The sequence below is a fragment of the Pinus tabuliformis genome, chromosome 6, assembly GCF_031772625.1.
Source record: "Pinus tabuliformis cultivar Carrire ecotype Pingquan chromosome 6, CPIR1, whole genome shotgun sequence".
Taxonomy (NCBI): domain Eukaryota; kingdom Viridiplantae; phylum Streptophyta; class Pinopsida; order Pinales; family Pinaceae; genus Pinus; species Pinus tabuliformis.
Window position 1 is genome coordinate 62,585,571 of NC_142292.1, and position 288,358 is coordinate 62,873,928.

General features: G+C 38.2%; 4 protein-coding genes and 2 pseudogenes across 6 annotated transcripts; 5 read left to right on the forward strand and 1 right to left on the reverse strand.

Moving 5' to 3' along the window:
* The first annotated feature begins 6,434 nt into the window (after positions 1–6,434).
* LOC149257234 (superoxide dismutase [Cu-Zn] 4A-like) lies at positions 6,435–226,353 on the forward strand. Of its 3 annotated transcripts, none has more exons than XM_089413834.1 (7): positions 6,450–6,627; positions 6,713–6,814; positions 6,910–7,005; positions 7,453–7,484; positions 7,613–7,688; positions 226,068–226,121; positions 226,220–226,353. In XM_089413834.1, the coding sequence occupies exons 1-7, from the start codon at positions 6,546–6,548 to the stop codon at positions 226,246–226,248; spliced, it is 471 nt and encodes a 156-aa protein (XP_089269960.1). In that variant the 5' UTR covers positions 6,450–6,545; the 3' UTR covers positions 226,249–226,353. The 3 variants fall into 3 exon arrangements, with proteins under 3 accessions (XP_089269953.1, XP_089269960.1, XP_089269956.1); XM_089413830.1 differs by lacking the exons at positions 226,068–226,121; positions 226,220–226,353 and adding exons at positions 98,398–98,451; positions 98,550–98,819 and having other exon boundaries at positions 6,469–6,627; XM_089413827.1 differs by lacking the exons at positions 226,068–226,121; positions 226,220–226,353 and adding an exon at positions 98,125–98,423 and having other exon boundaries at positions 6,435–6,627.
* Positions 112,165–113,054, forward strand: LOC149257235 (germin-like protein 1-1; annotated as a pseudogene).
* LOC149257236 (germin-like protein 1-1) lies at positions 153,052–157,059 on the forward strand (annotated as a pseudogene).
* On the forward strand, positions 167,015–167,797 carry LOC149257237 (germin-like protein 1-1). Its single transcript, XM_089433863.1, has 2 exons — positions 167,015–167,132; positions 167,307–167,797. Exons 1-2 carry the CDS (start codon positions 167,015–167,017, stop codon positions 167,795–167,797), a joined length of 609 nt encoding a protein of 202 aa, XP_089289989.1.
* LOC149257238 (germin-like protein 1-1) lies at positions 180,886–183,723 on the forward strand. The gene is made up of 3 exons (XM_089433866.1): positions 180,886–181,069; positions 182,943–182,993; positions 183,185–183,723. Exons 1-3 carry the CDS (start codon positions 180,886–180,888, stop codon positions 183,721–183,723), a joined length of 774 nt encoding a protein of 257 aa, XP_089289992.1.
* A 44,786-nt stretch (positions 226,354–271,139) lies between the features above and the next one.
* LOC149257239 (germin-like protein 1-1) lies at positions 271,140–274,681 on the reverse strand. The gene is made up of 3 exons (XM_089461169.1): positions 274,606–274,681; positions 271,904–271,954; positions 271,140–271,678 (listed from the first exon to the last, which is right to left on the reverse strand). The coding sequence occupies exons 1-3, from the start codon at positions 274,679–274,681 to the stop codon at positions 271,140–271,142; spliced, it is 666 nt and encodes a 221-aa protein (XP_089317295.1).
* Positions 274,682–288,358: the final 13,677 nt, after the last annotated feature.

The window sequence follows — 288,358 nt, forward strand, 5'->3', positions numbered from 1 at the left end:
ATTATACATGGGCAATTCAAATTTAACATCAAGTTTTAAAAAAGGTGATTTACCAGTTCCTTTGAAGAATGATGATGAGTATGAGTAAGGGTTGTATTAGTGGAAGAGTGTGAATATGCTTGTGAAGAAGAAGATGAAGAATATGGTGGAGAGGGTGGAGGTTTGTCTCCATTCCCATTACCTCATTTTCCATTACCTCCTCCTGAAGAGCCTTCTCCTTTGGGAGGTTTGGAACTTTCTCCTTGCAACCTATTATTCCTCTCTTCATAGAGGACCTTCACCATCTTTGTCATATCAAAGAAAGCCTTTTTGAAGGTCTTCTCATCTTTTGTCATGTTTGTAGGTTCTCCTTCATGAGACATGATCTCTGGAGTCTCAACTACAACTTGAGGTTGAACTGGTGTTGGAGATTGTGGAAACCTTGCTCTTCTTCCCCTTGACCCAACTTCAGGGCTTCCAACCAGCTTTCCTTCACCTCTTTTGAGTTTTAACCTTGTAAGCATGACATAAACTTGTAAACAATTAAATCCTTCTTTCACAAAGCAAACCTAGTGCTCTGATACCAAATTCATCTGATTTAGAATATTAGTTTGTGCTAATATTTTCCTCTGATTATAAACAAAATTCTTTCATTGTGCTCAAGGATTCATCAATTTTTGCAAGTAAAATGAAGAGTTTTTATGTTAATTTTATGAGCAATTTAACATAAACTATAAACTGAACAACATCATAAACATATACAGAACATCATCAAAAACACATTACAACAAGCACATGATAAAGGAGTTCACTCCTCCTGGGCTACGTCTCCTTGGTCCAGCTTCCAATGGCTTGGGCCTCTCTATAATGCTCAAAAGTGTAAAAAATTGTGTTTACAATACTCAAATGCTTCTGAAACCATAGCTGCCATTGTAGTTGGCGATTTTGCAGGGATAAGCCTCTTTTGCGCAGTTTTTATGTACCGTTACTGGGGAACAAGAAGAAAGAAGGAGTCAGAGGATGGGCCTAATACCAGGAATATTCAGTTGGACGACAATGGAGACTGTTCTTCCAGTTTGGGTAGAGTTGGATGGCTTTGCCTTAAAAAAGTTGATGAGAGCTTAGATGGAAGTGTCTCGGACAATGGAGATCAACATCAAGGAGCTTTTGTGAAATTAAATGGAGATCTTGACATGGAATTAGATAAGCTACTCAGAGCCTCTACATATATATTGGGTGCCAGTGGTTATACTATATTGTATAAGGCAGTTCTGGAAGATGGGCTGAATTTTGCAGAAAGGCGACTTGGCGATGGTGGTTTGGAAAGGTACAAGGATTTCGAAGCAGATGCTAAAGCAATCAGTAGGGTTAAACATCCCAACATTGTTCGCCTTCGAGCTTTCTATTGGGGTATAGAGGAAAAACTACTGGTTTATGACTACATTCCACATGGAAGCTTGGAAAATGCCTATTATGGTGGGTTCTCTTGTTCTCTTTTTTCCATTTCATGTATATCTGTAAGAAATATCGTTCAATTCGTTTCTGCATGGTTGTTTTTTATTTTTTTTACAAAGATAGCCCTTCAATCGCTTGCATATTATGAGTTTCTTATGGATTCCACAATCTCCCCTGTTTAGCTACTATTGGTAATCACAAGCCTGCATATTATGAGTTCCTTATGGATTCCACACTTTTCCCCTGTTTAGCTACTGCTGGTAACCACTAGATATTCAATGACATTTGATCCCGAGACCTCCTTGATATATGCCTGTGGATGTGCCATTAATATTTTGTTAGCTGCATGTCTTGTATATCTTTACTAGTGGCGCTTCCTATCCTTCTTGTTTTGATATCTGTTGGTTTTACCAGAACAAACATCGGGAACCACTGTTACTTTTGTGATAATAGATGGTTGGACAGTCATGGTAGCATCTATAGGTGATTCTCGTTGCATTCTTTAATCGCCTGGAGGGTTGGTTTCTCTTTTAACTGTTGATCACAGGCTTGAGGCCAATCTTGAAGAGTAAGATTCTTGCCATGATGCAAAACAAACCATGACCCTTTGTGCTATACAAGTGTCTGTATTCCTTTGGTCGGTTGATTGTGGAAACCAGTCTTTGTTTAGCCAGTGTATTGTTTCAAGCTCTTGATTTGTATTGATATATGATACTATAGGAGAGAGCGCATAATGGCCAGTGGTGGTGAGATTGGTAGATTGAATACTGTTGGTGGAGCCGAGGTAGGAATCTGCACAATCTTTTGTGGGATATATAGACATAAATCCTTGCTTTTCCATGTGATGTACTGAAATAAAAACTAGCTGTAGAGAATATTGTAGAATGCATCTTGTTGCAAGTCTGTCATGCTAATAATTGAGTATTTCACATTGTAGGCTGGGCTCGGAATATACGGTGCAGACAGTATGAGGATTGTTCGCTTGTGCTGTCTGTCAAACTGACATCACACCTATTGAGGGCATTTCTGTGCATGCTGGCCTTCAGATAAGGATTTTGCAGCATGGGGTCAAAACTTTGTAGATGACAAGCATCGCCTTTTGCACATCATAGATCCTACTCTTCAACCAGAGGTTGAAGGAAGGGAAGAAATCTCAGTGTCTGTGGGGATTGCATTGAATTGTGCTTCTGCTTCCCCTCAAAAGAGACCATCAATGATGGAGGTATTGCATTTTCTAGAAAAAATGCCATCATCCACAACCGATTAACCAATTCTTTCTTCCTATGTAGCATCCTTGCTTTGACATAAGTTGGATAGAGATGAGGACTTACACCCACATTCCATATTCAACAACTCTACTTAGACATTGACATAACTCATATAGACATCTCTATGATTGGGACTCAACAACAGACAAACTCTGCTGTCAATACTCTGCTGCTTATGAAATGGCTAGAGTCTTCTTAAAAATTTCAATATTTCTACAGTTGAGGATTGGAGCAAAGCTCAGGGATCAAACTTAACTCCATGCTTATGAGGCATCCGCATTCTTACAGTTTACTTGCAGCTCATTCTCGGTTTTAATGGGAAGGTGATATATGGTGTATTATTGTTGTAGTGACAGGGGATGGATTTTAACCATTTACTGGAGGAAAAAAATACCTGGTCACAATGTGTCTGTTTGATTTAGACTGGTAATTTTTTGTTTCAATAGCTACTGAATGCTGGAGGAAGGCTTATCATTGCAACTGATGGTGTTTGGGATGCATTGAGCTTTGAGAAAGCTGCAAATTGCTGCCGAGGCTTGCCAACAGAACTTGCTACAAAACAAATTGTTAAGGTACAAATACTGTTGACAAGGATAAGCGATCAATGTCACCATCTTTAAGTTTATTTTCTATCATAGCCTAACCGTTTTAGATGTAGGAGGCTTTGAGGATAAGAGGACTTAGGGACGACACTACATGCATTGTAGTGGATTTGATCCCACCTAAGAAATCTGCACCACTAGCTCCAGTTAAGAAGGAAGGCAAATTTAAGAATTTTTTCAGAAGGAAATCCACTGATTCATCGTCTAAGTCAGTTGAAAAGCAGCAAAATATAGACATTGTCCAGGAAATCTTTGAGGAGGGGTCAGCAATGCTCGCTGAAAGGTAGATAGCCATTTCCAGCTTAGCATCCTTGCAGTAGATTATGTTTTGTAAACACAGATTTATCATTTAAAATTGCAAAGGGAGTAGCCAGAGGCCTGGCTTATTTACATGAAAGGAAGTTTGTTCATGGAAATATTAAGCCAAGCAACATCCTTCTAGGCTTTGACATGGAGCCATACATAGCAGATTTTGGGCTAGAAAAGCTACTCGACACTGCCAATGTCAAGTATAGTAGCTCTGCTATCCACCTAAGGAACCTTGAAGGTATATTTTCAGGGAGCAAACGATGAGAGGTTGTATCCTCCATGGTCAGTCTAGAAATCCTTATAAACCCATGTAAATATGGTCTTTGATTAATATAAAACCTTAAGTTACAAAATCTCTCTTTCTCTCTCTCTCTCTCTCTCTATATATATATATATATATATATGTATGTCTTATTGATAACCAAATATGTATATATTATTTAGACGTATCTTTCTCTCAATTATAAAATCTCTTGGATTTTCAGCCAATCTTGCTTTAAATTATAAAAAATTGTGAAATATTGGCCAATCTTTTGTTAAAATATTAGACCTTATAAATAATAGGAAAATATTTTCTACTAAAATATAATTTACTCATTTTCCACACTAGGGAAAATATGCCTACATGCCTACTTTTCATCATCTAATAGGTTTTTATGATGCACTCTTGCAAATCTATTTGTTTGTTTTGATCCCTTTTACAACAAAGGTCATGTATGTGTTAATCTAACCTCCACTTCCCTCAATCTTGGGAGATATTAATGTGTGCACTCTCACTTCATGAATATCAACTCTGGTAATTAAATTACATCCATATCCTTGAGAGCTTGTCTTATCCATGTTGATGTAATTAGATGTAGCCTTAAATCTATTTATTTAAGGAGAAGCACCATTAGGAAATTTTAGGAAGCTTCTCTCAAGAGTAGTAAGTTCCCACAAATTATTTTTTGTATTAATTTCGAATAAGAATTGATGTTTATCTTCTTTTTTTATTTAGTGACCTTATTTTCTTTAGCACATCTCTAAGCATAATTAACTACTCTCTAAAATATCTTAATATGTTGTTAACAAGAAATCTATATAGGATTCTTTATAAAGCTGTTACTACACTTTTCCCAAGCTACCTTATCCTGTTCATTAGCAAGCATCTCTTTTGTAACAATGAGTCATTTTTGGACATTAAAAGCATTTTCCTCTGTCTTTCTTTCTTTGATATTAAGTTTTTTCTACTGATTGAAGATCATATTACATGATGCATGATTAACAAATGCTTCTTATTTGTACGGAAAATACACTGGAGATATAAAAGAGTTAAGATACATGATAAATGAAGAGTTTGGTTTTATTTATCTAGATCACAATATCACGCATATGAAAATTATTTCACCATTTGAAAAACTTATCATTTCTTTATCCACTCACTATATGAGTTCCACTGGGAATGTAGAGCCTTACAACAATAATATATTAGTGCAATTTTCAAAATTTCATATAATCTACTAATTATCAGCACTAAACTCTTTATAAATGAAGTTGAAACACTAAAAAACGGTGCTTGCCTTTTAATTTAAAAGAGAATTATCATGGTAATTTGGTATAAGAATATTACTAGAAAAAATCACCTAGTCATAGGCCTAAATATTGGCAAAGGCTAATTCTTCATGTGGCATAATCAATTAACCATGTGATCTTGCTACATGATGCAAAAAACATGACCCATGGATCCTAATACTTTTTAGGGTTCTTTTTCAATTCAATAGGCTTTTCTTCTTCTTCTTCTTCCTGAGATGGTAAAGATAATGACTCAAGAATGACTCTATGCTTACTAGATAACCAAATTCTCAGCATATCTTGCAATTTCCACACTAGCCACTTACGGATTTTCAAACATCAATGTTTAGATAATAAATAATGGATGGGCATAAAAAAAATATAAACATTAACACCAAAAATAATAATAATCACATGAACCTACTGAGAAAGCGGAAATACATAAGATATCATCTTCACATTGGATACTTTGGAGAAAGGCAATCTTGAGTACCATGATCAAATAAAGAAACACGGAAACACATAAGATATCATCTTCACATTGGATACTTTGGAGAAAGGCAATCTTGAGTACCATGATCAAATAAAGAAACACCAGACTACGGGAGAAGTGAGTGTTAATTTTTAAAATTTTGATATAAACATTGGTTTTCAAGAGAAATTGCAATTAACAATGTACAAATTACTGAATAAATAATTACCAATTAAACTTTTAAGTCATATTTTAAAGGTGCAATTAAGTTGAGCTTTCATCTTGTCATTCAATTGATGGACACTGAATATTAAATATAACATAAATATATAGGAGTAGCATGTGAGTGTCAGTTTTATAAAGAAGATTCTTTTTATTATTAATAAAAATATAGATAGTCAGTGTCATTTTAAAGGGTTATAAATATGAGTTATAAATACAAGACTTAGAAGGTTGTAAATATTTAAAAGGTTGTAAATATGAGTTATTAATTGTTTTTACTCAAAACCTGATAAATAACAATTTAGCAATTTCTTTTTAATTGAGTGACTCAAGTTCATGTTTCTTTAGGTTGAAGGTAAACCCACTAAAGTGGAAAAAACTTTGATGCCAATAATTAGAGGGATTGTAGTCCTCGGGTGATAAGAAATTTAATATTCCAAGAAGAGGAAGTAGTAGTAGATTATGCCTTACAATGTTTTCTTTGCAACATCTGATGCAAATGCTAGTTAACTTCTCGGAGATAATATATGATGAGTTGTATTAATATACTCAGCGAGCTCTCTCAGCGAGCACTCTATCATTTACTAATCAAAACTTAACCACCCTAATTAGCTTCTCTTTCCAGGGCATAATATATTATCATCATAGACGGATCATTGAAAGCCAAGCGTCTTTTGAAAAAAAAGAATGGCAGGCCTCAAAGCAGTGGCGGTGCTTTCAGGGAGCGAGAATGTCAAGGGTGTCCTCCACTTCACACAGGAGGGCAATGGTACAGTTGCTCAGATCCATACAGAACTTATAATTCCTCTGTTAACCATTCGCCCACTAATTGAATCGAATTATTTGTCCTACAGAAGCCACAAAGGTGTTCGGCAGAATAACAGGCCTCAAGCCTGGTCTCCATGGATTTCATGTTCATGCAATGGGTGATACCACCAATGGATGCCTCTCCACTGGTATGAACTACTGCAACCAATCCTTTTTAATTAATAATCAATCTCAGTATTGCTATTATACAGGAAATACACTCAATGATAGATTAATACTATAGGTCCACATTACAACCCATGGAAGAAGGATCATGGTGCTCCCGAGGATGAAAACCGTCATGCTGGTGATTTGGGCAATATTATTGCTGGAGAGGATGGTATGTTGTTTTTCTTGTTCCTGCATTTCACTATTTTTTTCCTTCAATTTTAATTTTTCAATTTTCAGAAGCCATGGGCATGCGGAATATTTTTCCCCACTTTATTAATTAAATTGTCCATAGGCTCAGTTTGTTCTACAAACTCATCTGAGCTTGGTAAAACCCTTGTTTGTTTACCGGTCATTTTCTTTTACTGTCAAAGTAACAACGCTTGGCTTAGCCGGGTCAGAGACTAAGAGTACTGCTTGGACTGAGCAAAAGCTCAACAAAAAAAAATTTGACAAAATTTAACCAAATTTTTAATTTCTAAGTTGCCGAGTTTTTTTTCCTGATTTGTACACCGAGTCAGATACAATTTGCAAGTTCAAGTCATACCTGCCCGGCTTCAAAAATTATAATATCTGATCGTGGGTGGCATTATTGAGACCTCTTCTTTTGCAATTGCAGGTGTGGCTGAGTTGTCCATCCAAGATTGGAAGGTGATATTTGAGGCTGGATTTTAAGTTTCAGATTTTATGATGGCAAAGATACAATTGAATAAGTTTGCAATGTGGTTTTTGATACTAATTAGATTGAGAATTTGGTCAATATATATGGATGATTGCAGATACCTCTGAAGGGGCCACATTCAATAGTTGGGAGGGCAGTTGTTGTGCACGCAGATCGTGATGACCTTGGCAGAGGTTTGTTTAAATGTTTACCAAGTTCATTTTGTAAAAATGCTTTCCCTGTGTCGTGGTATGAAGTTTGCTGAAATATGCAGTGTTTAACAATTGAAATTGATGGTAGTTTGGAATAAATTACATGATTAAGAGTCTCGGTGTGACCTGCAACGTATTAGATAGGAACAAATACTACAAGGCAACATGGAAAAATAGTTAAAAGTGGAGTACAAGTGGATGCACTATGCCATATGCACATGGCCTATTAGAGCTTTTTCACCGTATAAATCACTGCCTGACGGGTCTGGAAGCAAAATCCCTTTTAACATAAACGGACATTTATGGTTAACTGTTAATTATTATATTGTTTGTGGTTCCCGCTACTATTCTTTGGAGCGGATGTTTAAGAGAAAGGGAGGCATTCCTTCAAATTCACTATTTATAAGATGTTATAGATAGAGACATTCGATTAACACAAGTTGCAATTCATCTTCAACCTTAGAGTCCTCTAAACAACCTGAAAAGCTTGTCAGGGTTTGACTTGACCAGCAGATGTTGGTTCTATAACATCTGAATTTCCTCAGTGCGATCATACATACTCTTGGGTTGCCCTCTTTAAGAAGCCATTTTTATGTCATAAAGAAATAAAATGTTTTATTTGGTAACTTATAAATCACCATTAATCGACACAGTTTGTTCGCAAGGCTAAACCCTGGGTTTAGGCATGTCAAAACAAGAAGGGGCACCCTGATCCGAGTGCTCGGTTAGGCTTGGGTGACAACCAAGTATTCTGGGGAATTCCTTGGGCATCGTGAGGATTGAGATGACAATATATTTAGAACTAATATCAATGAAGTTGTAGTGACATTAAGAAACAACTAAGTGTGCAAGAAATAGATAATTATAAACACCATGATAGGTCCAAACAGCTCAAGTTACATTACCAATGCTAGATAGTGAACAAGTATGTGGAAGATATTATAACCTGATTCTGAGATTGTCAAGCAGATATGTTCTATGTGCCACAACCCAAGAAGGACTATGCAAACACAAGTCTCACATATCAAATCCAAAAGTAAGAGAGTAGAGTAAAAGTTTATTAAAACATCCATGAGACTTGTTATAGAAAAATCTAGCACCTAGTGCAAGGCCTCACCAGGTGACCTAGACAACGTGCAAAATACATGAGTGTTACCATTGTCACCTTGGCAACTACTCCCCTCTCTTTAGTGAAGGACAAAATCCAACACAAGGGAGTCTTTCATGGTAGGGCTTAGTGATCAATTAACCCAAGTATCTTAAGCTAAATGCTCTTGATGATACTATAACAAAAATCCACTGGATAAGGGTAAGAAAAACTAGTTTTGCACCGGATGAAGTAGTAAGTACTAGATTTTGGTTCAAAGGACCTGTGGGTCGATCCAAAGGCTAGGGTTAACCTAAGGAGTCTCAATTAAGTTACTTGAATGCACCAAATCAAGAAAAACTCAAGGCTGCTATAAAGTAGAGTTTTAGGCCAGCAAATTGCAACAAAACAATAGTTTATAACGACAGTAAATTTAGCCATTAAATTGTGTAAGAATCATATGAGATGAAGGCTAAATTTGAGATTAAACTAAGGACAAAATTACAAATTTTTTTGATGGTCAATAAAGCATGCAACACTAAATAAAGTTTGATGTTAGCGCTAGAAAATGGCTGAAAATACATGGAAAACTCAAAATTAACTTCTCGAATGCACTTTTAAACCAGACTAAACCCTAGGGCATACATCAACAAGTCATTAAATGCTAAAACACACAATTTTGCTTCAATTCGACCCTAATTTACCATAAAACAAAAAGAAAAACGATTTTTAGATTTTAAAAGAATGCCACAAGTGTAACAACCCAATTGCTTAACCTCATGTATGCAATGTAAATACTTTTATAAAAGAAATATGGGTTGAGTTATGGGACACAGATTCCAGAGAATAAGGAGGGTAATTGCTTGGGATTTCAATTGCTGTGAAAGCTAAGGAGGCTGGTAGGTATGCACTCTAAATGAGCTGGAGCATGCCATTAAGAGGAGACTAGACAAGAGGACAAGGGCCATGCTTCCTTGGAGAAAAAGGCAAGCAAGAGAGGACAACGCCATTAAGTAGTTATACCACAGTGCGCAAGCAAAGAGCGGACTGTTGGGTCGCAATTATGAGACAAGAAAAGCGGGGAGATGTGGCATGACCCCATAGGCCAGGAAGGTTTTTCATAGCCTGTCGGAAAACATGGGAAGAGCCATCATGGACGAGAGGAAAAAGGAGAGCAGGGTGGAGCGCAACAACAACAAGGGAGGAGACAGTTTTCGGTTGGCAAGGAGTCAAGGAGGAAATCACTCTAGGTGGGGAAGAAATTGCCTCTTGAGTCCCTAGTAGCCAGAGGGTGGAGATGGTGATTCTCAATAAATCCCGAAGGGTTGGGGTGGAGGAATTATTCCTGGAAAAATTCCCGTGGGATTTCTGGATGGTTTCCTTGCTGTACGTTTGATTTTTTGTATTTTGGAGTCTCCAAGTTGGGTGGAGATGAGTCTCTAGATTCCCTGTTCTTTTGCTACTTGCAACTCAGTTGGAAGGTGGAGGTGGACATGTTGATAAATCTAGGGGCAACTAGAATAGGTGATTTCTATTACTTTGATAACTGCTTGTGATATATATTACTTAACTTGATTAACTTCTTCTTTCTCTTGATTATAATTAGTGTTCTTATCATCAAACAACTACCAAAACAATAAAGAACAATGAGACAAAAGGACACAAGATATAGGCTATCAACCAGGGCCAAAACCTCTCCTATTGAGAGGAAAACCCACAAGAACTCTTCTCTTCTTATAGAACTTCAATTGACGAATTCCAAGACCTATGACCCTTGACCAAGACCCCTCCAAGACCAAGTCAAACTTTTTCCTTGAAGCACTTTCTCAACCCAAGTCAAACTTGCCTTCCAGTAGCTTCCACTTCACCTTTGACCAAAATTTCGGACCTGCAATTTTAACTGCAATTTCGATCTGCATTTTTCGGCCCTTGCTGCAAAAACCCTAGGTGGCACGTGTGAGAGAATTATGGTGATTTTGTTCTCTTCTCTTCTTCGCTTGGACAACCCTCTCTTCCTTGATTATTTGGCTAGCAAACTTGACTTCTTGTCACTAAAATTCAACTTCTTTTGCAACTCAGATTTATTGCAACAAACTGATGCCCTAGGTCTCGCACATGTGAGGAGATGAGGCCCAAAATAGATTGGAAATTTCGACTTTCTTTTGCTTAACTCTCCCTCCTTTTCTCGCTCTTCTTTGGGTCTCCTTCTTGCCTTGATCGAACTTCTTTGTTGCTGAATGGATTCTTTCCTGAATGAGGCTGAGTGCTCCTATATATAGGCTTCCTTGAGTCCCCTAATAAGCTGATTTGCTCCTTTTGAAGGCCGACTTGTTTGTAGCACTATGACAAGGTTTTAGAGGGTCTTTGACTTCATTTTTACTCAAATAAAATTATCTTTACAATATGTAACATGCCCAAATGGGTCTTCCATACATAACAATGACTCAATTGACTTGTAGACTCAATGACAAGCACTCAATGGGTGCTTGACCTAAAAATAAATTTCCCTTGAGCATGAAACCCATGCCTCAAGGATAACAATAATAATTTTTATTTTTCTGTTTACATCAATTACATGAAATCCTGATTACATATGTCATGACTCATTATGAAGACCGAACTTAGTTACATATTTCAACACTCCCTTTTAACTAGGGAGGTATTCATAATCCATACAACGTGCTTGGACATTCTCAAACTGAAGAATTTTCATAAGAAGAGTCGGATTGGTAAGCCATCTCATAAGCTATCTTATCAGCTTATACCAGAGCATTTTATCAGACCAACCAACATTGTCACATCGCAAGGCCTTGACAAATGACTCTATCCCTCCACAAGATTAGAGCACAATGATGGCGAGACCAATAATTGATAGACACCATCATCATTGTCTCTCAAGGCACATACCCCACCCAGGTGTTCACAGGGTATGTCCTTTTAGGACAATTCCTATCTTGGAATAACACATCCTCAAGGAATTTCCTCTTCGACTACTCTTACATCTTGGATGCCCTACCACATCCTCAAAGAGTATCAGAATCAATCTTAGATGCTTACCCAATCCTCCATTCTTTCTTCACAATATGAAGACAAGAATGATGTGTCTATCTCTCCCTCTCAACTAGGGAAGATATACTCATTCTTATAAAAGGAATGCACCCAAGCTTCCTCTTATCCAGGGACTTGTCCAAGCTCCCGCTTAATTAGGGACTTGATTCCAAGCTCCCTCTTAACTAGGGACTTGATTCTAAGCTCCCTCTTAATTAGGGACTTGTTTTCAACAACAACTCTCTGCTCTTTGGTGGAGATCATGGTACCTTCAACTGCTTGTAGAGCTCCTCCTTTCGATGTCATGAATTTTATCTTCATCATTATGGAGCCTTCATCTTCTAGGTTTTCTTCGTAGGGCATCGACCATCCATCACTTTCCTTCACGAACCATATCAGTCATGTCATCCTTCTCTTCATCGGAAAGTGATATTCTAGTCCACCTTTGGTTTTTCTTCATCCAACTACCTTTTCCAAGTCATGTTATTTTCAGGATCTTCCATCCATTCTTGGTTGTAGGTGACATCTACAACTCTCTTTCGGTAGCCCTGTTTCAACCCAACCAAATGTTGTTCAAAAATCAAAATGAACATCAAATCAAAGTTACCTTTTATGATGGCCTTTCATTATGACATTTGCTTGCTTTCAACATGAACATCCTGCATATTCATAAACACATCTCCATGATAGGCAATGTCAAGGGTCTCCTTCTTTTACAAACTTCGTCAGAGTCTTCATACCTTCTCTATGGAGATCTCATAGCCAATTCTTTTAGTCATAGGATGTTGATCACTTATCTTATGTGACTATAGTTGCATCTTTCACGAATTCTACTTCCTTTCTTCACATATTGCTTCCTAGGAACTTCTATACATAGTTCCTTCATCTTTGTCAACATGTGAACTTGTTCCTTGATTTCATCTTATCAATATGTGAACTTGTTCAACACATATGTCTTCATGCATCTTACCAAAGGAAGAGATCCTTCTTCTTAGAGCATTCATCCATGCTATCTGCAACTATATGATGACATGACTTAATCTATCAAATATATACATACCTCTTTTCTTCTTTTAATCATCTAGACTTCCTTCGACAACTTCTTTTCCTTGCTTGAAAGTTCTTCAACCATTTTGACACGCTGCGCTCCTTTGTCACCATACCATCATCCTTCTAAACAATGGATCCCACACAAGGTGGAATGATCAATGAGACACTTGCTTCTTCCAAGTAGAGGTGAACCTTCTAATGAAGATTCCAACAAAGGATCTTGATTATCCTCATCCTGCAAATGCTCCTTTCTAATGATGATGATGTATGATGAATTCTTTTTATCTTTTATCATGCTAGATGACTTTCTTTCAACCATATATACTACTTATGCTTTCAATGAGGTTACCAAGAGCTACTTCCTTTCTATGATGACTGCTACATCCATGTAGACTTCTACTTCAGCTATCCTTTCAAGCTTCTATAATGATGTCATGAGCTCTTGCTTCAATCATATGCTTCTAATATGATGCCATCTCCTAATATGATGCATCCTATCATACTTACAATGCTTTCTACCATGATAGCTATCTTTCACAAAAACTAAAAAGAACTAAGTGAAGGAGATTATCTCAGTCATAGTAGAGATCTTTCACTTCCTCCTTCTTTGATTTCTTCTTCTTAGGTTCTTCCACTTCTTCAATGACATGGGCTTCATTCCTTTCTTTCCTTTTCTTGTTGTCCTTCTTAAGTTTCGAACAATCTCTCTTGCAATGCCCACATTCCTGACAGTCATAGCATTGGATCTTTGACATCTTCTTTTTCTGAGGACCAAACTTACCAAACTTTACTTTTCTCCTAGCTATGGCAGCAAATCGTTGAACTTGTTCGCTTGGTCCTACATCGCTTTTTGCCTTCAACCTGGTTTCTTTAATCTTACACAATGACCAAAGTTCACTAAATGGGGTGGCTTCCTTCTTTCCATAGATGCTTAATACAAAGTTTCCCCATTCATCATGTAATGCATTGAGCACCACAGTGGTTATCTCTTTGTTGGACATTATTTCCTCCAACTCTTGTAGTTGGTCTTATATTTGTGATAGCCTCATAAAATATGAGGCTATCCTTTCTTCCTTTGATACCTTCATCTTATATAGCTTGGTTCTCAAAGATATTACTTCTCTTGCAGTGCTTACGGAGAATAATTCTACTAGCTTGTCATAGATGTCTTTTGACTTCTCCAATTTTGCTACATAAGGGATGAGAGAATCCTTGATTGATTCTATAAGGATTCTTTGAGCCCTTATTTCCCCCTTCATATACTTTGCTAGAGCTTGAGCTTCTTCCTTTGGTGGTTCGACAATTAAACCCTTAACATGTCCAATGACTTCATTTTCTATGAGGATCAAATCTGTCCTCTTCTTCCATGCAAGGAAATTTGATGACCCAACCAATTTATTTCTCTCCTTGCAGAATGAAGTCATTTTGATAGTAGATTCAGTCATAGATATAAGGATACTTACTTGTCAAGTGAAGATGCTCCTTTGATGGTGATATCTTCAACTTGATGCCTTCTTGATTTTGATGATGATGTTTGCTTTCCTTGAAGATGACAATGCTTCTTCTAGAGATGTCCTTCTTCAAATATGCTTGTGATGAGATTCTTGATTCAAATAAAGGGAGAACACCTTGATTCCTTTGATGATGATGGCAATGCTTCTTCTTGCTTCCTTGAAATGGAGACTTCAAGATGCTTCAAATGTGTAGTCCTTCTTTGAGTGGAGGTAGGGTCCTTGAGGTCTTTCTTTTCCTTGTGATAATGATGTATGATCTTTCCAAGAATGCTTTGAGTGTAGAACCCTTCTTGAATGAGCTAGGGTTTTGAGGCCTTCTTAGTTCCTTCCTTCAAGATGATGAGTGAGTTAGTCCTTCTTGATGATTTCCTTGTACTCAACCCTTGTGTATCCCTTCTTGATGGTACAATGTCCTATTTGATGTCTTGATCTTTCTTGGTGCTCCTTCTTCAACTTGCCTTTCCTTGTCTTGTCACCTTCGCTTTGATACCATGTTGAGAAATCTAGGGGCAACTAGAATAGGTGATTTCTCTTACTTTGATAATTGCTTGTGATATATATTACTTAACTTGATTAACTTCTTCCTTCTCTTTCTTATAATTAGTGTTCTTATCATCAAACAACTACCAAAACAATAAAGAACAATGAGACAAAAGGACACAAGATATAGGCGATCAACCAAGGCCAAAACCTCTCCTGTTGAGAGGAAAACCCACAAGAACTCCTCTTCTTATAGAACTTCAATTGACGAATTCCAAGACCTATGACCCTTGACCAAGACCCCTCGAAACCAAGTTAAACTTTTTCCTTGAAGCACTTTCTCAACCCAAGTCAAACTTGACTTCCAGTAGCTTCCACTTCACCTTTGACCAAAAATCCAGACCTGCAACTTTGACTTGCAGTTTTCGGCCCTTGCTGCAGAAACCCTAAGTGGCACGTAGGAGAGAATTATGGTGATTTTGTTCTCTTCTCTTCTTCACTTGGACAACCCTCTCTTCCTTGATTATTTGGCTAGCAAACTTGACTTCTTGTCACTGAAATTCAACTTCTTTTGCAACTCGAATTTACTGCAGCAAAGTAATACCCTAGATCTCGCACGTGTGAGGAGATGAGGCCCAAAACAAATCATAAATTTCGACTTTCTTGTGCTTAACTCTCCTTCCTTTTCTCGCTCTTCTTTAGGTCTCCTTCTTGCCTTGATTGAACTTCTTTGTCTTTGAATGCATTCTTTTTTGAATGAGGCCGAGTGCTTCTATATATAGGCTTCCTTGAGTCCCCTAATAGGCTGACTTGTCCATCTAGATTTGCCGACTTGCTCCTTTTGAAGGCCGACTTGTTTGTAGTACTATGACAAGGTCTTGGAGGGTCTTTGACTTTATTTTGACTCAAATAAAATTTTCTTTACAATATGTAACATGCCCAAATGGGTCTTCCATACATGACAATGACTCAATTGACTTGTAGACTCAATGACAAGCAGTGAGCACTCAATGGGTGCTTGACCTAAAAATAAAATTCCCTTGAGCATGAAACCCATGCCTCAAGAATAACAATAATAATTTTTATTTTCTCTTTACATCAAATACATGAAATCATGATTACATATGTCATGACTCATTATGAAGACCGAACTTAGTTACATATTTCAACAGGAAAAACCTCTAGAGCAATAGAAGACTGTGTTTTCAAACCTTAAGCAAAAGACCCCTCAATCTTTGGAATTTGGCTTGGGGGTGATAGCTGCAAGTAAGAACTGGCCGCAACTATCTATGGTTGGGTGGAGAGTCATTGACCCAGACTGAGCTGCCCAAGAGTTCCGAAGATAAGTGTTCTTTATGTAGTTGCAATGGCAGTAATTGTATGTTTACTTTTCTGTATTGAAATGGTGTATATGACTGTTTTGGACATGGTTTGTGTTCTTATTGGTTATATAATTAACTAACATGCTGCTACCACTGATCTAAAGGCATTGGAATGACATGTAAAAATACTGGTTATGTTATAACACTATTAGAATGAGCATTCTTCTTCTTTATTGCAATATGCTGATTTTCTTAACTTCAAGCTTGTGTTGCCTTGTTGTGTTACAAGGTGTTAATTTGGAGGATTTCCTCTTTTATTCTCATTGACCTGTTGTTTATATAAGAGCATTTTGCAAGCCTTCAGTGATGCATACCCTAGTGTTGGGTTTGTACTTCCATGTTATTAAGGGCTTAATTTAATAAATTTATATTCGGTGTTGTGTAAGGCATGGCCTCATGAGCTTGAATGCATTGACTTAAAGGTTCCTATATTCCGTACAAAGATGCATCCTTGCTAAGCGCTTGTTAATGTTGAAGTCTCAAGGCTGAGTGTGTTGTCTCTATGTGGAGATGGCATGGGAAAATCCCTGCTTACATGACTGGCTTCAACCATGGTGATCAACTTGATTGGTACTCCATAGTGGGTATTCATATATTGGGGCACTTCTGTTATTAAGTTGCTTGGAATTCCTGTTCAACCAAATGAGATGATTGTAGACTTGTGTTACTGTTGATTGAGTGACTATGCTCATTTTCCATTCTTGTAATTGAACTTAATGGGAGAATTCCTTGTTTCTTTGAGTATTGATTTCTTGGCAAACTTTTGGCATCATATGCCTTTTGTATGTTGCGGTAAGCTTGATGTGTTGGTTGGACCTCCAAGAGGAGCCGTGGTCGTAAACTTTCGCAAATGACTTAGGCGGAAAGGCCTTATCCTTAGCCCCTTTAACCTTATCTGTGGTTGTGACGGAATTTACGAAGTTGAGTAAGTGTTGGATCCTAGGCTAGATTGCTAGCCATAAGACTGCGCAACTTAGCTCAATACAAGGCTAACAAATGAGCGACCAAGACTAAGTGGGACGCGATCAGCGACTGGGCAAGGGCCTGGGATGATGAAAGCCTAGAGGGGTCACATCCGGAAAGCGCATTGAAAGTTGCGCAAAGAGAATAGTATGACCGTAAGGACCAAGATGCGATGGCAAATTCGTCAGCTTGACACCGGGAAAGACCTATCACAAGTGATTGCGCGTTGAGCGGTGTGGCCGTGTGTTACACCTAGGATCGAAGGCTATTTCCTTCAAGTATGAAGAGGAGTGCACATTAAGATGAGCGGGATGATGTAAGCTTGGGCTGCGGTGGCATACATGTGAGCAAGGCAAGCCGTTCATTGGAGTTAAATGGGCCCATAGACGGGTCAACCCCTTAGTTGCTTGCAAAAGTGCAAAAGGGAGAGGAGTCGGGTTAGCATGCCTGGGAGAAGGGAAAAGTGCCGATAATTAATACAGGATTTGCATATATTAATACATAGCGCGGGGTGTGGAATCCAACCCATGAACGGGTCGACAGTAGATAAATCCAAGGGGAGTAGTCACCTTGACTACTCCCTCTCTTTAGTGAAGGACACAATCCAACACAAGGGAGTCTTTCATGGTAGGGCTTAGGAATTTAGTAACCCAAGGATCTTAGGTTAAATGCCCCTCAAGGATACTGCAACAAACATCCACTTGATAAGGGTATGACAAACTAGTTTTGCACTAAATGAAGGAGTAAGTTCAAGGTTTGGGTTCAAAGGACCTATGGGTCAATCCAAAGGCTAGGGTTAGCCTAAGGAGTCTCAACTAAGTTACTTGAATGCACCAAATCAAGAAAAAATCAAGGCTGCTATAAACTAGTGTTTTAGGCCAACAAATTGCAGCAAAACAATAGTTTATAACAACAACAAATTTAGCCATTAAAATTGTGTAAGAATCATGATATGAGATGAAGGCTAAATTTGAGATTAAACTAAGGACAAAATTACAACAAATTTTGATGGTTAATAAAGCATGCAACAACAAATAATGTTTGACATTAGCCCTAGAAAATGGCTGAAAAATGCATGGAAAACTTTAAATTAACTTCTTTAATGCACTTTTAAATTAGACTGAACCCTAGGGCATACATCAACAGGTTATTAAATGCTAAAACACAAGATTTTGCTGCAATTTGACCCTAATTTACCATAAAACAAAAAGAAAAAACGTTTTTTAGATTTTAAAAGAATGCCACAAGTGAGATAGGCTAGTGCCTTCTTAATCTAGGGCATATGGAATCTATGATACAAAGTTACAAACTAATATAGGGTTTTCTGGGAGTGATTCTAAATTCAAACAAAACTAGGTTAAATAAACTTACCTTAGGGTTTGTAATAGGGTTTTCTGGGAGTGGTTCTAAATTCAAACAAAACTAGGGCAAATAAACTTACCCCGGGGTTTCTAATTTAAGTTCTCAATTTTTCTGATGATTAAGGGAAAGAAAAACCTATCGTTATTACTCAAATACTTGGAGGAAGGGTTTAGCTCAAAAAGGGATGATGAAGCAAATACCAAATAGACTAACTTAGCACAAGAACATTAATCTCGTGGAGCATAATGCCAAAATAAAGCAAATAAACTTACTTCACCATGCAACATCCAAGATCTGCGATAAGCATCCATGAAAAGAGACCACATCACATCACAAGATCTACCTAAGAAATTTGCTCTACTAGTCCTCCATTGCACACTGAAGAGAGATCTCTAATGAAGAATTACTATTGTAATTTTTTTTTAACTGTAGAACTTGACAAATTATTTTGTTACTGAAAATCAAATTTATTTCAACTCATAGAGTAAAATGAACCTATTTGGATTTTTAATCAGCCAAACTAAATTTTAGTGGAAGCAAATAAAACCAATTTCCATCATACACAACAAAATATTTCTACCCTTCAAATATACATCTCATTAAAATAATATCAAAGCTTACAAGGGCTCCCTTACTGGGAAAATGGCCCACAAAAAATAAACACAAGCTACAACAAATTTCTAGAAATTAACTGGGAACGTGTATGATTGGTTGACCCTCCAAAAATTCTGAATCACCTATTTGACATGCTGTAGGCTGCTAGTGCAACTTGTATGTCATGTGTGGCCTCACTAGACTGCTACATGGCCGCCTCTACTAGCTGATTTGTGCCTTGGGCTTGCTGTACGATAATCGTATTTCCCGATCTATGCCTTGGGCCTACTATACGACTGTTGTACTACCCGATCTGCACCCTGGGCCTGCTGCACGACAACTGTACTACTCTGTCTGCGCCCCTTTGCTACTCAATTTGACTCATATGGCCTTGACCTTTATTGGATCAAGTCGTTGGCTGATTACTTTGCTGCTAATCACTACATTTGTCTTCTTTGGGCTCAAGTCGCTGTCCTTTGTGCCTTATTCTCTCACTTAGTTCTTTTGTGTCTCTTCTCCACCTAGCCTTGCCTTTTTAATCTTGAGTTATTAACCGAATTAGTTAACTATTGATGACTAAGTCTCCATAACCCTAATCTCTCAATGAGATTGATGATAGAGAGTAAGTCCTGATCATTGGTTAAGATTCATCTAATTCACTAATATAAAAACCTTTGCATTTCATTAGATTAAACTCACTTTTATAAAAAGGCATTTCACTTTAAGAATTCCCTATTTTAAATTGAATTACTAAGGCGAGGACTTTAGACGACTTCCACATGGCTTGACACTTAAGACTTGTGTGGAAGTACTTATTCAGGTTACAAACTTCAACAATTATGTTCCAAGTGTGACAATAATCCAAGAGGAAATCAACTCTCCTATTTATATGAGGGCAACCAAGTCGATTCCTTCATATTATACTAAAAAGTCCAAAAAACTATTAAATCCATGATACAAGGTGGATGGATCATCAAGTTAGCCCCCAAAGATAGCCAAAACAACGAAATAACATGAAAGTAAGCCTCCGTTAACTGACATGTATGAGTCTAGAGCCTTCCAAGGGTGACATCATTATCCAAAAGGCATGTCGCTCCATGAAAAGGTGCAATGAATAGCTTAAGGGATGTATCTTATCCTAGATGACCCCAAGAGTCTTCTTATGTTGATTTGGGGTAGCATCAGATGTGTTCTAGCCACGAAAATTGGTGGAGAGGCTAAAGCACATGAGATCTCCAATACCTATAAATGGTTTGGGCAGAATCTAACCAGTTTGGGAGATATTAAAATAATTAATATTTTTAATGGAGTCCCTAAGTCTAAACTTAGGGAAAATAAAATATTAATGTGAATTAATATAAAACTAAGTTAAAATGGTCCAACAATCATGGATCAAGCCAGATCTAATCTTAGCCGTTGATTAGGGACTTAATCTTGGCCGTTGAATTGTCAACGAGAAAAGTATAAGAGGAGGCTTGAGGGTCACTTGGAGAACACACCGAGTTGATCAAGAATTCGATTTTCTGGGGCAGGGCTTGTTGAGGAAATTGAAGGAGTGATCAGAGTTGCAGCTGAGGGGCAGTGAATACAGAAGTAGAGAGGCAGAGAGGGTACCGAGAGCATCAGCGCAGAAGTTGGGAGAGAGGGATACAGAGCCAGCTAGAGGCCACACAAAGGCAGCGAGGAGCTGCACAGTGCCTGAGGAGAGCTAGCGTGGGTGACATAGAGGTTCCAGAGGCTGACGCAGGGCTAGTTGGGTTGACGTTGGGCCAGAGAGGCTGACGCAGTCCCTAGAGGCAGACACTGGGAGATTTCATGGGGCAGATTGGCGCTGAGAGTTGTGGGATTGTTCATCCGGGGTTTTTAGTCGGAATATTTGTCTCCCACTGAGAGGTACTACCGCTGAGAACATTCTCTGTTGGGTGAGCCATTTCTGGCACCCAGATTATATTCTGAAATTGCTTAATAATAAAACCCTTAGATAGCTGCACTGGTTTTCTCGCATTGGGTTTTTCCGGGGACATTAGTCCAAAAATAACGGTGTCACTTGTGTTCTTGTTTCTTTCAGTTGATGATCTGTATGTGTTGATACTATACTTGTACTTATTTTTAGTATTTACATGGTAAATAACTTGTTAAGTAAATGAACAAGTAGGAAGAAATAAATCAGATAGTACAGAAAGAATTTCTGACGGATAGAATTAGAAATTCCAACATGGTATGAGAGCGTGGTTGCAGATCACAGGAGAATTGAGGGCATTAGCCGAGCAGAGCAGCAACAACAGAAGCAACTGTCCCGAGTGACAGAAGCTGTTCTTAGCGGGACAACCGCAAGGAAGGGGTGACGCAGTGCCTGCATCATCAAGTTTGAGCCGGGAGAAGGATCAACGCATTGGTAGAAAGGAGCAGACCTGACCTACGCAGTGCCCGGTCATCTTTTTCAGTCAGGAAGGATTGATGCCCGTGGCCAGGAGGTGCGGATTTTGCTGGTACCAGGATTTTTCAGAGTCTAGAGGCTTTAAACTTTAGTTTACTGGGGCAAAGGAGGCTATGGAGAAGTTGCGGAGTGAAGCTGGTGGGGTACTGTGGTCAGAACAATATGTAACAGGGCAAGACCAAGGAGGAGGAAGTTGCTACCGAGGATTTCTATCCAAGAAATCTGGATCAGTGGTGCAACTACACTAACTATCAGAGTGGGGGCATCTCGACATTGGCAGAGGGGTTTGCAGGAGGGAAATCGAGGCTCAAAGGGAGTCACACCGAGAACTTCCAGGAGGGAAGTAGAGAGACTCGGAAGAGTCGAAAGAGGAGCACCGAGATGGCAGTGAACGGGGTAAGAGATCAGGATAGATTGGACGAAGCCCCAAACTTCGTAGTCTGGAAGGCCAGGATCTTGTCCGTTCTGGACAAGAATTGTCTCAAGGACTTCGCCTTGAAAACGATAGCGATCCCAGTTGAGAATGATAAGTACGAGGAAGTAATGGCGAGGGCCAAGAGCATCATCCTTGATGGGGTCAAGGACCATGTAGTACCACATATTGCCGAAAAGGACACGATAAATGCGATGTGGGAGGCCCTGACGAAATTGTATCAGCATACTTCCGTGCAGAGGAAGATGCTACTAGAAAATCAGTTGCGGTCATATCAGATGCAGAAAGGAGAACAGATCGACATCTTCCTCGGTCGATTGAAGGAGATCCAGGATCAGCTGACTTCCATAGGGGCCACACCGGATCAGGAATTAATGGTGAGGACCGCATTGAATGTAGTCTCAGAGGACTGGGAGGTATTTGTCCAGAGCATACTGGGCAGATCGACCCTTCCAGATTGGGAGGAACTGTGGGCGACTCTTCGTTAGGAAGAGATCAAAAGGCTAACCAAGGCAGGAAGCAATAACAAGGGGGTTAGAATCAAGAAGGAGGAAGAGGAGGATGTTGCCCTAGCATCTGAGGGAAAGCAAGAGAAATTAAAGAAGAAGGACCTCTCCAAGGTCAAATGCTTCCATTGTGGGGAACTAGGTCATTATGCGAGCCAGTGTACGAGGAAGAAGAGCAAGGGAGAGGCTTCTAAGACCAAGGCTATGCCAGCAAGGGCGGAGAAAGAAGTGGAGACAGATGATGACTGTGCCATGAGTGCTCATGCACCTCATGAGAGGAAGTGGGGAGACATCGAGCTGTAGTTAGACGGACTACAGGCGATGAGGGGCAGGATCCTCGAGGTACCCAACCTCTTGGATTATACCTTGCTATGGGAGCCTCGAAGAGGAGTAGCAGAACTGACAGAGATGTCAGAGTTGGGAGATCAGTTACTTACTTCTCAGTAACTGAGTTGCAGTGCAACAGTTAGCAGTGGCAGTGCTATGGGCAACACGATGCAGCATGATGAGAGGGATTACAGTGCAGATGCAGCAGTGGCAGTGGCAGGGCCATGGGCAACAACACAGATGCAGCAATGGCAGTAGTAGTGGCAGTGGCAGGGCCATGGGCATCAACACAGATGCAGAGGGAGCTACTGTACAGATGCAGCAGTGGCAATGGCAGGGCCATGGGTAGCAGTACATGATGCAACAATGTAGAGGATGTTGGGCAACAGGCCTAGCATCAGCATAAGGACCGATGCCGGATGATTAGGGTGATGCTCAGTGAGGAGTATTACTAGAGTACAGTCCTCGCTAAGAGGGAGTGTTGATTTGGGGTAGCATCGGATGTGCTCTAGCCACGAAAATTGGTGGAGAGGCTAAAGCACATGAGATCTCCAATACCCAGAAATGGTTTGGGCAGAATCTAACCAGTTTGGGAGATATTAAAATAATTAATATTTTTAATGGAGTCCCTAAGTCTAAACTTAGGGAAAATAAAATATTAACGTGAATTAATATAAAACTGAGTTAAAATGGTCCAAAAGTCATGGATCAAGCCAGGTCTAATCTTAGCCATTGATTAGGGACTTAATCTCGGTCGTTGATATGTCAACGAGAAAACTATAAGAGGAGGCTTGAGGGTCACTTGGAGAACACACCGAGTTGATCAAGAATTTGATTTTCTGGGGCAGGGCTTGCTAAGGAAATCGAAGGAGTGATCAAAGTTGTAGTTGAGGGGCAGTGAATATAGAAGCAGAGAGGCAAAGAGGGTACTGGGAGCATCAGCGTAGAAGCCGGGAGAGATGGACGCAGAGCCAGCTAGAGGCCACACAGAGGCAGCCAGGAGCTGCACAACGCTTGAGGAGAGCCAGCGTGGGTGACGCAGAGGCTCCAGAGACTGACGCATGGCTAGTTGGGCTGACGCTGGGCCAGAGAGGCTAATGCGGTCCCTAGACTCTAGAGGCAGACGCTGGGAGATTTCGTGGGGCAGATTGGAGCTAAGAGCTGTGGGATTGTTCGTCTGGGGTTTTTAGCTAGAATATCTGTCTCTGACTGAGAGGTATTACTGCTGAGATAATTCTCTGTTGGGTGAGCCATTTCTGGCACCCAGATTGTATTCTGAAATTGCTTAATAATAAAACCCTCAGATAGCTATACTGGTTTTCCCACATTGGGTTTTTTTGGGGACATTAGTCCAAAAATAATTGTGTCACTTGTTTTCTTTTTTCTTTCAGTTGATGATCTGTATGTGTTGATACTGTACTTGTATTTATTTTCAATATTTACATGGTAAATAAGTTGTTAAGTAAATGAACAAGTAGGCAGAAATAATTCAGATAGTATAGGAAGAATTCTGACGGATAGATTTAGAAATTCCAACATCTCAAGCTTTTGTTGTGCACCTCATATCTCTTCTTGCTTGGATGGTCTTCAAATGCACTCATCTATCCTTTATTTATAGTGTTTCTACATTCACTAATAGGGTTGACTTTTAAAATTGGCTAGGTCAAATTGTCCTTTTTGGTTGGACCTATTTGACATAATCTTTAATATCTCCTCATTCCTATGGAGATAGAGGGAGTGCCATCTATCGTTGGAAAGGTCTCAGAATAACCTATTCAACCATGTATTTTATACTCCCATTTGAGCTAGGTATTTAGAGTAAAAATGTCTTCAAAGATCGAATATCTGAAGTTCAAACAATATTTCCAACAATCTTCATTTTGCAATCTTTATCTTAGACTATTGTAGTCTCCCCTTGTCTTTGATATCAATGATAACAATGTTTCCAACAATCTCTCCCTAACTTTGACATTCTCGGGCTCCCCCTAACTTTGACATCAATGACAATACAATATTTAACAATCCTCCCTTTGATCATTGATAACAACCCTAGACATTGGTGCACTACTACTGTAGAACTTCGCTTGTTTGCAATTTCTCCTCTTGTCTACAATCTCCCCCCTTGTCATCGATGGAAAAAGGTTACTCCCCTTGAGCTTATGCTATCATTTATCGATCATTTGGGAGAGATATCACTCTCAACTTCCATTTGAGATTTTCAAATGTTTCTATGCGAAGAGGCTTAGTGAATGTTACCCACCACTAGTGGGTGACTCCATAGGAGATTTTTTTTTCCTAATCTTGTCTTCAGTGGGCAACCAACAACCCTTGACAGCCACCGGTGTAGTCGATATGTTGTGCCAGTTGATCTCCACTCCCTGAGCCAATCATATGTCCCCTCGCCCATCTGTCGAGAGCGTATGTTTGAAGGTGGGTGATCCAATACTAAAGGTATGTCTTTCGTTGTGTAATCAGGTGCTTATGCTTGTTTTTCCTTCGACACATTGGGCATGGATTATTGGGTGACTTGGAAGAAGGAAGGATTTTGACTGTAGTCTTGTTCCCTCACCTTAAGTGGGGGGTTAATCCTCAACACTAGTCACATGGGACCTTTCCTATTGGCTTTTAGCTTCAGGATGGACACTACTTGGGAAACCTTGATTTTGGTAGCGTGGTCCCGTTTTCCCTTCTACATTTTTCACCCTCCTTTGCACATTACAAGCCCTATTTCATCATCTTCCCTCTCTGGGTCCACAAGGCTCTAGTACTCCCCTTCCCCTTGTCCACATGTCTGGGTCGGGCTTGAAATGTTGCCTCGGAGGTTGATGCAGCTAAAAAGAAAAACGATAAAAGCATATCATAACCACATACAAAAGAAAATAATATCACAAAATGCAAAATATGGTCGGGACACTATATTAGCATGTGGGCAAAATCCAAGCATGAGCTCTACCCCTTCATTATGGTCATCACCCTAGTTCCTAGGGCCCCATGAGTGCCCCCTGCATTATTAAGGAACCCATGCATGTCCCAACCCCTGGTGGGTGATGCACTGCCCCACCTTAAGGGGGCAATCATTGCTTATACCATACATGACATGCTCTCATCTCCTGGAGCCCCAAGCAGTATAGTAAAAAGAAAATTAAAAAAATGCAAAAGACAAATAAAGAAGTGTGGAAAAACAAAGGCTAGGGTAACTCATGTACCAAGATTGCTCCCTCCTACATCTATACACCAAAATGTGTGGACATCACTCATCACTACCACTCTTGATACCATGGCATTTGGCCTTGAGACCCTTGTGTCCCAATTCACGTCATCATCATCAGCATGACCCTTATCACTTGAAGGATGTACCATGGACATGTCTTTCCCTTTAGGGTTTGGGAACACCTAAGAAGGTTGTTTGTTAGCCACTATTACATAACACTATTACATGCTCAAGGCCCCAAATTTGGAAGCGAAGCCCATTATGAAGTCTCATTTGTGCCCTTGACTAACAAGATTGGTTCACATAGATGCACTAATGAATTACTGTACTTGATGATGAGGAGACACATTGGATCTTATGCGTAATTGGTAGGTGGTTTCATCATGGGCTAGGCAACTTAACTGGAGCCCAAGCCCATCAGAGGATCATGTTGACACTTGTAGGTGATGTGTTGAGAGCCATGGGACTTTGTCATGTGATATAGCATTATCTCATCTAATGGGCGCCCTCAACACCTTCAACAACTTGTTCATTGTTCTACATTATTCATGAGATGATGCACTTGGACCAGTGTTAACCCCAACTGACTTAGCATTGTGCACATGGTTTGGTAGTTGATCCAAGGCCTAGAGGAGGTTTGTCTCACCCTTGCGATATGGGAGGGCCAACACCATCATGAATGCCCTCATTTGGAGCAGTCTATAGGCTTATCTTTCACTAGGAGACCCATGAGACCAATATTTGTACCCCAAAACCACTTTGGAGCACCACATGATGACTTACATGGTCGTTAAGGGGCCATCCCCTTGTGCATCATTTATGGAGCCCTCTCTCTCATTTTGGCACTTTGAGGACTCAACATGGTCTCCCAACGACCTCATCTCATCATGACATCATCATTTCAGCCTACTAATGGATGGCTTTTTCTTTACTTTATTAGCTACTTGGTGGGCTTGTGACTTGTCAACAAGACTTATGTCTAGCACATTATTTTATAATTCTTAGGGCTAATTAGGTTAGACTCATATAAATAGAGATGGCTCTCATTATGAAAGATCATCATCATCACTTTGATCTTTTCTCTTGTACAAGCATTTCACACTTTTCTCTTGGATGCTACTTGGAGATTCTTTGATGCATTTTGATATCTTTGGAAGCGAAATTTTTGATCTCTCTTGGAGCTACTTATTTTTCTTTGCTTGGATATATCTCATCATATTGTAAGTGCATTTTGTTGAAAATTTCTCTTCTAATGTGTGGGGTTATTGCAAATAGTTAACTCTCTTGTGCCGTAATTTATTGAATATCATTATAAAAGGTTATTTGGTTGTAAATTGCACATGTTACTCACTGCATGACAATAGATGAATGCTCCTAGTGGATGGGATTTTGTTCTTCTCCCGTGAAAATCCATAGATATTAAGTAGGTAATTATTAAAGAGTGGTTACTAGGGCATCATTCTTTAGCCTCCTTGAAGACGAGTTTGGCAAATCTTGAATCATCATCAACTCCATAGCCTAAGGATCAGGCGCTAGTCCAAGCAAAATTGGTGATTAACGCTTCTTTCCCTTTCTTTTCTTCTCTCCAAAAATTTCGGCCCCTTTTCCTAGACAACTAACTAGGGCATCCAACGACATCCATTAGAGGATTAATTTTGAGATTCCGCTTGTACATAACTCTTCCTTAGTGTTTCCTCTTGGAGACCTCAAATTTTGGTGGAATTCTCATGGTTACTTCTCCAAAAATCTTATGCACTAGGTGTGCCCTAGTAGGGAAACCTAGTTAGTTTTCATTGGATAAGGTGGTCTTCTTGAGGGTCATATGAACCGAGTATTCGATGGAATAAATCTTACAAGACGCTCTCCCCTCTCCTAACTTGACCTAGTGAGCACCTTGGAGGGACTCCTCCCAAGAGTATCCTAAAACCCTAGGTCTAGCATAGGCTCCTTCTAGGTCTCTTAAGTGAAGCAAATGCCCTATTTGAGGTGACAAATCATCTTGCAAAGCTTCTTGAGAGGTCCTATATCACATTTGGAATCTTGACTCTGGGCATACCAATCCTTATTGCAAATCCCGAGCCCTAGGTCTTGATTTCCATCCTAGGTCTTTCTTGAAGAGTTTTTAGCTTCTTGGAGGCATTTGTTAATTTGGTAGCTCAGTGACAAATTCCAATCATTGGACTAGATTCCTCTTTCCGAGAGGACCAAAATTGACCTTTGAAACACCAAATTTGGATGAGGAAAAATGTATCCTTGAAGTCAAGCCTATAGGTACACAAATTGTCAAGGTCGGCCTAATGACAAATTGCCCCTCCAACACATGTAAATACAAGTTACCTTAAGCTCATTTGGACATCAACGCAACTCAACTTCTCTTCTTCTCTCAGAAATTTGATTGGTTCGTACAGGTTTGAGGCAACTTTCTTTCACACATGCAAGGGTCCAGGGAGACATTTTTTGCGTTGACTTTTCGACTGGAAGGTTTGACTTCAGTTTCACTGAGTTTGACTTCATCATTTGACTGGGAAAATTTCGATTTCTTCAGGCCAAGTTGACTGGCACAAAAACCGAGGAGATCTAGGCTGTTTGACTAGCATTGACTTCAGGGTTGATCGCAGAGAAAAATTGCAAAATTTGATCGAGTTTGAATAGACATTTGTTGACTATTTTGGGTTGACTTTGACCAACATTGGAGGACGAATTTATGGGTTGTTGACCATACTGTTGGAGGATAAATTTGACTGTTGACTTTCATTGGTTAGGGCACACTTTGATTGCTGTTGACTTGGACAAAATTGCAGATTTATGACTGTTAACCAGATTTGACTATTTTCATCATTGGCATATTGGTTTTAGTTGGTTGATTTGTTGATCAAGTCAAGGCTTTGACTTTGACTCTTGTTATTGGATTTGGCTCATTGTACTCTCTGCTAAACATTTGAAGACAATCTAATAGAAGAAGAATTTCAAAGGGTTTTCCGCCTTGTGGAGTTTTTCCCTGGTCTTTGACCAAATTGGTGTCTCTTGTTGATGCTCTTGATTGTCTTTTATTGTCATTGGATTTAATGTTCTATCTTCGATTACCTTTGATTATTGGAAGATCTAATTGTTATTGAAAAGATTGCTTATTGAAGAATTGAATTGGGCTAAAGTAATTGAAATAACATAGAGTAGTGGAAAAATTAACAACACTAAGCATTAATTGAGCTTCTCCTTGAATGGGCTTAGTGGAATCACTTTACACATAGATCATTGATCCTTCCTTTCTCAAGTGATTCCTATCCTACTGAGACTCCTCCTTGTTGAAATTTGTAACTAGGTTCTGTCTACATAATATTCTATGTACTATTGATTTTATATATTTAATGTAAAAGAGAGAAAATTATTTTTGTCATTTTATAAAGCATGGGTTTCATGCTCAAACTCAATTTGTTTTTAGGTCAAAGCACCCATTGTGTGCTTCTATGGTTTGTCATCATTGTATAAAGTCAAAAGAGTCATTGTCATATGTAATAGACCCTATTGGTCATCTTGTATCAAGTCAAAAGAATTTATGTTGAGTCAAAATCTGTGTCAAAATGCCCCTCCAAGACCAAGTCGGCCTGTAGAGAAGAAGGCGGCTTCATAAAGGGTAACTCATCCTCCTTAGACGACTATATATAAGAAGCAATCAACCTCATTTGAAGGAGATCATCCATCCAAGGAAGATAAAACAACGAAAGGAATAACAAGCGAGGAGAAAGAAGTGCAAGCAAAGGGCTAAATCTCAAGAAGAAACATTTTTTTCTAATTTTTTGGTCACTCTCTCTCTCACAGGTCCGAAGAAGATTGGGGTTTTGTTGCCACTACAAGGACGAGATTTCTAATCTCCAAGAAGGGTCGAAAATTTGATAAAAGGAAGCAAGCTTTAAAGTCTATTTGTCTAGAAGGAAGAAGCAACTCAAATGAGGAGGAAGCCTAAAGGAAGCCCATCACCCACACGTGTGAAGTTGTAGAAGTTGTTGGGGGTCGAAGTTGCAGAAGTTGCTGGGGGTCGAAGTTGCTGGAGGATTGAAGTTGCAGCAATTGTTGGAGGGTCAAAATTTGTTGCTCTAAGTTGTTTAAGGAAGGCTCATCAAGAAAGGGGTTGACTTGGTTTCGAAATGGTCTCAGTCTCGTCTCTAAAGGTCTTGGAATTTGTCATTTGAAGATTCTATAAGAAGAGAAGAATTTCTTGTGGGTTTTCCTCTCTAGGATAGGTTTTGGCCTTGACTAGCAGCCTATATCTTGTGTCCACTTTGTTTTATTGATCTTCATGTATTTGGTAGCTGTTTGATGATCATAACACTATAATAACAACAAAAGAAGAAGTTAATAATAATAAGAATACAAGTTGAAGTAAAATAATATCACAAGCAGTTATCAAAGTAGAGAGAAATCACCCCTTATCTAGCTGCCCTGGATTTCTCAACATGGTATCAGAGCTAAGGTGACAAAGAAAGGCAGCTTGAGGATCATTCAATTGAAATAAGATACATAAGGGCCAAATATAAGAGGAAGAGCATCAAGGAGATCAAGGCATCACTTCACAAAGACCCTATCATCTTGAAGGAAGAACTTTTGGAAGAAGAAAATAAGACCTCAAGGATCCTAACTCCATCTCAAAGAAAGGACTCTACACATTTGAAGCATTTTGGGAAGCCTCCTATATTCTACCTTATCATCCAAAGGAAGCAAGAAGAGCACTTCATCATCATCAAAGGAATCAAAGAATCTCCCTCATTTTAAAGAAAAGAGCACATCTCAAGCATCTTTGAAGGAAGAAGAACATCTCTTCTTATCCTGAAGAAGAAGCATTGTCATTTTGAAGAAGGAAGATCATCCCTCCCCCATTATAAAGCTCATAGGAAGACGTCATCATCAAGGAGGCATGGAGTGGAAGAAATCATCAACAAGAAGGCATCTTCATTTGTCAAGTAAGTACTTTATATTCATGTCTCAATCTACAAATCAAATGACTACTTTCTGCAAGGAGAACAATAAACTTGTTGGGACATCAAACTACCTTGCATAGAAGAAGAGAATAGATTTAATTCTGACACAAAATGAAGTTATTGATTATGTCATGGGCTCCATCAAAATCCTCCTCAAGAACAATTTCAAGCATTATCAACGTATATGAAAGGAGAAGTAAGGGCTCAAATAATCCTCATTGAATCTATCAAGGATTCTCTTATTCCCTTTGTAGCAAAATTAAAGTCATCAAAAGAGATCTATGACAAATTGGTAGAGGTGTACTATGCAAGTACAACTGGAGAAATAGTATCCTTAATAACCTAATTATACGAAATGAAAGTATCAAAGGAAGGAGTAGCTTCATATTGTTGGAAATACTAAGGGGGGGTGAATCAATATTTGTTTTACAATTGTTACTTTACCAGTTTAGATCACTTATAAATAGAACACAAAATGAACAATATGGAATATATAATTTTATTAATTAGAAATAACGAGGACTCCAATCCTCTTCTTTACAATAAATCAAGTACAATAATGTTTAGGGCTTCAACCCTAGATGAAAACACCAATCTTTCAATCCACCAGGCTCCAACCTGTACTCTACCAAGCACCAACTTGTAGTTCAGGAGGCTCCAACCTCTAGGGCTCCCACCCTATCTTCCACAAGGCTCCAACCTTATCTTCTTAAGGACTCCTATCCTCTAGGGCACCAAACCTATCAATCTGCTTCAGGTCTTCAATGTAGGTTGAATGGTTCTTCAAGGCTTCGTCAATACCTTTTTGCAACAAGCCTTGACAATCTTCAATACCGCTCTCAATCAATCTTCGAGAATGCTTCTTTCATCATGACAACTTTATGATTCTCAGAAGGTGTCTCCACAACTCTTCATGTCACCCAAACAATTTTCTTCAGGGTCACATCATGAGGACTTCCATCAATGAACTATGAGGTCTCCACTAATGTCTCCAAGGAAACTTCTAAAACAATGTTCAACAACACTAGCTCCAACTAGATGTCCTCAAGATACTCTTTAGGTCTGCTTCAAAGAACAAAGGCTTCCAAGCCTGCTTCAACTGGTTACCAAAATACTCCAAAGAATTCTTCAAAGACTGGTTCATAGTAGCATAAGTTCTTGTCTAAAATTTCCTTTCAAGTTTGCTCTAAATTCACTCAAAACCTGATCCAATGCAAGTCAATAAGTATTCAAGAATATGATCCAAGGAGGGTTACTACAAGGATTGCTGCAGAGGTTATCAAGGAGTAACCAAAAATCTGTTCCAAACTGGTATAGTGTCAGCTCCTAGACGAGGTCTTTGTTGCCTCGCAGGTGCACAATAGGTCTACCTCAAACAAGTCTCAAAATCTCCAAGAAATTGTCTCAAAAACCTTCCCTAGGTGCTGACACTATATCAGTTTGGAACAGATTTGAATGCATTGTTAACAAAGACTTTCCCACAGGTTGAAATAATTTTGAAGTTTATCCTTTGTTACAGGTCCAAGTTTCAGAAGTTGAGTCTCTGTCACAGGTCTTGTACAAGTTCGAGCTTCAGAAATCTCTTCACAATCATGAGGAGTTATACAACAGGGCTGAAATATAAGTCTGCCACAGATAGGTCTGACCTTCACAGTGCCTCATGTCTGAAATATCTCAGTGCCTTGGGTCTGGACTTTATGTCATACGTCCAAGCTGTTATAGTCTCCAGGTATGAGTAGATTTCATCCTCCTTAGGTTGCTTGAGATTGGTCTTCGTCCTTCTTATTCCTTACTCCGCGTCACTTTGTTTTCACTGATTTTTCTGAACTCAATTTGATTCCTAACTGAACTGCACAGATTTGTATATATAGTGATTTGAATGTACTTGAAGGGACACGACTGTTGGAGTTTGAGCCGAGATGAGGGTCAACTTAAAACTCTGTAGATCGACCTGTGTATAAATATATTAAATTTTGTTTTATTTTTATTTTTTATTTTATTGTCTAAAAATTCAATAATCATAGACATACAGATTGATATGATTGCATATCCTGTAAGTAAAAAATTCAACAACTATTGTTGTGTGAGCCGATGTCTTAGATTCAACCATTTCAAATTTCTAGCAGTCCTTAAAGCATATGTACTTCTTTTCAAGCGAAGTCAGGGAGTAGAGGATTCAAGCACAAATTATTATTGACTGCATTTTGTGATTGAAGATGGCTATTATTGGCAACATATCTGTGTGTTGACCTCTACTGGTCAACTACCCATGCAGTGCACCCCATTTTTCTTGACAGAAAGGAGCAGCACCTGATCAGCATGTCCGTGCCGTCCTGCCGTCATCAGCAACTTGATCATTTTGATTGTAAACCCAGTCTGCATGTATGAATTGTAAATAATCTAAGCAGATCAGAGTCATGTATGTAAAATTGCTTAGGCGGACCTATCTTTCTATGATAATCTATGTCCCGGAAGGTTTTTCGTCTCACCGATCCATGGATCGGCAGAGTTTTCCTTCAAACCTGACCCCAAAGCCGGGATGCATTTTGTCATTAGAACTTTAGGAGAATCCTAGTGTGTTGATCTGCTAGATTATCGTTGTGTCGCAGAGATGGGTGATTTGTGAGGGTCTGTATTAAAGGGGTTTTCCCCCTTAGGATGTAAATTTGTAAAAGTCATCATGAAATGTGTCTTGAGGGTCGAAAAATGTTTTGAAACCCCTCATGAGTCCTAAGTCCTAGGTCCTAGGTGATGTTTCCGAAGGCTTAGTTCAGTGATCCATTTTAAAATGAATTAAAAAATTAAAAAATGAATAAAAATAATAAAATAATAAAAAATTTAAAAATTTAAATTTTTTTTAAAAAATAATAATAAAAAATTAAGTGAATAAATCGACGGATGAGATCAAGAGATGTCTTGATCCTCATCAACGGTCGAGATCATTTCTACGTGGATCACTCGAACTAGCCGTTGGGATCATTTCCTTTAAATAGGGTGCTAGGGGTCATTTCAGATCATGGGATCTGTGAGTCTGTACTGAAGAAGCTCTCTTGTAAATCTGTTTCTGGTTAATAAAAGAAGACTTTGGGGTCCATATCTTGCTGGTGTTACTCTCTTGAAATGCTGTGAGATTGTTTCATTTTCTGCATATGTTATTTTCAGCCGTTAATAATAGCTTTTCGTAGAGTATTGTGAGCACAGGTATCTTGTTCACTTGCTGGGGTTTGGGTGCTGTTAGGGTTTCTGAAGTAATGGCAGGTATCTCCATTACTTCCTGAGATCTAGCAGCATTTTTGCCCTCTTTATTGACAGTTGTTTTGAGCTGTGCAGAAAACATCATTGAAGGAAATTTTGTGGGCGTTCGGGGAAGTTCTCGGCTGAACCAGCCAACTCCCGCAAGCATTTTTTGCTGAGCCCAGTTGGATTTGATCCTGGGTCTATCATTCGGTTTATTTTTCTAAGTTTGCATGAGAGATTTTCTGAAGTTCTTCACAGTGACGATCTGAAATTTCTTTTTTCAAAATATTTTTGTGCTTACTGCTAAATCTGGCTGCTAAGGGGCTAAATCTGTACATTAATTAGCTGTCCTAGGGTTTTAAATTTTTGCTTATATACAGATTTTTCATGTGGGTTTTGTTTTCTTTTTGCAGGGTTTCTTTTCAGGGTTTTTTTTTTTGAGCTAGTGCGTGATCCTTCTTGCTGTTGGGTTTTCATCCCACCGCCGTCAAAGTGCAATTTTGGAAAATCGAGTTGTAATCTGCATAAATGAGTTCTCAATGGAACGTATACAATGCGTGGAAATAGCCAGAAAACCTCGGGTCTAAATCTACCTACAGAAAACAGGTTTTAAAAAAAAAGGTAAATCAGATATTCATCGATCCTCAGGCCATCACTCAGGTATATACGCGTCGGCAGCCAGGTTTCATAAATCCTTTTCGAATTTTGCTGAGGGAGATCACGTGGGTCATCAAGCGCCAGAGGAAATTTCTCTGCGGCTTTTCGATTGCAGTCTCCAAGCCAAGGTAAAAAATCGATTCATTCCACGTCAAAATAACCTGCAAAAAATTCATTTCCGCCGCCAAATCATGGAAACCAGGTAATGCGAGTGGTAATGCATTGGTCTTGATCAGCATTTGTCTGCGTTTTGAATGCGTTAGCAATAGCTCCGTCGTCGCAGTCTTAGGCTCATTTTTTTTTTTGTTTAGATTTAATCGTTTCTGATGCCTTACGTATAGGTTAGCGTTAGTTTTTTTTTTTTGTTAGAAGTTTTGATATTAGTTAGATTTCAGTTTTATAATTTTAGGATTATGTTAATTTTCCTTTAGTTTAGATTGTAATTTTAATTTCGATTTAATTTTTATTTGTAAATTAGATCTTAATTAGATTTCATTTTGGTTTTGTTTTGGTCCCGTATTTCATTCTTTTGATTTTAATTCTTATTTTAAAAAATTTCAAAGATATAAAAAAATAAAAAATATAATAAAAAGCAAAAAGATTTTAGGCTTTGTTTTATTTTTTTAGATTTTAATGTTTTTAGATTTCGATTTTTTTAGATTTTAAGTTTAAAATTTTATTTTAGATTTTTTATTTTCCATTTTTTATAATATAAAAAAATAAAAAGGAAAAAGGGTTAGCTTAGGCTTAGTTTTATATTTTTTTTGATTTGGATTTTAACTTTTACATTTTAGTTAGATTTAAATGTTATGTTAGAATTTATGTTTTAGATATTAATTAGATTTTAAAGTTTAGTTTTAGATTTTTTCTTTTAGGATTTTTATAATATAAAAAAATGAGAAATATAAAAACATAAAAAAAAAGGGGATTTATTTTTATTTTTTTTGGTTTAGTTTAAATTTTTATTAATAGTTTAGTTTTAGATTAACTTTTTTAGATCTTTATTTTTTAGATTTTTATTAAAAAAAAAAAAAAAAATTGTGGAATTTTTTCTTTGTCAGATCCAGTTATTTTTCGGGAATTATTATTTTTCACGCTGAGATCTAGATTTTCAAGCCGAGATGCGAAATTGATATCTGGTTAATGGTTATGATTCATGGTGGTTTAAAGCATTCATCTTTTAAAATTTTCAGTTGCTGGATATCGTTTTGGTCATTTTAAGAGCATGTGATTTTGCTGATACCTTTGATGATAAATGATTGCTGTTCATGGTCCATATTTTTATATCATTTAACAAGTAATCGTTTTAACAATAATCTCTTAAGGCACTGGTCTGCTAAATTAATCAAATCCTTTAGTGCTTATCTTAATCGTGTCTCGTGTCTCCCAACCAACTGGTCGACAGTTGGTCTCATCATCTCGTAGGGTCTACCCCCCTTAGCCGCGGGAGACAGGCTTAAACGGAGGGATCAGGGATCAGAGTGACAGCCCCCGGTCTGAGGGTTGTCGTGTCAATCTGTGCGACAACACTGTGTCTGCCAAAGCATACTAAAGCCTACAGGTATACTGCATCACTTGCAAACTTGTTTGATATACTTCACATGAATTTATAGTACAATACCTTACACATGCTTTAATTCCCAAGGTGAGGCATGACTTTTTTTTTTCAAGAGTTGAGGCCTGCTTTCAAGAGGAATTCCGACTCCCTAATCCAAGTGTGAACATATACATTTTTCATGCTTAGGGTTTCAATATATACATTCATCTTCATGCTTAACATATGCATTCTTCATCTAAGACATAATAGGGCTGCTCTCTTAGGGCATATTCAACATAGAACTAAGGTTCCTTTTATGCATAGGCTAGGGTATGCAATCATCAGATATTAGGGTTAGCTCTTAGGGTTAGGGTTTGCTTTCAGTAATGCTTCTAAGGTACACTCTTATTGACATCAATGACAACTTTGCCCAACAATCTTCCCCTTTGTCATTGATGGCAATATTCTTCTTCTTTCAACATTTCCTCCCCCTTTGTCATCAACGGCAAATGTAGTGTCCTGACAACACCTTTTTCCATCAAGTGCTTCCCCTATCATGCTTCTCCCTGTCGTGTTGTTCCCCCTGTCATCATGCTTTCCTTTTTATGGCAATGTGGCACAAGAAAGATGTCTTAATTTGCATTTCTTCATGTGATCAACCAACTCCCCTTGCCTACATAAACTCCTCTTGCTCTCCTTTTTGCATATGGAACCCAAGACAAGAAATATTGTTGAAGTTTGATGACAAAAAAAAGTTTCCTGCAATCCCAACCCGGTTTTAATTTCACCTTATCACTCCCATTCAGTTATATGCCCTTTCCCATAAACATACATTCAACATATAGAATTCTGGAAATGAAATTTTCAGATTAAAACACATGGGACTGTCAACACAGAATAAAAATAAATATGAACATACCCTGACCAGCGACACACATAAAAATAACCTTAGATTTTTGGTCAACTTAGACCCAGGTAAAACCCCTTCAATCTTCTCTGGGAAAACTTCTTAGAGAGCTCTTCAAATTTATTTATCTTTCAAGTTCAGGAAAAATACATTTGTAGACAAAACAAAACAACAAAATACAACTTATATCTTCAGCCCAAAACTCCTTGAAAACCGTGCCCACTTTACCTCGATTTTCGTGCCCACTTGAAGCTGAAAATATGCACTATACGGATATGATTGTACAGATTGTATTGTATGGACTCCGTACAGATTGTACGGATTTTCGTACAGCTGTACAGACTATACGTATTTTTTTTCAAAAACTTCTCTTGAACGGTGTGCAGCTCACAACATTCAATGTTGTTTATACTGTACTTTCTGCTTTCTTCTATGCCTTGATTTCCATGCCTAGCTTTGCCCAGAAATCACTCCTTCAGCTCGCTGCAACAAATTTCTCTTTTAGAACTTTTCTCCAGCTCTCAACCTTCTTCTCCAATCTGCTCATGAAGAATGAATACAATCTCTCTTTTCTTTTCCCCCTTTTGTTTTCCTAAATGACTTTTGGGCAACCCTAAGCTCTAATGGCTTAGATTCATTTAGATCAAGGGATGAGAATAAATGCGCATTTAATTCTCACTTTCTATTTTTTAACTCACCCATTAAATAAAGTGCCCATATTATACTTTATGTCTAAAGTCACTTTTCACTTTATAATTTAACATTGACTTTACCACTTATAAAGTCACTTTCACTTTATAAAGTCATACTTAGAAAAATAATTATTTTGGACACTTTTCCCTAGGTAGAGACTAACCCATGGGAAACCACTTGTCCAAAGCACATTAAAAATCAACAAAGATTACTCTTTTGAGTGGAAGGCATCTTCAACAATGGATGTGTGGTGGAGACAAAATATCATGCTTTTCTTCCCCTAAGCTTTGCTCCCCCTAAGCTTTGCATGCTCCTTGAGATAGATGATAGTAGAAGAGACCAACTTGTCAAGATTTTCTGCAAAATTTCTAAGAGATGATTCATCATAGTCATCAAGAGAGAGATATCTATGTGTCTCATGGAATGATTGTCCATATGTGACTCATCAAGGGTTGCATCAAGAATAATCAAATGTCACAAGCTCCCCCTAACAATATGCATGATCTTCTTCTTAGTAGGTAGAATCTCATCATCAAAACTTGGAATATCATATCTGCCTATGGTGCCTATATCTAATTAACAACATGGATTGATGTTTTGAGCATTTAGGACACATTCCATATGATCTCCTTTTGGTTCAACATGCTTCCTTCTCCAAACTTGTCTAACTATCTTTTCATGCTTGGTTGTCATGGTTTTAGCTTGTTTAGGGACCCATTTCAAATTACAATTACGAGCCATATGACCAATATTATGACATTTGTAGCATTCCATAAATGAGGAGGCATGATTTCTTCTAGCAAAGTTGCTTCTAGGAGACTGATGGGGGCCATTATATTTGTCCTTGTTGTATGCCCTACAATCCTTTTCCATGTGCCCAAAATTTGTACAAGAGTAACAATAACCAAAAAATATACTTTGGTACTTGGAAGATGGAGATTGCCTTGATGTACTTCTAAAGTCATTTTGCCTTAAGATCCTTTGATCATATTTATTGCCTCTTGCATTCTTGACACCATCTGCATATCTTCTTGGAGTAGGGTTTCTTCCAATGTCATCTTGACTCTTCTCCTTGCTTCTACTGGAACTGGGGGTGTTATCATCACTTTTATGCTTCTCCACATCCTTGTTATTTGGTGCATTAGGGTTTGCATTAATTTTGCTAGAGGGCTCACCTGCATAACCAAGACCAAATTTATCAAGGGGGGATCTTTGATGACTTAGGATGTCATCCAAGGTTTGTGAACTCCTTAGATTCTTATTCAGCTGATCAACTTCTTTTCTTAGGACATCGATCTCTTCTTTCATCTTCTTGCATTCTTCATCCTTCTTTGCTAGATGGTTCTCCATTTCTTCCTTCATCCTTGTTGCTTCACATGTTTGGGCCTTGAGAGAGGTGACATCTGATTTCAATTTGAAGATTTCTTCATCTTTTTCTTCAAGTTGGTATGCCATGGCATTCCTTTCCTTTTCTGTGTCACCAACTTGTCCTTCTAGGAGGGCCAAACGTTCCATCAGTATTTCAGCTACTTGTGCTTGTTTCTTTGCTTTTTCCAGCTGAGTTTTAAGAGAGGAAACTTCTTCTTTATATTGACAAATTTCTGCTTCAACTTTGTTCAATTCCTTAGATCTTAGATCAAGATGGTTTTTCGAACTGCCTTCCCTTTTTCTTACTTTCGACTATATTTTCTGGTTTTGGATCATCCTTATGCTCTTGGCTATTATCATTTGAGATTATGAGCAAAAGTCCTTTTGAATGAAGATCTTGAAGATTCTCTCAAAGCTCTTTCGCTGATGAACATTTCTCCATTTTGACTTTTATAGGATTGGGTAAGCCACTCAAGATTGTTTTTATCGCTATTGCATTATGTTCCTTGGACTCTTCCAACAATTGGTATCAGAGCCAAGTTAGATCACTTATAAACAAAACACGAAATGAACAATATAGAATAAATAATTTTATTAATAAGAAATAATGAGGACTCCAATCCCCTTCTTTACAATAAATCAAGTACAATAATGTTTAGGGCTCCAACCCTAGATGAAGACACCAATCTTTCAATCCACCAGGCTCCAACTTGTACTCTGCCAAGCACCAACTTGGACTTCACAAGGCTCCAACCCTATCTTCCACAAGGCTCCAACCTTATCTTCTTGAGGACTCCTATCCTCTAGGGCACCAAGCCTCTTTTCTAGCACAGTCTCCAACCTGATCTTTTTAAGGACACCTATCCTCTAGGGTACCAACCCTATCAATTTGCTTTAGCTCTTCAATGTAGGTTGGATGGTTCTTCAAGGCTTCCTCAATACCTTCTGCAACAAGCCTTGACAATCTTCAATACTGCTCTCAATCAATCTTCAAGAATGTTTTTTTCATCAATGACAACTTTATGATTCTTAGAAGGTGTCTCCACAACTCTTCATGTCAACCAAACAATTTTTTTCAAGGTCATATCATGAGGAATTCCATCAAGGCATTATGAGGTCTCCACTAATGTCTCCAAGGCAACTTTTAAAACTATCTTCAACAACACTAGCTCCAACTAGATGTCTTCAAGATACTCTTTAGGTCTGTTTCAAGAACAAAGGCTTCCAAGCCTGCTTCAACTGGTTACCAAAATAATCCAAAGAATTCTTCAAAGACTGGTTCACAATAGCTTAAGATCTTGTCCAAAATTGCCTTTCAAGTTTGCTCTAAATTCACTCAAAATCTGATACAAGGAAAATAAGTATTCAAGAATCTGTTCCAAGGAGGGTTACTACAAGGACTACTGCAGAGATTATCAAGGAGTAACCAAAAGCCTATTCCAAACCTATATAGTATCAGCTCCTAGTGAGGTCTTTGTTGCCTCATAGGTGCACAATAGGTCTACCTCAAACAAGTCTCAAAATCTCCAAGAAATTGTCTCAAAAACCTTACCAACAGGTCCGTTCTGAAGTAGGTCTGCAATGGTTCTTTCTATACGTCACTAGCTTCCAACAGGTACGTTTTATCACAGATCTGATTGCATTGTTAACAGAGACTTTCCCACAGGTTGAAATAATTCTGAAGTTTATCCTTTGTTACAGGTCCAAGTTTCAGCGGTTGAGTCTCTGTCACAGGTCCTTTACAAGTCCAAGCTTCAGAAATCTGTTCACAATTATGAGGAATTATACATCAGGCTCGAAATATAAGTTTGCCACAGATAGGTCCGACCTTCACAGTGCCTCAGGTCTGAAATATCACAGGGCCTTGGGTTTGGACTTTATGTCATACGTCCAAGCTGTTATAGTCTTCAGGTCTGAGTAGATTTCGTCCTCCTTAGGCTCCTTGAGAGTGGTCTTCATCCTCCTTATTCCTTACTCTATGTCACTTTGTTTTCATTGATTTTTCTGAACTCAATTTGATTCCTAACTAAAGTGCACATGTTTGTATATATAGTGATTTGAGTGTATTTGAAGTGACATGACTGTTGGAGTTTGAGTCGACATGAGGGCCGACTTAAATCTCTGTAGACCGACCTGTGTATAAATATATTAAATTTTGTTTTATTTTATTTTAAATTTTTATTGTATTGTCCAAAAATTCAATAATTGCAGACATACAAATTCATTTGATTGCATACTTTGTAAGTTAAAAATTCAACAACTGTTGTTGTGTGAGCCAATGTCGTAGATTCAACCATTTCAAATTTCCAGCAGTCCTTAAAGCATACGTACGTCTTTTCATGCCAAGTCAGGGAGTAGAGGATTCAAGCATAAATTATTACTGACTGCATTTTGTGATTGAAGATAGCTATTATTGACAACATATTTCTATCTCCCAAAGCCTACTAAAGCCTACATGTATACTGCATTCCTTGCAAACTTGTTTGATATACTTCACATGAATTTAGAGTATGATACCTTAGACATGCTTTAATTCCCAAGGTGAGACATGACTTTGTTTTTCAAGAGTTTTGAGGCCTGCTTTTAAGAGGAATTCCAACTCCCTAATCCATGTGTGAACATATACATTTTTCATGCTTAGGGTTTCAACATATACATTCATCTTCATGCTTAACATATACATTCTTCATCTAAGACATAATAGGGCTGCTCTCTTAGGGCATATTCAACATAGACCTAAGGTTCCTTTTATGCATAGGCTAGGGTATGCAATCATCAGATATTAAGGTTAGCTCTTAGGGTTAGGGTTTGCTTTCAACAATTCTCCTAAGGTACCCTCTTATTGACATCAATGACAACTTTGTCCAACACATATCTCATGAAGGTATCTCAAATTAGAGATCAACTATAAGAGCTGGGAGAAAAAATCTCAGATCCAGAGATGACCACTCTTGTACTCAATGCTCTACCAGATGAATGGGGCAACTTTGTATCAAGCGTTTATGGAAAGAAGGAAGATACACCATTCAGTGATCTATGGGCACTATGCAAGATTGAATAAACCAGATTAAAAGCAAAGAATGACGTTGGATCAAATGAGCAAACACAAGCATTTGCAGCTATGACCAGGAAGAAAGGAAAGTTTGGGAAGTTTGAGCCTTGAAAGAGATTTCAAAAGAAAGTTGACATGTCTAAGATTCAGTGTTATGAATGTAATGAATATGGGCACTACAAGAGGAATTGTCCTAAACTCAAGAAGGGAAACAAGAAAAGGAAAGAAGGAAGTGAAACCCACGTGATTGAAGATGTAGAAGAACCGAAAGAGAAGCAAAGAAGGAAGAAGTTAAAGACCTCTACTACTAAAGGTATCTCACATATTAAGTTCGTTTTCATTCATGGCAGGAAGCATTACAGTTATGATAAGATGCATTATAGCAATGATTGGGATGGCATCATATTAGAAGCATAAAATGATAGAAAAAATAACAATTTGCATGGTTGAAACAAGTCATGTAGCAAGATAGGAAGATAAGGGATCATCACACCTCATCATCATTAGAAAGAAGCATTTGCAGAATAAGGATCATCAAGATCCTCCATCCTAATCTTTGTTAAAAAGGTTCATCTCTACTTGGAAGAAGCAAGTGTTACATAGATAGTCTACATTCCACCTAGTGTGGGATCCACAATTTGGAAGGCTGAAGGTATGATGACAAAACAGTGCAACATGACAATTTAGTTGAAGCATTTTTCCATATTCAAGCAAGGGAAAGGAAGCTGCTAAAGGAAGTCTAGATGATCACATGAAGAAAAGGGTATGCATATATTTGGTAGCTATTAATAGATAGATAAAAGTCACGTCATCACTTAATTACAGATAGAATGGGTAGAATGCTCTATCTCGTGAGCATGATTGTAGAAGAAGGAACTCTTCCTTATGAATGATACATGAAGGCATAAATACAATATGCCTTGAACTCTTCTACATGATGACATGATAGAATCAACATTATATGACCTCATAAAGAATATGAGGTGGTTGGCAACAATTGGTCGTATGCAAAAATAAGCTATGTATAGAAATCCCGAGGAAACAGTATATGAAGAAGTTGAAAGGAGAGTTCGTAAAGATGTATCTATAGCCACTTAGATGAGATGATTAATCAACATCTAATAACAATTAGAAGGATTAGCTATGACATCTCCATGAAGAAGCTATGAAGACTCTGATAAGTATAGTGAAGAAGGAGAACCTTGGTAAATAGATGTCTTGGAGATGGATTCGTATAGTATGCAAAAGGATGTTGATGTTGCAAAAGCAAATGTTATGACAAAGGGCCATCATAAAGAGGTAATTTTGGTTTGATGTTCACTATTGATTTTTGAAAAGCAAGCATCTGGTTAAATTGGAACAAGGATACTTGCAAAAGGTTGTAGAAATTCACCTACAACTAGTACACAAAAAATTGGATGGATAATTTTGAAAGGAACATGACTTGGAAGAGGTAGTAGTATGTAGGACAGCCAAATGATAATAAAGAAGGTTATTTTTCCGATGAAAAGAAGAATAAACGTGATGAACATTACTTGGTTCAACTCTATGTTTCGTTGAAAAAAAAGAAAGAAAAAGGTAAAGTGATGTAGAAGATGGTCAAAGCCCTACAAAGAAAATATGGAAAAAGATAGCTCCATGATAAAGAAGTTGAAGTTTATTCAAGACATGATGATGCAAAAAGGAGGAGCCCTACAAGCAGCTGATAGTACAATAATCTCCACGAAAGAATAGATCGCTGTTATTGAAAACAAGTCCCTAGTTATGAGGGAGCGTGGGTATATTCCTTTCATGTAAATGAATGAGTAGATCCTCCCTAGTTGAGAGGGAGAGATAGACAATTTCAGATCATGAAAAAAGAATGGAGGATTGGGTAAGCATCTAAGGTCAATACCAATACTCTTTAAGGATGAAGTAGGGCATCCAATAGGCTAGAGTAGCCAAAGAGGAAATTCCTTGAGGATGTGTAAGTCCAAGAGGGGAATGGTTCTAAAAGGACATACCTTGTGAACATCTATATGGGGTATGTGCCTTGAGAGACAATGATGAAGGTGCCTATAAATCATTGTCTCCTCAACATTGTGCTCTAATCTAGTGGAGAGAGAGAGCTGTTAGACAAGGCCTTGCTATATGACAATGCTTGTTGATATGATGAGATGCACTAATATAAGTTGAGAAGATAGCTTATATGTTTGCTTACCAATCCGACTCATCTTTTGAGAATTCTTTAGTATGAGAATGTTCATGTACCATCTATGTATTATGAATACCTCCCTAGTTAAGAGGGAGTGTTGAAATTTGTAACTAGGTTCGGTCTTCACAATATTCTATGTACTATTGATTTTATATATTTAATGTAAAAGAGAAAGACAATTGTCATTTTAAAAAGCATGGGTTTCATGCTCAAACTCAATTTGTTTTTAAGTCAAAGCACCCATTGTGTGCTTCTAGGGTTTGTCATCATTGTATAAAGTCAAAGAGTCGTTGCCATATGTAATAGACCCTATTGGGCATCTTGTATCAAGTCAAAAGAATTTCTGTTGAGACAAAATGTGTCAAAATGTCCCTCCAAGACCAAGTTGGCTTGCAGAGAAGAAGTCAGCCTCATAAAGGGTAACCCGTTCTCCTTAGAAGGCTATATATAAGAAGTAGTCAACCTCATTTGAAGGAGATCGTCCATCCAAGCAAGATAAAGCAAAGAAAGGAAGAACAAGTGAAGGAGAAAGAAAAGCAAGCGAAGGGCTAAATCGTAAGAAAACTGTTTTTTTTTAATTTTCTGGTCGCTCTCTCTATCACATGTGCGAAGAAGATTGGGGTTTTGTTGCAGCTACAAGGACGAAATTTCAGATCTCCAAGAAGGGTCGAAAATCTAATAAAAAGAAGCAAGCTTTAAAGTCTATTTGTCTAGAAGGAAGAAGCAATTCAAACGAAGGAAGGAGGAAGCCTAAAAGAAGCCCAATCACCCACACCTGCGAAGTTGCTGGGGGTTAAAGTTGCAGAAGATGTTGGGGGGTCGAAGTTGTAGCAGTTGTTGGAGGTCTAAGTTGCAGCAGTTGCTGGAGGGTTGAAATTTGTTGCTGGAAGCTGTTTAAGGAAGGCTCATCAAGAAAGGCGTTGACTTGGTCTTGGAAGGGTCTCAGTCTTGGGTCTAAAGGTCTTGGGATTCATCATTTGAATATTTTATAAGAAGAGAAGAATTTATTGTGGGTTTTCCTCTCTAGGAGAGGTTTTGGCCTTGACTAGCCGCCTATATTTTGTGTCCACTTTGTTTTATTGATCTTCATGTGTTTGGTAGCTGTTTGATGATCAAAACACTATAATAACAACAAATGAAGAAGCTAACAATAATAAGAACTACAAGTTGAAGTAAAAGAATATCACAAGTAGTTATCAAAGTAGAGAGAAATCACCCCTCATCTAGCTGCCCTAGATTTCTCAACACTCCTGTTATCTCAAAATCAGGCCCTGGAAGGCTGCAGACCAGGAAGACTTCAAGTAACTGTTTCAAACCAATCTTTTGGCTAAGGCTTAGCCTCCTTAGCCTGAGAGGGCTCTCTCAAGGATTAAAGGTTTTTGATTATGATCAAGATGGCTAACTCTTTGTGAAACAAATAAAAATGAAAATGGTGGAAACAAAATTAACAAGTATCCATTGGGCTTATGGAGTCATATGTGATCTAGCATTAACAATAGGATTGGCTTTGCATAAAAGTCAAGGCATTCAGATTTCAATATAGGTAGAGCACACCAAACACAAAGAAGACAGTCAACGAGTATATGAAGGAAATTAGAACACTGCAAGTGATTTCTAAGTAATCAAATACTCATAACACTGTAGATAACATGGAAAGACAACAAAAGAAACTCATATATTGAACTCTATATGATTCTTGAGAAGCATAAGCCAGTACTGTATTACCAGAAAAACAGAGTCTTTACATAGGCCAAATATCAGAGCTTTTTTCTATAAATTTCCAACCTTTATTACATTTCCTTTTTCCTATATATAGAGTTCTTCTACCTGACTGAGATTCCTCCTCAAACATGAGGGGAACTCGAAATCTACTTCTAATGACACCTGTTCAACTTTTAACTGCCTATTAAATGTAACAAACTGTAACTAGACTTTCTAGAGATCTAAATCAAGTAGGAGTCTAACGCCATATTATGCTAATAATAGCCTTAATTATAACCATTCTCGTTCTTTGACATCTGGTCCCTTTTTAGTTTGGCTGTGGTGGATGTTCAAAGCTCCATGCTGGTCTTCAATATCACATCTTCTCCATTGTCCCTGAAACATAGGAAACTACCCCTGTTTATCGGCCTTTGGTTTGCCTCAAAAATGTTCGAATCCAAAGAACCATGCCCTTTATCTTTGATTATCCAAAATATAACAGATTGCCACGTCTTTGATGTGCTGTCAACCTCTTTCATGTGTGAAGGCAAAAGCTCTTCCATGCTGTCTGACATATCTTGGACTGTAGTAAATGTGCTTACTTTATGACAAAAGTTTAGAGTTGGATTCGAATACATGTTTCCTCCAGCTGTCTTGACCTTGTTGAAAGTTGATAGCTTTAGATGATCCCTTGAAGATATTCCCTTTTCAAAATTTCCGCTTGTATTTCAAATCGGTTGACTGAGATTAGATTGTGTAGCTTCAGCAGTTTCGTAGCGCGCTACAAAACTGCTGGGCGTTATTCATCATCTTCAGCAGAAACTGCTGTGTTATTCCAAAAAACACAGTTTCAACCAAAATTTTGCCATTTTGAGCCTTTTGCTATTTAAACATTCTTTCAACTGCTCCAAGGCCTTTCAAAACTGAATGGAAATGTATGATTCTTCAAGAAAGATTATACCAAGCAAAACCATCAAAATTTGAAACATAGCCTTACTTGAAGTGAGATTTCTTTAAGGAGATTCTTTCAGCTGGCTTAACTGTATCTTTAAGTCTTCAATTTGTTTCTTCATGACCTTGATCCCAGATCTGAGGTTTGTATTGACCTTTCTGATAAATTGAGCTTCCTTTATTGCAGGAACAGTCCAGCTACAGAATTGAACACTAAAATCAACCACCTCGGGAATTTGAAATGTTTGGTCCTCCCACCGAGCTTGCATTTGGTTAAAATAAGCCTCCTTAACTGCAAATTTCCTGGCAGCTTTCTTCAGTCTAGCAATTTCAAAGTTGGCCAATTCCAATCTCCTTTTCAAGTCTTCCACACTATCTTCTTCTTGAATGGAAACTGTTTTTCCTTTATCCTTTCTTTCATGAGGCTGTGTCACCTCCCCTGTTTCATCTGCTCTTGGCGGTACCTCCTGTATTTGTTTAAACTTCCTCGTTATGGGTCTCCTGGGCTTAAAGACAAATTGATCAACTTGATCATCAAACTTGAGTTTCTTCGAGGCTTTAACTCTCTTAGCCTTGTCTTTTCCTGACTCTATCAAATCTGCTTGAACTAGTGGTGATTCTTCAATGTCAATGGCTTGCAATAAGTCATTTAAGTCTCCCTTTGAAATAGGGCTTTCTTCAATAATCATTGATTTGCCTTTCTCTTTAGCTACCTGGCTCCTAGTCCTTCTTCTTTGAACTCCTTCACCTGTGCTTGATTCATGTGCACTTTCTTTAACCTGACTTTTCTCTTTAAAGGACTGCTGGGGTGTATCCTGGATAGTCAGTGGCTTGGTGGATTCTCTTACTTGTTTCCTTGCCTTTAACTTTGAAAACCTCTTGGATCTTGTTTCTGCCTGATGACCAGTTGTTGTTGGAAGATCTTTTGCAGCTTGAGGGCTGAGACCGGTCTCGTTCTTGAAACCAGACATGAAAATGAATGTGTGGTAGTCCCTACCTACCCTCTGAAGTTCATGCAGAACAATCAACTTAACCAAGCCATGGTGGAACAATGAAGTCTCACAGGCTTCTTTTCTTAGCTGCACCTTGTCACACATTTTGCTTAAGCTGCGGAATAAATAAAAAGGTAGATCAATAGATGTTTTTCCTATGAAATGAAACAGAAGTTTAAAATGATATGAATACACCTTGTTATATCTCCCTTCACAGGTAAGGTACTTCTGTATACAGGTAAGCAAATGGGCATATGATTCTTTGACATAACTTCTAGGAACAGACTTGTTTAAATCTGAGTTAATGAACTCCTGCTTTAGAAATTCTTTGCATGGGGTCATATCAAATTTGAAATTCTTGAACCAACTTTCTTGCCCTCTTGGAATCTCCGTAACTGTGGATATTATGTCTGGTGAGACCTGCAATTCCAACATACCAACCTTTGAGTTTAGTCCTGTGAAATTCAAGGCAAATTCCTTGGTGACTTGTGCATGACCTCCCTGGAGTTTCTTGCAAAAATTCCAACATCCAGCTTGTTTAAATGCATGCTCGACTTCTCTGTTCTTCAAGGTTATGTCTAAACCTTCAGGTTCGTTTCTCAAACATTTGCCTGATCTGTGGTCTTTTCTTTCTGCCGATCCCTCCATGAAGGTTTGAAACACTGTCGCTGCTCAAACTTCAATCTCTGCCTTGCCTGAATGGCTGCCTCGCTTGATAACAATGTATTCAAATTGAAAACTTGCAGGCTTGTTCCTCATGCAATGAATACAATCATCATTAAGACTGTGAATACCTGGCTTTTCTTGGAACTTGCAATCCGTGTGTACCAATGTACCTAGCGGCTGTAATGATGGAGATAAGCGGTTGGACATGATATGTGGAGTGCATAAACTGACAATGAATGACGCAACTATAACTTAACTTGACAGATTTGACAGTTAGGAAAGATTCGCTGCGGAATGCACGAATCTCCGATTTCGTAGCGCAGTCAGTGTAAATTTTGAATTATGCGCTACGAAATCACCTAAAACATGTCGTGCTGCGAAATCACCTAAAACCTGTTGCGCTGCGAAACTGCTAAAAAGGATTTATGCGCTGCGAAAACACTTCAAAATGGTTACATGCGCTACGAAATCACCTAAAGGGCTTTGTGGCACATAGTAACTTTTAAACAAAACTGACACATGGCTATGAGACCGGTGATGAATGAGAATGACCAGTGATGAATGAGAATGCATATTTGACTCAAGACCCCTAAGACTCAGACTCTAAGGAAAACAAAAATCAAACTTAGACTAGCACCGACCTTTATCATCAAACTAGTATGAGAAATTTTGGCATTAGAATTCTTAAGTGATAACAGTGGCTCCACTTGGGATAGTGTGCTCCTGTAGTACACTAAGAACTCGCAGGTCCAGTGCTTTGTCCATTTTATGATAAACATAGATTTGCTTGACAAGCATTTCTTTCCAGCTTCTTGGGCCTTCACCTTGGGCTTGAGCTTTCTGTTCAGCTTGTCATTATTTGCAACAAAAGAAAAACTGATAAAACGGGTATATACAATGTTGTGAGAAACTGGCAGAATTTTGATCAATAATAATGCTTTAGGAACCTGCCATTGACAGGTCCTCCAGCATATGGTTTTCCATCAATCTCTTGCAGAATGTAAGTGTTATTTCCATGAAAAGCAGAAATTTGATATGGCCCTTTCCACAAATTTTCAAATTTACCATGCTTACCTTTTTCTTCAATTCTAGCTTCCCATTTCAACACTCTATCATGGATCTGAAAGGTAACTTCTTTGATCTTTTTATCAAATGTTCTCTTGATTCTGTTCTGACTTTGTTGATGACTGTCAAACACCTCATTTCTTTTCTCCTGCAAGGCTATCAGCTGATTGATTCTTCTTTGTACAACATTTGGTTCCTCCTCTAATCCTTGAATCAGCTTCATCACAGGCACTCCAAGGGATGTTGGAAATATGGCTTCAGCACCGTATACTAACTCATATGGCGATGTTCCAATGGATCTCTTTGTACAAATCCGGTCAGCCCACAAAGCATACTTCAATTTCAAATGCCAAGCTTTCTTATTTTCCTGCAACAGCTTCTTGATGATTCTTACAAGGCTCTTGTTTGATGATTCAACAAGGCCATTTCCTTGTGGATAATAAGTAGTAGAGTGTCCAAGAGAAATGTGATACTGATGGCAAAAATTAATCATCTTCTTGGACTTAAAAGCTTGAGCATTGTCAGTTATAATCTTCATTGGGCAACCAAATCTTGATAATATATTATTTTCTAAGAAAGAGATAATCACTGAATCATTTGCTTGCCTTGTTGGGATTGCTTCTATCCATTTGGTAAAGTAATCAGTGGCTGTGAGAATCCAGCGATGCTGACCTGATGAAGGAGGATGGATTTCCCCTATAAAATCTAATCCCCATTGCTGGAAAGGCGCTTCAACATATATAGGAACCAAAGGCAATGGCACAAGCTTCCTCTTTCCTTCAAACACTTGACATTCATGACATGTAGCTATCTTTTTATAGATATCTCTGAACATAGTTGGCCAAAAATATCCAGCCCTCAAGATCTTGTTTGCAGTAGCTTTCCAATAGTGATGTCCTCCACAATCTCCCTTATGGAATTCATCAATTACTTTATCAGCTTCTTCTTCAATGAGACAATTTAACAATATTCCTCCTGCATCCTTCCAAAACAAATTTTGGTCATACACAAAATATCTTAGAGATTTCAGCTTGACAAACCGGGCTTTGGATTTTGAAAGATTAGCAGGGGCTTTATTATGCTGCAAAACAAATGCTACATCCTTGTACCATTCTGAAACCAAGAATTTTTCATTTATTTGGACCAATTCCTCTTCATTTTCAGCAATTTTTGAGATCTCTGTACTCAAGTTAATATCAAGACAGTCCAAATTTGATTGTGTCAGCAGCTTGGCTAAGCCTTGACCCTTTACCAACTTTGTGGGTTTAATCTCAATGTCATACTCTAACAATTTTGCTATCCACTTGCCCCTTTTTCCATCCGGATCAGCCTGTGTTAGAATATCCTTTATAACAGCATTTGGAACATAGGCAACAATGTGAGAATGCAAAACATAGATCCTGAAATCCTTTATTGCTTTCACCAATGCATAGGCTTGTTTCTCTAGGATATTATACTTCAGTTCAGCATTTGCTAATGTCTTGCTAAAGAAAGAAATAGGTTGCTCAGTACCTTGACTTCCCTTTTGCAGCAGAACTCCAGCAATTGTATCTTCAGAAGCAAATGTAAAAATAAGGAATTCTTTGGTAAAATCAGGGCTGATAAGTACAGGTGCTTGTGTGAGTGCCTTCTTGATCTCCTCAAATGATTTCTTTGCTTCAGCTGTCCACTTAAAGTCCACTCCCTTTTTCAACATCTTTGTTATGCTCTTGACAACTTCAGCAAAGTTAGGAATGAATCGTCTAACAAAGTTAACTTTTCCAAGGAAGGATTGAATCTCTTTCCTACTTCTTGGCAGCTCTAATTTTTGAATTGCACTAACTCTATTAGGATCAATCCTAATTCCTTCTTCAGAAATAATATGACCAAGAAGTTTGCCAGAGGTTAAAGCAAAAATACTTTTGGTTGGATTAAGAGAAATACCAAACCTTCTACATTTCAGCAGAACTCTTTCAAGGTGCTTCAAATGATCTTCTTCTCTCTTTGAAAAAACTGTGATGTCATCAAGATAAACCACCACTGATTTGTCCTTTTCTTCAGCAAAAGCAATATCCATTGCTCTCTGGAAAGTGGCTCCTGCATTCATGAGACCAAAAGGCATCTTGGCGTACATAAATGTTCCCCATGGCGTTGTGAAGGCTGTTTTCTCTTGATCATCTGGATGAACAAGAATCTGATTGTACCCTGAGAAACCATCAAGCATAGACATCCTTTGTGAACCAACAATATTTTGCAGAATCAAATCCATCTTGGGAAGAGGATAATTATCTTTCAATGAAGCTTTATTCAGATTTCTGAAGTCTATACAAATCCTGATCTCTCCATTCTTTTTCCTGACTGGGACCAAATTAGCAAGCCAATTTGAGAATCTGATTGGAACAATAATCTTAGCATCAAAAAGTTTTTTCACTTCCTTTTCAATCAATGGCATAAGAAGAGGATTAATTCTTCTTAACTTCTGCTTGAAAGGCTTTTCATTCTCCTTAATAGGAATGGTATGTTGTATAATTGAGGAATCATATTGTTTCAAGTCAGCATAGCTCCATGCAAAAACATCAATGAACCTTTTCATCATCTCAACATATTTAGTCTTCATACCAGTTGAAAGAAATTTTGAAATCTTGACCATCTTAGGCACAACTGAATCTCCTAAATTGCAGCTTTCCACCTCTTCTTCATCAGCTTGTAATTTTGGTGCTTTGAATACATCGTTTTGATCAAAAAATTTCTCAAGGGGAATGAGACCCTTTGGAATCAAGTTGTTTTTTAATTGTAAGACTTCAGGCTTTTCCTTTGATTCCACAAACATATTTTGCTGATCCATTTGAGTGCTCTGAAATTCTTCCTTTAACTCAATGAAATTCCTCACCTGCTGATCATCCTCAAAGACTTGCCAATTAATGATGTTATCTGGTATAACTGGTTTGTGACGAACTTCCACCTCATATTTTTCAGAAGAGTGTATAGGAATAATAAAAAGGCTGGCTGAAACAGCAAGAGAGTCTGCAATAGAGTTTTGGTCTCTGGTTTTGATACTAAAAGTATGAGCCTGAAACTTTTCCAACATATCCAACACTAAGTTTCTATATGCCCTCATCCTTACATCCTTGGTTTGGTAAGCACCTTCCACTTGTTTTATTACCAATTCAGAATCTCCACAAACAACAATATTTCTAGCTTTCAATTTTAACAAAGCTTCTAATCCCAAAATCAGAGATTCATACTCGGCCATATTGTTAGTGCAATCAAAATTCAACTTGTAGGAGAGAAACTTACTTTCTTTATCAGGACTTGTGATCCAAATCCCAGCTCCTGCCCCCTCTCTTCCTGCTGATCCATCAAAATATAATGACCACCAACCTGTTGTCTCATGTTCATCTTTTTGCTGATCTCCTTGGCACTGATTTTCTGAAAGCTTATCCTCTGATTCCTCTTCAGCTGACTCATTGAAAAGGATGGCTGATCTGAGACCAGTGTCACATGAATAAATGGGAAAGTTTTGAGGCTTATCTTTGCTGCTTACCATATAAGCCATTCTGGTCTCCCGATACAACCTCCTTTGTTCACCAAAAACAGGGATAGTAGCATAGGTAAGGTCCATCTGCATCGTGCCCTTGATTTTTGCTGCCCACGATCTTGAAAGAAGCATCCCAAACTTAGGTGGAATGTCAGCCACAACAATGTCCATGACAATTGTTTTTGCTGGAATTTGTGTGAGACCCACAACAACATCTTTAATCAAACCAATGCATTGAACTCTTTTTGAATCAAAGGAAAATAAATCCTTATATGGTCTAGTTACCTCTAATCCCAGTCTTTCCATGATCACCTTGGGCATAAGATTATGAGATGCCCCTGAATCTAACATAGCATTATGTAAAGTCATGTCATGAATGCTAATGCTTATGTAGAAAGGAGGAAACTCTTCATTCTGTTCATCTTCAAGTCTTGGACCCAAGTAAATAACAGGATTATCTTCTTGTACATTTAAGATATCAGCTACTCCTGGTTGTGAATTGAGCATTTCAACAATCTTACTTCTGTATCTATCTACCTTGAGGATTTCACTAAAGGGGACTGATATCTTGATTTTTGCAATCTCATTCTCAAGGTTAAAAACATAAACAGTCTTCTCAATTTCTTTAGTAGGTGATGGAGCTTGAATATCCTTTTTGTCAGGTGGAGAATCATTCTTACCTTCAGCAACCTTTGAGTTGTCCTTCTTATCTTCAACTGCCTTTGAGGCATCCTTCTTGGGCTGTGCTTTGCTTGCTGTAATGGGCACGTTTCTATTCCTGAGATTGTACTGCTTTTGCATCTCAAAGATAGCATGCTGATAGCCCTTTAAATAGTCTGAAGGCTCTTCTCCTGATTTGGTCATACTGGACTCATCATGTTCTTCCTTAGTCAAGAAAATCCCTGACACTTCTTCATCAAGACAATGGATGGACTCCTCAGGAATTTCAGGTTCATCTTCTTCATCCACCAAATTTTGTTGGAAAGGAGGTCTTACTGGAGGATCTGGCTGTTGATTTCTGTTCTCTCTTGGCCTTTGCTGATTTTGAGGTCTTCTGAACTGAGGATTCCTAAATTGAGGTTCCTGCTGTGCTGGGGGAGCAGAGGTATTCCCAAGAGCCAACCGATCCATTAATTTTTCCATGGTCTTCATCATTGTTTCAAACTTATCTTCTGGAGCTGAAGTGGAAGGTTTCTCTTCTTCTTTCAGTTTAGCCTTTGCCATCTTTGATTTCTTAGCAGCAATCATGTTCACCTCCACTTTAATTGCATCGTTTTGCATGTCAGCAAGAGTAGCAGAATCCCTTTCTCTGAGTAACAGAGAGAAGTCAGAATCAAATGCTTCGGCATATCTCAGTTGTGCCAAGGCCCCAGGAGGTTTCAAATGGGCTGGAATAGAATTGTATATTTTATTAAACCTCTTGGAGAAGTTTTGGACAGTTTCATCAGGAGATCTTCTAAGATTGTTGTATTCAGTAAGAGCTTGGACAGGGTTAGTTCTATTTCCCCATTTCCTTAGAAAACTATCTTCAAACTCTGCCCAACTGTGAATGCTTCCAGCTGTAAGAGCCTTAAACCATTTTCTAACCTCTCCAATGAAGGTTTGTGCAAACAATCTAAGCTTCACATCCTCATCATCAACTTCCTCTCTGTCCACAAAATCATTGAATCTGTCTACATGTTCTTCTGCTGTGATATTTTCATCCCCACCCCATGTTGGAATTCTAGCAGCATATTTGCTGGGAAGGTCATGTAAAACAGCAGGGAGGGCTAATGGAGCATACCTAGCAGGTACGGCCATAATGAATGGAGGAGCAGTGATGACAGGTACTGTAGGGACAGTGGAACCAGAACTGATATGAGGTGGATTTCCTAGTGTCTGAGAACTACTAGGACTAGCAGAGGCAGAGGATAAAGTGCTGATACGAAAAGGACTATTTGGACTTTGCAAACCACTGACAAATGTACTCCAATTTGGAAGGGGTAGACCAGTTTTAGATTTGAGTAAGACTTCAAAAGGATCAAGCTCTTTGAGTTTGTTTAAATCTTCCTCTTCTAACAATAATTCTGAAGTAACAACCTCCCAAAATTCCTCCTTATCTTTTTGTGACACTAAGGACGAAGTATCAATACCTCTTTTTTGTAAATCTAAAATAATTCCAATAAGTTCTTCTTCGTTTTCAGACCTCAACAACACCTCATGAATCTTATCATCAACAATTTTGTCCTCAGGACTTCTTGAAAATTCAGAGAGCAAAGATTTTGAAAAAGATGGAGTACCTGGTGTTTCAGTAAATCTTTGTCTGCTCCTTGAAATGGTGTTTGGATTGTCCACAGGAGTAGGTGGATTTGGGTCAGGATTGCTCCGTGTATATCTCCCTCTCGAAGCCACCTTTTAAACTTTGAAATTGTATGGAGTCACCAAGGTAGAATGCAGCCTCGAAAAGTCTTCTGAGCTCCTGCTACCTTCAGAAGTTCAGTCTCTTGTTTTTGGGAATGAATAATCTTCAGACTCCCGGCAGACGCACCAAAATGTTATCTCAAAATCAGGCCCTGGAAGGCTGCAGACCAGGAAGACTTCAAGTAACTGTTTCAAACCAATCTTTTGGCTAAGGCTTAGCCTCCTTAGCCTGAGAGGGCTCTCTCAAGGATTAAAGGTTTTTGATTATGATCAAGATGGCTAACTCTTTGTGAAACAAATAAAAATGAAAATGGTGGAAACAAAATTAACAAGTATCCATTGGGCTTATGGAGTCATATGTGATCTAGCATTAACAGTAGGATTGGCTTTGCATAAAAGTCAAGGCATTCAGATTTCAATATAGGTAGAGCACACCAAACACAAAGAAGACAGTCAACGAGTATATGAAGGAAATTAGAACACTGCAAGTGATTTCTAAGTAATCAAATACTCATAACACTGTAGATAACATGAAAAGACAACAAAAGAAACTCATATATTGAACTCTATATGATTCTTGAGAAGCATAAGCCAGTACTGTATTACCAGAAAAACAGAGTCTTTACATAGGCCAAATATCAGAGCTTTTTTCTATAAATTTCCAACCTATATTACATTTCCCTTTCTCCTATATATAGAGTTCTTCTACCTGACTGAGATTCCTCCTCAAACATGAGGGGAACTCGAAATCTACTTCTAATGACACCTGTTCAACTTTTAACTGCCTATTAAATGTAACAAACTGCAACTAGACTTTCTAGAGATCTAAATCAAGTAGGAGTCTAACTCCATATTATGCTAATAATAGCCTTAATTACAACCATTCTCGTTCTTTGACATCTGGTCCCTTTTTAGTTTGGCTGTGGTGGATGTTCAAAGCTCCATGCTGGTCTTCAATATCACATCTTCTCCATTGCCCCTGAAACATAGGAAACTACCCCTGTTTATCGGCCTTTGGTTTGCCTCAAAAATGTTCGAATCCAAAGAACCATGCCCTTTATCTTTGATTATCCAAAATATAACAGATTGCCACGTCTTTGATGTGCTGTCAACCTCTTTCATGTGTGAAGGCAAAAGCTCTTCCATGCTGTTTGACATATCTTGGACTGTAGTAAATGTGCTTACTTTATGACAAAAAGTTTAGAGTTGGATTCGAATACATGTTTCCTCCAGCTGTCTTGACCTTGTTGAAAGTTGATAGCTTTAGATGATCCCTTGAAGATATTCCCTTTTCAAAATTTCCGCTTGTATTTCAAAATCGGTTGACTGAGATTAGATTGTGTAGCTTCAGCAGTTTCGTAGCGCGCTACAAAACTGCTGAGCGTTAGTCATCATCTTCAGCAGAAACTACTGTGTTATTCCAAAAAACACAGTTTCAACCAAAATTTTGCCATTTTGAGCCTTTTGCTATTTAAACATTCTTTCAACTGCTCCAAGGCCTTTCAAAACTGAATGGAAATGTATGATTCTTCAAGAAAGATTATACCAAGCAAAACCATCAAAATTTGAAACATAGCCTTACTTGAAGTGAGATTTCTTTAAGGAGATTCTTTCAGCTGGCTTAACTGTATCTTTAAGTCTTCAATTTGTTTCTTCATGACCTTGATCCCAGATCTGAGGTTTGTATTGACCTTTCTGATAAATTGAGCTTCCTTTATTGCAGGAACAGTCCAGCTACAGAATTGAACACTAAAATCAACCACCTCGGGAATTTGAAATGTTTGGTCCTCCCACCGAGCTTGCATTTGGTTAAAATAAGCCTCCTTAACTGCAAATTTCCTGGCAACTTTCTTCAGTCTAGCAATTTCAAAGTTGGCCAATTCCAATCTCCTTTTCAAGTCTTCCACACTATCTTCTTCTTGAATGGCAACTGTTTTTCCTTTATCCTTTCTTTCATGAGGCTGTGTCACCTCCCCTGTTTCATCTGCTCTTGGCGGTACCTCCTGTATTTGTTTAAACTTCCTCGTTATGGGTCTCCTGGGCTTAAAGACAAATTGATCAACTTGATCATCAAACTTGAGTTTCTTCGAGGCTTTAACTCTCTTAGCCTTGTCTTTTCCTGACTCTATCAAATCTGCTTGAACTAGTGGTGATTCTTCAATGTCAATGGCTTGCAATAAGTCATTTAAGTCTCCCTTTGAAACAGGGCTTTCTTCAATAATCATTGATTTGCCTTTCTCTTTAGCTACCTGGCTCCTAGTCCTTCTTCTTTGAACTCCTTCACCTGTGCTTGATTCATGTGCACTTTCTTTAACCTGACTTTTCTCTTTAAAGGACTGCTGGGGTGTATCCTGGATAGTCAGTGGCCTGGTGGATTCTCTTACTTGTTTCCTTGCCTTTAACTTTGAAAACCTCTTGGATCTTGTTTCTGCCTGATGACCAGTTGTTGTTGGAAGATCTTTTGCAGCTTGAGGGCTGAGACCGGTCTCGTTCTTGAAACCAGACATGAAAATGAATGTGTGCCAGTCCCTACCTACCCTCTGAAGTTCATGCAGAACAATCAACTTAACCAAGCCATGGTGGAACAATGAAGTCTCACAGGCTTCTTTTCTTAGCTGCACCTTGTCACACATTTTGCTTAAGCTGCGGAATAAGTAAAAAGGTAGATCAATAGATGTCTTTCCTGTGAAATGCAACAGAAGTTTAAAATGATATGAATACACCTTGTTATATCTCCCTTCACAGGTAAGGTACTTCTGTATACAGGTAAGCAAATGGGCATATGATTCTTTGACATAACTTCTAGGAACAGACTTGTTTAAATCTGAGTTAATGAACTCCTGCTTTAGAAATTATTTGCATGGGGTCATATCAAATTTGAAATTCTTGAACCAACTTTCTTGCCCTCTTGGAATCTCCGTAACTGTGGATATTATGTCTGGTGAGACCTGCAATTCCAACATACCAACCTTTGAGTTTAGTCTTGTGAAATTCAAGGCAAATTCCTTGGTGACTTGTGCATGACCTCCCTGGAGTTTCTTGCAAAAATTCCAACATCCATCTTGTTTAAATGCATGCTCAACTTCTCTGTTCTTCAAGGTTATGTCTAAACCTTCAGGTTCGTTTCTCAAACATCTGCCTGATCTGTGGTCTTTTCTTTCTGCCGATCCCTCCATGAAGGTTTGAAACACTGTCGCTGCTCAAACTTCAATCTCTGCCTTTCCTGAATGGTTGCCTCGCTTAATAACTTCCTCGCTTGATAACAATGTATTCAAATTGAAAACTTGCAGGCTTGTTCCTCATGCAACGAATACAATCATCATTAAGACTGTGAATACCTGGCTTTTCTTGGAACTTGCAATTCGTGTGTACCAATGTACCTAGCGGCTGTAATGATGGAGATAAGCGGTTGGACATGATATGTGGAGTGCATAAACTGACAATGAATGACGCAACTATAACTTAACTTGACAGATTTGACAGTTAGGAAAGATTCGCTATGGAATGCACGAATCTCCGGTTTCGTAGTGCAGTCAGTGCAAATTTTGAATTATGCGCTACGAAATCACCTAAAACATGTCGTGCTGCGAAATCACCTAAAACCTGTTGCGTTGCGAAACTGCTAAAAAGGATTTATGCGCTGCGAAAACACTTCAAAATGGTTACATGCGCTACGAAATCACCTAAAGGGCTTTGTGGCACATAGTAACTTTTAAACAAAACTGACACATGGCTATGAGACAGGTGATGAATGAGAATGACCAGTGATGAATGAGAATGCATATTTGACTCAAGACTCCTAAGACTCAGACTCTAAGGAAAACAAAAATCAAACTTAGACTAGCACCGACCTTTATCATCAAACTAGTATGAGAAATTTTGGCATTATAATTCTTAAGTGATAACAACTCCCATTGGCGAAAGTCCATAAAGGCTCGAGAGCAAGTGACATTGACTGAGGTGACAATGGGTCTTTGTCCCATTGTTTTCATTTGGTCTAGTTGTTGTCCCATAGGTTCCACTCCTAAGGCCCCGCTAGATTGTGTGGGAACAATGAGCATGTTTGTAACCTGTTCCTTGGTGGCAATTATTCTAGCTTAACATTTTGTTCAACTACTTGTTCTCTTAAGAAGTGATACATGATGGGAATGTGTTTAGTCTTTGAATGCATCATAGGGTTCTTTGAAATGTTGATTACACTTTTATTATCATGGATGATTGATTTTGGCTGAACATATTCCACCTTGATATCTGTCAAAGTCTGCTTCATCCAAAGAACTTGAGTACAACATGTTGTTGTTGCAATGTATTCAACTTCAATTGTGGAAAGATAGATTGAGGCTTGTTTCTTGCTCAACGATGATGCCAAGAAATTTCCTAGAAAGAATGCTTCTCCACTTGTACTTTTCTTGTCTTCCACTCTTCTTTCCCAATCTCCATCTTTATATATTTTTAAAATAAAGTCTTTGTTTCTTGAATATCATAGGCCAAAGTTTAGAGTGTCCTTCAAATATCTAAATATTTGCTTTACTGCTTGCACATGGATCTCCTTTGGTGTAGATTGAAATCTTGCAACCAATCCTATTGCTTGCATGATATCTAGTCTTGATGCTGTTAAATATAGTAAACTGCCAACCATTGACTTGTAAACAGTTTGCTTTGCATGAGGGGATTCATCATCTTTGCTCAACTTACATCATGTGACCATGAGTGTGCTAATGCAGAACTTTCCATCCCAAATTTCTTCAACATTTCGCCAATATATTTAGTTTGGCAGATGAAAAAACCTTTACTAGATTGAACAATTTGTAGACCTAGAAAGAGTGACAATTCTCCCATCATGGACATTTCAAACTCTTTTTGCATTTGTTCTGCAAAAAACTTTTGCTCATTGTGTCAACTTCACTTCCAAAAATAATATAATCTACATATACCACTGTTAGACTTTTAAAACCCAACAACTGAACTTTCAACATACATTCATCAAATATACTAAGTTTACTAATTGAACTAATTGCAGTGGAAAAATAAAATTGAAGACACAAGCACATTCATAAATTTAACCCAGGAAACCCCAACTGGGGAAAACTTGCAAACTTGTGTGTTTTTCTTATTATGCTCAGCAAAATCTTTAGAAATTGATTACAAGTATGAGGGGAAACTTCACTTTACTTTTCTAACCCACGACACAATGGTCTGTGCACTTTTCTCCTAATCGTCCTGCCTACATGTGCATTGTACGGACTTGTACAGAACTGTACGACCATTTTGCACAGCTGAATGCAACCTTGGATAAAGTGTATGTTGGCTGTAAAATACTCTGAGGCTATTCATGCTCTCTTTCTAACGTAGTGTGCTGATATGAAACCCTTAGGCACTGAACTGAACACCCTTCTCTTTGTTGAGCTGAACACACAAGCTGTCTAGTGCATGATGAGCCAAGTCTGCACCCTTTTCCCTCCTTTGAAGTCAACCTCGGCCCACCAACTCCAAGAATGGTTGAGAGTAAATCTCAATGGATGGCTGAGATTGTTTCACTTTTTGTTTATAGGGAAATTAAAATTTTCCTAAGTCAAAATAAATAGAAAAACTAAAATTGCGCCTTTGGCCTGCCTGTGGGTCGCTCTGCCAAATTTAGTGCGCCTCTACATTTAGCTGAACCCTTCCTCCTCTAACTCCATTTAACACTCCCTCTTAGAGAGGAAGGTGTTCTGTATTACACCTAGTTTATCTCTGAAGTAGACAAATCTCCCCCTTGCCAATGCCTTGGTCAAAATATTAGCTGCTTGCTCCTCTGTTGGCACATATTGGAGTATGACTTTATCCCTGTGAACACAATCTTTGATATGGCGGTATCGGATCTCGATGTGCTTGGAGTGGTTATCACAATTTATGACTGTGGGCTCCAACTTCTCATTGAACAACCCAACAAGTAGCTTCCTCAATCATATGGCCTTGCAAGCTGCTAGGCTGGCAGCCATATACTTGGCCTCAGTTGGGCTTAGTGCCATTGATCTCTACTTCCTGTTGAACCAGGAAACAACTGTTGATCCAACATTGAAGGTACAACCTGAAGTGCTCTCCTTGTTTGTTGAATCCCATGCCCAATCTGCATATGTGAACTCTGAAGCCTCACACCATCACCATGCCTGTACAATAACCCATAATCTATTGTGCCCCTAAGATACGTCAACACGTGCTTGGCAACAACCCAATGCACTTTGGTTGGCTCAACTGGTTGACTGTGAAGCAAATGTTTGGTCGTGTGTTCACTGGATACATCAATGACCCTTAGAGCTTCTTGTAAAGTATGGGATCAACTCTCTCTCCTCTAGTAGCATCCACCTTCCTCTAGTTTGTGACTAGAGGCGTGGTCATGGCCTTGCACTCCTGCATGTGTAACCTTTGGAGAATCTCCTGCGTGTACCTTCCTTGTCCCACAAAGATCTCCCCATCACCCTGTCATACCTCTAGCCTAAGGAAATAGTGGATCAATCCTATATCCTTCATCTCAAATTCCTCTACAAGATCCTCTTGCAGTCACTGATGAGCTTCTTGCCCCTTGTCAATATTAAGTCTTCAACATACAACAAAAGAATGAGAGACTACCCCTTAACCACAATATAATACAAATTACGGTCAACTTCACTCTTGGTGAAGCCTAATCCTAGAAGGTAGCTGTCTATTTGGGCATACCATGTCCTTAGTGCCTGCTTGAAAGTTGAGCCCATAAAGAGCTCTCCTCAGCCTGCAAACATGCATGTCGTTGCTGAAAGTCTTGAACCCTTCACGCTGCTCAACATATATCTCTTCCTCATCAACTCCGTTAAGGAAGGTAATCTTCATGTCCATTTGGTGGACCTTCCACCCCATCTGCGCTGCAATCGCCTAAATGTTCCTAATGGACGAGTATCGAGCCACTGGTGTGAATGTTTCATCATAGTCTATCTCTTCAACTTGAGAGAACCCTTTAGCCATGAATCTAGCCTTACACTTCCCCACACTCCCATCAATTGCATGCTTAATCTTGTACACCCAACATGAGCCAAACACTATTTTGCCAACCAGTCTTGGCATAATCTCCGAGACGTTATTTTAAATGATAGAGGAATACTCCACCATGGCATCTTGCCATGCCTATTGAGAAGTTGCCTCCTTATATCAAGAAGGCTTTGAGTCTATTACCTCAGCCATAAGTGCCATGTACCTCATATATCTTTGTGGCTGTTTACTCTGTTTGAATGTGGAGCTAGGTGTTGAAAAATGTAGGGCATAGAGATGAGGTGATTTCTGTAGCAATGATAACTGCATGTGAAGACTTTTTACTTTTCTTAATTAGGTTCTTCGTTGACTTGATTATTATTATGTGTTCTTTTTCATCAAACAACTATCAAACCATAAAGAACAATGAGACAAAGGACACAGGATATAGGCTATCAGCTAGGGCCAAAACCTCTCCAAGCTTGAGAGGAAAACCCACCGAATTCTTCTTCTTATAGAATTTTTAATTGATGAATTCCAAGACCAAGACCCTTGACCAACAACCCCTCCAAGACCAAATCAAAGCCTTCTTCACGATGTGCTTTCCTTTCACAATGTCAACTTCGGTTAAACTTGCTTTCTAATGGCAACAACTTATCCTTCACCCTTTCCGTCAGATCTGTAACTTAGTTACTGTAACTCAACCTTAGTGCAGAAACCCTAGGCCACACGTGTGAGGGAGAATTTGTCCTCTTTTCCTCTTTGCTTGGAAAGATACTTCCTCTTCAGTAACTTGGTCTACAATATCAACTCTTTGTCACCCAAATTTGGTCCTCTTAGAGTGACTATAATTTTCAGTGTTCTCGTTGTAGTGAGATGCCCTAAACTTCGCACGTGTGAAGGAATTTTGCCCTAAAATAGATCAGAATATTTTCTCTCTTCCTTCTTCCTTCTTCGATGGATATTAGCCTCTTCCTTGTCTCAAGATCGAACTTCTATGTTGCTTGTATGTATGCCCTCGAGAGAGAGGTCGAGTCCTTCTTTATATAGACATTGTTGGGGTTCAAAATAGGCCGACATTACTGGCAGGCCGACTTGATGATGCATATAGGCCGACATCACTGGCAGGCTGACTTGTCTTGGAGCTTGAATATTTGGTCTTGGAGGGGTTTCTTTGACAATCCTTTTGACTCAAATAAATTTTTTACAACATGTAACATGCCCAAATGGGTCTGCAATACATGACAAAGATTCAATTTACTTTATAACTCAATGACCAATCCTAAGAGCTCACAATGGGAGCTTGAATTTTAAAAATAAAATTCCTTGAGCATGAAACCCATGTCTCAAGCATAACAAAATTAATTTTAGTGTTCTTCTTTACATCAATTACATAAAATCATGATTACACATGTCATTATGAAGACCGAACCTAGTTACATATTTCAACACTCCCTCTTAAATAGGGAGGTATTCATAATCCATACAAGGTACTTTAACATTCTCAATCTGAAGAATTCTCATAAGAAGAGTTGGATTGGTAACCCATCTGTTTAGCATCATATCATTCAACATTGTCACATAGCAAGGCTTTGACTAACCACTCTATCTCTTCACAAGATCAGAGCACAATGTTGGCGAGACCAATGATTTATAAACACCCTCATCATTGTCTCTCTTGGGACATACCCCACCCAGGTTCTCTCGGAGTAGGTTCCACCAGGACTATTCTTATCTTGGATTCCCCATCCTCAAAGAATATCGGTCCTCTACGACTACTCTTATCTTGGATGCCCTACTACATCCTCAAAGAGTATCGAATGCTAGTTGCTTACCCAATCCTCCATTTTTTCTTCCCAATTGAAGACAAGAATGATGTGTCTATCTCTCCCTCCCAACTAGGGAGGATATACCCATTTCAATGAAGGAATGCATTCATTCCTATAAAAGGAATATACCTAAGCTCCCTCTTAACCAGGGACTTGACCAAGGTCCCCCAGGGACTTGCTTCCAACAACTCTTTAGGTGGAGATCATGGGACAAACAACTGCTTGTAGGATTCCCTCTTTCGATGACATGAATTTCTTCTTTGTTATGGAGCCTACATCTTTTTGGGACTTCTTGTAGGGCACAGACTATCCATCACTTTCATTCATGAATCATGTCAGTCATGTCATCCTTCTTTTAATCGGAAAGTGATCCATTAGTCCATAGCTGGCCTTCCTTCATACCTTGCTACATTCTTCATGTCATGTTTCCTTTAGGATCCTTCATCCTATCACATGAGTATCAGTTGTAGATAACATCTACAACTCTTCCTCTTCCTTTGGTAGCCCTGCATTAGCCCATCCAGATATTGATCAAAAATAGTAAATGAACATTAAATAAAAAATTAACTTTGTGATGGTATTTCATCATGGCATCTCCTTGTTTGCATCAACGTCCTGCATACATATTGACACATCTCCAAAAAGATATGCAATGTCAAGGGTCTCTTTCTTTTTTAGACTTCATCAGGATCTTTATATCTTTCCCATGGAGGTATCATAGTAAAATCTTTTAGTCGTTGGATGTTGATTGCCTTCCATAGTTGCATTTTTTACGATCTCTTTCTTTCGTTATTCACATATTTCTTCCTGAGAACTTCCAATCACAGTTCCTTCAACTTTGTCAACTACCACATATTCCATATAAGGACATATTATGTTGATTTCATCTAGTCAATGTGTGAACCATGCCTTGATGCATCCTTCCAAAGGAGGAGATCCTTCCTTTTGATCATGCTCTTGAGGTAGAGCATTCATTCATGTTATCTGCAACTATATGACATGATTTAACCTTATCAAATACAAGCATACATACCTCATTTTCTTCCTTTCGGTCATCTAGATCCTTTAGCAGTTTCCTTGATTGAAAGAAATTCAATCACCTTGACCCGCTTTACTTCTTATGACATCATACCATCATTCCATGAATCCCATACAAGGTGGAATCCAATAGGTGAACCTTTCAATGAAGATTCCAACAGAGGATCTTGATCATCCTCATCCGAATGCTCCTTTTGAATGATGTATGATGAGCTTTATACTAAATGAATTTCTTCTTTCCGTAAGTACTACTTATGTTTCTAATGAGGTTACCAAGAGCTACATCCTTCTATAGATCACTACCATAGACTTCTATTTCAGCTATCTTTCATGCTTCTCTAAGAGGATGTCATGAGATCTTGCTTTCAATCGTATGCTTCTATGATGCCATGATGCATCCTATCATGCTTCTAATGATTCCTACCATGATAGCTATATTTTACAACAGAAAAACTTGAGACAAAAACTTGAAAAGAACTTGGTGAGGAAGATTATCTCAATCATAGTAGAGATCCTTTACTTCCTCCTTCTTGGATTTCTTGTTTTCAGCTTCTTCCACTTCTTTAGTGATATGGGCTTCTTCCCTTCCTCTTTTGTTGTTGTCCTTCTTAAGTTTAGGACAATCTCTCTTGTAGTGCCCATATTCTTGACATCCATAGCATTGAACCTTTGCCATATTCTTCTTTCTTTTTTGAGGACCAAATTTCCCAAACTTCCCTTTTCTCTTTGCCATGGCAACATATGCTTGAGTTTGCTCATTTGATCCTACATCAGATTTTGCCTTCAACCTGGTTTCTTCAATTTTGCATAGTGACCATAGATCATTGAATGGAGTAGCTTCCTTCTTCCCATAAATGCTTGATGTAAAGTTACCCCATTCCTCTGGTAGTGCATTTAGTACTATAGTAGTCATTTCTTTTCAAACATTATCTCTCCCAACTCTTGTAGTTGATCTCTTATTTCAGATACCCTCATTAAATATGAGTCTATTCCTTCTTCTTTTTATATCTTCATCTTGTAGAGTTCTTGCCTTAACGAGATCACTTCTCTTGCAGTGTTTGTGGAGAACAATTCTCCAAGTTTGTCATATATTTCTTTTGATGTTTCTAATTTAGATACACAGGGAATGAGGGGATCCTTGATGGATTCTATGAGAATCCTTTGAGCCCTTACTTCCCCTGTCATTTACCTTGCAAGTGCTTGAGCATCTTCCTTTGGAGGTTTAGTGATTGAGTCCTTAACATGTTCCACCACTCATTTTCTATGAGGATCAAATTAGTCCTCTTCTTCCATGCAAGAATGTTTGTAGACCCAACCAACTTGTTGCTCTCCTTGTAAAAAGACATTTTGATAGATTCAGATGTGGACATAAAAATACTTAATTGAGAAGATACTTCTTGATGATAATATCTTCAATCTGATGCCTTCTTGAGTTTGATGATGATATGGTGATAGAGGATTTCTTCTTGAAGAGGATGTCTTCATTTAAATGACGGTCCTTCAAAGAGGGAAGGTTACCTTGAATTCTTGACGATGATGACAACACCTTTCTTCTTGCTTCCCTTTGGAGGAGTAGACTTTAAGATGCTTCGATTTGTAAAACTCTTCAATTTAAGTGGAGCGAGATTCCCAAGAATGTTTCAAGTGTAGAATCCTTATTTGAGCGAACTAGGGTTTGCTGGTCTTCTTCTAGAGATTTTCTTCAAGATGATGTAATCCTTGTCCTTGAAGTGCCTTTGAGATGAGAGGTCCCTTTTGATGGTTGATGCTCTTGATGGTCTTCTAGTGCTTTGGTCCTTGAGTGTCCTTCTTTGAGCTGCCCTTCCTTGACTTTGTCACTTTAGCTCTGATACCATGTTGAGAAATCTAGGGCATAGAGATGAGGTGATTTCTTTAGCAATGATTTGCTTGTGTAGACTTTTTACTTTTCTTATTTAGGTTCTTCTTTGACTTGATTATTATTATGTGTTCTTCTTCATCAAACAACTATCAAACCATAAGGAACAATTAGACAACGGACATAGGATATAGGCTATCAGCGAGGGCCAAAACCTCTCCAAACTTGAGAGGAAAACCCATCAAATTATTCTTCTTATAGAATCTCCAATTGATGAATTCTAAGATCAAGACCCTTGACCTACAACCCATCCAAGACCAAATCAGAGCCTTCTCCAAGATGTGCTTTCCTTTCACATTGTCAACTTTGGTCGAACTTGCTTTCTAATGGCAACAACTGCTCCTTCAATCTTTCCTTCAAACCTACAAATTCTTGACACTAACTCGGCCATACTACAGAAACCATATGTCACACGTGTGAGGGAGAATATGGAGAATTTGTCCTCTTTTCCTGTTCACTTGGAATTGTTGAAGAATGTAACTAGGTTCGATATTCATATTTGAGTCATTAGGAAATGTATTTATCAAAAAATGAAAAAGAAAAAATTATTATTATTACAATGACTTATTAAAGCATGGGTTTCATGCTTGGGTCATCATTTTATAGGTCAAAGTCCCCATTGAGGACTTCTAGCTTTTATATTGAGTCATTAGAGTCATTGTCCATTTAATGAGACCCTTCTTGGGCCTTTGAATCATGTAAAAAGAATTATTATTGTGTCAAATCTGTAATTTGTCACCTCCAAACCAATTTGGCCCTTGCATGATGAAGTCAGCCTACAAGAGGACAATTCGACTCACATAAGAGGCTATATATACAAGTGCAGTTCGATCTATTTGCTCACCAACTCGACAAGTTCAATACACTAGAAGGAAGTGCGGAAAAGTGCGAAGTTCAAGGAGAAGAAGGAAGGATTGCAAGTCGATGTTTCCGGGCTATCTCTCTCTCTCTTTTATGCGAAGTTACTGGGCTATTCGCTGGGTCGAAGTTCTGTTGCTAGGAAGGTTGAAGTTCTGTTGCTGGGAAGGTCGAAATTCTGGATTTGCTAGGTCGAAGTGTTGCTGCTACAGGGTCGAAGATCTAGATCGAAGTTGCTGGAAGGAAGGGCTGACTTGGTGGTTGGAGGAAGTCTTTGTCTAGGTTGAAGAGTCTTGGATTATCTCGTCTTAACTACTGAAGGAAGAGTTTTGACTGGGTTTTCCCCTAGATAGGGGTTTTTCCCTGGCAGAGTGCCTACATCTTGTGTCTCTTGTTCCTGTGATATTTATACACGCATGATTTGGTAATTGCTTGATGAAAGATAATATAATAAAGAAGTAAAATAAGTCAACATAATTCATAAGTAATTATCAAGAAAGAGAAATCAAACCCTAATTCCACTAGCATTGATTTATCAACAGGAAAGATACTTCTTTAGTAACTCGACTTGCAATATCAACTCTATGTCACCCAAATTCGGTCCTCTTACAGTGACTGTAATTTTCAGTCTTCTTGCTGTAGTCAGATGCCCTAGACTTTGCACGGGTGAAGGAATTTTGCCCTAAAACGGATCATAAATATTTTCGCTCTTCCTCCTTCCTTCTTCATTGGATATCACCTCTTAGGGCATCACCTTAAAATGATTTTTAACCATTGCAAATCCTTGAAAATTGATTCACTACTGCGCTGGGGTCTTCTTGAGAAGTTCTCCAAATTTGAGGTCAATCCCACGGTGGAATATCGAGATATTCCAAGCCCTAGCTTGAAAATCGTTCTCTTCCACAAATGTCCTTTGGATTGTGGCTTCATTAGGATCATTCTAGTCAATTGCCAAGAGAAATTCAATTCCTTTGATCCTATTCTCCTTCCCAACTTGGTCAAGATCATCAATTTGTTGCCCCAATCCAAACCCTTGACCCTGTTGTGGCCTTCTTTGTGGTCACACGATCTTATAACTCCTATTCCACAAAGATCACTTAGAAACCCTAGTCTTCTTGGATTACTTGATCTTGGGCGCTTATTTTCAAGTAACATTCCTCAAACCCTAGGTCTAGGCATCCTCTTAGCCCTTCTAAGAGAGCCCTCCATCTTGCTTCCATAGAAAACAAGCGCATTCTCTGAGTCTCTATTGTGAATAGGCTTTAGGAATCACCCCATACCCTATCATTGATCCATATATTCTTGTGATTCCTCTCATATCGGGACTCCTCCCATCGGTGAAAGTTCGTAAAGAGCAGGGAGCTTTAGCTGAGGTGACAATGGGCTATCGCTCCATTGTTTCCACTTGAGCTAGTAATTTCTCTGTACGATCCCCTCCTAGGACCCCTGCTAGTTTGAGCGGTAACATGACCAATAAGCTACTAATATGAAAACAAATCCAAAATTTGACTGAGAAGCTAGAAAATGCAATAGAAATCAAGCCCTTAAGTGATGAGTATTAGTTCTTAGAATTATTAGACTTATTTAGAGTTGTGTTTAAGCTTCCTTAGAGTGATTAATACTTGATAATGCCACTGTTATATTAGCTTCAGATTTGATCATTTAGGACATTCAACAAAAGAGAGAGAGTTAGAGAGATCAAACCCTCATTGCTCCACTAGCAAGTTTCTCAAGTAGAGATAAACTTTGAGGCACCAATGAAGAATATTGACAATGATTTGACCTTTGAATACCTGCAACCACTAATTGTTAGCTTGTAAACAAGAAAGAAAGTCACCAAAACCTCACAACCAAGACAAGAGAAAGGCTGCGGCTAAGGAAAAGTGACAAAGTTTAGCCTTAAATAATTGAGGAATGGCCCTTGAAACTTGGTAATCAACTCTCCAAAGACCTGCCACACAAATGTATTAGCCTCAAAACCCTAAGAAAAGATGGATCAACCCTTTTGGAGCTAGTGGCTAGGGCTAGAAGCCCCTCTAATGCTAGCGGGTAAGCTTGAAAATGACTCTAGGTCTAGCGACTAGGGATTTTAGGCCTTGGATTGTGTTTAAATGAAACTTCAGCCTTGTATAACGCTTCCTTGATGGATATAAGCCTGCAAAACCAAGATTAGCTCACAAAATGACAAAAATATGATGGAAAACCACTACAAACCCTTGCCAAATCCACTGTAGGCCTGCAAAACAAAAACGTTAGCCTTGAAACCACTTGGAAAATTGAGTTTGAGGCCTTCTAGAGTTGCAACCTAGGCTTAGAGTCCTATTTAGTGTTGCGGCCCTCTTGGAAAGGCTGAAAAGAGGCTGCGGCTAGGCTTTTAGCCCTCTAACCCATACAGCTAGGCCAAGAATGGCCTCTAACCCTTGCGACTAGGCCAAACTAGCCTCAAAACGTTGAAAAATGCCCAAAAAATGACTTCCACCTTGAGAATCCACGTGCAAAACAACTTCAGAAGATAAATGCTCAAGAAAAACCCCAGTTGTAGTAGCAGAAAAGCCCTCTAGGGCTAGTGGCTTCCTCAAGGAGGGTGAACATTGCAAAAATATGACTTGGGTCTTGTAGATCTTGGCCTCCAGACCCTAGATTAACCCTCAAAGGCTGAACTACTTGCTTTTTTGTGCTAGGTGATGCCTCTTTGCGCTAAATACCCCTCACACATAGATTTGTCTTTGAAGATTTTTTCCTTTGGCACCTACAAGATAAATAAAAAGAGCCCGAGTCACAAGATCTAGAAAATTCTCAAATAAAACCTCAAAATTATTATTTACAAGTGATAAAAATAATTTACAAGGGTTAGAAATAATCTAAAAAATATTTACAATAATTTACAAGAGAAATTTAGCTCTAATCAACAAATAATTCATTAATAGCCCAAGAAAATTTTTTGCAAGATAATTTGATGGAAATAATTTTTATTTTAATGCACAAACCCAAACTCTGCAAAATAGATTTGTTAGATAAGCTCGGGGTCCAAACAAAATGTGATCACCTCAAAGTCCATGAACTTGGGCTTTCCCCAAGGGTTGAATCACTTGAAAGATCTCTATACACTTGAAAAATAGATCATTAGTTTCATAGGGGTTCGATTCACACAAATAGGCCAGTGATCTAGAGATACTTGCTAGATCCACCAACTTCTAAGTGTTTACTCTAGCCCAAAACCTAAAGCCAGATACCTGTGCTAATAGATAGTCCAACTTTTGGCTATGAAACAACAATCTTCAATAATAGCGCAAATTAGAGCATCAAACACACTTAGCACATACCATGAATCATTAAGTGAGAGACACCTTGAATTGAAACCCCAAAGTCTTTATTAATGCAAAAATTCCAGCAGAGCTTTCCTTAGTACGAAAAATTTCGATCTAGTGAGATCAAGATGACAAGAGGAGCTTGAGAGCTTCCTTATATAGAAAAAATGAGAGGGAATAACCCGTCCAAGTGGAAATAATGGCTAGCTTGATTTGATCCTGGGGAAAAACGGCTAGTAGCTTCTTGATCCTTGCCAAAATCAAATCATGTCCCTCGATCTTGCAAAAAATTGTATCTGTTGATGAAGGTCTTGATCTCGCTCCAAAACAAAAAAATTTCCACCCTTTTACTTCAAAATGATCCTTGACTCAACCACCATGGTCCAAAGTCTTGATTTATTTCAAAAATATTGACATTTCCTTTGCTGGAGGACCTCATAAAATTAATTCTTTTTGGATCCACTAATTTTTGATAATTTTCCACTTGGAGGGCAATTAATTTCCCCTTCATTTTATCTTTTTGGATAATTTCTGGCTATTGTTAATTTTTATTTTTGCTAGGAATTACAATTAAAAGACTTGAGGGGATTGATTATTTTTCCACCCTTTAAGTGTATCTAAAAAATATTTTGGTAATGGTGTTCTAATTATGAGTAACCATTCACCAGAAATATTTCTAAACACACTTTGACATCAAATATTACAAATTCATTCTTAGAAGGGTAAATACACATAGACATAGACCCTTGAGACTCAACCAAATTCTGCAACAAGACACATGATCTAGTATGAAAAATACATAGACTCGATAAACACTAGGACTCACCTAAGATTTCGTCAATGAATTTCACCCTAGCTCTAGGGTATATCTGGGAGAAAAAATTTGCCAATTATCGATGATTACAAACACACATAATTGGGGAGGTTAAAAAATTTTCTAGGATGAAACCCTTTGAGAAGAATCATAGGCTTACCTTGGTGTTAGTACATGGCTTAATAGTCATACTAGAATCATTTTTACAATACACAAGAAAAATTTGGGATTACAATGATAAAACTAAAGCTAAATGATGGCAATGATCTTGAAAATTTTTGTCCACTGCTTTGTACTCTTCTTCTTAGATTGTTGACGTTTACATGGTCAACAACTATTTTGCCCACAAAACCATTTTGTGTTCAAACTTCACACAAGCCCAACACCTAGGCTTGTGGAGTACCTCCTAAGCTACACAAATCAACAGACTTGACTCCAGAGCATTAACCATGAGTAGGGCCGACACAAATTAAACCGACGGAATTTGTGCAAAGTGGACCACCATATAACTGAACATGAATTAGACCAACCATATAATTGATATCAAAACCCAAGTCAATGACTTTTAATAAAAAGGGCAAATAAGTGGCGCTAGGTGACCAATGGAAGAAACTTTTAGTCCTGGTACTTAAAGTTCATAGAGCACATTCTTTAATTTTTTTTTTTATTATTCGTTTGAGGCACCTTGACCATCACTTCAGGGCTTCATCTTTAGGAGGGTATAACTCTTCATTCGAGAGGACCCACTTGGCGTACAACCTATTGATGGAAGCGACATGATGAGCTCTATCATCTGATGATGGACTCACTTGCGATTACTTTGATCTTCTTATTCAATTTGTTCAGCAAAATCCGAGCGTCGTCACCATACTACAGGAGGTTCTCATCCTTCTAGGGCTTCTTGACCATTGGAGCTTCCAATCAACACAATCCACAGACGTATATTAAGAGCATTCAAAGACTGACGTTGGCATCAATGACAACACCATTCAACAATCTCCCCCTTTGTCATTGATGGAAACACACATACTCCCCCTGCTGTTACTCCTCCTCTTGTCTCCATGCTTTTGATCTTCCTTTTCTAATTTCTTTCCCCCTTTGACATCAATGGTAAAGGGTAAGTCTCCCCAACGAAATATCTTACTCTAACATCCTATAATATGATTTTCTTCTTTTGACTATTTCTCTCCTCTTGACATGTGCCTCTTAAAAGAATGTTGAATGAATTAATTCACATGGAGCTAACAGCTCAATGATAATACAAAGATATTTACAATAATAGAAACATCAGGTTTCTATGTAGAATATAGAACAAACAGTTTCATCTAAGAAACTGCTAAAAGAAAAATAGAAACATCTAAAAGACTGAGCATTACTAAATAGAAATATATTCTAATACCCTCCCTTAATGCTCAATCTATTTACAACACCAATAGACCCGCGAAATTTTACAAATTTATCAGGACCAAGAGGCTTGGTGAAAATATCGGCGGGCTGCTCTGTTGTGGGAACATAGTGCAACTGAACTGTGCCGTCTTCAACCAGCTGTCGAATGTAGTGGCAGTGAGTTTCCACATGCTTTGTTCGTTCATGAAAGACTGGATTCTTGGCAAGTTTGAGCACTCCCTGATTATCACAAAACAAAGAAGTAGGCCTTGTCTGAAAAACATGCATATCTGCAAGCATACTACGAAGCCAAACTGCCTCACAGGCTGCCTTAACTGCTCCCCGATACTCTGCTTCTGTTGAGGAGAGAGCCACTACCTGTTGCTTCTTACTAGTCCAAGTAACAGCTCCAGACCCTAGACTAAACACATACCCAGCTGTAGATTTACGGTCATCAACCGAACCGGCCCAGTCAGAGTCAGTGTAGCCACTGAGAATAGGATTGGAGCTGCGGGTATATAAGAGGCCATAATCAGAAGTACCACGCACATATCGTAGTACCCGCTTTGCTGCTATCCAATGATCAGCTTTAGGAGCTGACATAAAGCGAGAAATGTAGCTTACTGCAAAACTGATGTCAGGTCTGGTAGCAGTAAGATAGATGAGACTGCCCACTAATTGCCTGAATAAAGTTTCATCCACAGGAGGAGAGGATGATTGTGCTGAAAGTTTGAGCCCTGGTTCCATAGGAGTCGTGGCCGGTTTGCAATCCTGCATTCTGAACCTTTCCACAAGATTTTTAGCATACTTGGACTGAGAAAGAAAGATCTGATTTTCAGTCTGCCACACTTCAACTCCCAGACAGTAATGAAGAAGTCCCAAGTCTGTCATCTCAAACGTTCTGCATAGATCTTGTTTGATCCCATGGATCAAATGTGCAGAGCTGCCAGTAATGATAAGATCATCCACATAGACGACTACAAATAAGATATCATCACCAGTATGCTTGATATACAGGTTTGCATCAGATGGACTACGCTGAAAACCTTGATCTGTCAGGTATTGATCAATTTTCATGTACCAAGCCCGAGGAGCTTGTTTCAATCCATAGATTGCTTTAACTAACCGACACACTTTCTGTTCTTGACCAGCAACCTTGAATCCTGGAGGCTACGTCATGTAGACTTCTTCTTGGAGATCACCATTTAGGAAAGCACTTTTTACATCCATCTGATGAACTTTCCAATTGAACTGAGATGCTAGGGCAAGAACAAGCCTTATGGTACTCATCTTGGCTGTAGGAGCAAAAGTCTCCTCATAGTCGATGCCTTCCTTCTGTGAAAATCCTCGAGCCACAAGCCGAGCTTTATACTTGTCTAAGGTTCCATCAGCTTTGTATTTTACTTTATACACCCATTTGCAACCTATGGGTGTTTTGTCTGCAGGAAGATCAGAAAGGGTCCATGTGTGATTCTTCTGAAGACTCTGAAATTCTGCTTCCATAGCCTGTTCCCACTCAGATGTACCCTTAGCCTCTGAATATGTTTGAGGCTCAAAAGTACTGTGAAGGTTAGCCATAAGAGCAAAATTGACTGTAGACTGTTGTCTGTTCTTATGCCTAGAAATTCTACCTTCAAGGAGCTCGTCATCCCGGAGATCACCTATGGTTTTAGCCCACCATTTGGGCCGAAGAGAAGAAGAACCAATATCAGGATTAGAGGAACCAATATCAGGAGGAAGAGAAGCAGGCTCAAGAGCAATAGGAACAGCAAGAGGAGGATTAGCTTCTGGAGGAAGCTCAGATAGAGTAGTATCAAACCCTGATGCTACATCATCCCTCCCATCAGATGGACTGACTGGAAGAAGAACACTGTGAGGCGGATCCTCAGAGAGCTGCTCAGAGGAAGAGGACTGAAAGAATCCTCTGTCTTCATCAAATACTACATCTCGACTGAAGCTAAGTCGACCAGTGGCTATATCTATCAGCCTATAGGCCTTGTGATGATCACTGTAACCTGTCATCATGAGTTTCTGACTTTTGGAATCCAACTTAGATCGCTTAGCAGATGGAATCCAAACATATGCAACTGAGCCAAAAACTTTGAGATGACTGATCTTAGGCTTACGACCAGACCACAATTCTTCAGGAGTCTTCCCTTTAACAGTCTGAGTAGGGGATCTGTTAAGAAGGTAAACAACAGTAAATACTGCTTCAGCCCAGAATTTGTTTGGAACACTCCGGTGTTGTAACATGGAACGAGCCATTTCAACAACCGTGTGGTTGCGACGCTCGACAACACTGTTCTGCTGGGGAGTGTAAGGTGTGGTTAATTGACGTTTGATGCCATGAATATCACAGAAGTTGGCAAAAGCTGAGGAACAAAATTCCCCCCCATTGTCGGTCCTAAGGGTCATGATATTACAACCAGATTCGTTTTCAACTAAAGTTTTAAACTTCTGAAAGGTACTAAGAGCATCAGATTTATTTTTTAAAAAATACACCCACATCTTTCTACTGAAGTCATCTACAATAAGTAAAAAGTATTTGCAAGCAGTGATAGAAGCTGTATTCATAGGACCACAAATATCAGCATGAAGTAACTGAAGTACCTGGGATGCGCGCCAAGATTCTCCATTTTTGAATGACGACCGATGTTGCTTTCCCGCTTGACAGGCGCTGCATACCCCCAACTGCTGAGTCTGAATATCAGGTAATCCTGACACAAGTCCCTCCCGAGAGAGCTGAGAGAGATACTGCATATTGAGATGCCCATATCGCTGATGCCATAGAGTACTGATGGGAGAGACACGAGTTGCTAGAGCCACTTCTGGAAAGTCACCGGTGTCAAGTAGCCTGTATAGACCATGGTCCTCTAGGCCAGTAGCAACTGTCAGACTGGTCTCCCTGTCAATGATGGAACACTTGTGTGCACTGAACACAACATCGAGCTGAGGAGAATTCCTCATAATCTGACTGACAGAGAGCAGATTAATCTCCATACCAGGAACATAGTATACATTTAGAAATATGAGCGTGCGTCCACCAGACTGAATTTGAACTGTACCCCTGCCAGCAACAGTGTACTTTTCACCGCCACCAAATACTACTGAATCACTGAAAGGTGAGAAGTCAATAAACCAGGCACGCCTGTGAGAGAAGTGGCGTGATGCACCAGAATCAATGTACCATGCAGAGGAAGGAACATGTTCGGAAGACCTTTTAGCCATAAAGGCGTAAAAGGCAGAATCTGTCTGCTTGGAATGTTCTGCAACATTCGCTGTCTGATGAAGTGTGGCCATTTTCACAAAGAGAATACAAAAGTATGACACACAAGAACAATGTAGCTGACTGCTTATGCTGGTGAAAATTTAAAGAACAGACTTTCTGCTGTCTAAAACAATAGTAATACTGCTAATACAGTTCTGAGAATACAGATTTCCACAAGAGAATGCCGGTCTACAGATGTCACAGGTCTGAGTTTGTAATGAACACTGTCAGGATCACAAGAAAAAAAATTCCGCTGATTGGTAACACACTGCCGGCCACCAGAACCACAAATACAGCAAATACAAATGTTGAAAAATGGACCCACATGTGCTGTCTCAGTTTCACGCTTCTGCTGAATGGTAACCCACTGCCAGCAAACACTACGGATATATATATACGTCTCAGGTATCAAAATGGCCCACAGAAAATAGATGAAGATCTAAACAATGGCCCACGTGAGCTATCAAGGCTTCACGTCACGTCTCAGCTGTAAACGACTCAGAGATATACTATACGGCTCAGCTATATAGATCCACAGGTGTATACGATGGGTTTCAACTGCCACGGGTTTCACTGTATATATGGAGGTGTATTATGGACTGTATATAAATACCCGTATTCTGGACGGTAATGAGGACCCGTATTATATCCACGGGTCTGATAAATCTTTGAAATAAAACACCCGCGTATATCCACGCCACAGAGATTGACGGATATCCACGCCACAGAATTTTCAAAGCTTTACGACACGTCTTAGCTACGTGGTAATATATCAGAATACACGGGTTTGAAATATATCCACGGGTTTTACAACACACGCGTATATCCACAGGTTTGAAAATACACGCGAATTACAGGGTTTTACAACACACGCGTATATCCACGGGTTTGAAATTACACGCGAATTACAGGGTTTCAAATATCCACGGGTTTGACAGATATCTCTGCCACAGAGATTCAGATATATATCTAAGAGTTCTGAAATATATATATATATCCACGAGTTTTAACTGTAATATCATCCACGGGTTTCAAATATCCTCGGGCTTGAAATCAATAAGCGTATATCACAAGTTTGACAGCGTTTGAAAAATAAAAAATAGACAGTTGCCCGCAGATCAAATTTTCAGACCACGACTCCGATTTTAAAAAACAAATAAGTTATAAACCGAGAGAAAACACCTGGATCACGATTGCTGAGGAATTCCACGATGTGGTCGAAGAAAATAGCTGGATTCAATATTCCAAGCAAACTGGCCAGCCAAAAAAAATTCCGCTTCCACGAAAACAGTCACCGCCACAAAGTTATTTCCTTAGAAAAATGATCATGCAAGGGAAGAATCCATTTCTGTATCGAGATGGACGACTGTAAGCTTTTATCACAGCGAGCAAAGCCGAGGCTAAGACTCAGTGAAGGCTGCCTGGCTTACAGAGGGCTCGACCTTAGAAAAGACTCAAGAAATTATGATGCAGAGAGAATTACTTTTCAAGAAATCTCTTAACCTTGCTCTGATACCATAAAAGAATGTTGAATGAATTAATTCACATGGAGCTAACAGCTCAATGATAATACAAAGATATTTACAATAATAGAAACATCAGGTTTCTATGTAGAATATAGAACAAACAGTTTCATCTAAGAAACTGCTAAAAGAAAAATAGAAACATCTAAAAGACTGAGCATTACTAAATAGAAATATATTCTAATACCTCTCACGACTTGCCACAGGCTGATTCCATTTGCCAATATGCTTTAATGAGTATTTCTGCATTTCTTCCTGATCTTGATCTTGAAGTGCCACAAAACTGTGCATGAATTCAGTTTTCAAATATGCACAAATTTGACTAACCAACACATAATGCCTATTATGTTTTCCATCAACCATTGAGAGTTTTCCATTCCAACTCAAATCGCTCGAAAGAGAGATCTTTAATTTGTAGTTGTTGCTACTTAGACGCCCCCTTTTCAACATTCACAATATAGGGAGTCTTCAACCTAGTCTGTTTAGAATGATATATGAACCTGATTTGCTACAGGATCATTTTGAACCTTGATCTTCCTTTCTTCTTGTATATTCATCATGGTCTTGTGACTTTACAAATTCTGAGAGCATGACTTCTGAGATTTCTTCATTCACCTGATCTTCTTGCTTTTGTTTTCTTCTCCAAACCTTCTTGTACCTGATATAAGAGTTCTCCATGTAAGATTCCATCATGTATCTGAAATCACGAGTTATATGTCCATAGTTATGGCATTTGAAGCATTCAATGTGGTACCTAAATGATGGAACAACTGGCATATATTCTCTATTGATGATGCGATTTGGATATCTATCTTGTGTTTCTGCAAACTTGCTTCTAGGGTTATGATAATAACCTTGATATTCATCCTTGTCATAAGCTTTGCACTCCCTAGTCTTATGTCCAAAATTAGTACATTAAAAAAATACCCATAAAATATATGAGTGTGCTTGGATGAAATATCTTGCCTTGATGATCTTCTTAAGACATTCTTTCTTGGAGGAGGATCAATCCTTTGTTGTTCCTTGTCCTTGAAAACCTTAGCATAACTTCTTGAAGCAACAACATTTTCAATCCTCTTCTATCTTTCACTTGGCCTTTCAAGAATTTTTCTTTCAGGCTTCTCTTCAAGATTGCTTTGTGGGGGTTCGGAATTGGTGCCTTGATTGCATGGAGCTTCACTTGCTTTTTTTGCCTTCATCTTCAAGTGAGCGATTTCTTGATCCTTCTCATTAATGACATGATTCTCCCTTTCGACATCCTTTGTTTGCAAAATAAGCTCTTGTTTCTTTTGACTAACTTCTGCCTTGTACTTCAAAACAATTTCCTTTAGCTAGCTTGTTAAGATTTTGTCTCTCTTTTTTGCTTCCTCAACTTGAAGTCTGAAGAGGGCAAATTCTTTTGTTGCTTTGTCAAAATCCTGCATATGTTCCTTCTGCCATTCATTTTCCTTTCCGAGTTTGTTCATTTCTGCCATAGTTGCATCAAGTTCCTTTTGCTTTTGAATAACTTCAACTTCAAGTATTTGATTTTTCTTCCTTGTTTTGTTAAGATCACTTAAGGCACGAGTCAATTCTCTCTCCATGCCCACTTCTACTTCTTCTTCTTCGTCGTCGCTAGGATCTTTGTTCTGAGTATCATCATCTTCATCTTGACCTGCATGCTTCTTTAAATAGAGATTTTGAATCTTCTCCCAAAGATGTTTGGCTTATGAGCATTGACCTACATAGGATTTCACAGAATTTGGTAAAGCCCTTAGAATGAAATTCATTGCTTTTGTATTGTACCTCCTTGACTCATCGGTAGATGTGTTTCTAGAAATAACTAAATACCATACATCGTATCCAAGAGCTCCCAAATAGGCTTCCATTCTACCTTTCCAAAATTCAAAGCATGATTCATTGAATAGAGTAATTAGATCAACCTATTTCTCTTCATTAGTTGTAGTAGGTCCTGAAATTGGTGCAATACCAGAGGATTCATTGATTGTTTGGATGTGTGCTTCCTTGACTTTCACATTTCTCCTGAGATCTGCCTTCCAACTGTTAGGCTGCAACTGAAGGAACCCAATCTGATACCAATTGTTGGAATATTAACCAATACAAAGAAGGGGGGTGAATCGGTATTGGGAACCTTTTAGCAATTTTAATTATATCATGTAAACGTTAAACAATTAACAACATCATTCAACAATGCATAACATCAAAGACGATACACGAGATTTTAGGTGTGAACCCTTCCGGGAGAAAAACCACCAAACACTTTTAATATGTCTTTAAAGATTACATCAATAGGAGCTCCAACGTCCAAGATTCTCCAACAACAACTAGAAGGAGGCTCCAACTCCCTGATTTATCAACTCCACATCTGGAAGGATGTGCCAACACGCTGGTTTACCAGCTCCAACTGGAAGGAGGCTCCAACCCCCTCATTTATCAACTCCAACTGAAAAGATGCTCTAACACCTTGATTTACTAGCTCCAACTAGAAGGAGACTCCAACCCCCTGGTTTTATTAGCTCCAATTGAAAGGATGCTCCAACACCCTGCAAACTCCAACTTGCCCTAACACCACTCTGCCACCCTGAAATGTTCTTAGACTCCAACTTGAAGGAGACTTCATTCTTTGCCTTGCACCACCCTGTCACCATGAAGATAAGATAACTAACCAAGATAGATTATGCTGTTGAGCCACTGCTCTTGATCACTGCAATATAGATCCACTACTCTAATCATTCTCCAACCACTGCAACCATCACTTTGTCATGTCTGCAACCACTGCCATTGTCATACAACCTACTACCATTGTTAATGTCACTGCAACCTTTGTCATTGCATAATATAGCTGTCACAAAGAGTCATATAATTCTCCATAGTTGGCTGTCACACTGCTGCCCCAAAGCTCTTGTAGTTGCATTTGTCTCTGAACTGCAATCATCCAACACTTTCCAAATCTCAATTTGGATAAGTGATGCTCCCAGAAATCAAATATGACCATAATAAACTACATAAAAATATTCGATGTAATGCCTCTTTATAGGAGCCTCTCAATCAAGCCACCGGATTCTGACACCGGTCACCAAAACTTGTAAACTATGCAACAAATTAACAGTATATAAAATAAAAAAATTAACATGAGATCTGTTAATCAAGGAGCTTGAACCTGCGATCGCCAACATACCACAAAAACACGCCACCAAGCCCACGACCGAGTGATGCTAACGTAGTTATGTTTTTCATTACAATTTGTTGTCAACCAATGTATAAGACTTCAAACTGACAGATGAATATGATGACATGTTTAATCAATGTGGCTTTGGCCAATCATTTTTTGCCGTCCATGACGCATAGTCAACATTGCTCTGTGAGTCGATAACCGTCCACCAATCCATATGAGTCTCTGCTTATGCTAACCTAGTTATGTGTCCTGACTTGTGGGACCTGTTACCATGGCAAGTCAAAACTCAAGTTATTGGAGCTCTGTCATAACATTATCATGCGAGATTTGCCCAAACAATTGCAGGCTTATCAACCATCAATTGAACTCTACTATTTCGAGAATACTTATAACAAAAACTTGTCCAATCAGAGTTTCATCAAACTTTAGAGTTAGTTGCTCGAATGCTTCTTTAACTTGTTAATATGACTGAAACTCCGTAACAGGTTTTAAATGAAGTAAAACAAAAAGGGACTTTCTTAGACCAAAGACTTTACGATTCATAGTTTCCACGACTTCCACATTTTCGAAACTATGCCAAGACTTAACCGAAATAATCAACCATATCGATCTCTGTAACATTCCAAACCAAGACCCCAAACCATAAAGCGACGATCCAAAAGATTTTGTAACTAAGAACTGGGCGATAGACAACTCGAACCACAATTCCTTTGAGAAAATAACACACACAATTGTTCTCTTGAAACTAACATGGCTGCAGACAACTCGATCTTTCTTTTGTTGTATTACAATCAGACTGCAAGACAAACTTGGTTATACAATAATCTCCAAAACGAACTCTGCAACAAATCAGAATTAATCATCCACAGCCAAAAAAAAATCCTTTGATAAGTTTGGCCTCCAGCTTTTCGGTGTATATCGTATTATAGACAAGGATCAATCACAAAAGTTATCTCCACCATCTGTTGCCCATCTGGTCACTCGTTCTTTGCCAAACTTGACCTGCACTAAGAACTTGTTCTAGAACATATATTAAAACCACAATGCCATAGACACTAGATCACGAACTTCAGATCGATTCACCCTCATATTTAACTAAGAATGCTAGATTGGAGAAACAAAATACCATGCCAAGTCACACTACACCAGAACAAGCCAAAAGAAAGATTGTGTATCAATATGACGCCTTGGAATTTTGATCATGAATCAGAACATAGAGATTAAAATATGACAGAACTCCTTGCTAATCTCGAGCCAGATGTATTCTTATTTTGTCAATGTAGAAGATAGTCGCACCAAATTGTAATACACTATGCGTTCCCTTAATTATAGACTGTTGTTACACCAAATGGCAATAGACTAATATAGGAGCCACCAGATGCAGATTGTATTAGATCTACCTTGCATGGACATCAGAACAAGATAAACCACTCCAGATTAACATCTCAAAGTTGTGTTCAAAACTTAGGTTCTTGCAACCAATCAAGAGACAAAACAATTAACGAACAATAGAAGTTCCAATACAATTGAAATGTCACTATTGCCTCTATTCTTCAAAAAGAATTGCTTCATCATTGTTGATGTTCTTCAACTGATCCACACATCCTCTCGAGCTCGGTGGAATCATGTATAGTGCTTTTCTGAACTTGAGAATGAAAAGGTTGACCACGGACTGATAATTCTTGCACATCTAGATGATAAGCATTGTGACTTGGCGTGTTCAAAGATTATAATATTATTTTTAATACAACGGGCCCTGTATATTTGTATGTCTTCACCATATTTGTTACTACTTTCTCCTTCATAGCCTGCATACGAATTTGCATGAGACTTTTGGAATTGGCATCAGAGCGTTAACCTTGAGCAGGGCCGACATAAATTAAACTGATGGAATTTGTGCAAAGTGGACCACCATATAACTGAACTTGATTTAAACTGACCATATAACTAATGTTAAAACCCAAACAATGACATTTTATAAAAAGGACAAATAAGTGGCGTTAGGTGACCAATGGAAGAAACTTTTAGTCCTGCAGCTTAAAGTTCACATAGCACATCTTTTAGGTTTTTTTTATTATTCATTTGGGGCAGTGTGACCATCACTTCGGGGCTTTAACTCTTCATCTGAGAGGACCCACGTGGCGTACAACCTACTGATGAAAGCGACATGACGAGCTCTATGATTTGATGATGGAATCGCTTCATCTTCTTATTCAATTTCTTCAGCAAAAGCAGGGCATCATGATCACACCACAGGAGCTCCTCATCCTTCCAGGGGTTGTTGAGCATTGGGGCTTCCAATCAATGCAATCCACAGAGGTATATTAAGAGCGTTCAAAGACTGACGATGGCATGAATGACAACACCATTCAACAGTATTAGACTTTGTGATACTGGACAAATGGCTATTCTTGGTATTTGGAAACCATATTGCTCACCTCTCCTCCCGTGTTGGACTCTTATGCCTGTGCCCATTCAATCAATCTCCACAATACCAATGTGAGCGTTGTAACTTCCATATCCAAAATTTGTGCATTGTGAGCTCTTGAGTTGATTAATTATCCCTCTTATTTGCAACATATGCTCTTGTTTAAGGAGGAGGAGAACAAGAATTAGGGGCATATGAATGTTGTGTTCTTTCTTTCTATGATTCCATTCTGTTGTGGAGTTCTTGCAATTGAAAGTTGTCTCTTGATTCCAAACTTCTCATAGAATTCATTAAAATAATTTGATGTAAATTCAACTCCTCTATCTGATCTTTAGACATTTACTTCTTAGATTGGTTTCATTTTCAACTAAGGCTTTAAATGATTTGGAAGTATTTAGTGCTTCTGATTTTGCTCTAAGAAATGAAACTGAAACCATTCTAGTATAATCATCAATAAACGACATAAAATATATTTCACCTTGCAGGGTTAGTGTTCTTGTTGGTCTGCATAGATCCATGTGAACAAGCTCTGGTGGTCTTAATGTCGAGCACTTCTTTGACTTGAAGCTCACTCTTCTCTGTTTTCCATGTTGGCAAGATTTGCAGATGGCACTTGTTGATTTTGAGATTTTTGAGCATATCTGTCACTGCTTGTGTTATGCTTATTTTTATCCCCCTCACCCACACTTGAGGAATCCCTTTAGGGAGTTTTGTAGGGGTGTTTGTTAAAATTGGCAACTAGGACCAAACTCTGTGTGGGTCATCTTATTTATGGCAGCTGATATTTTTCTTGGATCCCTCTCATTGAGAGGTGTAGGATTGATCTAAAGATCATCTGATTCCGATAAGTATTCATGAAGATATGAATTTATTTGTGTTATGGGACAATTGTCAAGGTCGGCTAGCAACCAAATAACCCCCTACGTGTGCTCAACGTTTTAGTATAAAAGGAGGTGACTTGATAGTCATTGGTACACACACTTCACTCTTGATTTCTTTCCACTTGTTTTGGGTTTTAGTGGAAGAGAAGTCTAAGAGGAGGAAGCCTTAAACGCAGGTCTAGAAGGAGACCGTATTCGTAGTAAAAGAAGGATGCCCTAGCCATAGGTCTTGTGAAGGTTTGGCCGCAGTTCAAAGGCAGATCTAGCACGGTGAAGGAGGCCTAACAGCTGACCCTAAACGCAGTCTTATCATACCCTATATGTCCTAATCTATACACTGTTTGAGACAACCCTTAGACACTGAAAAGGAGATACCCTCACCGCAGTAAAGGGTTCCCATACGCTGCCCTAACTTGGCTGTCTAAAGGATGCCTAGCCACAACTAGATTAAGGAGGCTGAGGAGATTTTGGGACAACATGGTAAATTTGCCTAGACAGCGTGGGAGAAGCCTGTGGTTGAAGGTTGAGTTGCTGTAGGTGCCGTGGATGTGTTTTGAGGTATTTTCACATTTGCAGGGAGGCTGAGTTAGGTAAGGAGAATTGCTGACTGTTTGAGGGTAGAAAGAGGTAAGGTATGACTGTTTTGGAGGGCTGTTAGGGTGCTGCAGAGATCTGTGGTAGAATTGCGGACTGTTTGAGGGTAGAAAGAGGTAAGGTATGACTGTTTTGGAGGGCTGTTAGGGTGCCGCAGAGATCTGTGGTAGGCCGCAAGCCTAGCCACTCCAAAACAGGGTTGCATGTAGACTTGAGAGGCTGCCATATGCCCAAAACAACAGCATGTCGAGGCAACACTTTACCTTGACTAGGCCACAGTCATTTGGAGGCTGTTTGTGTGGGTTGATAAGGATTGTTGCAGAGTGCAGATGCCCTAACCAGGAACAACAATACAACAATATTGCAGCAGCGATTCTTGTAGGTGTTGGATCCTAGATGAGGATCAGATTTGGATCGTGTTAAGGAGGCTTGTGGAAGTCAATGAGATGAGGGCAGATCTCATGATTAGATGCCCTAGACTAGTGACAGTTTCCATAGTGGTTGGGCAGCAAACTTGGAGTAAGAGTTTGTCATGTATTGGGTCAAAGTGTTGACTATTGCATGGATCATAGTCTATCTTGCTGCTGGGCTAGGCCATAGGCCATAGCTAGCAGCTAAGGCAGTATGGCAACATGACTAAAGCAGTGTGTCAGCATGACAGAAGTAATGGTGCAGCATGGTGTAGATCAGTGTTGCTGGACATGGTGCAACATTGGTACAACAATAGTACATGATGCAGTACGGTGATGGGCACAGTCATGATTAGTGAAGCATGATGAAATGTAGCATAGTGATGATGGGTGCAACACAGTGAGGTGCAACATGATGATGAGGTGCAGCACAATGATAGGTGCAACATGGTGATGAAGTCACCTTGGAGAATCAGTTGAAGCAACACGTCTTCAACTGAGTTTAGCTACCTTATGTATCATCTTCTTAGAGATGATCTATGCTCTTATGTAGATAAGTCAAAGTGTTGACTTCTGTTGTATATGTACTATCTCTCTCTCTTTGTTGAACTATTGAAGAACATAAAAGAAGAATTGATTAAGGGTTTCCCCACATTGGGGTTTGTCCCTGGTTAGCGCCACATCTTGTCTCCTCTTGTCTTGGCTTATCTTCTGCGATTTATGTTTATGTTCTATCTGCAATTTACTATTATGCTGATGTGATTGCTAATCTAGAAAATATATTGAGCTAACTGTGAAAATTGAAATAAATTGCTCTAAGCATAGAACATATCTAAAATTAACAGTGTTGTTTTTTTCCACACGCTGTTTGTGTTAATTTTTGGCAGTTTAGTGACAAATTCCAACCATGGGACGAGATTCCTCTTTTCGAGAGGACCAATTTCGACTATTGAAGCATTCAATTTGGACAAGGGAAAGTGTACTTTTGAAGAAAAACCCACATGTGCACATATGGACAAGTCAACCCTACATTAGAGAAATTTTGAGGTCTAAAATGGGCCTTCTAAGGAATATTATAAAATAATAGTCGAAATAATAAAATAAGATTAGATTATCTCATCAAGTTTTGGAAGGAAAAATAAAAAACTAATTTTCAACTTATCTCCCAACGGTTTTACTCAAATTTCGAGTGTAAGCACTTGTTGGATGTAGAATTTAATTTGGCATTCAAGGAATACTCGTTGCATACTTTCGATGAATCCTTCTACACGAAAAATGAGAAATACACGGAAAAACATGATTTCATCGAAAGTAGGGTTCATCGAAAGAATGCAACATGGGTACTCCTTGGATGCCAAATTAAATTCTACATCCAACCAGTGCTCCCGCTCGAAATTTGAGTAAAATCGTAGGGATATAAGTTAAAAATATAGGTTGAAAAGTAGTGTTTTTATTTTTTTATTTTTTTTAGCCTTTTACCTTTTTAGTCCAAAAATGGTGAATCATCCCCCATGGTTGACATCATCATATTGAATCTTATTGGTTCTTATAAAGTTGATTTTTGTTGTACATTTTTGTTTTGAGGCCCATTTTAAACCTCAATATTTCTCTAATGATAGGAAAATGAACCCCCTTGGAAACCTATAAATACAAGTGACCTTAAGCTCGTTTGGACATCACCAAGGTTTTTCTTCTTCTCTTCTTCATTGATTGGTTCACACAGGTCTGAGGTTGGGTCGAGAAATTTGGTTCGTACAGGTTTGAGATTGTAGGGTTCAAGGCTCGCACATGTTTTAGGGTTTTGGTTTCTGACATTAGGCTTGACACAGGTAGATTTCGACTATAACCGCGAACTTGTAGGCTTATCAGTGCAGTTGGAAGCTCACAACCACACACACACCTCTTCCTTTGTGCGGTTGGGCTCTGGGGCTAAAATTTGACATTTGACTGCAGTTGACCAAAGATAGGAAAATTTGTCTCTGATCTATATTGATATTGGAAACATATTTTTGAACATTGTTGGGTTAATTTTGGATGATTTGTACTGGCTCATTGTACTCTCTGCTGAACATTTTATGACAATCTAATAGAAGAAGAATTTCAAAGGGTTTTCCTCGTAGTGGGTTTTTCCCTAGTCTTTGACCAAGTCTGGTGTCTCTTATTGGCGTCTTGATTGTCTCCTTTGTCATTGTTTTTACTGTTCTATCTTCAGTTACTATTGATGATTGGAAAGATTAATTATTGTTGAAAGATTACTAATGTGGAAATTCTATCACTTCAAGAATTGATTTACTTTTCCTACTTATTCCACCATAAGTTATTCATGAAATCACTTTAATAAAAATTAAAATAAATACTGCTACAAATATCACACCGTAATACAGAAACAAACATATGCACAAGAATCAACACATTGACACAGATATTTTGGACTAATGTCCCCGGAAAAACCCAATGTGGGAAAACCGGTGCAAGAAGGGAGGATTTTATTATTCCGCAATTTTCTAGTACAACAGGATGCCAAACTGGCTTACCCACAGATAGACAAATTTTCTAGCACTTCTTTTGAACCCAGCGTTAACCCTGCTGACCTTTGCGTGGCCTGAAACCCTCTGCGTCAACCTGTTGAGACTCTACGCAACCTCTCTGGCCTTTTGCGCCACTCCTGCAGCCTTTGCGTGGATGACACAAGCCCTGCTGGCTCTGCGCAGTCTCTGCTGCCTCTGCGTGGCTCCCTTTGACCCTGCGTCTGCCTTTTTTGCCTCTGCATTGAACTCCTGTCTCTTTGTTCTGTACTTACTGCCTCCTAACTGCTCACCAGAGCACTGGTTCAATTTCTCAGCTAACCCCGGTCCAGAAATTGAATTGACTGGTCTCCCTCAGTGTCTTCTCCAAGTGACCTTCAAGCCTCCTCTTATACTTTTCTTGTTGACAAATCAACGACCGAGATTAAACCCCTAATCAACGACTAAGATTAGATTTGGTTTGATCCATGACTTTTGGACCATTCTAACACAGTTTCATATTAATTCACATTAATATTTTATTTTCCCTAAGTTTAGACTTAGGGATTACATTAAAAATATTAATTATTTTAATATCTCTCAAACTGTTTAGAATCTGCGCAAACCCTTTCTGGGTATTGTTGAAATTTGGTACCGGAGGACAAGTGGTTCCCTAAGGCTTTGATCTTTGGCCTAGGGAAAAGTGTCCAAAAGAATTTAATTTTTTCTCCTAAAGTGACTTTATAATTTTTATAAAGTCAAATCTAATTTAAAAGTGACTTTAAGTGATAAAGTTACTAAAGTCTAATTTTAAAGTGACTTTAATAAAGTCAATGTAAAATTAGAAAGGAAAAGTGACTTTGGAAATAAATGAATAAGTGGGTCTTTATTAAAGTGGGGTGAAATAAAAAATAGAAAGTGAGATTTAAATGAGCATTTAATCTCAGCCCTAGATCTCAATCTATTTCAGGCATTGGATTTAGGGATCACCCAAAAGTCACTTAGGGTTAGATTAAATAAAGGAGGAAAAGGTTATTCATTATTTCATGAGCAGATTGAAAAAAGGAGAGCAAGAGAGTAAGGGAGATTTCTGGATAGGGAGGAGAAGGAGACAGCAGCTTGGCACACATTCCAAGGTAGCAGTTTAGCGAATCCGTACAGCTGAGTTAGCACACAGTGAAAGGTAGATTTTTGGCATGATTTTCTAGAAATCTGTACAGTTGTTTGCACAAAAATTGAGGAGAAGTTTGCATAGAAATCGAGGAGCAGTATGTTAGCACATTTTCCAAGGAAATCCGTACAACGTATTGCTGTTTTTTCTGCACGCAAATCGAGGTCCGTACAACATATTTATTGCAGGACGTACAATAGCATTTAAGGCTGAAAGTGGGCACGAAAATCGAGGCGGCCCTACAACATTTATTGCTGTCCTGCTTCACTGTTTGCTAGTATTTTCCAGTTGGCTGTGAGGCACGGAAAATGAGATAAGTTGTAAAATTTGCTTGTTGATTTTTTGCTGAATATTTCTCACTGTAAAAGCATTTTTCAGAAATAAGAAAGAGCTCTCGAACTGGTTTTCCCCAAGAGTTGTAGGGGGTTTTTCCAGGGTCACATTGACCAAAAATCACTGTGTTCAAATGTGTTAAATGGCTGTTTGTACCTGCTGATTTTTATTTTGCATTTTCCAGCATTCTGTAAAAGTTCCAGAATTTGTGTTTTCAGCAAAATTTGTTTTTCGAGCTTGTTGAATGTATGGATATGGGAAAGGGCATTTAACTATATGGGAGAAATAAGGTGAAACTGAAAACCGGGGTGGGAAATGAGAAATTTTTACAGGTATTGGAGATCTCATGTGCCTTAGCCTCTCCACCAAGTTTCGTGGTTAGAGCACATCCGATGCTACCCCAAATCAACACTCCCTTTTAGCGAGGATTGTGCTTTGGCAATACTCTTCACTGAGCATCACCCTGATCATCCGGCATCGATTCCTGTGCTGATGCTAAGACTTCTTGCCCAACATCCTTTGCATTGTTGTATCCTGTACCGCTACCCATGGCTCTGCCACTACTACTGCCACTGTTGCATCTGTACGACAACTCCCTCTGCATCTGTGCTGCTGCTGGTCCTTTCTCCCAACACTGCATCTGCATTGAAACTCCCTCTTCATTCGTGCTGCTAACACACTCATTTCTACTTCTGAAAGGGGTTCTTTACCATCCCCATCTTTTCCCCAAAATAGTCAAATTTTGACTTTCCAAGGGCCTTGGTGAGGATATCTACCACCTGTTCTCCTGTAGGAGTGTAGCTCAACTGTACAGCTCCTCGTTGGACACAATCTCTAACAAAGTGACACCGGATATCAATATGCTTCGACCTATTATGAAACACTGGATTCTCAGAGAGTTTGATGCAACTCGGATTATCGCACATGATCCTGGCCGCCTCCATATTTCTTCTGAATAGGTTCACCAACAGTTTTCTAAGCCATATGGCTTCACACGAAGCTGTGCTTGTTGCCATATATTCTGCCTCAGATGAGCTCAGAGCCACGGACTTCTGTTTCCTACTGCACTTGGAGGTCATTCCTGATCCAATGTTGAAACAATACCTAGAGGTACTTTTCCGATCCATTGAACTTCCTGCCCAATCTGCATCAGTAAATCCACTCAACCTAATATCCTTCCCCTTGGTGTATAAGAGCCCATAATCAACTGTTCCCTGTGTTTGCTCCTAGGAAATGCCGCCTTGGCATACTTTCCTAGAGCGCATCCCCTGCATACATCATCTCGTTTCGTACTCAGATCCGGAACTCCTGTTACAGTGCTCTTGAGAATTTTCAGAGCTCCATGGTGCAAGTGACCCATCCTTCTGTGCCATAGTTCGTTCAAGTCCTTGTTCCCATGACTGCCTATTAGTGCCATTGGTGATTCTAGTTGTAATCTATACAACCAATTACTTTTGATCCCGATCTGCACTTTCTTTTTCCATCTCGGGTGTTTGACGTATACCTTTTCCTTGATGAAGTAGAAGTCATAGCCCTTGCCTTGTAGTTGTGACACGGAAAGTAAGTTCATCCCCAATCTTGGTACATGCAGCACATTTGTGGCGCGGAACAACTCTCTCGATTCTGTCTGAAAAACTATGGTACCCTTCCCTACTGAAGTACACTTTTCCTTGTTCCCCATGGTGATCTGAAAGTTCATCTTCTATTCTCGATATTCTGAGAAACACTCCTTGATTCCCGTTATATGCCACGAGGCTCCACTGTCTATATACCATACTTCTGATGATGCAACACTAGTCATGCACGCCACTTCTTCTTCCAGCCTAGAAGCCAACATAGAGAAATCTAAATCTCTTTCTCTTGTGCAATTTTCTGAAAATTTGCATGAGTCCCTTGAGGTGGATGCCTCTGCATCGTGGTCTCAACCCATAACTGATTTTCCCTTTCTGTCTCTGATTACTTCCTCTGATACCATGTGAAAACTCTATCACTGCAGTAACTGATTGACTTTTCCTACTTATTCCACCATAAGTTATTCATGAAATCACTTCAATAAACATTAAAATAAATACCGCTGCAGATATCACACCGTAATATAGAAACAAACATATGCACAAGAATCAACACATTGACACAGATGTTTTGGACTAATGTCCCCATAAAAACCCAATGTGGGAAAACCGGTGTAGCAAGGGACGATTTTATTATTCAGCAATTTTCTAGTACAACAAGGTGCCAAACTGGCTTACCCACATATAGACAAATTCTCCAACACTTCTTCTGAACCTAGCGTCAGCCCTGCGGACCTCTTCGTGGCCTGAAACTCTCTGCGTCAGCCTATTGAGACTCTGCGCAGCCTCTCTGGCCTTCTGCGTCACTCTTGCAACCTCTGCGTGGATGACGCAGGCCCTGCTGGCTCTGCGCAGTCTCTGCTGCCTCTACGTGGCTCCCTTTTGCCCTATGTCTGCCTTTTTTGCCTCTGCAATGAACTCCTGTCTCTCTGTTCTGTACTTATTGCCTCTTGACTGCTCACCAGACCACTGGTTCAATTTCTCAGCTAACCCTGCTCCAGAAATTGAACTGATTGGTCTCCCTCAGTGTCTTCTCCAAGTGACCTTCAAGCCTCCTCTTATACTTTTCTTGTTGACAAATCAACGAATGAGATTAAGTCCCTAATCAACGGCTAAGATTAGATCTAGCTTGATCCATGACTTTTGGACCATTCTAACACAATTTAATATTAATTCACATTAATATTTTATTTTCCCTAAGTTTAGACTTGGGGATTACATTAAAAATATTAATTATTTTAATATCTATCGAACTGTTTAGAATCTGCCCAAACCCTTTCCGGGTATTGGAGATCTGATGTGCCTTAGCCTCTCCACCAAGTTTCATGGCTAGAGCACATCCGATGCTACTCCAAATCAACAACTAATTGAAGAATTGAATTAGGCTACATTAATTGAAATAGCATAGAGCAATCTAAAAATTAACATGGTTTCAGTGCTAAGGTGAAAGACAAGCCCATAAGGAAACAAGAGTTGAAGCAATCATCTTTGGAAAGTTGAAGGAGCCTATCTAATGAAGTCAAGATGTATTCCTTTTTCTTTAAGGATCATGAGAAGTTGGGTGACTCCTCTAAATTTGCCGTTTGGAAGATCAGGTTGGAGATCATGGCTGATAACAATGATGTTTTGGAATTCATTCAACGAAAAGTACGTCAGCCTCTGGAGAATGCTTCTGCTACTGCCAAGAACAAGCACAAGAAAGGTGAGTTAAAAGCAAAACAAATTATAGCTGATGGTTTACATGATCATTTACTTGCTTATGTTGGGTATTTGAATAAGTCTAAGGATATGTATGATAAGTTGTCGGCATGTATGAAGTCAACAATTTGAACGAAATCATCACCTTCAAAGATCAAATGAAAGACATGAAGATGAATAAAGGAGAGACTGTGCAATCCTATATCATGAGGATCTCTCGCCTTAAAAATCAATTGCAGAGAGTTGGAGAAACTGTACTTGACAGGGAATTGGTAATTGTGACTCTTAGAGGTCTTCCTCCTGTTTGGGAAACCTTCATTACCACCATAAGCAATAACAACAGTTTTTGTCATTTGATGAACTTGTTGGAAATCTCACTCAAGAAGAATCCAGGATGATTTCAAGAGGGAGAATTCATAAGCATGGAGAAGAACCCGCTGCATTTGCTACTCAAGATAAGAAGAAAAGGGGAAAAGGAAGAACATTTGGTTCGAAAAGGTCCTCTCCTGATTCAAGGGACTCTTATAGAAGATTAAGGGATGTTGAATGTTTCAATTGTCACAAGCGTGGTCACTATGCCTGAGATTGTCCGAAGAAGAGAGATTCTCCAAGATCCGATCGAAGCTACAACAACAACAGATACGATGATAGAAGAAGAAGAGATACTCCAAATGATCGTGAAGAAAGTCCTCATCCTCAAAAGAAGTCAAGAAATTCCAAGTATGAAAGTAACGTAGCTACTAGCCAATCTGAATATATTCTTATTTCAGCCCTCTCTAGTTCTTCTCCTCCGGATTCGTACAATAGCTAGTTGGTTGATAGTGGGGCTTCTAGACACCTCACCGGGTATAAGGAAGTTCTCTCAAATCTGGTTGAGAGGGAGACAAGTTTGAAGATTATTCTTGGGGACAACTCTACATATTCAGTGATGGGCTTTGGTACTGTCAGATTTGATTTGGACTATGGAAAATATATTATTCTTCATGAAGTAATGTATGTTCTGGAATTAAAGAAGAACCTGATATCTATTTTTGCCTTGGAAGATAAAGGAATGAGAATAGCCTTCATTAATGGAAAGGTCCTCTCTTGGCCGAAGGGATCCCGTATGAAAGATGCCTTTACTTTGGGATCTAGAGTGGGAGGACTATATAGAGTCATTGGAAGACCTCTTCTAGCAAAGATCCACGACACCAATCATGAAAGTGAGATATGGCACTGAAACAAAAGGAAGTCTAGGCGACCATTCCCCTCTAACATGATCAAATCTAATGATAATTCCAGGCAGTATAAAGGAGTAGTGAGAGAATAGGTTTGGAAATATACTATGGCCAAAGAATCAATTATGAAGGAAGATGTTTCAGATATTGTTCCTAGACTGCAAGGTGCAACTTCAAGATGGATAAAGAAGCCTGAAGTAGATGAAAGCTTTGAAAGGTACAAGGAGGAAGTATGTGTCGAACAATCTCAAAGGTTTGATGTACAAGATAGAAAGACTCCCATTAGCAGATTGAAGAAAGCATATGTTCGTATTGACCGTTACCTGGTGAAGTTTGATATCACAAGAAGCAGTGCCGATCTAGACCTCCTCGTCAATCTGGTCTAAGGTATGACTTTGATTTTGATCTTATATATTGACGATCTATTCCTGATAGGTAGTGGGCCTCCGATGATCAAGCGTAAGAAGGATTGTGGTCTAAGATATAGCTACAGAGATATGAGTCTATATGGATTCACCGGATTTCGTGATATTTCGACTGATGAGTAGATTGCAGCATGAATTGGTGTGACCCTTCCAAGCAAGGGTTCGGGCTGACTGAGGACACTGAGCCGGCTCTTCCCCCCCACCCCATCTGAGCTCCCAGGGTGAGGAATTGAGATGTAGGGCACTTGGGGTTGAGGGATCTATGGAATACGGTATCACCCCTATCTGTCACCCATAGGGCCGAAGATGTTGCTCCCCTATCTTGGTATATGAGGAGTATACCCTAGTTGGCATCTGTCTTTCCCACCCATTTGGCCAATGGGTGCTGGTTGCTTGAGTTAGGTGCGATCCTTACTACGTATGGTAAGTGGCATCCCACTCAAGCTAGAGATGCAGGTGTTCTACCACTTGTTTCTTCAGGGTCATGTTAGGAAGGTTGGTAGAGTTTCCCGGGTCGTAGTATTGGCTCCCTGCTAGCAGAGTTTCCCAGGTAGTAGCATTGGCTCCTCGCTGGCAATGATTCTGGGTGGTAGCCGTGCCTCTTCGATGGATAGAGGGTGGTAGCTGAAGCTCCCCTATGATTCTTCTTCTTTAGATTTGAGAATGTTTCAACAGATAGAGTCGAGCAGAGATGGGACATGATGTGATGTTAGGGTACTTGCATTGATTACGTGATGCACATGATGCAGTTGGAATTTCTCCCTAGCTGAGAGGGATTGCTAATTTTTCGCAGCTCAGTGACAAATTCCAACCATGGGACTAGGTTCCTCTTTTTGAGAGGACCAATTTTGACTATTGAAGCGCTCAATCTGGACAAGGGAAAGTGTACTTTTGAAGAAAAACCCACATGCACATATGGACAGCTCGACCCTAACAGGAAAATGGACACCCTTAGAAGCATATAAACACAAGTGACCTCAAGCTCATTTGAACATCACCAAACATCTTCTTCTTCTCTTTTTTATTGATTGGTTCACACTGGTCTGAGGCTGGGTCGAGAAATTTGGTTCGTACAAGTCTAAGATTGCAAGGTCCGAGGCTTGCACGTGTTTTAGGGTTTTGGTTTCCCACTGTAGGCTTGACACAGGAAGATTTTGGCTATAACCGCAGGCTTGCAGGCTCTACAGTGCGGTTGGAAGCTCAAAACCGCACACACACCTCTTCCTTCGTGTGGTTGGGCTCTTGGGCCGAAATTTGACATTTGACCGCAGTGGACCACAGTTGACCGAAGACAATAAAAGTTGTCTCTAATCTATATTGATGCTGGAAACATATTCCTGAATGCTGTTTGGTTAATTTTGTATGATTTCGTATTGGATCATTGTACTCTTTGCTGAATATTTTATGGCAATCTAATAGAAGAAGAACTTCAAAGGGTTTTATCCATAGTGGGGTTTTCCCTGGTCTTTGACCAAATTTGGTGTCTCTTGTTAATATGTTGATTGTCTCCTTTGTCATTGCATTTACTGTTTATCTTCAGTTACTATTGATAATTGGAAAGATTAATTATTGTTGAAAGATTACTAATTGAAGAATTGAATTGGGCTAAAGTAATTGAAATAGCATAGAGAAGTCTGAAAATTAATAGTATGTATGTGCCAGAGGGGCTACAGATTTGAAAATCTTTTTGGAGCTGATGTTTGCCTGATTTTTTCCTGTTTTTTGTTTTATGGCCAATGGTTTTTTGGCCTGATATAATCTAATCCTGGTTAAGGGATTAGGGTTGTCATCTAATTTTTGGGTTGACAGATTTGGTTTTTGGATGCCGTAGAATACTTAAATATGTATAATCAAAGTTAATACAATGTAGAAAATAGAAGTGCGGCTTTAAGGTTTGCTGGTTTTTCTGGTTAAGGGTTTCCAAGGTAAATTTTTGTGTATTGTGTGTATGCCATTGTTGTTCTTTCTATTTTGCTTAAGAATCTGTATGCATTGTATCACTTCAAAGGTATAAAACTTGCAGAGCGACCTTTGCACTTCCATAATGTATCGATACTGTTGTATTTAGCAGTCCGATTCACCTATTTGTTGTCATTTGTTGGACATTAATAAAATGATCTTCTCTTATCTTAACAGTTCTGCTTGTTCACAGGCACAGCCCATACTGAAAGTTACATACTAGCTGTATGCTACAATTTCATTTCCTATAATCAAAGGGACATAGTATACATAATCAACAAATTTCCTAGATATGCCTTTATCTTCGGAATAAACACGTTCAAGTCTCTCATTGAATGTCTGTCATTTTATTCTGTGCTCATAAAATTGTCATTTGTCCTATTTTGCTTTATTGTTACTTGGATCTCTGAAGATCGTGTTGGTCAGTCTAGCGAGACTCTGGTTCTTGTGGTTGGTTTAGTGGCTTGGAGCGTGAGAGTGTGATTCTATTGAATAGCTTGGTGAATGATGCACATTAATCACTCTGTCTGTCCTTTTACCCATTTTACTTGCAAATTTGCCTTATTGCAACGTTGCTGTTTACCAGCTAATTACAATTCTTATTTGAGTCAATATTCCTCTATCCTTGTGAAATTTAGTATATATTAATTTTCTGTAGCTTCTCTAGTTAGTGGAGACTTTAGTCTTCCTCTATGACAGTATAGTTTAGGTTGATGATAGCAAAGAAGGAAAAAACTTTCTTTTATCTTCTGTTATATATGATTGAAACATTTAACCTAGTTGGAAGTGGATCTAGCAACAAAGAGAAAAATTTATCTTCGTCAATTTCATTTTTTTCCAATGCAGACACCTATTCATGGATTTCTCACATCCATGGAAAAACAACTAGCTGTAGCCATTTACCTCTTGTTATGAGGCTTATGTCAGGCTTTGCACAGAAACTAGCATGGAGTTCAATTTGCTTTGCAACTAAAGCAGATGTTCTCAATCTCAAGCACAGTATCAGTTCAGTCCTTTTGTGTAAAACGTTTTGGAGTCCAAATATATGCCTCTGGGTTTTGATCATTGTCGAATCAACGTGTGCAAGTCTTTAAAGTTACCATTTACTTCCTAATGTAGGTGGACATGAGCTAAGCAAAACAACAGGAAATGCTGGTGGAAGGGTCGCATGTGGTATGTCTTAAACTTATATGCAATAATGATTTCAAAATGATCAAATATTGGAAACTCTTTTCATTTTCTCTGGACTAATTCATTATAATGTTATGTAGGTGTGATTGGCCTTCAATCAGCTGTCTAAAGCAGCAATTTCAGGTTTTGTAGTTAATATGTGTGTTTTCAGTAGCTATTTGATCAATACCAGGATAAAGGCTTCCAGATCAAAATTGTGAGATAACATCTTCTAGTCAGCGCATGCAAGTATTCTCCCAGATATATCTGTAAATGTTTGAAGTAGCATTGTATTATATGAATTTTTGCTGTTAATTATTTGCTTTCTTGAAATGGATAACTCTTTAATGCATTGCAAGATTTCTCAATGATTATTTTTTGTACAAGCAGATATTATTCGTTTTAGTGCTACTATGGGAACAAAACTTATTCTTACCTCAATGAGAGCGGAGAACTATGGATATCCCATTCTAATGCCCTCCACATAGTTTGGAAGATTACTCCATGAATCATTTGTAGTGTGTACAAGCCTTGACATGTTGCAATTGAGATTAGTTTGGTTCTTGATGCTATCTCTAAGAGCTTACTGTGAGCACCTCATCCTTTGAGATTTAATTTTCTTGTTGATGGCATCATCTCTAAGATTAAGGATCTTGTTGATGGCATTGGCAAGAGGAATTTACTTTGAGGAACTAATTGGTCATCAGTTTGTAAGGTTTGGAATTTTTTTCTTCTTATGATGTTTCTACCTGGTGACTGATAAGATAATAGAATTCAGTACTATTAACTAGAAGTTGTACTTCTCTGCCCTATATTATGACATTCTTAGAAGATTCGGATGAAGGCGTATTGAGTGTTCAGTACACTTTAAAGCCTGATTCCGACACAAAAGATCAAGCTTCAATCGCAACATATAAGCCAAAGGATGCTACCTTGAGCATGTGTTTCATCCTTTAAAAAAGGAAAAATAACAGCGTTCATTCAATTTAAAAAGCCAGTAAAAATGATGGAATTTCATATTTGAAGGTTTGAAACTAGAGATGAGAGTTTAGTCTCCCTACATGAATACTTTGCATCCTTTACCACCAGTAAACCTATTACGGAAAGATTAGACATGTAAACTAAATTATATATGGACACGAAAATTATGTAGCAATTCCTTTGATTTTATTTAGTGATATTTCCATTCTTTAAAATCAACATTTATCCTTGTCTCCTTTGATATGGTATGCTTGCTAATAAAGAATTGCATTGTCTAATAAGCATAGTTAGATCTGCTTGCATGTTTCAATGTACAACGTAATACCAAAACAGTTATTAAGATATCGAATTTCTTCAGTTTTAAAGAACACATCAGTGAATATGCACTGGAACAAGGTTACAAGGCAACAAGGCATTGATCACATTCCAGCATAGATTATCTAAAACTTACAAAGATCAACAATCTGAAAGAAGAATACTTTATATTCCATTGGTACTCAAAATTCTCAAACAAAATCAACTCCAATAAAATGAGATGGTAACTAAATTTGTTATACTAGTGATTAGGGCCAGAAGAGCAAAGTTTAGACGGAACAACCTATAATCTTGCATGATTAAGGTTAAATCAAAAGTTTATGAGTACTTAAAAAGTTATATTAGAAATTGAGGATAACTATTGGAGGTGGTTTTAATGGAACGCTTATTTTTCACTAAAAAATGATGGTAATGAGAGTAGCTCAGGAATGTACTTCTGCGCAGGAACAGTCCAACTACAGAATTGAACACTAAAATCAACTACCTCGGGAATTTGAAATGTTTGGTCCTCCCACCGAGCTTGCATTTGGTTAAAATAAGCCTCCTTAACTGCAAATTCCCTGGCAACTTTCTTCAGTCTAGCAATTTCAAAGTTGGCCAATTCCAATCTCCTTTTCAAGTCTTCCACACTATCTTCTTCTTGAATGGAAACTGTTTTTCTTTTATCCTTTCTTTCATGAGGCTGTGTCACCTCCCCTGTTTCATCTGCTCTTGGCGGTACCTCCTGTATTTGTTTAAACTTCCTCGTTATGGGTCTCCTGGGCTTAAAGACAAGTTGATCAACTTGATCATCAAACTTGAGTTTCTTTGAGGCTTTAAATCTCTTAGCCTTGTCTTTTCCTGACTCTATCAAATCTGCTTGAACTAGTGGTGATTCTTCAATGTCAATGGCTTGCAATAAGTCATTTAAGTCTCCCTTTGAAACAGAGCTTTCTTCAATAATCATTGATTTGCCTTTCTCTTTAGCTACTTGGCTCCTACTCCTTCTTTGAACTCCTTCACCTGTGCTTGATTCATGTGCACTTTCTTTAACTTGACTTTTCTCTTTAAAGGACCGCTGGGGTGTATCCTGGATAGTCAGTGGCCTGGTGGATTCTCTTACTTGTTTCGTTGCCTTTAACTTTGAAAATCTCTTGGATCTTATTTCTGCCTGATGACCAGTTGTTGTTGGAAGATCTTTTACAGCTTGAGGGCTGAGACCGGTCTCGTTCTTGAAACCAGACATGAAAATGAATGTGTGCCAGTCCCTACCTACCCTCTGAAGTTCATGCAGAACAATCAACTTAACCAAGCCATGGTGGAACAATGAAGTCTCACAGGCTTCTTTTCTTAGCTGCACCTTGTCACAAGTGATGGATAGTCTGTGCCCTACAAGAAGTCCCAAAAAGATGTAGGCTCCATAACAAAGAAGAAATTCATGTCATCGAAAGAGGGAATCCTACAAGCAGTTGTTTGTCCCATGATCTCCACCTAAAGAGTTGTTGGAAGCAAGTCCCTGGGGGACCTTGGTCAAGTCCCTGGTTAAGAGGGAGCTTAGGTATATTCCTTTTATAGGAATGAATGCATTCCTTCATTGAAATGGGTATATCCTCCCTAGTTGGGAGGGAGAGATAGACACATCATTCTTGTCTTCAATTGGGAAGAAAAAATGGAGGATTGGGTAAGCAACTAGCATTCGATACTCTTTGAGGATGTGGTAGGGCATCCAAGATAAGAGTAGTCGTAGAGGACCGATATTCTTTGAGGATGGGGAATCCAAGATAAGAATAGTTCTGGTGGAACCTACTCCGAGAGAACCCGGGTGGGGTATGTCCCAAGAGAGACAATGATGAGGGTGTTTATAAATCATTGGTCTCGCCAGCATTGTGCTCTGATCTTGTGAAGAGATAGAGTGGTTAGTCAAGGCCTTGCTATGTGACAATGTTGAATGATATGATGCTAAACAGATGGGTTACCAATCCAACCCTTCTTATGAGAATTCTTCAGATTGAGAATGTTAAAGTACCTTGTATGGATTATGAATACCTCCCTATTTAAGAGGGAGTGTTGAAATATGTAACTAGGTTCGGTCTTCATAATGACATGTGTAATCATGATTTTATGTAATTGATGAAAAGAAGAACACTAAAATTAATTTTGTTATGCTTGAGACATGGGTTTCATGCTCAAGGAATTTTATTTTTAAAATTCAAGCTCCCATTGTGAGCTCTTAGGATTGGTCATTGAGTCATAAAGTAAATTGAGTCTTTGTCATGTATTGCAGACCCATTTGGGCATGTTACATGTTGTAAAAAATTTATTTGATTCAAAAGGATTGTCAAAGAAACCCCTCCACGACCAAATATTCAAGCTCCAAGACAAGTCCGCCTGTCAATGATGTCGGCCTATATGCATCATCAAGTCGGCCTACCGGTAATGTCGGCCTATTTTGAACCCCAACAATGTCTATATAAAGAAGGACTCGACCTCTCTCTCGAGGGCATACATACAAGCAACATAGAAGTTCGATCTTGAGACAAGGAAGAGGCTAATATCCATCGAAGAAGGAAGAAGGAAGAGCGAAAATATTCTGATCTATTTTAGGGAAAAATTCCTTCACACGTGCGAAGTTTAGGGCATCTCACTACAACAAGAAGACTGAAAATTATAGTCACTCTAAGAGGACCAAATTTGGGTGACAAAGAGTTGATATTGTAGACCAAGTTACAGAAGAGGAAGTATCTTTCCAAGCAAAGAGGAAAAGAGGACAAATTCTCCCTCACACGTGTGGCCTAGGGTTTCTGCACTAAGGTTGAGTTACAGTCAATAAGTTACAGATCTGACGGAAAGGGTGAAGGATAAGTTGTTGCCATTAGAAAGCAAGTTTAACCGAAGTTGACATTGTGAAAGGAAAGCACATCGTGAAGAAGGCTTTGATTTGGTCTTGGAGGGGTTGTTGGTCAAGGGTCTTGGTCTTGGAATTCATCAATTAAAAATTCTATAAGAAGAAGAATTCGGTGGGTTTTCCTCTAGAGCTTGGAGAGGTTTTGGCCTTAGTTGATAGCCTATATCCTGTGTCCTTTGTCTCATTGTTCTTTATGGTTTGATAGTTGTTTGATGAAAAAGAACACATAATAATAATCAAGTCAACGAAGAACCTAATTAAGAAAAGTAAAAAGTCTTCACATGCAGTTATCATTGCTACAGAAATCACCTCATCTCTATGCCCTACATTTTTCAACACCTAGCTCCACATTCAAACAGAGTAAACAACGACAAAGATATATGAGGTACATGGCACTTATGGCTGAGGTAATAGACTCAAAGCCTTCTTGATATAAGGAGGCAACTTCTCAATAGGCATGGCGAGATGCCATGGTGGAGTATTCCTCTATCATTTAAAATAACGTCTCGGAGATTATGCCAAGACTGGTTGGCAAAACAGTGTTTGGCTCATGTTGGGTGTACAAGATTAAGCATGCAATTGATGGGAGTGTGGAGAAGTGTAAGGCTAGATTCATGGCTAAAGGGTTCTCTCAAGTTGAAGAGATAGACTATGATGAAACATTCACACCAGTGGCTCGATACTCGTCCATTAGGACCATTTAGGCGATTGCAGCGCAGATGGGGTGGAAGGTCCACCAAATGGACATGAAGATTACCTTCCTTAACGGAGTTGATGAGGAAGAGATATATGTTGAGCAGCGTGAAGGGTTCAAGACTTTCAGCAACGACATGCATGTTTGCAGGCTGAGGAGAGCTCTTTATGGGCTCAACTTTCAAGCAGGCACTAAGGACATGGTATGCCCAGATAGACAGCTACCTTCTAGGATTAGGCTTCACCAAGAGTGAAGTTGACCCTAATTTGTATTATATTGTGGTTAAGGGGTAGTCTCTCATTCTTTTGTTGTATGTTGAAGACTTAATATTGACAAGGGGCAAGAAGCTCATCAGTGACTGCAAGAGGATCTTGTAGAGGAATTTGAGATGAAGGATATAGGATTGATCCACTATTTCCTTAGGCTAGAGGTATGACAGGGTGATGGGGAGATCTTTGTGGGACAAGGAAGGTACACGCAGGAGATTCTCCAAAGGTTACACATGCAGGAGTGCAAGGCCATGACCACGCCTCTAGTCACAAACTAGAGGAAGGTGGATGCTACTAGAGGAGAGAGAGTTGATCCCATACTTTACAAGAAGCTCTAAGGGTCATTGATGTATCCAGTGAACACACGACCAGACATTTGCTTCACAGTCAACCAGTTGAGCCAACCAAAGTGCATTGGGTTGTTGCCAAGCACGTGTTGACGTATCTTAGGGGCACAATAGATTATGGGTTATTGTACAGGCATGGTGATGGTGTGAGGCTTCAGAGTTCACATATGCAGATTGGGCAAGGGATTCAACAAACAAGGAGAGCACTTCAGGTTGTACCTTCAATGTTGGATCAACAGTTGTTTCCTGGTTCAACAGGAAGTAGAGATCAATGGCACTAAGCCCAACTGAGGCCAAGTATATGGCTGCCAGCCTAGCAGCTTGCAAGGCCATATGATTGAGGAAGCTACTTGTTGGGTTGTTCAATGAGAAGTTGGAGCCCACAGTCATAAATTGTGATAACCACTCCAAGCACATCGAGATCCGATACCGCCATATCAAAGATTGTGTTCACAGGGATAAAGTCAGACTCCAATATGTGCCAACAGAGGAGCAAGCAGCTAATATTTTGACCAAGGCATTGGCAAGGGGGAGATTTGTCTACTTCAGAGATAAACTAGGTGTAATACAGAACACCTTCCTCTCTAAGAGGGAGTGTTAAATGGAGTTAGAGGAGGAAGGGTTCAGCTAAATGTAGAGGCACACTAAATTTGGCAGAGCGACCCACAGGCGGGCCAAAGGCGCAATTTTAGTTTTTCTATTTATTTTGACTTAGGAAAATTTTACTTTCCCTATAAACAAAAAGTGAAACAATCTCAGCCATCCATTGAGATTTACTCTCAACCATTCGTGGAGTTGGTGGGCCGAGGTTGACTTCAAAGGAGGGAAAAGGGTGCAGACTTGGCTCATCATGCACTAGACAGCTTGTGTGTTCAGCTCAACAAAGAGAAGGGTGTTCAGTTCAGTGCCTAAGGGTTTCATATCAGAACACTACGTTAGAAAGAGAGCATGAATAGCGTCAGAGTATTTTACATCCAACATACACTTTATCCAAGGTTGCATTCCGCTGTGCAAAATGGTCGTACAGTTCTGTACAAGTCCGTACAATGCACATGTAGGCAGGACGATTAGGAGAAAAGTGCACAGACCATTGTGTCGTGGGTTAGAAAAGTAAAGTGAAGTTTCCCCTCATACTTGTAATCAATTTCTAAAGATTTTGCTGAGCATAATAAGAAAAACACACAAGTTTGCAAGTTTTCCCCAGTTGGGGTTTCCTGGGTTAAATTTATGAATGTGCTTGTGTCTTCAATTTTATTTTTCCACTGCAATTAGTTCAATTAGTAAACTTAGTATATTTGATGAATGTATGTTGAAAGTTCAGTTGTTGGGTTTTAAAAGTCTAACAGTGGTATATGTAGATTATATTATTTTTGGAAGTGAAGTTGACACAATGAGCAAAAGTTTTTTGCAGAACAAATGCAAAAAGAGTTTGAAATGTCCATGATGGGAGAATTGTCACTCTTTCTAGGTCTACAAATTGTTGAATCTAGTAAAGGCTTTTTCATCTGCCAAACTAAATATATTGGCGAAATGTTGAAGAAATTTGGGATGGAAAGTTCTGCATTAGCACACTCATGGTCACATGATGTAAGTTGAGCAAAGATGATGAATCCCCTCATGCAAAGCAAACTGTTTACAAGTCAATGGTTGGAAGTTTACTATATTTAACAGCATCAAGACTAGATATCATGCAAGCAATAGGATTGGTTGCAAGATTTCAATCTACACCAAAGGAGATCCATGTGCAAGCACGTAAAGCAAATATTTAGATATTTGAAGGACACTCTAAACTTTGGCCTATGATATTCAAGAAACAAAGACTTTATTTTAAAAATATATAAAGATGGAGATTGGGAAAGAAGAGTGGAAGACAAGAAAAGTACAAGTGGAGAAGCATTCTTTCTAGGAAATTTCTTGGCATCATCGTTGAGCAAGAAACAAGCCTCAATCTATCTTTCCACAATTGAAGTTGAATACATTGCAACAACAACATGTTGTACTCAAGTTCTTTGGATGAAGCAGACTTTGACAGATATCAAGGTGGAATATGTTCAGCCAAAATCAATCATCCATGATAATAAAAGTGTAATCAACATTTCAAAGAACCCTATGATGCATTCAAAGACTAAACACATTCCCATCATGTATCACTTCTTAAGAGAACAAGTAGTTGAACAAAATGTTAAGCTGGGATAATTGCCACCAAGGAACAGGTTGCAAACATGCTCATTGTTGCCACACAATCTAGCGGGGCCCTAGGAGTGGAACCTATGGGACAACAACTAGACCAAATGAAAACAATGGGACAAAGACCCATTGTCACCTCAGTCAATGTCACTTGCTCTTGAGCCTTTATGGACTTTCGCCAATGGGAGTTGTTATCACTTAAGAATTATAATGCCAAAATTTCTCATACTAGTTTGATGATAAAGGTCGGTGCTAGTCTAAGTTTGATTTTTGTTTTCCTTAGAGTCTGAGTCTTAGGAGTCTTGAGTCAAATATGCATTCTCATTCATCACTGGTCATTCTCATTCATCACCTGTCTCATAGCCATGTGTCAGTTTTGTTTAAAAGTTACTATGTGCCACAAAGCCCTTTAGGTGATTTCGTAGCGCATGTAACCATTTTGAAGTGTTTTCGCAGCGCATAAATCCTTTTTAGCAGTTTCGCAGCGCAACAGGTTTTAGGTGATTTCGCAGCACGACATGTGTTAGGTGATTTCGTAGCGCATAATTCAAAATTTGCATTGACTGCACTACGAAACCGGAGATTCGTGCATTCCGTAGCGAATCTTTCCTAACTGTCAAATCTCAAGTTAAGTTATAGTTGCGTCATTCATTGTCAGTTTATGCACTCCACATATCATGTCCAACCGCTTATCTCCATCATTACAGCCGCTAGGTACATTGGTACACACGAATTGCAAGTTCCAAGAAAAGCCAGGTATTCACAGTCTTAATGATGATTGTGTTCGTTGCATGAGGAACAAGCCTGCAAGTTTTCAATTTGAATACATTGTTATCAAACGAGGAAGTTATTAAGCGAGGCAACCATTCAGAAAAGGCAGAGATTGAAGTTTGAGCAGCGACAGTGTTTCAAACCTTCATGGAGGGATCGGCAGAAAGAAAAGACCACAGATCAGGCAGATGTTTGAGAAACGAACCTGAAGGTTTAGACATAACCTTGAAGAACAGAGAAGTTGAGCATGCATTTAAACAAGATGGATGTTGGAATTTTTGCAAGAAACTCAAGGGAGGTCATGCACAAGTCACCAAGGAATTTGCCTTGAATTTCACAAGACTAAACTCAAAGGTTGGTATGTTGGAATTGCAGGTTTCACCAGACATAATATCCACAGTTACGGAGATTCCAAGAGGGCAAGAAAGTTGGTTCAAGAATTTCAAATTTGATATGACCCCATGCAAATAATTTCTGAAGCAGGAGTTCATTAACTCAGATTTAAACAAGTCTGTTCCTAGAAGTTATGTCAAAGAATCATATGCCCATTTGCTTACCTGTATACAGAAGTACCTTACCTGTGAAGGGAGATATAACAAGGTGTATTCATATAATTTTAAACTTCTGTTGCATTTCACAGGAAAGACATCTATTGATCTACCTTTTTACTTATTCCGCAGCTTAAGCAACATGTGTGACAAGGTGCAGCTAAGGAAAGAAGCCTGTGAGACTTCATTGTTCCACCATGGCTTGGTTAAGTTGATTGTTCTGCATGAACTTCAGAGGGTAGGTAGGGACTGGCACACATTCATTTTCATGTCTGGTTTCAAGAACGAGACCGGTCTCAGCCCTCAAGTTGCAAAAGATCTTCCAACAACAACTGGTCATTAGGCAGAAACAAGATCCAAGAGATTTTCAAAGTTAAAGGCAAGGAAACAAGTAAGAGAATTCACCAGGCCACTGACTATCCAGGATACACCCCAGCAGTCCTTTAAAGAGAAAAGTCAGGTTAAAGAAAGTGCACATGAATCAAGCACAGGTGAAGGAGTTCAAAGAAGAAGGACTAGGAGCCAGGTAGCTAAAGAGAAAGGCAAATCAATGATTATTGAAGAAAGCCCTGTTTCAAAGGGAGACTTAAATGACTTATTGCAAGCCATTGACATTGAAGAATCACCACTAGTTCAAGCAGATTTGATAGAGTCAGGAAAAGACAAGGCTAAGAGATTTAAAGCCTCGAAGAAACTCAAGTTTGATGATCAAGTTGATTAACTTGTCTTTAAGCCCAGGAGACCCATAACGAGGAAGTTTAAACAAATACAGGAGGTACCGCCAAGAGTAAATGAAACAGGGGAGGTGACACAGCCTCATGAAAGAAAGGATAAAGGAAAAACAGTTTCCATTCAAGAAGAAGATAGTGTGGAAGACTTGAAAAGGAGATTGGAATTGGCCAACTTTGAAATTGCTAGACTGAAGAAAGTTGCCAGGAAATTTGCAGTTAAGGAGGCTTATTTTAACCAAATGCAAGCTCGGTGGGAGGACCAAACATTTCAAATTCCCGAGGTGGTTGATTTTAGTGTTCAATTCTGTAGCTGGACTGTTCCTGCAAAGAAACCGACGGATCATCAAGAATCAAGGAAGCAATAACCAATACAGGATGAATGAAATCCATTGGAAATATGCCATAGATTATTGGTCCCTTTTCACGAATGGAAGAAGACTAGAGATTAGACTATTACGGCTAGTGAGGAGGAAAAGATAATTTTGTATAAAAGCTTATATCAGAGAAGAATTTTTATAAAGGAATATAGTGATTCACTTAGATGAAACAAGGATGGGGCGAAGAGTCATAACATCCGAGAGTATTACAAACCAATCCTGAATCAACAGATCTCCAATAAATAAAAACTTCAGGAAAAAAATTTCATTCCCAGTGTTTGGAATACCTTCTAGGATAACCCAACTTATCTTTGGTTATAAATAGAAAAAATCCTAATAGAAAAGCTCTGAAAATGAGGGGGGATATTGGGCCAACAAGCTGAAACAATCCATGAGAGATGTTAAAATCAGCCAACACCTACTGTTGAAATGCGAAATGATATATAAAGTATGGTACTTTATTGAGACTGGCGAAAAAAAAGGGTTTTCAAGGACTAACCAGGTGAAGTATCTCTCAAAGAAAATGAGGGAAACCTCCCTCAAAATCTCCCATTTTGAAAACAGTTTTTCCTTGAAAAATCATCCGAGGATTTGTAATCTCATTTAGTTGAAAAGATATAAATGGTGGGATGTTTTAAGATTAAAATCTATGCCCATGAGATAGTTGGTTTTAGTTCAAGAAAGTGATACTAGAGACATCCAAATCTAATAAGAAAATCTCCCTGGCCATAATCCTAGCTTATTTGAAAATTTTCCTCAGAAAATAAATCTCTATTTAGAAGAAAATAGGAAAAACAATATTTTAATAATTAGAGCAGCCGTAGAAATCATTACCCTCGGTATTCGTAAAAGTTAATATCGAAGGGGATTTTAAAGGAAACCTAGGAATATATAGCATGGGTGGATTTATCAAAGATAAATCATTAAATTGTTGGGAGATTTTTGCAAGTGTCAAACTATAAGGATGAGAGGAAAGCGCTAATCAAAAGAATAAAATGTGTTAAATAAAATGAAATATTCCAAAGTTATCACAAAAGGAAACTCGAAGCTCCTAAATAATTTCATGAATGAACACGTTGCAAGCAATTATTGGGAAAATCACATGTTGTGTGGAATGGTGCTGGAAGTAAAAGAAATCATTTCAGAGTATTGAAGTTGTTCATGTTAGAGGAGAACCCAACCCGATGTTGGATTGGCTGGAAAACATTGCAATTAAGAAGAAGATGTGGGACACAATTGACATGACATAGGAATCATGATGATGTGTCAAAAAAAGTTGGAAAGAATGTCTCGAGAAAGTACTTTTGGAGAAGTTCAGATAGGGATCAGCCATAAATGATGAATGTTTTGGGAGAAGAATAACATAACTATGGATTTTCGACATATGTATCATTCATACCTCATAACTCTAATACGAGGAGAGAAAAAAACGATTAGATCATAACAGTATATTTGATGGCACAAAGATAGTTAGGTGTTTGTGTAATTAAAGCTCAAATGAGGAAATTTCCCCTCCCAGTGAAGTTAACCTTGTCATAGATATGGGTTTCCTCCTTTCGGATAATGAATGTCTTTGGCCAAGATCTATAAGACCCTAGTATTTAAGGGAGGGACTCAACAAAAGACAACCTCTAGCTATTCACCTATGGCAGACTCCCTCTTTCCTATCCTTAGATTATAGGAGATGCTTTCGCACTCCTTATGTATGTCACTAATGGATTGTCCTTTTGGGTCCCAATGAAATTGGCCATTTATAGACATTATTAAAATTATATTATCTTAGCAGTTAGTTTCAGTCCTTTGAGCTTTGCTTATAATTATGTTCCAAGTATAATCTATGTTTTTGCTTGATAGCCTTAAACTGAACATGATATTTACAATTTTTTTGATGTGTGGGTAGCTTAGAATAGGGAGAATTGATGAAGGATTACACTATCTCCATAAACCCGAAGTATATCACCACGCCCTTATTTTTGTAGTAAATGTAAATTGGGATCCCATTGATACAGCGAGTCATAAATAAAGAAAAATAATTGGGAGAACTGAGCCAGTAACTTCCGTGCAAAAAAGAAAGAAAAATATAGTAAAACCAAAATCACACCTGGTTTCAAGCAAACTTAATTTATGCCCAACCCAACATACGGGAAGGAAAAGTTAATTAATCAGGGATTTTCGTAAGAGTATGGGCATAAGCTATGCGTGAAAATTGTGGTGGGGTTCTCCCGACAGGAAACTCAAGAAGAGACTATTTGAGGTCTCTCTCGTGGGCCTCACAAATTAACTCTGCAACATCGCAAATACTCGTTATATCATTGATAAATTGCTCTTGGGCTTTATTCTACAAGAGGAAATGGGGATGACAAACCCATTAAACCTATTTGAGAAAAGAGAGAAGTTCGACATTTAGTAGAGAATGCGTAATACATGCCTCATTATCTCCCTAAAGATGCATTTGCGAGCATTCTGCTTTTGCGAATGAGGCGTAGATGAAGAAGATGGTATTGGGTCTTTAATGGAGGTGATTGCGGATGTACATCATCTATGCAACAATTGGGAAAGTGATTCCCAATTGTTTTAAATCAAATTGTCTGCCTAACACACATATTTTATCACAAAATATTAATTTAAATTTTATAAATTAACTCTAAAACACATGAAAATTTTAAGTAAACTTAAAGTAAAACAAAATTGAAATGTTAATACGAAAGATAAATTTGCAAATTATTTTTTTTTTATCACGGAAACAATTTAAATTTAAAGATGACAAAATATCCATAGAAACCACAAGCCCTGAAATGAAGTTGTTGTTTTTCAAAGTAAGGATTAGGGTAATTTGCGTAAAGCGTGGTTGTTTTTATCTTATTGAACAAAGTTTGAACGGCTCCTCATACCGATATATGTTATGTTTGGAGATGGGAAGATGGAGATTGTTTGGTACACTAGATGCGCGTGATAAATACATAATAATATTAAACATCACATCGATTGATAAATATTGTTTTTATCCCATGGTGGAGGACTTGCTGCAATGTTTATATATATAATTTATTTAAAAGAAATGTTTAGAACGAAATACTATTCTGTTTAACCAATAATATTTATTTTTTTCCCCATGGTGGACGACTTGCTGCAATGTTTATATATATAATTTATTTAAAAGAAATATTTCTAACGAAATACTATTCTATTCTGTTTAACAAATAAATGAAAAACAGAGACGAGTAGACAGAGTGACCAAGTCTGCTCGAAGAAACACGAAATTGTTGACAACATCTAAAACATATATCCCTTCAACCAATCTTGGTTGAGACGCAACCAGAATCAGTATCAATGAGGACGCGGTCATATGTGGCAGACCGGATTGGGTAGCTAATGACTGCGTCATTTTCAATTTTAATTTCTGAACAGACAACCGCGTCCAAGTAGAAGACGGAGTCCATCAAGCAAGCAAATTTAGCTCAAGAACTTGGCGTTGGTGTTGTTATAAAAAGGAAGAATGCTCTTCATATTTCACCAAACTCCATCTATCATCTAAGGATCTGATCAGATAAGAGAGAGCATCTACTCGAATCGAATCGAAGAATAGTTGCCTAAGTTAGCTGCAGTCCAGTCATGAAATCCTTTCTAGCGCTAGCGCTTGTAGTACTAGTGGCGCATAATATTGTTATTGTGCGTGCAGGTGATGCAGATCCTTTACAAGACGTTTGCGTGGCTGACAGGACGAGCAGAGGTATGTAAGACTTTGAGTTTGAGGCCTTGATCATGTGTTTGCTAATCAGGGTTTCGTTTCGTTTCATGCGATGTGAATAATAATATAATCTGATCATATATATGGTTATTAGGTTTTCGATTCGTTTCATGCGATGTGAATAATAATATAATCTGATCATATATATATGTTTATTTGACTGTAATTGCAGTTAATGTGAACGGGTTCCCGTGTAAGGATGCAAGCATGGTTACCGCAAATGACTTCATGTTCAGGGGCTTAAATGTTGCAGGGGATACAAGTAACATGATGGGATCCAACGTCACTGCAGCCAATGTAATGCAGATACCAGGCTTAAACACCTTGGGAATCTCCATGGCTCGGATTGATTTCGCTGCTCCTCTCGGCCTTAATCCCCCTCACACTCATCCGCGGGCCACAGAAATCTTGGTGGTCATCGAGGGTACTCTCTCAGTCGGCTTTATCACCACTGCCAATAAATTGTTCAGCAAAACGCTTGAGAAGGGAGACGTGTTCGTGTTCCCCAAAGGTCTGGTGCACTTTCAACAGAACGTGGGCTATGGCAACGCTGTGGCCATCTCTGCACTGAGCAGCCAGCTTCCGGGAACCCAGCAGGTCGCCCAATCCTTGTTTGGAGCCTCTCCCCCGGTTGATGCCTCCCTTCTGGCCAAAGCTTTCCAGATCGACGCCTCCCTGGTGCAACTTCTCCAAAGGAAATTCTTGGCTTGATGCCCACTCATCTAATTCATTCATTCATTCATGGCACGAGTGAGTCACTCACCAGTCATTGGGCTGTTATGCGGTTAACCGAAATAAATAAAACCACTCTTTCCCTCACGTGTATAGTGATCTATATGCAATAAAGTAAAATTTTACACCACGTGTATAGTGATGTATACGCAATAAAGGAAAAAATTTCACCATTCCAATATGGGTGTTTGAGATTTTTATCATGTTATAGTCATTTACACCTTTCTCTTTCTGTTTAATGGACTCAACACTGCCTAATATCTTCTTCATGGAGCCCTGCACGGTGCATCTCATCTGATGCAAACAAAACAAAAGTATCTATATTTGACATTGAAACACTCTTATCATTGAAACAAAAGAAAATAAAAGTATTTATAGAAACACTCTTATCATTAATCAATCAACCCGTACTGGTGTCTGTTTGGTAGTGTGAGATTTCCATGCTTCCTCTTCACTGTTTTGTTTAACTGACACAACATATATCATGACCTCAATACATCGACCAGGGCATCATGCCTCTCTTCCAAACAAAACGAAACACATATATGGCTGACGTGAAGAAAACACACTCACATTATAACACCTACTGCATTCATTGTGTAATCTATTCGAGTAAGCAAGCAATCCGCGTCTCTAAATTTAATTTATTTTTGTCTCTGGTGGACAATGTGAACTTAGATTTTGTATTCCAAACCATAAAAAAAGATGTGAAGTATTTCAAATGATAAAAAGGATATAATTTCAAATGATAAAAAGGATATGGAGTTCCATTTTGTATTCCAAATGATAAAAAGCGATACGCTGTTCTATTTTTTATTTGAAATTATCAAAAGGATATGCATTTTGTATTTGAAATGATAAAAAGATATATGAAGCCATTTCAAAAGAAATAAACATATCACTATGTTGTTTTTAATCACATAGACATCACCATATTATTTTTAACACCCAATAATAAAGATACATATACTTATGTTATATTATTTTAAAATATATACATAAACATCACCCTATTAGTTAGTGAAGACTCTATAGATTATTTACTATATCTATGTCCATGTATGTTGATATTATGCATCGCTGCAAGGAAAGCAAGATTTTGTGTGTTATTCCTTTTCACCGGTGAAATGAAGCCTTATTACTATATCCATTTTCTACATCACTTTTTTGTTTCTTTGCTTTCCCAAGATAGTAACATTAAATATTTGATGCCACAAGTCTACAATGGATAAGACTTTTGTTTTCACCTCTAATTAAAAGAGAAAAGATAATGATATGAGATTGAACAACTTATTTTGGTTTTGGGAAGTCACTTTTAACTTTCCAAAAAGAAGATAGCTAACAACCAAGTTATACACGCAAGCATATGTTTTCCATGTAGCCCAATGTATCTCTACAAGTTTTTGAAAATAATTCTTTAAGGTGCATATTAATGTTTCTGGATTAAGTACATTCAAGCATATGTTTTCCATGTAGCCCAATGTATCTCTACAAGAATTTGAAAATAATTCTTTAAGGTGCATATTAATGCTTTTAGATTAAGTACATTCATTATTTTCAAATTTCTTTTCCAATCTAATAGGAATCCACTTACTGAACGTTTCCAAATCAATCCTGTCGTTAATTACAAAGCCTTTTTTCTCCCGGACTCCTCTACATCAGTGGATGGAGTTTTCACTAATAGCTTCCTTGCATCTTTAAATCTATATTTTCAACCATGCTTATATTTTCATTGTAAATTTAGTTCCAGCTGGATTGACTAGATGTGGGGGTGTAGAGAAAATTAGTGTTGTTTGTTGTTCTATTACAGTAAAAGTTTCATAATGAAAAGTGTTGGATCAGACTGGGACAACCAAGTTTAGAGAGGGCAAGGGAAGCTTTTGTACATATTTAATTAGCACCTACTTGTTCACTTTTAATATTTAGGGCCTACTTGTTCCTATTAAATCATGGGAATAATAACTCAAATGTTTCCTAATTGTATTTTCTTACCAAGTGATGAGCCCCAATTTTTGGTACCAAATTGGGCTCATTTGGCCTACTTACCTTGCTCAACCATTCATCTTTTATCACTTATGCATTCATTTCTTAGTATATTCGTGTTATTTGTAGGAAGAAGGGCAGGCATTATATCTGTGGCTAATACATGATGATTTCAGGTTTTTGGCATTAAAGAGAGCAAAAGACCACGCAGAAGGAGACAAGGAGACAACAAAGGTGGCATTGCAGGTTTATAGGGAGGTTGTCTACAGCCTTAAATAACCTCCCTCATGATTTTCACCTTAACTCCGAGCTCCAACAGCTCTCCCCACCGAGCTTAGAGGCAGCGAACAGATTCTACAGGATCAGCAGTTTGACTTTCAGTTGGACAGCCAAGCTCCATGAATGGAGGAAGCCAGCTTGATCTTCATTGTGTATAAATATGAAGGCCGTAGCCTTTGATAGGAGCTTTTTGAACTTTTGAACTAGTATTGTAATTTCTGAGCACGAGCTACAGCTCGGTGTTTGTTTCTTGTAAGCTAGTTTTGGCATGACATTAGACTCTTGATTATGAATAAAGGCAAGCAGATTTGGATCTAATTCTGAGCTTTTAAGGGAGCTATAGCTCTCAGGTTAGGGCCCAACCTGAGAGCAATAGACCTCCTCTTCTTTGTAGTGTTATTTGCCTTTCTTTTCAGCACGTTGTTTCTTTGTTTTGACATGCATTTCAAGAACACAGTCTGCTGATTTGATTTCTTTAATGAGATTGAGTAGGATTAGCTTATGGTTAAATCACTTTCAGTTGCTTAGATTAGAATAGGAGGATTGTAATTCATTGGAGCTCCAAGAAAAGGTTGATAGAGCCTTCACTGCCATCTCTGTTTAGAGATTGGGGTGCAGTCTGTACCAACCACCAAAAAACGCAGTCTTTTTCTACTTTTATGCAAGCTGCAACACAGTCATTTTAATCATAGAACCATCCATGCACTCTGATCTAGAGCCATACTTCTTCATTCCAACTCCATGCACAACTTCTCTTCACGATTTACATTGCTGTTCATTGGTTTAATAGCACAGGTAGCACAGGTTAATATATTCTCGTTTTTGGTGCAAGACATAAGCAATTTGTTTTATTTACACTGCTCAGTATCATTCCATTTCCTTCTTCTTCTTCTTAACCACGTCTAAAGCCACCAACTCGACCTCTGTTCAGTTCGTTTACCTTCCAACTCTTCCATTGCCCACGTAGCCCCATTTTCTTGACCTTTCGTTGCATCCATCCTTCTATCCACCAACCAACTTCGTGCACTCTTTCTCCATCTTATTTCTCTGCTCCTGAGCCATCATAAGCTCCATCTCCATCTTACCTATCCACCCATACCGCTCCATCACTTCACCATCACCCAAAACTCCCACAGTAGAACATCCTGTAGAAGTTAGCAGACTTCCTGTAGAATTCCTGAGTTTCCTGTAGGATCCCCTGCAGACATCCTGTAGAAGCCTGCAAACTCGGTTTCCGAGCACCTGAACGTTGTGGACTTCTGTGGACTGATACTAGGGATCCCCTGGGACCTCTCCTAGCCCTCCTGACTTTTCCCAAGCTTTCTCTCCCTTCGCACCACCTCTGCACAGCCAAACCCTAATAAGAAACAAAATCATAATCACTCCAACCACTTAAGCAAAAATACAAAAACAATGTTCTTTTCAATGGAAGTAGTTTAAGTTCATGCATTTCATATCACTAGCAGTAATGGCATCATTCTTAGACATTTGCACTCCCACCATTGCATCATAGAGATTAAGCTAGTCAGATTAGGGTTTACTAGGGTTTCCATGTTTTGGTTGGCTTTCAGTGCATTTTTGCAAAGTAGATTAATTTCCTTTGAGATAGCCTTCGTCCATCATTTAGAAAGCTTCTTCTGAGAGCATATAGAAGTTGGCTTGAGCCCTAGCGGACTTGTGCCAGCTGACCAAGTGACAGCTGCGATAAGAGCTAATACTTGTGCATACAGCACCGTCGCTTCCAAGTTTGTACGAACTATCGGGTTGATAAAATTAGAGATAGGAAGCCCCAGGAGTTGTAGCATTATTGCTACAATACTGGAGCCCACCATCTTTTTGGCGCCGTTGCCGGGGAAGCGTCAGAGTATTAGTAATTGTTTCTTTTCTTCTATTTTCTTACTCTTGCCTTATGCTAAGTAGTTTATTTCATTTCCATTCTGCAAAAGTAGCATAGACATTTCCTGCTTTCGTAGATTAGCATTTCCTGCTTTCATAGATTAGCATTTCCTGCTTTCATAGACTAGCATTTCATTTCTGCAAGCGTAGATTAGTGTTTCAATTCTGCAAGCGTAGACTAGCATTTCCATTCCTGCAATTTCATTTGAGCAAAGTAGATTAGTTCTTTCCTGCTTTCAGTTTAATTCGACATCTTTATAGTTAGTTGTAGATCAGTCTGTTTCAGTTTTGCAGGTACCAGAGAAAAATAAAAGCAATCAAAAAAGTCTTTCCATTTCATGCCTCGTAGGAATCGAGATAAAACAGGCAAATTCTTACCCAACACCTCCACCACATCACTGAGTCACCCTTCTCTCTTCTTCGGTGACAGTGATCCAGAAGAACTTATAGGTGAACCTCCTGAGATATACGAAGATCCTATAGTAGAAGAAGAATTAGAAACCATCCCATCTGAAGCTATGGCTGACAATAGAAGAGAAGATGAGAGAATAGAAGGTGCCTTCCCCATCCGAGAGACCAATGGAGAGATGAAAATGAAGAACATTAGCCCCTCCGCCTTACCTCACTTCCATGGACTAACTACTGAAGATCCTGATACCTTCCTGTTTGAGTTTGCTGTCCTTTGTAGAACCTATGACTATACTGAAGATGAGCAAAAGCTGAAACTCTTCCCTTCAACTCTTAAGGATGCAGCATTACGCTGGTTCATGGGCTTACTTGGGAATAGTATCACCACTTGGGCTCAGATGCAGCGAGCTTTCAATACCAAGTACAGGGATTATTGTAGGTCTAAGGAAACCAAGGGAGAAATCTTTCGGATGACCATGGGAAATGATGAGTCCTTAGAGGATTATGAGGAGAGGTTCCAACTTAGCTGTAAGCGGGCCAGGTGCACACTTGACCCTGAATCCCTCAAGTTGGTCCTGCTCCGAGGAGTCCCTGAAGATCTCTTAGATACCCTTCACATGTTAGCTGGGGTGGACATTTACCAACTTCCTTATGAGGACATCAAGACTGTGTTTAGAAACCACTCCATGGCAGCACGGAAACAAGGTAGAGGAAACCTCCTCGCAACTAGTGTCCCTTTCTCCAAACATGAGCTTGCAAATCAATTAGAAGATCTTAAGAGTGAGGTGAGACAGACCATTGCCATGCAACTGGACACATTTAGGATCCAACAGAAGAAAGAAGAAGCTGAGAGAGCCTTGGCTGTCTTCTGCCCTAGGTGCACAAGGAGACACCCTAAGAACGAATGCCCATTGCATTCGGTTGAAGTATGTTTCGTTTGTGAGGAGGACCATCCCACAAATCAGTGTCCAACCGTACCTGGGTTTAAAGCCATGTACCAAGGGATAGAAGCTCCCACTGAACCTCTCTATTACCTCAACCAAAGGAGGTCACAAGGATCTAGACCTTATTAGCAGGGAATGCAAGGGGCACCTCAAGCTTATTACAGCCCCAACAAATTGACTCCTATGCCTTCCTGGGGCCCCCCTGCTCATCCTTCCTGGTCCATGCCTCCTCCATGGTCTTATCCACCTCAGTACCCTACTCAACCTACTTCTCATTCATATCATTCACATGCCCAGCCACAGCCTCAGTGGAATGCACCTCAGTCGGGGTGGAGGCCCCAATACAATACTCCTCCCGCCATTTTGCCTCCACCACTAGTTCAACCTCAGCCATTACCTCCTGCTCCTCCAAGGCAACCTCAAATGCCTGCTCAACTGAACCCAAACCCCAACAATAGACAGGCCCAGCAGGTATACACTGGGGAAACCTCATGCCCTACCTATGCTGTGGAGATCCAGGAGATCAATCTTCGATCTGGAAAGACTCTACCAGATTGCCAACCTCCTCCCCCAGAGGATGAGGAAGATAAACAGGAAAGTGAACCAAAGGCTATTCCACCCTTTCCTGAGAGACTAACAGCCACCACACAACCCAACCCAGAGGAGGATGGGCTTCTGGGTGAGCTCAAGCAGTTGTGTGTAAAAATACCACTTCTCCAAGCCATCAAGGATGTGCCAATATACAACAAACTGGTTAAGGAAAAGTGTTTGAAACACCGAGGCAGGTGGAAGAAAGATGCTTCAACCATCAATGTCATAGGACAACTGTCTGACCTTATGTTAGGACAAGTCATCTGCCCAAAGTATCTAGATCCTGGGAGTCCTGTAGTGGATGTCCACATCAATGGCATCATCATACCACACACCCTGATTGATCTGGGGGCTGCCATTAATGTGATGACCAGGGACACCATGCTCAAACTCAATCTTCAGGGTTCCTTGAGGAAGACCTCGACAGTACTGCAATTAGCAGATCGCTCCATTGTGACTCCCGAAGGGATTGTGGAGGATGTCTTGGTCTCTATCGACTCTTGGGAATACCCTGCAGATTTCTTGGTTCTGCAACCCAAGGCAAAGCTTACTGGATATCCTCTCATTTTGGGAAGGCCTTGGTTAGCCACTGTAGATGCCTACATAAGTTGCCGTGCAGGAAATATTACCATAAAAAATGGTCCTATGTTCAAGCAGCTAGTCCTATACCCTCCTACCCAACCCTCCTTAGAGCATGACTTACCACTCTGGTTGGAGGAAGGAGAGGAAGACGAGGTGTACTCAGCACCTCTGTGCACCCTAGATACCACTAGAAGAGACCCCCCAACCGAGGATGACTTGATCGAGACCTTGATCCAGAATCCACCTTCCAGTGCACTATCCTTAGAGAAATTGGTGGAGGATGCCCAAGCCAGCACCCTAGTGGATCTTTGTACGACCAACCCTGTCACTCCCAGAGTCAAGAATGTGGAGTTCGGCCCTGAGAGAACGTTAAAGATCAGCTCCTCCCTATCTCCTTCCCAGGAAAAGGAGCTGTGTAGCCTGTTGGCCAGTCACCTAGATGCTTTTGCTTGGAGCTATCAGGAGATGAAAGGAGTCCATCCTTCGGTCTGTACCCATCATATATACATCAAAGAGGATTGTAAACCGGTTAGGCAACCCCAGAGGAGAATGAATCCAGCCCTTAAGGACATTGTCAAGGAAGAATTGCAAAAACTGTTGGATGCCGGATTCATCTACCCAATCTCAGATAGTGAATGGGTGTCCCCTCTGGTGTTGGTTCCCAAGAAAAATGGGAAGTGGAGAATCTGTGTGGACTACCGAGAATTAAACAAAGCTACCAAGAAAGACCATTTCCCTCTACCTTTCATAGATCAGGTGCTGGATGGACTGGCAGGAAAGAAGTTCTTCTCTTTCCTGGATGGGTTTAGCGGGTACAACCAGATTCAAATCAGCCCGGAAGACCAAGATAAGACCACCTTCACTTGTCCTTGGGGCACCTTTGCCTACCGAGTCCTTCGCTTTGGGCTATGCAATGCTCCTGCTACCTTCCAGAGAGTTGTCTTAAGCATCTTCTCGGAGCTGGTCCATGATGCAGTGGAAATCTATATGGATGACTTTACTCCTTATGGGGCCAACTTCCAGGAAGCATTGTCCAATCTGGGAAAAGTCCTAACCAAATGCATTGAGATGAACCTGTCCCTTACTCCTGAAAAATGTGAATTCCTGATGACTGAAGGGACCGTGTTAGGCCATACCATTTCTTGCCAGGGGTTACAGGTGGATCCTAACAAAATTGCTCTCATCAAGAAGGTTCCACCTCCTCAAAAGGTAAGGGATGTTCGGAGTTTCTTGGGATTAACAGGATATTACCGGAGATTCATTAAAGACTTCAACAAGCTAGCCTCGCCATTGTTTGGCCTGTTGGCAAAAAATGTGGAGTTTAAATGGACTGACGATTGTCAGAGGGCTTTGAATGAATTGAAGGACAAGTTGGTGTCAGCCCCAATCCTGAGAGGTCCAAACTCGGCCCTACCTTTCCACATCCACACTGATGCCTCGAACAAACCCATAGGTGCAGCTTTAGGACAAGTTGAGCAAAAACTTCCATATGCCATTTACTTTGTTAGCAAAAACTTGTCCAAAGCTGAGTTGAATTACACTGTAACCGAGAAAGAATTCTTGGCTGTGGTCCATGCACTGAACAAGTTCCGACACTATATCACTGGCTATCAAACATTTGTACATACAGACCATGCTGTAATTAGATATTTAATGAATAAACCAGATGTGAATGCTCGTATTATTAGATGGTTAATTTTGTTGCAGCAGTTTGATTTGACCATTGTTGACAAACCAGGTAAAGAAAATGTTGTTGCTGACTTTTTATCTAGATTGGATTTGTCTGCAGATGAGGATGGAACGGTGGATGACCAGATGCCTGATGAACATCTGTTTGCTATCTCAGCACTCTCTCCATGGTTTGCTGATATAACAAACTACCTTGTTTCAGCACAGTTCCCTCCGCACCTATCTTCAAGAGAGAAGAGCAGAATCATCAGAAAAAGTGCCTCATTTACTTGGATCGGGGGCAATCTATTCAAGCTTGGCCCCGATCAGATCTTAAGGCGTTGTGTAAGGGAGGAGGAAGTCTTTGATATCCTCCTCACCTGTCATGATGGGCCTTGTGGAGGACATTTTGCAGCAAAGAGAATTGCCTTCAAAATCCTGCAGGCAGGCTACTATTGGCCCACACTTCATCAAGATGTCAGAAGATATGCCAGCCAGTGTGACCAATGCCAAAGAATGGGGAAACCGACCCAAAGGGATGAGATGCCTCTCCAACCTCAGGTGACTCTTGAGCCATTTGAGAAGTGGGGTATGGACTTTGTGGGCCCACTCAACCCTCCTTCGAGGCAAAGGTCTTACATCATTGTGTGCACTGACTACCTGACAAAGTGGGCAGAGACCAAAGCAATCAAAGCAGCAACAGAAGAAAAGGTGGCCGAGTTCCTAAGAGAAAACATCTTCTATAAGTTTGGCTATCCAAGAGAGCTGGTCACTGATCAAAGGAGCCAGTTCACCTCCAACCTGGTTGAAGATCTACTAGCTCATCACAAGATCAAGCATAGGACTTCCACCCCCTATCACCCTCAAGCAAATGGGCAGGTGGAAGTCACCAATAGAGCATTAGAAGGGATCTTGACTAAGATGGTGAGCAGCAGCAGAAAGGATTGGGCAGATCGCCTGGTTGAAGCCACATGGGCTTACAACACCACTTGGAAGACCACCACCGGCTTCACACCTTATGAGCTGGTCTATGGGAAGAAAGCTTTGCTGTCCATTGAATTTGAATACAACACATTGAGGATGGTAGCTCAGCTGGACCTAGATCTCAGCCATGCACAACAAGAAAGGTTATTGCAGCTGAATGGACTGGATGAGCACCGAATGCAGGCCCTCCTTCACTTAGAAGTGGTTCAACTTCAGAGAAAGGTGTGGCATGACCAACATCTCCATGACAAGCAATTTCAGCCGGGAGATTGGGCTTTGTTGTATGACTCCAGATACAAAGATTTCAAGGGGAAGCTGAGAACCAGATGGCTAGGGCCATATTCAGTGGAAAAATGTCATGACAATGGATCTGTTCTTATTCGGACCATTGATGAGGAAGCCATCCCCATGCTTGTCAATGGGCATCGATTGAAGATCTACAGGAAGCCTCTCTCAGGACAAGAGTTCATCAAAACTATGGAGAAGGCAGTGTTGGTCATAGAGAAGGGTTCTGCCTCTGCTTTGGGCATACCCTGAAGAATCTAAAAAAAAAATAAAAAAAATAATAATAAAGATCCTTGGGTGAAAACCTTTCTGAGGCGCCCAAGGCAGGTGGTAGGGGTGAAAACCTCATTGAGGCGCCCCTATTGTCCTTCAAAAAAAAAAAAAAAGAGATTGGAAAAAAGATCCTTGAGTGAAAACCTCTTTGAGGCGCTTAAGGCAGATGGCAAGGGTGAAAACCTCAATGAGGCGCCCCTGTTATTTTTCAAAAAAAGAGAAAAAAAAAAGAAAAAAGAAAAAAAACAAAAGAAAAAAACAAGGTCAGCAGATTCATTATGTAAAATTGCATGCAGGTGTTCTATGGAGGAGAGGAAGCCTCTCAACTCAGAGCTCAGGATCCTTATCATGCTGTCAGGAGACCTCACCAGCACCTCCTCCAAGAATACTCATTTTCTCCAAGGTATGTGCAATTTTATTACAGCTTGAGTTTTCTACAAGAAGACGCAGATTTTCTACAGGAAGATGCAGAGTTTCTACAGGAAGATGCAGATTTTCTACAGGAAGGTGCAGACTCTCTACAGGAAACGCAACCTTTCTACAAGAAGCTCTGTATTTCTATAGGAAACTTCCTGTAGAAGCCCAAGACGGTCCAGAATCCATGTTATGAGAAGATCTAACGACTGAGGATCGGTTTGGACGCATGCAAGCTATTGTTATCTCCCTTGCACATTGTTGTCACCTCGTCCTGCCATCCTTGTCGACATGCAACGAAGTTACCTGCACCAGCAAAGCAGATCGATGAGTTCTCAAGAAAAAGCAAATTTTAAATGAAAAAACGCTGGAGATCTCACACCATATTCATCCCAGTCATCCAGAAGCTCCGGGAGCGTGATCGTGAGGCCAGATCCTTCGTCGTGCAGCATGCACCCAAGGAGGAAGAACTGTTACAAGACATCCCGCGGGAGTCCTGTAACAGTTAAGCCTGCTAGAGTGGATACCATTCACAGCGCAAGCCATATGCAATGAAACGCGGGCGCATGCAACCAAAGCATCCAATCCATCGTCGGCAGCCTATAAACATGGACCTCCGGGCATGTGTAAGTTCGCCAGCAGCAGGAAAATCCACTCATCAGCGTCCAAAGAACCGAAACATCGTGTGCAGCCGCGCAGGTAAGTGTCTCGACCCTTCCTTCCATCAGATTGCATGAATGTTACTTTGATTGATTGCAAAGTGTAAAGGTGAATGGGTTGAGCGGCCGTATGGCCATTTGGCCGGCCACGTCGGCCAGTTAATGGTCTAGTTGGATGTTTGGGTGGCGGCCATGACAAAAAGAATGGGCAGCACGCACGTGAGAGCAATCCCGTCGGGAAAAAACGAGTTTAACAGAAGAGGCGGCGACAGATCTGCGGGAATTGATGCGGCAGCAAGTGAACGCGCAGTTGAATGATGGGATGACGTCGCCCAATGGTCCGGCGGGGACAACTCACCCCCGCGCCACGAATTCCGCCGATTCAAAATCTAATCGGCTAGATTGCACTCATGCATTTATCAACCACCGTTTTGAACTCGAGTGGCTATCCTGATCTTTCTGCAGTTCGATACGCCGAGCCTTTGGCTATCAGAATGCTTGTGAAGCACACCCAGAGAGCAGACCAACTGCAATCTTTTCCGAAAATCGCGCGCTGCTTCTACAGGAACGCTGTTTCTACAGGAACGCAGTTTCTACAGGAAGGCGGGTGCCTCACGTAAAAAGGTGGCAAATTAAAAAGGTAACCCTGAACTCTTCATGCAACTGGTTTTAAAGGTGGCAGAATTGTCGTCCACAGTCTGGTCATAGAAGAATGGTGAAATTGTTGTCTGTTGTGCCTATACTATCATTCTACAGGATGTCAGGGTAATTAAACTGTGTTAAGTTCCTCAGGGATAAGTTTTGTGGATTATGTGCATGACATTCTACGCTCTGTCTCAGTAGACCAAATTTCTTCCACAATCACCACCTCTGGTTAAGGAAACTGTTTTATCATGCCGGGTGGGTTTATTAGACGAGAACCCACTGATTCAACCAAGTTAAGGGAAAACCAGGAGGTGGTGGAGCTCTTCACACGGGTTCAATGGATATCTTTTTGTGACAAATTGCAGGGTTACGACGATGAAGTGGCAAAAGAATTTTTGCAGGCTCTGAGGCCGAAATCCAAGACACTGGCCATTGTGAACTTCAGGGGCCTAAGCCTCAAGCTCACCCCGCAATATATCAGTCGAATTACTGAACTTCCAATGGGTTTGCCATGGGATAAGGAAGAAAGGAAGTTGAGCCAGCAGGCCAAGAAAGAATTCTTTCCACCTGAGGAGGAATTCTCGGAGGACAAAAATGGGGTGCGAAGAACCAGGTTGCTGCCACCATGGAATGAAGTTAGCCTACAGATCATGAAGTATATAACCTGTGAAGGCCGTTTTAGCATCGTGTACGCGTATCACTTTCGGTTGCTCACTGAATTGAGGCACCGGATTGATCTTCCTGTAGAACAGAAACTGAGCATTCCTTATTTCCTGCTACAGTCTCTAATTGAGTGTGCCACAAAGTTAAAAGAAGGCATACCAGATCAGGTAGCCCACCATGGGTTGATCAAACTTCTTGTGGAGGATGCGCTCCATTCATATAAGGTTCCCCTCTCATGGGAATCATTCAGAAATTTGACAAGAGATGGAGACATAAGGATGCTGGCTGAAGAAAGTGGTTCCTCCAGCAGTGAGGAAAAAGAAGCAGTGGCCGCGGAAAAGAAAGAAACAGGCCAGAAGACCCCGACCACAGTGCAGAAGAAAGAACAAAAGAAGAAGCATGAGAAAAAGGATGACAAAGAAAAAGGTGACACACCCATCTTGTCAGCAAGAGAAAAGAGGTTGTAGAGCAGAACGGACAAAGCTGAGATGGTCCACATCAGCCCAAGCACCTCATCAGCACCCGCAACCCAATCAAAAAGCAAAACCCATGCAGCAAAGCAAGCAAAGGTGGTGACCCCTGTGTCTACAGGAAAGCAGAAACAGGCTTCTACAGGAAGCCCGAAAACAGTAAAAGGGTCTTCTACAGGAAGCCCGAAAATCATTGAAAAAGGGGCTTCTACAGGAAGCCCGAAAATTACCAAAACAGGGGCTTCTACAGGAAGCCCGAAATTGGCTAAAACAGGGTCTTCTACAGGAAGCCCAAAATTGGTAAAGAAAGGGTCTTCTACAGAAGGCCCGAAAGTGGGTAAAGCAGGGTCTTCTACAGGAAGCCCGAAATCAGAAAGGAAGGGGCCCTCTACAGGGAGCCCTGAGAAAGCAAAACGCAAGAAAGAGAAGGCTGGCATTCTCGAAAAGGAGGCAGCAGCTGCGCTGGCCGCCCTCAGTACACCTCCAAAGCCAAAGGAGAAGAGAGAGAGGGAGATCCCTCTACCTTTTGAAGCTATGAGAAGTAAGAGAATAAATACGGGCAAGCCGCAGCCTCCACCCAACAGCCAAACCATTTTAGGGGGTGTCCCTACTTCACCCAGTGAAAGATCCCCCTCTAAAACATCGGCCACCCCCGAGAGGGGAAGCCCAAAAATAACTTCCTGGACACGAAGGATAGGCCAATCGGCTTCCGAAGCTCGGCTCAAGGAAACAGGAAAGAGGGAAGAAGCGCCACCCTCGTCACCGCCAGGGGCAGAAGAGGCAGGGCCACCAAGAACAGGAAAGGAAGAGCATGTGCCGAGCCCTAGTTCTCGGTCGAGGACAAGGAGCTGGAGCAAAGTTGCTCAAGGATGAGCAAATATTTTAGCTGGGGGGTGATGATGAGCCCCAATTTTTGGTACCAAGTTGGGCTCATTTGGCCTACTTACCTTGCTCAACCATTCATCTTTTATCACTTATGCATTCATTTCTTAGTATATTCGTGTTATTTGTAGGAAGAAGGGCAGGCATTATATCTATGTGGCTAATACATGATGATTTCAGGTTTTTGGCATTAAAGAGAGCAAAAGACCACGCAGAGGGAGACAAGGAGACAACAAAGGTGGCATTGCAGGTTTATAGGGAGGTTGTCTACAGCCTTAAATAACCTCCCTCGTGATTTTCACCTTAACTCCGAGCTCCAACAGCTCTCCCCACCGAGCTTAGAGGCAGCCAACAGATTCTACAGGATCAACAGTTTGACTTTCAGTTGGACAGCCAAGCTCCATGAATGGAGGAAGCCAGCTTGATCTTCATTTTGTATAAATATGAAGGTCGTAGCCTTTAATAGGAGCTTTTTGAACTTTTGAACTAGTATTGTAATTTCTGAGCACGAGCTACAGCTCGGTGTTTGTTTCTTGTAAGCCAGTTTTTGCATGACATTAGACTCTTGATTATGAATAAAGGCAAGCAGATTTGGATCTAATTGTTACACAGTAATTTGTCACCGTTGGTCACCGTCCCTATCGCCCCGATTCCAGTACATTGGAGGATGCATTTCAGGACCTGTGAGCAGTGACATAGCCTAAAAACACTTGCACTATGTTCCCCTGAGTATGTACTTCATGTTCCCTCAAGACACCTTTTGCAAATTATCCCTGAAAAGTACCCTTTTCCCATTGGCGAAGGTACCCAATGTCTGACCCGCGCCAATAAATCAGATCCTCAAAAAGGGGCGCGCCCATTGGCGCTCTGTCTTAGAACAATGCCCGCGCCAGTCGAGTTTAGTAATGTTTTTTGCCAAAAGCACGACTGTATGATTTTTCCTCCCAGATCATGAAGTCCTTTGAGGGAAAAATCCATCTGATAAAGCTCGAGAGTCATCATATCTATCCGCAGTAGCTTTTCATGGATGTTGCCATTCCATAATGGGTGTCCTGGTGCATTGAATCTTTCTCCCTTCTTCATCTATAAAAGCCTGTCCTCATGCATTAGACAAGCTAGTTCCAAGTTTATGAGTTCCGAAGTGCTGTAGTTTTGAGTTCTTGAGTTGTTGGAGTAATGCTAGAGAGGTTATGCTGCCGGGAGTCTGAGAGAGAGGAAGTCTTCTGCAAGGCATATAGCTGCTCGCCCAGCCAGGGGAAAGGTTCAACGTCAGAACCTTGGTTGTAACTTTTCCTGTCTATTATTAATTAATGAGCGACTGTTATTATAGTTCCAATCTCATTGTCTATTATAGTGATGTTGATTTATTTCCTTTCTGACTGAAATATAGTTGTGCCTTGGTGGATTTTATGCTTGTATCTGTTTCTTCCTTTGCATGTGCAGGTGTCCGTTTGCAAGGATCGCAAGGATTGTGACCTGCCGGAGCGAGGGAGCGGGAACACCAACTCTATTTCGACTATAGCGTTGGATTCCAGGTTGGTTTTCTTAATTCACCTTTAATGTACAACTAGGAACTTGCGTGGCAGCGTGGATTGATTATGGCTAGTTTTGTTTTAAGCTAGTGGGATCGCCTCTGTCCGCAGAGGGGATTTACCTAACCAACAATTTGGCGACTCCACTGGGGAGAAGCTATTTGGAGTTTGTCTTGCATGATTAGTTTTCTCTCGCTTTCCTGAGTTAATGAACTTTCTGGGTCAGTCTTGAAATTGCTATCTACTGGGCACTGTCAATCAGACCCTGGGTTGTTATATTTATTTTTTTTGGGTCAGTAAACGCGGCTGGCGTGTTTTTTCTTTTGACAGTCGCGCTAGTTGGCGCATGTTGCTCCATAAAGACCCGCGCCAATTGACTGTTAGCGCGAGTTGCAGATTCACAGTCGCGCCAACTCTGTGAATTTTGCCAGTTTGGTACTTGAAAGCTCCTTAAACTCGGATTTTTTGTTTTTCCATATCTTTTGCTGCTTCTGGGAGTGTGTTGGACCTCTGTGTGACTGGTTGTTACCTTCATCCTTCAGTTGTTTGCTTATTTCTATCGATTTTGTATCCCAGCCCTAGAGTACCTAGTGGCTTTGCATGTCGAGCCTTCTGTGGGCCTTGTGGTTTGATTATCCAGTGAGCTTGTTGGTTGTTTTCCGTACTCATCTAGTGGTTGTTAAAAGTTAGTATTCTATGCTTCAAGTGATTCACTTCTAGCTTGCTTGGATCTTGCTTGACTTCATTTGAACTTAGATCACATGGTTCATTGAACGTCTTCTTGTTTTCCTTTGCTTTGACAGTTCATCTTCATGTTTCTAAATTGGTTCTATGACCATTGAGTGAATTGTGTTTGTACTCGTGGATATCTCTTGAGGTTTGTTTACATGCATTATGCCATTTTAAAAAATCAAAAAACAAAAGAGCTTTTTGCATTATATTAGTTAGCATTTATTGCTATTTGTCGCTTTTAAAAAGAAAAGGAAAAAACTTTTATTTCTTGTTATTAGCTGCATTAGGATCTTTGTTACTTGCTTGATGATCATTTTGTTTGTGTAAAAAAAAAAATAAAAAATCTCTACTCTTCTGTAGGTAGAATTCATCGAATGAAACGATATAATTTTGGCATATAGATTGCATTTAGGAAGTTTGGAGAGACCACATACGGTAGGACCAAAAAACTGAAACATAATTGAAGATAAACTATAAAATAAACTCAATGAACCTAACAACGCATTGGAACATAACGCAAACATTCTAGAGGTCTAGGTTAGAGACGTGTTCCGGCGTCGTTAAACCTGGTAGCTTACCGTCGAGTGGTTGGGTGATTCCTCCACGGTGAAACGATAGGTGCCAATACGGACTGTGCTCCCACGTACCGTCGCGTATACATTGGGAGACCCCTATAGGAATAAAGCTTTTATCCATAGGAAGCTGTGTCGGCCGCCCTATGATTCGCAATGCAGTGAACACAGCATTTACGAAGATCGACCACCCGTACCCTAAAAAGTATTCTGTGGTTTTGCGAAAAGTTTGGCACACCCTCTACCTAGAATTCCAGAGCAGTCACTTTTGATCCTTTTCGGACTCCTTAAACGAAAAGGTGCCTGTGAGCGTCTTGTCACTTCGTGCTCATTAAATATTCGAAGGAGACTAGAGTCATCTTTTCGTCCTTTTCTCGACTCTTAAAAAGTGAAAAGGTCAAGTTCAAAGTTCAGTGTCTTAAAATTTATTTGACCACGATCACATATAACCCGGTTAAATTTTGCTTGCGTTAGCTTGAGTAGGGTTTTTTCTCGCTCAAATGGCATCCTTCCCTGAGCCCACCGGCCAAGGTGGTCCCCCGGCTGGTCCGATTCCTTCTGTCGGAAATGTTGGTGTTCAGTATATAGCAACTTTGTCTTTACCTGGGTTCACCATCGGTTTACCCGTATGGGTGTTCTCAAACTCAGTGGTCTCGAGTGTGATAACTCCTGTTCCACCACCACCTCCTCCACCCGAGCAACATCATTTTGATTCCAAGGTGGACCCCTGCCCTTCTTCGCCTACTGCTGTGTCCTCATCTTCTACTTCGCCTGGTGAAACTCTGGATTTAAGTAACCAGGTGGCTAAGAAGAAGAAGAAGAAGACCAAAAAGAAGAAGTCTCCCAAAAGAAAGGTCCCATCTACCCCGAATATACCTGAAGTAAAGTCTCCTCCTGCTCCACAGCGGAAGGCTAAATTTCCTTGTAGATTATGCAAGGAAGACCATCTTCTTCCCGATTGTCCTGGCATCCCCAGGGTCTTAGAAGTATGGGATCACGATCGGGACCGCCCTGCATCGTCCTCTGGAGATCATGGTGATGCTACCCTATCAGCTGGAAATGTTAAGGGAAAAGGGAAGATTCGAATCCCCTGTAGACTTTGTGAAGGCAATCATCCCCTTCACCTTTGTCCATTCATGGATAGAGCCTCTATTGTATTGGAAAGTCTTACAGCTCCCTCAACTCAACTTCCTGCTGGTTATCAACGTCTCTCTGCAATTTCAGAACGTTCCCCTGCTGACCAAGCAATCAAGCATGATTCCTCTTTGGTCCAGCTTTCTCTTCCTGAACCTGGCTGTGCTCAGCCTGTTCCAGACCAGTCCTTGGTCGGAAAGAGTGTTGCTTTACAGCCTGTTCCAGAACAGTCCCTGGTTGGAAAGAGTGTTGCTTTACAGCCTGTTCCAGACCAGTCCCTGGTCGGAAACGCTGTTGATTTACCTTCGTCGTCTACACACCACTTTGTTCCGGAAACGTTTGTCATCAAAGATGAACCACCTGAATCCAAACCAGATGAAAGTCCAAAGGTCCAGATGACAAGTGACCCGGTCTTTCCAAAGGTCCAGATAACAGTTGACCCGGTTTTGCCTTCAGAAGTTCCAATCTTAGATGATATTATCACTGTAAAGGATGAAGATCACACCGTCCAAATTCTATACATAAACATAGACTCTAATGATCAAGTGAGTATCCCCCTCATTCCTTCACAGCAGGAAGGAAGTCCATCAGAGTCATACCCGGCCGTTTATCCGGTCCCACCTCCAAGCGACCTAGTTGTTTCCTTCAATTGGGATCAACTAGGCAATTCCCGGTTACCAGCTTCCAGACCATTTCAAATTATAGTCCAAGTCTACCGAATGGTTATGGACGGTACCATTATTGATGAGGGATCTCCTGTGAGCATCCTTTCTTCCACAGCTTGGGAAGCACTTGGTTCGCCACTGCTTCTGCCTGAGATGAGAAACCTTACAGGTTTTCATCGAGAAACCAGTCGACCTTTAGGAATTCTTCCCCATGTACCTATCACATTAGAAGGGAAGACCGTTCAAATGGGCATCATGGTAGTCCAAGGCCCGTTAGATTACAATTTACTCCTTGGGCGAGACTATATTTATCGCATACGTGCAATTGTGTCCTCACTCTTCAGAGTGATGTGTTTTCCGCACGAAGGAAGGACGATCAAGATCATAGACCAACTTTCGTTCCCCGGTTCACACTTTACATATAGTCATCTACCATTCCTAAATGGTCTTATTTCCACAGGAAATGCCTCAACATCCAGTCCGTCATTCTGATGACCGCTGCTGACCCAGGCGTGCGACTGAAGCCCGGGCGGCATGCATCCTCCTTTTCAAAATCGAGTCTTTCCAAGTGAACCTTCATTCCATCCACTCCGTGAATGCCATGAAGCTTGGGGGGCATGTACCTCGATTTGCATTATCATGCTGGGGGCATGCAAATTTATAACAAGCATAGTTTTTTCGTTTCAAGCTTGTGTAAACATGAAACCGAATCCAAGCAGAGTTCTTCATGGTTCAAGCTTGTGTAAAAATGAACCCATACCTGATTTACATCCCGTGATTTCCATTTATCTGCTAAATTCTGCTAGATGAGCCTTGGTTGTTTCATTCCATCGCCACCATCTCTTTGGCCGATCATATGCTTTCACTTGGTTGTTTTCCTTTCCTGAGGAACCGCAACGATGAGTGGTTTTATTAGCCAGCCTCTTTACCATTACATGTTTTAAGCAGTTCCACCACTACCGGAACCAGTTGCTACCCTTTATACCACTCGTTTCTCTAGGACGAGTCGCCTTTAAGCTCTTTTCTGACTTGTAAAATATGAAAAGATTGTCGAGTTACTCCCCTTGACTCGTTAAACGTAAATAAGGGGCGGTTGTTTTAAGTTCTTTTTATCGACCGTTAAAACTTAAAAAGATTACCGGGTTTTTGTCGTTTCAAACTCGTTAATGGTTACGAAACGACGTGGTTTTGATCACTTTTTTACTTTTCCAGGTCGAAATCACTACTTATGAAAAGTACTCCTCGATCGTAACAATCGGGCGGTTCTTTCGGGCATTATTTTATACTTTTTCGGGCCCGAGAGACACAACTTTACGAAAAAGGACACCCCTGGAGTTTCCTTTTCGCTGTCTTTTCAAATTCTCTAAATATGAAAAGACGCCGAGTTATTCCTTTGTCAGACTCGTTAAAACCTAATGACATCGGATTTTTTCGAAATGATGCACCACAAGCATATGCTATCCCCATCAAGCTTGTTAAAAATAATTGGGGTACTCGCCAGAAATGGTGGGGGAAAAGAAAATTTTGGAACCATAATTATTGTTGTGTCGGCAGTATGTTGCTCTTGAACATGGCACTCCTCTGCTTTCGTGTCTGGGTGGGGACATCTCATCTTATTTTTCACTTGCCTCCGTGGGATTGGGTAATCCTATTTGACCTCTCATTTGCTCATTGCCTCGTCACTATGACCTCTGATCCATCGATGTCAAATACTGCCAACTCCACTCTAGTGCCGCTGATATGTTCAAGAGAAGTTGACCTCTGCAAAGAAACAACCTCCCTCTGATAGCTCATACAATTTTGATTCACAACATCATCTCTCTGTCTCGTGTCGATGATGTGGGAAACATTATGGCCCACCTTCGATCAAGGTCACTTCCTGTCGACTTTAGCTCATTATCCAGGAAGCTGATCTAGAGAATCCCTTCCGGTGCCTTGGAGCCTGCATGCCTCAATGGCAGGTTCTTCGTGTTCGACGCGAGGTTTTCATCATTGGCCTCCGATCGAATGATTCTACGGGTGTTCGACGTCAGATCACTAATTCGCACGCCGTAGATTGTACCGATAGTACCTTGAGGGCCATTGTCATTATTGGTGGTACCTCTCGCGTCTGTTAACAGTTCCAAATATTGACTGGTAATCAGACGATGTTCATGCATGTTCGACTTCAGCTCACATGTTCGCATGCTTGAACTTGTACTTCTGTTCGGGTCGAGATGGAGCGCAAGACCCTGGATTGTGTCTGTTGTAATCCAGGCGTGATTCTTGATACATGACTCATTCACTGGATGGCTGCGACCATACCTGAGTCAATTCATTGATCCTACCCAGATGGCTGCGTCCATACTATGGATCTAAATTATCATGTACTCTCTTATGGATGGCTGCGACCATACCACGTACATCATGTATTTGAGCTATCAATAGTATCTCTCAATGCAGGTTCTCGGCAGCAGCTATATGTGTTCTTGCAAAGCATTTCACCCCTCTCTCTCGCTCGGGCCTCATGCTTTGGGGGGCATCTGTTACACAGTAATTTGTCACCGTTGGTCACCGTCCCTATCGCCCCGATTCCAGTACATTGGAGGATGCATTTCGGGACCTGTGAGCAGTGACATAGCCTAAAAACACTTGCACTATGTTCCCCTGAGTATGTACTTCATGTTCCCTCAAGACACCTTCTGCAAATTATCCCTGAAAAGTACCCTTTTCCCATTGGCGCAGGTACCCAATGTCTGACCCGCGCCAATAACTCAGATCCTCAAAAAGGGGCGCGCCCATTGGCGCTCTGTCTTAGAACAATGCCCGCGCCAGTCGAGTTTAGTAATGTTTTTTGCCAAAAGCACGACTGTATGATTTTTCCTCCCAGATCATGAAGTCCTTTGAGGGAAAAATCCATCTGATAAAGCTCGAGAGTCATCATATCTATCCGCAGTAGCTTTTCATGGATGTTGCCATTCCATAATGGGTGTCCTGGTGCATTGAATCTTTCTCCCTTCTTCATCTATAAAAGCATGTCTTCATGCATTAGACAAGCTAGTTCCAAGTTTATGAGTTCCGAAGTGCTGTAGTTTTGAGTTCTTGAGTTGTTGGAGTAATGCTAGAGAGGTTATGCTGCCAGGAGTCTGAGAGAGAGGAAGTCTTCTGCAAGGCATATAGCTGCTCGCCCAGCCAGGGGAAAGGTTCAACGTCAGAACCATGGTTGTAACTTTTCCCGTCTATTATTAATTAATGAGCGACTGTTATTATAGTTCCAATCTCATTGTCTATTATAGTGATGTTGATTTATTTCCTTTCTGACTGAAATATAGTTGTGCCTTGGTGGATTTTATAATTGTATCTGTTTCTTCCTTTGCATGTGCAGGTGTCCGTTTGCAAGGATCGCAAGGATTGTGACCTGCCGGAGCGAGGGAGCGGGAACACCAACTCTGCTTCGACTATAGCGTTGGATTCTAGGTTGGTTTTCTTAATTCACCTTTAATGTACAACTAGGAACTTGCGTGGCAGCGTGGATTGATTGTGGCTAGTTCTGTTTTAAGCTAGTGGGATCGCCTCTGTCCGCAGAGGGGATTTACCTAACCAACACTAATTCTGAGCTTTTAAGGGAGCTATAGCTCTCAGGTTAGGGCCCAACCTGAGAGCAATAGACCTCCTCTTCTTTGTAGTGTTATTTGCCTTTCTTTTCAGCACGTTGTTTCTTTGTTTTGACATGCATTTCAAGAACACAGTCTGCTGATTTGATTTCTTTAATGAGATTGAGTAGGATTAGCTTATGGTTAAATCGCTTTCAGTTGCTTAGATTAGAATAGGGGGATTTTAATTCATTGGAGCTCCAAGAAAAGGTTGATAGAGCCTTCACTGCCATCTCTGTTTAGAGATTGGGGTGCAGTCTGTACCAACCACCAAAAAACGCAGTCTTTTTCTACTTTTATGCAAGCTGCAACACAGTCATTTTAATCATAGAACCATCCATGCACTCTGATTTAGAGCCATACTTCTTCATTCCAACTCCATGCACAACTTCTCTTCACGATTTACATTGTTGTTCATTGGTTTAATAGCACAGGTAGCACAGGTCATTGAATTCTCGTTTTTGGTGCAAGACATAAGCAATTTGTTTTATTTACACTGCTCAGTATCATTCCATTTCCTTCTTATTCTTCTTAACCACGCCTAAAGCCACCTACTCAACCTCTGTTCAGTTCGTTTACCTTCCAACTCTTCCATTGCCCACGTAGCCCCATTTTCTTGACCTTTCGTTGCTTCCATCCTTCTATCCACCAACCAACTTCGTGCACTCTTTCTCCATCTTATTTCTCTGCTCCTGAGCCATCACAAGCTCCATCTCCATCTTACCTATCCACCCATACCGCTCCATCACTTCACCATCACCCAAAACTCCCACGGTAGAACATCCTGTAGAAGTTAGCAGACTTCCTGTAGAATTCCTGAGTTTCCTGTAGGATCCCCTGCAGACATCCTGTAGAAGCCTGCAAACTCGGTTTCCGAGCACCTGAACGTTGTGGACTTCTGTGGACTGATGCTAGGGATCCCCTGGGACCTCTCCTAGCCCTCCTGACCTTTCCCAAGCTTTCTCTCCCTTCGCACCACCTCTGCACAGCCAAACCCTAATAAGAAACAAAATCATAATCACTCCAACCACTTAAGCAAAAATACAAAAACAATGTTCTTTTCAATGGAAGTAGTTTAAGTTCATGCATTTCATATCACTAGCAGTAATGGCATCATTCTTAGACATTTGCACTCCCACCATTGCATCATAGAGATTAAGCTAGTCAGATTAGGGTTTACTAGGGTTTCCATGTTTTGGTTGGCTTTCAGTTCATTTTTGCAAAGTAGATTAATTTCCTTTAAGATAGCCTTCGTCCATCATTTAGAAAGCTTCTTCTGAGAGCATATAGAAGTTGGCTTGAGCCGTAGCGGACTTGTGCCAGCTGACCAAGTGACAGCGGCGACAAGAGCTAGTACTTGTGCATACAGCACCGTCGCTTCCAAGTTTGTACGAACTACCGGGTTGATAAAATTAGATATAGGAAGCCCCAGGAGTTGTAGCATTATTGCTACAATACTGGAGCCCACCACCAAGGTCCGAATTAAATCTTATTGCAATCAAATATAAACTTGAGGATGAATACTTCCCCAATTTTTGAAATATAACACAAAATAATTTCTACAAGCCATCCATATGAATACGAATCTCTTCCAAGGGCACAACTTATGCAGTTCTAGACCACTCTACCTAGTAGGTAGGTATGGGCACAATGTATGAAATTATAAGACATGGGATTGCTTTCTTATAAAATATATTTAACTATAGTGTTTTTATTAGCATATAAGACCAGAAACTCTCAAGAAATCCTAAATATATACATCTTCTCTTAAGTTAAAAGAATTTAAAACTTGAGTTTAAAACTAAAGATTAAGAAAATTGTATTACTATTAAACAAATAAACTCTAATACTATATTTTACATTGAAAATTTAGACTTGGAATATTTTAGAAATTAGGTTTTACATTGTGTATATTTTTAGTAAACACTTTTTTTATATCAATACGTTAATGTTGATTATTAATGAAAAATAGATGCTACAAATATATTAATTTATTACAAATTACTAACTAATATTAACGAAACTAATGTTAGCTATTAAAATCATTTGAGTAATAATAATAATCACATCATTACTACATCGTTTTTATTATTTTTAATGTTAGTAATAATAATATTATTTATTAAATAACATTAACATTACAATAACATTTAAGTATTGATATTAACATAAATAACGTTAATATTTTTAACATTGAAATTATTAGTACGAACATTAGCATTATCAATATAAATAGTACTAACTTTAATATTGATAAATATCATTAATAAGGATCCTCGAAAAGGTGAACGGATTAAGAATAATAGCCTTTCTAAGACAACAAAAATAAACAAGCTAGTGGTAAAAAAAAATGATTGGGCGCTACACCTTTGATGGAATTCGTGAGAGTTACACGCAAGGTAGTTGACAAGTTGCAACTAGACCATGCTTTGGTTGTTGAAATAGATCCAACAGAGATAAATAGGGTTACCTCCGCTTTTGAATAAGTTGCAGCTCATGAACTAAATGTTGCTAGGGCCTGGGACTTCAATGATGGCCGTCACAAGGCCGAGACTTCAACGATGGCCAGCACGAGGCATTGCAGACTTCACCTGGTGTATATCGTGAACAATTCTTTCAGGGCTTAGACATTGTTGTCTATGAGGCCAACATGTATGGCATCACACTTTGGCACAAAGAGTTTTGACATGGTCTGCAGAGGATTGCATATGTATTAGTTGATGCAGGAGATTCTTGGGAAGTGAAATATGTTTTCCTATATGGTGGCTATCTACTATATCATGTAATTTAAACCATGTCACCAGCACCCATAGATAATTATGAAGTTCTATTGCCTTACCTTCAAGTGATTTTACATTCGTTCAGATATAAAAACAATGTCATTCTGAGAACATTTAGGTTTAGAAAATGTTTAAGAGGTTCACTACAAAGACATGGGTTTCTACAATTTGGGTTGTATAATATTGGGTCGAGAAATTGGAGTGGGGGTTAGTTTATTGAATTCGTTTATTTCTAGTTCAATACCAAGCGAACTTCACAAAGATATCATAAAGATTTCCCGGAAAAAGCATCTCATGACATTATATTGAGTGCCAGAAAGGTCAATCTCTTTGCATGGTGTATTCCTATTTGGGTAACATGTTTAATGTATGTGGTTTTCTTTGCATGGTGTTCTACTTTCATCATGAAACTAGCATCACAATGGTTAGTCATACTATTGGACATATTAATAAAGATCCATCATGCGTCCTTTCAAAGTTTCATATTCTTGAGTATTCTTGTGTTATGCCCATGTATAATTGGATCTTTGTTACACTAGCCAAAACATTTACAAGTCTCAGGCACGACATGAGGATGCTCTAAAGGATAGCATTTGGGACATTCATTTATGTTCTTGGCATGATAGTTGTGTCGCTAGCAGAACTCGGAAGACTTAAACCACCAAAGGATAATAGTTTAGTATACATAACTAGTTAAATGATTCCAATGACCATCTTTTGGTTGCTTCAACCATACATTCTTAATGGTCTATCAAAAATATTTGCAATCAGGTCAAGTACAAGCAACAATGAAGTTTATGGAATTTGGGGAAAAACCAAAAGCCTTCTACATTAAAGAAGCTACCAGAGGCAATGGAAAGGGGAAACCTTATATACAAGATTTATATCTTATTCAAATCATGCATATTTCATGATTGGAAGTATTCAATCATCACGTTGCATAAAACCAAGGCTCTCTTCCCTTGATCTAAAGATCTTTAAATTGTTAATTGATGCATTAAAATAATTGCATGCTTAGCAATGGTGGATCCGTCAAAGGTAAAATGGTATTACAACCACATTATTGGCAAAAAATATTATAAGACATCTGATAGCGTTTCGAGCCCTTCATTTAATGAACTTCATATCCAGAGATAGTACTTTGCTCCAAAAGAGTGGTGGGCAAAAGATATTGATGAGCTAAAAATAGATTTGTATTGGAGAGTTATGTTGGCCATCAAAACAACTTGCAAGGTTTTTTCTCTATTGATTGGAGAAGCATTGTGAGTGTACACGTCAAGTTGGTTGTGGGGTATGTCCAAGGAAAACTCCAAGGCAGAAAAGGGAAATGCAAATGCAAGGAATGATTATAATGATAAATTTGCAGAGATTACTACAGAATATTGGCATTTTTGGAGACAATTATGTCTTTGTTTCTAACAGAGAAGAGTTCAACCTCATGCGAGTTTTTAATCAAGTTTCTCCATGAAGCAACCATTTTAGAAAATACTCGAGCACTTAATGTTGAAATAGTAGAGTTCTCCAACCAGCCCATTCCAGCAAAGACATAAAAATGAAAAGAGGATAACGTTGTCAGCAGAAATCCTAGAATTTGAAGAAAGTAGAATATCATCTTCTACAACACACAACCTAAATCTTAAAAGTTATAAATTTGAAAGATGCATATTTGGTAAATATTGTTAGATATGTGAATCTATCAATTTCAAGATTCACCTCACTTACAGAAGCTATTAACAAGTATCAACAAAAGCATTGACATGGGTAACAATGCCTTGACTGAGCACTCAGTTGAACATGGGCGATCAAGGTAAACTCAAAGGAACAAAAGATCTATATTAATTCAAAGATATGTGTGTTGGAAGAAAGGATTGAAGTCAAAAGGAAAGAAAAACTAATCAAATAGGTGGCAGGGATTCCTCATATTATACGAAGCTCAGGATCAAGAATTCCTTGAAGTTGCACCGAAATTTTTCCAAATAAAAACAATGCACGAGGTAGTGATAAAGGATTGCACAATTACCAAACTACAATAAGCACAAATATATGTGATCTTTAAAAAAAGATGCACTAGAATTCAACACGCGGTGAAAAGGCACAAGTGGAAACATTGACTTAAGAAATATAGAAAAGATTGTGACCCAATTTATAATACAAAATGGTGAAGAAAAAAATACACCAATGTGTGCATTTAAGTTTTATGAAAAAATTTAGAACAATCACAAGTCAAATTTGCACATGATACTAATTGGACCTCTGCAAAAAACGTATAAAATTTATACCTGGGTACATTATGGATTAAATTCATAGCTTCTTGTAATCGATACATTTTTGAACAATTGTACCCCAACTGAAGCTTCATATATATATATATATGTGTGTGTGTGTGTGTGTGTGTGTGATCAGTTACATACCTTCAAAAGTTAATCTTTACACGTCCCTTGTATGGTTTGGAGATGATTTTTTATGCCACTGTCAAAACTATTGTTCAATCATGAACGCTTATAGGTTTGAATCAAGTTTTTCATATTTTCAGGTTTCCTCTATCCACAAAGATTTTATATGTTTCTTTCAAATGATGTAACCTTATTTTACTATTTCAGAAGCTTAATGTCATGTTAAGATATAATAAGATGATCTCGGGAAAAGCAACATTTTTCCTGAATTGATCACGACAACAATGGGAGAGTCATGGCACTTACATGAGATACAATATACAAATTACTTCGAAGAAAAAGTGCTCTAAATTTATATTGTTTTCTAGTGTTTTAGCGTTAGCATAATCGTTGTAGGGATTATGATGACTATGTTTCACTTACATGATCTCCTATAGATAGATGAAGATGGAGATGCTTTTAAGTTTCAACAAACCTATTTATTGGACACTATCTACCCTTGCAGCATTAAAATTTAGATAAGAAACTCAAATTTTTAATAAGAATCTTCTTTGGAAAACATGTCAAATTTAGTATTATCACCTTGCTATAACAACAACACTAGTCTTTTCTTGAAACTGTAACAAAAAATATTTGACAATGTCTTTCAAGTAATGAAAAATCTTAAATGTCATGCGCAAACTTTAAAAATAAAGGCCTTATACCCAAGTCATTAAAAGTAAATATAATAAAAAAGAGATTGAAAAGGATTACATACTTCTTCTTTTGTTTGACATTTTGTCATCTTGTATCTCACAGTAGGGTCTACGTCATTTATAACAATTTCTCTAACTAATATCTATAAGAACGAATAATTGAGTCAAATCCCTCAGTAAGAACACTTGTTAACTCTAAAAACCACTAGAAACACAAATAGTGGGGGAGGGGGGGGGGTGAAAGCAACAACAACATCCCTAATTCATCCTTTAGATAGTAGTTCAACTTGACATCAAATAGCAGGTTGACAAGTGGTAAACTAAGGAAAAAACAATTACTTAGTAACAGTTAGAAGAGGTTGATCCTCTTGTTGTTGATAGGCATCATGCTTGACAATTGTTTGCCATAATCATCATGACAATGCTAAAAACGTTAGCCTCAACAAAAATAAGAAAAGAAGGTTTGAAAACAACAACAGAACTCGGTTGTCTACCATGCAAAGGATGACCAAAATGGCATGTTTTTTTGCTTCCCTCCGAAAGAACTAGGGAAAATTCATCCCCTTGATGGTCTTCCCTTTATATATAGGTTTCAAAGGAGGTCAAAAGGTTGTATATTGGTTTTCTCCAGACAATGTAGTAGCAGCAAAAAACTCACACCTTCGAACCTCAGACCATTGCCTTCACTGCAAGCAAGGCGTCAGCGGCAGCCTGTCATTTGTGGTCACCATGATGCAGCCAAGCTCTTGAGATTTATTTGATTTATACAATCATTCTTTCTTATCTCTTTGAATCTTATTTGTTGATGAAAAAAAAATTGTTGTGATAGGTAGTTTTACAATGCATCCACAAAGTATTTTTCTCACTTAAGTGACATCTTTCATGCATTCCTATTTAAATTAATTGTTACTTACATCTTTGAAAGTTGAACCTAACCAGTGAAAAGTATTTATTGAGCTCACCTTCACTTTTCACTGTTTACCGACAGTCTCAAATTGAGTCTTGAGTGTGTTGATCATCTTGGAGTACACATATTTATTAATTAGGTAGAAGCATATATCCATTAGGGACACCCCGTGTGACTAGAATAATATCAGTCGGATTGGAGAAACATTCCAAATATGACAAGGGTTGGTTTGCTTATAATTGTTGAGCGGAATTCCTAGTATGGGTTTGCATGACAACAACTCAATAATTGGAAAATTGCAAAGAAACACAAATCATTCCTCCAACCTCCCCCACAACACCTAAAACCTTGAATCTTTACATGACTCAAAGATTTAACTAAGCGCTGATTGAATGCAAAATTTTAAATAAAATATCCACAACTGACTAGCACATGCCAGTGAGAGCACAACGAGCATAGCTTACATGCAATAAACCACACAGGTTGATGATCTAAGCATAAATGCCTCAAACAAAATGCAAACCCCCTTTAAAGTTGAAAAGAGGAAATTAACATAAAGCCAACAATATATCAACAAAGAGGCCCTAAATACATCAACAAAGAGGCCCTAAATGGCCTATAGAGTCCAAAAATAATCATGCTACGACAAATAACTAATACTACATATCATCAAAATCATTTCCTATATTAGGATCTTCATCGTCAATGTCACCCTCTAAAGCATTAAAATAAGATAGATAAATCTTAACATGGCCAATCGAGATTATTCTTGAGTGACGGCTACATTTATACTAGGGTCATGATAGATGATTTCAATGATCACTGCCACTAACATCGAGGTACGTAGAGGGCTTGGTCCTCTTAATTAAATGTTATCATTGTTATACCCCCTACGTTAAAATTTCCATAGGGCTTGATATAGTACGAGAAAAAAATTGCACTATTCTAGGATCACAGAACTACTTTCAAATCTTAAAAACAAGAATAATGTTAATTCCAATAACGAAAGTAACCAGCGTTCAATTTCATAAATAACTCAGGCACATGATACCATTCCAACAATAAAAAATGGTTTATAAACCCAATCCTTCACATTACAAATTTAGGTCCAAAACATATGTTAACGACCCTACTGCCCTAATTTTGTCCTTCAATAAGCTTCATTAACAGAAAACCAATAAAAGAAAGTATGGTACAACAAGAAATTTTCTCGCGGGTAAAAAAAAAATTATTCAAAGAGTGACAATGGTCATTCCTCTCTAATAGAGCATTGCTATCAATGCACCATTCAAATTTCAGAGTAATCTCTAAATGGTAAAATTAATGTGCCAAAAAAAATTATGTGGGATGTAACAAAAAAAGGATTGGCATCTACTACCCACGCAAAATATCTCAAAACCGAAGAAAGAGGATGGGGTAAAATAAGTGTTCTAGCAACCAAGGCTCCAACAACCAACCTCTTCTCGAGGATCCCATATGGATCAAATACTTTGTCGAATATGATGATGCAAGGAAAATATCTTTTAAAAAAAGTACTTATGAGATTCTGCGAAATAGGAACTTCCGAAGGGATCTTCAATCGGGAACAACATTGTCAAAGGATTTTGGTGCATAACAGATAAATTGTCTTAGGAGATTGGAGAAGGAGAGGAGGTGTCATTTTGGATAAAGATTATAATGGGAAAACCCCATTTAAATAAACTGACGGATCATTAAGAATCAAGGAAGCAATAACCAATACAGGATGAATGAAATCCATTGGAAATATGCCATAGATTATTGGTCCCTTTTCACAAATGGAAGAAGACTAGAGATTAGACTATTGCGGCTAGTGAGGAGGAAAAGATAATTTTGGATAAAAACTTATATTAGAGAAGAATTTTTATAAAGGAATATAGTGATTCACTTAGATGAAACAAGGATGGGGCGAAGAGTCATAACATCCGAGAGTATTACAAACCAATCCTGAATCAACAGATCTCCAATAAAAAAAAAATTCAGAAAAAAAATTTCATTCCCAGCGTTTGGAATACCTTCTAGGATAACCCAACTTATCTTTGGTTATAAATAGAAAAAATCCTAATAGAAAAGCTCTGAAAATGAGGGGGGATATTGGGCCAACAAGCTGAAACAATCCATGAGAGATGTTAAAATCAGCCAACACCTACTGTTGAAATGCGAAATGATCAATAAAGTATGGTACTTTATTGAGACTGGCGAAAAAAAAAGGGTTTTCAAGGACTAACCAGGTGAAGTATCTCTCAAAGAAAATGAGGGAAACCTCCCTCAAAATCTCCCATTTTGAAAACAGTTTTTCCTTGAAAAATCATCCGAGGATTTGTAATCTCATTTAGTTGAAAAGATATAAATGGTGGGATGTTTGAAGATTAAAATATATGCCCATGAGATATTTGGTTTTAGGTCAAGAAAGTGATACTAGAGACATCCAAATCTAATAAGAAAATCTCCCTGGCCATAATCCTAGCTTATTTGAAAATTTTCCTCAGAAAATAAATCTCTATTTAGAAGAAAATAGGAAAAACAATATTTTAATAATCAGAGCAGTCGTAGAAATCATTACCCTCGGTATTCGTAAAAGTTAATATCGAAGGGGATTTTAAAGGAAACCTAGGAATATATAGCATGGGTGGATTTATCAAAGATAAATCATTAAATTGTTGGGAGATTTTGGCAAGTGTCAAACTATAAGGATGAGATGCAAGCGCTAATCAAAAGAATAAAATGTGTTAAATAAAATGAAATATTCCAAAGTTATCACAAAAGGAAACTCGAAGCTCCTAAATAATTTCATGAATGAACACGTTGCAAGAAATTATTGGGAAAATCACATGTTGTGTGGAATGGTGCTGGAAGTAAAAGAAATCATTTCAGAGTATTGAAGTTGTTCATGTTAGAGGAGAACCCAACCCGATGTTGGATTGGCTGGAAAACATTGCAATTAAGAAGAAGATGTGGGACACAATTGACATGACATAGGAATCATGATGATGTGTCAAAAAAAGTTGGAAAGAATGTCTCGAGAAAGTACTTTTGGAGAAGTTCAGATAGGGAGCAGCCATAAATGATGAATGTTTTGGGAGAAGAATAACATAACTATGGATTGTCGACATATGTATCATTCATACCTCATAACTCTAATACGAGGAGAGAAAAAAACAATTACATCCTAACAGTATATTTGATGGCACAAAGATAGTTAGGTGTTTGTGTAATTAAAGCTCAAATGAGGAAATTTCCCCTCCCAGTGAAGTTAACCTTGTCATAGATATGGTGTTTCCTCCTTTCGGATAATGAATGTCTTTGGCCAAGATCTATAAGACCCTAGTATTTAAGGGAGGGACTCAACAAAAGACAACCTCTAGCTATTCACCTATGGCAGACTCCCTCTTTCCTATCCTTAGATTATAGGAGATGCTTTCGCACTCCTTATGTATGTCACTAATGGATTGTCCTTTTGGGTCCCAATGAAATTGGCAATTTATAGACATTATTAAAATTATATTATCTTAGCAGTTAGTTTCAGTCCTTTGAGCTTTGCTTATAATTATGTTCCAAGTATAATCTATGTTTTTGCTTGATAGCCTTAAATTGAACATGATATTTACAGTTTTTTTGATGTGTGGGTAGCTTAGAATAGGGAGAATTGATGAAGGATTACACTATCTCCATAAACCCGAAGTATATCACCACGCCCTTATTTTTGTAGTAAATGTAAATTGGGATCCCATTGATACAGCGAGTCATAAATAAAGAAAAATAATTGGGAGAACTGAGCCAGTAACTTCCGTGCAGAAAAGAAAGAAAAATATAGTAAAACCAAAATCACACCTGGTTTCAAGCAAACTTAATTTATGCCCAACCCAACATACGGGAAGGAAAAGTTAATTAATCAGGGATTTTCGTAAGAGTATGGGCATAAGCTATGCGTGAAAATTGTGGTGGGGTTCTCCCGACAGGAAACTCAAGAAGAGACTATTTGAGGTCTCTCTCGTGGGCCTCACAAATTAACTCTGCAACATCGCAGATACTCGTTATATCATTGATAAATTGCTCTTGGGCTTTATTCTACAAGAGGAAATGGGGATGACAAACCCATTAAACCTATTTGAGAAAAGAGAGAAGTTCGACATTTAGTAGAGAATGCATAATACATGCCTCATTATCTCCCTAAAGATGCATTTGCGAGCATTCTGCTTTTGCGAATGAGGCGTAGATGAAGAAGATGGTATTGGGTCTTTAATGGAGGTGATTGCGGATGTACATCATCTATGCAACAATTGGGAAAGTGATTCCCAATTGCTTTAAATCAAATTGTCTGCCTAACACACATATTTTATCACAAAATATTAATTTAAATTTTATAAATTAACTCTAAAACACACGAAAATTTTAAGTAAACTTAAAGTAAAACAAAATTGAAATGTTAATACGAAAGATAAATTTGCAAATTATTTTTTTATCACGGAAACAATTTAAATTTAAAGATGACAAAATATCCATAGAAACCACAAGCCCCGAAATGAAGTTGTTGTTTTTTAAAGTAAGGATTAGGGTAATTTGCGTAAAGAGTGGCTGTTTTTATCTTATTGAACAAAGTTTGAACGGCTCCTCATACCGATATATGTTATGTTTGGAGATGGGAAAACGAATATGGTTTGGTACAGTAAATGCGCGTGATAAATACAAAATAATGTTAAACATCACATCGATTGATAAATATTGTTTTTTTCCCATGGTGGAGAACTTGCTGCAATGTTTATATATATAATTTATTTAAAAGAAATGTTTAGAACGAAATACTATTCTGTTTAACCAATAATATTTATTTTTTCCCCCATGGTGGACGACTTGCTGCAATGTTTATATATATAATTTATTTAAAAGAAATATTTCTAACGAAATACTATTCTATTCTGTTTAACAAATAAATGAAAAACAGAGACGAGTAGACAGAGTGACCAAGTCTGCTTGAAGAAACACGAAATTGTTGACAGCATCTAAAACATATATCCCTTCAACCAATCTTGGTTGAGACGCAACCAGAATCAATATCAATGAGGACGCGGTCATATGTGGCAGACCGGATTGGGTAGCTAATGACTGCGTCATTTTCAATTTTAATTTCTGAACAGACAACCGCGTCCAAGTAGAAGACGGAGTCCATCAAGCAAGCAAATTTAGCTCAAGAATGTTGGGTATTTTTAATGGGAAAATACCAAAAACAAACAAATTATACACCACAGAGACAATGCTCTGTTTCCTCTGTCCAGGATCCTTGCACAGGGAAGCTTTTAAAAACAAATTTACTGAGAACAGTCCATTACACAGTCACAAAAAAAAACTTCTATTGATTTAAAACAAAAGAACTGATACAAACTTCATCCTCTGCGCAGAGAGAGATTCACCGGGAGAACTCTGTCTCACTTGCTTCTGGTTCCACTGTTGTGGATATTACAAAAGGAATTTCTTACTATTCTCTGGTTTTGGGATGGCCAATAATCATTACAGTTCTCCTCTGTTCAGTTTTTACCGCACTACTGTGCGTTCAATACAACAAAAAAAAAAAAACTCACTCTCCTTTCACCGTGCGCAGGAACACTACATAAAAACTACTGCACGTAGGCCTTTTTTTGACAACGTATATAAAAAAATATATAAAAAACATAAAACGTATGCCCATAACCATATTAAAGGGCCTTCACCTAAATCTACGTAAAACATTAAAGACCATAAATTCAACTACGGCGGTCAACCTATAAGACTTTCAATCCACGCAAAAATGTTATTTGACGCAGGCCCGTGCACCTTCAGGAGATCGACGGCGGAGATCACACGCCCAGCTGATCCGACGTGGTTCGCAAGCCAACCTCGGGAAATTGAAACGACCTTTAGCGGCCGGGGAGCAGGCGGTATTGGCGTTTGTACAAGGGACGCGTGGCGGAGTTTGATTGTGTCGGAGCCCTTCATACGGAAACAGCCTTTTGCCAAAGGCGGTGCGGGGAGACCGGGGCGGTTTTACCAAAACTGCCGCGCTATTTAAAATTACAAATTTAACACTCCCCTTTAATTTTAACAGTCACACGTTCGGTCATTCCCAAGCATTTTCTCAAAAATTCGAAACTCTTCTGAACCAGTGGCTTTGTCAAGATGTCTGCAACCTGTTCCTGAGTCCTGCAATGTTCTAGGACAATTTCTCCGTTGTTCACTAATTCTCTGATGTAGTGAAACCTTGTATCAATGTGTTTCTTTCTCTTATGAAACACTGAATTCTTTGACAAAGCAATAACTGAGCTATTGTCACAAAAAACCACTGTCGCTTTTGCCTGCTCTTGGCCTAGGCTTCTCAACATCCTTCTCATCCAAACTGCTTGACATGCAGCTGCTGTCGCTGCCACATATTCAGCCTCTGCTGTAGACAATGCTACAATGGACTACTTCTTAGAAGCCCATGAAATGGCTCCTGAACCCATATTAAAAACATAACGGGAGGTGCTCTTCCGATCATCTACACTTCCAGCCCAATCGCTATAAGTGTATCCAACCAAATCTGAATGTTCTGAGGCATGATATAAAATTCCAAACATTTTGGTACCTTTGACATACCTCAAAATTCTCTTTGCTGCCTGCCAATGTGCCTCCTTTGGCCTCTCCATGAATCTGGAAATTAAACTAACAGCATACATAATGTCAGGCCTAGTAGTTGTTAAATACATAAGGCTGCCAACAATGCTTTTATACAAGCTAGGATCAAAATCCTTGTTGCTGTCCTCTCTGCTGAGCTTTAATCCCATCACTGTGGGAGTGATTGCTGCCTTGCACTCTTGCATGTTAAATCTGCCCAAAACTTGATTTACATATCTTGCTTGAGATATAAAAATTCATTTTTCATTTTGATCTACTTCTATGCCTAAGAAGTATCTCAATAAACCCATGTCAGTCATTTCAAATTCATCCTTCATGACTAATTTAAAATTCTCAATAAGATAAATATCATTTCCAGTGAAAATAACATCATCTACATATAAGACAACAATTAAAATTTTACCATCCTTTTCCTTGATGTAGATTGTGGGTTCTCCTTCACATTTGTCAAATTCATTATCCAATAGATATGAATCTATCCTGCTGTACCATGCTCTTGGCGCTTGCTTCAGCCCATAAAGAGCTTTCTTCAATTTGCACACTTTGTGCTCTTCTCCTTTCTTCTCATATCCAAGAGGTTGTTCAATGTACACCTCTTCTTTTAACACTCCATTTAGGAATGCTGACTTCACGTCCATTTGTAGACTTTCCATTTGTTTTGTGCTGCTATGGACAGCACTGCTCTCACGGTTTCCATTCTTGCAACCGGGGCGAAAGTCTCCTCATAATCTCTTCCATACTGCTGCTTGTACCCTTTGACAACCAGCCTTGCCTTGTGCCTTTCTATCTTGCCTTCAGCATTGCTCTTGGTCTTGTAGACCCATTTCACACCAATGACTTCTTTGCCTTTTGGTAACTCAACCAAATCCCATGTTTTGTTTCTCTCTATGGCATTGATTTCCTCATCCATAGCTTCTATCCATTTCCTATCTTTAATAGCATCTTCGAAATGAATAGGGTCATCAACATGACAATACAAGGCAAACAATGAATTCATTCCTTCATCATAAATATCACTTAAGTTTCTGAATTTCTTACCTCTTTCATTTGGTGTGCAAGTGCTTGAAGATGCACTTGAATTTCCTCCTTGTGGTGTGCTTGGAGAAGCACTTTCATTTATCCTCAATGGTGTCCCTTGTTGTTCTTGTGTTGGTGCTGCTGTTTGGGGATTCATTTCAGCCACCTCCTCTTCATCCTCATCATGAGACAAATAGTTTTTAACATTCACTGTTTTCTCTATGCTTCCATCCCAAGCTTCCTCTTCAATGAATTGAACATCCCTGCTAACAAAGAACTTCTTGGTAGATGGGATGTACAGCCTGTAGGCTTTGGATTCATCACTGTATCCAACAAGGATACATTACTCCCCTTTGCTGTCCAACTTCTTTCTTAGCTTATCTGGAATGTGTGCATAGGCCACACACCCAAAAACTCTCATGTGGGTGACTCCTTGCTTTCTCCCACTCCATGCCTCTTCTGGCACTTTGTTCATGGCTGCTTTTGTAGGACACCTGTTCAAAATATAAACTGCACAATGTACAGCTTCAGCCCAATACTCATTTGGCAAATGCTTTGCCTTCAACATGCTCCTTGCCATCTCCATGATGGTTCTGTTCTTCCTTTCAGCAACTCCATTTTGCTGTGGGGTGTACCGAGTTGTAAACTGTTTATGAATTCCATTTTCTCTACAAAACTTTAGGAATTCATTGGAGATATACTCACCTCCTCTATCAGTTCTCAAAACTTTTATATGCAGCCCGCTTTGGTTCTCCACAAGTGCTTTGAAATTTTGGAATTTCTCAAACACTTCACTTTTGTTTTTAAGGAAATATACCCAAGTTTTTCTTGTAAAGTCATCAATGAATGTTAAGAAATATAGGCTGCCTGCTAATGATGGAGCTTGCATCGGTCCACATAAATCTGAGTGGATGATCTCTAAGGGTGCCTTTGCCCTTATGCTTTTCCCTGATGGAAAACTTTCTCTATGTTGTTTGCCCCATATACAACCTTCACAAAGGCTGTCCGGCTTCTCTATCAATGGTAATCCTCTTACCATTCCTTTTCTGCTTAATAGGTTTAGACCTCCAAAATTTAGATGCCCGAATCTCAAGTGCCATAACCAATTTTCATCCTTTGGCACACTTTGGAAGGCCTCTTGGGTGACTGCTGCCATTTCCTTCTTGTTCTTCAAGTCTGCCCTGATCTGGAGAGGGAACATCCTGTTCCTTGTCATCTTCACTTCAGCAATGCATCTTTTGCTGGGTGGTATATCCATGATGGTGCATACATCATTTTCAAAGAAAACATTGTAACCCTTTTGAACAAGCTGTCCAATACTCAAGAGGTTACATCTCATTCCGGGGACATAGTAGACATCTGCTATGGTTTTCCTTTCTCCTTGTTTTGTAAATATTTTTACTTCTCCTTTTCCCATAACAGACACTTTACTATTAGTTCCTAGTGTGACTTCTGATTTCACATTTTTATCTAGGGCAGAAAAGAAGGCTATGTTTCCTGTCATATGGTTGCTGCAACCTGAGTCTAAAAACCATATGTCTTCACTATGTGTTTCAGCCATGTTACAAGCTAACATGACATTTTCATGACTGTTGTTTTCTCTTGTAACATTTGCATTTTGTCTACTGTTCATATCATGTTGTTTCTTTCTACAATCACTTGCATAATGTCCATACTTTTTGCAATAATAGCATTGAACATTAGATTTATCATACCTTTGTCCTTGAGCATGATACTGTTCTCTTTGTTGGCTGCTGCCTTGGCCTTGGTTCAGATTTAGATTGCTGCCTCTTCCTTGTGCATTCGCTGGGCTGTTCCTTCCACCTCTGTTCTGGCTTCTGCCTCTTCCTCTTCGGTTTCCTCTTCCTTGACCTCTTCCTCTTCCAAAGGACATCTGGGTCTTGAAGGCTTGCTCAAGAGATGAGTTTTCATTCCTACTCAACCTCTGCTCATGTGTTATCAGTGATGCATGTAGCTCATCAACTGAATAGTTTGAGAGATCCTTTGTCTCTTCAATGGTGGTGACTATGGCATCAAACTTTGAGGGTAAGACCCTCAATATTTTCTCCACAAACCTTCTATCTTCAATGGTTTCTCCATGAGTTCTCATTTGCGTGATTACACCAATCACATGAGTGAAGAATGAGTCAATGTTATCTGACTCCTTCATGTTCAAGTTCTCAAAATCCTTTCTCAGCAATTGTAGTTTTGTTGTCTTCACTCTCTCCATGCCTTGATAGGCTGTCTTGAGGGTTTGCCATGCTTCATTTGCTGTCGTAGCTGCTGCTAACCTTGGAAACACACTCTGGTCTACTGCTAGATACAACAACATATGGGCTTTTGAATCCTTTTTCCTATTGCTCTTCAGCAGATCCTTCTCTCCTTGAGTTAATGCATTGAACTCAGTTTCATCTGTTGGTTCTTCAAAACCTTCCTCAACTATTTCCCATAAGTCTTGGGAAGAAAACAAGGCTTTCATAGTTATTGACCAGTAGTCATAGTTCTTCCCATTAAACTGTGGGAGCTGGGTATTAAACATACCCATGCTTGTGCTTGTCATTCCTTGCATTTTGAACTAAGGCTTTAAAACCTTGACTGTGTGTATAAACACTGACTGTTCCAACAGTAACAAACAAGATAGCTATGAAGAATACCTGAATCCTTCGTTGTCTGAGTCTTCTGTCTGCCTGAGAAGTTTTGTTGTAGCAACAACCTTCTCCCTTTAGCTTCTTTAACTTCTTTAAAGAGCCTGGACCTGCTCTGATACCAGTGTTGGGTATTTTTAATGGGAAAATACCAAAAACAAACAAATTATACACCACAGAGACAATGCTTTGTTTCCTCTGTCCAGGATCCTTGCACAGGGAAGCTTTTAAAAACAAATTTACTGAGAACAGTCCATTACACAGTCACAAAAAAAAACTTCTATTGATTTAAAACAAAAGAATTGATACAAACTTCATCCTCTGCGCAGAGAGAGATTCACCGGGAGAACTCTGTCTCACTTGCTTCTGGTTCCACTGCTGTGGATATTACAAAAGGAATTTCTGACTATTCTCTAGTTTTGGGATGGCCAATAATCATTACAGTTCTCCTCTGTTCAGTTTTTACCGCACTGCTGTGCGTTCAATACAACAAAAAAAAAAAAAACTCACTCTCCTTTCACCATGCGCAGGCACACTACATAAAAACTACTGCACGTAGGCCTTTTTTTGACAACGTATATAAAAAAATATATAAAAAACATAAAACGTATGCCCATAACCATATTAAAGGGCCTTCACCTAAATCTACGTAAAACATTAAAGACCATAAATTCAACTACGGCGGTCAACCTATAAGACTTTCAATCCACGCAAAAATGTGATTTGATGCAGGCCCGTGCACCTTCAGGAGATCGACGGCGGAGATCACACGCCCAACTGATCCGACGTGGTTCGCAAGCCAACCTCGGGAAAATGAAACGACCTTTAGCGGCCAGGGAGCAGGCGGTATTGGCGTTTGTACAAGGGACGCGTGGCGGAGTTTGATTGTGTCGGAGCCCTTCATACGGAAACAGCCTTTTGCCAAAGGCGGTGCGGGGAGACCGGGGCGGTTTTACCAAAACTACCGCGCTGTTTAAAATTACAAATTTAACAAAGAACTTGGCGTTGGCGTTGGCGTTTGTGTTGTTATAAAAAGGAAGAATGCTCTTCATATTTCACCAAACTCCATCTATCATATCATCTAAGGATCTGATCAGATAAGAGAGAGCATCTACTCGAATCGAATAGAACCGAAGAATAGTTGCCTGAGTTAGCTGCAGTCCAGTCATGAAATCCTTTCTAGCGCTAGCGCTTGTAGTACTAGTGGCGCATAATATTGTTATTGTGCGTGCAGGTGATGGAGATCCTTTACAAGACGTTTGTGTGGCTGACAGGACGAGCAGAGGTATGTAAGACTTTGAGTTTGAGGCCTTGATCATGTGTTTGCTAATCAGGGTTTCGTTTCGTTTCATGCGATGTGAATAACAATATAATCTGATCATGCGATTAGGGTTTCGATTCGTTTCATGCGATGTGAATCTGATCATATATATATGTTTATTTGACTGTAATTGCAGTTAATGTGAACGGGTTCCCGTGTACAGATGCAAGCATGGTTACTGCAGATGACTTCATGTTCAGGGGCCTAGATATTGCAGGGGATACAGGTAACATGATGGGATCCAACGTCACTCCAGCCAATGTAATGCAGATACCTGGCTTAAACACCTTGGGAATCTCCTTGGCTCGGATTGATTTCGCTGCTCCTCTCGGCCTTAATCCCCCTCACACTCATCCGCGGGCCACAGAAATCTTGGTGGTCATGGAGGGTACTCTCTCAGTCGGCTTTATCATCACTACCAATAAATTGTTCAGCAAAACGCTTGAGAAGGGAGACGTGTTCGTGTTCCCCAAAGGTCTGGTGCACTTCAAACAGAACGTGGGCTATGGCAACGCTGTGGCCATCTCTGCACTGAGCAACCAGCTTCCGGGAACCTAGCAGGTCGCCCAATCCTTGTTTGGAGCCTCTCCCCCGGTTGATGCCTCCCTTCTGGCCAAAGCTTTCCAGATCAACGCCTCCCTGGTGCAACTTCTCCAAAGGAAATTCTTGGCTTGATGCCCACTCATCTAATTCATTCATTCATTCATGCCACGAGTGAGTCACTCACCAGTCATTGGGTTGTTATGCGGTTAACCGAAATAAATAAAACCGCTCTTTCCCTCACGTGTATAGTGATCTATATGCAATAAAGTAAAATTTTACACCACGTGTATAGTGATGTATACGCAATAAAGGAAAAATTTTCGCCATTCCAATATGGGTGTTTGAGATTTTTATCATGTTATAGTCATTTTCATCTACACCTTTCTCTTTTTGTTTAATGGACACAACACTGCCTAATATCTTATCGGTTGACTTCATGGAGCCCTGCACGGTGCATCTCATCTGATGCAAACAAAATAAAAGTATCTATATTTGACATTGAAACACTCTTATCATTGAAACAAAACAAAATAAAAGTATTTATAGAAACACTCCTATCATTAATCAATCAACCCGTACTGGTGTCTGTTTGGTAGTGTGAGATTTCCATGCTTCCTCTTCACTGTTTTGTTTAACTGACACAACATATATCATGACCTCAATACATCGACCACGGCATCATCATGCCTCTCTTCCAAACAAAACACATATATGGCTGACGTGAAAAAAACACACTCACATTATAACACCTACTGCATTCATTGTGTAATCTATTCGAGTAAGCAAGCAATCCGCGTCTCTAAATTTAATTTATTTTTGTCTCTGGTGGACGATGTGAACTTAGATTTTGTATTCCAAACCATAAAAAAAGATGTGAAGTATTTCAAATGATAAAAAGGATATAAAAAAAAGGATGTGAAGTATTTCAAATGATAAAAAGGATATGGAGTTCCATTTTGTATTCCAAATGATAAAAAGCGATACACTGTTCTATTTTGTATTTGAAATTATCAAAAGGATATGCATTTTGTAATTGAAATGATAAAAAGATATATGAAGTCATTTCAAAAGAAATAAACATATCACTATGTTGTTTTTAATCACATAGACATCACCATATTATTTTTAACACCCAATAATAAAGATACATATACTTATGTTATATTATTTTAAAATATATACATAAACATCACCCTATTATTTAGTGAAGACTCTATAGATTATTTACTATATCTATGTCCATGTATGTTGATATTATGCATCGCTGCAAGGAAAGCAAGATTTTGCGTGTTATTCCTTTTCACCGGTGAAATGAAGCCTTATTACTATATCCATTTTCTACATCACTTTTTTGTTTCTTTGCTTTCCCAAGATAGTAACATTAAATATTTGATGCCACAAGTCTACAATGGATAAGACTTTTGTTTTCACCTCTAATTAAAAGAGAAAAGATAATGATATGAGATTGAACAACTTATTTTGGTTTTGGGAAGTCACTTTTAACTTTCCAAAAAGAAGATAGCTAACAACCAAGTTATACACACAAGCATATGTTTTCCATGTAGCCCAATGTATCTCTACAAGTTTTTGAAAATAATTCTTTAAGGTGCATATTAATGTTTTTGGATTAAGTACATTCAAGCATATGTTTTCCATGTAGCCCAATGTATCTCTACAAGAATTTGAAAATAATTCTTTAAGGTGCATATTAATGCTTTTAGATTAAGTACATTCATTATTTTCAAATTTCTTTTCCAATCTAATAGGAATCTACTTACTGAACGTTTCCAAATCAATCCTGTCGTTAATTACAAAGCCTTTTTTCTCCCAGACTCCTCTACATCAGTGGATGGAGTTTTCACTAATAGCTTCCTTGCATCTTTAAATCTATATTTTCAACCATGCTTATATTTTCATTGTAAATTTAGTTCCAGCCGGATTGACTAGATGTGGAAGGTGTAGAGAAAATTAGTGTTGTTTGTTGTGCTATTACAGTAAAAGTTTCATAATGAAAAGTGTTGGATCAGACTGGGACAACCAAGTTTAGAGAGGGCAAGGGAAGCTTTTGTACATATTTAATTAGCACCTACTTGTTCACTTTTAATATTTAGGGCCTACTTGTTCCTATTAAATCATGGGAATAATAACTCAAATGTTTCCTAATTGTATTTTCTTACCAAGGTCCGAATTAAATCTTATTGCAATCAAATATAAACTCGAGGATGAATACTTCCCCAATTTTTGAAATATAACACAAAATAATTTCTACAAGCCATCCATATGAATACGAATCTCTTCCAAGGGCACAACTTATGCAGTTCTAGACCACTCTACCTAGTAGGTAGGTATGGGCACAATGTATGAAATTATAAGACATGGGATTGCTTTCTTATTGAATATATTTAACTATAGTGTTTTTATTAGCATATAAGACCAGAAACTCTCAAGAAATCCTAAATATATACATCTTCTCTTAAGTTAAAAGAATTTAAAACTCGAGTTTAAAACTAAAGATTAAGAAAATTGTATTACTATTAAACAAATAAACTCTAATACTATATTTTACATTGAAAATTTAGACTTGGAATATTTTAGAAATTAGGTTTTACATTGTGTATATTTTTAGTAAACACTTTTTTTATATCAATACGTTAATGTTGATTATTAATGAAAAACAGATGCTACAAATATATTAATTTATTACAAATTACTAACTAATATTAACGAAACTAATGTTAGCTATTAAAATCATTTGAGTAATAATAATAATCACATCATTACTACATCGTTTTTATTATTTTTAATGTTAGTAATAATAATATTATTTATTAAATAACATTAACATTACAATAACATTTAAGTATTGATATTAACATAAATAACGTTAATATTTTTAACATTGAAATTATTAGTACGAACATTAGCATTATCAATATAAATAGTACTAACTTTAATATTGATAAATATCAGTAATAAGGATCCTCGAAAAGGTGAACGGATTAAGAATAATAGCCTTTCTAAGACAACAAAAATAAACAAGCTAGTGGTAAAAAAAAATGATTGGGCGCTACACCTTTGATGGAATTCGTGAGAGTTACACGCAAGGTAGTTGACAAGTTGCAACTAGACCATGCTTTGGTTATTGAAATAGATCCAACAGAGATAAATAGGGTTACCTCCGCTTTTGAATAAGTTGCAGCCCATGAACTAAATGTTGCTAGGGCCTGGGACTTCAATGATGGCCGTCACAAGGCCGGGACTTCAACGATGGCCAACACGAGGCATTGCAGACTTCACCTGGTGTATATCGTGAACAAGTCTTTCAGGGCTTAGACATTGTTGTCTATGAGGCCAACAAGTATGGCATCACACTTCGGCACAAAGAGTTTTGACATGGTCTGCAGAGGATTGCATATGTATTAGTTGATGCAGGAGATTCTTGGGAAGTGAAATATGTTTGCCTATATGGTGGCTATCTACTATATCATGTAATTTAAACCATGTCACCAGAACCCATAGATAATTATGAAGTTCTATTGCCTTACCTTCAAGTGATTTTACATTCGCTCAGATAGAAAAACAATGTCATTCTGAGAACATTTAGGTTTAGAAAATGTTTAAGAGGTTCACTACAAAGACATGGGTTTCTACAATTTGGGTTGTATAATATTGGGTTGAGAAATTGGAGTGGGGGTTAGTTTATTGAATTCGTTTATTTCTAGTTCAATACCAAACGAACTTCACAAAGATATCATAAAGATTTCCCGGAAAAAAGCATCTCATGACATTATATTGAGTGCCAGAAAGGTCAATCTCTTTGCATGGTGTATTCCTATTTGGGTAACATGTTTAATGTATGTGGTTGTCTTTGCATGGTGTTCTACTTTCATCATGAAACTAGCATCACAATGGTTAGTCATACTATTGGACATATTAATAAAGATCCATCATGCGTCCTTTCAAAGTTTCATATTCTTGAGTATTCTTGTGTTATGCCCATGTATAATTGGATCTTTGTTACACTAGCCAAAACATTTACAAGTCTCAGGCACGACATGAGGATGCTCTAAAGGATAGCATTTGGGACATTCATTTATGTTCTTGGCATGCTAGTTGTGTCGCTAGCAGAACTCGGAAGACTTAAACCACCAAAGGATAATGGTTTAGTATACATAACTAGTTAAATGATTCCAATGACCATCTTTTGGTTGCTTCAACCATACATTATTAATGGTCTATCAAAAATATTTGCAATCAGGTCAAGTACAAGCAACAATGAAGTTTATGGAATTTGGGGAAAAACAAAAAGCCTTCTACATTAAAGAAGCTACCAGAGGCAATGGAAAGGGGAAACCTTATATACAAGATTTATATCTTATTCAAATCATGCATATTTCATGATTGGAAGGATTCAATCATCACGTTGCATACAACCAAGGCTCTCTTCCCTTGATCTAAAGATCTTTAAATTGTTAATTGATGCATTAAAATAATTGCATGCTTAGCAATGGTGGATCCGTCAAAGGTAAAATTGTATTACAACCACATTATTGGCAAAAATTATTATAAGACATCTGATAGCATTTCGAGCCCTTCATTTAATGAACTTCATATCCAGAGATACTACTTTTCTCCAAAAGAGTGGTGGGCAAAAGATATTGATGAGCTAAAAATGGATTTGTATTGGAGAGTTATGTTGGCCATCAAAACAGCTTGCAAGGTTTTTTCTCTATTGATTGGAGAAGCATTGTGAGTGTACACGTCATGTTGGTTGTGGGGTATGTCCAAGGAAAAATCCAAGGTAGAAAAGGGAAATGCAAATGCAAGGAATGATTATAGTGATAAATTTGCAGAGATTACTACAGAATATTGGCATTTTTGGAGACAATTATGTCTTTGTTTCTAACAGAGAAGAGTTCAACCTCATGCGAGTTTTTAATCAAGTTTCTCCATGAAGCAACCATTTTAGAAAATACTCGAGCACTTAATGTTGAAATAGTAGAGTTCTCCAACCAGCCCATTCCAGCAAAGACATAAAAATGAAAAGAGGATAACGTTGTCAGCAGAAATCCTAGAATTTGAAGAAAGTAGAATATCATCTTCTACAACACACAACCTAAATCTTAAAAGTTATAAATTTGAATGATGCATATTTGGTAAAGATTGTTAGATATGTGAATCTATCAATTTCAAGATTCACCTCACTTACAGAAGCTATTAACAAGTATCAACAAAAGCATTGACATGGGTAACAATGCCTTGACTGAGCACTCAGTTGAACATGGGCGATCAAGGTAAACTCAAAGGAACAAAAGATCTATATTAATTCAAAGATATGTGTGTTGGAAGAAAGGATTGAAGTCAAAAGGAAAGAAAAACTAATCAAATAGGTGGCAGGGATTCCTCATATACGAAGCTCAGGATCAAGAATTCCTTGAAGTTGCACCGAAATTTTTCCAAATAAAAACAATGCACGAGGTAGTGATAAAGGATTGCACAATTACCAAACTACAATAAGCACAAATATATGTGATCTTTAAAAAAAGATGCACTAGAATTCAACACGCGGTGAAAAGGCACAAGTGGAAACATTGACTTAAGAAATATAGAAAAGATTGTGACCCAATTTATAATACAAAATGGTGAAGAAAAAAATACACCAATGTGTGCATTTAAGTTTTATGAAAAAATTTAGAACAATCACAAGTCAAATTTGCACATGATACTAATTGGACCTCTGCAAAAAACGTATAAAATTTATACCTGGGTATATTATGGATTAAATTCATAGCTTCTTGTAATCGATATATTTTTGAACAATTGTACCCCAACTGAAGCTTCATCATATATATATATATATATATATAATATATATATATATGTGATCAGTTACATACCTTCAAAAGTTAATCTTTACACGTCCCTTGTATGGTTTGGAGATGATATTTTATGCCACTGTGAAAACTATTGTTCAATCATGAACGCTTATAGGGTTGAATCAAGTTTTTCATATTTTCAGGTTTCCTCTATCCACAAAGATTTTATATGTTTCTTTCAAATGATGTAACCTTATTTTACTATTTCAGAAGCTTAATGTCATGTTAAGATATAATAACATGATCTCGGGAAAAACAACATTTTTCCTGAATTGATCACGACAACAATGGGAGAGTCATGGCACTTACATGGGATACAATATACAAATTACTTCGAAGAAAAAGTGCTCTAAATTTATATTGTTTTCTAGTGTTTTAGCATTAGCATAATCGTTGTAGGGATTATGATGACTATGTTTCACTTACATGATCTCCTATAGATAGATGAAGATGGAGATGCTTTTAAGTTTCAAAAACCTATTTATTGGACAGTATCTACCCCTGCAGCATTAAAATTTAGATAAGAAACTCAAATTTTTAATAAGAATCTTCTTTGGAAAACATGTCAAATTTAGTATTATCACCTTGCTATAACAACAACACTAGTCTTTTCTTGAAACTGTAACAAAAAATATTTGACAATGTCTTTCAAGTAATGAAAAAATCTTAAATGTCATGCGCAAACTTTAAAAATAAAGGCCTTATACCCAAGTCATTGAAAGTAAATATAATAAAAAAGAGATTGAAAAGGATTACATACTTCTTCTTGTGTTTTACATTTTGTCATCTTGTATCTCACAGTAGGGTCTACGTCATTTATAACAATTTCTCTAACTAATATCTATAAGAACGAATAATTGAGTCAAACCCCTCAGTAAGAACACTTGTTAACTCTAAAAACCACTAGAAACACAAATAGTGGGGAGGGGGGGGGGGTGAAAGCAACAACAACATCCCTAATTCATCCTTTAGATAGTAGTTCAACTTGACATCAAATAGCAAGTTGACAAGTGGTAAACTAAGGAAAAACAATTACATAGTAAAAGTTAGAAGAGGTTGATCCTCTTGTTGTTGATAGGCATCATGCTTGACAATTGTTTGCCATAATCATCATGACAATGCTAAAAACGTTAGCCTCAACAAAAAATAAGAAAAGAAGGTTTGAAAACAACAACAGAACTCGGTTGTCTACCATGCAAAGGATGACCAAAATGGCATGTTTTTTTGCTTCCCTCCGAAAGAACTAGGGAAAATTCATCCCCTTGATGGTCTTCCCTTTATATACAGGTTTCAAAGGAGGTCAAAAGGTTGTATATTGGTTTTCTCCAGACAATGTAGTAGCAGCAAAAAACTCACACCTTCGAACCTCAAACCATTGCCTTCACTGCAAGCAAGGCTTCAGCGGCAGCCTGTCATTTGTGGCTCACCATGATGCAGCAGACTCTTGAGATTTATTTGATTTATACACTCATTCTTTCTTATCTCTTTGAATCTTAGTTGTTGATGAAAAAAAAAAATTTGTGATAGGTAGTTTTACAATGCATCCACAAAGTATTTTTCTCACTTAAGTGACATCTTTCATGCATTCCTATTTAAATTAATTGTTACTTACATCTTTGAAAGTTGAACCTGACCAGTGAAAAGTATTTATTGAGCTCACCTTCACTTTTGACTGTTTGTAGACAGTCTCAAATTGAGTCTTGAGTGTGTTGATCATCTTGGAGTACACATATTTATTAATTAGGTAGAAGAATATATCCATTAGGGACACCCCGTGTGACTAGAATAATATCAGTCGGATTGGAGAAACATTCCAAATATGACAAGGGTTGGTTTGCTTATAATTGTTGAGCGGAATTCCTTGTATGGGTTTGCATGACAACAACTCAATAATTGGAAAATTGCAAAGAAACACAAATCATTCCTCCAACCTCCCCCACAACACCTAAAACCTTGAATCTTTACATGACTCAAAGATTTAACTAAGCGTTGATTGAATGCAAAATTTTAAATAAAATATCCACAACTGACTAGCACATGCCAGTGAGAACACAACGAGCATAGCTTACATGCAATAAACCACACAGGTTGATGATCTAAGCATAAATGCCTCAAACAAAATGCAAACCCCCTTTAAAGTTGAAAAGAGGAAATTAACATAAAGCCAACAATATATCAACAAAGAGGCCTAAATACATCAACAAAGAGGCCTAAATGGCCTATAGAGTCCAAAAATAATCATGCTACGAAAAATAACTAATACTACATATCATCAAAATCATTTCCTATATTAGGATCTTCATCGTCAATGTCACCCTCTAAAGCATTAAAATAAGATAGATAAATCTTAACATGGCCAATCGAGATTATTCTTGAGTGACGGCTACATTTATACTAGGGTCATGATAGACGATTTCAATGATCACTGCCACTAACATCGAGGTACGTAGAGGGCTTGGTCCTCTTAATTAAATGTTATCATTGTTATACCCCCTACGTTAAAATTTCCATAGGGCTTGATATAGTACGAGAAAAAAATTGCATTATTCTAGGATCACAGAACTACTTTCAAATCTTAAAAACAAGAATAATGTTAATTCCAATAACGAAAGTAACCAGCGTTCAATTTCATAAATAACTCAGGCACATGATACCATTCCAACAATAAAAAATGGTTTATAAACCCAATCCTTCACATTACAAATTTAGGTCCAAAACATATGTTAACGACCCTATTGCCCTAATTTTGTCCTTCAATAAGCTTCATTAACAGAAAACCAATAAAAGAAAGTATGGTACAACAAGAAATTTTCTCGCAGGTAAAAAAAAAATTATTCAAAGAGTGACAATGGTCATTCCTCTCTAATAGAGCATTGCTATCAATGCACCATTCAAATTTCAGAGTAATCTCTAAATGGTAAAATTAATGTGCCAAAAAAAAATATGTGGGATGTAACAAAAAAAGGATTGGCATCTACTACCCACGCAAAATATCTCAAAACGAAGAAAGAGGATGGGGTAAAATAAGTGTTCTAGCAACCAAGGCTCCAACAACCAACCTCTTCTCGAGGATCCCATATGGATCAAATACTTTGTGGAATATGATGATACAAGGAAAATATCTTTTAAAAAAAGTACTTATGAGATTCTACAAAATAAGAACTTCCGAAGGGATCTTCAATCGGGAACAATATTGTAAAAGGATTTTGGTGGAGATTGGAGAAGGAGAGGAGGTGTCATTTTGGATAAAGATTATAATGGGAAAACCCCATTTAAAGAAACTGACGGATCATCAAGAATCAAGGAAGCAATAACCAATACAGGATGAATGAAATCCATTGGAAATATGCCATAGATTATTGGTCCCTTTTCACGAATGGAAGAAGACTAGAGATTAGACTATTGCGGCTAGTGAGGAGGAAAAGATAATTTTGGATAAAAACTTATATCAGAGAAGAATTTTTATAAAGGAATATAGTGATTCACTTAGATGAAACAAGGATGGGGCGAAGAGTCATAACATCCGAGAGTATTACAAACCAATCCTGAATCAACAGATCTCCAATAAATAAAAACTTCAGAAAAAAAATTTCATTCCCAGCATTTGGAATACCTTCTAGGATAACCCAACTTATCTTTGGTTATAAATAGAAAAAATCCTAATAGAAAAGCTCTGAAAATGAGGGGGATATTGGGCCAACAAGCTGAAACAATCCATGAGAGATGTTAAAATCAGCCAACAACTACTGTTGAAATGCGAAATGATCAATAAAGTATGGTACTTTATTGAGTCTGGCGAAAAAAAAGGGTTTTCAAGGACTAACCAGGTGAAGTATCTCTCAAAGAAAATGAGGGAAACCTCCCTCAAAATCTCCCATTTTGAAAACAATTTTTCCTTGAAAAATCATCCGAGGATTTGTAATCTCATTTAGTTGAAAAGATATAAATGGTGGGATGTTTGAAGATTAAAATCTATGCCCATGAGATATTTGGTTTTAGGTCAAGAAAGTGATACTAGAGAAATCCAAATCTAATAAGAAAATCTCCCTGGCCATAATCCTAGCTTATTTGAAAATTTTCCTCAGAAAATAAATCTCTATTTAGAAGAAAATAGGAAAAACAATATTTTAATAATCAGAGCAGCCGTAGAAATCATTACCCTCGGTATTCGTAAAAGTTAATATCGAAGGGGATTTAAAGGAAACCTAGGAATATATAGCATGGGTGGATTTATCAAAGATAAATCATTAAATTGTTGGGAGATTTTGGCAAGTGTCAAACTATAAGGATGAGATGCAAGCGCTAATCAAAAGAATAAAATGTGTTAAATAAAATGAAATATTCCAAAGTTATCACAAAAGGAAACTCGAAGCTCCTAAATAATTTCATGAATGAACACGTTGCAAGCAATTATTGGGAAAATCACATGTTGTGTGGAATGACGCTGGAAGTAAAAGAAATCATTTCAGAGTATTGAAGTTGTTCATGTTAGAGGAGAACCCAACCCGATGTTGGATTGGCAAAACATTGCAATTAAGAAGAAGATGTGGGACACAATTGTCATCTTCATTCAGCAATGCATCTTGCTGGGTCTATATCCAGATGGAAACATCATTTTTAAAGAAAGTACCCTTATGGACAAGTTCCAATACTCAAGAGGTTACATCTCATTCCGGGACAAGTATACATCTGCTATGGTTTTCCTTATTTGTAAATATTTTTACCTCTCCTTTATCCCATAACAGAAATTTACTATCAGTTCCTAACTTCTATTTCACATTTTTATGGGCAAAAAGATAGTTACGTGTTTGTTTAATTGAAGCTAAAATGACAAATTTTGACTGTTTGTTAACCTTGTCATACATATGGTGTTTCCTGCTTTCGGATCATGAATTTCTTTTCCACTGTTCATATCATCCTGTTTTTTCTACATTCACTTGCATAAGTCCATACTTTTTGCAATAATAGCATTGCACATTAGATCTTTCATACCTTTGTCCTTGAGCATGATACTGTTCTCCTTTGTTGGCTGCCGCCTTGGCCTTGGTTCTGATTGTATTGTTGCCTCTTCCTTGTGCATTTGATGGTTTCTTCCTTCCAGTTCTGTTTCTGTCCTTTCGGTTTCTTTCCTTGACCTCTTCCTCTTCCAAAGGACAATCTATGTTTTTGCTCAAGAGATGAGTTTTCATTCCTACTCAACCTTTGCTCAGTGTTATCAGTGATGCATGTAGCTTCAACTGAATAGTTTGAGAGATCCTTTGTCTCTTCAATGGTGGTGACTATGGCATCAAACCTTGAGGGTAAGACCCTCAATATTTTCTCCACAATCCTTCTATCTTCAATGGTTTCTCCATGAGTTCTCATTTGCGTGATTACACCAATCACATGAGTGAAGAATGAGTCAATGTTATCTGACTCCTTCATGCACGGGTTCTCAAAATCTTTTCTCAGCAATTGTAGTTTTGCTGTCTTCACTCTCTCCATGCCTTGATAGGCTGTCTTGAGGGTTTGCCATGCTTCATTTGTTGTCTTAGCTGCTGCTAACCTTGGAAACACACTCTGGTCTACTGCTAGATACAATAACATACGGGCTTTTGAATCCTTCTTCCTATTGCTCTTCAGCTGATCTCTCTCTCCCTGAGTTAATGCATTGAACTCATTTTCATCTGCTGGTTCTTCAAACCCAGATTCAACTATTTCCCATAAATCTTGAGAGGCAAACAGGGCTGTCATGGTTATTTCCCAATAGTCATAGTTTTTCCCATTAAACTGTGGGAGCTGGGTGTTAAACATACCCATACCAGTGCTTGTGCTGGCCATTCCTTGTATTCTGATCTCTGCCTCTAAATCCTTGACCGTGTGTTTAAAACAACTGACCGTTTCTTCAACAACACAAAAAAACTTTCTGAAATATCTGAGTATTTTCCTCACTGAGCCTTCACTCTGCTTGAGAAGTTTTACTGCTGCAACAAGCTCCTCCCTTCAGCTTCTTTGTCACCTTCAAAGAGCCTAAGCCTGCTCTGATACCACTGTTGGGGATTTTTAATGGGAAAATCCCAAAAACACAAAAGAAATAAACTCCACAGAGGCAATGCTCTGTTTCACCTCCTCAGAATCCTTTTGCACAGGGAAGCTTAAATTTTTTTACTGAGGAACAGAATATTTCACCACCATAAAATGATTGATATTCGTTTAAAATAAAAATGCCTGAAACAACATATTTCTTCCTCTTTTACTTAGAGGGATTTACCAAAAACAATTCATTCTACAAAACTCTGTTTTCACCTGAGAATTCACTGAGCTGGGTTTACTGCTGTAAAACCCTTTTTACATCACTGTTGTAAAACAAATTTTTTACATACACAGTAAAAATTTCATTACATTCACTTATATAAAAAAACTCACACCATGCGCTCTTTCACTTCTTGTTTTCCACTGCTGTGGATATTACAAAACAATTTCATACTATTTCTTGGTTTTGCGATGGCAAACCAATACAATACATCCCTGTTCTATTTGAGTTCTCGCACTGCTGTGCGTTCAATACATTTTTATAAACAACCTGTGCACGCGGGCTCGTTATAATAAAAACTACCGTGGGTTTTTTTTACATTACATATGGTCAACGCTCTATAAAAAAAATATAACACGTTTTTATGAACATTAATATATGCCGTATGAAAAACTAAATGCATTACCTACACCTATGACAAAGCATTAATAAAGGTATGGTCAACCAGAACTTAGTTTTACTCCACGCAACATAGTTAATATTTGCCGTATGCAGGTTTGAGCAATCAACGGACAAAAACGCTGGAGACAATCGAACGGCGGACAAAGATATCGGGAGATCATTTTCTGCAGAGCTTTATGTCCCGAGAATGTCAGACATGGTGACGTAAGGGGACAGCCACGCGTCAACTCCAAATTTTCTCGGGCTCAAATATACGGAAAGTCCCTTTACCGGAAAGTGGCCCGAGAACTCTCAGGCGAGTTTGGTGAACGATTTCTGGCGATATAACTCTGCGTTGAAATTACACATTCAACAAGTCCATCAAGCAAGAAAATTTAGCTCAAGAACTTGGCGTTGGCGTTGGCGTTTGTGTTGTTATAAAAAGGAAGAATGCTCTTCATATTTCACCAAACTCCATCTATCATATCATCTAAGGATCTGATCAGATAAGAGAGAGCATCTACTCGAATCGAACAGAACCGAAGAATAGTTGCCTGAGTTAGCTGCAGTCCAGTCATGAAATCCTTTCTAGCGCTAGCGCTTGTAGTACTAGTGGCGCATAATATTGTTATTGTGCGTGCAGTTGATGCAGATCCTTTACAAGACGTTTGTGTGGCTGACAAGACGAGCAGAGGTATGTAAGACTTTGAGTTTGAGGTCTTGATCATGTGTTTGCTAATCAGGGTTTCGTTTCGTTTCATGCGATGTGAATAACAATATAATCTGATCATGCGATTAGGGTTTCGATTCGTTTCATGCGATGTGAATCTGATCATATATATAGATGTTTATTTGACTGTAATTGTAGTTAATGTGAATGGGTTCCCATGTACGGATGCAAGCATGGTTACTGCAGATGACTTCATGTTTAGGGGCCTAGATATTGCAGGGGATACAGGTAACATGATGGGATCCAACGTCACTCCAGCCAATGTAATGCAGATACCAGGCTTAAACACCTTGGGAATCTCCTTGGCTCGGATTGATTTCGCTGCTCCTCTCGGCCTTAATCCCCCTCACACTCATCCGCGAGCCACAGAAATCTTGGTGGTCATGGAGGGTACTCTCTCAGTCGGCTTTATCACCACTGCCAATAAATTGTTCAGCAAAACGCTTGAGAAGGGAGACGTGTTCGTGTTCCCCAAAGGTCTGGTGCACTTCCAACAGAACGTGGGCTATGGCAACGCTATGGCCATCTCTGCACTGAGTAGCCAGCTTCCGGGAACCCAGCAGGTCGCCCAATCCTTGTTTGGAGCCTCTCCCCCGGTTGATGCCTCCCTTCTGGCCAAAGCTTTCTAGATCGACGCCTCCCTGGTGCAACTTCTCCAAAGGAAATTCTTGGCTTGATGCCCACTCATCTAATTCATTCATTCATTCATGCCACGAGTGAGTCACTCACCAGTCATTGGGCTGTTGTGCGGTTAACCGAATAAATAAATAAAACCACTCTTTCCCTCACGTGTATAGTGATCTATATGCAATAAAGTAAAATTTTACACCACGTGTATAGTGATGTATACGCAATAAAGGAAAAATTTTCACATTCCAATATGGGTGTTTGAGATTTTTATCATGTTATAGTCATTTACACCTTTCTCTTTCTATTTAATGGACACAACACTGCCTAATATCTTCTTCATGGAGCCCTACACGGTGCATCTCATCTGATGCAAACAAAATAAAAGTATCTATATTTGACATTGAAACACTCTTATCATTGAAACAAAACAAAATAAAAGTATTTATAGAAACAGTCCTATCATTAATCAATCAACCCATACTGGTGTCTGTTTGGTAGTGTGAGATTTCCATGCTTCGTCTTCACTGTTTTGTTTAACTGACACAACATATATCATGACCTCAATACATCGACCAGGGCATCATGCCTCTCTTCCAAACAAAACACATATATGGCTGACGTGAAAAAAACACACTCACATTATAACACCTACTGCATTCATTGTGTAATCTATTCGAGTAAGCAAGCAATCCACGTCTCTAAATTTAATTTATTTTTGTCTCTGGTGGACGATGTGAACTTAGATTTTGTATTCCAAATCATAAAAAAAGATGTGAAGTATTTCAAATGATAAAAAGGATATAAAAAAAGGATGTGAACTATTTCAAATGATAAAAAGGATATGGAGTTCCACTTTCTATTCTAAATGATAAAAAAGATAAAAAGAGATATGTTGTTCTATTTTGTATTTGAAATTATCAAAAGGATATGCATTTTGTATTTGAAATAATAAAAAGATATATGAAGTCATTTCGAAAGAAATAAACATATCACTATGTTGTTTTTAATCACATAGACATCACCATATTATTTTTAACACCCAATAATAAAGATACATATACTTATATTATATTATTTTAAATATATACATAAACATCACCCTATTATTAAGTGAAGACTCTATAGATTATTTACTATATCTATGTCCATGTATATTGATATTATGCATCGCTGCAAGGAAAGCAAGATTTTGCGTGTTATTCCTTTTCACCGGTGAAATGAAGCCTTGTTACTATATCCATTTTCTACATCACTTTTTTGTTTCTTTGCTTTCCCAAGATAGTAACATTAAATATTTGATGCCACAAGTCTACAATGGATAAGACTTTTGTTTTCACCTCTAATTAAAAGAGAAAAGATAATGATATGAGATTGAACAACTTATTTTGGTTTTGGGAAGTCACTTTTAACTTTCCAAAAAGAAGATAGCTAACAACCAAGTTATACACGCAAGCATATGTTTTCCATGTAGCCCAATGTATCTCTACAAGTTTTTGAAAATAATTCTTTAAGGTGCATATTAATGTTTTTAGATTAAGTACATTCAAGCATATGTTTTCCATGTAGCCCAATGTATCTCTACAAGACTTTGAAAATAATTCTTTAAGGTGCATATTAATGTTTTTAGATTAAGTAAATTCATTATTTTCAAATTTCTTTTCCAATCTAATAGGAATCCACTTACTGAACGTTTCCAAATCAATCCTTTCGTTAATTACAAAGCCTTTTTTCTCCCGGACTCCTCTACATCAGTGGATGGAGTTTTCACTAATAGCTTCCTTGCATCTTTAAATCTATATTTTCAACCATGCTTATATTTTCATTGTAAATTTAGTTCCAGCCGGATTGACTAGATGTGGGAGGTGTAGAGAAAATTAGTGTTGTTTGTTGTTCTATTACAGTAAAAGTTTCATAATGAAAAGTGTTGGATCAGACTGGGACAACCAAGTTTAGAGAGGGCAAGGGAAGCTTTTGTACATATTTAATTAGCACCTACTTGTTCACTTTTAATATTTAGGGCCTACTTGTTCCTATTAAATCATGGGAATAATAACTCAAATGTTTCCTAATTGTATTTTCTTACTAAGGTCCGAATTAAATCTTATTGCAATCAAATATAAACTAGAGGATGAATACTTCCCCAATTTTTGAAATATAACACAAAATAATTTCTACAAGCCATCCATATGAATAAGAATCTCTTCCAAGGGCACAACTTATGCAGTTCTAGACCACTCTACCTAGTAGGTAGGTATGGGCACAATGTATGAAATTATAAGACATGGGATTGTTTTCTTATTGAATATATTTAACTATAGTGTTTTTATTAGCATATAAGACCAGAAACTCTCAAGAAATCCTAAATATATACATCTTCTCTTAAGTTAAAAGAATTAAAAACTTGAGTTTAAAATTAAAGATTAAGCAAATTGTATTACTATTAAATAAATAAATCTTAAAACTATATTTTACGTTAAAAATTTACACTTGTGAATATTTCAGAAATTGGGTTTTACATTTTGTATATTTTTAGTAAACATTTTTTTTATATCAATACGTTAATGTTGATTATTAATGAAAAACAGATGTTACAAATATATTAATTTATTACAAATTACTAACTAATATTAACAAAACTAATGTTAGCTATTAAAATCATTTGAGTAATAATAATAATCACATCATTACTACATCGTTTTTATTATTTTTAATGTTAGTAATAATAATATTATTTATTAAATAACATTAACATTACAATAACATTGAAGTATTGATATTAACATAAATAACGTTAATATTATTAACATTGAAATTATTAGTACGAACATTAGCATTATCAATATAAATAGTACTAACTTTAATATTGATAAATATCATTAATAAGGATCCTCGAAAAGGTGAACGGATTAAGAATAATAGCCTTTCTAAGACAACAGAAATAAACAAGCTAGTGGTAAAAAAAAATGATTGGGCGCTACACCTTTGATGGAATTCGTGAGAGTTACACGCAAGGTAGTTGACAAGTTGCAACTAGACCATGCTTTGGTTATGGAAATAGATCCAAGAGAGAGAAATAGGGTTACCTCTGCTTTTGAATAAGTTGCAGCTCATGAACTAAATGTTGCTAGGGCCTGGGACTTCAATGATGGTTGTCACAAGGCCGAGACTTCAACGATGGCCAGCACAAGGCATTGCAGACTTCACCTGGTGTATATCGTGAACAAGTCTTTCAGCGCTTAGACATTGTTGTCTATGAGGCCAACAAGTATGGCATCACACTTCGGCACAAAGAGTTTTGACATGGTCTGCAGAGGATTGCATATGTATTAGTTGATGCAGGAGATTCTTGGGAAGTGAAATATGTTTGCCTATATGGTGGCTATCTACTATATCATGTAATTTAAACCATGTCACTAGAACCCATAGATAATTATGAAGTTCTATTGCCTTACCTTCAAGTGAATTTTACATTCGCTCAGATAGCAAAACAATGTCATTCTGAATAACATTTAGGTTTAGAAAATGTTTAAGAGGTTCACTACAAAGACATGGGTTTCTACAATTTGGGTTGTATAATATTGGGTCGAGAAATTGGAGTGGGGGTTAGTTTATTGAATTCGTTTATTTCTAGTTCAATACCAAACCAACTTCACAAAGATATCATAAAGATTTCCCCGGAAAAAGCATCTCATGACATTATATTGAGTGCCAGAAAGGTCAATCTCTTTGCATGGTGTATTCCTATTTGGGTAACATGTTTAATGTATGCGGTTGTCTTTGCATGGTGTTCTAATTTCATCATGAAACTAGCATCACAATGGTTAGTCATACCATTGGACATATTAATAAAGATCCATCATGCGTCCTTTCAAAGTTTCATATTCTTGAGTAATCTTGTGTTATGCCCATGTATAATTGGATCTTTGTTACACTAGCCAAAACATTTACATGTCTCAGGCACGACATGAGGATGCTCTAAAGGATAGCATTTGGGACATTCATTTATGTTCTTGGCATGATAGTTGTGTCGCTAGCAGAACTCGGAACACTTAAACCACCAAAGGATAATGGTTTAGTATACATAACTAATTAAATGATTCCAATGACCATCTTTTGGTTGCTTCAACCATACATTCTTAATGGTCTATCAAAAATATTTGCAATCAGGTCAAGTACAAGCAACAATGAAGTTTATGGAATTTGGGGAAAAACCAAAAACCTTCTACATTAAAGAAGCTACCAGAGGCAATGGAAAGGGGAAACCTTATATACAAGATTTATATCTTATTCAAATCATGCATCTTTCATGATTGGAAGGATTCAATCATCACGTTGCATACAACCAAGGCTCTCTTCCCTTCATCTAAAGATCTTTAAATTGTTAATTGATGCATTAAAATAATTGCATGCTTAGCAATGGTGGATCTGTCAAAGGTAAAATGGTATTACAACCACATTATTGGAAAAAATTATTATAAGACATCTGATAGCGTTTCGAGCCCTTAATTTAATGAACTTCATATCCAGAGATACTACTTTGCTCCAAAAGAGTGGTGGGCAAAAGATATTGATGAGATAAAAATAGATTTGTATTGGAGAGTTATGTTGGCCATCAAAACAGCTTGCAAGGTTTTTTCTCTATCGATTGGAGAAGCATTGTGAGTGTACACGTCACGTTGGTTGTGGGGTATGTCCAAGGAAAAATCCAAGGCAGAAAAGGGAAATGCAAATTCAAGGAATGATTATAATGATAAATTTGCAGAGATTACTACAGAATATTGGCATTTTTGGAGACAATTATGTCTTTGTTTCTAACAGAGAAGAGTTCAACCTCATGCGAGTTTTTAATCAAGTTTCTCCATGAAGCAACCATTTTAGAAAATACTCGAGCACTTAATGTTGAAATAGTAGAGTTCTCCAACCAGCCCATTCCAGCAAAGACATAAAAATGAAAATAGGATAATGTTGTCAGCAGAAATCCTAGAATTTGAAGAAAGTAGAATATCATCTTCTACAACACACAACCTAAATCTTAAAAGTTTTAAATTTGATTGATGCATATTTGGTAAATATTGTTAGATATGTGAATCTATCAATTTCAAGATTCACCTCACTTACATAAGCTATTAACAAGTATCAACAAAAGCATTGACATGGGTAACAATGCCTTGACTGAGCACTCAGTTGAACATGGGCGATCAAGGTAAACTCAAAGGAACAAAAGATCTATATTAATTCAAAGATATGTGTGTTGGAAGAAAGGATTGAAGTCAAAAGGAAAGAAAAACTAATCAAATAGGTGGCAGGGATTCCTGGTATTATACGAAGCTCAGGATCAAGAATTCCTTGAAGATGCACCGAAATTTTTCCAAATAAAAACAATGCACGAGGTAGTGATAAAGGATTGCACAATTACCAAACTACAATAAGCACAAATATATGTGATCTTTAAAAAAAGATGCACTAGAATTCAACACGCGGTGAAAAGGCACAAGTGGAAACAGACTTAAGAAATATAGAAAAGATTGTGACCCAATTTATAACACAAAATGGTGAAGAAAAAATACACCAATGTGTGCATTTAAGTTTTATGAAAAAATTTAGAACAATCACAAGTCAAATTTGCACATGATACTAATTGGACCTCTGCAAAAAACGTATAAAATTTATACCTGGGTACATTATGGATTAAATTCATAGCTTCTTGTAATCGATTTATTTTTGAACAATTGTACCCCAACTGAAGCTTCATATATATATATATATATATATATATATATCTATATATATATATATATATATATATATATATATATATATATATTTATATATATTTATATATATATATATATATATATATATATATATATTTATATATATATTTATATATATATGTATGTGATCAGTTACGTTCCTTCAAAAGTTAATCTTTACACGTCCCTTGTATGGTTTGGAGATGATTTTTTATGAAACTGTCAAAACTATTGTTCAATCGTGAACGCTTATAGGGTTGAATCAAGTTTTTCATATTTTCAGGTTTCCTCTATCCACAAAGATTTTATATGTTTCTTTCAAATGATGTAACCTTATTTTACTATTTCAGAAGCTTAATGTCATGTTAAGATATACTAACATGATCTCGGGAAAAACAACATTTTTCCTGAATTGATCACGACAACAATGGGAGAGTCATGGCACTTACATGAGATACAATATACAAATTACTTCGAGGAAAAAGTGCTCTAAATTTATATTGTTTTCTAGTGTTTTAGCGTTAGCATAATCGTTGTAGGGATTATGATGAGTATGTTTCACTTACATGATCTCCTATAGATAGATGAAGATGGAGATGCTTTTAAGTTTCAACAAACCTATTTATTGGACAGTATCTACCCCTGCAGCATTAAAATTTAGATAAGAAACTCAAATTTTTAATAAGAATCTTCTTTGGAAAACATGTCAAATTTAGTATTATCACCTTGCTATAACAACAACACTAGTCTTTTCTTGAAACTGTAACAAAAAATATTTGACAATGTCTTTCAAGTAATGAAAAAATCTTAAATGTCATGCGCAAACTTTAAAAATAAAGGCCTTATACCCAAGTCATTAAAAGTAAATATAATAAAAAATAGATTGAAAAGGATTACATACTTCTTCTTGTGTTTGACATTTTGTCATCTTGTATCTCACAGTAGGGTCTGCGTCATTTATAACAATTTCTCTAACTAATATCTATAAGAACGAATAATTGAGTCAAACCCCTCAGTAAGAACACTTGTTAACTCTAAAAACCACTAGAAACACAAATAGTCGGGCGGGTGAAAGCAACAACAACATCCCTAATTCATCCTTTAGATAGTAGTTCAACTTGACATCAAATAGCAGGTTGACAAGTGGTAAACTAAGGAAAAAAAACAATTACTTAGTAACAGTTAGAAGAGGTTGATCCTCTTGTTGTTGATAGGCATCATGCTTGACGATTGTTTGCCATAATCATCATGACAATGCTGAAAACGTTAGCCTCAACAAAAAATAAGAAAAGAAGGTTTCAAAACAACAACAGAACTCGGTTGTCTACCATGCAAAGGATGACCAAAATGGCATGTTTTTCTGCTTCCCTCCGAAAGAACTAGGGAAAATTCATCCCCTTGACGGTCTTCCCTTTATATACAGGTTTCAAAGGAGGTCAAAAGGTTGTATATTGGTTTTCTCCAGACAATGTAGTAGCAGCAAAAAACTCACACCTTCGAACCTCAGACCATTGCCTTCACTGCAAGCAAGGCTTCATCGGCAGCCTGTCATTTGTGGCTCACCATGATGCAGCCAGACTCTTGAGATTTATTTGATTTATACAATCATTCTTTCTTATCTCTTTGAATCTTAGTTGTTGATGAAAAAAAATTTGTTCTGATAGGTAGTTTTACAATGCATCCACAAAGCATTTTTCTCACTTAAGTGACATCTTTCATGCATTCCTATTTAAATTAATTGTTACTTACATCTTTGAAAGTTGAACCTGACCAGTGAAAAATATTTATTGAGCTCACCTTCACTTTTGACTGTTTACAGACAGTCTCAAATTGAGTCTTGAGTGTGTTGATCATCTTGGAGTACACGTATTTATTAATTAGGTAGAAGCATATATCCATTAGGGACACCCCGTGTGACTAGAATAATATCAGTCGGATCGGAGAAACATTCCAAATATGACAAGGGTTGGTTTGCTTATAATTGTTGAGCGGAATTCCTTGTATGGGTTTGCATGACAACAACTCAATAATTGGAAAATTGCAAAGAAACACAAATCATTCCTCCAACCTCCCCCACAACACCTAAAACCTTGAATCTTTACATGACTCAAAGATTTAACTAAGCACTGATTGAATGCAAAATTTTAAATAAAATATCCACAACTGACTAGCACATGCCAGTGAGAGCACAACGAGCATAGCTTACATGCAATAAACCACACAGGTTGATGATCTAAGCATAAATGCCTCAAACAAAATGAAAACCCCCTTTAAATTTGAAAAGAGGAAATTAACATAAAGCCAACAATATATCAACAAAGAGGCCCTAAATACATCAACAAAGAGGCCCTAAATGGCCTATAGAGTCCAAAAATAATCATGCTACGACAAATAACTAATACTACATATCATCAAAATCATTTCCTATATTAGGATCTTCATCGTCAATGTCACCCTCTAAAGCATTAAAATAAGATAGATAAATCTTAACATGGCCAATCGAGATTATTCTTGAGTGACGGCTACATTTATACTAGGGTCATGATAGATGATTTCAATGATCACTGCCACTAACATCGAGGTACGTAGAGGGCTTGGTCCTCTTAATTAAATGTTATCATTGTTATACCCCCTACGTTAAAATTTCCATAGGGCTTGATATAGTACGAGAAAAAGTTTGCATTATTCTAGGATCACAGAACTACTTTCAAATCTTAAAAACAAGAATAATGTTAATTCCAATAACGAAAGTAACCAGCGTTCAATTTCATAAATAACTCAGGCACATGATACCATTCCAACAATAAAAAATGGTTTATAAACCCAATCCTTCACATTACAAATTTAGGTCCGAAACATATGTTAACGACCCTACTGCCCTAATTTTGTCCTTCAATAAGCTTCATTAACAGAAAACCAATAAAAGAAAGTATGGTACAACAAGAAATTTTCTCGCAGGTAAAAAAAAAATTATTCAAAGAGTGACAATGGTCATTCCTCTCTAATAGAGCATTACTATTAATGCACCATTCAAATTTCAGAGTAATCTCTAAATGGTAAAATTAATGTGCCAAAAAAAATTATGTGGGATGTAACAAAAAAAGGATTGGCATCTACTACCCACGCAAAATATCTCAAAACCGAAGAAAGAGGATGGGGTAAAATAAGTGTTCTAGCAACCAAGGCTCCAACAACCAACCTCTTCTCGAGGATCCCATATGGATCAAATACTTTGTGGAATATGATGATGCAAGGAAAATATCTTTTAAAAAAAGTACTTATGAGATTCTGCAAAATAAGAACTTCCGAAGGGATCTTCAATCGGGAACAACATTGTCAAAGGATTTTGGTGCATAACAGATAAATTGTCTTAGGAGATTGGAGAAGGAGAGGAGGTGTCATTTTGGATAAAGATTATAATGGGAAAACCCCATTTAAAGAAACTGACGGATCATCAAGAATCAAGGAAGCAATAACCAATACAGGATGAATGAAATCCATTGGAAATATGCCATAGATTATTGGTCCCTTTTCACGAATGGAAGAAGACTAGAGATTAGACTATTGCGGCTAGTGAGGAGGAAAAGATAATTTTGGATAAAAACTTATATCAGAGAAGAATTTTTATAAAGGAATATAGTGATTCACTTAGATGAAACAAGGATGGGGCGCAGAGTCATAACATCCGAGAGTATTACAAACCAATCCTGAATCAACAGATCTCTAATAAATAAAAACTTCAGAAAAAAAAATTCATTCCCAGCGTTTGGAATACCTTCTAGGATAACCCAACTTATCTTTGGTTATAAATAGAAAAAATCCTAATAGAAAAGCTCTGAAAATGAGGGGGGATATTGGGCCAACAAGCTGAAACAATCCATGAGAGATGTTAAAATCAGCCAACACCTACTGTTGAAATGCGAAATGATCAATAAAGTATGGTACTTTATTGAGACTGGCGAAAAAAAAGGGTTTTCAAGGACTAACCAGGTGAAGTATCTCTCAAAGAAAATGAGGGAAACCTCCCTCAAAATCTCCCATTTTGAAAATAGTTTTTCCTTGAAAAATCATCCGAGGATTTGTAATCTCATTTAGTTGAAAAGATATAAATGGTGGGATGTTTGAAGATTAAAATCTATGCCCACGAGATATTTGGTTTTAGGTCAAGAAAGTGATACTAGAGACATCCAAATCTAATAAGAAAATCTCCCTGGCCATAATCCTAGCTTATTTGAAAATTTTCCTCAGAAAATAAATCTCTATTTAGAAGAAAATAGGAAAAACAATATTTTAATAATGAGTTCAGCCGTAGAAATCATTACCCTCGGTATTCGTAAAAGTTAATATCGAAGGGGATTTTAAAGGAAACCTAGGAATATATAGCATGGGTGGATTTATCAAAGATAAATCATTAAATTGTTGGGAGATTTTGGCAAGTGTCAAACTATAAGGATGAGATGCAAGCGCTAATCAAAAGAATAAAATGTGTTAAATAAAATGAAATATTCCAAAGTTATCACAAAAGGAAACTCGAAGCTCCTAAATAATTTCATGAATGAACACGTTGCAAGCAATTATTGGGAAAATCACATGTTGTGTGGAATGGTGCTGGAAGTAAAAGAAATCATTTCAGAGTATTGAAGTTGTTCATGTTAGAGGAGAACCCAACCCGATGTTGGATTGGCTGGAAAACATTGCAATTAAGAAGAAGATGTGGGACACAATTGACATGACATAGGAATCATGATGATGTGTCAAAAAAAGTTGGAAAGAATGTCTCGAGAAAGTACTTTTGGAGAAGTTCAGATAGGGATCAGCCATAAATGATGAATGTTTTGGGAGAAGAATAACATAACTATGGATTGTCGACATATGTATCATTCATACCTCATAACTCTAATACGAGGAGAGAAAAAAACGATTACATCCTAACAGTATATTTGATGGCACAAAGATAGTTAGGTGTTTGTGTAATTAAAGCTCAAATGAGGAAATTTCCCCTCCCAGTGAAGTTAACCTTGTCATAGATATGGTGTTTCCTCCTTTCGGATAATGAATGTCTTTGGCCAAGATCTATAAGACCCTAGTATTTAAGGGAGGAACTCAACAAAAGACAACCTCTAGCCATTCACCTATGGAGAACTCCCTCTTTCCTATCCTTAGATTATAGGAGATGCTTTCGCACTCCTTATGTATGTCACTAATGGATTGTCCTTTTGGGTCCCAATGAAATTGGTCATTTATAGACATTATTAAAATGATATTATCTTAGCAGTTAGTTTCAGTCCTTTGAGCTTTGCTTATAATTATGTTCCAAGTATAATCTATGTTTTTGCTTGATAGCCTTAAACTGAACACGATATTTACAGTTTTTTTGATGTGTGGGTAGCTTAGAATAGGGAGAATTGATGAAGGATTACACTATCTCCATAAACCCGAAGTATATCACCACGCCCTTATTTTTGTAGTAAATGTAAATTGGGATCCCATTGATACAGCGAGTCATAAATAAAGAAAAATAATTGGGAGAACTGAGCCAGTAACTTCCGTGCAGAGATGACGATTTGCTTTCTCCTCGGTCGCTGGCCAAATTGATATCGAGCTCTGCAACTCCTCTAGGGTTCGGTCGATCGATTGCAGCAATGGCTCCGAGGAGAGGGGATAAGGCTCCAATTGCTGCAAAAAAGGTGATCCCGAAGGCGTTTAATCCATTGTTTGAAAAACGACCCAAGCAGTTTGGGATTGGGGGAGCTCTGCCGCCAAAGAAGGATTTGCACAGTTTCGTGAAATGGCCGAAGATCGAACGCAGCCAGAGGCAGCGGAGGGTATTGAAGAAGCGTTAGAAGGTTTCTCCGGCCTTAACCCAGTTCACCAAGACCCTTGACAAGATTCTCGAAACCAGCCACCGCCAAGCTCAGAATGCGTGGGCAATCGGCAGGGGTGGGACGTATGGTGCAGATCCGAACCCCCCCACAACGCAGGTGCTCAAACAAAGTCGTCTCGGCTCTGATCGAGCCACTATTCGAGCACAGCGTGCGCCCAGGCAACAGATCGAGAGTTCAAAGTATAGATCGAGCAAAGTTTTACCAGATCTAGAATGTTTCAAGGAAAAACAAACAAAATCGGCATCAGATCTGGAGTTTTGCTTGCAGCCAGAGCAGGTAAAAATTTCTTGGTTTCAGATTTTGATTAAACTTCCACAAGGAAAAACCCGTGTAGTGTGGATCCATGCAGATAGCACCTCCTTGGAGCTGAAACAACAAATCTGGGCAGAAACGGGATTCCCAGTACAAATCCAACACTTGGTAAATGGAAGGTGGTCTCTCCAGGATAATAGGACGTTGGATAGCTATGAGATTGGACTAGGATCAACCATTTCTCTAAATTTCAGATTGAGAGGAGGGGCTCCGTATCAGGGACAGCCAAGCTCCCTAGGGGGAGACAGGGGTAAAAAACCTGATTCCCAGCATCAACCCAAGGGAGGGCTATCCTACAAAAATATCCTTCAGGGCAGCAGAGACACAGGGTCCTCTTCAGACCAAGGCGGGAATATACCCAGGCCCTACATTGTAGATCAGTCAGAGGCAACACCAGTTTTAAATTTAGATGCACCAGGGCTTGACGATTACGTTAGGTCCTATGAAACACAAGCCCTTATATGTCGTTTCAACAGTTTTTGGCCCAAGCCATTGGACCTATTCCATTGGATTTTCACCAGCTGGACCATGGAATGCGATATTCATCTATGTTCAAAGGGGTTCTTTATAGTAAGATTCACATCAAAGGAAGTCAGAGATACAGTCATTAGTTCTGGGCCATGGTTCTGGGGTACATCGGGGCTGTTTATGACCCCATGGTTCCCAGATTTTGATCCAAACAAAATGACTGTAACCAAAATGCCGGTTTGGGTTAGATTATTCAATCTTCCATTGCATTTTTGGAATGAACAAGTCCTGGAAAGCATTGGGAACAGCATAGGGAAATATATCAAAACAGACATGGATAGGATTGATGAAAGGATCTACACCTTCGCACGTATCTGCGTGGAGGTAGATTTAAGCAAAGGGTTGCCGGAAAATATAAGGCTGATCTACAAACAACAAAATTGGCTGCAAGTACTGGATTATGAAAACACTGCTTTCAGATGCAGGCTTTGTAGACAGACAGGTCACCTACAAAGCACATGTCCAGACGCCAAGAAGTTAAACAATAAAAAGAAACAGAAAGGGAAGCAGAAGAAAGGATGGAAATTTTCACCCCCAGATTCATAGGAAGAAGAATCAGAAGCAGAGGTGGAAGAGATCCCTACAGAGAAGACTGAGGTACCACCAGAAATGGAGTGTCAACAGGAACCCACCCTGAACAAACAGACAGAGATGACAAGAGAGGATCCAGGCTTGGGAGGTTTCAAACGGCAACATCAATCTGATTCTTCAGACTCAGACAAAGAAGCTGGACCTCTGAATACAGAAACTCAGATAGTCATAGTTCCGACCGAGCCCACTCAAGGAGAGTGGCGTAAGGTCGAAAAGAAGAAAGGGAGAAAGACTTAGAGTGTGAGTCTTACAGTTTTTCTTCCTTTTTTCTTCTCTCTTTCTCTTTTCTTTTCTTCCATTTTCTTTGTTCACGTTAGTCTTCTAACGTTGAGGGGGGTGCGATAACATCCGAGCCTTTGTGGCGGTTATCTGTGCAAATGATGTAACTTTTCATTATCTTTTTAATAAAAGTTACTGCTTTTTTCTTTGGAAAAAAAAACTTCCGTGCAGAAAAGAAAGAAAAATATAGTAAAACCAAAATCACACCTGGTTTCAAGCAAACTTAATTTATGCCCAACCCAACATATGGGAAGGAAAAGTTAATTAATCAGGGATTGTCGTAAGAGTATGGGCATAAGCTATGCGTGAAAATTGTGGTGGGGTTCTCCCGACAGGAAACTCAAGAAGAGACTATTTGAGGTCTCTCTCGTGGGCCTCACAAATTAACTCTGCAACATCGCAGATACTCGTTATATCATTGATAAATTGCTCTCGGGCTTTATTCCACAAGAGGAAATGGGGATGACAAACCCATTAAACCTATTTGAGAAAAGAGAGAAGTTCGACATTTAGTAGAGAATGCGTAATACATGCCTCATTATCTCCCTAAAGATGCATTTGCGAGCATTCTGCTTTTGCGAATGAGGCGTAGGTGAAGAAGATGGTATTGGGTCTTTAATGGAGGTGATTGCGGATGTACATCATCTATGCAACAATTGGGAAAGTGATTCCCAATTGTTTTAAATCAAATTGTCTGCCTAACACACATATTTTATCACAAAATATTAATTTAAATTTTGTAAATTAACTCTAAAACACATGAAAATTTTAAGTAAACTTAAAGTAAAACAAAATTGAAATGTTAATACGAAAGATAAATTTGCAAATTATTTTTTTTTATCACGGAAACAATTTAAATTTAAAGATGACAAAATATCCATAGAAACCACAAGCCCCGAAATGAAGTTGTTGTTTTTTAAAGTAAGGATTAGGGTAATTTGCGTAAAGAGTGGCTGTTTTTATCTTATTGGACAAAGTTTGAACGGCTCCTCATACCGATATATGTTATGTTTGGAGATGGGAAAACGAATATGGTTTGGTACAGTAAATGCGCGTGATAAATACATAATAATATTAAACATCACATCGATTGATAAATATTGTTTTTTTCCCATGGTGGAGGACTTGCTGCAATGTTTATATATATAATTTATTTAAAAGAAATGTTTAGAACGAAATACTATTCTGTTTAACCAATAATATTTATCTTTTTCCCCATGGTGGACGACTTGCTGCAATGTTTATATATATAATTTATTTAAAAGAAATATTTCTAACGAAATACTATTCTATTCTGTTTAACAAATAAATGAAAAACAGAGACGAGTAGACAGAGTGACCAAGTCTGCTCGAAGAAACACGAAATTGTTGACAGCATCTAAAACATATATCCCTTCAACCAATCTTGGTTGAGACGCAACCAGAATCAGTATCAATGAGGACGCGGTCATATGTGGCAGACCGGATTGGGTAGCTAATGACTGCGTCATTTTCAATTTTAATTTCTGAACAGACAACCGCGTCCAAGTACGAAGACGGAGTCCATCAAGCAAGCAAATTTAGCTCAAGAACTTGGCGTTGGCGGCGTTGTTGTTATAAAAAGGAAGAATGCTCTTCATATTTCACCAAACTCCATCTATCATCTAAGGATCTGATCAGATAAGAGAGAGCATCTACTCGAATCGAATCGAAGAATAGTTGCCAGTGAGTTAGCTGCAGTCCAGTCATGAAATCCTTTCTAGCGCTAGCGCTTGTAGTACTAGTGGCGCATAATATTGTTAATATTGTGCGTGCAGGTGATGCAGATCCTTTACAAGACGTTTGTGTGGCTGACACGAAGAGTGGAGGTATGTAAGACTTTGAGTTTGAGGCCGTGATCATGTGTTTGCTTATCAGGGTTTCGTTTCGTTTCATGCGATGTGAATAATAATATAATCTGATCATATATATGGCGATTAGGGTTTCGATTCGTTTCATGCGATGTGAATCTGATCATATATATATATATATATATATGTTTATTTGACTGTAATTGCAGTTAATGTGAACGGGTTCCCGTGTACGGATGCAAGCATGGTTACCGCAAATGACTTCATGTTCAGGGGCTTAAATGTTGCAGGGGATACAAGTAACATGATGGGATCCAACGTCACTGCAGCCAATGTAATGCAGATACCAGGCTTAAACACCTTGGGAATCTCCATGGCTCGGATTGATTTCGCTGCTCCTCTCGGCCTTAATCCCCCTCACACTCATCCGCGGGCCACAGAAATCTTGGTGGTCATCGAGGGTACTCTCTCAGTCGGCTTTATCACCACTGCCAATAAATTGTTCAGCAAAACGCTTGAGAAGGGAGACGTGTTCGTGTTCCCCAAAGGTCTGGTGCACTTCCAACAGAACGTGGGCTATGGCAACGCAGTGGCCATCGCTGCACTGAGCAGCCAGCTTCCAGGAACCCAGCAGGTCGCCCAATCCTTGTTTGGAGCCTCTCCCCCGGTTGATGCCTCCCTTCTGGCCAAAGCTTTCAAGATCGATGCCTCCCTCGTGCAACTTCTCCAAAGGAAATTCTTGGCTTGATGCCCACTCATCTAATTCATTCATTCATTCATTCATGCCACGAGTGAGTCACTCACCAGTCATTGGGCTGTTATGCGGTTAACCGAATAAATAAATAAAACCACTCTTTCCCTCACGTGTATAGTGATCTATATGCAATAAAGTAAAATTTTACACCACGTGTATAGTGATGTATACGCAATAAAGGAAAAATTTTCACCATTCCAATATGGGTGTTTGAGAGTTTTATGTTATAATCATTTACACCTTTCTGTTTCTGTTTAATGGACACGACACTGCCTAATAGCTTATCGGTTGAATTGATGGAGCGCTGCACGATGCATCTCATCTGATGCAAACAAAATAAAAGTATCTATATTTGACATTGAAACACTCTTATCATTGAAACAAAACAAAATAAAAGTATTTATAGAAACACTCCTATCATTAATCAATCAACCCGTACTGGTGTCTGTTTGGTAGTGTGAGATTTCCATGCTTCCTCTTCACTGTTTTGTCTAACTGACACAACATATATCATGACCTCAATACATCGACCACGGCATCATCATGCCTCTCTTCCAAACAAAACAAATATATGGCTGAGGTGAAAAAAATACACTCACATTATAACACCTACTGCATTCATTGTGTAATCTATTCGAGTAAGCAAGCAATCCGCGTCTCTAAATTTAATTTATTTTTGTCTCTGGTGGACGATGTGAACTTAGATTTTGTATTCCATGTTGAGATTTTTCTGTTTTAGACAAAATAGGAAAGAATCCCAGTGTGTGACAACAATAGATATCTGTTGCTGGATTAGCTCCAGGTTGTTGGGAGCAAATTAATGCATCCTAAATTTGATGTGAGAGGCAGTTAGATTCTCTCTGCTATAAAATAGGTGGTCATACGGATAGCTGGGTGAGAGAGTGTGAGAGTTTCATTGATGTAATCTCCTGTTTGATTAATGAGAATTGCCGATGCCTTAGTTTGGTGGACGTAGCCCAGAATGGTTGGGTGAACCACGTTAAAAGTTGTGTCCCTGTGCATGATTTTAATTGTTGTGTCTATATTTCACTGTTTGCTGTGCATCTGATCTCCAACAATTGGTATCAGAGCATGTTGGAGGCAAGATTGGACTTGCATACTGGAGGTGGAGCTGAGGTTGTTTATTTGCTGCCTGGACCTGCTACCTGGTGCGCTGTGGAGTGTGTCCAACAAGCGTGGAGTAAACCTAGTGCGTATATACCTGCATTTACATGCTGGTGCGTCGAGGAGAATCGGCGGTCAATAAACCTGCGTGGGTATGTATTTCCAACAGCGTGGATATGTTTTTTATAAACAGCGTGAGAGAGTGTGAGAGTTTCATTGATGTAATCTCCTGTTTGATTAATGAGAATTGCCGATGCCTTAGTTTGGTGGACATAGCCCAGAATGGTTGGGTGAACCACGTTAAAAGTTGTGTCCCTGTGCATGATTTTAATTGCTGTGTCTATATTTCACTGTTTGTTGTGCATCTGATCTCCAACATTCCAAACCATAAAAAATGATGTGAAGTATTTCAAATGATAAAAAGGATATAAAAAAAGGATGTGAAGGATACGGAGTTCTATTTTGTATTTGAAATTATCAAAAAGAACAGTCCAGCTACAGAATTGAACACTAAAATCAACCACCTCGGGAATTTGAAATGTTTGGTCCTCCCACCGAGCTTGCATTTGGTTAAAATAAGCCTCCTTAACTGCAAATTTCCTGGCAACTTTCTTCAGTCTAGCAATTTCAAAGTTGGCCAATTCCAATCTCCTTTTCAAGTCTTCCACACTATCTTCTTCTTGAATGGAAACTGTTTTTCCTTTATCCTTTCTTTCATGAGGTTGTGTCACCTCCCCTGTTTCATCTGCTCTTGGCGGTACCTCCTGTATTTGTTTAAACTTCCTCGTTATGGGTCTCCTAGGCTTAAAGGCAAGTTGATCAACTTGATCATCAAACTTGAGTTTCTTTGAGGCTTTAAATCTCTTAGCTTTGTCTTTTCCTGACTCTATCAAATCTGCTTGAACTAGTGGTGATTCTTCAATGTCAATGGCTTGCAATAAGTCATTTAAGTCTCCCTTTGAAACAGGGCTTTCTTCAATAATCATTGATTTGCCTTTCTCTTTAGCTACCTGGCTCCTAGTCCTTCTTCTTTGAACTCCTTCACCTGTGCTTGATTCATGTGCACTTTCTTTAACCTGACTTTTCTCTTTAAAGGACTGCTGGGGTGTATCCTGGATAGTCAGTGGCCTGGTGGATTCTCTTACTTGTTTCCTTGCCTTTAACTTTGAAAATCTCTTGGATCTTGTTTCTGCCTGATGACCAGTTGTTGTTGGAAGATCTTTTGCAGCTTGAGGGCTGAGACCGGTCTCATTCTTGAAACCAGACATGAAAATGAATGTGTGCCAGTCCCTACCTACCCTCTGAAGTTCATGCAGAACAATCAACTTAACCATGCCATGGTGGAACAATGAAGTCTCACAGGCTTCTTTTCTTAACTGCACCTTGTCACACATTTTTCTTAAGTTGTGGAATAAGTAAAAAGGTAGATCAATAGATGTCTTTCCTGTGAAATGCAACAGAAGTTTAAAATGATATGAATACACCTTGTTATATCTCCCTTCACAGGTAAGGTACTTCTGTATACAGGTAAGCAAATGGGCATTTGATTCTTTGACATAACTTCTAGGAACAGACTTGCTTAAATCTGAGTTAATGAACTCCTGCTTTAGAAATTATTTGCATGGGGTCATATCAAATTTGAAATTCTTGAACCAACTTTCTTGCCCTCTTGGAATCTCCGTAACTGTGGATATTATGTCTGGTGAAACCTGCAATTCCAACATACCAACCTTCGAGTTTAGTCTTGTGAAATTCAAGGCAAATTCCTTGGTGACTTGTGCATGACCTCCCTGGAGTTTCTTGCAAAAATTCCAACATCCATCTTGTTTAAATGCATGCTCAACTTCTCTGTTCTTCAAGGTTATGTCTAAACCTTCAGGTTCGTTTCTCAAACATCTGCCTGATCTGTGGTCTTTTCTTTCTGCCGATCCCTCCATGAAGGTTTGAAACACTGTCGCTGCTCAAACTTCAATCTCTGCCTTTCCTGAATGGCTGCCTCGCTTAATAACTTCCTCTCTTGATAACAATGTATTCAAATTGAAAACTTGCAGGCTTGTTCCTCATGCAACGAATACAATCATCATTAAGACTGTGAATACCTGGCTTTTCTTGGAACTTGCAATTCGTGTGTACCAATGTACCTAGCGGCTGTAATGATGGAGATAAGCGGTTGGACATGATATGTGGAGTGCATAAACTGACAATGAATGATGCAACTATAACTTAACTTGACAAATTTGACAGTTAGGAAAGATTCGCTACGGAATGCACGAATCTCCGGTTTCGTAGTGCAGTCAGTGCAAATTTTGAATTATGCGCTACGAAATCACCTAAAACATGTCGTGCTGCGAAATCACCTAAAACCTGTTGCGCTGCGAAACTGCTAAAAAGGATTTATGCGCTGCGAAAAAACTTCAAAATGGTTACATGCGCTACGAAATCACCTAAAGGGCTTTGTGGCACATAGTAACTTTTAAACAAAACTGACACATGGCTATGAGACAGGTGATGAATGAGAATGACCAGTGATGAATGAGAATGCATATTTGACTCAAGACCCCTAAGACTCAGACTCTAAGGAAAACAAAAATCAAACTTAGACTAGCACCGACCTTTATCATCAAACTAGTATGAGAAATTTTGGCATTATAATTCTTAAGTGATAACAACTCCCATTGGCGAAAGTCCATAAAGGCTCAAGAGCAAGTGACATTGACTGAGGTGACAATGGGTCTTTGTCCCATTGTTTTCATTTGGTCTAGTTGTTGTCCCATAGGTTCCACTCCTAGGGCCCCGCTAGATTGTGTGGCAACAATGAGCATGTTTGCAACCTGTTCCTTGGTGGCAATTATTCCAGCTTAACATTTTGTTCAACTACTTGTTCTCTTAAGAAGTGATACATGATGGGAATGTGTTTAGTCTTTGAATGCATCATAGGGTTCTTTGAAATGTTGATTACACTTTTATTATCATGGATGATTGATGTTGGCTGAACATATTCCACCTTGATATCTGTCAAAATCTGCTTCATCCAATGAACTTGAGTACAACATGTTGTTGTTGCAATGTATTCAACTTCAATTGTGGAAAGATAGATTGAGGCTTGTTTCTTGCTCAACGATGATGCCAAGAAATTTCATAGAAAGAATGCTTCTCCACTTGTACTTTTCTTGTCTTCCACTCTTCTTTGCCAATCTCCATCTTTATATATTTTTAAAATAAAGTCTTTGTTTCTTGAATATCATAGGCCAAAGTTTAGAGTGTCCTTCAAATATCTAAATATTTGCTTTACTGCTTGCACATGGATCTCCTTTGGTGTAGATTGAAATCTTGCAACCAATCCTATTGCTTGCATGATATCTAGTCTTCATGCTGTTAAATATAGTAAACTGCCAACCATTGACTTGTAAACAGTTTGCTTTGCATGAGGGGATTCATCATCTTTGTTCAACTTACATCATGTGACCATGAGTGTGCTAATGCAGAACTTTCCATCCCAAATTTCTTCAACATTTCGCCAATATATTTAGTTTGGCAGATGAAAAAGCCTTTACTAGATTGAACAATTTGTAGACCTAGAAAGAGTGACAATTCTCCCATCATGGACATTTCAAACTCTTTTTGCATTTGTTCTGCAAAAAGCTTTTGCTCATTGTGTCAACTTCACTTCCAAAAATAATATAATCTACATATACCACTGTTAGACTTTTAAAACCCAACAACTGAACTTTCAACATACATTCATCAAATATACTAAGTTTACTAATTGAACTAATTGCAGTGGAAAAATAAAATTGAAGACACAAGCACATTCATAAATTTAACCCAGGAAACCCCAACTGGGGAAAACTTGCAAACTTGTATGTTTTTCTTATTATGCTCAGCAAAATCTTTAGAAATTGATTACAAGTATGAGGGGAAACTTCACTTTACTTTTCTAACCCACGACACAATGGTCTGTGCACTTTTCTCCTAATCGTCCTGCCTACATGTGCATTGTACGGACTTGTACAGAACTGTACGACCATTTTGCACAGCTGAATGCAACCTTTGATAAAGTGTATGTTGGTTGTAAAATACTCTGAGGCCATTCATGCTCTCTTTCTAACGTAGTGTGCCGATATGAAACCCTTAGGCACTGAACTGAACACCCTTCTCTTTGTTGAGATGAACACACAAGCTATCTAGTGCATGATGAGCCAAGTCTGCACCCTTTTCCCTCCTTTGAAGTCAACCTCGGCCCACCAACTCCACGAATGGTTGAGAGTAAATCTCAATGGATGGCTGAGATTGTTTCACTTTTTGTTTATAGGGAAATTAAAATTTTCCTAAGTCAAAATAAATAGAAAAACTAAAATTGCGCCTTTGGCCCGCCTGTGGGTCGCTCTGCCAAATTTAGTGCGCCTCTACATTTAGCTGAACCCTTCCTCCTCTAACTCCATTTAACACTCCCTCTTAGAGAGGAAGGTGTTCTGTATTACACCTAGTTTATCTCTGAAGTAGACAAATCTCCCCCTTGCCAATGCCTTGGTCAAAATATTAGCTGCTTGCTCCTCTGTTGGCACATATTGGAGTCTGACTTTATCCCTGTGAACACAATCTTTGATATGGCGGTATCAGATCTCGATGTGCTTGGAGTGGTTATCACAATTTATGACTGTGGGCTCCAACTTCTCATTGAACACCCCAACAAGTAGCTTCCTCAATCATATGGCCTTGCAAGCTGCTAGGCTGGTAGCCATATACTTGGCCTCAGTTGGGCTTAGTGCCATTGATCTCTACTTCCTGTTGAACCAGGAAAACAACTGTTGATCCAACATTGAAGGTACAACCTGAAGTGCTCTCCTTGTTTATTGAATCCCTTGCCCAATCTACATATGTGAACTCTAAAGCCTCACACCATCACCTTGCCTGTACAATAACCATAATCTATTGTGCCCCTAAGATACGTCAACACGTGCTTGGCAACAACCCAATGCACTTTGGTTGGCTCAACTGGTTGACTGTGAAGCAAATGTCTGGTCGTGTGTTCACTGGATACATCAATGACCCTTAGAGCTTCTTGTAAAGTATGGGATCAACTCTCTCTCCTCTAGTAGCATCCACCTTCCTCTAGTTTGTGACTAGAGGCGTGGTCATGGCCTTGCACTCCTGCATGTGTAACCTTTGGAGAATCTCCTGCGTGTACCTTCCTTGTCCCACAAAGATCTCCCCATCACCCTGTCATACCTCTAGCCTAAGGAAATAGTGGATCAATCCTATATCCTTCATCTCAAATTCCTCTATAAGATCCTCTTGCAGTCACTGATGAGCTTCTTGCCCCTTGTCAATATTAAGTCTTCAACATACAACAAAAGAATGAGAGACTACCCCTTAACCACAATATAATACAAATTAGGGTCAACTTCACTCTTGGTGAAGCCTAATCCTAGAAGGTAGTTGTCTATTTGGGCATACCATGTCCTTAGTGCCTGCTTGAGCCCATAAAGAGCTCTCCTCAGCCTGCAAACATGCATGTCGTTGCTGAAAGTCTTGAACCCTTCACGCTGCTCAACATATATCTCTTCCTCATCAACTCTGTTAAGGAAGGTAATCTTCATGTCCATTTGGTGGACCTTCCACCCCATCTGCGCTGCAATCGCCTAAATGGTCCTAATGGATGAGTATCGAGCCACTGGTGTGAATGTTTTACCATAGTCTATCTCTTCAACTTGAGAGAACCCTTTAGCCATGAATCTAGCCTTACACTTCTCCACACTCCCATCAATTGCATGCTTAATCTTGTACACCCAACATGAGCCAAACACTGTTTTGCCAACCAGTCTTGGCATAATCTCCGAGACGTTATTTTAAATGATAGAGGAATACTCCACCATGGCATCTCGCCATGCCTATTGAGAAGTTGCCTCCTTATATCAAGAAGGCTTTGAGTCTATTACCTCAGCCATAAGTGCCATGTACCTCATATATCTTTGTGGTTGTTTACTCTGTTTGAATGTGGAGCTAGGTGTTGAAAAATGTAGGGCATAGAGATGAGGTGATTTCTATAGCAATGATAACTGCATGTGAAGACTTTTTACTTTTCTTAATTAGGTTCTTCGTTGACTTGATTATTATTATGTGTTCTTTTTCATCAAACAACTATCAAACCATAAAGAACAATGAGACAAAGGACACAGGATATAGGCTATCAGCTAGGGCCAAAACCTCTCCAATCTTGAGAGGAAAACCCACCGAATTCTTCTTCTTATAGAATTTTTAATTGATGAATTCAAAGACCAAGACCCTTGACCAACAACCCCTCCAAGACCAAATCAAAGCCTTCTTCATGATGTGCTTTCCTTTCACAATGTCAACTTCGGTTAAACTTGCTTTCTAATGGCAACAACTTATCCTTCACCCTTTCCGTCAGACCTGTAACTTATTGACTGTAACTCAACCTTAGTGCAGAAACCCTAGGCCACACGTGTGAGGGAGAATTTGTCCTCTTTTCCTTTTTGCTTGGAAAGATACTTCCTCTTTAGTAACTTGGTCTACAATATCAACTCTTTGTCACCCAAATTTGGTCCTCTTAGAGTGACTATAATTTTTAGTGTTCTCGTTGTAGTGAGATGCCCTAAACTTCGCACGTGTGAAGGAATTTGGCCCTAAAATAGATCAGAATATTTTCGCTCTTCCTTCTTCCTTCTTCGATGGATATTAGCCTCTTCCTTGTCTCAAGATCGAACTTCTATGTTGCTTGTATGTATGCCCTCGAGAGAGAGGTCGAGTCCTTCTTTATATAGACATTGTTGGGGTTCAAAATAGGTCGACATTACTGGCAGGCCGACTTGATGATGCATATAGGCCGACATCACTAGCAGGCTAACTTGTCTTGGAGCTTGAATATTTGGTCTTGGAGGGGTTTCTTTGACAATCCTTTTGACTCAAATAAATTTTTTACAACATGTAACATGCCCAAATGGGTCTGCAATACATGACAAAGACTCAATTTACTTTATGACTCAATGACCAATCCTAAGAGCTCACAATGGGAGCTTGAATTTTAAAAATAAAATTCCTTGAGCATGAAACCCATGTCTCAAGCATAACAAAATTAATTTTAGTGTTCTTCTTTACATCAATTACATAAAATCATGATTACACATGTCATTATGAAGACCGAACCTAGTTACATATTTCAACACTCCCTCTTAAATAGGGAGGTATTCATAATCCATACAAGGTACTTTAACATTCTCAATCTGAAGAATTCTCATAAGAAGAGTTGGATTGGTAACCCATCTGTTTAGCATCATATCATTCAACATTGTCACATAGCAAGGCCTTGACTAACCACTCTATCTCTTCACAAGATCAAAGCACAATGCTGGCGAGACCAATGATTTATAAACACCCTCATCATTGTCTCTCTTGGGACATACCCCACCCGGGTTCTCTCGGAGTAGGTTCCACCAGGACTATTCTTATCTTGGATTCCCCATCCTCAAAGAATATCGGTCCTCTACGACTACTCTTATCTTGGATGCCCTACCACATCCTCAAAGAGTATCGAATGCTAGTTGCTTACCCAATCCTCCATTTTTTCTTCCCAATTGAAGACAAGAATGATGTGTCTATCTCTCCCTCCCAACTAGGGAGGATATACCCATTTCAATGAAGGAATGCATTCATTCCTATAAAAGGAATATACCTAAGCTCCCTCTTAACCAGGGACTTGACCAAGGTCCCCCAGGGACTTGCTTCCAACAACTCTTTAGGTGGAGATCATGGGACAAACAACTGCTTGTAGGATTCCCTCTTTCGATGACATGAATTTCTTCTTTGTTATGCAGCCTAAATCTTTTTGGGACTTCTTGTAAGGCACAAACTATCCATCACTTTCATTCATGAATCATGTCGGTCATGTCATCCTTCTTTCAATCGGAAAGTGATCCATTAGTCCATAGCTGGCCTTCCTTCATACCTTGCTACATTCTTCATGTCATGTTTCCTTTAGGATCCTTCATCCTATCACATGAGTATCAGTTGTAGATAACATCTACAACTCTTCCTCTTCCTTTGGTAGCCCTGCATTAGCCCATCCAGATATTGATCAAAAATAGTAAATGAACATTAAATAAAAAATGAACTTTGTGATGGTATTTCATCATGGCATCTCCTTGTTTGCATCAACATCCTGCATACATATTGACACATCTCCAAAAAGATATGCAATGTCAAGGGTCTCTTTCCTTTTTAGACTTCATCAGGATCTTTATATCTTTCCCATGGAGGTATCATAGTAAAATCTTTCAGTCGTTGGATGTTGATTGCCTTCCATAGTTGCATTTTTTACGATCCCTTTCTTTCGTTATTCACATATTTCTTCCTGAGAACTTCCAATCACAGTTCCTTCAACTTTGTCAACTACCACATATTCCATATGAGGACATATTATGTTGATTTCATCTAGTCAATGTGTGAACCATGCCTTGATGCATCCTTCCAAAGGAGGAGATCCTTCCTTTTGATCATGCTCTTGAGGTAGAGCATTCATTCACGTTATCTGCAACTATATGACATGATTTAACCTTATCAAATACAAGCATACATACCTCATTTTCTTCCTTTCGGTCATCTAGATTTCCTTTAGCAGTTTCCTTGATTGAAAGAACTTCAATCACCTTGACCCGCTTTACTTCTTATGACATCATACCATCATTCCATGAATCCCATACAAGGTGGAATCCAATAGGTGAACCTTTCAATGAAGATTCCAACAGAGGATCTTGATCATCCTCATCCGAATGCTCCTTTTGAATGATGTATGATGAGCTTTATACTAAATGAATTTCTTCTTTCCGTAAGTACTACTTATGTTTCTAATGAGGTTACCAAGAGCTACATCCTTCTATAGATCACTACCATAGACTTCTATTTCAGCTATCTTTCATGCTTCTCTAAGAGGATGTCGTGAGATCTTGCTTTCAATCGTATGCTTCTATGATGCCATGATGCATCCTATCATGCTTCTAATGATTCCTACCATGATAGCTATATTTTCTAACAGAGAAACTTGAGACAAAAACTTGAAAAGAACTCGGTGAGGAAGGTTATCTCAATTATAGTAGAGATTCTTTACTTCCTCCTTCTTGTATTTCTTGTTTTCGGCTTCTTCCACTTCTTTAGTGATATGGGCTTCTTCCCTTCCTCTTTTGTTGTTGTCCTTCTTAAGTTTAGGACAATCTCTCTTGTAGTGCCCATATTCTTGACATCCATAGCATTGAATCTTTGCCATATTCTTCTTTCTTTTCTGAGGACCAAATTTCCCAAACTTCCCTTTTCTCTTTGCCATGGCAACATATGCTTGAGTTTGCTCATTTGATCCTACATCAGATTTTGCCTTCAACCTGGTTTCTTCAATTTTTCATAGTGACCATAGATCATTGAATGGAGTAGCTATCTTCTTCCCATAAATGCTTGATGTAAGGTTACCCCATTCCTCTCGTAATGCATTTAGTACTATAATAGTCATTTGTTTTCAAACATTATCTCTCCCAACTCTTGTAGTTGATCTCTTATTTCAGATACCCTCATTAAATATGAGTCTATTCCTTCTTCTTCTTATATCTTCATCTTGTAGATTTCTTGCCTTAACGAGATCACTTCTCTTGCAGTGTTTGTGGAGAACAATTCTCCAAGTTTGTCATATATTTCTTTTGATGTTTCTAATTTAGATACACAGGGAATGAGGGGATCCTTGATGGATTCTATGAGAATCCTTTGAGCCCTTACTTCTCCTGTCATTTACCTTGCAAGTGCTTGAGCATATTCCTTTGGAGGTTTAGTGATTGAGCCCTTAATATGTTCCACCACTCATTTTCTATGAGGATCAAATTAGTCCTCTTCTTCCATGCAAGAATGTTTGTAGACCCAACCAACTTGTTGCTCTCCTTGTAAAAAGACATTTTGATATGGTGATAGAGGATTTCTGCTTGAAGAGGATGTCTTCATTTAAATGACGGTCCTTCAAAGAGGGAAGGTTAACTTGAATTCTTGACGATGATCACAACACCTTTCTTCTTGCTTCCCTTTGGAGGAGTAGACTTTAAGATGCTTCGATTTGTAAAACTCTTCAATTTAAGTGGAGCAAGGTTCCCAAGAATGTTTCAAGTGTAGAATCCTTATTTGAGCGAACTAGGGTTTGTTGGTCTTCTTCTAGAGATTTTCTTCAAGATGATGTAATCCTTGTCCTTGAAGTGCCTTTGAGATGAGAGGTCCCTTTTCATGGTTGATGCTCTTGATGGTCTTCTAGTGCTTTGGTCCTTGAGTGTCCTTCTTTGAGCTGCCCTTCCTTGACTTTGTCACTTTAGCTCTGATACCATGTTGAGAAATCTAGGGCATAGAGATGAGGTGATTTCCTTAGCAATGATCTGCTTGTGTAGACTTTTTACTTTTCTTATTTAGGTTCTTCTTTGAATTGATTATTATTATGTGTTCTTCTTCATCAAACAACTATCAAACCATAAGGAACAATTAGACAACGGGCATAGGATATAGGCTATCAGTGAGGGCCAAAACCTCTCCAAGCTTGAGAGGAAAACCCATCAAATTCTTCTTCTTATAGAATCTCCAATTGATGAATTCTAAGATCAAGACCCTTGACCTACAACCCATCCAAGACCAAATCAGAGCCTTCTCCAAGATGTGCTTTCCTTTCACATTGTCAACTTTGGTCGAACTTGCTTTCTAATGGCAACAACTGCTCCTTCAACCTTCCCTTCGAACCTACAAATTCTTGACACTAACTCGGCCATACTACAGAAACCATATGTCACACATGTGAGGGAGAATATGGAGAATTTGTCCTCTTTTCCTGTTCACTTGGAATTGTTGAAGAATGTAACTAGGTTCGATATTCATATTTGAGTCATTAGGAAATGTATTTATCAAAAAATGAAAAAGAAAAAATTATTATTATTACAATGACTTATTAAAGCATGGGTTTCATGCTTGGGTCATCATTTTATAGGTCAAAGTCCCCATTGAGGACTTCTAGGTTTTATATTGAGTCATTACAGTCATTGTCCATTTAATGAGACCCTTCTTGGGCTTTTGAATCATGTAAAAAGAATTATTATTGTGTCAAATATGTAATTTGTCACCTCCAAACCAATTTGGCCCTTGCATGATGAAGTCAACCTACAAGAGGACAATTCGACTCACATAAGAGGCTATATATAAAAGTGCAGTTCGATCTATTTGCTCACCAACTCGACAAGTTCAATACACTAGAAGGAAGTGCGGAAAAGTGCGAAGTTCAAGGAGAAGAAGGAAGGATTGCAAGTCGATGTTTCCAGGCTATCTCTCTCTCTCTCTTTTATGTGAAGTTACTGGGCTATTTTCTGGGTCGAAGTTCTGTTGCTAGGAAGGTTGAAGTTCTGTTGCTGGGAAGGTCGAAATTCTGGATTTGCTAGGTCGAAGTGTTGCTGCTACAGGGTCGAAGATCTAGATCGAAGTTGCTGGAAGGAAGGGCTGACTTGGTGGTTGGAGGAAGTCTTTGTCTAGGTTGAAGAGTCTTGGATTATCTCGTCTTAACTACTGAAGGAAGAGTTTTGACTGGGTTTTCCCCTAGATAGGGGTTTTTCCCTGGCAGAGTGCCTACATCTTGTGTCTCTTGTTCCTGTGATATTTATACACGCATGATTTGGTAATTGCTTGATGAAAGATAATATAATAAAGAAGTAAAAGAAGTCAACATAATTCATAAGTAATTATCAAGAAAGAGAAATCAAACCCTAATTCCACTAGCATTGATTTATCAACAGGAAAGATACTTCTTTAGTAACTCGACCTGCAATATCAACTCTATGTCACCCAAATTCGGTCCTCTTACAGTGACTGTAATTTTCAGTCTTCTTGCTGTAGTCAGATGCCCTAGACTTTGCACGAGTGAAGGAATTTTGCCCTAAAACGGATCATAAATATTTTCGCTCTTCCTCCTTCCTTCTTCATTGGATATCACCTCTTAGGGCATCACCTTAAAATGATTTTTAACCATTGCAAATCCTTGAAAAATGATTCACTACTGCACTGGGGTCTTCTTGAGAAGTTCTCCAAATTTGAGGTCAATCCCACGGTGGAATATCGAGATATTCCAAGCCCTAGCTTGAAAATCGTTCTCTTCCACAAATGTCCTTTGGATTGTGGCTTCATTAGGATCATTCTAGTCAATTGCCAAGAGAAATTCAATTCCTTTGATCCTATTCTCCATCCCAACTTGGTCAAGATCATCAATTTGTTTCCCCAATCCAAACCCTTGACCCTGTTGTGGCCTTCTTTGTGGTCACACGATCTTATAACTCCTATTCCACAAAGATCACTTAGAAACCCTAGTCTTCTTGGATTACTTGATCTTGGGCGCTTATTTTCAAGTAACATTCCTCAAACCCTAGGTCTAGGCATCCTCTTAGCCCTTCTAAGAGAGCCCTCCATCTTGCTTCCATAGAAAACAAGCCCATTCTCTGAGTCTCTATTGTGAATAGGCTTTAGGAATCACCCCATACCCTATCATTGATCCATCTATTCTTGTGATTCCTCTCATATCGGGACTCCTCCCATCGATGAAAGTTCGTAAAGAGCAGGGAGCTTTAGCTGAGGTGACAATGGGCTATCGCTCCATTGTTTCCACTTGAGCTAGTAATTTCTCTGTACGATCCCGTCCTAGGACTCCTGCTAGTTTGAGCGGTAACATGACCAATAAGCTACTAATATGAAAACAAATCCAAAATTTGACTGAGAAGCTAGAAAATGCAATAGAAATCAAGCCCTTAAGTGATGAGTATTAGTTCTTAGAATTATTAGACTTATTTAGAGTTGTGTTTAAGCTTCCTTAGAGTGATTAATACTTGATAATGCCACTGTTATATTAGCTTCAGATTTGATCATTTAGGACATTCAACAAAAGAGAGAGAGTTAGAGAGATCAAACCCTCATTGCTCCACTAGCAAGTTTCTCAAGTAAAGATAAACTTTGATGCACCAATGAAGAATATTGACAATGATTTGACCTTTGAATACCTGCAACCACTAATTGTTAGCTTGTAAACAAGAAATAAAGTCACCAAAACCTCACAACCAAGACAAGAGAAAGGCTGCGGCTAAGGAAAAGTGACAAAGTTTAGCCTTAAATAATTGAGGAATGGCCCTTGAAACTTGGTAATCAACTCTCCAAAGACCTGCCACACAACTGTATTAGCCTCAAAACTCTAAGAAAAGATGGATCAACCCTTTTGGAGCTAGTGGCTAGGGCTAGAAGCCCCTCTAATGCTAGCGGGTAAGCTTGAAAATGACTCTAGGTCTAGTGACTAGGGATTTTAGGCCTTGGATTGTGTTTAAATGAAACTTCAGCCTTGTATAACGCTTCCTTGATGGATATAAGCCTGCAAAACCAAGATTAGCTCACAAAATGACAAAAATATGATGGAAAACCACTACAAACCCTTGCCAAATCCACTGTAGGCCTGCAAAACAAAAACGTTAGCCTTGAAACCACTTGGAAAATTGAGTTTGAGGCCTTCTAGAGTTGCAACCTAGGCTTAGAGTCCTATTTAGTGTTGCGGCCCTCTTGGAAAGGCTGAAAAGAGGCTGCGACTAGGCTTTTAGCCCTCTAACCCATGCAGCTAGGCCAAGAATGGCCTCTAACCCTTGCGACTAGGCCAAACTAGCCTCAAAACGTTGAAAAATGCCAAAAAATGACTTCCACCTTGAGAATCCACGTGCAAAACAAATTCAGAAGATAAATGCTCAAGAAAAACCCCAGTTGTAGTAGCAGAAAAGCCCTCTAGGGCTAGTGGCTTCCTCAAGGAGGGTGAACGTTGCAAAAATATGACTTGGGTCTTGTAGATCTTGGCCTCCAGACCCTAGATTAACCCTCAAAGGCTGAACTACTTGCTTTTTTGTGCTAGATGATGACTCTTTGCGCTAAATACCCCTCACACATAGATTTGTCTTTGAAGTTTTTTTCCTCTGGCACCTACAAGATAAATAAAAAGAGCCCGAGTCACAAGATCTAGAAAATTCTCAAATAAAACCTCAAAATTATTATTTACAAGTGATAAAAATAATTTACAAGGGTTAGAAATAATATAAAAAATATTTACAATAATTTATAAGAGAAATTTAGCTCTAATCAACAAATAATTCATTAATAGCCCAAGAAAAATTTTTGCAAGATAATTTGTTGGAAATATTTTTTATTTTAATGCATAAACCCAAACTCTGCAAAATAGATTTGTTAGATAAGCTCGGGGTCCAATCAAAATGTGATCACCTCAAAGTCCTTGAACTTGGGCTTTCCCCAAGGGTTGAATCACCTGGAAGATCTCTATACACTTGAAAAATAGATCATTAGTTTCATAGGGGTTCGATTCACACAAATAGGCCAGTGATCTAGAGTTGCTTGCTAAATCCACCAACTCCTAAGTGTTTACTCTAGCCCAAAACCTAAAGCCAGATACCTGTGCTAATAGATAGTCCAACTTTTGGCTATGAAACAACAATCTTCAATAATAGCACAAATTATAGCATCAAACACACTTAGCACATACCATGAATCATTAAGTGAGAGACACCTTGAATTGAAACCCCAAAGTCTTTATTAATGCAAAAATTCCAGCAGAGCTTTCCTTAGTACGAAAAATTTCGATCTAGTGAGATCAAGATGACAAGAGGAGCTTGAGAGCTTCCTTATATAGAAAAAATGAGAGGGAATAACCCGTCCAAGTGGAAATAACGGCTAGCTTGATTTGATCCTGGGGAAAAACGGCTAGTAGCTTCTTGATCCTTGCCAAAATCAAATCCTGTCCCTCGATCTTGCAAAAAATTGTATCTGTTGATGAAGGTCTTGATCTCGCTCCAAAACAAAAAAAATTCCACCCTTTTACTTCAAAAATGATCCTTGACTCAACCACCATGGTCCAAAGTCTTGATTTATTTCAAAAATATTGACATTTCCTTTGCTGGAGGACCTCATAAAATTAATTCTTTTTGGATCCACTAATTTTTGATAATTTTCCACTTGGAGGGCAATTAATTTCCCCTTCATTTTATCTCTTTGGATAATTTCTGGCTATTGTTAATTTTTATTTTTGCTAGGAATTACAATTAAAAGACTTGAGGGGATTGATTATTTTTCCACCCTTTAAGTGTATCTAAAAAATATTTTGGTAATGGTGTTCTAATTATGAGTAACCATTCACTAGAAATATTTCTAAACACACTTTGACATCAAATATTACAAATTCATTCTTAGAAGGGTAAATACACATAGACATAGACCCTTGAGACTCAACCAAATTCTGCAACAAGACACATGATCTAGTATGAAAAATACATAGACTCGATAAACACTAGGACTCACCTAAGATTTCGTCAATGAATTTCACCCTAGCTCTGGGGTATATCTGGGAGAAAAAATTTGCCAATTATCGATGATTACAAACACACATAATTGGGGAGGTTAAAAAACTTTCTAGGATGAAACCTTTTGAGAAGAATCATAGGCTTACCTTGGTGTTAGTACATGGCTTAATAGTCATACTAGAATCATTTTTACAATACACAAGAAAAATTTGGGATTACAATGATAAAACTGAAGCTAAATGATGGCAATGATCTTGAAAATTTTTGTCCACTACTTTGTACTCTTCTTCTTAGATTGTTGATGTTTACATGGTCAACAACTATTTTGCCCACAAAACCATTTTGTGTTCAAACTTCACACAAGCCCAACACCTAGGCTTGTGGAGTACCTCCTAAGCTACACAAATCAACAGACTTGACTCCAGAGCATTAACCATGAGTAGGGCCGACACAAATTAAACTGACGGAATTTGTGCAAAGTGGACCACCATATAATTGAACATGAATTAGACCAACCATATAATTGATATCAAAACCCAAGTCAATGACTTTTAATAAAACGGGCGAATAAGTGGTGCTAGGTGACCAATGGAGGAAACTTTTAGTCCTGGTACTTAAAGTTCATAGAGCACATTCTTTAATTTATTTTTTTTATTATTCGTTTGAGGCACCTTGACCATCACTTCGGGGCTTCATCTTTAGGAGGGTATAACTCTTCATTCGAGAGGACCCACTTGGCGTACAACCTATTGATGGAAGCGACATGATGAGCTCTATCATCTGATGATGGACTCACTTGCGATTACTTTGATCTTCTTATTCAATTTGTTCATCAAAATCCAAGCGTCGTCACCATACTACAGGAGGTTCTCATCCTTCTAGGGCTTCTTGACCATTGGAGCTTCCAATCAATGCAATCCACAGACGTATATTAAGAGCATTCAAAGACTGACGTTGGCATCAATGACAACACCATTCAACAATCTCCCCCTTTGTCATTGATGGAAACACACATACTCCCCCTGCTGTTACTCCTCCTCTTGTCTCCATGCTTTTGATCTTCCTTTTCTAATTTCTTTCCCCCTTTGACATCAATGGTAAAGGGTAAGTCTCCCCAACGAAATATCTTACTCTAACATCCTATAATATGATTTTCTTCTTTTGACTATTTCTCTCCTCTTGACATGTGCCTCTCACGACTTGCCACAGGCTGATTCCATTTGCCAATATGCTTTAATGAGTATTTCTGCATTTCTTCCTGATCTTGATCTTGAAGTGCCACAAAAATGTGCATGAATTCAGTTTTCAAATATGCACAAAGTTGACTAACCAACACATAATGCCTATCATGTTTTCCATCAACCATTGAGAGTTTTCCATTCCAACTCAAATCGCTCGAAAGATAGATCTTCAATTTGTAGTTGTTGCTACTTAGACGCCCCCTTTTCAACATTCACAATATAGGGAGTCTTCAACCTAGGCTGTTTAGAATGATATATGAACCTGCTTTGCTACAGGATCATTTTGAGCCTTGATCTTCCTTTGTTCTTGTAGATTCATCATGGTCTTGTGACTTTACAAATCCTGAGAGCATGACTTCTGAGATTTCTTCATTCACCTGATCTTCTTGCTTTTGTTTTCTTCTCCAAACCTTCTTGTACCTGATATTAGAGTTCTCCATGTAAGATTCCATCATGTATCTGCAATCACGAGCTATATGTCCATAGTTATGGCATTTGAAGCATTCAATGTGGTACCTAAATGATGAAACAACTGGCATATATTCTCTATTGATGATGCGATTTGGATATCTATCTTGTGTTCCTGCAAACTTGCTTCTAGGGTTTTGATAATAACCTTGATATTCATCCTTGTCATAAGCTTTGCAATCCCTAGCCTTATGTCCAAAATTAGTACATGAAAAAAATACCCATAAAATATATGAGTGTGCTTGGATGAAATATCTTGCCTTGATGATCTTCTTAAGACATTCTTTCTTGGAGGAGGATCAATCCTTTGTTGTTCCTTGTCCTTGAAAACCTTAGCATAACTTCTTGAAGCAACAACATTTTCAATCCTCTTCTATCTTTCACTTGGCCTTTCAAGAATTTTTCTTTCAGGCTTCTCTTCAAGATTGCTTTGTGGGGGTTCGGAATTGGTGCCTTGATTGCATGGAGCTTCACTTGCTTCTTTTGCCTTCATCTTCAAGTGAGCGATTTCTTGATCCTTCTCATTAATGACATGATTCTCCCTTTCGACATCCTTTGTTTGCAAAATAAGCTCTTGTTTCTTTTGACTAACTTCTGCCTTGTACTTCAAAACAATTTCCTTTAGCTGGCTTGTTAAGATTTTGTCTCTCTTTTTTACTTCCTCAACTTGAAGTCTTAGGAGGGAAACTTCTTTTGTTGCTTTGTCAAAATCCTGCATTTGTTCCTTCTGCCATTCATTTTCCTTTCTGAGCTTGTTTATTTCTGCCAGAGTTGCATCAAGTTCCTTTTGCTTTTGAATAACTTCAACTTCAAGTATTTGATTTTTCTTCCTTGTTTTGTTAAGATCACTTAAGGCACTGGTCAATTCTCTCTCCATGTCCACTTCTACTTCTTCTTCTTCATCGTCGCTAGGATCTTTGCTCTGAGTATCATCATCTTCATCTTGACCTGCATGCTTCTTTAAGTAGAGATTTTGAAGCTTCTCCCAAAGATGTTTGGCTTATGAGCATTGACCTACATTGGATTTCACAGAATCTAGTAAAGCACTTAGAATGACATTCATTGCTTTTGTATTGTACCTCCTTGACTCATCGGTAGATGTGTTTCCAGAAATAATTGAATACCATACATCATATCCAAGAGCTCCCAAATAGGCTTCCATTCTACCTTTCCAAAATTCATTGAACAGAGTAATTAGATCAACCTATTTCTCTTCATTAGTTGTAGTAGGTCCTGAAATTGGTGCAATACCAGAGGATTCATTGATTGTTTGGATGTGTGCTTCCTTGACTTTCACATTTCTCCTGAGATCTTCCTTCCAACTGTTAGGCTGCAACTGAAGGAACCCAATCTGATACCAATTGTTGGAATATTAACCAATACAAAGAAGGGGGGTGAATCGGTATTGGGAACCTTTTAGCAATTTTAATTATATCATGTAAAAGTTAAACAATTAACAACATCATTCAACAATGCATAACATCAAAGACGATACACGAGATTTTAGGTGTGAACCCTTCCGGGAGAAAAACCACCAAACACTTTTAATATGTCTTTAAAGATTACATCAATAGGAGCTCCAACGTCCAAGATTCTCCAACAACAACTAGAAGGAGGCTCCAACTCCCTGATTTATCAACTCCACATCTGGAAGGATGTGCCAACACGCTGGTTTACCAGCTCCAACTGGAAGGAGGCTCCAACCCCCTCATTTATCAACTCCAACTGAAAAGATGCTCTAACACCTTGATTTACCAGCTCCAACTAGAAGGAGACTCCAACCCCCTGGTTTTATTAGCTCCAATTGAAAGGATGCTCCAACACCCTGCAAACTCCAACTTGCCCTAACACCACTCTGCCACCCTGAAGTGTTCTTAGACTCCAACTTGAAGGAGACTTCATTCTTTGCCTTGCACCACCCTGTCACCATGAAGATAAGATAACTAACCAAGATAGATTATGCTGTTGAGCCACTGCTCTTGATCACTGCAATATAGATCCACTACTCTAATCATTCTCCAACCACTGCAACCATCACTTTGTCATGTCTGCAACCACTGCCATTGTCATACAACCTACTACCATTGTTAATGTCACTGCAACCTTTGTCATTGCATAATATAGCTGTCACAAAGAGTCATATAATTCTCCATAGTTGGCTGTCACACTGCTGCCCCAAAGCTCTTGTAGTTGCATTTGTCTCTGAACTGCAATCGTCCAACACTTTCCAAATCTCAATTTGGATAAGTGATGCTCCCAGAAATCAAATATGACCATAATAAACTACATAAAAATATTCGATGTAATGCCTCTTTATAGGAGCCTCTCAATCAAGCCACCGGATTCTGACACCGGTCACCAAAACTTGTAAACTATGCAACAAATTAACAGTATATAAAATAAAAAAATTAACATGAGATCTGTTAATCAAGGAGCTTGAACCTGCGATCGCCAACATACCACAAAAACACGCCACCAAGCCCACGACCGAGTGATGCTAACGTAGTTATGTTTTTCATTACAATTTGTTGTCAACCAATGTATAAGACTTCAAACTGACAGATGAATATGATGACATGTTTAATCAATGTGGCTTTGGCCAATCATTTTTTGCCGTCCATGACGCATAGTCAACATTGCTCTGTGAGTCGATAACCGTCCACCAATCCATATGAGTCTCTTCTTATGCTAACCTAGTTATGTGTCCTGACTTGTGGGACCTGTTACCATGGCAAGTCAAAACTCAAGTTATTGGAGCTCTGTCATAACATTATCTTGCGAGATTTGCCCAAACAATTGCAGGCTTATCAACCATCAATTGAACTCTACTATTTCGAGAATACTTATAACAAAAACTTGTCCAATCAGAGTTTCATCAAACTTTAGAGTTAGTTGCTCGAATGCTTCTTTAACTTGTTAATATGACTGAAACTCCGTAACAGGTTTTAAATGAAGTAAAACAAAAAGGGACTTTCTTAGACCAAAGACTTTACGATTCATAGTTTCCACGACTTCCACATTTTCGAAACTATGCCAAGACTTAACCGAAATAATCAACCATATCGATCTCTGTAACATTCCAAACCAAGACCCCAAACCATAAAGCGACGATCCAAAAGATTTTGTAACTAAGAACTGGGCGATATACAACTCGAACCACAATTCCTTTGAGAAAATAACACACACAATTGTTCTCTTGAAACTAACATGGCTGCAGACAACTCGATCTTTCTTTTGTTGTATTACAATCAGACTGCAAGAAAAACTTGGTTATACAATAATCTCCAAAACAAACTCTGCAACAAATCAGAATTAATCATCCACAGCCAAAAAACAATCCTTTGATAAGTTTGGCCTCCAGCTTTTCGGTGTATATCGTATTATAGACAAGGATCAATCACAAAAGTTATCTCCACCATCTGTTGCCCATCTGGTCACTCGTTCTTTGCCAAACTTGACCTGCACTAAGAACTTGTTCTAGAACATATAAATAAAACCACAATGCCATAGACACTAGATCACGAACTTCAGATCGATTCACCCTCATATTTAACTAAGAATGCTAGATTGGAGAAACAAAATACTATGCCAAGTCACACTACACCAGAACAAGCCAAAAGAAAGATTGTGTATCAATATGACGCCTTGGAATTTTGATCATGAATCAGAACATAGAGATTAAAATATGACAGAACTCCTTGCTAATCTCGAGCCAGATGTATTCTTATTTTGTCAATGTAGAAGATAGTCGCACCAAATTGTAATACACTATGCGTTCCCTTAATTATAGACTGTTGTTACACCAAATGGCAATAGACTAATATAGGAGCCACGAGATGCAGATTGTATTAGATCTACCTTGCATGGACATCAAAACAAGATAAACCACTCCAGATTAACATCTCAAAGTTGTGTCCAAAACTTAGGTTCTTGCAACCAATCAAGAGACAAAACAATTAACGAACAATAGAAGTTCCAATACAATTGAAATGTCACTATTGCCTCTATTCTTTAAAAAGAATTGCTTCATCATTGTTGATGTTCTTCAACTGATCCACACATCCTCTCGAGCTCGGTGGAATCATGTATAGTGCTTTTCTGAACTTGAGAATGAAAAGGTTGACCACGGACTGATAATTCTTGCACATCTAGATGATAAGCATTGTGACTTGGCGTGTTCAAAGATTATAATATTATTTTTAATACAACGGGCCCTGTATATTTGTATGTCTTCACCATATTTGTTACTACTTTCTCCTTCATAGCCTGCATATAAATTTGCATGAGACTTTTGGACTTGGCATCAGAGCGTTAACCTTGAGCAGGGCCGACATAAATTAAACTGATGGAATTTGTGCAAAGTGGACCACCATATAACTGAACTTGATTTAAACTGACCATATAACTAATGTTAAAACCAAACAATGACATTTTATAAAAAGGACAAATAAGTGGCGTTAGGTGACCAATGGAAGAAACTTTTCGTCCTGCAGCATAAAGTTCACACAGCACATCTTTTAGGTTTTTTTTATTATTCATTTGGGGCAGTGTGACCATCACTTCGGGGCTTTAACTCTTCATCTGAGAGGACCCACGTTGCGTACAACCTACTGATGAAAGCGACATGACGAGCTCTATGATTTGATGATGGAATCGCTTCATCTTCTTATTCAATTTCTTTAGCAAAAGCAGGGCATCATGACCACACCATAGGAGCTCCTCATCCTTCCAGGGGTTGTTGAGCATTGGGGCTTCCAATCAATGTAATCCACAGAGGTATTAAGAGCGTTCAAAGACTGACGATGGCATGAATGACAACACCATTCAACAGTATTAGACTTTGTGATACTGGACAAATGGCTATTCTTGGTATTTGGAAACCATATTGCTCACCTCTCCTCCCGTGTTGGACTCTTATGCCTGTGCCCATTCAACCAATCTCCACAATACCGATGTGAGCATTGTAACTTCCATATCCAAAATTTGTGCATTGTGAGCTCTTGAGTTGACTAATTATCCCTCTTATTTGCAACATATGCTCTTGTTTAAGGAGGAGGAGAACAAGAATTAGGGGCATATGAATGTTGTGTTCTTTCTTTCTATGATTCCATTCTGTTGTGGAGTTCTTGCAATTGAAAGTTGTCTCTTGATTCCAAACTTCTCATAGAATTCATTAAAATAATTTGATGTAAATTCAACTCCTCTATCTGATCTTTAGACATTTACTTCTTAGATTGGTTTCATTTTCAACTAAGGCTTTAAATGATTTTGAAGTATTTAGTGCTTCTGATTTTGCTCTAAGAAATGAAACCGAAACCATTCTAGTATAATCATCAATAAACGACATAAAATATATTTCACCTTGCAGGATTAGTGTTCTTGTTGGTCTGTATAGATCCATGTGAACAAGCTCAAGTGGTCTTAATGTAGAGCACTTCTTTGACTTGAAGCTCACTCTTCTCTGTTTTCCATGTTGGCAAGATTTGCAGATGGCACTTGTTGATTTTGAGATTTTTGAGCATATCTGTCACTGCTTGTGTTATGCTTATTTTTATCCCCCTCACCCACCCTTGAGGAATCCCTTTAGGGAGTTTTGTAGGGGTGTTTGTTAAAATTGGAAACTAGGACCAAACTCCGTGTGGGTCATCTTATTTATGGCAGCTGATATTTTTCTTGGATCCCTCTCATTGAGAGGTGTAGGATTGATCTAAAGATCATCTGATTCCGATAAGTATTCATGAAGATATGAATTTATTTGTGTTATGGGACAATTGTCAAGGTCGACTAGCAACCAAATAACCCCCTACGTGTGCTCAACGATTTAGTATAAAAGGAGGTGACTTGATAGTCATTGGTACACACACTTCACTCTTGATTTCTTTCCACTTGTTTTGGGTTTTAGTGGAAGAGAAGTCTAAGAGGAGGAAGCCTTAAACGCAGGTCTAGAAGGAGACCGTATTCATAGTAAAAGAAGGATGCCCTAGCCATAGGTCTTGTGAAGGTTTGGCCGCAGTTCAAAGGCAGATCTAGCACGGTGAAGGAGGCCTAACAGCTGACCCTAAACGCAGTCTTATCATACCCTATATGTCCTAATCTATACACTGTTTGAGACAACCCTTAGACGCTGAAAAGGAGATACCCTCACCGCAGTAAAGGGTTCCCATACGCTGCCCTAACTTGGCTGTCTAAAGGATGCCTAGCCACAACTAGATTAAGGAGGCTGAGGAGATTTTGGGACAACGTGGTAAATCTTCCTAGACAGCGTGGGAGAAGCCTGTGGTTGAAGGTTGAGTTGTTGTAGGTGCAGTGGATGTGTTTTGAGGTATTTTCACTTTTGCAGGGAGGCTGAGTTAGGTAAGGAGAATTACGGACTGTTTGAGGGTAGAAAGAGATAAGGTATGACTGTTTTGGAGGGCTGTTAGGGTGCTGCAGAGATCTGTGGTAGAATTGCGGACTGTTTGAGGGTAGAAAGAGGTAAGGTATGATTGTTTTGGAGGGCTGTTAGGGTGCCGCAGAGATCTGTGGTAGGCCGCAAGCCTAGCCACTCCAAAACAGGGTTGCATGTAGACTTGAGAGGCTTCCATATGCCCAAAACAACAGCATGTCGAGGCAACACTTTACCTTGACTAGGCCACAGTCATTTGGAGGCTGTTTGTGTGGGTTGATAAGGATTGTTGCAGAGTGCACATGCCCTAACCAGGAACAACAATACAACAATATTGCAGCAACGATTCTTGTAGGTGTTGGACCCTAGATGAGGATCAGATTTGGATCGTGTTAAGGAGGCTTGTGGAAGTCAATGAGATGAGGGCAGTTCTCATGATTAGATTCGCTAGACTAGTGACGATTTCCATAGTGGTTGGGTAGCAAACATGGAGTAAGAGTTTGTCGTGTATTGGGTCAAAGTGTTGAATATTGCATGGATCATAGTCTATCTTGCTGCTAGGCTAGGCCATAGGCCATAGCTAGCAGCTAAGGCAGTATGGCAACATGACTAAAGCAGTGTGGCAGCATGACAGAAGTAATGGTGCAGCATGGTGTAGATCAGTGTTGCTGGACATGGTGCAACATTGGTACAACAATAGTACATGATGCAGTACGGTGATGGGCACAGTCATGATTAGTGAAGCATGATGAAATGTAGCATAATGATGATGGGTGCAACACAGTGAGGTGCAACATGATGATGAGGTGCAGCACAATGATAGGTGCAACATGGTGATGAAGTCACCTTGGAGAATCAGTTGAAGCAACACGTCTTCAACTGAGTTTAGCTACCTTATGTATCATCTTCTTAGAGATGATCTATGCTCTTATGTAGATAAGTCAAAGTGTTGACTTCTGTTGTATATGTACTATCTCTCTCTCTTTGTTGAACTATTGAAGAACATAAAAGAAGAATTGATTAAGGGTTTCCCCACATTGGGGTTTGTCCCTGGTTAGCGCCACATCTTGTCTCCTCTTGTCTTGGCTTATCTTCTGCGATTTATGTTTATGTTCTATCTGCAATTTACTATTATGCTGATGTGATTGCTAATCTGGAAAATATATTGAGCTAACTGTGAAAATTGAAATAAATTGCTCTAAGCATAGAACATATCTAAAATTAACAGTGTTGTTTTTTCCACACGCTGTTTGTGTTAATTTTTGGCAGTTCAATGACAAATTCCAACCATGGGACGAGATTCCTCTTTTCGAGAGGACCAATTTCGACTATTGAGGCACTCAATTTGGACAAGGGAAAGTGTACTTTTGAAGAAAAACCCACATGTGCACATATGGACAAGTCAACCCTACATTAGAGAAATTTTGAGGTCTAAAATGGGCCTTCTAAGGAATATTATAAAATAATAGTGAAATAATAAAATAAGATTAGATTATCTCATCAAGTTTTGGAAGGAAAAATAAAAAACTAATTTTCAACTTATCTCCCAACGGTTTTACTCAAATTTCGAGTGGAAGCACTTGTTGGATGTAGAATTTAATTTGGCATTCAAGGAATACTCGTTGCATACTTTCGATGAATCCTTCTACACGAAAAATGAGAAATACATGGAAAAACATGATTTCATCGAAAGTAGAGTTCATCGAAAGAATGCAACATGGGTACTCCTTGGATGCCAAATTAAATTCTACATCCAACCAGTGCTCCCGCTCGAAATTTGAGTAAAATTGTAGGGATATAAGTTAAAAATATAGGTTGAAAAGTAGTGTTTTTATTTTTTTATTTTTTTTAACCTTTTACCTTTTTAGTCCAAAAATGGTGAATCATCCCCCATGGTTGACATCATCATATTGAATCTTATTGGTTCTTATAAAGTTGATTTTTGTTGTACATTTTTGTTTTGAGGCCCATTTTAAACCTCAAAATTTCTCTAATGATAGGAAAATGAACCCCCTTGGAAACCTATAAATACAAGTGACCTTAAGCTCATTTGGACATCACCAAGGTTTTTCTTCTTCTCTTCTTCATTGATTGGTTCACACAGGTCTGAGGTTGGGTCGAGAAATTTGGTTCGTACAGGTTTGAGATTGTAGGGTTCAAGGCTCGCACATGTTTTAGGGTTTTGGTTTCTGACCTTAGGCTTGACACAGGTAGATTTCGACTATAACCGCAAACCTGCAGGCTTATCAGTGCGGTTGGAAGCTCACAACCACACACACACCTCTTCCTCTATGCAGTTGGGCTCTGGGGCTAAAATTTGACATTTGACTGCAGTTGACCAAAGATAGGAAAATTTGTCTCTGATCTATATTGATATTGGAAACATATTTCTGAACATTGTTGGGTTAATTTTGGATGATTTGTACTGGCTCATTGTACTCTCTGCTGAACATTTTATGACAATCTAATAGAAGAAGAATTTCAAAGGGTTTTCCTCGTAGTGGGTTTTTCCCTAGTCTTTGACCAAGTCTGGTGTCTCTTATTGACGTCTTGATTGTCTTCTTTTGTCATTGTTTTTACTGTTCTATCTTCAGTTACTATTGATGATTGGAAAGATTAATTATTGTTGAAAGATTACTAATGTGGAAATTCTATCACTTCAAGAATTGATTTACTTTTCCTACTTATTCCACCATAAGTTATTCATGAAATCACTTTAATAAAAATTAAAATAAATACTGCTACAAATATCACACCGTAATACAGAAACAAACATATGCACAAGAATCAACACATTGACACAAATATTTTGGACTAATGTCCCCGGAAAAACCCAATGTAGGAAAACCGGTGTAGGAAGGGAGGATTTTATTATTCCGCAATTTTCTAGTACAACAGGATGCCAAACTGGATTACCCACAGATAGACAAATTTTCCAACACTTCTTTTGAACCCAGCGTTAGCCCTGCTGACCTTTTCGTGGCCTGAAACCCTCTGCGTCAACCTGTTGAGACTCTGCGCAACCTCTCTGGCCTTTTGCACCACTCCTGCAGCCTTTGCATGGATGACACAAGCCCTGCTGGCTCTGCGCAGTCTCTGCTGCCTCTGCATGGCTCCCTCTGGCCCTGCGTCTGCCTTTTTTGCCTCTGCATTGAACTCCTCTCTCTTTGTTCTGTACTTACTGCCTCCTAACTGCTCACCAGAGCACTGGTTCAATTTCTCAGCTAACCCCGGTCCAGAAATTGAATTGACTGGTCTCCCTCAGTGTCTTCTCCAAGTGACCTTCAAGCCTCCTCTTATACTTTTCTTGTTGACAAATCAACGGCCGAGATTAAACCCCTAATCAACGGCTAAGATTAGATTTGGTTCGATCCATGACTTTTGGACCATTCTAACACAATTTCATATTAATTCACATTAATATTTTATTTTCCCTAAGTTTAGACTTAGTGATTACATTAAAAATATTAATTATTTTAATATCTCTCAAACTGTTTAGAATCTGCGCAAACCCTTTCTGGGTATTGTTGAAATTTGGTACCGGAGGACAAGTGGTTCCCTAAGGCTTTGATCTTTGGCCTAGGGAAAAGTGTCCAAAAGAATTTAATTTTTTCTCCTAAAGTGACTTTATAATTTTTATAAAGTCAAATCTAATTTAAAAGTGACTTTAAGTGATAAAGTTACTAAAGTCTAATTTTAAAGTGACTTTGATAAAGTCAATGTAAAATTAGAAAGGAAAAGTGACTTTGGAAATAAATGAATAAGTGGGTCTTTATTAAAGTGGGGTGAATTAAAAAATAGAAAGTGAGATTTAAATGAGCATTTAATCTCAGCCCTAGATCTCAATCTATTTCAGCCATTGGATTTAGGGATCACCCAAAAGTCACTTAGGGTTAGATTAAATAAAGGAAGAAAAGGAGGAAAAGGTCATTCATTCTTTCATGAGCAGATTGAGAAAAGGAGAGCAAGAGGGTAAGGGAGATTTCTGGATAGGGAGGAGAAGGAGACAGCAGCTTGGCACACATTCCAAGGTAGCAGTTTAGAGAATCCGTACAGCTGAGTTAGCACACAGTGAAAGGTAGATTTTTGGCACGATTTTCTAGAAATCTGTACAGTTGTTTGCACAAAAATTGAGGAGAAGTTTGTATAGAAATTGAGGAGCAGTATGTTAGCACATTTTCCAAGGAAATCCGTACAACGTATTGTTGTTTTTTCTGCACGCAAATCGAGGTCCGTACAACATATTTATTGCAAGACGTACAGTAGCATTTAAGGCTGAAAGTGGGCACGAAAATCGAGGCAGCCGTACAACATTTATTGCTGTCCTACTTCGCTGTTTGCTAGTATTTTCCAGTTGGCTGTGAGGCACGGAAAATGAGATAAGTTGTAAAATTTGCTTGCTCATTTTTTGCTGAATATTTCTCACTGTAAAAGCATTTTTCAGAAATAAGAAAGAGCTCTCGAATTGGTTTTCCCCAAGAGTTGTAGGGGGTTTTTCCAGGGTCACATTGACCAAAAATCACTGTGTTCAAATGTGTTAAATGGATGTTTGTACCTGCTGATTTTTATTTTTGCATTTTCCAGCATTCTGTAAAAGTTCCAGAATTTGTGTTTTCAGCAAAATTTGTTTTTCGAGCTTGTTGAATGTATGGATATGGGAAAGGGCATTTAACTATATGGGAGAAATAAGGTGAAACTGAAAACCGGGGTGGGAAATGAGAAATTTTTACAGGTATTGGAGATCTCATGTGCCTGAGCCTCTCCACCAAGTTTCGTGGTTAGAGCACATCCGATGCTACCCCAAATCAACACTCCCTTTTAGCGAGGATTGTGCTTTGGCAATACTCCTCACTGAGCATCACCCTGATCATCCGGCATCGGTTCCTGTGCTGATGCTAAGACTTCTTGCCCAACATCCTTTGCATTGTTGTATCCTGTACCGCTACCCATGGCTCTGCCACTACTACTGCCACTGTTGCATCTGTACGACAACTCCCTCTGCATCTATGCTGTTGCTGGTCCTTTCTCCCAACACTGCATCTACACTGCAACTCCCTCTTCATTCGTGCTGCTAACACACTCATTTCTACTTCTGAAAGGGGTTCTTTACCATCCCCATCTTTTCCCCAAAATAGTCAAATTTTGACTTTCCAAGGGCCTTGGTGAGGATATCTACCACCTGTTCTCCTGTAGGAGTGTAGCTCAACTGTACAGCTCCTCGTTGGACACAATCTCTAACAAAGTGACACCGGATATCAATATGCTTCGACCTATTATGAAACACTGGATTCTCAGAGAGTTTGATGCAACTCGGATTATCGCACATGATCCTGGCCGCCTCCATATTTCTTCTGAATAGGTTCACCAACAGTTTTCTAAGCCATATGGCTTCACACGAAGCTGTGCTTGCTGCCATATATTCTGCCTCAGATGAGCTCAGAGCCACAGAATTCTGTTTCCTACTGCACTTGGAGGTCCTTTCTGATCCAATGTTGAAACAGTACCCAGAGGTACTTTTCCGATCCATTGAACTTCCTGCCCAATCTGCATCAGTAAATCCACTCAACCTAATATCCTTCCCCTTGGTGTATAAGAGCCCATAATCAACTATTCCCTGTGTTTGCTCCTAGGAAATGCCGCCTTGGCATACTTTCCTAGAGCGCATCCCCTGCATACATCATCTCGTTTCGTACTCAGATCTGGAACTCCTGTTATAGTGCTCTTGAGAATTTTCAGAGCTCCATGGTGCAAGTGACCCATCCTTCTGTGCCATAGTTCGTTCAAGTCCTTGTCCCCATGACTGCCTATTAGTGCCATTGGTGATTCTAGTTGTAATCTATACAACCAATTACTTTTGATCCTGATCTGCACTTTCTTTTTCCATCTCAGGTGTTTGACATATACCTTTTCCTTGATGAAGTAGAAGTCATAGCCCTTGCCTTGTAGTTGTGACACGGAAAGTAAGTTCATCCCCAATCCTGGTACATGCAGCACATTTGTGGCGTGGAACAACTCTCTCGATTATGTCTGAAAAACTATGGTACCCTTCCGTACTGAAGTACACTTTTCCTTGTTCCCCATGGTGATCTGAAAGTTCATCTTCTATTCTCGATATTCTGAGAAACACTCCTTGATTCTCGTCATATGCCACGAGGCTCCACTGTCTATATACCATACTTCTGATGATGCAACACTAGTCATGCACGCCACTTCTTCTTCCAGCCTAGAAGCCAACATAGAGAAATCGAAATCTCTTTCTCTTGTGCAATTTTCTGAAAATTTGCATGAGTCCCTTGAGGTGGATGCCTCTGCATCGTGGTCTCAACCCATAACTGATTTTCCCTTTCTGTCTCTGATTACTTCCTCTGATACCATGTGAAAACTCTATCACTGCAGTAACTGATTGACTTTTCCTACTTATTCCACCATAAGTTATTCATGAAATCACTTCAATAAACATTAAAATAAATACCGCTGCAGATATCACACCGTAATATAGAAACAAACATATGCACAAGAATCAACACATTGACACAGATGTTTTGGACTAATGTCCCCAGAAAAACCCAATGTGGGAAAACTGGTGCAGCAAGGGACAATTTTATTATTCAGAAATTTTCTAGTACAACAAGGTGCCAAACTGGCTTACCCACATATAGACAAATTCTCCAACACTTCTTCTGAACCTAGCGTTAGCCCTGCGGACCTCTTCGTGGTCTGAAACTCTCTGCGTCAGCATATTGAGACTCTACGCAACCTCTCTGGCCTTCTGCGTCACTCTTGCAGCCTCTGCGTGGATGACGCAGGCCCTGCTGGCTCTGTGCAGTTTCTGCTGCCTCTACGTGGCTCCCTTTCGCCCTATGTCTGCCTTTTTTGCCTCTGCAATGAACTCCTGTCTCTCTGTTCTGTACTTATTGCCTCTTGACTGCTTACCAGACCACTGGTTCAATTTCTCAGCTAACCTTGCTCCAGAAATTGAACTAATTGGTCTCCCTCAGTGTCTTCTCCAAGTGACCTTCAAGCCTCCTCTTATACTTTTCTTGTTGACAAATCAACGACTGAGATTAAGTCCCTAATCAACGGCTAAGATTAGATCTAGCTTGATCCATGACTTTTGGACCATTCTAACAGAGTTTAATATTAATTCACATTAATATTTTATTTTCCCTAAGTTTAGACTTGGGGATTACATTAAAAATATTAATTATTTTAATATCTATCAAACTGTTTAGAATCTGCCCAAACCCTTTCCGGGTATTGGAGATCTGATGTGCCTTAGCCTCTCCACCAAGTTTCGTGGCTAGAGCACATCCGATGCTACTCCAAATCAACAACTAATTGAAGAATTGAATTAGGCTACATTAATTGAAATAGCATAGAGCAATCTAAAAATTAACATGGTTTCAGTGCTAAGGTGAAAGACAAGCCCATAAGGAAACAAGAGTTGAAGCAATCATCTTTGGAAAGTTGAAGGATCCTATCTAATGAAGTCAAGATGTATTCCTTTTTCTTTAAGGATCATGAGAAGTTGGGTGACTCCTCTAAATTTGCCGTTTGGAAGATCAGGTTGGAGATCATGGCTGATAACAATGATGTTTTGGAATTCATTCAACGGAAAGTACGTCAGCCTCTGGAGAATGCTTCTGCTACTGCCAAGAATAAGCACAAGAAAGGTGAGTTAAAAGCAAAACAAATTATAGCTGATGGTTTACAAGATCATTTACTTGCTTATGTTGGGTATTTGAATAAGTCTAAGGATATGTATGATAAGTTGTCGGCATGTATGAAGTCAACAATTTGAACGAAATCATCACCTTCAAAGATCAAATGAAAGACATGAAGATGAATAAAGGAGAGACTGTGAAATCCTATATCATGAGGATCACTCGCCTTAAAAATCAATTGCAGAGAGTTGGAGAAACTGTACTTGACAGGGAATTTGTAATTGTGACTCTTAGAGGTCTTCCTCCTGTTTGGGAAACTTTCATTACCACCATAAGCAATAACGACAGTTTTTTGTCATTTGATGAACTTGTTGGAAATCTTACTCAAGAACAATCCAGGATGATTTCAAGAGGGAGAATTCATAAGCATGGAGAAAAACCCGCTGCATTTGCTACTCAAGGTAAGAAGAAAAAGGGAAAAGGAAGAACATTTGGTTCGAAAAGATCCTCTCCTGATTCAAGGGACTCTTATAAAAGATCAAGGGATGTGGAATTTTTCAATTGTCACAAGTGTGGTCACTATGCCTGAGATTGTCCGAAGAAGAGAGATTCTCCAAGATCCAATTGAAGCTACAACAACAACAGATACGATGAGAGAAGAAGAATAGATGCTCCGAATGATCGTGAAGAAAGTCCTCATCCTCGAAAAAGTCAATAAATTCCAAGTATGAAAGTAACGTAGCTACTAGCCAATCTGAATATATTCTTATTTCATCCCTCTCTAGTTCTTCTCCTCCGGATTTGTACAATAGCTAGTTGGTTGATAGTGGGGCTTCTAGACACCTCACCGAGTATAAGGAAGTTCTCTCAAATCTGGCTGAGAGGGAGACAAGTTTGAAGATTATTCTTGGGGAGAACTCTACATATTCAGTGATGAGCTTTGTTACTGTCAGATTTGGTTTGGACTATGGAAAAAATATTATTCTTCATGAAGTAATGTATGTTTTGGAATTAAAGAAGAACATGATATCTATTTTTGCCTTGGAAGATAAAGAAATGAGAAGGGCCTTCATTAATGGAAAGGTCCTCTCTTGGTCGAAGGGATTCCGTATGAAAGATGCCTTTACTTTGGGATCTTGAGTGGGAGGACTATATAGAGTCATTGGAAGACCTCTTCTAGCAAAGATCCACGACACCAATCATGAAAGTGAGATATGGCACTGAAACAAAAGGAAGTCTAGGCGACCATTCCCCTCTAACATGATCAAATCTAATGATAATTCCAGGCAGTATAAAGGAGAGAGAATAGGTTTGGAAATATACTATGGCCAAAGAATCGATTATGAAGGAAGATGTTTCAGATATTGTTCCTAGACTGCAAGGTGCAACTTCAAGATAGATAAAGAAGCCTGAAGTAGATGAAAGCTTTGAAAGGTACAAGGAGGAAGTATGTGTCGAACAATCTCAAAGGTTTGATGTACAAGATAGAAAGACTCCCATTAGCAGATTGAAGAAAGCATATGTTCATATTGACCGTTACCTGGTGAAGTTTGATATCACAAGAAGCAGTGCCGATCTAGACCTCCTCGTCAATCTGGTCTAAGGTATGACTTTGATTTTGATCTTATATATTGACGATCTATTCCTGATAGGTAGTGGGCCTCCGATGATCAAGCGTAAGAAGGATTGTGGTCTAAGATATAGCTACAGAGATATGAGTCTATATGGATTCACCGGATTTCGTGATATTTTGACTGATGAGTAGATTGCAGCATGAATTGGTGTGACCCTTCCAAGCAAGGGTTCGGGCTGACTGAGAACACTGAGCCGGCTCTTCCCCCCCACCCCATCTGAGCTCCCAGGGTGAGGAATTGAGATGTAGGGCACTTGGGGTTGAGGGATCTATGGAATAGGGTATCACCCCTATCTGTCACCCATAGGGCCGAAGATGTTGCTCCCCTATCTTGGTATATGAGGAGTATACCCTAGTTGGCATCTGTCTTTCCCACCCATTTGGCCAATGGGTGCTGGTTGCTTGAGTTAGGTGCGATCCTTACTACGTATGGTAAGTGGCATCCCACTCAAGCTAGAGATGCAGGTGTTCTACCACTTGTTTCTTCAGGGTCATGTTAGGAAGGTTGGTAGAGTTTCCCGGGTCGTAGTATTGGCTCCCTGCTAGCAGAGTTTTCCAGGTAGTAGCATTGGCTCCTCGCTGGCAATGATTCTGGGTGGTAGTCGTGCCTCTTCGATGGATAGAGGGTGGTAGCTGAAGCTCCCCTATGATTCTTCTTCTTTAGATTTGAGAATGTTTCAACAGATAGAGTCGAGCAGAGATGGGACATGATGTGATGTTAGGGTACTTGCATTGATTACGTGATGCACATGATGCAGTTGGAATTTCTCCCTAGCTGAGAGGGAGTGCTAATTTTTTGCAGCTCAGTGACAAATTCCAACCATGGGACTAGGTTCCTCTTTTTGAGAGGACCAATTTTGACTATTGAAGCGCTCAATTTGGACAAGGGAAAGTGTACTTTTGAAGAAAAACCCACATGCACATATGGACAGCTCGACCCTAACAGGAAAATGGACACCCTTAGAAGCATATAAACACAAGTGACCTCAAGCTCATTTGAACATCACCAAACATCTTCTTCTTCTCTTTTTTATTGATTGGTTCACATTGGTCTGAGGCTGGGTCAAGAAATTTGGTTCGTACAAGTCTAAGATTGCAAGGTCCGAGGCTTGCACGTGTTTTAGGGTTTTGGTTTCCAACTGTAGGCTTGACACAGGAGGATTTTGGCTATAACCGCAGGCTTGCAGGCTCTACAGTGCGGTTGGAAGCTCAAAGCCGCACACACACCTCTTCCTTCGTGTGGTTGGGCTCTTGGGCCGAAATTTGACATTTGACCGCAGTGGACCACAGTTGACCGAAGACAATAAAAGTTGTCTCTAATCTATATTGATGCTGGAAACATATTCCTGAATGCTGTTTGGTTAATTTTGTATGATTTCGTATTGGATCATTGTACTCTTTGCTGAATATTTTATGGCAATCTAATAGAAGAAGAACTTCAAAGGGTTTTATCCATAGTGGGGTTTTCCTTGGTCTTTGACCAAAGTTGGTGTCTCTTGTTGATATGTTGATTGTCTCCTTTGTCATTGCATTTACTGTTTATCTTCAGTTACTATTGATAATTGGAAAGATTAATTATTGTTGAAAGATTACTAATTGAAGAATTGAATTAGGCTAAAGTAATTGAAATAGCATAGAGAAGTCTGAAAATTAATAGTATGTATGTGCCAGAGGGGCTACAGATTTGAAAATCTTTTTGGAGCTGATGTTTGCCTGATTTTTTCCTGTTTTTTGTTTTATGGCCAATGGTTTTTTGGCCTGATATAATCTAATCCCGGTTAAGGGATTAGGGTTGTCATCTAATTTTTGGGTTGACAGATTTGGTTTTTGGATGCCGTAGAATACTTAAATATGTATAATCAAAGTTAATACAATGTAGAAAATAGAAGTGCGGCTTTAAGGTTTGCTGGTTTTTCTGGTTAAGGGTTTCCAAGGTAAATTTTTGTGTATTGTGTGTATGCCATTGTTGTTCTTTCTATTTTGCTTAAGAATCTGTATGCATTGTATCACTTCAAAGGTATAAAACTTGCAGAGCGACCTTTGCACTTCCATAATGTATCTGTTGTACAAATGAAGGAAAGAAACAGAGAATCAACAGATTAATGAAGACAAGAAACCGAATACAAAACTGAATTTAGATCTGTTTTATTCAACCATGATTCTGCCTCTACATGAGCATTTGATATATTCATGTCACTAACTACCGTTACATAACTAAACATTCGGTATGTAACTGTTTATTTACAATTTACCTAATTCGTTGTCAAAACTAACAAACTCCACCTTGACAACAATTTTCCCATTCATCATCTTTCCTGCAAGCCAAGAGAAGCTAAACACCACCGCAGCTTCTCTACTGTAACTGGCTTTGTCAATATGTCTGCACAATTTCTCGTGTATGGACCTTTTTAAGAGCTACTTTTCCGCCATTGATCACATGTCTCAGAAAATGATACCTTACATCAATGTGCTTGGTTCTGCTATGATAAGCAGGGTTTGTAGCCAAGTGAATAGCGCTTTGACTGTCACAAAGTACATTCACTTTCTCTTGCGTCCTTCCAATCTCATTAAGAAAACCCTTTAACCAGATTGCTTCTTTACTGGCATCTGAAGCAGCTATATATTCAGCTTCGGTAGTGGACAATGCAACCGTGTCTTGAAGCTTTGACATCCAACTAATTGCTCCACCTACAAGAGTAAAGGCGTAACCTGTAGTAGATCTTCTTTTGTCCAAATCACCTGCATAGTCAGCATCTACATATCCGTAGACTGATCCTTCACTACCATTAAAGACGATGCAATGATCACTTGTGCCTCTTAGATATCGAAGCACCCATTTCATTGCTTGCCAATGTTCTTTACCTGGATTTGCCATGAACCTGCTGACAACTCCAACTGCATGTGAAATGTCAGGTCTTGTAGATACCATCGCATACATTAAGTTGCCTACAGCGTTTGCATATGGTACATGAGACATATACTGCTTTTCTTCATCATCTCTAGGACTCAAAACCGAAGAAAGCTTAAAATGGGAAGCTAGAGGAACATTAACAGGTTTCACATTATTCATAGAGAACTTTTCAAGTACCTTCTCCACATACTTCTGCTGTGACAACCAAAGCTTACCATTTTTCCTGTCTCTGTGTATCTCCATGCCCAAGATATGTTTTGCTGCTCCAAGATCCTTCATATCAAACGTCCTAGAGAGTTGAGCCTTTAACCTGTTGATCTCTTCCATGCTTTTGCTTGCAATAAGCATATCGTCAACATACAAAGCTAAGATAATGAATATGCCATTGAAACTTTTGAAGTACACACAATGATCATACTCACTTCTTATAAAGTTCTAGCTCACCATGAAGGAATCAAACTTCTTGTACCATTGTCTGGGAGACTGCCTCAGACCATACAATGATTTCCTGAGCTTGCAAACTAATCTTCTGCTGCGACCTCGTACAAAACCTTCTGGTTGTTCCATATATATCTCTTCATTCAAATCACCATGTAGAAAAGCTGTTTTAACATCTAACTGTTCTAACTCAAGATTAAGCAACGCAGTTAGTGCCAACACAGTACGTATAGAAACAAGTTTTACAACTGGAGAAAAAATCTCATGAAAGTCTATACCTTCAACCTGAGAATACTCTTTTGCTACCAGTCGCGCCTTATACCTTTCAATACTACCATCAACTTTCCGTTTCAGCTTGAAGACCCATTTACATCCAACAACACTTCTCCCTTCAGGAAGCTCTACAAGATCCCAGGTATTGTTCTTGGCTAAGGAGTCCATTTCTTCTTCCATAGCCATTTTCCATTTCTCGCTGTCTGTATCATCTACTGCTTCCTGATAACAAGAAGGTTCCCCATCTTCAGTAACCAAAGCAACAGATGAAGCAGAATCTTCATACCTTTTGGGAGTTTTCCTTTCCCTTGTAGACCTTCTCAGAGCGACTGGTTGCTGAACTGGTTCAGAAACTTGCACTGGTTCAGAAGCTTCAACGGCTTCCTTTGTGTCTTCAACACCTTTGTCTCCAGAAGTCTCTCCTTCCTTTCGACTGTCACCAAAAGATCTAGCCTCCAACTGAACTCGTTGACTCGGCGATACCTGTTCCTGTTCAATTCTTTCAACATTTGATTTTAACAAAGAGGATTCATCAAATGTTACATCTCTACTAATGACTATCTTCCGCAATGTAGGATCCCACAACCTATATCCTTTCATTGCATAGTCATACCGAACAAAGACATAACATTTCGACTTTGGATCTAATTTTGAACGTTGATTTTTCGGAATAAGAGAATAAGCATCACAGCCAAATATCCTCAAATGAGAATAGTCACAAGACTGACCTGTCCAAACTTCTTCAGGAATTTTACAATCAATTGCTACTAAAGGTGATCTGTTAACTAAATAACAAGCAGTAGATACTGCTTCTGCCCACAACTCCTTTTGCAAGTTAGCATTGTTGATCATGCTTCTGGCTCTTTCCATAAGAGTCCGATTCATACGCTCAGCAACACCATTTTGCTGAGGAGTATAAACAACAGTTTTGTGTCTAACAATGCCCTCATCCTTACAGTATTGTTCAAATTCAACAGAAGTGAACTCACCACCATTGTCAGTTCTTAGACATTTAATAGATTTGCCTGTTCTTTTCTCTACCATTACTTTAAATTGTTTAAAGACATTTAATACATCAGCTTTCCTTTTTAGCATATAGACCCAAACTATACGAGAGTAATCATCAATGAATGTTAAAAAATACGATGCATCTCCATATGACATAACAGGGGAAGGCCCCCACAGATCAGAATGAATGTAGTCTAAAACATCTTTACTATTATGATTGCCAACTTTAAATCTCTGTTTACACTGTTTTCCGTACACATAATGTTTACAGAAATCTAAATTCAAGGATTTCAGTCCGGGAAGAGATTTACGTTTCATCAGTATGTGAAGACCTTTCTCGCTCATATGACCCAAACGCTGATGCCACAGACGAGTACCTGCTTCTTCATTTTCTGACGCAACCGCTGCTTCACCGACCTGAGTACTTCCTTTTAACCTGTAAAGATTTCCAACCTTTTCTGCCTTCATAACCATAAGAGCACCTTTGAAGACTTACAAGACGCCATCCTGACCTATAAACTTATAACCATCTGAATCCAACACTCCCAAAGAGATTAAATTTTTCTTCAAATCAGGTACATGTCTAACACTAGTTAATGTCCTAACTGTGTTATCATACATCTTATCCTGATATCTCCCATCCCAACAGTCTGACATGACATATTGTTACCCATAAACACAGAACTACCGTTTACATTTTCATACGAAGTAAACCAATTTCTATGTGGGCACATATGATGCGAAGCACCAGAGTCTAACAGCCAGCTATCAAAACTCTGAGAGACATTACATTCAGGTGAAGTTTCATCTATCATACACAATTCTTCAGCAGATAAAACTTCGTCTAGCATACCTGAATCAGCCTGATTCGCTTCGTTCTTCGGGTTTTCGGATTCCTTCCGTTTCCAACAGTCCTTCTTCAAGTGTCCAACTTTACCGTAGTTCCAGCATTTTGCCTTACACTTCTTGCCCTTCGATTTCGACCTGGAAGACCCCCTTGGTTTTTCTCCTCTTTCCTTTGAGCGTCCTCTAGCGATCATGGCTTCTGATGCAGCTGTATCAGTGCTAGATTTCCTTCGTACTTCTTCAGACAGAAGAGCTCCCACGACTGATTCAAACTTCAAAGAATCAGTAGAGCTGAAGCTGATTGAGGTTACGAAGTGATCCCATGATTCAGGCAGAGAACACAGCAAGGTTATGGCTTTATCTTCTTCCTGTATTTTGACTTCCATATCTGTTAATTGACAAATTAGTGTATTAAAAACATTCAAATGTTCTACAACGCTTGAACCTTCTTTTATTCGAAGACTGTATAACTGTCGTTTCAAATAAATTCTGTTGGTTAATGATTTTGTCATATAGAGGTTTTCAAGTTTTTCCCACAATCCTGACGCCGTAGTCTCTTCAACAATGTTGAAGAGAACTTCATCCGCTAGACATAACCGGATGGTACTGAGAGCTCGGGCATCCAAGTCCTCCCAGTCTGAAGTAGTCATGGTTGTAGGTTTCTTAGTTACCCCATCCAATGCCTTGTGCAACCCTTGTTGCACAAGCAGATCCTTAACCTTCAGTTTCCAAAGAGCAAAATTGCTCTTTCCGGTGAATTTCTCCACCTCGAATTTTGCATTCGACATCTTGGCCATTTTTCCTCCTTCCTAGGGTTTCAGTCTTTCTAGGGAAAAAAATTAACTTCCCCAATTCAAACAGAAAAACAAATTTCAAATCCTTTGTTTCCTTTCACCCTAAATTTCTGTGAAATTTCTGGGAAAAATAATTCTTGCTTTCCTCCAAATTCAAATTTCTGAGTTTTTGGGAAAAAAATAATTCTTGTTTTCCTCCAAATTCAAATTTCTGAGTTTCTGGAAAAATAATTCTTGTATTTCTATGATTTGCTGTCCTCCAAATGCAAATTTCTGAGAAAAAAATTCTCAATAAAGAAAAAATTACCCGGTTCCACACGCCAGGCCGCAAGCAGGCTCCTCCTCACGCTGTCACCGCAGAGAAGAAAAAACAGCAATCTGCTGCTGTCACACGCTGATCCAACGCAGGTGGCAAATTCACGCTCTGATCCAAACACTCAGGCAGATTCACGCATTTTAATACGCAGCAATCTGTCTCTTCTGACTCTTCACGCAGGGTTTTGGTCACGCAGGGACAGCACCAGCACTGGAACGGCAGCCAATTCTTCAATCCTCCACGCAGCACGCAGGCAGATTCTCACAGCGGAATGGAGAAGTGTTCTGGTCTCCACGCAGCACGAGACAGCGTTCTGGTTTCCACGCAGCACGCAGGCAGATTCTCACAGCGTTCTGGTCTCCACACAGCACGCAGGCAAATTCTCACAGCGTTCTGATCACCACGGAATCGCTGATACAGCTACCACGGTCACACACGGACAGCTCCTCAACTGCTCCAACCATTCGACAGCCACCACGCCTTTTCTTCAACTCACAGACGCTTTTCTTCAATGCTCACGCTCTGAGCGCAGGTTCACGCAGGTTGGATTTGCTCCAGTTCCTCACACATCCGCCTTTCTTTCACGCCCAGGCACCGGATACCACTTGTTGTACAAATGAAGGAAAGAGACAGAGAATCAACAGATTAATGAAGACAAGAAACCGAATACAAAACTGAATTTAGATCTGTTTTATTCAACCACGATTCTGCCTCTACATGAGCATTCGATATATTCATGTCACTAACTACTGTTACATAACTAAACATTCGGTATGTAACTGTTTATTTACAATTTACCTAATTCGTTGTCAAAACTAACAGTATCGATACTGTTGTATTTAGCAGTCCGATTCACCTATTTGTTGTCATTTGTTGGACATTATTAAAATGATCTTCTCTTATCTTAACAGTTCTGCTTGTTCACAGGCACAGCCCATACTGAAAGTTACATACTAGCTGTATGCTACAATTTCATTTCCTATAATCAAAGGGACATAGTATGCATAATCAACAAATTTCCTAGATATGCCTTTATCTTCGGAATAAACACGTTCAAGTCTCTCATTGAATGTCTGTCATTTTATTCTGTGCTCATAAAATTGTCATTTGTCCTATTTTGCTTTATTGTTACTTGGATCTCTGAAGATCGTGTTGGTCAGTCTAGCGAGACTCTGGTTCTTGTGGTTGGTTTAGTGGCTTGGAGCGTAAGAGTGTGATTCTATTGAATAGCTTGGTGAATGATGCACATTAATCACTCTGTCTGTCCTTTTACCCGTTTTACTTGCAAATTTGCCTTATTGCAACGTTGCTGTTTACCAGCTAATTACAATTCTTATTTGAGTCAATATTCCTCTATCCTTGTGAAATTTAGTATATATTAATTTTCTGTAGCTTCTCTAGTTAGTGGAGACTTTAGTCTTCCTCTATGACAGTATAGTTTAGGTTGATGATAGCAAAGAAGGAAAAAACTTTCTTTTATCTTCTGTTATATATGATTGAAACATTTAACCTAGTTGGAAGTGGATCTAGCAACAAAGAGAAAAATTTATCTTCGTCAATTTCATTTTTTTCCAATGCAGACACCTATTCATGGATTTCTCACATCCATGGAAAAACAACTAGCTGTAGCCATTTACCTCTTGTTATGAGGCTTATGTCAGGCTTTGCAATTTGCTTTGCAACTAAAGCAGATGTTCTCAATCTCAAGCACAGGATCAGTTCAGTCCTTTTGTGTAAAACGTTTTGGAGTCCAAATATATGCCTCTGGGGTTTGATCATTGTCGAATCAACGTGTGCAAGTCTTTAAAGTTACCATTTACTTCCTAATGTAGGTGGACATGAGCTAAGCAAAACAACAGGAAATGCTGGTGGAAGGGTCGCATGTGGTATGTCTTAAACTTATATGCAATAATGATTTCAAAATGATCAAATATTGGAAACTCTTTTCATTTTCTCTGGACTAATTCATTATAATGTTATGTAGGTGTGATTGGCCTTCAATCAGCTGTCTAAAGCAGCAATTTCAGGTTTTGTAGTTAATATGTGTGTTTTCAGTAGCTATTTGATCAATACCAGGATAAAGGCTTCCAGATCAAAATTGTGATATAACATCTTCTAGTCAGCTCAGCGCATGCAAGTATTCTCCCAGATATATCTGTAAATGTTTGAAGTAGCATTGTATTATATGAATTTTTGCTGTTAATTATTTGCTTTCTTGAAATGGATAACTCGTTAATGCATTGCAAGATTTCTCAATGATTATTTTTTGTACAAGCAGATATTATTCGTTTTAGTGCTACTATGGGAACAAAACTTATTCTTACCTCAATGAGAGCGGAGAACTATGGATATCCCATTCTAATGCCCTCCACATAGTTTGGAAGATTACTCCATGAATCATTTGTAGTGTGTACAAGCCTTGACATGTTGCAATTGAGATTAGTTTGGTTCTTGATGCTATCTCTAAGAGCTTACTGTGAGCACCTCATCCTTTGAGATTTAATTTTCTTGTTGATGGCATCATCTCTAAGATTAAGGATCTTGTTGATGGCATTGGCAAGAGGAATTTACTTTGAGGAACTAATTGGTCATCAGTTTGTAAGGTTTGGAATTTTTTTCTTCTTATGATGTTTCTACCTGGTGACTGATAAGATAATAGAATTCAGTACTATTAACTAGAAGTTGTACTTCTCTGCCCTATATTATGACATTCTTAGAAGATTCGGATGAAGGCGTATTGAGTGTTCAGTACACTTTAAAGCCTGATTCCGACACAAAAGATCAAGCTTCAATCGCAACATATAAGCCAAAGGGTGCTACCTTGAGCATATGTTTCATCCTTTAAAAAAGGAAAAATAACAGCGTTCATTCAATTTAAAAATCCAGTAAAAATGATGGAATTACATATTTGAAGGTTTGAAACTAGAGATGAGAGTTTAGTCTCCCTACATGAATACTTTGCATCCTTTACCACCAGTAAACCTATTACGGAAAGATTAGACATGTAAACTAAATTATATATGGACACGAAAATTATGTAGCAATTCCTTTGATTTTATCTAGTGATATTTCCATTCTTTAAAATCAACATTTATCCTTGTCTCCTTTGATATGGTATGCTTGCTAATAAAGAATTGCATTGTCTAATAAGCATAGTTAGATCTGCTTGCATGTTTCAATGTACAACGTAATACCAAAACAGTTATTAAGATATCGAATTTCTTCAGTTTTAAAGAACACATCAGTGAATATGCACTGGAACAAGGTTACAAGGCAACAAGGCATTGATCACATTCCAGCATAGATTATCTAAAACTTACAAAGATCAACAATCTGAAAGAAGAATACTTTATATTCCATTGGTACTCAAAATTCTCAAACAAAATCAACTCCAATAAAATGAGATGGTAACTAAATTTGTTATACTAGTGATTAGGGCCAGAAGAGCAAAGTTTAGACGGAACAACCTATAATCTTGCATGATTAAGGTTAAATCAAAAGTTTATGAGTACTTAAAAAGTTATATTAGAAATTGAGGATAACTATTGGAGGTGGTTTTAATGGAACGCTTAATTTTCACTAAAAAATGATGGTAATAAGAGTAGCTCAGGAATGTACTTCTGCGCAGGCCTAAGTGTCTATGTGTGGATTTTTTTTTTTGGAGCATGGGTTTCATGTGCAAGGTCTTTTATTTTATAGGTCAAGCACCCATTGAGTGCTTCTAGGGTTTGTCCTCGGTCAAGAAGTCAAAAAGGTCATTGTCATAAGTTGAAGACCCCTTCGGGCACATTGTAACTTGTAAAGAAAATTATTTTTTCCCTTAAATGTGTCAAAATACCCTCCAATATCAAGTCGGCTTGATCGCTTGCAAGTCGACCTAATTTGAGGAGCCACGTCCAACTTTGAGAAGCCTATATAAAGGAGGAAACTCGACCTCCTTGGAGCACATTCATCTCTAACTCATTCAAGCAAAGGAAGAAGATGAAGAAGGCAATGAAGAAGGAAGAGGACGAAGAAAACTTGGTTTTGGGTTAATTCTCTCTCACACGTGCGAAGGAAGGCTATGGTTTCTGCAGTGGATCTAGGGTTTTCCTCTACAAGTTTTATCTTGAAGAAGAGAAGGCAAGAAGGTCAAGCGAAGGTCACAAGAAGTCATCCTCAAGCTCCATAAGTCGGAGAAAGCCAAGCGAAGGTCTAAAGAAGTCCTGTGAGGCTAAAAGAAGCTCACATGTGTGGCAACAACAACTGTAGGAAGGCCGAAAATTTCAGATTTGCAGTGGAGGTTGAAATTATGCAACTGGAGGTCAAAGTTGTGTTACTGGAAGAGATTTGACTGGGTTTGACTTGGACAAGGAAATCACATCATCTGGAAAGGTTGGAATTGGTCTTGGAGGGTATTATTTTTGGTCTAAAGGTCTTGGAATTCGTCAATTGAAGAATATATAAGGAAGAGAAGGGATTTGCGGGTTTTCCTCTCAAGTGGAGAGGTTTTGGCCTTGGCTTGCAACCTATATCTAGTGTTCTTGTTCTTCTTGTTTTTGGTAACTGTTTGATCATACACAAACATAATAATAATAAGTGAAGCTAATAATTAAGATAAGGAAAAGGACATCACAAGTAGTTATCAAAGAAAGAGAAATCACTCTTATCGTTGCGCTTTAGATTTTTCAACAAGGTTAAGGGAGAAGGACACACCTTGAACACAAGACATAGTGAGAGTGAGGTCTTAGTGATTGGGTGGCGAAGGATTTCCATTCAAGTGTGTAGGGTTCGGGGAAGAGTGCAAGGGGTATCAGGGGAGATAGATCTAGATTAACTAGCAAGATCGAAGATAGATCCGCTGAGGGGTTTGATCAATTGGGATAACTCTGAGTTTCTTGATGTATTGTGTTTTCCATAGTGGACCATTATCCCAAGAAGGGAGCCGTTGTACGTTCCAAACTTATTTGAATAAAGAATTGATTTGAAGGGCAAAATTTTGTGTGCATGAGATTGAGATTGGTGTGCTTGTGTTGTTATATTTGTTTTGCATGTTAAAATCATAGTTGTGTCTTTTGTTCAATAGATTTGCATAAAAATTAAATATTACTGCAAGGAATCTGCTACATATTAATTGGCCAAGGTGACGGGGTTATGAAATTTAACATGGTATCAAAGCACAACCTTTGAAGACTGATCTCTAAGAATTGCACAAGTAGATTGAGCCACAAACCTAGGTCAAAAAATTGGTTGTACGAGTAACATATAGGGGTTGTTTGTACAGGTGGTAGAGTTGTACAGTGTCAAACTGTATATGAAAAATTTGGCCATATAGAAAGTCGATTGGTTAAAGAGAGACAATTAAAAGAAATGTGTTACGACAAAGGGATAGAATGTCAATAAGGCTGAAGACAGAAGTTAAGTGAATAATAAAAAAAGATATAAAAAGGGGAGCCGTGGGTCCAAAATTATCTTCAGGACAATTGCTAAGCCACTTGACACTCATGTTGAGTTGGTAGGTTATCAAACCTAACAAACAAAGCAGGTCATCAAATGTGGGGGGTAGAGGATGGCTAAGTGGAGATATGATAACAACTACAATCATACAATGTAGTTGTGGGGTAAGAGCACTCATAAGTGATCGTCAACCATCAACATAGGAAATGGGTGTGGGGGGGGCGTTTGCCATCCAAGAAACAACGTGAAAAGGATTACAAACTATTGACAAACAACTGTTAGAGGAAAAGCACTAGTAGCAAGTCTAGATGTTGCGGAAAACAACCGCTGGTTGTTGAGTTGATACTCATGTCGAATTGCAACCTTGACTGTAAAGAATATAACCATTGGTCAAGTAGAGAGCCAAGCAACTGTGGATGAAGGAATGTAGCCATGCCCGAGGGTAAAGGAAAGGTGTAGCAAGACAGTCGTTGCTATGCACCATTGAGGTAGGGAAATGAGCTGTCACAAGGTTGAGAAAAGTTACAAGAGCTGAGCTACGTTGTATCACACAAACCACTGTTGGAAGGTGCCACAAAGCAATCACTAGGAAGTAATTCTTGGGGGAAGCTATACAAAACATAACCAAAATGAAGAATGAAGCCTTCTAGAGAAGCCATATAGATTGTACGAAGGTGCAATCACGACGACACGGAGTGGTAGTAACATAGGGTGACATGGGATGCACATATTATGTGTAGTCAGATAATTTTAGCAGCAGTGTGTTGCTAGGGGTACGAAGGACAATGTTGACAGTTTGTAGATTGTAGCCAACAATAATTAGTGGAGGTCAATTTTTAGAGGGAGAGAGGGAGATCATACTAGTCAAATGTTTGGAAGAAAAATAATTTTTTTGCGTGTTTTAATGGATTGAAATATAGATCCACCCTAGATCTTAGTAGATCTATAAACCAGCAACATTTTTATTCCTTTGGGTGCTAAAACGACTTAGCACACAACAAAAATCATCAGGTATAGATATGGCAACAACCAGTTTGAGATTTAAGGATAGGTTGGAGGGAGCATCTAATTTTCTGCCATAGAAGGCAAGGGTCACCTTGCCTTTGAAGGAATATGAACTTTGGGAGTTTGTAGAAAAGGTTCCTGAATCGATAAATCTAAGAGATAAGTTGGATTGTAAGAAGAAGGACATCAAAGTCCATAGGATTATCATGGATGCCGTAAAGGATTATTTGTTCCCACACTTGGCAGAAAAGAAAACAACTAGGGAGATGTTCAAAGCTTTAGTGGACTTGTTCCAAAGTGACAACATGAACAAGACAATTGTCTTAAGAAACAAGCTTAGATCCATTCAAATGTCAGAGTTTGGTAATGTTACCAGTCACCTCATGAGGACTGCCTAGACACGGGATCAACTTGCAGTCAATGGGGAGAGTATGGAGGGCGTAGAGCTCATAAACGTGGTAATGCATAATTTTCCCAAGTCATGGGAACCATTTGTCAAGGGGATCTGTGGTCACGAACACCTTCCAGTTTGGGAAAGGTTTTGGGATGATTGCATCTAGGAAGAAACTTATGAGGAGTCTAAAGTCAACATGTAGGGGGATGGAAAAAGGAACTTGGTCTCGATAAAGGGAAGGGTTCCAAGGGTAACAATGAGGGGCAACCTTTCGGAGAGGGCAGAAGGAGGACTTGAGCAAGCCCAGGTGCTTCATTTGGTACAAGAGTGGGCAATATGCATCATAATTTCCAGAGAAGGAGAAGGGGAAGTCGTAAAAGATAGCAGCATCATCATCAGAGATGCAACTTGATGAGTTTGCACTGAAGTTTAGGAAGGACTCATCATTTGTCTCCTGTTTGTCTACCAACACCATCACAAGGAGTGTTGGTACTTGGATAGTGGTGCATCATGTCATATGACAAAGGCATATGAACTATTTAGTAGTCAGATGGAGAAAGACTTTGATTTACATTTGGAGCTTGATAATGATGCTAGATATGCAGTAAAGGGTTTTGGAATCATTATGTTCCAGCTAGAGTTAGGAGGGTTGTTGGACATTGAGGACGTGTTATTTGTACCAGGGCCGAAGAAGAACTTCTTCTTAGTCTTAGTGATTTAAGGACACTAGATATGAGATCATGTTAAGGAATGGTTAAGTGCTTATTTTTCCATAGGAGTCTAGCACCAAACATAACAATGGTTATGAAGGTTAGAGAGAGAAACTTATACAGGTTGATGGGGAAACTTGTTTAGGTGTTGGTACATGACAGTGAGAACCCATGTGAGCTATGACATAGGAGGATGGGATCATTATACTACAGGTTGTTTTCGATTTTGAGGGAGATTATCACTGGTCTCCCAGAGTTAAACATTGAGTAGCAAGGTGTGCGCACTTGGAAAGAATGCCAAGGTTGCTTTTCTAACCAAACAGAGTAGGTCCAAGGGGATCTTGGATCCCATTTACTTATATGTCTATAGGCCCATGTTAGTGGCATTAGTATGGGGACACAATACTATGTCACATTCATTGATGACTATTTTAGGACAACCTGGATCTTCTTCTTGAAGGCCAAGGATGAGGTCTTTAGTCATTTTTGAGAGTTTAAAGCCTAGGTGGAGAACTAGATAGATAAGAAGATTAAGGTATTGAGGTCAAACCATAGGGGAGAGTACCTCCAATGACTTCAAGGATTTATACAAGGAGGTAGGGATCAAGATGGATATACAGTGTCATACAACCCTTAGTAGAATGGGACTGTGTAGAGAAAGAATTGGTCCATCATCGGTTTTTCCAAGGCAATGATACATGACCAAGGGTTGCCTATGTCCCTTGCATAGAGATGTGTAACACTGCAATATATGTGTAGAACATGAGTCCTCCCAACATATTGCGTGACTATTATGTACAAAATAATAATAGATAATAAGTAATAAATAAGCTAAATTAATAAACTAAAAACATATAAATCAAAAATATGTAAAGGGTCATGGTTAAAAGGTCATGACTCCTCATAAAAGGGCATCAATGCTATATCTGAATCGGGTCTCCCTCATTGTAAACACTATCTCAATCATATTTATATAAAATATATTTTATTAAGAAAATAAATCTTTTATTACAACCTTTGGTATCAGAGCCAGGTTTACAACCATTGCAATCCGGTTATCAGTGTTCCTCATCACTCCATGCATTTAGTTTTAAATCCAAGTATGATAAAAATTCGAAAATCTGGAAATGACTATTTTTCTGAAAACACAAATTTAGAGATTTCACAACCACTGAAATTTCAGAAATAAAACACAACAAAATTATGACAGCTACACAGGAAAAATAACATAGTGATTTTTGGTCAATGTGACCCTGGAAAAAACCCCTTACAACTCTTGGAGAAAACCATTTTGAGAGTTCTTCTTTATTTTTGAAAATGCTTTTACAGAGAAACTGAAATACATAGTAAAAATTCCAGCAACCACGAATTACAACTTATCTCGATTTTCGTGTTTGAACTCCACCTCGAAAATCGTGCCAATCAGCGAACAACTAAAATAGAAATTTTTACAGCAATAAAACAACATTAAATGTTATACGACCAACCTCGAAAAACGTCCCCAAAACTTGTTGTCCCTCTTCCTCGATTTTTGTGCCTTTCTCTTGTTGTACAGTTTTTCCTTGGAATGCGTGCCTGTTGGAGAGGTAAATCCCCTCTGCGGACAGAGGCGATACCACTAGCCCAAAATGGGTCTAGCAACAATCAATTCACGCTACCATGCAAGTTCCTAGTTGTAAACTGAAAGTGGATTATGAGAACCAACCTGGAGTCCAACGCTAATGTCGAAGAAGAGTTGATACCCCCCGTTCCCTTGCTTCGGCAGGTCACAATCCTCACGATCCCCGCGAACGAATACCTGCACATGCAAAGAACGAAGCGAATACAAGCATAAAATCCACTAAAATACAACTATATTTCAGTCAGAAAGGAAATAGATCAAACATTATCATGATGAACAATAAGATCGGAACCATAATAGTAGTCGTTTATTAATGAATAATCAACAGAGAAAGATACAACCAAAGTTCTGATGTTGATTCTCTCCTCTGGCTGGGCGAGCAGCTATACATGTCTTGCAATAGACCTTCTCTCTCTCAGACTTCCGGCAGCATAACCTCCCTATGCTTCAAAACTCTTACTATCACTCAAGACAAGCGTTATCACAACTAGCATCACTCCAAAAACTAGCTTGTCAAATGCATGAGGACAGAATTTTATAGATGGAGTAGGGGAAGAAGATAGAATGCATCAGGACACCCATTGTGGATTGGCATTATCTCCGAAAAGCCGATATGGATAGATGTCAAGGATAGATGATGACTCTCGACATCTAGAAGATGAGCTTTATCCTAAAAAGACTTCATGACTTGAAGGGAAAAAACAGCCAGGCGCGTGTTTGTCAAAAATCTTTACCAAACTTGGTTGGCGCGGGTGTTGTTCTAAGACAGAGCGCCAATGGTCGCACCCTCCTTTGAGGATCTCATTGGTTGGCGCGGGTATTACATTGTGGACCCGCGCTAATGGAAAAAAGGCACTTTTCAGGGATATTTTGCAGGAGGTGTCTTCAGGGAACATGAAGTACATACTCAGGGGAACATAATCAAGTGTTTTCAGATTCTGTCACTGTTCACAGGTCCCGGAATGAGTCCTCCAAAGTACGGAAACAGGGGTAATAGGGATGGTGACCAATGGTGACAAATTACTGTGTAACAGTGCCAATAAATGTTGCTGCCCAGATTTGCTGAAATGTTTTCTTGCTGCTCTCCTTCACTTCCTCAATGCTAAGAAATTTTCTTCTTGCTCTCTCTTTTCTTTCTCTCAAATGCTCATTAAAGAATGAATTAATCTTTTCCTCTTCTCTTCTCCTTTTATTCTCTAAATGACCTTTTGGGTTACTGTAAGATCTAATGGCTGAGATTCTTTTAGATCTAGGGATGAGAATAAATGTGTAATTCTCACTTTCTATTTTTTTTAACTCGCCCACTTAAATAAAGATCCACTTAGACTTTTATTTCCATTGTCACTTTTTCACTTTCTAATTCTTCATTGACTTTAATAAAGTCACCTTTAAATTAGAATGTAACTTTACCACTTATAAAGTCACTTTTAAATTAGAATGTAACTTTACCACTTATAAAGTCACTTTTAAATTAAATTGACTTCACCACTTATAAAGTCACTTTGGGAGAAAAATAAAAAATAAATTTGGACACTTTTCCCTAGGCCAAAGATCAAAGCCTTAGAGAACCACTTGTCCTCTGGTACCCAAATTTTAACACTCCCTCTTACCGAGGAAAGTGTTCCTCACCACTCCCATCTTGTCTCTGAAGTAGACATGCTTGCCTCGTGGTAAGGCTTTGGTGAAAATGTCTGCTACCTGCTCATTTGTGGAAATGTACTCAAGCTTGACAGCTCCCTTTTGGACATAGTCTCTAATGAAGTGATACTTGATCTCAATATGCTTTGACCTGTCATGAAAAATTGGATTCTTCGTGAATGTTATGCAACTCTGATTATCACAGTAAATTACTAAAGGTTTCAATCCCTGACCAAATAGACCAAACAACATCTTGCGAAGCCATATGACCTCACAACTAGCCAAACTAGCAGCCATATACTTTGCCTCAACTCAACTCAATGCAACTGACTGTTGTTTCCGGCTGATCCACGATACAATTGCCAAACCCAACCGAAAACAACACTCGGAAGTACTCTTCCTATCTGAAGCACAACCTACCCAATCTGAATCCGTGTACCTTGCTAGTCTCACTTCATCACCCTGTCTATAATCCAGACCAAAATCCACAATGCCCTGCAAGTAACGAAGAATGTGTTTTGTAGCCACCCAGTGCGCTCTCTTGGGCTCACACATGAACTAACTCATAATGTTAATTGCAAAACATATATCTGGTCGAGTGTTGACCAAATACATCAAACAACCAATCAATTGTCTGTATAGAGTAGGATCCACCAACTTGGAAGTAGAAGCGTGAAGCTTATTCCAGTTAGTGATCATAGGTGTAGACATGGGTTTGCAGTCCTCCATGTGAAATCTGCTAAGAATATCCACAATGTACTTCCCTTGTCCCAAGAAGAAATTCCCCTCCTCCTGTCACACCTCCAATCCCAGAAAATAATGCATCAAGCAGATATCCTTCATCTCAAACTCTGAAGCAAGATCTCTCTTGCTTCCCTCAACGAGTCTCTCTGCACCAATGATGATTAAGTCATCAACATACAACACCAGAATGAGAGGCTCCTCACTCACTACAATGAAGTATAGGTTTGGATCAACCTCACTCTTTGTGGAACCCAACTGCTGCAAGTATGTATCAATCCTAGAGTACTAAGCTCTAGGAGCTTGTTTCAGGCCATACAGTGCTTTTTTTCAATCTGCATACATGGGACTCCTTCCCATGCACCTCAAAGCCCTGCGGTTGCTTAATATAACCCTCTTGAATGAAGCCATTGAAAAATGCAGTCTTCACATCCATCTAGTGGATCTTCCAACGCATCTCTGCTACAATTGATATAATGGAGCGAATATATGTATACCGAGCTACGTGAGCGAAGGTCTCTTCATAGTCAACTCCCTTTACTTGTGAGAACCCTCTCGCCACAAATCGAGCCTTGAACTTCTCGATGCTGCCATCTGCAACATGATTTATCTTGTAGAGTCATCTGGAAGTAACAACTGATTTACCTTTAGGCCTCGGAACTACTTCCAAACATCGTTCTTCATAATAGAAGAATACTCCTCCATCATGACCTCTCTCCAGACCTGTTGGCTGGTTGCCTCCTCATAACTAGAAGGTTCGGAGTCAACAATTCTTGTTACCAATGCCATGTAACTACATAATCGCTCAGGTGATTTACTCTCTCTAACCTGTCTCTTTGGCCCAGCAACTGATGTGGCCTCGCGCAAGGTATCTTGAAGCCACTTGGGCTTTCTCTTCCCTGAACATACTTCTCCCACCGGACTGAAAGAATCCACATCATCATCAGAGGCCTCAACTCCTGAAGGCCTGCCAACTAACCTCATGCCTGAATCTGTGCTTGTAGATGTTGAAGTACCGTGTGAACTGTCCATTAATGGACTACCCTAATAACTGCTCTGTGGACTGCCCTGCATGTTGCTCGAAGAACCACCCACCTAACTCTGAGAGCCACTGCTCACTGATGGACCTGAAACTGTAATCAATGTGCCTCATGATCCCTGACCACTAGATCCCTGTGACTGACTCAGCTACTCCTGAGGGTCTGGTGACTCTGAATACTCTAACTCCCATGACCTCCTGAAAGTTCTCTCCTCCTCGAACTTCACATCCCGCCTGACAACCACTTTCTTCTACGCAGGAATATAAATCCGATAAGCTTTTGAGTTCTCGCTATGACCCACAAAGATTCCCTTGTCTGTTGTGGGCTCTAACTTGGTCCTGTTCTCCTTGGGGACATAGGAAGATGTAAGGCACCCAAAGATACGAAAGTGCCCAACATCAGGCTTCTTCCTAGAAAAAGCCTCCTCTGGAGTCACATTCCCCAAGGCACGATGTGGACTCTTGTTTTGCAAAGTACATAATAGTGTTGCAGGCCTTTGCCCACAAAAATAAAGGTAACCCCTGATCATGAAGCATGGGTTTGGCAACGCCTGCAATAGATCTGTTCTTCCTCTTTGCAACCCCATTATATTGGGGGTTGTAAGGAACTGTGAACTCCCTTCTACTGCCCGCCTCAGCACAAAAATCAACAAACTCACCAAGGGTATACTCCCCTCCATTGTCTGACCTGAGGACCTTGATCTTCCCACCTGTCTGGGTCTCAACAAGAGCTTTGAACTCTTGAAACCGCTTGAAGACCTCACTCTTGGTCTTTAAGAAATAAATCACGGTCTTCCTGAAGTGGTCATCGATGAATAAAACATAGTACTCATAGCCACTCAATGATACATGAGACATCTAACTACTCACATCGGTATATATCAAGTCAAGGATCCTGGTTGCTTTGTTGTCACTGTTGGGAAAAGGGGATCTAGAAAACTTCCCCATAGCACATCCTATGCATACATCAAAGTGATTAGAACTGAAATCTGGCACACCAGTGGTGGTCTTCCGCAATGTACTCAAGGCCCCATGATACGTGTGCCCCATCCCGCGGTGCCAAATCTCTCACAACTTTGAACTGCTAGATCTGCTGTCGGTCCTGTCTCGGGTGTTGCTACTCAATGCCATCAGGGGCTGGAATGATAACTTGTACACCTTGGCATGGAACACACCAATCTCTCTAGCTGAACACACTGGAGTTCCCCTAGGATATATAAGCACCTGCCCTCTCCTGAACAACACATCATACCCTCTGTCCTCAAATGCTGAGATGGATATCATTCTTCTTCATCATAGACACATATAGAACGTCTGACACTTTCAAGGGAGGTTTGGGTCCCCTATCAAATGTCAATGTTCCCACATCGACTACTCTAACAATGCTGTCATCACCAAGTACTACTTCCATATTAGTATCACCCTCTGAAAGCTCTAGGAAATACTCTTTGACTCCTGTCATGTGGCGAGAAGCGCCACTGTCAACATACCAAATGCTAGAAGATGCTTTGCTAGTAGCGGGGAATGCACACTCCCTCTGAACTTGTATGGCATGTGATCTTGCACTAGTGGCCTCACAAGCTATGAACCCAAACTCCCGATCAAAGCTCTCTGAGAAGCTCTCTATCTCTGCAGAAGTTGCCATGGGTTTGTCTTTCCCTTTCTTATTCTTCTTCTCTGGACACACAACAACATAGTGTCCCAACTTTTAACAATTCCAACATTTGACTTTGGAATAGTCCTCGTTGTTCTGTTGCTCGCCTTTACCTTTGCCTTTGCCTCCACTATTGGAAGCTTGCTTCTTTGCTTTGCCCTTCTTGCCTCTTACTAAAAATGCCACATTGTCATCCTCCTCCACTTGATTGGCTGCACCAAGATGGTTCTTTCTGATCTCATTCTGAATGCAATCATCCCACAACCTCTCCCAATTGGAAAGGTTTTCCCGTGCAACAATGCCATCCAAAAAATTCTCCCAAGTCTTGGGAAGACCATTCAAAGCAATCCTCACCAACTCAGTGAGTGCAATGATCTCACTTACGGCTGCCAACTCATCTCTCACTGCAGTGATCTTTGTGAGGTATGTTGTAGCACTGTCAGTCTTAGCCATTTTAATGGCCTTTAGTTTCTCCTTTAGGACCATTTTTCTGTTTTCATTTGAGCTTCGGCAAAGACTGGTCAAGGTTGTCCACATCTCTTGTGCATAAGTCTTTCCTCTCACATGAGAAATGACATGGTCTTTGATCCCTTCCAGAATCAATCTTTTTTCCTTAGCATTCTTTTTGTTAAACTTTGCCAACTGTACAGGGTCAGTAGGTACTACTACCGGGTTCTGTGTGGTATTTACCATAATGCCCCAGACTTCTGCTTCCTCAAAGATGCTTTGGATTCTCTCCTTCCATGCACTGTAGTTGTTCTGCCCATCCAACCTGTCTTCAACTCTCAAACCCAAAGACATGTTTCACTGTCTTATCAAATTGAAATTTTCAAATCTGTGATAAATGTTTCTGTTTTCTGTGTAAAAATCAGCGTGCTGTAATTTTCACTTTGATGTCCCAAACTACACTTTTCAGCCAACCAACCTTTGATACCATGAAGAAATTTCAACCCCCACTCCGGTTATCAATTTTCCTTATCACTCCATGCATTTAGTTTTAAATCCAAGCATGATAAAAGTTCTAAAATATGGAAATGACTATTTTTTCTGAAAACACAAATTTAGAGATTTCACAACTGCTGAAATTGCAGAAATAAAACACAACAAAATTATGATAGCCACACACAGAAAATAACACAATGATTTCTGGTCAATGTGACCTTGGAAAAAACCCCCTACAACTCTTGGGGAAAACCAGTTTGAGAGCTCTTTTTTATTTTTGAAAATGCTTTTACAAAGAAACTAAAACACAGTAAAAATTTCAGCAACCACAAATTACAACTTATCTCGATTTTCGTGCTTGAATTCCACCTCGAAAATCGTGCCAATCAACAAATAGCCAAAACATAAATTTTTACAGCAATAAAACAACATTAAATGATGTATGGCCAACCTCGAAAAATGTGCTTAGATCTTGCTGTCCCTCTTCCTTGATTTCTGTGCCTTTCTTTTGCTGTACGATTTTTCCTTGGGATGCATTCCAATAAATGTTGCAGCCCAGATTTGCTGAAATGTCTTTTTGCTGCCTCCTTCACTTCCTCATTGCTCAGAAATTCTCCTTGCTCTCTCTTCTCTCTCTCAAATGCTCATGAAGAATGAATTGATCTTTTCCTCTTCTCTTATCCTTCTATTCTCTAAATGACCTTTTGGGTTACTCTAAGATCTAATGGCTAAAATTCATTTAGATCTAGGGATGAGAATAAATGTGCATTTAATTCTCACTTTCTATTTTTTTTAACTCACCCACTTAAATAAAGACCCACTTAGCCTTTTATTTCCATAGTCACTTTTTCACTTTCTAATTCTTCATTGACTTTAATAAAGTCACCTTTAAATTAGAATGTAACTTTACCACTTATAAAGTCACTTTTAAATTAGAATGTAACTTTACCACTTATAAAGTCACTTTTAAATTAAATTGACTTCACCACTTATAAAATCACTTTAAGAGAAAAGTAAAAACTAAATTTGGACTCTTTTCCCTAGGCCAAAGATCAAATCCTTAGAGAACCACTTGTCCTCTGGTACCCAAATTTTAACAGCATGTTGCAATCTTTGCCAAGTCGTCTACCATCGCCAAGTCTATTGCAGTTGTACGACCATAATTATCGCCTTGCTACAACTGTATGATTTGAGTTGTCACTTGCCATCATTTGTGCTTTGTTCAACATGACTCATCATATGTAGCTAAGTTGCCAATATGGCGGTACGAACCCGTACACAATCACCCAATCAAAATTTTTGTATGTTGTCATGACATTGTATATTGTCTCTAGGCCATTAAATTAATTTATGTTTTCTTGAAAATTGTGTCATTCATGTACATTGTGTTACTACTCAAACTAGCAGGGGTCCAAAAAGGGGATCCTTGAAGGGTTACTATTAGGCTAGGAAACAATGGAGCGATAGTCCACTATCACCTCGGCTAAGGCTCCCTTCTCTTTATGAACTTTCACTGATGGGAGGAGACCCATTATGATAAGAATTATGAAATGGATGGACCAATGATATGGCAAGGGGCAATCTCGGAAGCATATTCACAAGAGAGGCTCAAATATGTGGCTTGCTTGTCTTGGAAGACAAGATGAAATGCTCTCTAGGAAGGGCTTGGGGAAAATTTCTAGGGTTAGGTTTTGAGTATGTGTCATATAAAGGAGATCCCTAAGTCCTAGAATTATTGTGGGAACTTGGGTTCCAGGTGATCTTTGAATAATTAACCTTGATAGTGCATGGGACCACACGAGACCAAGTGGACTCGAGGTTCGGTCAAGGGGATAAGATTTAGCAACCAATGATATGCTTGAACTAATTAGGGAGGGGAAAAGGATCAAGGAATGAATTTTCAATGAAAGACAATGCAAAGATCCTAGTGAGGTTCTTAGCCTAAGGGAAACCAAGGGCAAGAATTGGTCTTCGAGCTAGGGCTTGCGATATCTCAAGATCCCACGGTCGAAATCTTATGAAATTTGGAGGGCTTTTTAAGAACACACCAACGTAGTTGTGGAACAAAAATCGAAGTATTTGGATGGCTAGATTGTGAGAGAATTTATGCCCTAGGTGACCTAGAGGACTAGACCTAAAGAAGAGGAAATGGGATAAGGAAAATAGGTTTAAGGTGATCACCTTTGCGTGGACCAGTGCCTAATCCTTTGGGGAGATTTGAGTCGGGTAGAATTATGACTATGGACCTTTGAATTTTCTAGGTCAAGGAGGCCTCAAAGACAATTTCTCTTGGCACTAGGGAAACAACAAAAGAAACTTCAAAGACTTTATACTGTGTTTTGCAAGATAAATGGCTTGTCAAGATGAATTTTAGTAATGAAACATCCCTAGGAACATTCATTATACATGGCCCATAAATGAAGCATTCATTATACATGGCCCATAAATGAAGCATTCACTGTCCATAAACAAAATTTACACAATTTCACATAAGAGATGCAGCAAATAAGCCCTAGTATATCGAAATCCCAACAACAATGTATGTGACAAAATTGGAAAGAAATAATATCATTAAAATGTATTTATATGTATACGAATATATCTAACCATCCAAAAACTTGCCATCAAGAAGCTGTAAGACATATGAAAATTATTTAAACATCAAAATTCATTCCATGCTCCAAAAATTCGTCCTTCAGGAAGGATAACGAAAATCACTAGAGAGATACTAGTTCCAAATCCAAGTGATGATGCTAAAATGAATCCTTATCACTTCTACTTATACACTTCTAATGAGTTCGATTTAGCTACTTGGGCCTACATTAACCCCTAAAATAAATTAATGTGCAAAACAACTAAGAATTGGTGACAAGCCCACCAAACTAGCTCATAAAAAAAGAATAAGCGTCTCAAGAGGTCGAATGATCAATAATACATGTCGTTGGGCCTTCTAAGAAGCCTGATGAAGTCCATAGGTGCCACAATGATGAATATGACTCCCAAAAGTAGTGGACAAGGGTTTGGCCCCTTGTTCTCCAAATAATAAACTTGTGGTCCCAATGTGTGTGAGGGCACAAAATTAACCTCATGGGCCTCCAAGTAGCTCGAAGATTCCTGTAGACCATCTATAAGGGCTCAAATGATGGTGTAAGTGATGCCACATTAGCATACGAATCCTGGGTCATCTGCCAAGTGTATGGTACAACTGTGGGCCCGATTGGGCATGGTGCACCAGGTGCATCTTCCTCGTCCAATAGGTGAATCTCGAGCAATCTCTAAGCATTTCTGTGGATCCATGAAGAGCTGTCTACTTCTGTGGAGGTCCATGGCTCTCAACACACACTCTACATGTGCTAATATAGCCCTCAGGAGGGTTAGGACCTCATATAGGGCGACCAAACCCAAAATGGAGACCATATGCAATCGTGCATAAGATCCAATGTGTCCCCTCGCCTTCTAGTACAAAAAGTCATCAAAGGAAATCGAGTTAAAGAGCTTACAAACCATTGAAAACAGGTGGACACTTCATAATGGCATGCCCTTCCATAATGGGCTTTGACACGTTCTAATGTCTCCAAGCTCCAAATGGGGTTAGCCACGTATCCTATTAGGTGGTTTCTACTTCTAAAGGGGATAGTATGTCCAAGGTACATCCTTCAAAGGGTGGTGGCATGTGATAAAGAGATGAATGGAGTAGAGAATGAAAAGGGGCAGCCCTGGGCCACATGCCGGGGTACTAGGGTAGCTAGCAAAAGGGAAGCCAACACTTGGGTATATAATGTATAGGAGGGAGAAATTGTGGTACATGAGGTGCCCCAGCCTTGATTTTTTCACACTTCTTTATATGCCTTTTTCCTTTTGATTTTTCTTTGATTAATTACTCAGGGCTCAAGGGATAAGAGCATGATGTGTAAGGTATAATAGTAGAGACCCCCTTTAGGGTATGACTGTTCATTGCCCACCAGGGGTTGGGATAATCATGGGTTTTTGAATAATAAAGGAGATACATCTAGGGCCTGTAGGAACCAGGGTGATGACTATGATAAATTGGCTTTTGCCCAAGTGCTAAATGTGTTTGTCTCCGCCATCTTTTGCATTTTGTGGTACATTTTCCTGTTGAACATGGCCAAATATTCTTTTACTTTTTCTTTTCAACTGCATTAACCTTCGGGTGTCGTTCCAGGCCCGACCCAAGGTGTGGGCAAGGGGAAGCGGAAGGCTAACCCTATGCGGACCCAGTGGAGGAATGTGGACCCAGGTGGGAGGAATGATGAATGGGGTTCTAATGAGAAGAAGGGGAGTGATTTATGTGGATGAGGGAACAGGACAACACAACCAAAATCAAGGTTTCCCATGAAGTACCATACCTAAAACTTAAAGGTCAGTAAAAGAGATCTCACGTGTTGAAAAATGTAACTAGATTCAGTTTTCATCAACATATGTAATTGTGTTTTATGTAATTGATGCAAAGAAGAAAAATAAAATTATTATTGTAATGCTTGTCTCATGGGTTTCATAAGCAAGGAATTTTATTTTTAGTTATGGCTCCCATTGTGAGCCTCTAGGATTGGAGTAATGGATGTACACCAAAAGACATGTCGGCTCACCCACAATTCAGGTCAGCTTATTTGATGGGAAAACCACTATAAATAGGGCAACTTGGCCTCATTTCAGAGACAAATTTTCGGTCAAGGTCTAAAGCTAGAAAGAAGTGTGAAGTTAATCAAGAAGAAGCCTTATAACCAGCGAAGAGAAGGGAAGGAAGAGCGAAGTCTTTGGCATTGTTTTGGGACTTTTTTTGGGCCAAGTACACTCCACACGTGACAAATTGAAAACATGTCTATTGCAGGAAAAAGGCCAAAATATTACAGTCATAGTAAGAGAGTATTTTGGTTGAAGAACCAGGAAGATCTCAAGCCGAATATGGAAGAAGAGTTCTCCCTCTAGAGTGAAGATAATCAAGAGTCAAAGTTGGTCAACCACACGAGCTAAGGGTTTATGAATTAGGGCCAAAAAGGCTGCGAAACTGAAGCATAGAAAATGAAATTGAATTCTGAAGGATAACCGAGAAGGAGGAAGAAGCAGAGGCTTGGCTATTGTTGACTCAAGCAAGAAGGATCTCATCAAGGAAGCTTTGTGTTTTGGAGTGGAAAATAGGTCAAGGTTCTTGGTCATGGTATTCTTCAACTGGAGTCTCTATAAGAAGAACAATTCGTTTGGGTTTTCCTCTCAAGTTGGAGAGGTTTTGGCCCTGGTTGATAGCCTATATCTTGTCTCTCGTCTCTTTGTTGTTTATGCATTGATAGCTGTTTGATGAAAAGAACACTATAATAATCTAACTCAAAAGGAAGATACTAATATATTGAAGTAAAAAGCATTCACAAGCATTTATCATTAATAGAGAAATCATCTCATCTTGATGCCCTAGATTTCTCAACATGGTGTCAGAGCTAAGGTGACAAAGTCAAGAAATGGCATCTTATCAAGGGACTCTCAAGGATCAAATCTCGAGGAAGGCACCAAAGAGAATATATAAGATCATCATGAAGTCAAGATCTACAAAAGAAGTATCAAAAACCCTAGATCAAAGAAGAAGTTTACACTAGAAAGATGTCTTGGAATCCTCAAAGACCTTATTCAAGCTAAAGGACTTATACATAAATTTCCTTTCTAGAGAAGCAAGACTAAGGACATTGTCATCAAGATTCTAAGGTGATCTCCCTCTCATTGAAGCAAGAAGTCATCATTGATCATCATCAGCAATGACATCACCATCAAAAGATGTAAAGTGATCTCCTATTTGTGGAGTCGAGGATCACTCTTGAAGAGATCTATCTTCACGAAGGAGTTCTGTATTATCTTTACTATCATCAAAATTCAAGGAGGTATCAAGTGGAAGAAGCATCTTCTCAAGTAAGTATATTTATGTCTGAATCCGTCAAAAATGTCTTTTTGCAAGAAAAGAAACAAATTGGTTGGGGCTTCAAACTATCTTGCATGGAAGAAGAGGACAAGTATGAATCTCATGCGTTGAACTATCTTGCTTCAAAAGAGGACAAATCTTAATCTCAATGAAAATGAGGTTTTGGAATGTGTCAAAGGATCTATCACAAAACCAATGAAAGAAGATGCTCAAGCACTTGCAAAATATATGAAAGGGGAAGTTAGGGCTTAAAGGATTCTCAAGAATCCATCAAGGATCCTCTTATTCCCATATGGATCAAAACTAGAAACTTCAATATTTTTTTTATGACAAACTGGTAGAGTTGTATTCCATAAGCACTACAGGAGAGTTAATCTCATTAAGACTAGAACTCTACAAGCTGAAGATGTCAAGAGAAGAAAGAATAACCTCATAATTTATGAGGATATTTGAAATTAGGGATCAACTTCAAGATCTGGGAGGAGTCATGTCTGATAGAGAAATGACCACAATAGTACTAAATGCACTACCAGAGGAACGAGGTAACTTTACTTCAAGTATTTATGGGAAGAAAGAAGCCACTCCATTCCAGGATCTATTTTCACTATGAAAGATCAAATAAACCAGGCTGAAGGCTAAAACTGATGTGGGGTCAAGTGAGAAAAATCAAGCATATGCTACTATGACAAAGATAAAAGGAAAGTCTGGACCTTAGAAAAGGAAGGAAAACCTAGCTAAAATTCGATGCTATGGATGTCAAGAATATGGGCATTACAAAGGAGATTGTCTTAAGCTCAATAAGGACAATAATAAAAGTGGTAGAGAAGAAGCCCATATCATCGAAGAAGTGGAGGAAGCTGAAAAGAAGAAGTCTAAGAAAGATGAAGTAATATATTTCTACTATCACTGAGATAGTCTTCCTCACCTAAGTTATTTTCAAGTTCCTATTCTTAATACTTCTATTATATGGCTATCATGAATCACTAAGAAAAATGATAGGATGCATCATAGCATCATAGAAGCATTGAAAGCAAGAGCTCATGACATCATCATAGAGAAGCATGAAAGATGGTTGAAATTGAAGTCCATGGCCATCACCCATGGAAGGATATAACTCTTGGAAACCTCATTAGTAACATAGGTGGTACTTATGGGAAAAGAAAGAAAATGTCATCTAGTACAAGGCTCATTATACATCTGTCAAAAGGAAACATCTTCTGGATGAAGATACTCAAGATCCTTTATTGTAATCTTGATTGGAAGGTTCACCAATCAAAAGGAAGCAAGGGTTTCATCAAGAATTCCAACTTGTGTAAGTAATGGGATGATGGTATGATGACAAAAGAGGTGAAGCATATGAAGGGATTGAAGTTCTTTCAATCAAGGAAGCTACTGAAGGAAGTCTGGATGACATAAAGGAAAATGAGGTATGTATGCTTACATTTAATATTGTAGAGTCATGTCATATAACACATATTTCATTAAATTTGGAATTAAATAGTCGATCTAGAATTTCAAAATAACTAAAAAACTCAATTTTAGTGATGTAATTATAATAAAAAAATTCCAATTTCAATGAAATATGTGTTCTATGGTTGCAGGTAAATATGGATAAATTCTCTATCTCAAGAGCATGATCAAAAGAAAGGATGCAGGAAAGCATGAGCCACACATTGTCTATATGAAATCAACATAATATGTCATAATATTAAATATGAGGTGGTTGACAATGATTGGAGGAACTCTGATTAAAAGTTCTTGGAAAGAAGATGTGTGAAGAAAGAAAAAAAGAGATCATGAAATATGCAACTATGGAAAAAGCAATCAACATCCGACGACTGAGAGATCTAACTAGGATATCTCCATGAAAGATATGTAGACTTTGATGAAGTCTGAAAAAGAAAGAGACCCTTGACAACATATATCTTAGGGAGATGTGTCAATGTGTATGCAGGATGCTGATGCAAACTAGAAGATGTCATGATGAAAGATCATCACAAAGGTAATTTTGATTTAATGTTCATTCCTTTATTTTTGAACGATATGTAGATGGGCTTATGTAGTGCTTCCAAGGGAAGATCCATGGATATCTTCCACCCATAATTTCCATGTAGTAGGATGAAAGTTCCTTAAAGGAAACATGGCATGTAGAAGGTTGCATGGCATGAAGGAAGCCAGATAGGAACTAATGGATCACTTTCTGATTAAAGGAATAATGACATGACTGACTAATGGATGAAAGTGATGGATGGTCTGTGCCCTACGAAGGAGTCCCAAAACATGAAGGCTCTTGAATAAAGAAAAGAAGTTCATGACATCGTGAGAAGGAGTTCTTCAAGTAGCTGGTTGTCCCATCATCTCCACCTGAGGAGTTGCTGTAGGTCCCTAATTATGATGGAGCCTGGAAACAAGTTTCTTACTTGGTAGAAAATTGGAAGAAAAATTACTAAGCCAAGAGGGAGCTTACGTACATTCCTTCCGTAGGAATGAGTACATTCCTTCATTGAAAGAGGTATGTCCTCCCTAATTAAGAGGGCGAGAGAGACACATCATTCTTGTCTTCACTTGGGATGAGAAAATGGAGGATTGGGTAAACATATAACATCTGATGCTCTTTGAGGATGAGTTAGGGCATCCAATATAAGAGTAGTCGTAGAGGACCAATATTCTTTGAGGATTTGGAATCCAAGATAAGAATAGTCCTGATGGAACACACCTTGAGAACCCGGGCGGGTATGTTCTGAAAGAGACAATGATGAGGGTGTCTATACATCATTGCTCTCGTCAACGTTGAGCTTAGATCTTGTGGAGAGATAGAGTTGTTAGTCAAGGCCTTGTTATGTGACAATGCTGGTTGATATGATGATAAACAGATGGGTTACCAATCTGACTCTTCTTATGAGAATTCTTCAGATTGAGAATACCAAGTACCATTATGTATACCTCCCTAGTTAAGAGGGAGTGTTGAAAAATGTAACTATATTCGGTCTTCATAATCACATATGTAATTGACGCAAAGAAGAAAAAAAAAAATTACTGTAATGCTTGTCTCATGGGTTTCATGAGAAAAGAATTTTATTTTTAGTTATGGCTCCCTTTGTGAGCCCTTAGGATTGGTCATAAAGTCAAATTGTGTCAATGTCATGTATGAAGGACCCTTCTTGGGCATGTTACATATTTGTATGAGTCATTAAAAGAGTAAAGAGGCCCTCCAAGACCAAGCAAAAGTACCTCCAAGTCGACTTCAAGATGGAGTAATGGATCTACACCAAAAGACATGTTGGCTCACCCACAATTTAGGTCATCATATTTGATGGGCAAACCACTATAAATAGGGCAGCGTGACATCATTTCAGAGACAAATTTTCAGTGAAAGTCTGAAGCTAGAAATAAGTGCGAAGTTCATTAAAAAGAAGCTTTAGAACCAGCGAAGAGAAGGGAAGGAAGAACAAAGTATTTGGCATTGTTTTGGGACTATTTTTGGGCTAAGTACACTCCACATGTGCGAGATTGCATACCTGTCTATTGCAGGAAAAAGACCGAAATATTACAGTCATAGTAAGAGAGTATTTTGGGTGAAGAACAAGGAAGATCTCAAGTCGAATTTTCAAGAAGAGGTCTCCCTCTAGAGCGAAGATAATCAAGGGTCAAAGTTGGTCATCCACACGTGCTAAGGGTTTATGAATTAGGGCCAAAAGGGTTGCAGATTTGAAGCAAAGAAAAAGGAATTTGAATTCTGAAGGATAGTCGAGATTGAGGAAGAAGCAGAGGCTTGACTATTGTTGACTCAAGTAAGAAGGATCTCATCAAGGAAGCTTTGTGTCTTGGTCTTGGAGTGGAAAATAGGTCAAGGGTCTTGGTCTTGGTATTCGTTAATTGAAGTCTCTATAAGAAGGAGCATTCATTTGGGTTTTCCTCTCAAGTGGGAGAGGTTTTGGCCCTAGATGATAACTTATATCTTGTGTGTCTTGTCTCATTGTTGTTTATGCATTGATAGCTGTTTGATGAAAGGAACATTATAATAATCTAACTCAAAGGAAGATCCTAATCTATTGAAGTAAAAAGCATTCATAAGCAATTATCATTAATAGAGAAGTCATCTCATTTTGATGCCATAGATTTCTCAACACCACGAGACTAGGGTCTAAGGCTAACATCCAAAAGAGGTCTAGGGGACAAGAACACAGACCCAGATCACTCTTTTCGCTGAATCGCCCCATTAATCCGTGCCCAAAAGTTTCCATGATAAGTAAACTACAGTACTCAATTACCAAAAGACAAGGCACACCTTTAGGTTTGGGAGGCCCACCTTCAAACATATGACCATGAAATATGGGTGAGGGACCACATGGCCAACTCAGGTGGCGGAGAAATGGCACAATGAGCTAGTTGGTAATTTCAAGGGGCTACTGGCTACTAACTGAGGACCATCTTATAATTTTTTTCTAGGGATATCAACCACAAAATGGTGGGTAACACACTGAAGGAGTTGCGTTTAGGCATCTTTTGGAAAAATTAAAGTTCTAAAAAAGTTATCAGAGAAAGTATTAAGAAAAATGAAAACAAAATAAATAATAGTGGATTTGAATTGACGGTGAATTTGTGCACTGTAAAGACACTCTTTGTGATAGGTCACTAGTTCAAATCCCCCATGGGTTAGTAGATATATATATATATATATCAAAAAATTAGTACTTGAAAGTTAGTGAATATAGATTGAGAAACCCCATTGGTCACTAGGACGATGTGTATAAGTGAATTAAATGAGGCTGGTCAAAATGAAGAGTGACATATTACCCTTCAGAAGGATTTGGAAAAGAAATATGCATAGTTAGAAGCAAAAATCAATCAAATTTGCAATGCCATAAAACAGGATCAAACTGTGCTAAAGGAATTGGTTGATAAAAATCACATTGAATTGTAAGATCAATTCACCATATTACAATTTCTTTTAAACAACATTGCCACATTATGAAACACGATTAGTCTAAAGAAAAATCCTTAAGTTATGTCCAACCCATAAAACCTGTCTAAAATACCAAATCCACAATGAAATACCTACGCATGGTATGATGATTCGTAACCAATACCAACCATTTAGCTAACCGGTGTTTGCATATCCACTAAGAACAAAACCAAAAATTGTCAAAATTCGAAGGAATAAAAAACAAGGCGTGGCTTGGTTCAATAATGTAGAAGAATATTTTGAGATCTATGATATTTATAATGGAAATGAAAATACTTTTGTATCCATGCTGTTGGAAGGAGACATGTATATCTAGGACATGTGGAAAAATCAAGGTATTCAATAAATTGGAATAAATATAAAGAATGTTGTTTTAAATGATTCCAAGGTATTAAATAATTTTTTTCTCAAAACTTACTAGGTTGCAACAAAGACGATATGTGGATGAATTTACACGGGAGTGGGAACCACTAGCTACAAGAGTACTTGGATTGTTGATGGGACATTTAGTTACTCTTTCATCACCTGACTAAAATCACACATCCAAAATGTGTTAAAGTTACATGATATTATAATTATGGAAGATGGAACGCCTAAAGCAAAGGTTGTAGAAAAGAAATTGGAGAGAGTGTTATTGCCAAAATTCGAGAAAGTCTATTCAAGGTGTTGGCATCAGGTTTACACTTTCATTTCAAGTTAATGATGTGAGTGCATCTTTTTGCAAGTCATAAATCATGTAAAGGGGGGTGTGGTATTCATTACAAGGTTTTCTAATCCTAGGGAAATGTGTCATTAAAACTATTTTACCTAACCCTAAGTATGTGAAAAATTTCTCTTAGTGATTTGACCTATAGAAAAAAATCGAGTGGCACTATGAAATGTTTTCGTAGCGATTTTTGAAAAATTAAAACTTGATTTTTGACCCGTTAAGTCATCTTTTTTGAGCACTCAAGTGGCGGTTTGTGAAATAGTAGTCCTCCTCATGCATGATGTGACATTTGCCAACATTTTTGAGCCCATTTGAGTCATTTTAAATCAAACCCTAGTTTGCCCTGTTTTGCTTAAAAATGGTTTTTCTAGCAAACCCAGTTTTGTTGTTTTCCAGTGCAGAAAGGGTGCTAGTTGTCTTGCAGTCCTTTGTTATGGTTTTTCAAGGTCAGTGAAGGTGTTGCAGGTCTTGGAGCTTGGAAAAATGGGTCGGTCTGGCCATGTGAAGAGGTTTGAACCTGATGGCATGTACTTCAAAGTGTACCTTGAAATGCTTGATCTTTTCAGAAGTGCAGGTTGGGAACCAATCTTTCAATGTTTTAATGGGTACAACCTCAGTTGGTGCCATGATTTTGTCTTCTCTTTTGATGAAAACACAACTAGAATCATGACATTACAATTCCCTGTCACATAAGAGTCGATTGTCGAAGCAACGAGTTTGCCAGCAGAAGGTGAAAGGTGGTTCAAGAAGCAAAGGTTGCTGAATGTGGATTTAAATTTCTTCCTGAAAGAACACTGCCAAAATCAATATTGGGATGTAGGGGTCCTCCAAAGCAATTGAAACCTCAATGGGCTATTGCACTTAGAATTGTCCAACTTTTCTTCACTTGTGAAGGTAGGTATTCCAAAGCTTACCTATATCACATGAGGTTTCTTTGTCACTTAACAGGTTTTAGGAAAATGAATTTTCCATACTTCCTACATCAAAATTTGTTGAAAATGTGCACTAAGGAAAGGAAGAGACCTGAATTACAAGCTCATGATATTTGTCATCACAGTCTCATTAATATTTTATATACCCATGAGTTGAATAAGAAAGTGGAACAATTAAGGCAAATGAGACAAAGGAACCCAAACCCACCTGTACCTAGAAGATCAAAAAGAGGCCAAAATAAAGTTTCTCCTCAAGCTGTAGCTCATGAGACCAAAGGAGAATCTAGCCAACCCCAGGTTGAAAGACATGAGGAGGTCCCTGTGAAGATGCCAGAGGTTGAAGTTTATGAAGGGAGGACTAGAAGCCAAAGACACCAACAAAGAATTATGGTAGAGGAGGAAGAAACAGAACAAAAAATCTCAAAGAGTAAAAAGGGTAAATAGAAATTTGAAACAGAGAATGAGGAAACCGAGACAGAGGTTAGGGTTTAGGGAAAAATACCTCACACTCAGCCTAATAACAAACTGAGGTTGAATTTTAAGGCTAGAATGAACCTGAAGTACAAATAAACAATCAACATCCTTGATGAAGAAGAAAAAGCAGAGCAGACTTCAAAAAGTAGGAAAAGACAGAGAAAACAAAGTATGCTAAGAAGACCAAAGGCAAAACCCTAAAAACTGATAAAAGCTCACAAAAGCTAACCAGGAGGGTGACAAGGAGTCAAGATAAGTTGGTCATCCTTGCTCAAGTTGCAGAGGACATGGGGGAGTGATCTGTTGACTATAGGGGCAGAGTACAATATAAACCCTAATTTTGTTATAGTAAACCGTAATTTTGCTTCACCAAACGCTAATAGCTATTTAACATTTTGGTTTACCATGGTTAATCATCAAGCAATAATTATTTTGAGTATACCGTGGTAAGATATCAAATATTTTTGTGGCCTAAGGAGTACGAGTCAACATGAGGAAAGAAAGCTGTAAAGAATGCAGACAATTACAAAATTTTGGCATCATTTCCAAGGTCATGCATCAGTTGGCTACAATGAGGGAATACAAGTTTATCTTTAGAGATCAAGCTTGTAAAGTAGCAGACCGTTCCATATCCTATCTTGCAACATATAGCTCGTTATTCTTCCAGGATACTAGCAGCAGGAGCGTATAACAACTTTGTACTATGTTTTGACTAGGGATTATGTACCAGATTAGTGATCCAAATAGCTCAGAGGATAAGGTTTATGTGATTTTTATCAATTAGACTCTCAAAGATTATGTGAATATTTTGTAATCATTGCTACCATACTTCAAGGAGTTGAAATTTATTGTATTTTCTATCTATGTCATCAAGAATATGAAGAAAGGGTTGATTTTTTTGAAAATAAATAGTCACTGTTTGTGTTTTTGAATACTTTAATTATTTCATTTGCCAAGATCAGTAGACTTTGACTAGTGATATAAATATCCATGAGATAGTTGGTTTTAGTATGTATGAACTCTGTGTTTTTCAAGTTCTCCTTAAATAATCTCATAAATGTATTCCTTTTGAATGCTTGGAAAAGATAAATTAATCCAGAATTCATCTTTGTTTTGATGCTCTAACGAAGTTTTCAAAGGTTCCCATCTTGATCCTCTAAAGCTACCATAGGATTTGTTGTGCATGCCCTATTGTAGTGGGTTGTTTTTTTTAATCCATCTACAACAAATAACAAAGGTCTAGGATCTGCTATCCACCTTGCCTTATTTGGATGCCCAACGAATAAAAAAAAGCAAATGCACACATTGTGGTGACTAATGGGACCCTAGACAGAAATGATTTTGAAGGAAATAATACCAAAAAATTATATAAATGTGAAGTGAAGGACGATTGAAATAATGAGGAATCAATAAAAAAAGTTGAAGATCCTTAACACCTTTCCCCACATTCATATAATGAGAATGCATTGGAAATAACACTATTGGCCATAGGAATAGCTTAACTCTGGACCTTAGAATTAGAATTAAAGGTCACATCAAGAAAAGCAATGTAATGGTCCTAATAGATATGGGAAGCCTGTGGAATCGGCCTCCGAGGAACATAATGACTAGATAATCTCCTTTGTTTAATTTTGTTTTATATTTGAATAGATTTTACTTTTCCTTATGCAAGAATATGTATAGGTAGAAATCTAGAGTATGGTCATGAAACAAAGACTTGTATAGCTTGGATAGAAAGATTAAAACTTTTTTGTTTCTGGATGGCATACAATGCGGATAGGTGGCCAACAGACTTGGTTTCCCAATGGACAGACTTGGTTTCCCAATGGACAAGTTGAGGCCAACTAGCCAATCTATGTGGTGTAAATTTGCTTATAAATGAATGGAAAAAAGAGGACCTCGCAAGCTTAACAAAAAAAATATTACAATTAGCACTATTTATATTGATAATTCTAATTAGTACTATCTATATTGATAATTCTAATGTTCGTATTAATAATTTCAATGTTAATAATAGTAGTCTTCTTTATGTTAACATCACTACTTAAATGTTATTTGTAATATTAATGTTATTTAATAAATAATATTATTATTACTAACATTAAAAATAATAAAAACCATGTAGTAATGATGTGATTATTATTATTACTCCACTGATTTTAATAATTAACATTAGTGTTGTTAATATTAATTAGTAATTTTTAAAGTGTCAATGTATTTGTAATATTTGTTTTTCATTAAAAATCAGTATTAATGTATTGGTAGAAAAAAAATCTATTTACTAAAAATATACAAAATGTAAAACCCAATTTCTGAAATATTCCCAAGTGTAAATTTTTAACGTAAAATATAGTTTTAAGATTTATTTATTTAATAGTAATACAATTTGCTTAAAATTTAATTTTAAACTCTAATTTAACTTAAGAGAAGATGTAAATATTTATGATTTCTTGAGATTTTCTTGTCTTATATGCTAATAAAAACACTATAGTTAAATGTATTCAATAAGAAAACAATCCCATGTCTTATAATTTCATACAATGTGCCCATAACTACCTACAAGGTAGAATGGTCTAGATTGCATAAGTTGTTCCCTCAGTAGAGATTCTTATTCATATGGATGGCCTATATAAATTTTGTGTTATATTTCAGAAATTGGGGGAGTATCCGTCCTCCTGTTTATATTTAATTGCAATAAATTTTAATTCGGACCTAGTAAGAAAATACAATTAGGAAACATTTGAGTTATTATTCCCCTGATTTAAGGGGAACAAGTAGGCCCTAAATATTAAAAGTGAACAAGTAGGTGCTAATTAAATATGTACAAAATATTCCCTTCCCCTCTCTAAACCTGGTTGTCCCAGTCTGTCCAATACTTTTCATTACGAAACTTTTATTTTAATAGAACAACAAACAACACTAATTTCTCTACACCTCCCACTTCTAGTCAATCCGGCTGGAACTAAATTTACAATGAAAATATAAGCATGGTTGAGAATATAGATTTAAAGATGCAAGGAAGCTATTAGTGAAGACTCCATCCACTGATGTAGAGGAGTCCGGGAGAAAAAAGACTTTGTAATTAACAAAAGGATTGATTTGGAAATGTTCAATAAGTGGATTCCTATTAGATCGCAAAAGAAATTTAAAAATAATGAATGTACTTAATCTAAAAATATGACTATCCCCCTTAAAGAATTATTTTCAAAATCTTGTAGAGATACATTGTGCTACATGGAAAACATATGCTTGCGTGTATAACTTGGTTGTTATCTTAACCAAGGCTTTATCATCTTCTTTATGGAAAATTAAAAGTGATTTCCCAAAACCAGAATAAGTTGTTCAATCTCATATCATTATCTTTTTTCTTTTAATTTGAAGTGAAAACAAAGTCCTTATGCATTGTAGACTTGTGACATCAAATATTTAATGTTACTATCTTGGGAAAGCAAAAGAACAAAAAAATGATGTAGAAAATGGACATAGTAATAAGGCTTCATTTTACACCTAAAAAAGAATAACATTCAAAATCTTGCTTTCCTTGCAACCATGCATAATATCAACATACATGGACATAGATATAGTAAAGCATCTATAGAGTCTTCACTAAATAATAGGGTGATGTTTATGTATATATTTTAAAATAATATAATATAAGTATATGCATATATATTATTTGGTGTTAAAAATAATATCGTGATGTCTATATGGTTAAAAATAGCATAGTGATATATTTATTTCTTTTGAAAGGAATTCATATATCTTTTTATCATTTCAAATACAAAATAGAACTTCATATCCCTATTTTTTATCATTTCAAATACAAAATGCATATACCTTTTGATAATTTCAAATACAAAATAAAACAACATATCTTTTTTTATCATTTGGAATACAAAATGGAACTATATATCCTTCTTATCATTTGAAATACTTCAGATCCCTTTTTTATCATTTGGAATACAAAATCTAAGTTCACATAAATACAAAATGGAAAAGCCATTAAAATCAAATTCAAATACAAAATCCAAAAGCCAACTTTGCAGTTCAAATAGAAAATTGAAAAGTCATCAAAGTAAAAAATTAAATTAATTGAAAGAATTTTTTTGAAATCAAATTTCAAACCGTATATCATGTCCACCAGAGACAAAAATTAAATTTAGAGACGCAGATTGCTTTCTTACTCGAATAGATTACACAATGAATGCAATAGGTGTTATAATGTGAGTGTATTTTTTTCACCTCAGCCATATATTTGTTTTGTTTGGAAGAGAGGCATGATGATGCCGTGGTCGATGTATTCAGGTCATGATATATGTTGTGTCAGTTAAACAAAACAGTGAAGAGGAAACACAGAGATTTCACCCTATCAAACAAACACCAGTCCTAGTCCTTACCCTAATCCTTCTTTGAGAAACAACAACTTCATTTCGGGTCTTATGATTTCTATGGATATTTTTGCATCTTTAAATTTAAATTGTTTCCATGATAAAAAAATAATTTGCAAATTTATCTTTCGTATTCACATTTCAATTTTGTTTTACTTTAAGTTTATTTAAAATTTTCATGTGTTTTAGAGTTAATTTATAAAATTTATATTTATATTTTTGTGATAAAATATGGGTGTTAGGCAGATAATTTGATTTAAAACAATGGGAATCACTTTCCCAATTGTTGCATAGATGATGTACATCCACAATCACCTCCATTAAAGACCCAATACCATCTTCTTCATCTACGCCTCATACGCAAATGCAGAGTGCTCGCAAATGCATCTTTAGTGAGATTATGAAGCATGTATTACACATTCTCTACTCATTTCTCTACTAAATGTCGAACTTCTCTCTTTTCTCAAATAAGTTTAATGGGTTTATCATCCCCATTTCCTCTTGTAGAATAAAGGCCAAGAGGAATTTATCAATGGTATAACGAATATCGGCGATGTTGCAGAGTTAATTTGTGAGGCCCATGAGAGAGACCTCAAATAGTCTCTTCTTGAGTTTCCTGTTGGGAGAACCCCACCACAATTGTCATGCATAGCTTATGCCCCTCTGACTCTTATGACAATCCCTGATTAATTAACTTTTCCTTCCCATATATGTTGGGTTGGGCATAAATCGAGTTTGCTTGAAATCAAGTGTGATTTTGGTTTTACTATATTTTTCTTTCTTTTCTGCACGGAAGTTACTGGCTCAGTTCTCCCAATTATTTTTCTTTATTTATGACTTGCTGTATCAATGGGATCCCAATTTACATTTACTACAGAAATAAAGGCGTGGTGATTTACTTCGGGTTTATGGAGATAGTGGAACCCTTAATCAATTCTCCCTATTCTAAGCTACCCACACATCAAAAAAGCTGTAAATATCATGTTCAGTTTAAGACTATCAAACAAAAACATAGATTATACTTGGAACATAACTATAAGCAAAGCGTGAAGGACTAAAACTAACTACTACGATAATATAATTTGAATAATGTCTATAAATGGCCAATTTCATTGGGACTCAAAAGGACAATCTATTAGTGACATACATAAGGAGTGCGAAAGCATCTCATATAATCTAAGGATAGGAAAGAGGGAGTCTGCCATAGGTGAATAGCTAGAGGTTGTCTTTTGTTGAGTCCCTCCCTTAAATGAGAGGGTCTTATAGGTCTTGGCCAAATACATTCATTTTTCAAAAGGAGGAAACACCATATCTATGACAAGGTTAAATTCACTCGAATGGAAAATTTCCTCATTTGAGCTTTAATTACACAGACACCTAACTATCTTTGTGCCATCAAATATCCTCTATTCCTCTTTCTGCTTCCTATACTGTTAGGATGTAATCATTTTTTTGGCTGTCCTTGTATTAGAGTTATGATGTATCAATGATACATATGTCGACAATCCATAGTTATGTTATTCTTCTCCCAAAACATTCATTATTTATGGCTGATCCCTATCTGAACTTGTCCAAAAGTACTTTCTCGAGACATTCTTTCCAACTTTTTTTAAGACATCATCATGATTCCTATGTCATGTAAATTGTGTCCCACATCTTCTGCTTAATTGTAATGTTTTCCAGCCAATCCACCATCCGATTGGGTTCTCCTCTAACATGAACAACTTCAATACTTTGAAATGATTTCTTTTACTTCCAGCACCATTCCACACAACATGTGATTTTCCCAATAATTTCTTGCAGCGTGTTCATTCATGAAATTATTTAGGAGCTTCGAGTTTCCTTTTGTGATAACTTTGGAAGATTTCATTTTATTTAACACATTTTATTCTTTTGATTAGCGCTTGGCTCTCATCGTTATAGTTTGACACTTGCAAAAATCTCCTAACAATTTAATGATTTATCTTTGATAAATCCACCCATGCTATATATTCCTAGATTTCCTTTAAAATCCCCTTCGATATTAACTTTTACGAATACCGAGGGTAATGATTTCTTCGGTTGCTCTAATTATTAAAATATTGTCTTAACTATTTTCTTCTAAATAGATATTAATTTTCCAAGGAAATTTTTTAAATAAGCTAGGATTATGGCCAGGGAGATTTTCTTATTAGATTTGGATGTCTCTACTATCACTTTCTTGACCTAAAACCAAATATCTCATGGGCATAGAATTTAATCTTCAAACATCCCACCATTTATATCTTTTCAACTAAATGAGATTACAAATCTTGGGATGATTTTTCAAGGAAAAACTGTTTTCAAAATGGGAGATTTTGAGGGAGGTTTCCCTCATTTTCTTTGAGAGATACTCCACCTGGTTAGCCCTTGAAAACTTTTTTTTTTTTCACCAGTCTCAATAAAGTGCCATACTTTATTTATCATTTCACATTTCAACAGTAGGTGTTGGCTGATTTCAACATCTCTCATACGCTTGTTTCACCTTGTTGGCCCAATATCCCCCCTCATTTTCAGAGCTTATTCTATTAGGATTTTTTCTATTTATAACCAAAGATAAGTTGGGTTATCTTAGAATTTATTCCAAATGCTAGGAATGAAAAATTTTTTCTGAAGTTTTTATTTATTGGAGATCTATTGATTCGGGATTGGTTTGTAATACTCTAGGATGTTATGACTCTTTGCCCCATCCTTGTTTCATCTAAGTGAATCACTATATTCTGTTATCAAAATTCTTCTCTGATATAAGTTTTTATCCAAAATTATCTTTTCCTCCTCACTAGCCGCAATAGTCTAATCTCTAGTATTCTTCCATTTGTGAAAAGGGACAAATACTCTGTGGCATATTTCCAATGGATTTCATTAATCTTGTATTGATTATTGCTTCCTTGATTCTTGATGATCCTTCCGTTTCTTTAAATGGGTTTTTCCCATTATAATCTTTATCCAAAATGACACCTCCTCTCCTTCTCCAATCTCCTAAGACAATTTATCTATTATGCACCAAAATCCTTTGACAATGTTGTTCCCGATTGAAGATCCCTTTGGAAGTTCTTATCTTGCAGAATCTCATAAGTACATTTTTTAAAAGATATTTTTCTTGCATTATCATATTCCACAAAGTATCTGATCCAGATGGGATCCTCCAGAAGAGGTTGGTTATTGGAGCCTTGGTTGCTAGAACACTTATTTTACCCCATCCTATTTCTTCGGTTTTGAGATTTTTAGTGTGGGTAGTAGATGCCAATCTTTTTTTTGTTACATCCCATAGAATTTTTTTTGGTAGATTAATTTTACTATTTAGAGATTACTTTGAAATTTGAATGGTGCATTGATAGCAATGCTCTATTAAAGAGGAATGACCATTTTCACTATCTGAATACTTTTTTTTACCTGCAAAAAAATGTCTTGTTGTACCATACTTTCTTTTATTGAGTTTCTGGCAATGAAGCTGATTGAAGGTCAAAATTATGGTAGTAGGGTCGTTAACATATGTTTTAGACCTAAATTTGTAATGTGAAGGATTGGGCTTATGAACCATTTTTTATTGTTGGAATGGCATCATGTGGCTGAGTTATTGATGAAATTGAATGCTGGTTACTTACATTATTTTGGAATTAACATTATTCTTATTTGTAAGATTTGAAAATAGTCCTGTGATCCTAGAATAATGCAATTTTTTTCTTGTACTATATCAAGCCCTAGGGAAATTTTAACCTAGGGGATATATAAATGATAACATTTAATTAAAAGGACCAAGCCCTCTACGTACCTCGATGTTAGTGGAAGTGACCATTGAAAGCATCTATCATGACCCTAGTATAAATGTACCTGCCACTCAAATATAATCTCAATTGGTCATGTTAATTTTATCTATCTTATTTTCATGATTTAGAGGGTGACATTGACGATGAGGATCCTAATATAGGGAATGATTTTGATGATATGTAGTATTAGTTATTTGTCCTAGCATGATTATTTTTGGACTCTACAGGCCATTTAGGGACTCTTTGTTGATGTATTTAGGGCATCTTTGTTGATGTATTCTTGGCTTTATGTTAATTTCCTCTTTTCAACTTTAAAGGCGGCTTGCATTTTGTTTGAGGAATTTATGCTTAGATCATCAACCTGTGTGGTTTATTGTGTGTAAGTTATGCTCGTTGTGCTCTCATTGGCATGTGTTAGTGAGTTGCAGATATTTTATTTAAAATTTTGCATTCAATCATTGCTTAGTTAAATCTTTGAGTCATGTAAAGATTCAAGGTTTTAGGTGTTGTGGGGGAGGTTGGAGGAATGATCTGCGTTTCTTTGCAATTTTCCAATTATTGAGTTGTTGTCATGCAAACCTACACAAGCAATTCTGCTCAACACTTATAAGCAAACCAACCCTTGTCATATTTAGAATGTTTCTCCAATCCGACTGATATTATTCTAGTCACAGGGGGTGTCCCTAATGGATATATGCTTCTACCTAATTAATAAATATGTGTACTCCAAGATGATCAACACACTCAAGACCCAATTTGAGACTGTCTGTAAATAGTCAAGAGTGAAGGTGAGTTCAATAAATAATTTTGACTGGTTAGGGTCAACTTTCAAAGATGTAGGTAACAATTAATTTAAATTGGAATGCATGAAATATGTCAGTTAAGTGAGAAAAATACTTTGTGGATGCATAGTAAAACTGCCTATCACTACAACAATTTTGTCATCAACAACTAAGATTCAAAGAGATTAGAAAGCATGATTGTATAAATCAAATAAATCTCAAGAGTTTGGTTGCATCATAGCGAGCCACAAATGACAGGCTACTGAAGAAGCCTTGCTTGCAGTGAAGGCAGTGGTCTGAGGTTCGGAGGAGTGAAACATTGTCTAGAGAAAACCAATATACAACCCTTTGACCTCCTTTCAAACTTCTATATAAAGGGAAGACCATCAAGGGGATTAATTTTCCCTAATTCTTTCGGAGGGAAGCAAAAAAATATGTCATTTTGGTCTTCCTTTGCATGGTAGACAACCGAGTTCTGTTGTTGTTTTGAAACCTTCTTTTCTTAGTTTTTTTTGAGGCTAATGTTTTCAACATTGTCATGATTATTATGGAAAACAATCGTCAAGCATGATGCCTATCAACAACAAGAGGATCAACCTCTTCTAACTGTTTCTAAGTAATTGTTTTTTCCTTAATTTACCACTTGTCAACCTGCTATTTGATGTCAAGTTGAACTATTATCCAAAGGATGAATTAGGAATGTTGTTGTTGCTTTCAACCCCCACTATTTGTGTTTCTAGCAGTTTTTAGAGTTAACAAGTGTTCTTACTATGGGGTTTGACTCAATTGTTCATTTTTATAGATATTAGTTAGAGAAATTGCTATAAATGACACAGATCATACTGTGAGATACAAGATGACAAAATGTCAAACACAAGAAGAAGTATGTAATCCTTTTCAATCTCTTTTTTATTATATCTACTTTTAATGACTTGGATATAAGGCCTTTATTTTTATAGATTGCGCATGACTTTTAAGATTTTGTCCTTATTTGAAAGACATTGTCAAATTTTTTTTGTTACAATTTCAAGAAAAGACTACTATTGTTGTTATAGCAAGGTGATAATACTAAATTTGACATGTTTTCCAAAGAAGATTCTTATTAAAAATTTGAGTTTCTTATCTAAATTTTCATGTTGTAGGGGTAGATACTATCCAATAAATAGGTCCGTTGAAACTTAAAAGCATCTCTATCTTAATCTATCTATAGGAGCTCATGTAAGTGACACATACTCATCATAATCCCTACAACGATTATGCTAACACTAAAACACTAGAAAAAAATATAAATTTAGAGCCCTTTTTCTTCAAAGTTATATGTATATTGTATCTCATGTAAGTGCCATGACTCTCCCATTGTTGTTGTAATCAATTCAAGAAAAAATTTGCTTTTCCCGAGATCATGTTATTATATCTTAACATGACACTGAGCTTTTGAAATAGTAAAATAAGGTTACATCCATTGAAAGAAACATATAAAATCTTTGTGGATAGGGGAAACATGAAAAATATGAAAAACTTGATCCAACCCTATAAGTGTTCATGATTGAACAATAGTTTTGATAGTGGCATAAAAAATCATCTCCAAACCATACAAGGGACGTGTAAAGATTAACTTTTTAAGGTACGTAACTGATCATATATATATATATATATATATATATATATATATATATATATATATATGATGATGATGATGATGATGATGGTTAACGTCCACTGAGACCAAATTGGTCTATCGGACCTACAATTTTCTTAATTTTTACTTGTCTGGCTCCTCGTCTTTCTTGGCGAGATTGGTGTTGTAGCTTTCTTTCTTTTCTCTAAAAAGCTTCAGTTGCGGTACAACTGTTCAAAAATGTATTGATTACAAGAAACCATGAATTTAATCCATAATGTACCCAGTATAAATTTTATACGTTTTCTGCAGAATTCCAATTAGTATCATGTGCAAATTTGACTTGTGATTATTCTAATTTTTTCATAAAACTTAAATGCACACATTGGTGTATTTTTTTCTTCACCATTTTGTATTATAAATTGGGTCACAATCTTTTCTTAAGTCAATGTTGCCACTTGTGCCTTTTCACTGTGTGTTGAATTCCAATGCCTGTTTTTTTAAAGATCACGTATATTTGTGCTTATTGTAGTTTGGTAATTGTGCAATATTTTATCACTACCTCGTGCAATGTTTTTATTTTGAAAAATTTTGGTGAACTTAAAGGAATTCCTGATGCTGAGCTTCGTATAATATGAGGAATTCCTGCCACCTATCTGACTAGTTGTTCTTTCGTTTTGACTTCAATCCTTTCTTCCAAGAAATATATCTTTGAATTAATATAGATCTTTTGTTCCTTTGAGTTTACCTTGATCGCCCATGTTCAACTGAGTGCTTAGTCAAGGCATTATTACCCATGTCAATGCTTTTGTTGATACTTGTTAATAGCTTCTGTAAGTGAGGTGAGTCTTGAAATTGATAGATTCACATCTCTAAAAATCTTTACCAAATATGCATCAATCAGATTTCTAACTTTTTAAGATTTAGGTTGTGTGTTGCAGAAGATGATATTTTACTTTCTACAAATTCTAGGATTTCTGCTGACAATGTTCTGCTCTTTTCATTTTTATGTCTTTGCTGGAATGGGTTGGTTGGAGAGCTCTACTATTTCAACATTAAGTGCTCGAGTATTTTCTAAAATGGTTGCTTCATGGAGAAACTTGATTAAAAATTAGCATGAGGTTGAACTCTTCTCTGTTAGAAACAAAGACATAATTGTCTCCAAAAAAGCCAATATTTTGTAGTAATATCTACAAATTTATCATTAGAATCATTCCTTGCATTTCCTTTTCCCTTTTCTTCCTTGGATTTTTTCTTGGACATACCCCGAAACCAACATGATGTGTACACTCACAATGCTTCTCCAATCAATAGAGAAAAAACCTTGCTAGTTTTTTTGATGGCCAACATAACTCTCCAATACATAATTGTCTCCAAAAAAACCAATATTTTGTAGTAATCTCTATAAATTTATCATTAGAATCATTCCTTGCATTTCCTTTTCCCTTTTCTTCCTTGGATTTTTCCTTGGACATACCCTGCAACCAACGTGCTGTGTACACTCACATTGCTTCTCCAATCAATAGAGAAAAATCCTTACCAGTTGTTTTGATGGCTAACATAACTCTCCAATACAAATCTATTTTTAGCTCATCAATATCTTTTTCCCACCTCTCTTTTGGAGAAAAGTAGTACCTCTAGATATGAAGTTCATTAAATGAAGGGCTTGAAACGCTCTCCGATGTCTTATAATAATTTTGGCCAATAATGTGGTTGTAATACCATTTTACCTTTGACGGATCCACCATTACTAAGCATGCAATTGTTTTAATGCATCAATTAACAATTTAAAGATCTTTAGATCAAGGGAAGAGAGCCTTGGTTGTATGCAACGTGATGATTGAATCCTTCCAATCATGAAAGATGCATGATTTGAATAAGATATAAATCTTGTATATAAGGTTTCCCCTTTCCATTGCCTTTGGTAGCGTATTTAATGTAGAAGGCTTTTGGTTTTTCCCCAAATTCCATAAACTTCATTGTTGCTTGTACTTGACCTCATTGCAAATATTTTTGATACACCATTAAGAATGTATGGTTTTCATTAGGAATGTATACCAAACCATTATCCTTTGGTGGTTTAAGTCTCCGAGTTTTGCTAGTGACACAACTATCATGCCAAGAACATAAATGAATGTCCCAAATGCTATCCTTTGGAGCATCCGCATGTCGTGCCCGAGACTTGTAAATGTTTTGGCTAGTGTAACAAAGATCCAATTATACATGGGCACACACACAATAATACTCAAGAATATGAAACTTTGAAATGACACATGATGGATCTTAATTAATATGTCCAATAGTATGACTAACCATTTTGCTGCTAGTTTCATGATGAAAGTAGAACACCATGCAAAGACAACCACATACATTAAACATGTTACCCAAATAGGAATACACCATGCAAAGAGATTGACCTTTTTGGCACTCAATATAATGTCATGATATTCTTTTTCCGGGCAATCTTTATGATATCTTTGTGAAGTTGGTTTGGTATTGAACTAGAAATAAACGAATTAAATAGACTAACCCCCACTCCAATTTCTTGACCCAATATTATATAACCCAAATTATTGAAACCCGTGTCTTTGTAGTGACCCTCTTAAACATTTTCTAAACCTAAATGTTCTTCAGAATGACATTGTTTTGCTATCTGAGTGAATGTAAAATTCACTTGAAGGTAAGGCAATAGAACTTGATAATTATCTATGGGTTCTCGTGACATGGTTTAGATTACATGATATAGTAGATAGCCACCATATAGGAAAACATATTTCACTTCCCAAGAATCTCATGCATCAACTAATACATATGCAATCCTTTGCAGAGCTTGTCAAAAATCTTTGTGCCGAAGTCTAATGCCATACTTGTTGGCCTCATATACAACAATGTCTAAGGCTTGAAAGACTTGTTCACGATATACACCACGTCAAGTCTGCAATGCCTTGTGCTGGGCATTGTTGAAGTCCCGGTCTTGTGCCGGCCATCATTGAAGTCCCAGGCCCTAGCAACATTTAGTTCATGAGCTACAACTTATTCAAAAGTGGAGGTAACCCTATTTCTCTCTGTAGGATCTATTTCCATATCCAAAGCATGGCCTTGTTGCAACTTGTCAACTACCTTGCCTGTAACTCTCACGAATTCCATCAAAGGTGTAGCACCCAATCACTTTCTTTACCACTAGCTTGTTTATTTTTGTTGTCTTAGAAAGGTTATTATTCTTAATCTGTTCACCTTTTCGAGGATTTGAAATTTTCTTTAGAGAGTGCCCAAAATATTGTTAATGACATAGGTCATTGTTTGCAACCATACATTGATGAACATACTAGAATTTTGTTTCATATAGCCGTGGAATACTCAAAATACCTTCCCCCCCCAAAGGCATTTTTAGCAATCAGAATCCCCCCAATCATCTTCATCCTTTTTAATGATTAGGATTGAAATATTATTAACGATATTTATCAATATTACAGTTAGTACTATTTATATTGATAATGCTAATGTTCGTACTAATAATTTCAATGTTAATAATATTAATGTTATTTATGTTAATATCAATACTTAAATGTTATTTGTAATATTAATGTTATTTAATAAATAATATTATTATTACTAACATTAAAAATAATAAAAACCATGTAGGAATGATGTGATTATTATTATTACTCAAATGATTTTAATAACTAACATTAGTGTTGTTAATATTAGTTAGTAATTTGTAATAAATTAATGTATTTGTAACATCTGTTTTTCATTAATAAACAACATTAATGTATTAATATAAAAATATTGTTTACTAAAAATATACACAATCTAAAACCTAATTTCTAAAATATTCCAAGTCTAAATTTTCAATGTAAATAATAGTATTAGAGTTTATTTGTTTAATAGTAATACAATTGGCTTAATCTTTATTTTTAAACTCAAATTTTAAATTCTAATTTAACTTAAGAGAAGATGTAAATATTTAGGATTTCTTGAGATTTTCTTCTCTTATATGCTAATAAAAACACTATAGCTAAATATATTCAATAAGAAAACAATCCCATGCCTTATAATTTCATACAATGTGCCCATAACTACCTACAAGGTAGAATGGTCTAGATTGCATAAGTTGTTCCCTCAGTAGAGATTCTTATTCATATGGATGGCCTATATAAATTTTGTGTTATATTTCAAAAATCAGGGAAGTATTCATCCTCCAATTTATATTTGATTGCAATAAGATTTAATTCGGACCTTAGTAAGAAAATACAATTATTATTCCCCTGATTTAAGAGGAACAAGTAGGCCCTAAATATTAAAGTGAACACGTAGGTGCTAATTAAATATGTACAAAAGCTTCCCTTCCCCTCTCTAAACTTGGTTGTCCTAGTCTCTCCAATACTTTTCATTATGAAACTTCTACTGTAATAGAACAACAAACAACACTAATTTTCTCTAAACTTGGTTGTCCTAGTTTGTCCAATACTTTTCATTATGAAACTTTTACTGTAATAGAACAACAAACAACACTAATTTTCTGTACACCTCCCACTTCTAGTCAATCTGGGTGGAACTAAATTTACTATGAAAATACAAGCATGGTTGAAAATATAGATTTAAAGATGCAAGGAAGCTATTAGTGAAAACTCCATCCATTGATGTAGAGGAGTCCTAGAGAAAAAGACTTTCTAATTAAAAAAAGGATTGATTTGGAAACGTTCAATAAGTGGATTCCTATTAGGTCCGAAAAGAAATCTAAAAATAATGAATGTACTTAATCTAAAAACATGACTATCCACCTTAAAGAATTATTTTCAAAATCTTGTAGAGATACATTGTGCTACATGGAAAACATATGCTTGCCTGTATAACTTGGTTGTTAGCTTAACCAAGGCTTTATCATCTTCTTTATGGAAAATTAAAAGTGACTTCCCAAAACCAAAATAAGTTGTCCAATCTCATATCATTATCTTTTCTCTTTTAATTAGAGGTGAAAACAAAAGCCTTATGCATTGTAGACTTGTGCCATCAAATATTTAATGTTACTATCTTGGGAAAGTAAAGAAACAAAAAAGTGATGTAGAAAATGGATATAGTAATAAGGCTTCATTTTACCCCTAAAAAGGAATAACATGCAACATCTTGCTTTTCTTGCAGCTGTGCATATTATAAACATACATGGACACTGATATAGTAAATCATCTATAGAGTCTTCAATGAATAATAGGGTGATGTTTATGTATATATTTTAAAATAATATAATATAAGTATATGCATTGATCCAAAATGGATCCTAAAAACCCTCTAAGCCTTCAAAATCAAAAAACTATCGCAAAAGGAAAGGCCTTACAAAGGCAGATTACACTATTGGGAGTGAAAAACATGAAGAAATGGCCAAAAACAGAGTTATCGGAGGTCAAAGGAACAATGCACATGAGCCGTCAGATCTGGCCGATCAACGGTCTAGATCTGATTGGCATATCGCAATCGGCGATGATAGTCGGAGTCTATGGGAGGCGGCTTTATGGGAAGTACGATTAAACAAGGGTCGTTGATCTATGCGCGCAGATCAACGGTCTAGATTCAACCGTGCTATCGCCTCGCTAATATCTCTCTCTCTCTCTCTCTTTCTCTTCTCTCTCTTCTCTTTCTCTCTCTCTCTCTCTCTCTCTCTCTCTCTCTCTCTCTCTCTCTATAGATATAGACTTAACCGCGGCCCCGAAGGATCACCGATATGCGATCACAATATCGCATTGCAACATTACAAGGGGCCAATAACAAGTGCGACTGCGATAGCCGGACCTGATAGGATTATGGATGAAATTTAATATATTTTGAGTTCTGTAAAAAAGCGTTTTTAATGTAAATTTGCGTTTTCGTTAAATAAATGAAAACCAAAGGAAATGGGAATTGGGTGATATAACAGACTTGAAAGGGTTTTTAGACACAACGATATATGTTTTGAGTTCTGAAACGAGCGGGATTTCGGGCGGGCCATACGCGGTAAGTGGTATTGGCCGGGCTCCGCCTGAGCCCATACATTGGCTTCCACATGGCTAGGCGCCGGAGAGAGAAAACCACCCTTTTTGGGCAGGTAACCTTCGGGCGCATGAGCCACCCAAAATCAATAATAATTTTTGGATTGACGATCACTTAGCGCCCGAAGATGGATCTGAAAGGCTTATAAAGGCATAATTAATAATATTTCAGGTCCGAGAAAAGAGATTTTGGCAGATTTCCTGTGTTTTTGTGTATTTCTCTATGTAAACAGAGAACGATTGTTTTGGGGATTTCTAAAGCGCCAATGGTCCCTTTTGTTGCAGAACAGGCGGCCACCATTCCTGAAGACGTGTGGATGTTCTTATTCGGGCATCTTGTTTGGGCTACTGGATTTATGTTCCTTATTTCCTGGCGTGGATATTGGCAGGAACTGATCGAAACTCTTGCATGGGCCCATGAACGCACGCCTTTAGCTAATTTAGTTCGATGGAGAGACAAGCCAGTAGCCCTTTCCATTGTTCAAGCACGATTAGTTGGATTCGGGAGGCAGCAGTGGGGAATTTTCCGCAATGGGCGAAAGCCTGACGGAGCAATGCCGTGTGAAGGCAGAAGACCGACGGGTCATGAACTTCTTTTCTCGGAGAAGAAAAAATGACGGTATCTGAGAGCAATGATTACTTAATGCTCAGAGGGGATCTGAGCGGACAGAGGCCGAAAGCCAGAGAGCCCAGAAGAGGAAACGAACAGGCAGTGCCGATTGGCTTAAAAGCCACAGAATGACAGACACAGAGGCAAGAAGTGCTGAAACAGAGAGAAAACAGAGACAGAGAGTCAGTGAGGAGAGTCTGTGTATCCAAGTAAAGCCTTGCTGTTTTGTATCTATTATGTGAGACTCAAATTGAACTCACTTTTGTAAAAATATGTTCTTGAAGACATAATAGAGAGGTTACCACTAAAGACTGGACTAGGAGACGTAGCCCAGGAGTGTTGGGTGAACTCCTTGATTATTTTGTTGTGTTATGTGTGTGTGTGTCTGTTATGTCATGGTCTATATTATTCGCAATATTATTGATACGTTGCACTAAATGATATAGGCAAATCCATGCACATGAGTCTGTAATACCTTAATATTAGTCTAAGATCTCATAAACAGATCATGTATATTTATTATTTGGTGTTAAAAATAATATGGTGATGTCTATGTGGTTAAAAATAGCATAGTGATATGTTTATTTCTTTTGAAAGGACTTCATATATCTTTTTATCATTTCAAATACAAAATAGAACTTCATATCCCTATTTTTTATCATTTCAAATACAAAATCCATACCCTTTTGATCATTTCAAATACAAAATAGAAGAGCATATCTTTTTTTATCATTTGGAATACAAAATGGAACTACATATCTTTTTCACCATTTGAAATACTTCACATCCTTTTTTTATGATTTGGAATACAAAATCTAAGTTCACATCGTCCACCAGAGACAAAAATTAAATTTAGAGACGCGGATTGCTTGCTTAATCGAATAGATTACACAATGAATGCAGTAGGTGTTATAATGTGAGTGTGTTTTTTTAACGTTAGCCATATATGTGTTTTGTTTTGTTTGGAAGAGAGGCATGATGCCTTGGTTGATGTATTCAGGTGATAATATATGCTATGTCAGTTAAAAAAAACAGTGAAGAGGAAACACAAATTTCACACTACCAAATAGACACCAGTACAGATTGATTGATTAAATGACAGGAGTGTTTCTATAAATAATTTTATTTTGTTTTGTTTCAATGATAAGAGTGTTTCAATGTCAAATATAGATAATTTTCTTTTGTTTGCATCAGATGAGATGCACTGTGTAGGGCTCCATGAAGAAGATATTAGGCAGTGTGGTGTCCATTAAAGAGAAAGAGAAAGGCGTAAATGAAAATGACTATAACATGATAAAAATCTCAAACACCCATGTTGGAATGGTGAAAAATTTCCCTTTATTGCGTATACATCACTATACATGTGGTGTAGAATTTTACTTTATTGCATATAGATCACTATACACGTGAGGGAAAGACTGGTTTTATTTATTTATTCGGTTAACCGCATAACATCTGAATGACTAGTGAGTGACTCACTCGTGGCATGAATGAATGAATTAGATGAGTGAGCATCAAGCCAAGAATTTCCTTTGGAGAAGTTTCACTAGGGAGGGGTCGATCTTGAAAGCTTTGGCCAGAAGGGAGGCATCAATCGGGGGAGAGGCTCCAAACAAGGATTGGGCGACTTGCTGGGTTCCCGGAAGCTGGTTGCTCAGTGCAGAGATGGCCACTACGTTGCCATAGCCCACGTTATGTTGGAAGTGCACCAGACCTTTGGGGAACACGAACAAGTCTCCCTTCTCAAGCGTTTTGCTGAACAATTTATTGACAGTGGTGATAAAGCCGACTGAGAGAGTACCCTCCATGATCACCAAGATTTCTGTGGCCCGAGGATGAGTGTGAGGGGGATTAACGCCGAGAGGAGCAGCGAAATCAATCCGAGCCAAGGAGATTCCCAAGGTGTTTAAGCCTGGTATCTGCATTACATTGGCTGGAGTGACGTTGGATCCTATCATGTTACTTGTATCCCCTGCAATATCTAGGCCCTTGAACATGAAGTCATCTGCAATAACGATGCTTGCATCCGTACACGGGAACCCGTTCACATTAACTGCAATTACAGTCAAATAAACACACACACACACACACACACACACACACACACACATATATATATATATATATGATCAGATTAGAGTATTATTCACATCGCATGAAACGAATCGAAACCCTAATCGCATGATCAGATTATATTATTATTCACATTGCATGAAACGAAAGGAAACCCTAATTAGCAAACACATGATCACGGTCTCAAACTCAAAGTCTTACATACCTCTACTCGTCTTGTGAGCCACGCAAACATCTCGTAAAGGATCTGCATCACCTGCATGCACAATAACAATATTATGTGCCACTAGTACTACAAGCGCTAGTGCTAGAAAGGATTTCATGACTGGACTGCAGCTAACTCAGGCAACTATTCTTCGATTCTATTCGATTCGAGTAGATGCTTTCTCTTATCTTATCAGATCCTTAGATGATATGATAGATGGAGTTTGGTGAAATATGAAGAGCATTTTTCCTTTTTATAACAACACAAACACCAACACCAACACCAAGTTCTTGAGCTAAATTTGCTTGCTTGATGGACTGTGTCTTCTACTTGGACGTGGTTGTCTGTTCAGAAATTAAAATTGAAAATGACGTGCAGTCATTAGCTACCCAATCCCGTCTGCCACATATGACGGTGTCCTCATTGATTCTGATTCTGGTTACGTCTCAACCAAGATTGGTTGAAGGGATTATGTTTTAGATGCTATAAAAAATTTCATGTTTCTTCAAGAAGACTTGGTCACTTTGTCTACTCGTCTCTGTTTTTCATTTATTTGTTAAACAGAATAGAATAGTAATGCACAACACACAACAACAGCAGTGTGAGCGCACCTTTTCCATTTCGTTCGAAATATTTCTTTTAAATAAATTAACAACAAAAATTAAGAAGTCTGAAACAAATTGATGTTCTCCAGTTAATGCTTGATTGACGAGGAATGCAAAAAGGCAAGGAGAATGTGGAAAGAGTCAAACAAGGATAAGATAAAGCTCAAATCTTACAAGCAGTTATTAAGCAAGAAAAAGGCTGATTTCATGGTTTCAAGGAGGGAAGAACTAATCTTCATCGGGAAAAATAATCCTATATTATTTTGGAAGGAACTCCAACCAAAAAAGATACAAATTGGAAATAATATTACAGATTCTAAATGGTTTGACTATGCAAGACAACTCTATGAGCAGGTTCCCAAGGTTGACCCTGCCCCCTTGGTCAACACTGATATTGAACTCTTCACAGTACAAGAGGTAGAGATGGGTATCAAGAAGCTGGGTATTGGAAAATGTTAGGCCCCTATACTACTAGTGTAACCCCTTATTGTTATTAGTACAACCCCCTTATTATATTGTTGTACCCATGTAGTCCCCATATTGTTACTATTGTGCCCCATAGAAGCCCACTATTGTTATTATTGTGCCCTTACATTATTATTTTTATGTCGGCTCTGATTATATTATGACCCCTTAGACTTCTATATATAGAAAGGAGGTCTTGTCATTTGTATCATCGAAGAATTGTTCATTTATGTAATGTAAAGGAGGTTGCCCCCTCGAAGAGACTGAATTCTAAGGCATTGATCTTTTCTATCTTTTTGTGCGCTGGTTTCATAACATTTGGTATCAGAGCTTTGGATTCTAGGGTTTCAATGCTCCAAACAGGTCATCATGGCATTTGCGCTATAAATTTTTTTCTATGATGTTTCAGATGCTAATAAAAAACCCATTTGGGTTGAAATCAGTCTAAAGCTCGGGTCTGAATTTTAGAGCTTTTGGTGCTATATTTGCGGAGATATGATCTGAGGAAGTTGACCTTTTTGCAGACTCCTGAATTACATTCCAAATAGGTGACCTAGGGAAAATAGTCATAACTTTTGTTTTAAGCATCAGATTGAAATTTTGTAAGAAGTTACAGAACGAGGATAGACTGTAGTTTCTTGTATACATTTTTTCAGATCCAAAGGTCGAAACAGTGACACGTGGCACATTTGACAAGTTTTCTCTACTGAACTAGTCTATAATCAGGTCATCATGGGAGATTTGGCATAACTCTTCCTTGGAGAATCCAATTTGGATCAGACTAGTGACATTGGAAAGAGGACACAGAGGGCTACTGCAAGTCACAATTTCAGAACTGGAAGAACCAAAATTACAAAGTTATAATCGTTTCAAGATCGAGCTCCTTAAATAAAGAAAAGGCGATATGAGGAAGTTTGATGGCAAGTATCCAGTAAATTGGATAATTCAGATGGAGCAATATTTTGATCTACATGGTGTACCACTGTTACAAAACGTATGTACTGAATCTTAATATTTAGAACCAGATCAATTTTTATGGTATAAAGGGATTTCCTCTCATAAACAACTTGTTGTGTGGTCAATTTTCATGGAGGAAATGATAGCACATTATGAGGATACAAAGAGCAACACCTTCTTTAGATCAACATCACAACAATTGGAAAGAGTAAAAGAGCTTTGTTACATAGTGTAAAGTAAAATTATGGCAACAAGGAAGTCTACCCCTCACAACTATAATAATGGAAGTGTTGTTTCTCCTAGCCTTCCACAACCTACAAGGGTTACACCACAACAATTGGAAGATAAAAGAGAAAAAAAACTTTGTTACAATTGTGATAGCAAATGCACTAAAGGTCATAAGTGTGCTGAGAAGAAATTATTTTACATAGATTATGAAGAGGAGGAAGAAAAATATCAAGAAACATCAAAAGAAGAGTATATACACCAGGAACCAACCCCAGAGAAAGAAGAAATGAATCCGACCATATCTTGTAAAGCATTGACAAGAATTACTTCTCAAAATCTCAAGGTAGAAGGACATATCAAGAAGAAAAAGGTTAAAGAAGTGAAATATCACATTGAGAAAGAAGAAATGAATCCAACCATATCTTGTAATGCATTGGCCGGAATTACCACTCCTCAAATTATCAAGATAGAAGGACATATCAAGAAGAAAAATGTTCAAGAAGTGAAAGATCGCATCGAGCATCAATAAATGAATCTGACCATATCTTGTAAAGCATTGGAAGAAATTACCACTCCTCAAACTCTCAAGATAGAAGGACATATCAAGAAGAAAAAGGTTCAAGCAGTGAAAGATCACATCGAGCATCAACAAGAATTTCTCCAACTTTTAAAGGATAATGCCATTTTGGTGCAAAATCGAATGAAACAACAGGTAGATCAACATTGTAGTGAAAAATGTTTTGATGTAGGTGATTGGTTATTTTTACTGCTACATCTCAAGAAAGCTATTTATGAGAAGGAAATGTTGGAAATACTATATGCACTTAAGAAATGGCAACCTTACCAAATGGGAGGACATTTCAAGTTAAAAATGGATCATGATAGTCTTAAATAATTTTTAGAACAAATATTATCTATAGAAGAACAGAAAAAATGGGTCACAAATATATTGGGTTATGAGTTTGACATCATCTATAGAAAAGGGAAGCAAAATTTTGTTGCAAATGCACTCTCAAGAAAGGATGAGGATGTGGAAACATTGTTTTGTGTTATTGCTATTATGCAACTAGATTGGATAAACGAAGCAAGGGATGAATGGAAGAAGGATGAAGAAATGTGGTCACTCATTCAAAAGTTGCAGAAGATCCCAATTCAAACAATATTGCCAGAACTTGAAGAGGAAGGAAAAATCATATTGGAACCTGGAGCAGTCACAAAAAAAAGAACCCGACAGCTACGAAATCGATACATTTCAGAGTATCTCATCAAGTGGAAGAACTTACCTGCTGAAAATTCCACACGGGAGGACAAGAATATTATACAGAAGCATCAAGAACTACTCAAGCGTTGAGGACAACACTTTTTGAAGGAGAGGGGCATGTTAGGCCCCTATACTACTAGTGTAACCCCTTATTGTTATTAGTACAGCCCCCTTATTATATTTTTATACCCATGTAGTCCCCATATTGTTACTATTGTGCCCCATAGAAGCCCACTATTGTTATTATTATGCCCTTACATTATTATTGTTATGTCGGCTCTGATTATATTATGAACCCTTAGACTCCTATATATACAAAAGGAGGTCTTGTCATTTGTATCATCGAAGAATTGTTCATTTACGTAATGTAAAGGACGTTGCCCCCTCGAAGAGGTTGAATTCTAAGGCATTGATCTATCTTTTCTATCTTTTTGTGAGCTGGTTTCATAACAGAAAAGCAAAAGAGTTAGCTGAACTCCAAGCAGAATATCTAAAGTGGGGCTCAAAGATTTTTTCACCTCACATTACAAAAATCTTCAACAACATCATACAACAAGGGCTCCCCATAGATTGGACAACTAGTCTGGCAATACCTCTTTTCAAGAGCGATGATGTCAATAATCCCTCCAATTATAGGACCATCATGATAAACCCTTTATTTGAAAAGCTATTTGGAAGCATGCTAGAAAACAAAATTAGCAAGTGGGCAGAAGAAAGAGATAAACGTGCTAAAGGGCAAGCAGGTTTTAGACCTAAACATTCCACAGTTGATCATTGCATAACTTTAAGGCACATTGTTGAAAAAGTTTGGGAGAAAAAGGAAGAAGCCTTTTGTTGCTTTATTGATTTCAGAAATGCGTTTGACTCGGTTCCTAGGGATAAACTTTGGTAGAGAATGGAGGAACTTGGGGTTCCTAAGCATTTGAGAGCAGCTGTGCATAGGCTATATGAAGAGGTGAAAGTCAAAATTAAAACTTCAGCATGCATTTTGAAAGTTTTAGAAGCGATATCGGGGTCAAGCAAGGTTGCCCACTATCTCCTACCCTTTTTGGTTTATATATCGACAAGCTTGAGGAGTGGTTAAATTTGCAAGGGGGTGATGGTATATAGTTGTGGAAGTTTGTTATAAGGCTTCTTTTGTATGCAGATGACCTTATTCTGATTGCTAAATCGACACTTGGTTTGCAAGAGCACTTACTATCCCTTGAGAATTTTTGTAGAAGTGTGGGGATGCAAGTCAATATCAACAAAACAAAAGTAGTGGTCTTCTCTAAGAAAAGAAAACATAACCAGCATAAGTTCTACTTTGAATGCAACATTCTGGAAGAAGTTGCAGGTTACAAGTACCTTGTAATTGACTTCAACAAAAATCTAAGCTGCAATGGTTGTAGAAAGAAAAGAACTTTGGGGGGGCAGAGTTATGGGACTGGAAGACCACTCAAACTCTTTTTGGGCTTCTAGTGATTCCGGTGATTCTCTATGGTTGTGAATTGTGGGCTAGAAGTACCTCCAACATGCAGTGGAGACAAATTGAGAAAATTCAGAAGCGTTTGATTACAAACAAATTTATGTTTAAAAGTGAAGTTCCTTATGGTATCTTGTTAAGTGAAACAATGACTTTTCCTATTGAAGCAACTGCTATGGTGCGAGTGATAAGGTATTTAAAAAAATTAAGCAAATGGAAGAGGGTAGATGGCCTAAGGTTGTCTTTAATGATAGATTGTGCAAGAGAAAAAAAACTTGGATGCAACAAAATAACAAATGGTTTAGTAATGGGGTATTTGCTTGAATGAGTGTCCTATAAACAACAAAGAGATAAAAGCCTTTGTTATGGAAAAGTTCCACAAACGTACTTGGGATAAGGAGCTAGGAAGAAAGAAAAATTACTATATTAAAGTGTTTAATCCCACTCATAATCATCGACCAAAAGCATACATAGAGGCCAATATCTCTTGGAGAGCCAAAATTCTTATTGCTCAGTTAAGGACTAATTCTCATCAACTCCGTTGTGAAACAGGGCATTGGAAAAGGCCAAAGGAAGCGTGGGAGGAAAGGGTATGCATTGTCTGTTCTTCCGGAAAAGTGGAAACAGAAAAAAATTTCATTTTAGAATGTGAGGCCTTCAAAGACAACAGGGAAGGTTATGCATATATGCTAGCAGCTAGATCTTGGGATAATCTATTTAGCGAGGGGTTTGTTGAGAAGCTGGAAGCATTTATTGTGAAGATTCACAGAAAAAGGGTTGAATACATCAAGCAGATGAAGAAGCAATTTGTCCCATAGGCTATCTTTAGCCTCGTGGATGTTAAAATAATTTCTTTCTTTCTTTCTTCTATATAAACATTGCAGCAAGTCCTCCACCATGGGAAAAAAAATAATGTTTATCAATCGATGTGATGTTTAACATTATTATTATGTATTTATCATGCACATCTAGTGTACTAAACAATCTCCATCTTCCCATGTCCAAACATAACATATATCGATATGAGGAGACGTTCAAACTTTGTTCAATAAGATAAAAACAACCACTCTTTACGCAAATTACCCTAATCCTTACTTTGAAAAACAACTTCATTTCGGGTCTTGTGGTTTGTATGGATATTTTGTCATCTTTAAATTTAAATTGTTTCCGTGATTAAAAAATAATTTGCAAATTCATCTTTCGTATTCACATTTCAATTTTGTTTTAATTTAAGTTTATTTAAAATTTTCATGTGTTTTAGAGTTAATTTATAAAATTTAAATTAAGATTTTTGTGATAAAATATGTGTGTTAGGGAGATAATTTGATTTAAAACAATTGGGAATCACTTTCCCAATTGTTGCATAGATACTCCACCTAGTTAGCCCTTGAATTTTTTTTTTTTTTCACCAGTCTCAATAAAGTACCATACTTTATTTATCATTTCACATTTCAACAGTAGGTGTTGGATAATTTCAACATCTCTCATGCGCTTGTTTCACCATGCTGGCCCAATATTCCCCCACATTTTCAGAGCTTATTCTATTAGGATTTTTTCTATTTATAACCAAAGGTAAGTTGGGATATCCTAGAAGTTATTCCAAATGCTGAGAATGAAATTTTATTTTATTTTTTATTTTTATTTTTTTTTTTTTTTTCCTGAAGTTTTTTTTTTTTGGAGATCTGTTGATTCGGGATTGGTTTGTAATACTCTCGGATGTTATGACTCTTCGCCCCATCCTTGTTTCGTCTAAGTGAATCACTATATTCCATTATCAAAATTCTTCTTTGATATAAGTTTTTATCCAAAATTATCTTTTCCTCCTCACTAGTCGTAATATTCTAATCTCTAGTCTTCTTCCATTCGTGAAAAGGGACCAATAATCTATGGCATATTTCCAATGGATTTCATTCATCCTGTATTAATTATTGCTTCCTTCATTCTTGATGATCCTTCGGTTTCTTTAAATGGGTTTTGCCCATTATAATCTTTATCCAAAATGACACCTCCTCTCCTTCTCCATTCTCCTAAGACAATTTATCTGTTATGCACCAAAATCCTTTGACAATGTTGTTCCCAATTGAAGATCCCTTTGGAAGTTCCTATCTTGCAGAATCTCATAAGTAATTTTTTTAAAAGATATTTTCCTTGCATTATCATATTCCACAAAGTATCTGATCCAGATGGGATCCTCCAGAAGAGGTTGGTTGTTGGAGCCTTGGTTGCTAGAACACTTATTTTACCCCATCCACTTTCTTCGGTTTTGAGATTTTTAGCTTGGGTAGTAGATGCCAATCTTCTTTTTGTTACATCCCATAGAAATTTTTTTGGCAGATTAATTTTACTATTTAGAGATTACTCTGAAATTCGAATGGTGCATTGATAGCAATGCTCTAATAAAGAGGAATGACCATTGTCACTCTTTAAATAATTTTCTTTTACCTGTGCAAAAATGTCTTGTTGTACCATACTTTATTTTATTGATTTTCTGGTAATGAAGCTGGTTGAAGGTCAAAATTAGGGTAGTAGGGTCGTTAACATATGCTTTGGACCTAAATTTGTAATGTGAAGGATTGTGTTTATAAACCATTTTTTATTTTTGGAATGGTATCATGTGCCTGAGTTATTGATGAAATTGAACGCTGGTTACTTTCTTTATTGGAATTAACATTATTCTTATTTGTAAGATTTGAAAATAGTCTCGTGATCCTAGAATAATGCAATTTTTTTCTTGTACTATATCAAGCCCTAGGGAAATTTTAACCTGGGGGATATAACAATGATAACATTTAATTAAGAGGACCAAGCCCTCTATGTACCTCGATGTTAGTGGCAGTGATCATTGAAATCATCTATCATGAACCTAGTATAAATGTACCTGTCACTCAAATATAATCTCGATTGGCCATGTTAAGCTTTATCTATCTTATTTTAATGCTTTAGAGGGTGACATAATTTGACAATGAGGATCCTAATATAGGCAATGATTTCGATGATATGTAGTATTAGTTATTTGTCGTAGCATGATTATTTTTGGACTCTAAGGCCATTTAGGGCCTCTTTGTTGATGTATTCTTGGCTTTATGTTAATTTCCTCTTTTCAACTTTAAAGGAGGTCTGCATTTTGTTTGACGCATTTATGCTTAGATCATCAACTTGTGTGGTTTATTGCGTGTAAGTTATGCTCGTTGTGCTCTCACTGGCATGTGCTAGTCAATTGTGGATATTTTATCTAAATTTTGCATTCAATCATTGCTTAGTTAAATCTTTGAGTCATGTAAAGATTCAAGGTTTTAGGTGTTGTGGGGGAGGTTGGAGGAATGATCTGTGTTTCTTTGCAATTTTCCAATTATTGAGTTGTTGTCATGCAAACCTGCACAAGCAATTCTGCTCAACAATTATAAGCAAACCAACCCTTGTCATATTTGGAATGTTTCTCCAACCCCACTAATATTATTCTAGTCACAGGGGGTGTCCCTAATGGATATATGCTTCTACCTAATTAATAAATATGTGTACTCCAAGATGATCAACACACTCAAGACTCACTTTGAGACTGTCTGTAAACAATCAAGAGTGAAGGTGAGTTCAATAAATAATTTTGATTGGTCAGGATCAACTTTCAAAGATGTAAGTAATAATTAATTTAAATGGGAATGCATGAAAGATGTCCCTTAAGTGAGAAAAATACTTTGTGGATGCATAATAAAGCTACCTATCACAACAACAATTTTGTCATCAACAACTAAGATTCAAAGAGATCAGAAAGCATGATTGTATAAATCAAATAAATCTCAAGAGTCTGGCTGCATCATAGTGAGCCACAAATGACAGGCTACAGATGAAGCCTTACTTGCAGTGAAGGCAGTGGTCTGAGGTTCGAAGGAGTGAAAGAATGAAGAGTTTTTTGCTGCTACTACATTGTCTAGAGAAAACCAATATACAACCTTTTGACCTCCTTTCAAACCTGTATATAAAGGGAAGACCATTAAGGGGATGAATTTTCCCTAATTATTTCGGAGGGAAGAAAAAAAACATGCCATTTTGGTCATCCTTTGCATGGTAGACAACCAAGTTCTGTTGCTGTTTTGAAGCCTTCTTTTCTTCTTTTTTTTTGAGGCTAATGCTTTCAGCATTGTCATGATTATTATGGAAAAAAATCGTCAAGCATGATGCCTATCAAAAACAAGAGGATCAACCTCTTCTAACTGTTTCTAAGTAATTGTTTTTTCCTTAATTTACCAGTTGTCAACCTGCTATTTGATGTCAAGTTGAGCTACTATCCAAAGGATGAATTAGGGATGTTGTTGTTTCTTTCATCCCCCCACTATTTGTGTTTCTAACTGTTTTTAGAAATAACAAGTGTTCTTACTAAGGGGTTTGACTCAATTATTCGTTCTTATAGATATTAGTTAGAGAAATTGTTATAAATGACACATATCCTACTGTGAGATACAAGATGACAAAATGTCAAACACAAGAAGAAGTATGTAATCCTTTTCAATCTCTTTTTTATTATATTTACTTTTAATGACTTGGGAATAAGGCCTTTATTTTTATAGATTGTGCATGACATTTAAGATTTTTTCATTATTTGAAAGACACTGTCAAATATTTTTTGTTACAATTTCAAGAAAAGACTAGTGTTGTTGTTATAGCAAGGTGATAATACTAAATTTGACATGTTTTCCAAAGAAGATTATTATTAAAAATTCGAGTTTCTTATCTAAATTTTAATGCTGCAAGGGTAGATACTATCCAATAAATAGGTCTATTGAAACTTAAAAGCATATCCATCTTCATATATCTAAAGGAGCTCATGTAAGTGAAACATAATCATCATAATCCCTACAACGAATATGCTAATGCTAAAACACTAGAAAACAATATAAATTTAGAGCCCTTTTTATTCAAAGTTATATGTATATTGTATCTCATGTAAGTGCCATGACTCTCCCATTGTTGTCTTAATCAATTCAGGAAAAATGTTGCTTTTCCCCAGGTCATGTTATTATATCTTAACATGACATTGAGCTTCTGAAATAGTAAAATAAGGTTACATCCATTGAAAGAAACATATAAAATCTTTGTGGATAAAGGAAACTTGAAAAATATGAAAAATTTGATCCAACCCTATAAGTGTTCATGATTGAACAACAGTTTTGACAGTGGCATACAAAATCATCTCCAAACCATACAAGAGACGTGTAAAGATTAACTTTTGAAGGTACGTAAATCATCATCATCATATATATCTATATATATATATATATATATATATATATATATAGATATAGATATATATATGTATATGTATATATATAGATATAGATATGAAGTTTTAGTTGTGGTACAATTGTTCAAAAATGTATCGATTACAAGAAGCTATGAATTTAATCCATAATGTACCTAGGTATAAATTTTATACGTTTTCTGCAGAATTCCAATTAGTATCATGTGCAAATTTGACTTGTGATTGTTCTAAAATTTTTCATAAAACTTAAATGCACACATTGGTGTATTTTTTCTTCACCATTTTGTATTATAAATTGGGTCACAATCTTTTCTATATTTCTTAAGTCAATGTTGCCACTTGTGCCTTTTCACTGCGTGTTGAATTCCAATGCCTCTTTTTTTAAAGATCACATATATTTGTGCTTATTGTAGTTTTGTAATTGTGCAATCTTTTATCACTACCTCGTGCAATGTTTTTATTTTGAAAAATTTTGGTGCAACTTCAAGGAATTCCTGATGCTGAGCTTTGTATGATATGAGGAATCCTGCCACCTATTTAACTAGTTGATCTTTCCTTTTGACTTCAATCCTTTCTTCCAACACATATATCTTTGAATTAATATAGATCTTTTGTTCCTTTGAGTTTACCTTGATCGCCCATGTTCAACTGAGTGTCGAGTCAAGGCATTGTTACCCATGTCAATGCTTTTGTTGATACTTGTTAATAGCTTCTGTAAGTGAGGTGAATCTTGAAATTGATAGATTCACATCTCTAACAATCTTTACCAAATATGCATCAATTAGATTTCTAACTTTTAAGATTTAGGTTGTGTGTTGCAGAAGATGATATTCTACTTTCTACAAATTCTAGTACAATGTTATGCTCTTTTCATTTTTATGTCTTTGTTGGAATGGGTTGGTTGGGGAACTCTACTATTTCAACATTAAGTGCTCGAGTATTTTCTAAAATGGTTGCTTCGTGGAGAAACTTGATTAAAAACTAGCATGAGGTTGAACTCTTTTCTGTTAGAAACAAAGACATAATTGTCTCCAAAAAAGCCAATATTTTGTAGTAATCTCTACAAATTTATCATTAGAATCATTCCTTGCATTTCCTTTTCCATTTTCTTCCTTGGATTTTTCCTTGGACATACCCCGCAACCAACGTGATGTGTACACTCACAATGTTTCTCCAACCAATGGACAAAAAACCTTGCCAGTTTTTTTGATGGCCAACATAACTCTCCAATACAAATCTATTTTTAGCTCATCAATATCTTTTTCCCACCACTCTTTTGGAGCAAAGTAGTATCTCTGGATATGAAGTTCATTAATTGAAGGGCTTGAAACGCTCTCTAATGTCTTATAATAATTTTGGCCAATAATGTGGTTGTAATACTATTTTACGTTTGATGGATCCACCATTGCTAAGCATGCAATTGTTTTAATGCATCAATTAATAATTTAAAGATCTTTAGATCAGGGGAAGAGAGCCTTGGTTGTATGCAACGTGATGATTGAATCCTTCCAATCGTGAAAGATGCATGATTTTAATAAGATATAAATCTTGTATATAAGGTTTCCCCTTTCCATTGCCTCTGGTAGCTTATTTAATGTAGAATGCTTCTGGTTTTTCCCCAAATTCCATAAAATTCATTATTGCTTGTACTTGACCTGATTGCAAATATTTTTTATACAACATTAAGAATATATGGTTGAAGCAACCAAAATATGGTCATTGGAATCATTTCATTAGGAATGTATACTAAACCATTATCCTTTGGTGGTTCAAGTCTTCCGAGTTCTACTAGTGACACAACTATCATGCCAAGAACATAAATGAATGTCCCAAATGCTATCCTTTGGAGCATCCTCATGTCGTGCCTGAGACTTGTAAATGTTTTGGCTAGCGTAACAAATATCGAATTATACGTGGGCACACACACAAGAATACTCAAGAATATGAAACTTTGAAAGGACGCATGATGGATCTTAATTAATATGTCCAATAGTATGACTAACCATTGTGCTGCTAGTTTCATGAAGAAAGTAGAGCACCATGCAAAGACAACCGCATACATTAAACATGTTACCCAAATAGGAATACGCCATGCAAAGAGATTCACCTTTTTGGCACTCAATATGATGTCATGAGACGCTTTTTCCGAGCAATCTTTATGATATCTTTGTGAAGTTGGTTTAGTATTGAACTAGAAATAAACGAACTAAATAAATTAACCCCACTCCAATTTCTCGACCCAATATTATATAACCCAAGTTATAGAAACCCGTGTCTTTGTAGTGATCCTCTTAAACATTTTCTAAACCTTAATGTTCTTCATAATGACATTGTTTTTCTATCTGAGCGAATGTAAAATTCACTTTAATGTAAGGCAATAGAACTTCATAATTATCTATGGGTTCTAGCCTAATAAAGCCACCATTAAAGTTAATTTTGTGTCCGTTTGGCATGGTAACCACGTTGCTATTTTCCACGCGAAATTAATAAGATTGCCTCTATTTTGTCTATCTGCCCGCACTTTAACAAAGCTCCCTTAATAGCCAATGAAAAGTCGATCTGTAGTGTATTTCATATTCTTGAAAAGACTTGTTCTATATATTGAATCCCGCCCGAGAACCTTGGGTTTGTAGAGTTCTAGGTACATATTCCCGCCCAAAGACCGGACATCCCGTTTGTATATATCCTTGCACTGCTGCACCATATAGACCAAAATTCTTCTGTTTCCATTAGTCTACAACCTGCTAGTTTCCCCTGCTCTGATAGAACTCCCTGTCCGTGTTCGCCTGTCTGAGACACTCTTCCCTTAATCTACCTTGGGGGGTCTCTATCCATTCATATTTTTTATTGCTTTTAGCACTGAGTACGCCTTCATTAGCTAAGATATCGCTAATTTGTTCGTTGTTTGGCGCACATGAGTGAAACTCAGGGTTCTCATGTTCTGCAGGTGAGATTGAATCCATTGATAAACTTGCAGAAGCTGCCAATGTCTCGATACTTTGTCCGGAGTTGAGCCATAACAAATTTTCTTGACCGAATTAGTAATCAATTCAGAATCAACTTCAATTATGGTATTATGAAGATTTAAGTCTCTCAAGATTTCTAAGCATTGCTCAAGGGCCATGAGCTCTGCCATATTATTAGTGTCTTTCCCCAAATGACTATGAAAGATGGTTTTTATGAAACCCTTTTCATCTCTTATCACTCCTCCATACCCAGCCATGCCCGAGTTTCCTTTTGAGGCCCCATCTATATTGCATTTCATAAAACCCTGAGGGGGAGTTTGCCAGAAATCCTTATCAGTTATTATATGACTTGCATTCTTGTTTTTTCCCTGTGGGACAAGCCCCTGAAGACCCAAATGTAGTAGTATCTGCACATCTGTATCTTTAGGTTGGTCCTCAGGGGGGTTTTTAATGAGGGTTCCTACCGTTTCATTGAGTTGTCTTAAAATCTAAGCCATGATGCTCTGGGAAGAACCTTTCCTGTTCTTGAATATTCTGTTGTTGCGTTATTTCCAGACATCCTAGATTAGAAAGCCTGGTGCTAAAGCCCAAGCTTTGTTAACTATTTCATTATCAGAGAAATTTTTCCTCCACTTCTTCAAAGTGTTGGTAATGCTGCCCATGTCCCTGTCTGTTTGTCTGAATATTGAAGCTATCCAATTCCACAAGGTGGATGTGAATGGGCAGAGGTTGAGTAGGTGATCCATAGTTTCTTCTTGTAATTCACATAGTTGGCATCTAGATGGACCAGATACCCCTCTTTTCCTAAGGTTTTCCAAGTAAGAATTTTTTTATGCTGCACTAACCACATGAACAGTTTGATTTTCATCCAGCTTTGGTTTTTCCATAGGTCCTTCCATACCCAATTAGGGTTTGGAAAGTCAAGCCCAAGGGCTATGCGCTTGGCCTCTTTGAGGTTAAAGGTGCCTTCATTGTTTTTGCCCCATCTCAGCTGGTCTGAATCTGCTGATGTCAGAATCTTTCTCTGTTCCAGGATGGCTGTTAAAGCTTCTGCCTATGCCTTCAACGGGGAGTCATCACTGTATACCAGGTTCTTCCATATTCTCCATTTTCCTTCACTTCTTTCCTGATCCCAGAAGTCATTTACTCTGAGTAACCCTTTGTTGTCAATATCATTCTTAAGATTTGCCAATTCTTCTCTTAACAGTTTAGGTTCATGTTGCTAATTATCTTCCCAAAACCAAGCAAGGTTTCCATCTTTGATTTCCCAGAAACTGTGTTCTTAAAAATGGCTCTATTCTCCCAAGCTTCGTTCCAAATGTGGGAGCTTTTGATGAGCTCAGACATTCTAATATGATCCCTTTCTTTCCAATTGTTTGCATATTTCTGTTTCCAAATTTTGGCCTAAGGGGAAGCCGAATCTTTTAGCCATCTCCACCATAGTTTTGCCCCCAAAAATTTGATTAGCATTTCAGGGTCATCAAGTCCCAAACCTCCATGTGTCTTAGGTTTACAGATCTTTTCCCAGGCTACCAAGGCCCATTTTTTTTCTCTTCCCCTTTGCCTCGAAGAAAATCTCTTTGGATATTTCTGCATTGTTGCATGACTCCTTTAGGAGCTGGAAGGGCTGAAAACATAAAGATGGGGCCAGTTTGTAGGACAAATTTTGTGAGCACTAGTCGTCCTGCTAAATTCAAAGACCTGTTTGTCCATTTCTGGATTTTGTCCTGGAGCTTATTAGTCACAGGCTCCCAACTCTTGCTCAGAGGTTTGTCTGTTAGCGACACTCCCAAATATTTGGAGGGAAGCATATCTCTTTGAAAGCCTAGAATTATAGATATATTTCTCTAAATAGCAATGTCAGTATTAAAAAAGAAAATCTTTGATTTGGTAAGGCTTACCTTGGTAATCGCAACCATTGCAAAGTCTTTCAGGATTTGTTTGTAGGCTAGAGCTTCCCTGACCGTGGGTGTACCCTGCAGCATGGTATCGTCCACAAACTGTTGATGGGTCAAAGCATCTCCATTCATGGTGAGTTTGAGACCCTGGATTTTTCCTTCTACTTTGGCAGATTTGATAGCATTTCTTAGCCCTTCCATCATGAGAATAAAGAGGAAGGGTGAGAGTGGATCTCCTTGTCTGAGTCCTCTCATAGGTTTAAAGGTTTTGGATGGTGAACCATTTAACATGATTGAAAAATTGGAGGTAGTTACAAGGGCCATTACCCATCTTACCCAGTTATGGTCAAAGCCATATGCTATAAGAACTCTCCTGATGTAAGCCCAACTTAGCTTATCATAAGCCTTTTCTAGGTCAAGTTGCATAATCATTCTTGCCTCCCTATTGCTCTTAAGTGAGTGAACCACCTCGTGAGCTTGAATTATGTTGTTGAGAATTTGCCTGTGTTCCACATATCTAGTTTGTTCCTCAGACACGAGAGTTGGAAGAAGGGTCTTAAGCCTGTTGGCAATTATTTTGGAGATAATTTTGTCCACCACATTGCATAATGCTATTGGTCTAAATTTGTCTGGTATCATAGCATTATCCTGCTTTGGAATCAAGGATATGAAAGAGGTATTGAGTGCCTTCAAAACAATTTTGTTTTTCCTTGAGTCCTCCACCACATCGAGGATATCATGCTTGATTATTCCCCAACATGCTTTAAAGAAGTCAACATTAAAACCATCCGGACCTAGCGCCTTCCCATTTTTCATCTCTTTGATGACTTTGCTGACCTCCTCTTCATTCACTGGCCTGTTTAGATTATGATTGTCTTCTCTTGTCACAAGCTTAGGAATGTGCTTTGTAAAGTCATTGATGAATTGTGATCTGTCTAAGTGAGGTTCCTCATCTATGCCTTGGAAATGTTGAACCAGAGCAGCTTCTATTTCTTTGTGGGTATTGAGTTGATTTCCTCGAGAATATTTGATTTTTGAAATCTTGTTATGAGACCTGTGATCCATGGTAGATTTGTGAAAAAACCTTGTATTCCTTTCTCCTTCTTTTAACCATTGTACCCTCGATTTCTGTTTTTAGAATATATCCTCTTGCTTGCATAATTCTTCCCATTCCCATTGATGGTAGTCAGCTTGTTCCTTTCTTTCCTCGTTGAAGCCATCTGTAATGAGGATCTAGTTAATTTCATGTATCTTCCATTCAACAACCTTTTTGGCTTCAAAAATGTTGTCAAACTCATTCTTATTCCAATCTTTAAGCCTGAGTTTGATGTGTTTCAATATTTTATGCAGGAGGAA

What these genes read in the sequence shown, in the direction of transcription:
- LOC149257234 (XM_089413827.1), top strand. Translation starts at nt 6,546, where the DNA reads ATGGCAGGCCTCAAAGCAGTGGCGGTGCTTTCAGGGAGCGAGAATGTC. An exon ending in CTTCACACAGGAGGGCAATG is followed by an intron (nt 6,628 to 6,712) that starts GTACAGTTGCTC and finishes TTTGTCCTACAG; the next exon opens with AAGCCACAAAGGTGTTCGGC. An exon ending in TCGTGATGACCTTGGCAGAG is followed by an intron (nt 7,689 to 98,124) that starts GTTTGTTTAAAT and finishes TTTCCAATGCAG; the next exon opens with ACACCTATTCATGGATTTCT.
- LOC149257237 (XM_089433863.1), top strand. Translation starts at nt 167,015, where the DNA reads ATGAAATCCTTTCTAGCGCTAGCGCTTGTAGTACTAGTGGCGCATAAT. An exon ending in GGCTGACAAGACGAGCAGAG is followed by an intron (nt 167,133 to 167,306) that starts GTATGTAAGACT and finishes CTGTAATTGTAG; the next exon opens with TTAATGTGAATGGGTTCCCA.
- LOC149257238 (XM_089433866.1), top strand. Translation starts at nt 180,886, where the DNA reads ATGGAGTGTCAACAGGAACCCACCCTGAACAAACAGACAGAGATGACA. An exon ending in GCCCACTCAAGGAGAGTGGC is followed by an intron (nt 181,070 to 182,942) that starts GTAAGGTCGAAA and finishes TTGTGCGTGCAG; the next exon opens with GTGATGCAGATCCTTTACAA. An exon ending in GGCTGACACGAAGAGTGGAG is followed by an intron (nt 182,994 to 183,184) that starts GTATGTAAGACT and finishes CTGTAATTGCAG; the next exon opens with TTAATGTGAACGGGTTCCCG.
- LOC149257239 (XM_089461169.1), bottom strand. Translation starts at nt 274,681, where the DNA reads ATGCTCGATGCGATCTTTCACTTCTTGAACATTTTTCTTCTTGATATG. An exon ending in TCTTGATAATTTGAGGAGTG is followed by an intron (nt 271,955 to 274,605) that starts GTAATTCCGGCC and finishes TTGTGCATGCAG; the next exon opens with GTGATGCAGATCCTTTACGA. An exon ending in GGCTCACAAGACGAGTAGAG is followed by an intron (nt 271,679 to 271,903) that starts GTATGTAAGACT and finishes CTGTAATTGCAG; the next exon opens with TTAATGTGAACGGGTTCCCG.